Source organism: Acipenser ruthenus, chromosome 7, assembly GCF_902713425.1.
Source record: "Acipenser ruthenus chromosome 7, fAciRut3.2 maternal haplotype, whole genome shotgun sequence".
Classification (NCBI taxonomy): domain Eukaryota; kingdom Metazoa; phylum Chordata; class Actinopteri; order Acipenseriformes; family Acipenseridae; genus Acipenser; species Acipenser ruthenus.
Window position 1 is genome coordinate 43,618,543 of NC_081195.1, and position 221,910 is coordinate 43,840,452.

The 221,910-nt window shown below is 36.6% G+C and overlaps 5 protein-coding genes across 17 annotated transcripts; 2 read left to right on the top strand and 3 right to left on the bottom strand.

The window, feature by feature from the left end:
* Positions 1–13,435: 13,435 nt before the first annotated feature.
* On the top strand, positions 13,436–24,079 carry LOC117416117 (sodium-coupled monocarboxylate transporter 1-like). The gene is made up of 15 exons (XM_034027180.2): positions 13,436–14,276; positions 15,088–15,153; positions 15,441–15,492; positions 15,659–15,726; positions 15,815–15,969; positions 16,623–16,763; positions 17,073–17,202; positions 17,524–17,612; positions 17,814–17,923; positions 19,183–19,250; positions 19,350–19,436; positions 19,751–19,962; positions 20,334–20,437; positions 22,026–22,114; positions 22,698–24,079. Exons 1-15 carry the CDS (start codon positions 13,926–13,928, stop codon positions 22,830–22,832), a joined length of 1,857 nt encoding a protein of 618 aa, XP_033883071.1. The 5' UTR covers positions 13,436–13,925; the 3' UTR covers positions 22,833–24,079.
* Positions 24,080–24,702: 623 nt separating this feature from the next.
* LOC117414514 (anoctamin-4) lies at positions 24,703–108,012 on the bottom strand. 6 transcript variants are annotated; one of them, XM_059027020.1, is made up of 29 exons: positions 107,633–108,010; positions 105,104–105,181; positions 98,317–98,559; positions 73,011–73,211; positions 69,620–69,756; positions 68,826–68,984; positions 61,355–61,455; positions 58,406–58,450; positions 56,659–56,790; positions 49,985–50,091; positions 48,120–48,175; positions 47,728–47,849; positions 47,114–47,248; positions 46,146–46,242; positions 44,183–44,243; positions 39,608–39,690; positions 38,486–38,626; positions 36,905–37,069; positions 36,620–36,656; positions 36,032–36,143; positions 35,690–35,747; positions 34,368–34,465; positions 33,664–33,806; positions 31,264–31,416; positions 30,908–31,055; positions 30,699–30,800; positions 29,273–29,378; positions 27,593–27,801; positions 24,703–25,330 (listed from the first exon to the last, which is right to left on the bottom strand). In XM_059027020.1, exons 1-28 carry the CDS (start codon positions 107,874–107,876, stop codon positions 27,610–27,612), a joined length of 3,456 nt encoding a protein of 1,151 aa, XP_058883003.1. In that variant the 5' UTR covers positions 107,877–108,010; the 3' UTR covers positions 24,703–25,330; positions 27,593–27,609. The 6 variants fall into 6 exon arrangements, with proteins under 6 accessions (XP_058883003.1, XP_058883004.1, XP_058883005.1 ...); XM_059027021.1 differs by lacking the exon at positions 58,406–58,450 and having other exon boundaries at positions 107,633–108,011; XM_059027022.1 differs by lacking the exon at positions 38,486–38,626 and having other exon boundaries at positions 107,633–108,011.
* Positions 108,013–109,659: 1,647 nt separating this feature from the next.
* LOC117414767 (uncharacterized) lies at positions 109,660–140,589 on the top strand. 3 transcript variants are annotated; one of them, XM_034024561.3, is made up of 18 exons: positions 109,663–110,059; positions 113,038–113,135; positions 113,704–113,801; positions 118,557–118,631; positions 120,294–120,360; positions 121,841–121,992; positions 123,075–123,212; positions 124,725–124,789; positions 124,920–125,026; positions 129,880–129,945; positions 130,314–130,396; positions 131,098–131,211; positions 135,672–135,782; positions 136,910–137,086; positions 137,352–137,502; positions 137,656–137,780; positions 138,284–138,417; positions 139,337–140,589. In XM_034024561.3, the coding sequence occupies exons 1-18, from the start codon at positions 109,828–109,830 to the stop codon at positions 139,615–139,617; spliced, it is 2,274 nt and encodes a 757-aa protein (XP_033880452.3). In that variant the 5' UTR covers positions 109,663–109,827; the 3' UTR covers positions 139,618–140,589. The 3 variants fall into 3 exon arrangements, with proteins under 3 accessions (XP_033880455.3, XP_058883008.1, XP_033880452.3); XM_034024564.3 differs by lacking the exon at positions 138,284–138,417 and having other exon boundaries at positions 109,660–110,059; positions 139,337–139,510; XM_059027025.1 differs by lacking the exons at positions 137,656–137,780; positions 138,284–138,417 and having other exon boundaries at positions 109,660–110,059; positions 139,337–139,510.
* A 2,968-nt stretch (positions 140,590–143,557) lies between these two features.
* LOC117415369 (GAS2-like protein 3) lies at positions 143,558–177,013 on the bottom strand. Of its 2 annotated transcripts, none has more exons than XM_034025620.3 (9): positions 176,779–177,013; positions 160,053–160,108; positions 159,239–159,416; positions 158,310–158,428; positions 157,615–157,756; positions 152,333–152,396; positions 152,042–152,180; positions 151,106–151,213; positions 143,558–146,120 (listed from the first exon to the last, which is right to left on the bottom strand). In XM_034025620.3, the coding sequence occupies exons 2-9, from the start codon at positions 160,074–160,076 to the stop codon at positions 144,681–144,683; spliced, it is 2,214 nt and encodes a 737-aa protein (XP_033881511.2). In that variant the 5' UTR covers positions 160,077–160,108; positions 176,779–177,013; the 3' UTR covers positions 143,558–144,680. The 2 variants fall into 2 exon arrangements, with proteins under 2 accessions (XP_033881511.2, XP_033881512.1); XM_034025621.3 differs by lacking the exon at positions 143,558–146,120 and adding an exon at positions 146,361–146,437.
* A 4,503-nt stretch (positions 177,014–181,516) lies between these two features.
* Positions 181,517–212,177, bottom strand: LOC117414949 (bile acid receptor-like). Of its 5 annotated transcripts, XR_009329160.1 has the most exons (13): positions 212,054–212,177; positions 211,071–211,151; positions 210,831–210,933; positions 209,715–209,850; positions 207,374–207,739; positions 199,280–199,420; positions 192,891–193,024; positions 192,573–192,668; positions 192,127–192,226; positions 191,236–191,382; positions 183,717–183,786; positions 182,796–182,909; positions 182,257–182,274 (listed from the first exon to the last, which is right to left on the bottom strand). XR_009329160.1 is itself a non-coding variant. In XM_059027028.1 (12 exons), exons 4-12 carry the CDS (start codon positions 209,809–209,811, stop codon positions 182,036–182,038), a joined length of 1,434 nt encoding a protein of 477 aa, XP_058883011.1. In that variant the 5' UTR covers positions 209,812–209,850; positions 210,837–210,933; positions 211,071–211,151; positions 212,054–212,177; the 3' UTR covers positions 181,517–182,035. The 5 variants fall into 5 exon arrangements, 4 of the variants coding, with proteins under 4 accessions (XP_058883011.1, XP_058883010.1, XP_058883013.1 ...); XM_059027028.1 differs by lacking the exon at positions 183,717–183,786 and having other exon boundaries at positions 181,517–182,274; positions 210,837–210,933; XM_059027027.1 differs by lacking the exon at positions 183,717–183,786 and having other exon boundaries at positions 181,517–182,274.
* Positions 212,178–221,910: the final 9,733 nt, after the last annotated feature.

Here is a 221,910-nt window from a genome sequence, read left to right on the forward strand (position 1 = left end):
CATGGCTTTCAAATCACTGAATCAGATACACATTTCATAACACCCTGTGCCACCGATAAGTAATTCACAGAGTGCAGATTAACTATCGGCTAAAATTAGTTTCAGTTCAAAGGTATTCGAAAGTCCTTGGAGAACAAACAAAATGTGCAAAACATACTGATCTTTTGCATTCATCAGTGACTACAGATACACTGTCAGACATCTTTACCAGTTGTACAATGTTCATCTTGTGCAACTCAGCAATTTGGGGTAGATATTCCCTTCTCAGTTGACCTGCTGTAAGAATTGCTCCCGCATTTATTACATGTTTGTTCAGAAATGCATGTAGTTTTGGATTAACAGTTTTTTCCAGGGGAATATTAGCACAAACAAGTGCCTCTGTCAAATTGAAAATAACATCTTGTCTGCGTTCATAATTTTCGTTCCCCTTACGTTTTTTACTGGAGGACGCCGTCTCATAGCTGTCAATCTCAGCCTTTCGTTTTCTGTGATAAATGTCGGTCTATTGCTGACTTTCAAGTGTGGTCCGAAGATAAATTGCAAGTTGTGCAAAATAAATTATACCCATCAGTGTACAGAACACCAGGTGGATATTGTTGTGTGCGTTCGCTCAATGAAATGCTTTTTGATTGCAATGTCTTTGACTCCATGTTTAGGTCTCGATTTTTCTTTTAATGCATCAATTTATTCAATTACCTTTTATATTCATCATAATTAGCTTTTATTTTTCTAATTAGTCAAAGCGTAATGTGTTGATTTCTTAATTGTGAAATCGATTACTATAAACTGGAGTGGCTGCAGGGACATCTAGGAGATAGCAGTTGAAGTACAATTGAGTACAAAGAGAGGAAGAAGAGCCTCGAGCCGCCTGTCGAACTCAATCCCTTCAGCTTCTACAAAGAGTCCGCAGGCCTGGGCACCTAACCGCCGGTGAGACACCTGCAGCAGAGTGGAGAACATTGTCACCAACATGCAAGGGACTGCCTTTCCGCTACGAGTGTTAGCAGCAAGAGTAAAGAATTACTGTTACATAATACCACATTGCCGTATAAACATGCAAACATTTACTCTGGAATGACCAGTTTTTTAGCCATTGAGCCAGGTATTCACTAAAGCGAACATGGCATCTTGGTGCTCCTTATTCACTTTGCAGAGCAGGGTTTTAGCTGCAAGTGCTGCCAACTTCTTGCACTTGGGTGAGTCATCATTTGTCATCGTCAGCATGAGAGGGACAAAGAACAGGCCATAATTTTGGTGAAGTAAGACCTAGCAGAGAAAAGAGAAAAAACATATGTATTTTTTTTTATTCACCGCTATTGCCTTTAGCATATTCTTCAAGAGACACACATAAACAGTGGAATTATTACATCTATTTTAAATGATAGGGAACAGAAAAACATACCCCCCTTGCCCCAGCATATGTTAACAGTAAATGAAATACAGTAATTCATTAAAAAAATTAAGTATTTTAAATACCTGAGGGAGGGTCTGAAAGATATGAGCCATCACTTCAAGAGCAGACTCGTCCAGTTTCATATTCATAGCTGTAAATAAGGGACAGAAAATGTTAATTGCTGACATGGGTTGATTGATTGATTCAAGATCCTATATCAGGAAGGATCATAATCCGGATTCTTTTACAGCAAAGATAAAGTGAAGCATTTCATATAAACAATGCAGGGGCGTCTGTAACAGTTTAAGGTTTTAAAACATCTGGATTGTTATGTATTTGCATCATTAACATGTTTAATGAGAGTCTGTATAAATACATTCAATATTGCACACTGAGCAAACCTGCCACATTTATGTACAGTCAAGTCTCATTAGTACAAGTTTAAAGGGACCACCAAACAAAATTGTCTCATCAGTAATTCTTAATATGAAGAGTTTAAAAACACTCAGAATTCATCCAACTGCATGTTTTTGAGGTCTCAATTAAAAAACAATTAGTAGCGATGTCATCAACAATTCAGGATATGTGTCCAAGAAGAAGTAACTCATTGGCAAAGGAGACGGATAGTATATTACCAGTCTTACTTGTAAGGCATCAGGTGTGGCTCTTTATAAGTCATTACACACTCTAAGGCAATTACCTGGACTTCCTGGTCCTGGTGGCACAGCAGTTAAACACAAACAAAAACAAGATGAATAATAACAAAGCCCTTTTACAACTGCCACCTCGGCCTTGGTCACAATACATTGAAGTGTCATCTGAAACACCTTTCCAGGTGGTTTAGAAAAACCAAACATCTGTAATGGGGTTCTTTTAGATTATCTGCATTATAGCTGATTGTAGAAACATGTAAAGCTAGCAGTCAAGAATAAATGAATAACTGTAAATAAAGCCAAATCTATTATAGCTTATAATGTTAATCATTCAATGCAGGACCTCTGTCCATTTATTTAACAAATTATTCGACAACACAACCTTGTGCATATACCCTAAGCACCACTTTCCTGTTAGAAGCTTTTAAAAATTACAAAATAACTATACAAATGACAACTGTGATAAAGATAAGCGACTGCTTTTGACATTTTATGTAGTGTAAGCATTAAATTAATCACAGACATTTATCATCGTTATTGTAATTGTATAATTTTTTAAAAAGCTGCTATAACAATTAGTGGTGCCATTTTGAAATTGAATCCAAGGGACAGTGCTTTTATCTTGGGACTAACCTTGATAAATATATTTATAGACATAATAATAAAAACAAATTAAATACCTGAGTGTACAACTCCTTCAGCTTTGGTTCCAGGCAAAGTGACCGTGGGTTGGAAAATTTAGAGAAAATGCTCAGATGGGCAATCAGCTGCCTACAAAAGCAAAGACCATTTAGGAAGTGGTCGGGAAAATACATCTTGATAAAAAAAAAAATACATTAAGGCTATAATTAAGCAACTAGGAACAGGTATAACTGTTAGGACAATGGAAAGCAGATTTGGAAACCTGCACCAATGCAGGTATTTCAACAATAATGAACTATATCTTGACATGCATTGTTAAGAAAAGGCAACGCTAAAACATTTACTGTTTTATAAATAGTCAACAAGTTATGTAGAACGTTATGGAACTATGTGTAGAAGAAAGTATTTTTTTGAGAACATTCTTCAAATAACTCAAGAAAAAGAAACGACTCTTAAGAACGTGTTGAGAAAGTAACTGAGTTACCAGGTCAAAGATATAGAGTAACAGATAAGTTAATTAACACCTTCGCAGTAAACCTTTGACACCAATATAAGAGCATTAACTGCCTCATTAATTCAAAGCCATGGAATCCATTGTACCATAAACACCGTTACTGTGAAGCAGTACTTCTTGCTTCTTCATATGCAAAACAAACAGGCTCTTACTTAGCGGCTGCACTCCTTGGCCTCTTTTTTACAGCTTGCTTTGCATCCTCAGCTAGCGCTGCATCTTCCTCTTCCTCCATCATAGTCACATCCTCTGGCAGGTCCTTGGTGGTCTTGTCCCTCTTCCTCAGATCTTGTGTTGGAGCTACCAGGAGATCAGCTGGGTATACTCACTGCTGACAGAGGGAGAAGGAATTTATTTTAGTTTTTTTACATTCAAATTTGAATGTCCAATTATTTTATCCATTTAGGACACGGAGTGCCTCATTGTGACTATAAGACAAGCCACTCAGGGATCAGATTATATTTATTATAAAATGTAGGTAAAGCAAACTGCAGTCAGGACTTGCTTTCTTTACGTTTTCTGTGATGGTTAAATTTTCTAAAGACTGCTAATATGTCTCAGTCCATCAAGCCCTTTGAGGGGATCTGAGGAAAAATTTACCTTACTTAATGAACATGAGCAGCAGAGGTGAAAGTTCTCTTGAGCGAGGCTCCACTCTGTCTGGGAACAAGGCCATAGCCTTCCACAGCAGAAACCTGAAGTTGGTAAAGTCAGTCCTCTCATCGATCTCTGTGGCTGATTGTAGCTGCTCTAGGTACAGCACATCTACATCTCCACTCTGCACTTTGTCATGGTCTTGATCAAGGACTGAAGTTTGCACATCCTCAAGTTCATCCAGGAGTTCTTTCTCTGTTAAAAGACCAGTACCTAGTAAATCACACAGATACATAGCCAACAAGTAGTTGTATCACAAAAGACTTTTGTACAGTAGGTTGTGCAGGTCACTAGTACAATAGCCATTCATTAAAACAATATTATGCTGTATGCAGCCCACTATCTACATCACTATCCTGCCACGTATTGTTGTAAATCAATTTCAAGCCCTTTAATATAACTTATTTTCCTCCATCACATCTAGATCACTGTGTGTACATGTACATGTCAAAACTTTAAATGTGACAAACGAACAGACAGGCATCTCCATACATCCCCCAGATTCATATAAAAATCCTGATGTAGCTCTCTTGTATATTTAGGGTTTACCTGTTGAAATAGCAACCCTATCTAAATGCTCATAGAAGACTTTCCAGAAATCTTTGTTGTCCATTTCCTTTGCATGAGACCTGAAACAAGAAAGGAATAAGCACATTTCAGAAGTCCACACTTAAATTACAAAAAGACAACAGGCAGGGGAATGAGAAAGTACCACAGGGAATATTTTGTATAGGTAATACCATTATGATGGTAGAATGACAAAAGCCTTTTTAACAAAACAAAGACCAGAAAATGTTTTCTTTATATATATATATATATATATATATATATATATATATATATATATATATATATATATATATATATATATATAACAGGACACAAATCAGACAAATGTAATGTAGCACCTTATACCACAGCCCCTGCAGTATACTCACACTAAAAGCTCAATCACAGGGTCCCACAGAGGGCTGATGTTTATATATAGCATCCCAAGCAGGTAACTTAGAGGGACCTGGGAGAAAAACAAACAACTTAGACAATGACCCGTATTTAAAGAGGGTTAAAGAAGTCTGCATGTAACATGATACTTACTCAGGAAGTCATTGTGATGTATTTGCATATATATATATATATATATATATATATATATATATATATATATATATATATATATATATATATATATATATATATATATATATTATATATATATATATATATATATGCAAATACATCACAATGACTTCCTGAGTAAGTATCATGTTACATGCAGACTTCTTTAACCCTCTTTAAAGTCTCTTACCTCTTGAAAGGAGCCCTTGGGTAGAGCACCCTGCACCAGATCATGCCTCAGTTTACGCAGGTGTAGCAGCTTTTCTCTGTAGTCCTGGACAGTTGTTGGGACCAACTTCGCTTGAAGTGAAATTGTGAATATATTACTGCATTTCTGTGCTTTCATCATCCTAGAGAGAAATGCAGGCTTTTTTATTTTCAATGAAAATGGACACTCTTCTAACATTGCTATTGTTTGGTTTTAAAGGAAATTCAAAGAAGTAATAAATACAAATAAAATAAAAGGTCTATAATTCATAAAGAAAATAAAGACATACCGCTGGCTTTTTGGGAAGCTCAACTTCAAAGTGACTAAGAATTCTCAAAGTCAGCATTCAAATCTAAGTGAAAAACAATTTTTAAAGTTAGCAAAATGATATACCATATGCTACAAATAAATCAGAGGTTTTAATCGATTAAAGATTAATCGATTAATCAATGCCGTGGGTGTTGATCGCTTTAAAAAATCATTGATCAATTAATCTAGTCTACCCATGTGCTGTAGCAAAAAGCAGTGTGAGAGAAAGAAATCTAGAAAGATGGTGAAGAGTACTTCAAAAAACAGTAGCAAACAGGTTACAGGGAGATATTCCCAACATTTTGTCATAGCTCAGAACAGTGTTTTTCAAAGGTTATTAGGGGGTGCAAAGACCTGACTGGAAAATACATTTTTTCTCACTTCCTGGCGATTGTAAAAGCTCCATGGTAAATGGCAGATTCTGGGTCTCCAGGATGATTAACTTGATCAACTATCAAAGGCAGGGATCACGTTTAATCTGACCAAACCCCTGTTAAATCTGACCAACCCCTGTCCACAGAGCTTGTCGTTTCAGACCTATCGTAGCTCAGCAACTCTATCACACAGCCCTCCTTCATTTGAAAGTGTACTGGCAGCAGGTTTTAATACCAGATATATTTTGTTCACAAATAAAATAAAATAAAAATCTAGATTTAGATGCACCTTTTGTTTATAAATAGGGAGGTGGGGGAAGGGGCTTAGCGTTTAGTTTAATAACGGCATTTGTTGCGCGCGGAATGTAGTAAACGAGCAAACGTGGGTGCAACATTTTATCAAACCAATCTTTAATAAAGTTATAATAAAAAAAATAAGCTGGACAAAGATTACAATTACAAAACATAATTGCATTAACATTATTTAAAGAGCCCTGTAATGGACTGGCGTCCCGTCCAGGGTGTAGTCCCGCCTTGCGCCCTATGACTGCCGGGTTAGGCTCCGGCTCACCGCGACCCTCTAGGATTAAGTGGTTACAGATAATGGATGGATGGATGGATTATTTAAAGACTAGTCACAGGTATACTGTAATAACAATGCTGTAATAATAATAGTAAAATCTGTTTCATTTACGGGGGTTTGCTGTGATACAATTAAATGGGCTTTTAATTCCTCCATGTCCTTATTTAAAAGTGGAATGAAGAAAGAGAAAACGACAGCGTTTTTTGTACTGGTGTTAAGTTAATACAATTATGAATAGTGATTGTAATAAGGTGTATCTATCTTAAATATATATTATAATTTTATTTTACTGTTTATTAGAAGAGATGAGGCAGCAAAAAAAGTTTGAGAACCACTGACTCAGAAGGAAGGAAAAAAAGAATACAGCTTGCAAGATTTGCTCTTCGGGGCATTCCTTTCACGGCAGTACTATGAGTTTATCTTATCAGAGTCGCAAATAAGTTGATTTTTCTTTTAAACAATGTATTATATTAGTTTAAATCTGTACTATGGCAGTACATTTACAGCTATAGCCTAAGTCTAAGTCTTAATTATGGCATATTCAGCTAACTAAATTAAACTAAAATAAAATAGCACTCAATTCAATAAATTGCTTGTTAGTTCAAGTTTATACCTAAAACGGCCCAACATATTCAACACAGTATTGGTTGTAGTACCGCTGCTAATTTACAGTAATGCACGGCACAGCATTTGTGTATTATATTAAAAGACTTGCTTTGTCTTAACTTCAGATTACATGTTAGTAAACATCTTCATTTGTTGTCAAACTGTTCAATTAAAGTTGCCTGTAAAACGTTAGGTGTCATCAATAAAGGCTTGCAAAAACAGCATTAATACCAATTGTTACTTTTTGTCTTTCACTAGAATTGCATATTACAGCAAACGGGTGTTATTAATCGATTAATTAATCAGCCGGATGGGGTGATTAATCAATTAAAAGAAAATGCCAAGATTAAAACCCCTAAAATAAATACATTAAAAAAACAAAATAAAAAACACATAAAGTAACCTTGGATATGTTTGATGAGAGGTTGGGGTGGAGTTTGTCATATAACTCGAGCATGGCTTCCTGGGAGAGATGGTCTGTGTAGCCATTCAGTGCCAATCTGGTGTAGTACAGGTCTGCCAGCAGAAGAGATGAGGGCTCCAAGGGGAAATTCCTACATGTGGCATATTTTAACTATTGTTAGAGCACAGAAAAGGTGTAACCATTTGGCTTATATTAGTAACCATCCATTCTCAAGCTGGGCCAGAGTAAGTGTTTGTAATATTTTGTAATTCTTATAGACTCCTTACTTACTAATTAAGATGCTTTGGTTTTAAACAATGGCCGTCATTCCTTGTGTACTCCTTCAGCCTCTCACATACAATAACAATCACGCACTGCCATAAAGCAACGCATCCTCACGACTACACTATGTGGTTCTATTATCTCAACATGGTTCAAACATTAGTGTCCATTCCTGACACTCAATGAAATGGATATCGAAAGCATGTAAATCACTGGAAAAGCCGCGTCTGAGCTTGGAGGACAATGGCTTCTGGGAGTTAAGAGTTATTGTAAAACAAAAAAAAGAGGACAAATTCAGAATGTTTTTTTTCTAGGTGATTTGGAGCAAGAAGACGACAGGAAATATGTATCTATGGAACTCGATACGTACTTCACAACATTCCTCACATGTTCTACTAAAAACATTGAGGATTTCAGCTGATGCATTGAAACTCAACAGGGTGCTCAGAGCTTGCCTGGCTACAAAGAGGCCTCCTGAATAAAAAGATGTAATAATTGTTTTAATAGTGAATCTGAAAACCATTAGCTTTCCATGTCAATGGATAGTTATCAATGTGTGAACTGACCTCTCCCGAGTGTTCTGTTGTCAATAGCATTTAACAGTTTATCAATCAAGGACATAAGGTGAGGCATCACTTTCTCCATGTCCATTGGCCTGAAATAAAGATGTAAAAACTGAAAAGAAATCCTCTTTAATCCTCTGCCCCCCTCTTCACAGAAGATTCTCTTTGCAAATCACTTCAATTGACATCCTACAGAGTTCATTCATTTTACCGGATATGAGGAAGGACTACCAGGGCTGCCCATGGGTGTGACAGGTCAGTGAAAGTCTCCCCATTCTGCACTTGAATTAAGGATAAAAAATGGTCCAACACAGACATCTGGGCTTCTTTATTCAAATATTTTTGGCTCCTCTGCTTCTTTATATCAAGGCTCCAAAAACAGTATTCGGACATTACATAAAACAAGTCAGAAATAAAAATCAATGGCATATTGTTATTCCAAACTGCTATTCCATAATAACAATTCCTGATCCAAATGACCATTGGAATATCTCATTAGAGACTGGAAGACATTAAAAACTGATTCTGAAAGCCGAATAAATCACCCAGCAATCCACCCTCCCACCCACGCTCCTGTAATAAATATGCCTACAAGCTGGCAGGTATGCCTAGTTCTGTTTGAGACAAGGATAACAGTTATCTTTATGCTGGGAATAGAAAAAAAAGCTTACCTCAAGGACTGCCCTGTGAAGATCAGAGGGTATTTTTCGAAGGCAATTGATCCATTAGTTGGTGGTTCAGCTTTATCCAGGATCAGCTTGGTGAGAATCTCCAGAGCCAGCTGTTGAGCAATTGGGTCACCCATCCCCAAAATCTGCTCTAAATACTGCAGGAGACTGGGGAGGAACAGCTGGGGCAGAACGAAAGGATGGGGCGAGGTAACCAGTGGTGTACCACATGGATCAGTATTAGGTCCTCTGCTATTACTAATCTACATTAATGATTTAGATTCTGGTATAGTAAGCAAACTCGTTAAATTTGTAGACGACACAAAAATAGGAGGAGTGGCAAACACTGTTGCAGCAGCAAAGGTCATTCAAAATGATCTAGACAGCGTTCAGAACTGGGCAGACACATGGCAAATGAAATTTAATAGAGAAAAATGTAAAGTATTGCATGCAGGCAATAAAAATGTGCATTATAAATATCATATGGGAGATACTGAAATTGAAGAAGGGAACTATGAAAAAGACCTAGGAGTTTATGTTGACTCAGAAATGTCTTCATCTAGACCAGGGGTGCCCAATCCTGGTCCTGGAGGGCCGATGCCCCTCCTGGCTTTTGTTGCAACTGTGCCCTAAATTACTGAATTGGACCAATCAAGCCCTTATTAGAAGCTTAATTGGTCCAATTAATCAATTTAGTGTACAGTCTGAACAAAAACCAGGAGGGCATAGGCTCTCCAGGACCAAGATTGGGCACCCCTGATCTAGACAATGTGGGGAAGCTATAAAAAAAGGCCAACAAGATGCTCGGATATATTGTGAGAAGTGTTGAATTTAAATCAAGGGAAGTAATGTTAAAACTTTACAATGCATTAGTAAGACCTCACCTAGAATATTGTGTTCAGTTCTGGTCACCTGGTTACAAAAAGGATATTGCTGCTCTAGAAAGAGTGCAAAGAAGAGCAACCAGAATTATCCCAGGCTTAAAATGCATGTCGTATGCAGACAGGCTAAAAGAATTGAATCTATTCAGTCTTGAACAAAGAAGACTACGTGGCGATCTAATTCAAACATTAAAAATCCTAAAAGGTATAGACAATGTCGACCCAGGGGACTTCTTTGACCTGAAAAAAGAAACAAGGACCAGGGGTCACAAATGGAGATTAGATAAAGGGGCATTCAGAACAGAAAATAGGAGGCACTTTTTTACACAGAGAATTGTGAGGGTCTGGAACCAACTCCCCAGTAATGTTGTTGAAGCTGACACCCTGGGATCCTTCAAGAAGCTGCTTGATGAGATTCTGGGATCAATAAGCTACTAACAACCAAATGAGCAAGATGGGCTGAATGGCCTCCTCTCGTTTGTAAACTTTCTTATGTTCTTATGTTCTTATGTTCTTAAAAGGAGCATTTCAAAACAGTTTCTCACATGTCCAGTCTTGTACCTGTTAAAATAAATTACATATTGTACCATACAATGTTAAAAAAAAAAGAAACAGTTTCTCAGTTTGCATGTTAGTTTCAGGAAGTCTGATACACTTGGACCTCCTAGTTCATTTCAACTGAGGAGTGACATTTTCCCCACCCCTTTAATGCTTTTCTGTCCTATCATTAAACCTAATGACTGACATGTTTGCAGCCAGCAACATGCTTTGAACCCAAAGACGAGTTGGAGACTGATTCTGCCTGCTAAAGAAATAATTTAGACAGTACATTGATTCCATTTCACTTACCTGTTCAAACCGATTCATACTGAAGATCTTCTCTGCAAAAGGCAAAATTAAATCGTGGTCCATTCCACTTCTAAAACCCTGCAAATAAAGGTGGCAGAAGATTTTATAGAAAGAGCAGAAAACATTTTCTTCTACAAAACGTGTGTTCTCTATTGGTGCCTTCACAACATAGGTTTAAACCATACCTTTTTAATGGTTTCCTCTATCAAAGTGCCAGGCAAGGTGTGGCGGAGTGTCCCGTCCCTTTGTTTATTATTTTATATTATGATTTATATGTTTATGACAGCAAAAGCGATATTATTTCTTATTGTTTATTATTTGTTATTGTAAAAACAACCAAAGTGGAAATGTGTATACAATACAAAAATTGATGGCTGTTTAAATATCGTACCTTTAACATAAGGAAAGCAAAACTTTCAGCAGCAAAATTCTGTATGTGCTGTCTTGTGTGGGCCAACAGTGTACTGTACAAACTGTAAAACAGAAGAAAAAAATGTATGTGTGTGTATGCGTTGTAAAAGAGTGGTAGTGTGGTGCTACTGGACACCGGTATCTTCACAGACTGGAGTGAACACGTCACTGATTCAGGTGAATAATTTTATTTACAATATTTACAACAAAACACACTTAATTGCGCTTATTTCCCCTGTACGGGCCACTAACTATCTCACTTCTTCTCCCCTCTCTATGCAACGGTGAGACGACCAAGTGGTGACAGGCTTAGCCTGCAAATGTCCCAAGTCCACAAGACAGGTAAGTTGGGTTTGGGCTCCCTCTGGAGGAGCACACCAGGAACTCAGGTAAGTAACAGCTGGGGCTCCCTCTGGTGGAGTGAGCCAGGAACACAGGTGAGTAGTTGTTGGGCTCCCTCTGGTGGAGTGAGCCAGGAACACAGGTAAGTACTGGTTGGGCTCCCTCTGGTGGAGTGAGCCAGGAACACAGGTAAGTACCGGTTGGGCTCCCTCTGGTGGAGTGAGCCAGGAACACAGGTAAGTACAGGTTGGGCTCCCTCTGGTGGAGTGAGCCAGGAACACAGGTAAGTACAGGTTGGGCTCCCTCTGGTGGAGTGAGCCAGGAACACAGGTAAGTACCGGTTGGGCTCCCTCTGGTGGAGTGAGCCAGGAACACAGGTAAGTACCGGTTGGGCTCCCTCTGGTGGAGTGAGCCAGGAACACAGGTAAGTACCGGTTGGACTCCCTCAAATGATTATCTCCTGGAACACAGAAAAGAACAGCGCATCCTCTGCAAGAGGCTGCCTGGAAGACAGCAAGGGAAAGTCCACAATATGCAATAGTGTTCCAACTACAGCCAGGTTTCCAAACACCTACAAGTGAAGCTGAGTCTCTATTTTCCTACCATGACTGTATGGAAAGCCAGGAAGAAACAGCAATAATAAAATTATTACAACACCACGGTCTTGTGTTTGGCAGTTTCCTTCAAACGTACACCCTTCCTGCTTAGAAGTGTATCGCTGCTCCAGCAGCCTGTAATCCAACCGGGTTAAGCCAGTCCTGGTCCTGTAAATTACTCTTGGTGTGTAATCGCTGCTCCTGCAGCTGGAAACCACGCAGTATTTTTAACCAGTCCCACTCATATAAACAACACACTTGGTCAAAGTATTGTTGCTCCTGCAGCTGGTAAACAGACAGTGTTGATACCGTGACTGCGCCACATAAATAACAGGTCTCCTGGTAGATGTGGCGTAGACAACGGAATACTGTATTATAGTTCAATCTGCACTACGAAACAAAACCAAACAATTCAAAACAAAAATCTGCCTCACCAAGAGGTAAAAACGCTCAATGCTAGACTTTCACAAAATAGCAATGATTGAAACAAAACGCACTTACTATCTCTTTCCCAACACAGGAATACTTCTCCAAGGCTTGCATAAGCAGGACAACCGGGCAGAGTTCCCCACAATCACTCAAACCCCGATTGTTCTGCCCAGCTTCCTTTTAAACCGTCTAACCCCGCCTTTCCAATCAATAGAGGATTCTGGGTTGTGTAGTTTTTCCCCAGTGATGCCATTTCTTAAAGGCGCCACTGCTCCTTCTTCACAGTGTATATATATTCTTCCAAACGGCAGGATATATATATAACTAGATACAGCACAGAAAGCACATATAACACAAAGGACTAAGTAGCCTTGGGCTACCCCCTCATACTATACCTCTTGTACAAAGGGCAGCACTTACGGTATACACCACCAGATAGTATACTATGTGTAATACCAGCCCATAAATGTCATTTTGCATAGTCACTGTGGTCACATGCTATTGGCAACATACTCTTTGCAGAGCCAGTAAAAGACACCACTGTGACAGAACAATTACTGAACAAAATGATATAATGACTATATTCTATACATACAATAGCGAATCATCACTTTAAAATAGCACCGTGCTTAACAGATAGTGAAAAATGCTGTATTTTAAATCTTAAATACCTAAAAAAAAAACTTATCCAGTATTTTATATAAAATGGTGGTTCACCACATACTTAAAGAAGATGTCCTGCAAATTAAATCGTCTAGATGGTAAAGGAAACCTTAATGTTTAACTTGGGAAACAAATCTCAAGGAAACACCCACCAAGTGACCGCTAACTCACCTATTCAAATTAGCTGCTCTGTGTCTCCTGGTACTTAAAGACCAGGCAAAGTGCCTAGTTATTACAAGGTATGCAGAAGAGAACCTCTCAACACTGACTTGTACTGAGCACAAAGGCATTTTCTGTTCTTGACTCATATTGGGGACTTCATTAACTTGGCCAAGGACAGTCATATTGATGATAGTCTTTATTAAAAACCGATGAAAGGCACCTTTGTTTAGTTTTTTTAGTTTATACAAACTAATACCAGTACATGTTTGGTAAAACAACAGTAAGGGATAATGATTTAGAGCTGCAGTATTAGAGATGGTATGAAACCTCTGTGTCAGCCTCCTCTGATTACCTGCTTTTCTTTTTTGTAGTGAGATAACAAAAGATCATTTTAAACAGATATTTTAAGCACGGGACGATTGCCGGGTTCCAGTGAATCTTGTGATAAACTATCTACAAAGATTATTTTATTTAAAGTGTTCAAGCTAGCTTCTTGTAAAGGATCTTCATTTAAACTTGTGGCAGCGTACATTGCGTATTTAGTTTGCGCAACAAATCTGTAACTTTTTATAATACACTACAGAAAACAGAAAGAACATTTTTTGTAGATTCAGTGCTGAAGACACCATGTCAGCCTCTTCTGCTGTTGGTGCATTTGTTGTGTGGGACTATGTGGTCTTTGCAGGAATGCTGCTCATTTCAGCAGCTATTGGAATATACTATGCTATAGCTGATGGCGGACAGAAGACCTCTAAGGATTTCCTGATGGGAGGCAGAAGTATGACTGCAGTCCCGGTGGCTCTGTCCCTGACGGCCAGCTTCATGTCTGCTGTGACTGTACTTGGCACGCCGTCCGAAGTTTATAGGTTTGGGGCAATGTTTGGTATCTTTGCCATTACATACACCTGTGTGGTGATCATCAGCGCAGAGATTTTTCTTCCTGTCTTCTACAGATTAGGAATCACCAGTACTTATGAGGTATTTTTTAAAAAAAATGTTGTTTCTCTTAACTGTAAGGAGATATGTGTCATTTTTCTGTGCTGTAATGGTAACCTAAAAGCATAGAAAGGTGTAATAATGCATAGTGAAAGCACAGTAAAACATAGATAAGCATTGTAAACCAAATTTAAAAACATGGCAAACCATGTTAAACTAAATGCACAATGAAACCATGGGTAAACTGCAAATCAGTGCCCATTTACTGTGGTAAACTTTTATAAGGGAAGGCATGAGTTATTTAATTAAGTAAAGGACGTTTTGCCATATTCACTCTCTTTAAATATACCTGTTTCATATTTACCTTTTACTCTTAACATTACTTTTTATATTGCCCATCCCTTAGACCAGGATATTTAAGAGGCATTTTTACCACAACTTAATACTGAACAAGGACCAGAAGTGGAGATAAAACTGAGAATATTATTCTCTCTGTGCAGCTTTCCTTCATTAATAAGAGGTAGTAGGCTGTACCTGAGAATTGTGTTATATTCTGGACAAAATACAGTAATGTTCCCAAAAAAGAGAAAGGCTAGGTGCTGGGAATAAGATAACAGATTTAAAGTTCAACAGTTGCTGAGAAGAAAAGTGCCTTTTTCAATGTATGCAGCATTTATATTATCTATATTAATTGAAAACAATTATTGTGAGCAGAGCAGTTATTTGAACATTTTGGGGGGGGGGGGGTGGACTCAACATTTTTTTTAATTTCCAATGTTAGTAATTTAGGTGTGTGTTAGTATGCCGTAACTGATTCTTCTTCTTCTTCTTCTTCTTCTTATTTTTTTTACAGTATTTGGAAATCCGCTTCAACAAAGTTATTCGCCTCTGTGGCACAATAATGTTTATTATTCAAACAGTAAGTTTCTTTTTGTTCTCATTGGTATTGTATTTGATATGCAATTGCTAGGCCTGAATTTACTTATTACCTCAACCTGTATTTCGATTAGTCACCCATTAAACTACTTAATCACTTGCTACCATTAATTTGAAAATAAGAAATTAGAAAGTTTATATATATATTAGATTTGGTAATCTAATGTAATGCTTTGAAAAAAGAGATGCTAAGTCAAGGGGTTACAGAACATTCCCTTGAGCTTGAGTTTATTAACCATAACATGGATATAATTGATTCTTTTTTTTCAGATTTTATATACTGGAATTGTTATTTATGCTCCAGCACTAGCTTTAAATCAAGGTCAGTATCTTCAATCTAAAAATACACATAAACATTACAAAACACTGCAATCCTTAACAGCAGGAGCAATGATCAAATGCATTGTAACATAACTGTCAATGAGGAAACTACATTATTGAAGGTTAATAATAACTAAATGTATTCATTGTAATTTATTTCTTGACAGTTACCGGGTTTCACCTGTGGGGAGCTGTGGTCTCAACTGGGGTCGTTTGTACCTTCTACTGTACTATGGTAGGGTCGTAGTCACATTGCTTTACACGTGACAGTTATAAAACTGCATCCCTCACTTGATGCTGAAATGTGGCATGTGTGGTTACAGGGAGGCCTGAAGGCTGTGGTGTGGACAGATGTATTCCAAGTTGGGGTCATGGTTGCTGGATTCACTTCTGTCGTTATTCGAGCTGTAGTGGTTCAAGGTGGAATCTCTCCCATTCTGAATGATTCGTATCACGGAGGAAGGCTGAATTTCTGGGAGTAAGTTAACAAGGTCAAGGCTGACCTCACTGTTGTCCCACTAGACCTCGTAGAAACTGTGTAGCATACTGACAGAACTATTCTATTTAAAACACGTTACAACTATTAGAAATATTGACACAGTCCCTGAGTGGCTCACCTGGTTGAAGCGTGGTGCACCGGGTGAGGATTGGAGGACATCCACTGAATCTTTGGGTCTCCTGAGCCATGTGGGGAATTGCTGCGATGAGGAGAAAAGCAATTGGGCATTCCAAACTGGGAGAAAAATTGGTGGAAAAAATATAATTGGACGCACTAAAATAAAAAAACTGAACTATTGACATAATCTTTCAATTGCAGTAAATAAAGAAATAAAATAAAGCTCTTTTAAACTTTTTTGTACAGTACAAGAGAATGCATTGAGATACTTGTATATTTGCCATAATATAGTATTTTAATGGAATGTTTACTGTATGGTTAATAATTACCCTTGTTTTAGACAGTAGTAGCAACTTACCTGCATACAAACTCTCACAGGATGTGTTTCTGTTCAATATAAAGTAGACAATATTGAATTACAATTGATGACCAAGCCTTTGAAAAAGATAGTGACAGAAGTTCACTAGAGATTGGTATGAATTAAATATAATTTTCTTGAAAACTGTGTATTATAGCTTTGATCCCAATCCTTTAAGAAGACATACATTTTGGACTATCGTATTTGGGGGCACCTTTACCTGGACTGGGATATATGGAGTCAACCAAGCACAAGTGCAGCGATACATCTCCTGCAAAACCCGCTTCCATGCAAAAATGTGAGAAACACTGACGGTCCTCTTAATGAGGCAATGGCTGAACTGTTTGAACTCTGACTGTTCATAAGTTTTAAGAATAGCTAGCGTAAATTGCCATTTTTTACTGTCCAATTCCTTACCCTTTTAAGGTGTTTGCATTGTGGTTCAATTAAAATATATGAAACAGATAATAATATTAGTCTTTCTTTCATCAGCATCATATCTGTAAACCTTCAGTTTTTACAGTATGTGTGGGTGAACTAAGAAAAAAATTGTTAAAAAAATGATGTAAAACTTTTAACCTGAAAGTGAAGTTTATTACGATGGCAGGTCTCTCTATGTGAATCTCCTTGGACTCTGGGCGATCCTGGCCTGTGCTGTGTTCGCAGGCTTGTGTTTGTACTCGGTGTATAAGGATTGCGACCCCTGGACTGCAAACATCGTGTCAGCACCAGACCAGGTACAAAGCCAACACTCCTCTTGAATGGGAGATTGCAAGATAGATACTAAATAACCACACGAAAATAATAATCCACAGAATGTAAAGGTTAATGTAAATCAGTGTTGGAATATATATTTTAAAAAATGCTACTGATGATGAAAAATAATATAAATAAACTAATGAAGAAATGAATATATAAAAGAAAGAAAAAACATACTATATGACCTTGCGACCAGCTCGTTATCAACATCAACTCACCATTACTATGAGGGATTATGCTGTATGTTTATGCTTCAAAGAAGCTTTTGCCAGTGAGTAACTTTCACACATTATTTCTAGCTAATGCCATACCTGGTGCTGGACCTCCTAAGAGATTTCCCTGGAGTTCCCGGGCTCTTTGTGGCATGTGCGTATAGTGGAACATTAAGGTAAACACGTTTTTTTTCTGTGGATAATATAAAGTTCTGTAGCAAAACTAGAAAAAAAAAAGTACAGTCACTATCTTCAGTACTGTAGGTTTGTGGATCAAGCAATTGGACCAGTTATATGAAGGAAAACCCTCAGTACTATTGTCAGATCCCAGTTTTAAAGGCTTTTAAGTTAATTGTAGATATTTGTTTTTTCTACAGCACTGTTTCCTCCAGTATCAATGCCTTGGCTGCTGTAACAGTGGAGGATCTAATCAAGCCTTACTTTAATCTCTCAGAAAGGCAATTATCTTGGATTTCCAAGGGCATGAGTAAGACGTTTTATAAACCAGCATTTTAATAGTAATAGTTAATGTTTCAGTTCCAGTCCAGGTTTGTAGTATATTTAATAAATCCATTCTACTCTATCTGGTGACTGTATATTAAAAAAAAAAAGTTGTGTTCTTATCAATAGCTATACAATAGTCCGTTGTGTAATTGATTGCAGTGGGACCAGAGTAACGGCAGATCATTTTCTTGTTTAGAAAGATACAGGGTATTAATGCTTGTGACAGGGTAGTCGTGTGCCGTGTGGGTGCGTGCATTCGCTGCTGAGTGACTCTGGCTACTCACCCGGATGTTGGTGGTTTTGACTTGCTTACTCAGTCTTCAGTATCCAACCCTGGTTTTCACACACACACACATGCACATACGCACATACTTAGGCAGATTTTCAGCTTCTGTAGCCCAGTTGGCTTTGGTTTTGCAGCAGCCCTGAGGTGATGCTGGAACACACCTACCTGCTCATTAGATTCCACTCCTGTCACACGCAATTTCCGACTCCGTCACCAGTTTTCTGTTTTTTTTTTCTTGCATTCACAAATCAGTCTGTTTTTATTGTGCAGTTACACAGCGCTTCCTCCAGTTTCACCTGACGAAAATGCAGCAACAACAAAGTGAACGAGATCAGCTACTGTAATGTAAAACAGTTCATCATTAAACAGTTTTAGATACTGTGATGTATTTAGTTGCTTTTGTGCATTTTCATTTGCAAGTGAACTGTTACATTAGGCCTTATCAAGCACTATATACTGCAATTTTGAATACTGACTTTGGATGCTGCATTTTCTTTTATGTTTTATGAAGTTTTGTGCATGGATAGCATTTCGATTTCATTTTGCTGTTGGGTCGTTAATGAGGAATTTTGCATACTGCTACAATAAGTACTGGATTTAAAAGTATGTAGTGTATTACAGTCCACGTGTCCACAGCCGTTTATTTTGGCAAGTGATATTTTCACAATCTTATTGTTCTGAATTAAAATACTTCTTCTGTTGAAAATATAGCACTGTACCAACAAAACCAACTACAATACATGTAAATTGAAGCCTACGTATTTTAAAACACAGCTCTTTCAGCTATGTATTTTTGACATTTTGTATCGTTTTTGTGTTCCCTGAAAAATGGGTTGGAATAGGCCAAAATGGAATAATCAGATATGCTTCACACTCTTGTAACCATCGCTAAAGTCAAAATTTTATAGGGTCGGATATGTGAGTGCTGACCAGTTTAAACCCTTTCTCTGTTACAGGTTTACTATATGGGGTTTTGTGTATTGGGATGGCAGCGCTAGCCTCTCTAATGGGCAGTCTCCTACAGGTATGGAAGCTACAGTATGTAGGTGTCAGGATGGTATTTTCCAGGATTTACAGAATCGATATGAGTTATATATATATTTATGCCTGCTTTCCTCTGCAGGCAGCGCTCAGTGTTTTTGGGATGATTGGAGGTCCGCTGTTGGGATTGTTTGCTTTGGGCATTCTCTTTCCTTGGGCCAACCCCACAGTAAGTGCAGTGTAATTTCTGTCCCCAGAAATCAGGATCTTTCAGGGAAACTTATTTTTGCTTCAGTGACCCCTAGTGGTCATTTTCTTCACAACACGAGGGAGACGAGCCTGGTTGGGCTTTGTCCCCAAAGTTCACAAGCTTGGTAACAGGAATACAATTATTTAAAACTTTAAAAAAGCACAAAAAAACAAACAAATAAATTACTGCATATTTTAAAATGTAGCATTTCCAGAACCCATAAATATTACAAAAGTCCGTTTGCCATGACACTCCCCAGTTTGAAAACAACTCAGAGTGTTCTATCCCTTCAGGGAGGACTAGTTGGCCTTGTATGTGGATTTGCTGTTTCCCTCTGGGTTGGAATCGGCTCTCAGGTGTACTCCGCATTACCTGAGAGTACCAGGCCTCTGCACCTCAGCACAGCCGGCTGTAACCTCAGCACCCCCGCAGTGGATTCTAACTGGACGGCAATGACAGAAATGACACCACTGACAACCACACTGCTGAACGAAGCAGCTGACAGGTTAGTGCTTGATGTAAATTCTACTTCGTGGTAGATCTGCAGTCACACAACCTTGGATCTGCATCATGCATTTTAACAACTAGGCAACAAAGCAGGGTTAGACGAGGAGCTGGCAGATTCAAATCCTGTTCACCTCAAGTTGCCGATTTTGTGTGGGGGCCCATATGGAGCGCTGCATTGGCCACATGGGCTTGGAAAATTATTGGGTGTATTTGCCTCACTGTGCCACAGTGCAGAGTAGCTACAGGGTTCAGTAGCTGCCTAGGTTTTCCGGAGGCACCTGCTAATCTTAAATCCTCCTGTGCTGGTACATTAGGTCATCGGGGATGTGAGATTTAAACTGAGCATACAACATTTGTCTTTATTTCCAGACCCTACCTGGTTGATCACTGGTACTCATTGTCCTACCTCTACTTCAGTACAGTTGGAACTTTGGTTGTTCTTGCAGTTGGTCTCATTGTCAGTCTCTTGACAGGTAGGCACTAACCTCCCACTCCTGTATAACCACATCATATTCCTTTTGGTGCAGTGCACAAGAGTACTGTGTGTTATATTCGATTCAATAATGGAAGTAAAACAGTTAAGCAAGCTTGCAATTGAGACTATTCAGTTTGTTTAAACATGAATGATTTATTTGTACAAAAAAAAAAAATTTAATAGCAAAGCATTCAAAGCAACTTCTATAACATTAAATATAAGAGATATTGGAGGAGAGTCTGATTACTGTGTGTGATTACCAGGTGTTGACTTTAATCAGCAGGTAGGTGTGTTCCAGCGGGGCGTCACGTCTCACAGTCATTTAGCTTAAAACTACTGCAAGTTACATGCAATTACAATGTGGACACTTTCCTAGTTTCCCATAAACAAAACAAACAAGAAACAAACATTAAGTTGTGGTTTATAAAAAGGCACTGCTTCATTCCTGCAATATCTGATTCCATAGCACATATATTTTCCAGTACTATAGCATGTGACTTCTTTAATATTACATACTTGCTTAAAAGGACTTAGAAATGGATACCATAAGTTCCCACAATTACAATAGGAACTCTTTCATAGTTTCCTAAGGACCAATCAAATTATACTGCATGTAATCAGATTCATAAAATAAATACCTTAATTATTTCTAGAACAGCTTTTTAAACTATCATGTCTATAGTAAAATATGTGTTATCTAATTACATGCACGCATAGATTTCAACTTCATATCATGATTACCTTTAAGGCAACAAGACTGTGGTACGACTAAACAGCTTGGAAGCCATTTTGAAGACAAATTTAGTGGGGTAAAGCTCTTGATTTGATGTGGTTTTGGAATAAAGGAGGCAGTTGTTAAGCACTGTCTTCTTGGTGTCTATGAATTTAAGAATGATCTTAAAATCAGTTCTTATGACTTTTTTTTTGTTTTATAATTATAACTTGCCATATCACTCTTTTGGTATACAACATGGTGGATAGGGCTTTAATTGAGGCCATTTTAGTCATTCTTAATGTTGCTTATTTATTACCAATTTGTTAGATTCGGGATATCTTTATTTAGTCACAGCGTTTCTTTAATTTCTCTGAACTTTCCTTATTACCTATTGTGTTTGAAATCTTAACATTTTCCTAAATATCTTTACCATTATGGTTCTATTGGCCCTTCCAGGACCTTTGAGAGCCATGCAGTCTGGATTGTTAAAGTTTGCCAAGAGGTCTTCCTTTGAAGCAAAGGTGTTAAGGGTTACCCTGCTATGTGTTGTTCTCGTTTAGTTCCTGAATAAATTAATCAATGAAGCCTTTTGTCAGAACACTAGTCAAAGTGTCTCTGAATTTTAAAAGTGATTACTTAGATTACTTAGTCTGTATGTTAATGAAGGCATTGAAATTTATTAATTTGTGTTTTATTGCATATTCATTTGATTTGAACTTTTATGATGGTAGTACTTCATTTACTGTTACACAATCTTGAAGAGGTCCAGACTATCAGTATTCTGTATTGTAAGGCTGCAGGATTGATGTCATATATAATTTTAAAAAAAAATAGCATTAATGGTCTTTGCTTTTTTTCCTGTTTCTGAAAGGAGGAAGAAAACAGCATTTGGAGTATGGAAAAACATTAGTAAAGGAAGATCTTATATTCTACAGTCTTTTCTCTTCTTATAAAGCCAGTGTAAGTGACATGCATCATCATTTAGTCAAGCATACTGGGGTCTGCCCTTATTCAAGTTTGCTGTGGTATACCATGGTAATAGCATAGTGTAGTACAGCTTATTGAAAACATGGTAAAGCACAGACAAGCATGGCAAGAAAAGATCATGGCAAAGCTTGGTAAATACGTATCCATGGTAAACACATTTTAAACACTGAATGTGCAAAATTACCTTGTTAGACTGGAGCAAGTGTGAGTTATTTAAGGGATGTAAAAACAACAGTACATTAAGGTACAAAGCCAACCATGTTCACCAGTCAGTCACCAATATATATATATATATATATATATATATATATATATATATATATATATATATATATATATATATATATATATATACACACACATATTTACGATTTACATGTTTACAATTTGTATAGTAGACAAACTAAACATTAATATTTAAAAAAAAGATAATGTCTTGGATTAAACAGGGTTGACTTTGATGATACTACTACTACGACTAATACAATAATAATAATAATAATAATAATAATAATAATAATAATAATAATAATGTGTTATGCATGCTTGTTTCTAGGATGAAAAACAGGTTGAAATGTTGAACTGGAAACCTTCTCCTTCCAAAGTGTCCGGAACAGTCAATCCTGCCTTCAGTGACATCGAGTTGGACTTGCCAGAAAATAAAGAAAAAGTCAATGGTGTTTGTATATAAAACCTGCAATATCCTCCAACAGAACAGAATTGTTTATACTGAGACTACACTTTGTTTTGGACCAATGTGTACATAGGTACAGTATCAGTTTGTTCTTGATTTTTTAAAAATACATATTTTTTATTGTATTTTTGATTTGTATGGAATCAATTACCGTTTCCAGACGACAGTCCAGTAAGGGAATTGTACATTTAGTGCTCCTTTATTAAAAACTGTTCTTGTTTTAATGTAAAACTACAATGCTGAAGCTTATCATTTCCAACTTGTCTACAAAACACACACAATTACAGCAAGCTCATTCCTCAATCACACAAAACCACAGTATATCTTTCTGTATAAGCAAATTACGTTAAAAAAAAGTCACAGAAACAGGCTGAAAAGTGAGCAAAATAAATCAGCCAAGGGTCCCTTCTCAAAACTACTCCTATTTCATAGTAAAGGAACTTGGCCCATTAATAGTTCTCAGTCCTTACAGCTGTACACTGGTGGGACTTATAGCTGAAATTGCCATTTTTCTGCTGTTGGAACTAAATCTCAGATAAATCATGCTTCTGCCAGTTAGCATGGAGTTTTCACACCCATTACTATATTTTTTAAATATCAGAATTGAAACAAATACTTTCTGAATCAAAATACACTGCTTGGTAATTCTAATGCAATTAGATATCCCCATTTCACACATATTTGGTCACCGAAGAGCAATTGGATGAACTACACCCATCCGATTTTCCTAACCCATGGAAGCACGAAGGCCAATGCAGCACTCCCTGTTGGTCCTGGGCCAAGATCACCAATTTGAAGAAAACAACATTTGTACTGCCCTGGCATGATCTACATACACTCCTTAGTTCCCATGCACTTCTGTTTCCACGAGTACTGTTTAATCAACCTAAAAACTCATACATTGCAATCCCAATGCAATTCCAGTATGTATGTTTGTAACATTCAAAACTGATAGGCTGCAGTATGAATTATTTTTAAAACACATACATATATCACATCTATATATAAACCACTGTTCTGGTTTGATAATTTGCTATTTTAGAAAGTTTATGGCAGTTCTGAACTAGACCATTGGACTGCATAGCAATTATGGTCCAATCGTAAAATGAAGTTTGTGCATTTGGATAGTCATCAATTGCAATTCCAGCTCAGATGTATTCTTTGTTAACATACAGTGTTCTTGAAAGCTTGTGTTTTAAACATGTTTGTCTGATAAAAGGTATCAAAATCAATACAATGTACTATAGCACATGATATTCCAGATTAAAGTGTGGTATGTTTTGTGGATTTCATTTGTATTTAAACCATTCAAGAATATGTTTTTGACTCACGCTTTAAATTGAACAAATTCTGTCCACAATGGGGATTTGTTATGTATTTAAACAGTCAATACAGCAAACAGAACACAAAGGAGTTTTTTGAGAAACCCGAAGGATACTGATTGATTGAATGGGAATAAAAAAAAAAGTCTTAATGGACCTAACCCCCTGCATTTAACCATTAAATACACAACATATGCTTTTTTCTGAGTTATTTCAGCAAGGGCTACATTACGAGAACACAAGAAGATAAATTAAATAACTGGCTCCTCAATCTGTTAACAATCCAGCAAAATTATGTCTTCAGTGCCAAGATTTAATGGAGGGGGGTATTTTAGTTTTTCCAGTTCATTGAAAAGAGACCTGCCCTATTGCCAAATGACTCCATAGTCAAGGGCAATGCTACATGAAGAATATACAATATACTGCAAAAATGTACAGAAAGATCCATGAGACAATTTCAAAACCCAAGCCATACATGTGGGTTTGTAACAGGTAGACACATTTTGAAGAAGGCATTTGAGCATTTTAACGACACTTGCCACTGGTAAAGTTCAGATGCATATTTATTTTACATTTGTATTGCATCACACTATACAAGCAGTAAACATTGCTTCATGTTCGTGAACTGATTCTTAATTTAATGAAAATTCAACATTCTCTTAAATATCTGGCTATTCACAATTAAGCAATATATGTCATACCATCAATCTTTTTAAAGGTCTGAAATAAAAAAGGGATAGAATTGTAAACAGGGTTTTTGTTGAATACAATGGAAGAGTGTATAGTATGTTACAGCAGACAGACCATTTACTTACATACAAGCTTCCATTTGTTATTTACTGTACATTCAGTCACTGAAGGTATAACAAACTGTAATGGAAGAAGACGCAACGTCTGAGAAAAGTAGCAAACTGTTGTAAAATGGCCAGTCATACAACATGTCATCAAAGTACAAATTGTTGCATTGAATAGTAACATGCTTGCAGTGTTACAAACAGTTAAAATTGTATTGGTTGATTGCAAAACGTGTTCACAGTACACCCCTTGGTAAATGTGCTGATCAGCTTGCCTTGTAAAACATCACCTGACATGCATTGAGGTTGCATTGATTCATTCTCCAGAAGCGAATGGGCTTCAGAGCAGGAACACGTAAACAGAGGACGTAGGTTAAATCTGTAAATAAAAAAAGAAATAAATCAACCCACAGCAATGGAAACACGACTAATGTCTGTCATTTTAGTTTTGGAACACAGGTCTGTTTCCTAGAGGGTACAAAATCTGGAACCGGGTACCTGTCGTGAAAAATACCCAGATACCCCTTTTTTGGGTTTATAATAAAAATAAAATTAAAAAATCAAAAATATGAATGTTTTAAGTGCATGATACATATTTAAATACTATACTGATGCACAATGAAAACACAACAGTTTAAGTTTTACATCAATAGCTAATTGGGCACATGCATAATGTTATTTACATTTTAAATAGTGAGCAGATAGGTTTGTTGATTGTTTGAGTAGTATTGTACATTGGGATAACAAAATACTGAGCTCAAGTCATGTGATTAAAAAAAAAAAATGCCAGGTGCTCAGTGTTTGAGTTAAAATTGCCAAAATGAGTTGATTAAGAATCTGTATAAATAGCCATTCGAAAAGACATGATTTTAATTGACACAATAACAGCGATTACAGCACAACTTCAAGAAAACAATGTTGAGGTCTTGCCGTGGCCAGCTTTTTCTCCTGACCTGAGTCCAATAGAACGTCTGTGGGACCAAATCGCCAGTGCCATCCACAGGAGACAACTACTACCAGCCAACCATCGCCAGCTGGCTGCAGCTGCACAGGAACAGTGGCGGAACATCCCACAGCAGTCTATCCAGAGGCTGATCAGGTCTATGCGTCAACGCTGCCAGGATTGTGTTAATGCTTAGGAAGATCATACTAACTTTGTAATGTTTTCATTTTGACAGTGTGTCACGTTTTATACTGAAAACTTATGATTCTTTGATCTGTATTTTTGTTCACATTTTCTGTGATTTTTTTTTTATATCTATGTTTAAAATATTTGATTAAATTCATTAGACCTGAGTGTTGCGTTTCTTTTGTGCATCACTATACATAGAACACATACATTTAGTACCTTCAGATCTGTAGACTTGTGTGTATACTTTTTGAATACTGGAAACATAGAAATAATAATAATAATAATAATAATAATAATAATAATAATAATAATAATAATAATAATAATAAACATCTCAGTTTGAATAGTTATTAATGTTAAATGCGCTTTATGCTGCTCTAGGATTCTTTGCGACATCTAGTGGCCATATTCTGCTATTGTTTTTGTTTTAAAACATGGCATCAATGCAAAGGAGCATTGTGTGTAATTTCTTTACTAAAGCAGGAGAAAAGCAGCGACAGGGGGGAGTGAAGCGTGTCGGTGTCACGCAAATATGGTCCCCCTGGGCTAAATTTCATACATTGAAAATAAATATTTAGCTTTGCAGGATGAATTACATTTTAAGCATGATTAGTGTAAAAAAATAATTAAGTACAACAATATATTTGGGTTTAAAACATTAAAAAGGCCTGAAAGAGAATGATGGTTTAACTGGTGTTGATATAGCAATGTAAAAAATGTAACTGGCTAGATGCATTTTGAAATACAGAATTATTACAATCAGATGGCTGCACTGCCAAACCCCAAAGAGCATGGGAAAGTTTGACACATCTGAAACTGCAAAAACAAAACTTAAAAAAATAAAACAACCGCACACTCAAAATTTCCAGCTAAAAATGTCTTTACTGAGGAGTCACAATAAAAATCCCGACAGCAGAAACACGCATAAGTTAATGCAATATCACAACTACGTCAAATATCGATGCATATAATAGTCTTAAGATGAACACCAGCATAACTGATGAGAAATGAAAATAACTAGTCAAAACTGATTTATGACCACAGATATGTTAGTAAAAATATCAAAGCAATCACAATTGTGTTGAAAAAGATATTGCAGGAATATATACAACAAAGCAGAAAGCTAGGGAAAGTAATACGCTGTGTTTTAACCCCTACAGCATGTTCTGTAACACTTTAGTTATACTTTTCCTGTCATTTATTTCCTGTTTAGTGAGGTGGGGAAACATATTAGTGTTGTGCTGTGCACTGAAGTCCATAAGTTAAGAACTGTACATCAGAGCATGTGTAACACTCATACCATTCCCCAAATCAGCCTTGAAGAGTCTTTTCAGAAGCAATTTTTGCTGGACTGGTTTATACCTATGGCAAATCATGATCAAAGAAGAAACAACAGAGAATCATACAGTCCACACACAATAGGACATTAAACAGGAAAGAACACTTTACTGTTACTGTCTAAACTTAGAGACATGCTATATAATGGTACAGTAGTTAACTAAATGCTACCTTATTCAGTGTTATGTTTAGGGCCACTCATTGTGATGAGATTTTCCATTCTTCTTCCTCTCATTCCTTTCTTTCTGAAGGCGATCAAGCTCTGCCTCATACATCATTTCCTGAATCAGGTACTTTTCCCGGCGCATTCGATCCCTCAGGTCTTTCGGTAGGTCTGGGATCAGGTAGGAAATCAGATTTTTTATGGTAAAAACCATGTGCTAAAAAGGGAGATGAAAGGAACCAAATGCTTTAGTTTAGTGTGCTACTGAGCCTCTATTTTCTGCACACTTCCACTATTTTAACTACAATCTTGAGATGACATGAGAACAATCTAGATTTTTTTTTTTTGGAAAAGCCTGTTGCTACCACTGTTATAAAGAGGGAGAACTGTGTCAATATTATGTTATGTGGTGGTAAACGATACAAATAAAATATATATTGTACCATTATGGTGGCACCACAGACTGGTAACATTATTTTCAATTGTGGGCAGAAAGATGAATGGTTAAACATATTAATCCAGAAGTAGGCATTGACAGTTATGGGCTATGGGGAGGTGGGGGTGTAATTGCAGAACATTCTGCACATGTATGTATGACTGGTACTTGCACAGCTGTGAACATGTTGTTATATTTTTATGTCCTGTTTAAACAAGCAGTCTAACAGCCTCAGAAGAATCAATCAGCCACTGTGAATATTACATTTTATCTCAGAAATACACGTCCATTTGTGGCTAGCAGCTGGTGGCATAACTTATATAGTATAGTGTTTCCATTTAAATTATGGAAATAATGTGACACTATAAATATATATTTTTTACTTTTATGCAATGATAGCCTGCACTCAGAATGGAAGCGCTACCAGGATATACAGTAATTCTTGATTTGTAGCAGATTGTTATTAATATATATTCTTTTCAATGCAGCACAGTAACAATGCTATGGTATATATTAATAAAAAAGAAAACTACCCAGTATATATATTATTGACTATTATGACTTAATGTTATGGTGTATCAACAATCTTAATATTTGTGGATGAGAATGTATTTTATGTGTGTGTAAAAGCAAGCAGCTAAGAAATGATCGGGGCTCCTGAGTGGCGTATCCGGTAAAGGCACTCTGCGTGGAGTGCAGGATGCGCCCTATAGCCTGGAGGTCACTGGTTCATGTCTAGGCTATTCCACTGCTGACCATGGATGGGAGTTCAGAGGGGGCAGCTCACAATTGGCCGAGTAGGGTCTAGGTCGGCCAGGGTGAGTTTCGTGAGTCAGCATGATGTACACGCAGAGCAACTGACGATTCAATTACTTTCAGATTGTCTAAAGTCTGCGCAGTAAAGTATAGAAATATTTCGGTTTTGAGGTGGCTGATGATGGAATATTAAACAATATAAGAAGACCTTGTTTTTCTCCATGGATATTGTGACACAAAGCACCACTAAGATAAAGTAAGTGATTGCTTTTCTTATGTAAATATCAGTTACATATGTTTGACACTGCAATTGTGTTATTATATTTCTGTGTTATGGAAAACTTTTGCATTATCAATATCGATATCGAAATATGTGCACGATATCAATATACGATTTTCATATCATTGCCCACCCCTACTTATAACTGTTTAAACTGGATGAATGATCATTTCAGTAATTTCTCATTAATAGATTGTAGAGAAAAAAGGTGCTTACCTCAAACACAATGATGAAAGCTAGCCGTGCTGCTAGAACATGCCAGAACTGTAGTGTGTAGCTGTAAGGATCTTTGGAATTAGGAGGGTCTCTATAATCTCTGTATCTGAGGAGGAAGAAAATAGGGCTTCTGAATGTGCTTCATAAGTGTATGGGATTTAGCTCTTGACTTTAATTACTTAAAATAGGCCACTTAAAAAATGCATTTTATTACTCATCATAAGCCAAGACTCCGCGCGTAGCAACGTTGGTCACCACAGTTAATACAATTGTAACTTAATGATGCTTGCCAGTACAGCCATTTTAATTATGGTAACAAATTGCATGGCAATCTGGTGACATTATATAGCGTAGAAATTGTGTATTTGTTAAAGGTACCATGCATGAATAATATTAAAAAAGATATACAAATAAACAAGGTATGTCATTAACATACAGGTAGTGGACGAAAAAATGGAAACACCTGGGTAAATGAGGGACATCAAGTGTATTGAAAGCAAGGGCTTCCACACAGCTGTGGCTCATGCGTTAATTAAACAAATAACATCCCAGCATGCTTAGGGTCATGTATAAAAATGCTGGACAGGCCGGGTTGCCTATAATTATGGCTAGCATGGCTGCAAGAGGAGACCTCAGTGACTTTGAAAGAGGGGTGATTGTTGGGGGGGCGTTTGGCAGGAGGTTCAGTGACCAAGACAGCTCAACTTGCTGATGTTTCACGAGCAACGGTGTCTAAGGTGATGTCGGCATGGAACTCCGAGGGAAAGACATCATCGGCAAAGGGCAACAGTGGGCGGAAGCGCATACTCCAGGATTGTGATATCCGTGCATTAATTCGAAGTGCAAGGCAAAACAGACGAGCAACTGCATATCAATTGACTGCAAATTTCAACCTGGGGCGCGAGCAGCCAGTTTAATCAAAAATGGTCTGCCGAGAACTCCACAGAGCGGGACACCATAGTGGCCCACACCCTATTAAGTGACTTTACATTGGTGTTTCCATTTTTTTGTCCACTATCTGTACATCTTCTGCAAAATATAAAATTGATTTAAAACACCAAATAATATGGTGCTCTGGGACCATGCTGTAATTTATCGTACTTTACTTCTGCAGCATATGGAATAGAATCTCATGATGCATGTACAGTTTAAAAGACTTTAATATGGCGTATGATTGCCTCCACCACAGTACATCCCCTTTGCTGGGGATTATTTACCTTTAAAATAACCTTAATGTGATAACCTGGTTATATAGTATATATAGGTACTTGCCTTTATTGCATGACCAAATTCAGCACTTAAAGAGCTCAAAAATAAAATGAGTGAATTAATACAAATATTTGCAATTTAAAAAAGTTTTTTTTTTCTTTTGCAAAACAAATTGTTTGTTATGATATCCTGTATAGATCCATTTTTTTTCCCCTACCTGCAGTATTTTATTGATCCATCTGTTTTAGGCTCGGAACGGTTTTCAAAATCTGACACTTGGAACACTGACAAGCTGGCATTTACATATCCCACCATGCACCTGGACAGCATGAAATAAAAATGGAACAGCAGAGGGTTAGAAAAGCATGTTGATTCTCAATTGTACAGTGTTTCAATGATGGAATGATGGATGTAACACACACTCACTTTTCTCCAGCTTGCCCTTGCCCCGCACAGGGCCCATACTTGTATGCATAGACAAGTCGGGGGATGAAGTCTGAAGTCACTGCTATTACAAATGCGTTTGTGATAACAGAGAGGATTCCAATGCCTTCCAGAATCCCATACCAGATACCTAAAGAAGAAATACACCACGTTAACCAGTTCAATACAACTAAAAATAACATCATGTTAAAAAGATAAGTGCGAAAGTTTTTGCCGCAGTCATATATACCTATGGTAATTCATATATACAGACAAAACGTATTATTGTTAGATTGTACTGCTATTATCAATAAAAATGTTTGTTTTCTACCAAGAATTAAGAAAAGACAATCATTTACCTATGTCTTTGGCTCTTGAGGCTAAGGGTCTTCTCCACTGCGTAACAAATTTATAAGCATCAAGTCGGATTTCAATGATGTTGTTCAATAAGGCTAAGAGTGGTGCCAGAGGAAAAGCTGCTACAAATATGGTTGTGAAGCCAAACTGCAGAACTAAGACAGGTACAAATCCACAGTTAACACGAACAAGAAACCAAACAAAAAAAGAAACAAAAACAAGGTTATATAAATAAATGCATTCTATTAGCAAAAAGCATTTCCTTTGAAGCATTTAATAAGATGGAGTGGTTTGCCCATGCACCTGGAGTTGGCAGGTTTGTCTAAAGATTGTACTGTATCCAGGAGACTGTATACTCTCCTCAATACCTGTGACCCCCGAGAGCTCAGGTTTGAATCAATATGTTGTTACGTGTTCAAAAAGGGGGTCAACCACATAAAGATGTGATGTGTGCCAAGGAGACAAGTTTAAAATGAGCTGCAGACAGACACGTATTCTACTATACCATTTGGTTTAGAAATCACAGGAACTTTTAGGTTTTAAATCAGCAACCAGATGGAAGGGGCTGAAACAGCCCAAATAGATCAATTAAACATATTTGAAAAATGAAGTAAAAAATTTGTATAAGGGTGCTTCCTTCCTTAAAAGAAAGACCAGTTTCCACCTGCATGCACTATCATTTACATTTCTACTCATGTAAAATGTTTTGCTTCTTGAACAATATTTTCTCCACTTTTCTAGACCATAAAAACAATGGAATTCAAGCACTTGAAGTTGTCTTGGCAATACATGATTAGGCTGATTAGAACAACCACCAAGTTTACTCCTGTTGGGATCTAATTGAATGAAAGACCTTTTATTAAAAAAAAAACAAAAAAAAAAACACAAGAAATAAAACCAGCTGCCATTTTTATCCAAATATCAAAGATGCCAAAAAAAAACATGTCTATTAGTTCTGTTATTACCGTACAGCCATTTTGTTTCTTGTAACACTGTCATTTCTATCCACAGTCCCAATTGAGCCTCCTCAGAACTAAAGTGGACCATCCCACATTTTCAACATTTTGAGAAACTAATCCAGCAGGCTTCTATCACATAAAATGATGGGTATAAAGTCTAAAGCTGGTCTGGTTTTACTCTTGTGCTTAGTATCTTCATAGTGGCGTTTTAAGCAGCACTGTACTTCTGTAAAAGCATAAAGGACATATTTTGTCACAGTAAGCCATCAGATTCAGTTTTAGATAGACATGACTCTCATGTACACTCACTCACCCTTTCCTTGATGCATGTATGCATACTCATCGCTTGTTGTAACACACGCGTTCCCAAATACTGGCACTGCTGGCGTTCATAGAACACAACACCAGCCATCAATACTAAAGTTGGCAGAGTTTTGCAAACCACAGCAAAACAGCCCATTTTGTTTCTGGTATTTACTCTAGTTCTCTAAGCTGAAGATGTAACATTTTAAATTAAGGGAAACCTCTCTGAGATAGCTCCTGTGGAACAAATATATCTCAGCATTGCCTACTATACCACAATGGTATGTATTTATTTATTTATTTTTTTTGGGATGGTCCACTCCGGTTTTAAAAGGCTCAATCCTCCAGCTTTCACTCAGGTTCCTACCTTCTTGGAAGTGTTTGGCCACCCCAGCCAATCACAATTAAATTGTGACATTTTTGATGTCCAGGTTATGCCCATGACAAACAGAAAAGTATACAAAATGTTGATCACTATTTGCCATATTTAGTTTCAGATTTTGCATGCCATTATAAAATGAAGGGTTATTTTCAGAAAAAAAGGAACACCTTATTTTAGATTATTTCTGTTTCTTGTTTTGTAACAGTGTGTTTCTCTTTTCAGAAAAAAAAAATGTGCAAAAAACACTTTGGAGTCTTTAATGTAAACTCATTCATACCCCACCTTATAAAATAGGTACATTATGTTTGTAATGAGATTTGGGTTAAACAAAAACAATTATACTAGCCTGGCTGATTGTTTAATGACACTGTTAAGCTTTCTGTAAATTCAAGTACCTGTACCATGTTTTATTAAGACTGAATAAGCCATATGGCGTATTTTCAAAATATCCAATTATGAAAACAATTTCCACATTTGGAATAAGCTTATCTGTCAGACAACATTGTAAAGCTGTCAGCTAGTGGAATTCGTGAACAGCAGGCAATGACTATAGAGTTTAAAGTGATGGGTTCTATAGAAACAGTCCAGGATAAGCCTGTATACTTGTATCAAATTAATATAATAGCACATTGCTATTGCTCCAGAAGAATATATCTCTATATCTAAAGAGACAAAAACAAAGCCACACATATCAATTATTAATAGAGATTTATCAATAACATAAATAAGCAAGAGGATTCTGAAAAAAATGCACATACTCATCTCTAAATATTCATCAAACAGTCCATAATCATTCATTGGCTGGAGGTTGAAGTCTTTTTCCCACTGTGGGAAGCTTGCCTTTGCTTCATGGCCATGTTCTTGGCGTAACCTCCTCCGCGTCCACCAGTTCTGAATCAACCTTTGGGTTGAAAACAAACAATGGGCTCAAACATAGCAACCTATGGTAAGTATTGCCATATCAAAGGGCAGCAGCTTTGCAATGACTTATTACACACCTTGGGATATTTGTACTGTATACAGTACCAACAATTAAATCCTATAACCTTTGTCACAAATGTATTCTGATGAGAGTAAGGTCTATTACAGTTACTATACAGAGCAGTTTGAATACCTATATAACACCTAGGCCCAATGTGTTTGTACATTTTAAGATTGACATTTTTACTGCATGTGCTGTCATCCATATTATTGTTTAACAGTTCATTATCAATGTGCAACAAAGGGAACACAGTAACTTGAGGTGCTGTTACACAATTCTAGCTCACATGCTTCTGACGAACCAACAGTAAACCTGAGAATGTTACACAATAAATAAACAAATACGTATGTAAATACTTAAATAAAACCTAAATAAATAGGATTTATTTCAGATATGTTAAAGTTGGTGTTGATTTAAGCTGCCGGTTATCCAGCTTTGTATCTTTATCCTTTTCTGGAATACTGCGCCACATCTACTTACGGGTAGCCGAGCTCCATGAAATTATTCCATGTCTGTTTGAGTACCATTATGATTCCCATCTGCATACAGAGGTCGATAAGGCATCCACTTGGGTGACACTGATGTGGGGATATAATATCAGCAGTAAGACAAGAGGCATTACAACTATCCGTTCATTGTATTTCTGTCTGTTTATTTATTCAGAACATTTTGATATGCGTTTATAACCAGCAAGGACCACAGATTGAATTGTTCATAATGTAGAAACAGCATAGAATAAATAAATGTAGACAATTTTAGCTCAACTGATTCACAGAACAAATAATATCATATACTGTGATTGTTTTACATTTTTATACTGTAATAGTGGTTTTCCATACATAAACAGAACTTAGCATATAATATGAAAAGTACACACGAGGGTGCTGAAGATTTGGTGTTTTGAAACAGAATGGTCAATGCAAGTTGTGTTGCATTCATTCTTCTTTGTACCAGTGGGTGGTTTGTATGAACATTTCATTTTATCATTGTTATGTATCATTGAACATTTTGGATACAGATGCTCTACTACACTATTGTTACTGAACGTGTATTATTATTATTATTATTATTATTAATATTATTATTATTATTATTATTATTATTATTATTATTATTATTATTACTATTATTATTATTATTATTATTAGTAGTAGTTGTAGTAGTCGTAGTAGTAGTATTAGTAGTAGTACACTAGTTTAGACTAGCTAGGAAGATGTGAATGTATTTGATCAATGCATATGTATGTCTTTTTTTCTTTTTGAAGGTTAATTCCACACCTGAAGTACTGGCAGCTGTACATTCTGATGTTTGTTTGTTTTGTTTTTTTCAATCTACTTTGCAGGTACAACACAAAAGGGCACAGGGCCAAAATGCTTTGTGTTCGATCTACCACAGGGAGATTGTAAAGTAGTCTTAGTTCTTACTAAAGATATTGGCATCATACTGTCACATTATGCAAAGTGTTTATGTCACTGTGATGTATTGGTTTATTTTTCACAACACTCTCCAGAAAGCATTAACATGTTCTTCTGGTCAAGTCAGTCTGCCAATGTGTGTGATCTTTTTCTGGGTTCAAAATCTTGAGTACCAATAATGTTGAATCATGGTTCAACAAAATAGATTTTACCATGCCTCAGGATTTTCCTCCAACAATTCTGTAATGGTTACTTACTGTTTCGCTTGCATTGTTTGAGATTAATTCAAGTTGCATCCATTCCATTAACATTACAGGTGGATCTTTTTTTTTGCCACCATGATAGTGAGCCCAAATTACTAAAGAATTCAGCTGTGATTCTACTCACCTCTTCTAGTTTCCATTTGTTTATGAGCCTCAGGTAGGCACCAGGGCGCCCTGTGAATCTGACAAGAAATACATGTGGCTGATCACATCATTGGGCACACAACACCTAGATCGTAACATCTAGCCAACATCTTAATTTCTTTTGGTTAAATGTACTAAATCAATTACACAATAAAATAATTGAGCCAATAACAATTTGGAGAAATATATATATTTCAAGTAAACCAGTTTCAACAAAAGACTCTCACTCTGTCATTTCCATGCTGTAAAGTGTGTCTTTGTTATTCAGGCTGCCTTGAAGGCAGTTGCGAGTACTCAGCTCAGTATACATCACTGTCCTTACCTTCCTAAGAAGAAGGCAATATAAAACGTAGAGCTGTTCAGATTGACAAACTGAAACAGAAACATTTTCAATGTAAAGCTGTTCTCCCACTCAGACTCTGTACGAGGCTGTTCTGTGGAGAATACAATATTAAACATGACATTGAAAACCCTGCTTAAAAGAACCATATACACGTGTGATATCATCTTTCAGTTCGTGCCTAGAACACTATCAGCTTCTAGCAAAACATTTTAAATTATTACAAACATTGTGACAAGAGATGGAGGTACCACTGTCCTACTATTTTCTTAGAAACAACACTTTTATCATGATGATCCTTCCATACATATTGTATTATGAATCATCTAAAATGTGTTGTATCCAGGGTAATGGATTCAAACATAAAATCTATTTTAATAAATCAATAGAACAATTTCCATATTGTAACTTGTGCAATTATGGAACAAATCACCTGACAGAATCCAGAAGAGTCAGCATTGACATCTGAGTTGTGCTAAAATAATCCTTCAGACATAGTTGAACACAGACTGAAAGGCTCAGCTTAATTATCATGATCTAGTCTAAAAGTAAGAACATACAGAAGCTTACCTAAATTTGTAAGTATGAGGGCAACTTTTTCGTATAACTGTAAAGAATAAAATTAAGTTCATTAAGCATGCATACAATATACAGTACAGATATTAACAGTGAACAAGAGACCTGTAGAAAGTAAATGGATGATAAAATACAATTATTTCAACGTGTCATACTACAGACATATTACAATTTCCTACAACGTTTTATCACTTCAGTTTAAAGGTTTTAAAAAAACACATGGGAAACTTGTATCACTTGGATGGTCAGGCTTCTTTTACAATGTTTTTCCACACTTACCACATTCAGTAGCATGATAATACAGAAGTTGATGCAGACTGCTGTTCCTGTAGTTGCAACCTGAGAGTTTTTCCTGATTAAAGCCCATTCAAAGGCAGCAAAAGTGCTCACAGTCACCACACGGTAGATAACAATGCCGAAAACAGCAGCAATCACCACTAAGATCTGCAAAATTGAAGTCAGAGAACAGCTTATTTGCTTTTTAACTCGTAACAGCAGCTTGCACAAGAAAAAAAAATCACATGTTAGAATTGAAGGCATTACCGCAAGAACCTTACAAGTACAATTATTTGAAGAAAAAACACCATTTGTGACAGGCTGTGATTTGACACAATAAATACTGATAAAAGCGACATAATACCTTGTTACATGACACTTCTGCTATACTCAATGTAAGCCTCTGTCTTGCAAGATTTATAAAACTATGTGACATGCACTTGTACTGATGGTTTGAATTGTGTTTTCCTCTGTAGTTGGAAGATCTGTAAATCTTAGTATAATCTCTATACTTTTGGTGTCTGTTTCGTCTCTCAAGTCTTGTTTCACCACCAGTAAAGGTACTTGCTAAAAATAGTTTTTGGTTTTGTTTGACCGCTTTGAAATCTGGTTGAATAAACAGTATTTTACTATGACAAAGGCTTTGGTTCCAGTTCAATGGGAAAGGGCATTTTAGAGAAAACATGATTTGATTAAGATACCATTGATAGAGGAGGGGCAGTGATTATCATAAAATGAATTATCTTCAGTTCAAAGTTAATTCAATTGAGCCTTTGCCTCATCCCAATATTATTTTGATGGTTATTTAATAAATATGATTCGTTTTCAAAGGTTCAACAAGAGAATACAATTTATTAAGCTGTATAAAACATTACAAAAGGTTCGATTGCACATCTTCTGTCACTGTCTATTACAGACTGATTATATATTTCCCAAGCTGTCATAAATTAGAACATTTTTATACTGCATTTTAGAATATACAGTATTAGTAAATAAATATTTTTTTTTACTCTCCAATATAATATACTGTAGGTGTGTTTAACAGCCTATAGTATGAAATGTAACAACAGCTGGTTTGTTAATGAGTCCAACTAAAAAACACTTTAAGAGGTTTACTGGACAAATCCAGAGAAACACGATTCTAAGATGAATTTAATGGTTTATTTAGCCTCTTTGTTCTTAGTACCTTGGAATTCCCAATTCCCTGAAAACTAGATAAAATCTTTTATCAAATATTCTTAACAGAATTTTAAAATTGTGTTGAACTCCTATGATAAGTAAACTGATTTTCTTAAGTGCAATAAAGTACTTCCTTTTATTTTACAGATATTTCCTCTTTGAATGCTGATCAGTGTAGATTTGTATGCCTTCCTTATTTTATTCCCATTCTCTCACACTTGACTGTGCTTTACCATGCAGCTGCAATGCTTAATTTGGCTATTTCTATGCTTACTACATGTATTTACCATGCATTTCTAGTGGTATACTGCACTGCAGTAGAATTTTGAAAATTCAGTCCTGTCCTTGGACAGATTTTGAATGCAAATTTCAACTCAGATTTGCCACAATGCTACTGTGACTAACCATAAAGAATATCCCAGATGCTGACACGATCAGCCGGCTGCATTTGTCTGTAAAAGCTTGATAAGGCTCTGGCTTCCCAGATATGGGATTCACTCTCTCCTTCTTTGAGTATTTGGCTTCAAACTGTGGGCGGATCTCTTCCTGCAGAGGAGATATACACTACACGGTTTAGTTTGACCACCAGACACCACAGATTTCAACAGGAAGGAGAATCATTTAATTTAAATGCACATTAACAAGGCTTGGATTGACTGATACAAATGTTTCACATTAAACATACTTGGATGAAGAGAATTACACTCTGCAGATTAATTACGATGACTTATATTTACTTGTATTGGATTTAGTGGGGAATACAATGACACATAACATGCAGTGAATGAAAAATAAATAAATGAGAATTGTTTTGTAGGGATCCATTTTTAGATACAGCTTAATATGAGGCCAGTTTTCTCCCTGGTTTCGTGAGTACCATATTCGCATAATTCCATAAGTACAAATCTGAAATAAACATTCCATACTGTAAGTGATACAATATTGAATATGGTAGCAACAATTACAGGAAAAGCAATGTAAATAAGAGTGATCAACTATGATGCAACTACTGTATAGTAGTTTGTCTGTGTTATGGGGCTGTAGACAGCATTTTGGTTGTCGATGGCTTACATTTTCATAACAGCCAGATCATAACTCATGTATTATAAAAGCTCAAAGTATACTGAATATGACCTGTTTATGGACAAGGTGGAGTGCTTTAACAGTGTGCAAAGGAAGAAGGTTTAAAATAGGCTCTCTGTGTAGACTTGTTCAAGAGCCTTATTTACAGTATAGCCAGGGCAGCAACTGTTAACCTAGATTATCTACATGTGGGAAATGTATAAAGCAGAGGTCTGTCAGAGTACTGTCAGTGTACCTTGCATGGTATAAGGATGAGATGTTGAATAATGCAGTCATATCAGCAATGCTAATGGAGATGTTCAGGCAACTGCAGACAAATTGGAAACAGGGGAAAAGTACTAGCAGTGAATACAGTGGAGAACATCATGCATTTCAGCAGATAAGAAGGATCCATGCCACACAGGATGATTGACATCCACAAAGCAGTTTGTCAACACCACAAACCTCTTCCTCCTCCCAGTCAATCAAGTCCCAGTCATAGGCAATCACTGCTCGCCTCCTTTTCCAGAACTCCAAGAAGACTGTCGCTGGAAGAATACCATATGAATTCCATTAGCAACAGGAATACAGCATGGTAGGATAAGTGGGTATGATAATGGGGAACTAGCCAAACATAAAATATGTAGCTCTGATTAGGACAGGTAAATATGTACAGATAGACATATACTGTAAACTGAACAAATAGTTAAATGGACGTGTTTTAAAACATTACATTCATAAGGTTCTGTTTCACAATTCCAATGTCACCTAACTACTGGAACCAATTAACAGATCAGAGGGACTGAAGATCAACAGACCACATCAGCTCCTGCTGTCAAGCGAATCTCCTCTTTTCACCCACCGAACCTAAGCAACAGATGTCCCCAAGGGTCCAGCCTGGGATTTCTCTGCATGGACTCATCGGCCGCCGTTATATTAATACTATCCCCAAAACTAACTACCTATCCCTCGGGCAGTTCACCCAACCCATTAAAACCAATCCAATGATTATTTATTTCTACAATCACAACACTCGTATTTACAATAAACAATCACAGGAGCCCCCTCCTTATGTGCATGGCCCCAGCCCTGCTACAATCAGTAAATCAGTGTAATCAGAGTCTGAAGCTGGCCCACCCTAAAAGCATCCTCACAGAAATTTTTTTAATAGATGTTTATTTGAAAAAAAAGAAAATGAACTCTCTGAAAGTGTAAGTGTGAAAACAGTGAGGTAAACTGAACAATAGACTGTAAATTGTACCATTTATAGTAAACGTAATGTGCCCTATGTATTGTAATATAAAAAAATAAATACAATTATGGGTATGAACAGGTTCAAGAGAGAACAGAAAAAGTGTTTCCTAAGAGGATTACACGGTACTATAAGGGGAAGATGCAGTAAAGTGAAGCGATAAAGGAAAAATCGTAGAAATGGAGCACCATTGCGTTTTGGGCCTAATGACCTTTTTCCTCTTTATATTTTTTTGTATGTTTTTATATTAATATTAATGTCTTTTGACAGCCCACAGTGTGATTTGTAATAGGCAATGGTAAGAAAATGTTCCTCTAGCTTCTAAGCTGTTGACATGATAGAGTGCTGTAGAGTTCAGTTTGCTTAGGCTGAAAGTTCCTGCTGCTGGGTTTTTTTTTAATGGAAAGTGAGTGTACTTATCCTGCCTGCAGCAATGCCACTTGCTGGCTTGCAATGGATATGCTAAATAATAGAAATTCAAAGGAAAGCTTTGCAAACCCTGCCTTTCACAGCCTCCCTATGGAATCCAGCAGAGGAATGTTATGCAACACTGTATTATTATTAATAATAATAATAATAATAATAATAATAATAATAATAATAATAATAATAATAATAATAATAATAATAACCTTTATTTATATATACACAGACAGTTAAAAACAGAGCAGTATAATTTAAAAAATACAGTACAAATTTAAATAAAATACAAATACAAATAAGCTTAAAAAGTGGAAATTAAAAGGCTAAGTTATAAAGATGTGTCTTGAGCCTGGACTTAATTTCCAGGGAGGGAGCACTTTTAACCTTCTCAGGCAGGGAGTTCCAGAGTCGAGGGGCTTGAACACAAAAGGCTGCTGCTCCCTTCCTCTTTAGCCTCACCCTTGGAACACAGAGAAGGGCACAACTAGCAGACCTCAATACCCGTTGAGACTCATAGGGAGTCAACATCTCTGTCAAATAATCTGGAGCCATCCCATTTAGAGCTTTATATGTTAACATTCAAATCTTAAAATCAATCCTGTATTTTACTGGGAGCCAGTGCAGAGATGCCAGCACAGGAGTAATGTGGGCTGTCTTTTTTGTTTTAGTTAAAACTCTAGCAGCTGCATTCTGCACAAGCTGCAACCAAGACATAGCGTGGCTACTGAGTCCGACAAAGAGGGAATTACAATAATCTAATATAGAGGAAATAAAAGCATGGACTCATTTTTCAGCATCAGCAAACAAGATAAAATATCTGATTTTAACAATATTTCTAAGATGGTAAAAAGATAATTTTGTAATTTTTTTAATGTGTGACTCTTAGTTCAGAATAAGACACCCAGATTTCTCACTTCAGATTTTAGATGGGGAGTCAGGTCATCCAATTTGACTCCTAGCAACTCAGTTTGTTTCTGAGAACCAACTACTAAGACCTCAGTCTTGTCGGAATTTAACTGTAAGAAATTTTGGGACTTCCAGATTTTGATATCAGAAATGCAGTCCAATAGTACAGGTATATTGGAAGTGTCACCAGGTTTCACAGAGATGTACAATTGTGTATCATCAGCATAGCAGTGGATGCTAACATCATGTTTACGAATAACCTTACCCAGGGGTAACATATATAGAGAAAACAAAACAGGACCAAGGACAGAACCCTGTGGAACACCACAGGTTATATTTGCCAATTGAGATGAAAACTCTCCCATTGAAACAAAGCATTGTCAATTTGACAGATAGGATCGAAACCACATTAAAACATTTCTTTCAAGTCCCACCCATCTTTGAAGATGATCTAAAAGAATGTCATGATCCACAGTGTCAAAAGCAGCACTGAGATCTAACAAAACCAAGATGGAGATAGCGTTTGAATCTGCATTTATCAACTGGTCATTCGTTACTTTTAATAAGACAGTTTCTGTGCTATGGTAAGAACGGAAACTTTTCAAAAATTTTGTTAGAAATCAGGTGTCGTTTAATTGTTTTAGCACTATTTTTTTCAATGAACTTTACAAGAAAAGGCAGATTGGAAATAGGTCTAAAAGTATTCAGCACTGAGCTGTCTAAGTTAGGTTTCTTAAGCAAAGGTTTTATTACAGCAGTTTTAAATTGAACTGGCACTATTCCTGTTTCAAGAGAACTATTTATTATTGCAAGAATATCACTGCACAAGTAATTGAAAACATCCTTAAGTAGAGATTCAACTTTATAATAAAACATTATTACATAACTTGCATAAAATTAAAAAAAAAATGCAAAAAATAATTTCATACTTTGACAAAAGTATTTAGGCACCAATACATTAGTTTTTGTGTGCCCATCCTTTGCTTTCTTTACAGCTTGCAGTCTTTATTTGTATTTTGAAACCACTTCTTGGCATCTTTTTGGAGATATTTTTGTCCATTCTTCAACACACACAGCTTTGAGTTCTGCAATTGACTTAGGTTTCCTTTTTGCAACAGCAGCCTTCAAGTCAATCCACAACATCTCAATGGGATTCAAGTCTGGGGACCTTAGATGGCCAATCCATAACTGTAATCTTCCTTTTTTTCAGAAATTCTTTTTTAGATTTTGCAGAATGCTTAGGTGATTATCCTGCTGGAATACAGACTTCCGTCCAATAAGCCTTCTAGCACTAGGTAACAAATGAGATTGCAAAAGTTCTTGATATTTTGCAGCATTCATGGATCCTTCTACAATACAAAGGTCACTAGTGTCAGTTCTTGTGACAAATCTTATGCAGCAATCCAAAGATTTTGCCAGGCTGCTCGAATGATTCTTCTTCCAGATTTTGCAGAAATCTTTCTTGGTCTTCCACACCTGGAGTTAGTTGCAGTAGTTCCTGTTCTCCTGTGTCTGTCAATAATAGCCCACACAGTGCTTTTTGGTAAACCAAGTCTTTCTGCTATTTTTCTTGTAGCTTCTCCTATTTCGTTGAGTGGTATCACTGCCATTTTGAGATCATTGCTGTACCATTTTTGTTGCTTTTTTAATCACAAATTTCCAATTTATTTTTCAGCTCTTGATGACTATTTATTTGTTTATTCTATAATTATTCATCAAACAGATTAAAAGTGTGAAGAACTAACTGAAAGGCTGAGAATCTGGAACTAAGTCACACTTTCAAGTAGTCTTCCATTTTTGAGTAAAATTGACAATTCACTGAAAGGAAATCAAAGACTGCTACAAAGGGTTTAACCCAGACTGCTGGAGTAAAGTGGGTCCCAAAATGGCACTTCCTGAAACTAGAAAAAAGGGTCTAATGTGCTGATTTTAAAGAACAAGAACACATTGCTAATAATCTGCAATAGTGTATACGTTTATACAGTCATAGTTTAGTTTATGGATCCTATAAGTGATTATAAACAATCTATAAACATGTTATTAATTATGCTATTAACAATTACAGAATATGCTTACAAATAAGACTATTATTATACACTTCTGCCATTGTTTTTTTTGTATGTCTGTCTGTCTTCAGATTTGTTTGTCTTTCTATTCCTGTCTGTCTGTCTTATATGTCTGTCTCACCAACTGTAATAAAGTTAGTATACACCTTTACCATTGTTTTTTTTCTGATATTGTTTATAACCAATTATAACCACTTATAACGGATCCCTAAACTAAAGTGTTACTGTTTATACTTTGTTGGTCTATTAAATAAAAAAAGTACCAAAATGTTTTCCAGCTAAAATAACAAGAATGTTTAATTGTGCCACGTTTGGACCCGATACAATACAAGAATTACATATGCTGCTTAAGTTACTAATAACAGGGTGTTATTGTTCTCAATGCTGACTTACCCCATACTGCCATGAAAACAGCAAAAAAGACAGTTGCTCCGTTGTCAAAAAGATGTGTAACCTGCAAAAACGATTGGAGTTAGAAATCAAATCCTTCACATAACAAATACAGTAAAACAAACAGAAGTTTGTCATATACGATGTGCAGGGCTGTCCATGTGCTGAAGATCTGGAGCCTGCTATATTTTTGTCTCTGAATAGAAGTTTTATTCAATGTTGTTTGTAAACTACGATGTCTTTTTATTGAATTTAATTTACTGATTCCTGCTGTGGCTTTTTGTGTGTGAGCAAAAACTGACAAAGCTTGGAAAATGAAGAATGGGAAACCTCAGATGAATGACATATTTATTTATGATTCATTTAAGCAATAGAATCCTGATTAGAAGGCGTTAGCATTTGGTAGTTGACCGCGTTGGGAAAGTAAGAAGGTAAGGTCCTTTGTTTACCTTTTCAATGTTTTGCTTTCCTTCCAATTTCACTTTTTAAAACCTAGATATTCTATGTGAATGTTCCGTGTTTATCTACCTTGTGCCCTGCATTAGATCATCCTAATTGGTGCATTAAAGTTATGATGTTTCTAATCTGAAGTCTGTGTGCTCATTTATTATAAACAGCACACTAGTTTGGAAGCACTCCAAGCATTGGTATTAAGAATGTGTCTGTAATCTTATGCACACTGTATTTAATTTAGGGTCATGTGACAACCCCAGAGAACATCATAATGTTGCTGTGGGATCGAAACGCAAACACAAAAATAAAAGCTGATACAAAATTAGAAACCTCAGGGAAATCAGTTTTCAGACTAGAAGTTGTGGGTGTGGTAATAAAGTGCCAGTTTGCCACGGGCTGTGTGAATGATCCAGTGTGCTGATTAAGTCAGAGGACTGAAACTTTGGATATTAGATACAATTCCATAAGAGGGCATTTCATTTTTCCATGTCCCCTTAATAAGTTGTGTTGAAAATTCTCTTTCATTAAGGTTATGCAATATGACAGTTAATGTTGTTTAACAATAAATGGGAAATAGGAAACATGTGCAATTATAATTTTACATTAAAAATTGTAATGCACTGGTCAAAAACTAGATGCATTGAGTTTCATGTAAATATATCCCAGTGTATAACAAAACTTACTTTTACAAGAAGCTGTGTAGGTAACATACGTAAGAGACTACATAACATTGAATGTGTACGTGGCATTATGGTGACTGCAACCTTAATAATAGCAAAATGTGTCCATGCTTATTCTGCAGGAATAACCACTGAGCTCTGCATCACTGGCAGGCTATCGCCTACACTCCACCCACAGCAAGTGACTGAACACTGCAGGAATTTCAAGAACACCCGTGGGGAGCGTAGCAGGGGTTACAGACCTGCCTTCAATTAATAAAGAAGAAAACAGCAAGACTGGTGATTTAATCCTGAAATAACCTGCTGTTATAACACTGGGTTCTGAATTTAGTTTTGCAGCACTAACACTACAAAATTCCACCGGAATAAGCACATTTATAAAAGAAAAAAGAGTGGTAAAATATGAAAGTAATAATAGGGGGCTGTAGTGATTGTGAGGTTTCTCAATAATAAATAAATACATGTGAGGAGTTCACCAAGAGCATTCACCTACATCTGTAAATGGTAAATCTGCACTGTACTTTTGTATGTGTGCTATACCATGGTTTTTACAAAGCTTTATTAAGCAGACTGAAATATGTAAGACAGCTCAAATTAAAATTCACACATAAGATATTTTCTCAATGCACCCCAGAGTAAACAACTGTAATTAAATCAGTGTAAACCTACAGACTCAAATAACACCCTTCATTGCAAAAATGTTTTTTGCTCAATTATCACAAATTGTCCTTACAATATTTGACAGTAAAGGCATGTATTGCCCTTTCCATTGATCACATGAAAAAATAAGTACATTAAAGAAAACATGTTATAAGTTACATGCAGTGCAGTACCTTGGCATAGACACAGCTGTCTGACAATTTCATGTAGGGACAGTACTTATCACACAAAGGACACATTATAATATCGCTTGCTTGGCAGACTTCTTTACTGGAAGAACAAATACATTAATTACAGTTTATTATAAAGCAGAAAAGAACATTGTTAAATTAATAATAACTCTGAACATTTGGAAGAATGTACAGTAGACATTTTTACAGAATCCTGTGCATCTATTAACTCTTTAAGATGTTCACTGTCACCATAGCCCTACATTACCAGTTCTTACATGGTCATATTTGATAGAAATATGTAGCTTCATTACAAGGATGAACCACTTTACTTAGATACAATAATTACCTGAGGTGTGCTCATACTTGCCTTTAATAATTATTTATCGGCAGGTATTTAATAAATCCATTCATTAATGTGTTGCTTTTTTAAAAAAAAAATAAACACTGTCCTTCCCTCACCTTTACAACCAAGTACCACTCAATGACAATTAACTTCTACATTGCATTGAGTGTTTTAAAAGCCGATTAGAAATGGAATTTTACCTCATTCGGGGCACTGACATTTTACTGTCGTACCGTAAATTGATGTTAATTGTAATGTAAGGCCTTGGTATGGCAGTACAGCAGTAAAAATGTCAGCGCACCAGATGAGAGGAAAATGTGCATCCCATCAGCTTTTAAAACAATTGTAAAGGTGAGGGAAGGGCAGCTTTTCTTGTTTTGAAATCAACACATTCATGAATGGATTTATTTAATGCCTACTACCTGTCGATAAATACTTCTTAAAGACAATTACAAGTACGGGTATAAGTAACACCCCTAGCACTTACAGAGCATACTGTATGTTTCAGTTCTTCTCAGCAATAAGGGACTTCTTAGAACCTCAGTGGTTATATAACATGGTGACACACAGTATAACCACCCTTCTATGCAGTCAGCCTGATTCTGCCCTAATCCATTCATGTTACCTGACTTGACAGTAATCCAGGGTGAAGACTCCATACAGAAATACTAGCAGTCCCACAAAGGCAGCTGGAAAGAGCATGCCAGTGTACCAGCCTAGCCAAGCAAAGTACAGACCGATCTTCTCACCAAAATATCGCCTGCGTTGAAGAACAACATATAATCAACGTATGTACAGGCTCTACATTTATACAGTGACTAGATAATACTAATATGTATTATCTAATAATAATGTTATAACAGGTCTACAGATAAGCAATATACTTTGTAATGCTGGTAACATAGTAAACAATAACATCCACCTCTCCTATTTCCTTCCACCCACACCTGTTAGATGGCGTGGACTGATAAAGGTCTTTCCATGGGGGTCTTGCTTACAAGCAAATCTAACTGACAAAGAAACGGTGCAAAATAAGTCTTTGCTGCATAACAAGGACTGTGTGTGGCGGACAACCAGTGTGAAAAACCTTCACGTGCTGAAGGATGGCAGCACAGATAACAACATCTGCCAAGGAAAACTGTGGTCACGAGAGACTAGGCCAATGTACTGGAAGGAAAATAATAAATAAATAGATGGCCAACATCCATTTAGGGCTGTCCAAATTACTGGAGAGTTTACCGTACAAGATCCAGGGGTTGGTATTTATACCAGACTCCCCACCAGGCCCAGCACTCGTACAGCAGGTGTCTGTGGTTGTCTGCTCCATGGGTCCTTATTGAGTTCTTACTCCTGTAACTTCCCTGGAAAAGAGCATAGAGTCTTAAAGATCTTTTATCATACTTTAATCTATTTTTACTTAGGTTAAATACATTATTTACTGTTAGGATTAGAGTATAATGGCAAAAATATACTTTGAGAAAAAAAAGCAGAGGGTATTGGCAATAAATGTTAAAAAATAAATGAAAAAGAAAGTACTTGCAGTCAATGAAGCTGAGACTTCCCAGCAAGGGAATATGTAGACGCAGGAGTACCTGATAATTAACCCATAATAAATAATAAGAATACATTACCTCATGAAGGGGAAAGGCTGCTTCATAGGAATTATTGCTCAGCAGACGGTTAAGTCCTAGGGTGGCAATAATAAAGATGTTTACTGATTTTTGTTTATACAAGAATTAAAGGTCAACAAAACTACCTCCATTGTTCAGTGTTGTGGCAGGGTGTGTGCTAAAGTTAAACAGGCGACTTTACAAACATTAACCATGGACAATATAATATGTTTGATCCCTGTTTTTGTCAATTGTAAAATAACAACTGTGTGAGCTATCCTTTCACCCTTTGTACTGACAATTCAATCCACAATAACAGATGCTTTGAGAGTTACTTGTTCATTTATTTTCTGTTTATTAAACTGGCTCAAAAATACCAAAATAAACTGGAGGACAAGATTGCTGCACAGTACATATAAACAAAATACATTGAGGATTGAAGTCGTTATTCCAATTAAAAGCACCTTCTAAAATGCAGGACACTTACTTCCATTACTCATGTTTCTTTACTGCTAAAAACTTTAGTGCTGTTGAGAGACTTGGTAATGATTTCAGTGCTGCTTACATTATGAGAATTGGACAAATGTTGTTTGGGTGAGAGTCTGATGATTCTTTGGCTCACAGGGTTTGTTTACTGGTAAAGGCCTGTCTTTCACTCGTGGGACACATGACTGATGCAAGCAGGGGTTTGTTTAATGGATGATGGAGTAAGAGCTGGAGGGTATTTACAAACATAGGGATGATCAACTAAGCGGTACAGTATATTTAGCTTCCATTGCAAACCTAGGGTGAATGTCAAGCCATTTAACCTTACTGTATATCAGCTTAAAAGAGTAAGTAGTGGGGTTCTGAAAAATAGAGTTGTACATCCCCATGTGTTGCTACACCTGCTCAAATAATATACCTGTAATTTTTCTTTTCATTGTTAACATCTTGACAACTTTTTACACTTTCAAATTTAAAGTCTGTTTTAAAGCTCTTTTCAAAATGTTCTCTATAGTGTAATAGCATAAGAATTATTGCCTACATTGTCAAACAGGTAACACAGCAATAATGATCCATGATGTGGTATGGAACAGAAAAGCCAGAGCACTTGCTATGTTTTTTTTTTTAACCATTCTTCCTCCAGTAATTTAGAGGACAGATCTCAAAACCCAGTGCACTAGAGCAGACATTTTGGAAAGAGCTTTGAAAAAGACTTTAAAGTTATTAGTGTAAAAAGTTATTAGGATGTTTTACAATGAAAAGAAAAATGACAGGTACGTTACTTAAACAGCTGTAACACACGTGGGGACGTATAACGCTATATTTTTCAGAACCCTGCTACTTATTCTTTAAAGATGTGCCAAAAATAAATAAATAAATAAATAAATAACTGCAACTATGGGCTGCTAACTGCTGACCTAAGGATAGTGGATTCAAAGTATCAGTGGCTTAAAAAAGGATTTAACAAAGTGCGTTTGGTGGAATACCTTGGGTGTGGAGAAGAATCCCAAATTCTCTATCCCATTGCCAATTATTTTGACAAGCAATTGTGCATTTTTGAATGTCACACTAGTAAATTAGCATTTATTTTTCACATAGGATTTTTGTAGAGCTGTTCCTCATTACGATGTTTATGATGTTAGGGGTCTTAAGTTCAATTCAAGATAGAAAATAGCTTCATAGTAAGCTATGAATGATTCATGTTATGGTGTATATGCATTTCAGAATAAATATCAAATGAGTTACTATAACCTGTAAATAGAGATCTCCTCCAACTAGTAAAAACTTGTCACTTAAAAAAAAACTATGTTCCAGAACCCTTTAGAAGGTGCTTGTTAAGGTACAGTATACTGAGCATTTTTTCAGAAAACTTTACCCACTTTCATTAAACTGCTACTCACCAATTTTATTCTTGCCTTCTTCATATTTGATCCTCTGCAGAATATGATGTACAATTCGGCTTCTTGTGGCATTATTAAAGAAAGTATCTTTGTTGTGTATAATAAAGCTGTAACAAGATGGAAGTTTTGATTTCACTGACACGTGTATTAATGTCTTACGTCAAAAGCTTGGTTGTGGTGTTTTAAGCAAGAGTAGTGGATCCAATCGAATATTTTTATAAGTATATTTTTTATAATTTATACCATAGTTGAATGTAACTAATTAAAAATCTTCACAATGCCTTTGAGCTGGCAAAGCCTTATTTGGTTAATTTATTTATTTATTTATACCTGTACTTGTACAACTCTGATTGGGAAGGGGTGCCAGTGCTGCCCCTTTATAACCCTATAGTTAAGTTGTGTATTTTGTAAGAAGAAGCAGGTATTTGCTGTTTCTAACTTACACTGCAAAGTGTATGTAAAATGTGACAAATTGTAAGCTGTGCATATTTCAGTCAGATCTGTCTGGCAACATAGAAAACACATTGCCTCTTAAAGGGACTTGATTTTCTTCAAAATCGGAGGAGCTCAAGGCAATAAGAAAAAAAAAATCCAGAAATAAAATACTTGAGCATTGCTTGAATAGACCTAGCGTTCACAGATTTGCTCACACCTGCTAAATAATTCTGTAACACTTTAGTTCAGTGATCTGATATACATGATTATAAACAATCTATAAACATGTTATTAATTATGCTATTAATGATTATAGCATATGAATAGCTATAATAAGAGTGTTTCTACACACTTTTGTTATTTTTTTTTGCTGTTGTTTATAATCGCTTATAACGGATATAGTCTGTCTGTCTGTCTTTATATGTTTGTTTCACCAATTGTATGGGGTTGCTTTGCTTTTGCAATACAGTTATTATACACTTTTGCCATTGTTTTGTTTGTGCTATTGTTTATAACCACTTATAACAGATCCCTAAAATAAAATGTTACCAATAATTCCCTCCATGAAAGCCTCTGGCTGTTGCTATTTAACAAATACAGTATTGGAAAAGAAAGGAAAGTTGAGCTGTGGGACTTCCAAGGGAAGAATGAATCTGTCCAGAGAGGCTCTGAAAACAGAATTACTAACATGCATCACCCTGAGGGGCTCAAAAGCGATGCAATGAATCCGATGTATGAGAAACTGGGTTGTGGAGTGTGCCACAAAAACTTGACAACCCACCTCCACTGGGTAAACCTGGACACTCCATCCTCACTGTTCCGCTTCAGCAGCTGGTTGAGTGTATTGAAGCTTCTTCCTTTCATATGCCTCATCCACAGCATCCTACCATGGCACTGTTAACTCTACCACGTGAACAAGGCATGCTGATACAAACCACAAGACAATATCAGGTCGAGGGTTAGTGGTAGCAATCTCATGTGGGAAAATAAGCCATTGTCCAACATCTGCCAGTATTTTCCAGGCTCCAGCTTCCAGTTGTCCTAGACGAGTTTTGGTTTTAATACCTTTTCTTGGTGGTTGCTCCCCTGGATGGAGGAATGTTGTTCTTCATGTGTCATATATTGCTGGAATTGGTGGCAACCTGTTGGTCATGCTGCGCTTGTCTTCCAATGCTAAGGCCAAACATCGCAGCACCTGGTCATGACGCCAAGTAAACCGTCCTTGGCTAAGACTCACCTTATCATACATCATATGTTGACCTGATGAGGAAACTGATCCTGCTCTGTTCCATTGTCCATAGATCTTGCCAGCCGATCTTGTGTTGTTCCACTCTCCCATCTCGTCCATTCTCCCTGCTTGGCCTGAGAAACTGCCATTATGCACCTCCTCCTCTCCTCCTGTTTTTGCACCTCATTGATTACCAGCTTCCTCCGTTGAGCTGGGGCTGCTTTGTGCCATGTAGGAGGAGCTGAACCGAGACCAAGGCCTCCTCTTCCATACTGTACTTGCCCCATGATATCACTGATACAAAGGGCAGCCTTTTCATCTTCCACAGCTTCCTTTGTCGCCCACTTTCTTCTAGTTTTCAACACAGGTGCTGCCTCCCTCACATGTGTCATGTGACTCTACCATTGTCATTTCCAATCGAAACTTGGCGCACTTAAACTCCTCGGTTAGAGCTGAGACTGGCAGCTGCAGTATCCCTTTACCATACAGTCCCACTCTGCAGAGGCAGCATGGAACTCCTAACCATTTCCTGACGTATGAACTGATCAATGCTTCCAGCTTCTCTACTGTTGTCAAGGAAACCTCATACACAGTGAGTGGCCACAGAAGTCTGCAGTAGACCAAACTGAAAGGACCAGAGTTTAAGTTTGTCTGGTAAAGCGCTGCTGTCTATGCTCTTCAACCCTTGCACTGCTTGTTGTCTCACTTCTCCCACATGAACTGTGTCCTTTGGGTCCCCATCACACCATCTCCCAAGACTTTTCACAGGCTTCTCAGACACTGTTGGTATTGCCTCACTGTTTATGTAGAACCTCTTATCCACTACTTTACCTTAAATTATAGAGATGCTCCTTGACTCAGTGGGCTTGAATTGCATTCTTGCCCATTCAATGTTATTGATTAGTTTGCTCTACTTCTTTCCACTTAGGTGCACAGTTCTCCATTTGGTATTCTGGTGGATTGATAGGTGAGATGTCTGACATAGGAATCGACATAGGTTCCTGCCCTTTTGAATCTGTGTGCGTTTCCTCGAGATATATCTCCAGCTCAGACTTAGTTGCTTTTAGTAAACAGCACAAATAATAAAAAAATTGAAAAATTCAAACACAAGTTACTTCAATTTACAAAATTACTTGCACTTCAGTCATTTATTTTGAACAGTTTAACGTTGCTTCGTGTTGCTTTTTAAAAGACATTGCAGGATCCTATTAAAAGTAGTCATATGATGCATTTTTTGTTCTTTATATGGAATGACAATTCTACATAGGAAAGAAATAAGATAAATACCATACATTAAAATATATAGTTTGCCATTGAGGTAATGCTGAAAATAGTATGAGCATTTACAGCAATGTAATGTTCAGATGGCAAACTGAAGCTTTAATCAGTTCAGTGTGGTAGTGAGATTATTTCTGGTTGATCAATGATGCAGGATGAAATGCACACACAAAACACACAGAATACCTTTCATGACAAGATTTCATGCAATCATCTTGGTCTCAGGCAGGGTCCTACATAAAGCCTACTGGGCTGATGCCAAACCAAAGCAATCCAAACCAAACACACAGTTCAAAGCATGCTGTAAAGAATGAGAACATAAATAATATTCAGATTACAGTGCAGAAAATAAAGTGCTACATAAACAAAGTGAACAGCAAGCATGAGAACACCACAGCCAGGTTCACTGCTTTTTGGTTTCCTTCATCCAGAAGTGTAACTATGAACTATGTGGTATAGATTGAAAAAAAATGTTTTTTCACTGTTTCCTTTTGTTAATACTACTATTAAGCTTCTTAGCCCTATCCCTTTATTATTTTACCTTTAGCTGTTATGCACATTGTTTTACAGCAAGTACTGCTTCAAGACAAACCAAATCTATCAAATACATGGACAAAATAATCCAATTAGAAATTAAAGAAAATAATAGATGTATGCTTGCACTTCGATTTTGACAGGGAAAGAACATGTGATCTAAATAGACATCTGCAGCCAAAGACAGACTATGCTGAGTATTTTAAAAGCTTCATTCAATTTGTGATCTTATCCGGTATACATGACAGTGTTCAAAGTCAGACTTGGAAAAGTCTCAGTACCGAACACAGTCTTGGAATAATTGAAACCTACACTCTAGAGTTGGCACAGTAGCACTTCTCAACACAGCATCGTATCCACAGTACAAAAGGGCCAGGCCCCCTTCCAGCAGGCTGGATATTTGCCTTAAGTGCATTACCCTGTACCAACTTTCAACTGTGTCTTTTTCCTTTGAAATTTAATGTATCTAATTAATTCAGAAAAAAAAAACACAGGTATGTTTTTACTTTGGTTCAAGCATATTTGCTGTAGTTTGTATTATCAATTAGTCATTTTATTTCATTAAAGGTTACATCAAATTTCAATTTTAATTGTATTTATTTTTGCAACTTTCAGAAAACAACTTCTTTTGTTTCTTTTCCAGTCTACAGCTATCGCTAAAAGTTTTGCATCACCTAGAATTTTAGGATTGAGGCATAACTTTATAGTATGTCTCATGAGCTATATCAACAGAATTTAACATCATGTAATCAAAGAAACTACAAAATAATATCACAAATGTCTACTGGAAGCCATAATAGTAGTACAGTATTTCATGTTAGATTTTGAAATACCATATTTTTCAATTTATGTTAGTGTTTTGTTAAGTATATGGAAAACTACTAAGCGGTATGTAATTAAATATGTTAGCGTAACATTATTCAGCAGGTTTCATTCGACTTTATGATGCAAAATTAATTAATTATATATGGTGATGTAAAACTTTTGGCCATGGTCTGTCTTTTTATACTCATCACAGCATGTCTGTATAAAGAATAGGCTGCTTTAATTAAACAAAATATATTAGTTGATGCAGCCGGTTTGATCCCAGTCAAGCCTTGCTGGATAAAAGGTTCAATGATTGTGAAGACTGCAGTCATGGCCATAGATCTTTTAATCTCATCTCATTGACAGAATCCGTAAGGACAGTGTATCACACAACTGCCTGATATATCTATATTAAGTGAAGTAAGATCATTAAAAGATATATAATCTAATAATTTAAGCCTACAGCCTTTTATAGAATAATTTTAATACCACAAGGGAACAATTACTGGTATTTCATTATGACAACGCTTTTAGTAACACAATTGGGATTAGCAAAAAAAAAGGACATAAGACTCTGGAATTATGTCATTTTGTAAAATAAATATGAACAAAACAGGGGTTACTGTCCTGTGCACTCTAGAGAAACACACCTAGTCAGGGTGAGGTCTGAACATTGCCCAGGAGATTACATTTGAGTTTCTGAGTTGGAGCAAGAGGTTCATGCTGCATTATGACAGACTGGCCAACTTCAGACACTTCCAGAATCTTACTGTAGACTGCAGGAATTAGCTTTAAATTGACTTCCTCCTCACAATCAGTACTTCCCTGTGCTTTACCATACTAGCTTTACCATGTTTTCACGATGCTTGAATGCACTTTGCTATACTTTTACCATGAGTAAATGAGTCTCCTAGTAAGACATATGATCTATTGAGCACTTATTGTGGAACAATTTCTTATAAATAATACAAAGTTACAATTTTACAAGAGGAATAGCATATCCATGGGTATGTGGCAGCATGGCAGGGTGAAAGCCCTGCCGGTGCACAGGTATGTGTGTGGGGGGGTGGGTATTGGGTGGCAGTGAAGGGGTTAAATTCCTCCCTGCAAAAACATGTGGGGATGTGGCTGAAGTGGTCAATTGAATAAATAATGAAATGATTAATTAAGGTTCCAGCCACAGGTGTATAAATAGGGTGATCACGGGTGTTAGTGTAGGTAGAGTTGATGTGCTGTCTGGTTTGTTGTTTTGTGTATTATGTGACTTTTGTAAATAAATGTGCATAAGCACTTAAACTACAGCGTTACTGGTCTCTGAGTCTCCTTGCCGACACGCACCCCTTCACAGGGTACTATACTATTACAGTATGTTTTTATATGAGTAAATTCTACAATTATCCGTCCGTCCTCCATAGGGGTGAATGTGGGTCCACAGGTATAAAACAAAGAATATATTCTTTAAAAAAATGCCAAAAATAACATTACCAGACAGCCTTTATGTGTAGAAAGTGTATTTATTCCCAAATGCACTGCATTAGAAATATCCTTAATTAAACATAAAATCAGCACAGCCATATAATATTTGCTTTTTCTGTGGCCGCTTCAACAGCATTTCCAATCTATAGAGAGCAAGCAATAAAACAGCATTTCTAAGCTTCATTACTAGACCTTAACTTAAAGTCCTGTCACATTCATAGACAAGCGTCTTTCTTTGTGCTAGATGGCTCTATATTGTAAGTGTAGACACTTTGGCTGGTCTAGTCTGGGTTACTTATGTCTATAGCAGGCGACTAGACCTCCAGTCACAGCTAAAAGAAAACACAACATTTGCGTAATGGACAAGAACCAACCAGAACGACTGAAAACATCAAGGAACAAGCTTCACTTGGTCTACTTGTCGCTATGCGGCCGTCTAAGTGCACATAGTGAAAGTAAGCATCGAATTTCATTACATTACAAAGTAAACAGCACTTTAGGAGCCGTAGCCCCTTGGCAAAAAGACCAGCCACTTGCAGGTTATTTACTAGCAGTGCCACTAATAGAGATGTAAATGATAGTATTGATTGTTCAAGATGTCTGTTTAAGGTGTCTTTGAAACATTAATTTAGGACATTCAAAAAATGAAAGTAAAGTTAAAACAACATGAAACCACATTGCCTTATAAGTGGGAGCACTGTATTGTATGCATACTTTATCAAAAACTTCAAATCTACAGCTACAGGGACACAAGCCCCCCAAGACCCTTGACACCTGCTTTTTCCTGTTAAAATGAGACCTTGACATTGAATTTTATGCAGATGTAACAGCTGGCTAAGGTACCTCATAGTGTCAATGGCAGCATGGTATGTTGGCTAGGGTAACATTTAGTTATGATTTTCTACGAAGCACTTACTGGTGTATCCTCTGCTGACTGAAGGGGGCAGTGTAGCTGTCATTCTCCTCCAGGTCTGGTAAGGTATCCTTGTCAAACTTCATTGGCTTCCGAGGCAGCCATCCTCGAAACCTGCTTATTCGTTTCTCCATCCTGTCACAATGGAAAAAAACATAAATGTATTAGAAAGGAAATAAGATTCATGGTTTTACATGGCAACTGATATACAGAAAATGTAGCAAATACAACGTAATGTAATAAATACCCTACAGGCTATGTACAAATTGTAGAATATTAAAATAATTTATACTGCATTTATTAACATTTAAACTTCCATAATCTAATAGGTTTACCATGTTTGCGAACACACACAATCACGCACACACACAAACCACTGTCATATACCCAGGGCTGTAAGGCTCCCTAAACCTAAATAAGTGCAGTAATGATTCTTACCATTTGCATTTAGTTTGCCCTTCAACTGTATTCGAAAGATACTGCAGTTATTTCTCAATTGAATGCACAGTTAAACTTATGCCGTTTCTCATATGTGCTTTACAATTTTACATACTGAATGCCCTGTTTTGATAGAGTTTTAGAGACTGCCTGGCACATTGGGGGTATATCTTTCTATGGATGTTCTACTGACAGTTCATTTCATGCAGCATGAATGTACTGCCATAGCTCTTTACAAACCGCATGTGTTGATTTGGCATTTAGTTCACTTTCATGCAATGCATGTATCAGTCAACAAACAACTGCCTGTGAAGATCATACTAGGTCACATATTCTGTTTGCGAACAGAAAACAATCTGCCAGATACATTGCAACCTCCTGTCAGCCTCTATCTCATATCATACCCATTCGCTCTCAGCTTTAAAGCCAAATTAAATTAAATGATCTCTCATCTAATGATAATCTTTAATGTGAATGACAAGCTTTGAGCTACTAAAACGGTCACATGCAGCCAAGTTTTAATTATGCATGCATGTGTAATACAGATGCAAAATAAGCAAATGCCAATATGGAGTGACTTAACTGAATAGTACTACCTTTGAAATTCAGAAAGGTAGTACAATTACAAGCCAAGTAACTGGAGGTGGACATGATGACATTGCTTAATGGAAGATTTACTGAGGGTTCTATATGGCAGACCCAACTCCAGCTGTGCTCTGAACAGATGAGTTACGAGATCATTGAAGCAATGACTATTGACACAGGTCATAAGAAACTGTTGTCATCACCTGTGATCTCCTGTATTCTCACCACTTGCGTCCTCATGTGTACTACGCATTATTTTCTGTTTGCCCTAATCATGATTGTTTTGATCTTTGTATTTACATGTCATTAAACGTAAACGATGAACTGTTACATTGATACAGGAGTAATGGCACTACCACTACTGATACTGTCTTCATGTCCTTTGTGAACATCATATTTCAGAAAAAAATCCCACAAAACCAAAACTCTGTTGGCTCCATTACCCACACATGCACACTCACACACATACAGTATTTAATTGAGACTTTCTTGTACATAGGGACCACAAATGGTTATACGAGTAGTGTTTCTAAGAACCTTTATTTTTTATATTCCTGTACACTACCGCATTGTACTAAAGCCCATGATCGACATTTAAAATGCTCAAACAGTACTGCTAGGGTTAACCAGTGTTGGATGAAATCAAAGACAGGCAAAGGTCATTTGAGATTTAAAGTCCAGCAGTTGCTTTTTATCACAAGATGCAAGCAATGTGGTTTACACCAACCTGCTCATGAACTTGAACCGCCGGTGCAGGTAATAGATTTTTCTCCTGGAAGAACAGCAAAAATGAAGCCAGTCGAGAAGAAAACCCATCATCAGTTACAGTAAGAACTAGCAAGGAAGGAAAGGAGATTGAAGACAGAAGCCTGTAAGAGGTGGAGGAAGAAAGACTAAAAAGAGAGGATTAGAGATTAAATATAAGAAAACATGTGCCTGAGGGTACCGATTCTAATGGATGACATCGTTTACTCTCTCCTTCCTTCTTTTAAATGTTCCTCCATCTTAGTTTTATTTCTCTTAGAGAGCTAATGAATTGGAAAAACATATCAAGTTTAATTCCATTCAGAGGTCATGTAAATAATGCATTAACACAGCATATGCAAAGCAGCACATAGAAAACATGTCAATACAGACCTCTAGTAAATTCTACATCAAATTGTGCTGAATTTCAAATAGGATGTGGATGTATAATTATTGTCTGCCAGGCTACTGGAAAGTAACCTTCCATTCTATAGTTCAGCAAAGTAAATAAGATATAAATAGGGAAGGCAAGCATCCAATTAAATATTTATCAAATACTGAATGAACATACATTTTCATGCTCCCTGAGGCCAAAGAAAAAACTTTCATCACAGCATATTATCTTGATCTTTTCCGAGGGGGACCGATGGAGGCGGTAAAGTGGTAAGGATTTTCCTTCCTCAAGGTAACACACTCTATGCGTGGTTTAACGCTGCTGGTCTTTAAATAGTGCATAAAAAACCTGTTTATAGTAATGCGTAATCATCATTCACAGCTGAAATGGATGATTATCCCTGGCCACCTCAGCTACAGCATCTCTGTGGTAGAAATCTGGAACCATATTTTAATTGCCCGAACACAATGTGTGCTTATCATGTACCAAGATTAATCATTCATGAAAAGGGAAATCCTTGACAAAGCAAAGGCACTACACCGAGAAAGTGGCTTCAAAGTACCTAAAAAAAAAACCTAAACCTGTATATTTATGAATACAACCCAAATCAACTGGCCTTTAGTGCAGTTTTGGGTAACTTTGTCTATTGGTAAGTTAAAATTGCGTGTAGATGGTATAACTCCTTTAAAAGGTGAATGACACCTTAAAGAAATTCTCAGAGATGTGATAACTTGATGATTTTTAGTGTTCACTGCTGTAGCACAGACTGCAGTATTTTTAAGCTCTCCAAGAATGGCAATGACATTCCAGTACATGTGTGGCACAATGCAATGCAGCTGGCAAAATCATTCAAAAGTTCAGTTTCTGGTTTAAATAAAATATTATCTGTTTATATTAAACTGATTATCTATTTACAAAATGTAAATGAATTAACTGTGAAAAAAAAATTAATTTGGATAAAAGGCTTTTTTTTTTAAATTAAGTCCCGGGGATTGATTAAGGTTTTAATCAGCTAGCTGTCAGAAGTGATGTTCATCCCAGTAAATCCAAACCCTGTTTACAGATCAAATGCCTTGTTGTACACTCCATAAAGACTCTTCAGGTATTTCTGAACTTTGAACTTTATTATTACTGTATAAAGTAATATTTGTATTACCAACATTGACATGACAAGTCAAGAAATGGAATCCCTCTCAAAGCACATACCAGATGAATGAAGCAGGAAGCTGGGAAGAACACAATTTTACACTGGTGAAGAAGAGTACCAGCCAGCGACTTATTCCTTGTACAATATTTAAGTGATGACATTGCTTAAGTGGAGATGCTGAATAAAAAAAGGACACAGTATACTGCAGACAATGTATACTATATATATTTAAATTTCCACTTGCAGTATCTTTCCCCTCGGACACTGAAAGTAAATGGAATAAAGTACTCTTCTGACTCAGTATACTTTATTTTACAGCCTAAATGGGATGAGAGACATATCCTTAACCACCTCAGTAATGGAAACTACTGATATCCCGGGAGAGGAGAGGTTCAAGGTGAGTGTTAGTCAACACCATTCACAGGGAGTGGAAAGTACTGACATTTCAGTACTGGAGGTTAAGAGTTTTGTTTTACTCTGGTGACTTTTAAATTAATGATTACATTGTATGAATTTACCTACATTTAAATACAGTAGAAAAGAGGCTTAAGCCTTGCACTAGACATGTACCTGGTGCTGGGTTTCACAACTTTAGGTATATTACTGAAATATTACTGAAATGTCAGGCCCCTGGTCAATCTGCTTCAAACTGATGACAGTAATCACAGCATGAGTCTGTAGGTTTACTAATCTGAGTTGTTCATGCAGCTATAAGGGAGGAACAATTTGTTTATCATAAAACTCATGGCTCCTGAGCATTTAAACAATATACATAATTGAAGGTAGTTCTTAAACCGCGGACTGGGTGCAGGGCTAGTGTGAGTTTCAAGCCATGAGAAAATCAGATATGTTAGTTACCAGTATGACTAAATTACATCTTAATTACTCCAGTCACATAAAGATAAGCTGGCTCTGAACAAAACCCCACTTTACATGTAATGCTTTACCTGGATAAACAAATAACTCCTACAATAAATTCTTTCTTACAGTGTACCTTTTATTACAAACTACTGAAAATCTTATAAAGCTCTTCTGCAACTCATAGATCTCTAAGTTGATAGCTTTGATCCTGATGAAGGTAAATGAACAGTATCATGTGCGGATCTACAAAAGAACATTGGTTTAAATCTCCCCTGAACAAATTGTTCACAGAACAGTCTCCGTCCACCCACACAGCTTTGAGGGTGGATTTCTTAACCTTTCTTTGTTTTACATTGTACTTACTTGAAGTCAATATTTTTTTAATTAAAAGTAGATTTTTTTTAATGCTGGTTTGTTTCCCTGTTAAAGCAAGTTCATGTGAAATGGCAATCAAATGACAAATCAAAACTTGAATGCATTCTGACTTGAAATGCTTTCAGATAATGAACAACAGAGAAGTGTGCACCTACCTGAAAGGCATGCGTATGTTCATTAGTTCTGCATATCTGCAAAGGACTTCCCAAGGGGCATGTAACTTCAGAAAAATGACGTCACTGTTTGTTATAGAGGACTGCAACAAAAAAGCAAATTATACTGTCATTACAATTCTGTAATCATAAATGATGTAGCCCTTATCTAACATATGATTTGGGGTATACAATAATCCTTTGAGAATGAATTATTGCATACAGTACAAAGAGGTCCAGTTCGTAATGCATCTTCAGGTGTTTTTTTGTCCAGGGAGCTGCCAATACCCCTGTCCTTCTTTGAAAAATGCTTTTAGTTCTTAAACGTTACCTAAAAGCTTTTAAAGATAGATCACTTGTTTTGTTCTAATGGAATAAAAGTATTCTTGGTTATAAATAGCATAGATATGTGGGCAAGATTATATATATAATATAATCTTATATATATCTTATATATCTTATATATATCCACTTCATTAGATGTCAGAGTGTCTGACTTTGAGGGAAAATCAGCATGCATCTTACAGCACCCTATACTATATATTTTATTATGTATAGTTAAATAAGACTATTTAAACAGCATTAACCACTCTATTCATTGGAGACAAACTACTCAATTCCCTTGGTAACAATTACTGTATCTTAATGAATATGAATAAATGTAGGTTCAGTTATAAAGAGGTCAGCAATAGAAAACCTCCCTTGACAAACAACATCTTCCACCTCCAACACATTTTTATTTCATTGCCATCATAAATACCTAAAATATTGTCACCTCAGAACATTCCTTTGTAATGGTTAAGACATAGCAATATACTGAGGTTCTGCTGGGAAGGTAAATCATTCTTCAAACCATGTACTACACTAAGCTGCACTAATTCAGAACAAAATGCAGGTATTAACTTAATTTACGATTATCTCATTTAGTTTACTTTTTTAGGAATTATAACTTCATTAGGAATTATCAAATGTCTTGATGAGAGATACTTTTGAAATGGATGTTTTCTGTATAAATATCCAAATGCATTTTTATTTATTTATTAAAGCTAAATCCTGGATTGAATGAAAAAAAACCCCTCTGTTTCTGGCTTTATATTCGTGAGTGCTTTTTCTGTTGTTTTCTGTTCTGGGGGAGCCCAAACCACACAGCTCCCAGTGAACAGCAGGCTTGAAAAGCAGTATTAACTCTTAGCTGTTGTACCTTTAATTTCAATTCCATATAAATAAGCTGATGACGTGTTCATACTTAACACCACACCATTATCATTGTTTATTTGTAACTAATCTTCACATATTTCTAAAATGTCTCCAATATGAGTAAGCATTGAATGTATCCTGATCTGATGTTTTATATACAGTACATACTCATATTTCAATTTCTACATTCAATATAAAGTTTAACCAAGATGTTAAGGAAGGAGACAGAGTTATAGATCAATGTTTCAGCTAATGCCTACAGTACATGATTGATTGAAGTTATGGATAAAATGAAGACAGCATAACTCTTTTTCACTAATGACTTAAACAAGGTTCAAACTTGGGTGTATTAATCCACTGTCCTTTACAGTCATTCTCATGTTTAAAGCACAAAACTAAAATATTTGTAGTGCCCATGCTGATCTGAGACTGAAAGGGCATTTTGAAAATATAACCACAGCACCTGATAAAAATAAAACACCTACAAGCAACACAGCTAGCAGTACATTATTGTAACCTTTGAAGATAGTTTATGTGCCACAGCCACATGTACAATGCTTTCCACGTTCTCATAACTCCAGGCATTGAATTAAACAGGCTCTGAATTAAACAGGGTCATGATATGACAAGGGCAAATTATCTCAATGTGAATGGTTCCTGAGGGATGGGCTAATTTATTACTGCTACGGTGACAGAACCTCTTTTTCTAGCAGGGAAGCTGAAAAGGTGGCAGAGACTCACACTCCACTCCCACAATTTGCACTTAATGTGGAAAATTACCGACATCGTATATATGAGGAACTCTGCCTTACAAGGGATTGTGACCCAGATATATTAAATCAATCAGTATTAAAATCAGAGCAAACACTTCAAAAGAAGTTTAGGATTGTTGTCAAGCACATATGAACATGATTAAAGGTACTCAATGCTGCTAATTGATGTACAGTATGATTGGTTTTAGTAAAGCATGTTTAAGGAACCTACAGCACCCAGCTCTAAAAAGCAGCCATTTCCCATATTATTCAGTACCTTGGACAGTTACCCAGAGACTATTTTTTAAAAAGCTGATAGTTAGCATTTTTCGACTTATTAAACATAATCTACATGTAAAGTTTAGTTACTTTTATTTGCATAAGGATTTTCGTTACAGTGGTTAAAGTCCAGGGCTACAAATCCCACCTCTGTGTGACTGTGTGACCCTGAGCAAGTCACTTAACCTCCTTGTGCTCCATCATGCGGATGAGATGTTAAATCAATGTCTTATTGTAAGTGAATCTGCATATAATGCACAATTCACAGCCTACCTCTGTAAAGTACTTTGTGATGGTGGTCCACTATGAAAGGTGCTATATAAAAATAAATAAATATATTATTATTATTATTATTATTATTATTATTATTATTATTATTAAAGTAAAAACCCATGCCAGTGTGACAGAGACAGAATGATTCTAGGTGATCAATATCCCTCCCGACCTGTGAGGATGCGATATAAAGGGAACAGAGTGCCCTGGACTGGATGGCCTGACAGTTCATTCCCAGGGTTAGGTGGACGTTGGCCATCTAGAAAGGGGGCACAGCTGTGGTACATTAAGTCATCACTCCAGAGGGAATGCGATGTGGCAACCGCAGATTGGAGGAGAAACGGCTGTACTCGCTAACCAAGGGGGCATGACTGAATGTACAAATAGGGGACGTGGCTAGGTGATTTGTTTCTTTGTTGCTGCATCCATTTTGCCCTCTATCTTCACAAGCTTTCCAGGCCCTGATGCAGAGAAGCATCCCCATAGCATGATGCTGCCACCACCATGCTTCATGGTAGGGATGGTGTTCTCAGGATGATGTGCGGTGTTAGGCTTGCGCCAAACATAGCGCTTAGCGTTGAGGCCAAAAAGCTCTATTTTGGTCTCATCAGACCATAGAATATTCTTCCACTTAGTCTAAGTCTCCCACATGCCTTCTGGCAAACCAGCCGAGATTTGTTGTGAGTTTTTTTCAACAATGGCTTTCTTTTTGCCACTCTCCCATAAAGGCCAGTTTTGTGAAGCACCTGGGCTATTGTTGCCATATGCACAGTATCTCCCAGCTCAGCCGTGGAAGACTGTAACTCCTTTAGAGTTGCCATAGGCCTCTTGGTGGCCTCCCTGACTAGTGCCCTTCTCGCCCGGATACTCAGTTTTTGAGGACAGCCTGTTCTAGCCAGATTCACAGTTGTGCCATATTCTCTCCATTTCTTAATAATGGAATTTACTGTGCTCCGGGGGATATTCAATGCCTTGGAAATGTTCTTATATCCTACCCCTGATTGGTGCTTTTGAAGATCCTGATTCCGGATTTGCTTTGAATGTTCCTTCATGATGTAGTTTTTGTTAGGAAATGTACTAACCAACTGTGGGACCTCCCAGAGACAGGTGTATTTAACCTGAAATCATGTGAAACACCTTAATTGCACACAGGTGAACTCCATTCAACTAACTATGTGACTTCTAAAGAGAATTGGTTGCACCAGAGCTTATTTAGGTATGTCATAGCAAAGGGGGTGAATACTTATGCAATCAATTATTTTCTGTTTTATATTTGTAATTAATTTAGAACAATTTGTAGATTTTATTTTTCACTTTGACATTATGGACTTTTTTTGTGTTGATCAGTGGCAAAAACTCCTAATTAAATACATTTTGTTTCCATGTTGTAACACAATAAAATGTGGAAAAGTCCAAGGGGGGTGAATACTTTTGAGAGCCACTGTATATATATATATATACAGTGTGTATATATATATATATACAGTGTATATATATATATATATATATATTTAAATTATGTCTCAAGCCTAAAATTCTAGGTGATGGAAAACTTTTGGCCATAGCTGTAGAAAACATGTATCTGTATTTCACTGAAGTATATATGCCTTCCAGTCTATGATTCATCCACATAAAGTAGACAGACAGACAGACAAGCAAGCAGGAATTTCCGGAGTGTTAAGTGACTCCTTCCAGAACAGAAATATAGTTTAACAGACAACAGGGAAGACATGGCTGCAATTACCAAATACCTCAAGAAATCACAGATTAATGAACCAGCTTTCAACTGGGACGCCTGGTAGGACAACATGACCTTGATAAAATCAACCACTCTATGAGTCCCCTTGTACTAATGAAATGCATACAGAAATTGATCTATTAAGAACTATTCAACCATTACTGTTGGTAAGAACTATAGGTTACGTGTCAGAATTAAAAACGCTTGTCTATACATTTCTTGGGCTTCTGGAATTGGTATGTCACCCAGCCCTATGGATACAAATTATCAGTTTATATCAGTTTGAGGGGAAGTCATAGCATGGTATTAATGCTACCCAAAATATTCATTTGTATGCACATCTGTATTTATAATAAATATGTTGAAACTATGAATATTAAGGCATAAAAGCTAGGGCATGCATAAGGCTGTTTGCAGTAAGGCATTAGACATCTTCCCCACAGCAACCTTGGACAGGTAACCCATAAATTATTTTTGTCTCTCGCCACACCCTTTAATTTCTTTATAAAAAAATATTAAATACAAACAATTTTTTTTTTGCTGCAAACTATAACATATAGCAACCAACACATACAAATACAGTTCTAAAAATTAATATGATTAACAGCATTTAAAAAAACATTTAAAAGCATAAAAATCTAACAATCCCACGTGCACATATGCACACTGTACTTTTGTGTAGCAATCAACTCCAGTAACTTGGGTGCTGTGCCACTGTGATAGAGTTATAACCTGTTAAAAGTATTACTATAAAAGCCTACGTTTTACAAATATTTTCACCCATGGACACTTTTGAGCTGCTGGGGCCTTGAGCAACAACTTATTTTGCTTATAGCTGGTACTGATACTCACAAAAGAATATCAGAAACTACCATTTTCAGCCAACTTTGCTGAAGAGAAATATTCTAAAAATATTGCTGCTCTGGCACGTACGTAATTTAATTTCCACCGTTTTGCATATTCAGGTAACAATAAAGAGACATATCAAAGCATGAATTGAATCTATGAATCTGTATGATCAGCAGTCCTCCAGAAAGAAATTAACTGAGGAAGCTATAAAAAAAACCATTATGAACCTAAACGATGACATTAAAAAAAAAAATAGTAATCAATGTTAAAAGCTGCCTGCTTTATAAAGTTCAGCTATAGCACATATCACAACAGGCACTGATAATTGACTAAGGCTTATTCATCACTTTTTAAAATGCATTTTTTTCTATAATACCCTATCAGACTGTTTTAACCTGTCAAAACCCCAGCCCCTCACAGACAATTTCCGCCTGGGGGGCTGTGCCCTTAAATAAATCACAATATCTTCCAAAGTATAGACAGCACAGGCATGGTTCAGGGCTTGAATTCAAGGTAACCCCTTGGGCATCAAGACTAAAACCTCAGTTGTGATAAAAGTCTTACTCAGTACCACACTGGAAGGAGATATCCAGAAAAAATACATAAAAAAACAACAAACGCTTTTCATTTTTTTATGTTCTATAGTCATTTTTTCAACTTGTAGCATATGAAAAGAGCCAGATTTTTTTCCAGTGCTTCACCAACATGTCTACTATACTGGGTAAAAATTGCTATTACTGTACTTGAATAAATCTTAAGAACAAAATAATTTTAAAGGATTTCTGTGATTTTTCCAGGGTAACTCCAGTATAAACCTGAAGGTTTAGAGTTTTCATGTACTGTACAGTATTTACAATTTTCAAACAACATTAATTACCATAAACATTGTGAATGCACAAGCTGATTAAATAATTAAGATGATAACTTTATCATATTCCAGTCACTTTGCTGCTGTTTTGCAATACTAGAAGTTTTCCATGGCTACCCTCGCATTATATTATCCAATCATATTCTTAGCTACATCTTCAAAAATTTGAAAAACTCAGAACCAATATAAAGATCCATTAGAAAAGAAAGTGCCAGTAGCTGATAAAACTGTCACAGGCATTACAGTGGTAAGAAAGTGAACTAATTGTTTAGTGGTCAGGGTTGGGTACACTTTTTCTCTGAAGAATTCATGTATTTATTTCTCAAATTTTAACATCTGAAATCATTTACAATTTAGCTAGCAATATATAAATAGCTTTGGTTTGGACTAATTTAATTATGATGAAAACATATAATCAACATTTTTGGTCAAAGTGGTTTTGGAAGCATCATACACCATGTCAAAAAACAGAAGAACCATATTGACATGGTGTTCATTCCTGTCCAGTAATTGATGCACAATTGAATCACAGTGGAATCCCATCAGTACTGAACAATAAAATCACACCCAGACAAAACTGTCAATTAAAGAATATAAAGCTTGGGAGGTTTTTCAGGCAGGAAATCTATAGTATCATTACTTCAAGTCCCTACATCACATTTATTCATTGGTCAATCTACAAGCCAATTACGGGCAAGTTCCCATCAACCTGGTATATAAACCTACTTCACAAACTCAGTCCTACCATGCTTTCAAATTACCACCTCCTCCACCACCACCACCACCTCACTCCCAGCCTTGTCCGGAGGGAAGGAGTATAAGGCTGCTCCTCTGCCTAATATTAGTTTGTTCACCAGGATGAACATGTTGCATAACTGTATTATTTAATTCTTTGTTTTTTAGCAGGCGGTACCAGGATGCTCCGAAGGATGAGGCTGTCCTCCAACTATTTTGACTATACTTTATTTTTCTTCAACCATTGTTTGGGTTCAATGTTTTGGGAAATCTGTAAGATTTTGTATTATAATAAATAAAGGTGGTTATTTAACGCAGTTTGTCTTGACTAACTGACCTCCGTCAGTTATCAGAAATTTAAAATAGATTCCTCTATCTCTTATACCCCTGTTTTTTTGTTTTTTTTAAGTAGTCCATATTATTATGAGCTAGGACACTACCTCTTTATGATTCACACCCCTCTGTGCATTTTAAAACATGACCAGGATATTGTTTTGTATATCACCCCTGCACATTACTGTTTTACAAATCATTGAAATTATGTGTATTTATACCTAATGGATATGCAAATGTTCTGCTATAAAACATATTTTTATATGCATGCATGTTTACACTCAAATCACATCATTTTTCATATCAGAGTAGAGGTCCATTTTTTGACACCTAACCTTTTACCCTGCAGGGCGGTTTATAAAATGTGTCCTATTTTTTATTTTTTTTAACCTGTGAAAGTAGAGAAGTCTTGAAATGTTAAAACAATACAAAACACATAATCATCACTACCTCTTTTTCCATCTGTAGTCCTTCTGCTCTGATATTTCTTTCAAAGACCTCTCTTTTTTCTGTTTGTGGACTGGACTTTCTGTAAACAACAATATAATCAATCCGGCACTTCCCATCTCTGAAAAATAGTCCGCTCAATTTGCTTGTTTCTTTGACACCCTGTAAAAAAAAAAAATACAATAAACAACATGTCAAACAACACTGGGGAGAATTAAAACCGCTTAAATGATCTTTAGCTTTTTTTTCTCCATCTATCTAGACAGATGTAACTGCTTAACATTAAACAACATTGGTACACGAATGTACACACTACTAAATGTGTATTTATTTACACATTGTAGCTGTTTGTTATTAAATATACTTCCTTCCTATTCTGTCCCAGAAATTATATCAGGCCAGGCAGTAAGTTGACACAAATACTATATGTATTTAGGGCAGTTATTGATACAGCATGACCTCATGACAAGAGTGATTTACAGTATTGACAGGATACATTTGCTCTAAATTGACCACAGTGTTTGATTTTGCTACTGTGGCGGTATAACACTGTTGTCAAAGTACTGCTGACAGATCAATGTTCATTTCATTAAGCATCGAATGCATGCTTTTAAATGTTAGGTCTATTACAAAGGTAAAAACATATAAACTGACCTAGCAATTGTCCACCCCCTCTAACATGTTCCATTGAGTTTTGAAGATACTGGCTATTTATTGTAAACTTGTATTTACCACGTACAGACCATGAAGAAAATCTTATCTCAAGATGTATTTATGTCTTGTAGAAGAACACTTACGTCTTTTCCTGTTTCCAGTCGGCTCCTGTCCTCTGAGGTACTCGTCAGGTTGCCCGGGTGAAGGAGAGAGTCATCGTCCTTGGAAGGGCTGTTGACACCCTCAGACCCGTCAAAGAAAATATTGACATCTTTAATTGCTGAAATGCACAAAACAAAAACCAAAAAAAGAAATGTGCACGTTTGCTGAGGATTCAAGTAAAGACACATTTCAAAATATACATACAGGCCCCAAAATGTCATTTTGTTTGTTTCATTGAAAAGTTATAAATGTTATAAAACTAACAAGAAAATTAAAGTGCAAATACCATGTTTTTTCACTTGCATGTGTATTTACAGAAATTACCTGGTCCTGAGGGGCTGATTTGAAATCTGTCAAAAATAAATACATTCTGTCAATCCATGTATTTAAGCATGTTCCTCTCCTAAAGTGTCATCATCATAACATTAATGCTGTACAGTACCTGTATGATCACACTGCATACCCGTATGATCACACTGCACAGTGAAGCACAATATTATAACTGAGGAAAGACAGCAGTTGTAGCTGTTCTTTTTTTAAGGCACAGTTTATTTAATGGAACGTAAGCAGTGAAATGAAGGGCCCCACTGCTAGCTAGGTGTGAGCTATGTTTTGTGAAATTGTAATAAACGGTCAATGGATCTGAGAAGTCTAGGTGTTCTTATAATTAATTGGTTCCTGCTGAGAACTATGGACCAATGGTGGTGCTCTTGTTTACCAATTGCTCTAGATCAGTGGTTCCCAACTGTGGCCCGCGGACCATGAGTAAACTCCCAGTGATCCGCAAACAACTCCCAAAATTCTGTTACGCAAAAACCAATTTCTACACAATCACACGTTGTGTTACTAATATTACTAAGCAACACAACAAACAGCTTTAGCCACATGATACATAATGATAAGATATGTATGTAGTCTGCATTTTCCTATTTATCTGTTTTCTTTTATTACAGGTATGTTTATAAATTAATATATATTACAGCTCCCTTTGATGCAATACCAAGCATCGCCTTCAAAGCTGCCATTAACTGAAACAGCTTTCCAATGTGAAACAAATACTAACCAAATAACTTGGACGAACAACATCATGGAACTGACTAGAAATAAAGGCTATTTCTGGCAGGAGACACATAGCACAAGTCTGTGTGGTGAAAACATTTTAAACAGACATGTCATTACCACAGGATTAGACAGGCGCTATATTTACAACAGGAGTATCTGACAGTCACTGAACTGCTTGGTAAAATAAAAAAATTAAAAAAAACTAGACTTTAATTTAAGAAGATTGGAATGGCCCAGATGAGTTTGCTAGTGCCAGAAGAGTCTCTTTATTTTAACAGAAGAGATGTGCAAACCCCTTAAACAGGCATAAGGCACAGCAATGAAACCCCAATTACATTGATCATGTATGGATCAGCATCTCAGCATTCAAATCTAGGGTACAAATAATCAACATTTCCAATAAGAAACATTATGATACTTTGAACAACAATTGAAACCTAATCATAAAGATTATTTTTCAAACATTATTTTAACAAGTCATGAGTTAAGCCTTGGGAATAGGACCAAATGTTTTTTTTAAAAAAAAAACTTTAGCTGTGTTCAGACAAGGCTGAAAGAATGAACCAGGTGGATCTGACTGTTTAGACTAACCCACAGATCGGTCTGAGACCTGCAGCTCAGACCTGCTAGGGAGCAGGTCTCAGATCACTTTTAGATAGAACAGCTTTCACAAGATCAGTTCAAGTACAGTCTGCTTCTATAATGGTTTTCCTTTCCAAAAACACTGTTTCCAAGCGGGGAATTTGTCTATCTTTTGGATTTCCATTGAGTAAAGACTCACCTGGTTTACATAAAAATACACACTGTAATATTTGTGCTGAAGGTAGCTGTTTCTGCAGCTGATACACATTTGTATGGTGGCTCATTAGGGACAGTTTATTTTATTTTTTTTAATCAATGTCGTGCTTTTTATATTATTGTTATTATTTATTATTTTTTAGCTGATGTCCTTATCCAGGGCGACTTACAATTGTTACAAGATATCACATTATTTTTACATACAATTACCCATTTATACAGTTGGGTTTTTACTGGAGCAATCTAGGTAAAGTACCTTGCTCAAGGGTACAGCAGCAGTGTCCCCACCGGGGACTGACCCCACGACCCTCCGGTCAAGAGTCCAGAGCCCAGAGCCCTAACCACTACTCCACACTGCTGCCCCAGATATATTTGTTTTCATATATCTTATTGTTCTTGTCTTTTTCTGACTTAAATTTTGCAAAATCTACAAACATCTGAAAAATGTCAAGATTCGTTTTTATTGCCATGGAAATGACAAGAAACAGACCCTTTAGATTAATTCAGTAAAAGTGTATGAATAGAACAGATCTGGTTGGATCAGAGGTCTTGTCAGAACTGTTCTCTGGTGAAGTGGTTTGAGACCGGTTGTAGTCTCAACATAGCTTTTGACTGCTACACTGTTTCCTCTCCAGATTCTGACTGTGAATTAAACCTTGTTCATTATGCAGCTTGAATGGAATGATTATTTGTCATTTGAAATATATTAGCACTTTTCCATGACCAGAGCTGCACACAAGGAACTTTTTTTGTCCAAGCCCTGTTGTTTCAAGCCTAAATTCACTTGGTGCTTAGTACTTAGAATAAAAGGAATTCTGTCAATAAAAACAGGTTCTTATTCCAAAGGAAGACAGTTTTTTTCGTTAATATGTTCAATCTATAATTGATTTTCATGAAAAGAGGCAAAAAGTCTCCAGAGGGATTCTGAAATTTTGAAGAAATGTTCAACAAAACAAATGCGGTAGCAATTCCAAGTGGCTATTATATTATTATTATTATTATTTATTTCTTAGCAGACGCCCTTATCCAGGGCGACTTACAATCGTAAGCAAATACATCTTTTCTGATAATAATTAATATGTTATATGACTCTTTTAAACTCTTTTTAATGTATTGCTTCCCCAATACATTTTCAGCGGTGCTCAATAGTGTGTAGACAATAAAAAATCATCTGCCCCCTGCTTCCATTATGGTGCTTTCAGAAGAAAGTAAATTTTATTGATCTAAGCCTTGTCAGATCTAATGACTGAACCTTTAACTCTATATCAATCCTTCTGGTGATGTCAAGATTACTTTGGAAAGGGCTTTGCTGCAGATTGCTGTAGATTGTAAAGATTTCATATGTAAAATAATGAGAAGTCTTGTCATCTGCAGCAAAATAAATAACCCTATCTACTAGATCTGGCCTAATGTTTTGTAATGCTAATGTTAAAAATTGAGCTTCTAAAGTTTTAAATGTATGGATCAAAAATGATGTTGGCAGGCTCTAGCACTAAGTATTATTGAACTGACCTGGGTGATGTACTTTTCCATTAGTGACTGCTGAGTCTGGGGATCCAGAAGATGACTCCTCCATGTTTATTGACTTTCTAACAGTTGGGAGTGAGGAATGCCTGACCACAGGCAGGCGCTCTGAAGTGTGATGGCAAGGCGCACTTCTTTTGTGATGGTTTCGTATCTGTTTTTCAGCCCCATGAATAGATAAACTTATACCTGAAAAACAAAGAAACCAAGATGTTATTCTCTATTGCCTCAGAGCTCCGGGATACCAAATTGTTATAATTTGGTTTAAAACATTTACAACGGAAATAAAGCAGCAGTGATGTCACTTATCTTAACTGGACTCTTACAGCCTGCAGCACAGACATGTGTGCATAGTTCAGCTTTAAAGACTCCTCATTAACACTGAGAGTGCTCTTGTCAGCATGTCTTTCATTGCTTTCTTAAAAGTGCAGGTCCTCATACAACATTACAGTACCTTCCAGTGTTGGACATTTCTGTTTATAAAGTGACAGTATGGCAATAATACTTCTAAGGGTAAGGGACATCTTCTGTTTTTTTTTAATTTTTCACACATTGACGGATGGTTTTACTTTACAGGTTCTGTCGATGTTTCCCATAATATGTTATCACTTACAGAAACAGCGATAAATCACATTTCTTAACTGCTATTGAAGCCGTTGCTGTTGCAGTTGGTATGTCAATGTGGCTTACAGAGTTAAGCAGCAAGCACATTTCAAGACCCATAAAATCTTTGAAAACAAAAAGGTCTAAGCTGAAACCAATTTGTGATGTGTTAAATAATCAAAGCATTTCTCTGATTGAGCGTAAGAAAGTTGTAACTACTAAATGGACAAAACAGAGAAAATTACTGATCAAAAAATAATAAATCAATGTGTTACATACTATTTGTTTTTACACTTGTTGTACAGCTATGGCCGAAAGTTTGGCATCACCCTATATAATTTACTCAATTTTTCTTCATAAAGTCGAATGAAACCCACTGAATAATGTTATGTTATTGAATCACACACTGCTTTGTAGTTTTCCATACACTTAACAAAAAACTGACAAATTTAAAAATGTGACATTTCGAAATCTAACGTGAAATACTGTACTACTATTATAGGTTTTTTTTTCAATTATGTCTCAATCCTAAATTCTAGGTGATGAAAAACTTTAGCTATAGCTGTATACATATTTGTAAAAATCTTTATTAATGAACCTTCCTGCTGTAGTTGGCAGGCACAGCTTCCCCTGTCTTACAGCCACCTCTAGTTGCACCCGGTCCCTGTTGTGAAGATCATCAGCTACAGCTTTGCATCCTGAAGTTTTGTACGTTGCTTATAAAAGCAGAATACTTTCCATAGAAACTTGTCAAAAAGGATTTGCATTTCAGACATAAATATTGTCCCCTGCTTAACTTAACTGTAAGTAATGTAGTGATCATAATTTGGATGCTAGCATTTGTTTGGTCTGTTAATTTATAAAATGCTGCTCAAATGGTTCTGCAATCTGCTGAAAATCATACATGCAATAAATATGCGGTGGACATGCATGAAGTTAAAATATCACTGCTATAATATAATCTAGATGTAAATAGTAACAGCACAGCAACACAGAGAACACTGTGACCTCCCAGAGGCCAAATCAGAGTAGAAAACAATGACACAGCTGGAGAGAGGTGTTTTGTTGTGTAATCTAATTACTGAAATGTCTCACGACATAGTACTTTCCTACCAAGTGATCCATTTGAGATGACAATAAATTGACAGCTAGATGTGACTGGTCATTATCTAAAACTTAATAAAATATTAGGACTGGAAACAAGTTTTTTTGGGCCATTTATTCTAATAGGATAGTGATTAAAAATATACAAAAAACCTGCAAACAAATGACATGGTCACTTTATTATTTTAAAGTCAAACAATAAAATAACTAATTTAAAGTTTGCAACATGCAATAAAACAAACTTTAAATAACAAAAGCACACAGAGCTCCAGTGGCTTAAAATTAATCTACTTTTTTTACCAGCTCATGAACTTTGAATACTTTGGCAACGCTCCAAAATGTGTTAACCAGTGATTTTTTATCACATTGTAAATATTGTATATAAAAATACAATTTCTGCAAATGCAGGACTAGATTACAAACATCCTGTAAAAACCAATCATAAAATAAATCAACTATTGTGGAAAAAATAAGACTTTTTGATTCATTAGGTAGTAATACTGCGTATATATACAATCACTTCTTATCATCCTAGCCAGAAGGGAACTAGGTCTAATTTTGTTTGGAAAGGTGATTAGCTAAATTGTCTTCTTCGCTATTTCTTCACTATTTACACATTCTCTAAAAAGGATTTTCCCTTGACTCAAGGGCATTTGGTGGGTATCACTTTTACCTTGCGACCTGTTGAGCTCAACATTTTTGACAGATATTACAAAAGACAGGAGAGGGCTAATAGCTAAATATTTTACATTATTTGTTACTCTGTATTTGAGCTAGTTCACATACTCTAGTAGTAGTGCATTTCTCTGTATAATTTTACCTGTATGTTAGTAATAAAACTTGATTACTGTGATTTGAATATAATAATAATAATAATAATAATAATAATAATAATAATAATAATAATAATAATAATAATAATAATAATAAAAACTCTAAAATCATTTTGTTTCAATTTAAAACAATCTTTTATTTGCATTATATACTTGCAGCAGCAATGCAGCAGCACAGTTTATTTTGTGTTACCGGTAGCCTAGAGGCTAAAGTAAAAAGAAAGTGCGCCAGGTGTTCATTTGATTTCACTACTGTACTGTATACTGTATAGGCGTACTGTACAGAGTTATATTTTTTCATAAATTAATGTGTAGCCTACCCAAAACACATTAGGGGACATGTATCAAGATCGACAGACACAGCGCTAAATTGGCGGAGTGTAAATTAGCGCTCTGCCGCAGCACAGATTTTACCCCATCCTGAATGTATTAACTGGCCCAAAATTAATGAGGCATGGTGTAAGCTGACATATTTAAATGCTTAAATGTGCTGCGCCGGTGCTCTCCCTCTGTTCCTGGGCTGTTCAGGAAGGTTAGGAGCCTGCACTCTCTGTCGTAAGAAATACTTTATCACGGCTGCCATAATGCTCTTTCCTATCAGCTGCTTCTGACTTTTTCTTTGTGCCCAAATGAGACCAATTTGAAATCCAACTTATCTGTGGACCCTTTTAGAGTCGGTGCAGCTGTTCTGCCGCTTCATAAATCTAATTTTAATATCACACACTTTATTTACAAATGAGCTCCACCTACAATTTGAACATGCATATAATGAAGGCTTGACACACCTTAAAGTGCATGGCTAATGAGCGACAGAGCACATTGCACGGTGGAGTGTATTTTGGCTGTACTAACATGGCCTTAACTCGCCAAAAGTGTAATGATACATAAGGGGCAATTTTAAGGCTGGCGTAAACTCGGCACTATGGCCTTAATGCCGTCGCAAACGCTTGATACATGACCCCCATTGGTGTTATTTCAGGGCAATGATTTATACATTTAAAATACATTGAGCACTATAAATGTATGTGTGTGTGCGATTTTATTGTATTTTTTTAAAATCCGACATCTCCTTATGTCGGACAAACATATCCGGTTTAGCAAGGGGCTACTGTATGATTACGAAAACCTTTTGATATAAACAACTTTCATTATTTATTCGAAAAAAATGTCGCAAGACTAATGCTATGCTAGAGATCTCGCTAAGATGACGCAACATATATTTTAATTAGTGTATTGCAGCTCTCATTATAAACATATTTTCTCTTAGTACATACGACAAAATGTATACTTTGCAAACTGTTGCAACGGAAATGTAAATTGTGGTATGTTTGCGCTGTGACTGGCCCATCTTAGTACATCTACCCCCTGAGTAGTGAGCTTATATCCAGGATACATCATCTATTGTGCTTAACGTACATCTTATTAAAGTGCAACAATTGCAAAAAAACTGTAACAACTACACCAGCAAGTGAATCCATGAGAAAAAAAAGAAGAAAAACAACTATTTGAAGCTTCTCATCTGAGAGTAAGCCTGAGAAATGATCTGCCAGGTTCTTTCACCATCAAACTTGGCTGGCAATGAAGTTGTCACCTAGAGTAAAAAGGTGTCATATCTCACTGTGATTACACTGAAGCCACATTTACCAGATGCACTCCCTGGGGTTCTCAAGAAGAACAGGCCCACAAAGTTAGAGAATTGGGCCCCTTGCTTCAGGGTTAGTTGTTTTACAGTTTACTCTGAGGATCCACAAACAGAAAACTATTTCAACTAGTGCCTTCATATATGTTTTTACCTAATAAGAGGTAGCAGCTTGTAAGGTAAAAGCTATGATAATACAATTAAACAGGAGATAGAATGTCAAATAATATTAGTACTGGCGGGGTTTATGAAGAGGATAGTTTTTGTTGTTTCAAGGAGATTTCACTACAGGAAGGCATTAGATTTGTCTGTGATTTTAAACTACCTGTACAGTGTTTTCTGTAAAAAATGATGGTTATTTTTAAAAATGCATCTTATTGTTTGCCATGTTTACCGTCTGCGTCTCATATGATACATGTTAATTAATATGGTAACATACATGTTAATTAATATGTACTGTAGTAGTAATAACCATGCAATTGCCACATTTGAATTCAATGGTCATTTAAGTGCCTTATAATATTTAATAGTATAACATTCACTAAATGGTATATCACTCGACTGCTCACATTTGTAACCACCTTCCTAGCTATCCACATGGCTCCGATATGAGTCTGAACTCACAGCCAGCTACTTAGGGAACACTGGTTTACCACTGTGGTTAGTAACTAGGACAGGGGTGGGCAAAGTTGGCAAATCAATTTCAGCTATGCTTTTAACAGCCCCCACTGCACATATACCCTGATATCAAAATAAAGATATTGTGCGGAAGATAAAATCTTACTTGATACACAGATAGTGCCTTCTTATTTGCTTTTAATTGTCTTACATTTATGACATTAAAACATTATTCATTTTGTTCAAAGTAAAGCATGCATTTAAGGTTTCTTTTTTAAATTTATAAAAATATAAATTGATATATTTTCCCTCAAAGCAGATTTCTGGTTTATGTAAATTATATTTGGCAGACACAGCCATTACATTAATTTAAATTAGCACCCTGCTGATGATTCTAGTAAATATCCTAATGTGCCACTGGCAGTATCATTACAACATGGGTACAGTAAATAATATTGAACTCCTTTGGGTATACAATTCCTAACTTTAGGGTTTTCCACATTCCAATAACTTGTCGAAAAATAAATTGAACAAATATGTCTTTTTAACATAGCCTCCTGTGATCTCAAAAACACTGCCCCTTGCCTTATACAGACACTAATTTGCAAGAACTCAAATTGTAATAATAATTAAAAAAAAAAAAGCAATGTGGCTGAATTGTAGTAGGTTATTGACATTATAGATATGCAGCATTGTATACCTAACAGGAAGACAAATGTACTGTATTCATCACAGGAGTATACTGTATAAATACATATTAAATACACAGATAGTTGTATAAATAGACAGATCTTATCCTGATCAATACAGTAGAAAGCATGGTTGTCAGATTAAAGATGGAATGATAGACAGGATGACAGTCAGATATGTAGAAACACTGCAAATGTAGGAATTTCCTATAGTCTCAGCCATTAGAAGAACAAAACAAACGCAGTGATTTCGTTGACAGTGCTTACACTGCAGTTCCCTACTGGGATCTGCATGGGATATACCCTACAATAGCCCAGCATACTGAAGCACCATATTTAATTTCAGTCTTTTATCAAAGCTGTCCAATTATGCAAAACTGTAGTATAGTTTTTCAAAGGAGGTGTACCACAAAGAAAACTGCAATGTCTGGTGCAAAATGAATGACCTTTTTTCATTTAGTTGAATAACACCTCTTTGATCTTACTCATAGAAAATTCAGCACTGTGAAGCTTGTTTAAAATACTGCATTTCAGCACTAACCAGACTATGCACACAGTACCTACCTGCTTTATCCTGCAGTACAAAGGTCCCGGCAGAGCCCTGCATTTAAATATCTGGACCGGCAGAGCCCTGCATGTAAATATCTGGCATGGCAGAGCCCTGCATGTAAATATCTGGCATGGCCGAGCCCTGCATGTAAATATCTGGCATGGCAGAGCCCTGCATGTAAATATCTGGACCAGCAGAGCCCTGCATGTAAATATCTGGACCAGCAGAGCCCTGCATGTAAATATCTGGACCAGCAGAGCCCTGCATGTAAATATCTGGCATGGCAGAGCCCTGCATGTAAATATCTGGCATGGCCGAGCCCTGCATGTAAATATCTGGCATGGCAGAGCCCTGCTGGTATTTGGATTATTCTGATTTAAATGTATTGTTTTGGGTTTGTTTAAAATGCGATGATTTTGTTTGTTATTGCTTGGCAGCGTGGGTGGTGTTAAAGCCCCATCCCTCTAAACGTGTGCAGAGTGTGTCCGTCTCCAGATTGATTAAGTGATTACTAATTCAGAGATGGCCACATGTATAAATGCACTGCAGCCACTCATAGTGGGGGTGGGTTGGAGGAGAGACTAACTATGGGAGAGAGATGAAAGTAAGAGAAAAATAAGCAATTGCTACTCATGTCGGCTTTACACTAGCATGATACTTGTTTGGTTCAGGGTTTTTTTTTTTAATCTGTCTATTTGTTTTGGCCATCGTACCTTTTTGTTTTGAAAAAAGTGTTTTTGTTTAATAAATATGTGCTCAGCAAACAATAACAAACAAAATCATCGCATTTTAAATAAACACAAAACAGTGCATTTAAATCAGAATAATTCATTTACCAGCTGGGCTCTGTCCTGCCAGATGTATACATGCAGGGCTCTGCCCTGTCACAGACCCTCAACTAAGTTTAATAATATCAGTCTCACACACCTGGGGGAAAAACCCCACCAAGCCTGTGAGGCTTGACATTTTATTTGTGTCTATGTCAAGGCTGGCTTTTAGTGACCCATCATCCTATTGTTGATCAATTGATCAATATGAAACTGAGCTAAGGCCAGATTTCTGCAATGCCAATCCAACTCAAGATAAAGCATGTAGGCACAAGTACGGCACACATTTAGTTTGTTCTTTGTAATAAATTATGTTTATTTTCAGTAAATGAAAATATGAAATGAGATACACAAAATATTAATGTGTAAGCTTTCGCTGCCATGTGGGCTTTGCTGTTAAAAACACATACATTTTGAAAGCTTAGAAAGGGCGACATATATTTAGAACTTCCCTTGTCTTTATATAGAGCTGGGGGCATTCCCCAGTGAGTTCTGTGCTCTTTTTGCCTGCAGAATACTCCAGCAATGTGCTATTAACTTTGGTCTTGTATTGCACTGCGGACATTTACAATACTATCAGTTATTACAAAGTAAATATCTGCAGGGGTTGTGGTTGTGGTTACCTCGTGCAAAGATTTGTAATTTGGTACAGACACACATTGACAGCATAGCTATCACCATTATATTATAGGCTGCACAAATGGTTTTAATCTGATTATATCTGCCAAATGATGCGTGCTACACATTGTGGTCTATTTTTCTTAGTTTTATTTTTTCCCAAATCTATGTTGAAATGTGTTTTTTTTCATTTTTTCTTTTTCTTTAAAATGTGAATGCATTATAAAAATATTAATATGCTTTTATGTTGAGGTTTTTCCCCTCCCATGACCATCCTGCTGAAAACCTACTGTTCAGAATCAGTTAAAGCTGAATCATATTGACATATAAATGTAGGATAAGATAAAATACAGTGGAAACTGGACAGCCATCCAGAGGCACCAAAGTAACCAATTAGCACTAGTTAGAGAAGACATCTGTCTCCCCAGAGCCTTGAGAAACTGTTATAAAGAGCCAAACCAATAAATGATGTTAAACTTAACTAGATTTAATCAGAAAATCCTGCACTGCTTCTCGTCCGCATTATTTTCCAGATGTTCTACCAAACTTCCATACAGCAGAGAATGACCCAAAACAAGAAAAATGTCATTCAGTTCTGGGAAATGCCTGTTACATAATGTTTTTGTAAATATAATTTAGTGCAGTTGCAGGTAGAAGGATAGACATTGAAGAAAATGAAGAAAGAAGTCTTGTTATGGCTATCTGTCCATGCTGTTTTTTTTAGGTTTTTTTATTTCTAATGAAAGTCATTTTTACAAAGTTTTCCTCACTATAAGCTTTTCATGTTGCATGTTTCCAAAAAAAGAGCTTTTCTTGACACTGTACAAAAAACTAAAAAACTAAATGAGAAACAATTAATACTTAATGCAATTAGAGGTATTTATAGTGCACTTCATTTATAAGAATCACTGATATAAGAATCAACCGCATTTACTGGGGACACTGGGACAAAATCATTCCTATACTAACCAATGTAAAATACTCTGCTTGTAAGTATCAAGCAATCTGCTTATAAGAATCATTTCAGTGCAAACTGACTGCATGTAATACAGTACTGTATCAAGTGCAATGACATGTACAGCCAATGAAGCTGTTTTTGAATTTGATCACATCTCATGTGATTAGGCACATACACAGCTTGGATCGTGCAGTGATGCAGGAAACACTGCATTGTTTGTAATCAAATGGTGACTGCGCCACTGCATTGTGCAGGTATGTTTTTTGTGTTCTCTGTTAGTGAAAATTTGTTTCAATAAAGTGAATACCTATTCACTGAATACATACCGAGTAAAGCAGTATTGTGTGATATGCATGCAGAGCGAGTAGGATTGTGGCGCAGTGTGGTGGTGGTGGTGGGGGGGGGGGGGGGGGGGCTTTGCATCTCCGCTTAATGAAATACTGTGAGATTTGCAACAGAAAATAAGTAAGCCACAGATGCTTAAATGCAGTGGTAGTGCTAAGAGTAAAATACTGTACTGTAATGTCATTTTAATTCAAAGGCCATTACACGTAACACCACACGGCAGTTAAACTAGGCACCCTCACAAGACGATCGCTTCTCTCAAGTATACTGTAGTAAAATAGGATTATGCAGCCTTGAGTACACATAATCGTGATCCTATAACAAACTGCTTACCCACGAGGACTTGTTTTGATGTATTGTGCAGTGACTGAGCACCATTGACATCGGTATACTGTATTTAAACTGCTGAATGGCCGAGGACAGTGTAAATTATCAGGCTGGAGTCTTGATTTACAGTTTTAAATCGGTGTTGGTTTATCTTTCTTACACTGCGGTGGCGAAAAAAACACTAATAAAACAAACCAAATAAACCTAGCTCTCAGCTGGATCACTAACTAAACTGTACTTCTTGTGGCACAAACACTAGATCTCTAACTCGAATTAGAGATAAATAAAGTGATACACGCCGCTGTATCACTTTACATTATTATTGTTTACTGTTGTTTGCCGTCAGGCTCTGGACAAATAACAATCAATAAACACCATTTCACCCCTGCACACACTTACTCACTTTGCCACAAGGTGTCATTAACTTTAACAAGCAGTTAACCAATTGACTATTATCCATAATTCGTTAAAAGCAGCTGTGGATTTTTCGTGAGTGTGCATACATGCGGGAACTCGTGACATCTAGTGGTCAATGCATTACACTGTAGGGAACAAGCTCTTATCATTCTGATACTAAGGTTGGGACCAAATCAAAACTTTGACAACCTGTGAATTGCCTTAACAAAACTGTATATAATAGTGTTTTCTTTTTATGAGTAGAAGAAATAAGATACTTACAAAAAAGAAAACGCTATTAAATACAGTTTTGTTAAGTGCGGTTAGCGGGTTGTCAAAGTTTTGATTTGGTCCCAGCCTAAGTTTGATTCTGCACCACAGTAATCATATCGGTCTGCTTTTAAGAATCAACCGCCTATAAGAATCAAAACTTGATTCTTATAAACGGAGTGCACTGTATAAAGAAAAGACAATCAAAATGTTACAACATGCATGTCACTCACAAATTTGGGTGGAAATGACATGCCACTTACTGTAGGTTACATACAAACTGTTAAATAATAAATTATACCTCCATTACTTCAAATGCAGTCATAAATTCAGAGGTACAAGTCAAGTAGACAAATCTTTCAGCTTATGCCTTCATCTGTGTAAATCATAGATCAAACAAAGCACTGTACAACACTTGACTGTTCTAGTACAACCACTCAACGGGACTGAGTGCAATAATATTAACACAGAGTGGTCTTGAGGTCAAGCTGGCCCAGTGGAGAGTTATTGTTGCATGGGAAAAGCAACTGAAAATGTACAACATACTGGCATGGTTCCAATTCAGATGGGCATCCACTACTGTATCTTTTCAATCAATTTAGTTCACACATGAAAGGTGTTAAAGAGCAGCTTGACTAACTCACATCTTGCAGAAACCAGTGAATTGATAATGTACATTCCAACTTGAAAAGCTAGAAACATTTTTCCTTTGAAATAATATTGGAAAACACAAGCTCAAACAAATCAAAAATAAAAATCTATATTCATCCCACTGTGCAGCATAAGGGCTCAGCAGCAGGGATGGAAAGCCAACTCTAGGTTTCTATACAGCTCTGATCTGAATTTTATAAGTTGAGCCAAGCCAGCCTTCCCTGTTCTGTCGCATTTGGCCGTGTCAGTATGGGCAATAATTGCAGTGTCTTTCTTTTCTGCAGGACACATTGCAGCAAACAGCTACAGGTAGAGATTCCTGTGTGAAAAGATTTCCCAATGTGAAAATACAAATGCTAATCACTAAACCATTTGGCCTGGTGTCAAACTAGGCAGTCCAGCATTAACAAAACAAGGGTATACTGCATGTCTTTTAAATTCTCTATATCTCCATTCACAGTCAGCACCGTTTAGCTGGCTGAACTACCTAGCAAACATGTCTATAAAGAACAAATTACATCATAGTGCTCTGGCTGTGCTGACTCATTCACTCTCAAGTTGTTATTCACTGTCAGTTGAGTTGAACCTGTTTGTTCGACCCACGCCATTGCCTGGGTGGGTTGAAGTGGTCTGTTCTGTACAATGTTTAACATGCATCAGCTGAGATTGTTTTTAGGTCATCAATCCAAAAAGCCAAAGTTATTAAGTGGTTTAACTAATATCAGAAACACATAATTCGTTGAAAGGACATTAAAAAGGGCATGCAGCCATATCACCTCAGACGATGTGAGATCTCAGAAGCTTTTCATTGTCAGGCTTGGTCAATACATACTGTACTGTAGATGAGTGACCAGGTGCTGGACGCCGTGGTGTTAGTGTTTTAGTAGGTGATAACTTAGCCAATGCCTTTTGCATGGTCAGTTGAAAACTTTGTGTCTTGCAAGACTTGTACTTGCAATGACTAATATTCAAAGCAATTATGTGAATAAACGGAGCAAATCATTGGTTCATTAAAAAAATGTTTATATACTGTAACATGATTTATATAACAAGGTCAGCAGTTATAAAGTTTGTAACATTTTGATGGAAAGATTGTATTAAGTATACATTTAAAAAAAATTGCTATATAAGCCAGTTGTTCTTTTCTGGTAACACTTTATATTAAGGTGCTGCTTATTAATGTTCTATAAATGTTTTATAAATATATAATAGATGCTTAATTATTATTATTATTATTATTATTATTATTATTATTATTATTATTATTATTATTATTATTATTATTATTATTATTTCTTAGCAGACATCCTTATCCAGGGCGACTTACAATTGTTACAAGATATCACATTATTTTTTACACATTATTTTTACACACAATTACCCATTTATACAGTTGGGTTTTTTACTGGAGCAATCTAGATAAAGTACCTTGCTCAAGGGTACAGCAGCAATGTAACCATGCAATAGCCATAGACAGAATTACATTTTTATAAAGGGCACAGTTTTTAGCTACCTATTCTACTTTGGGATGTTTAAACGTAATTCTGGCTATGGCTATTGCATGGTTATAAACCATGCAATAGCCATATTGTATTTGAATACACACTGCTAAAAAACTAAAGCCATGAATGATAAACCACCATGTTACACTGTCAACAAACTCTAATCCATAGCATTACAGTTATCTTTAGACTAGTAAAACAGTGCGCATGCAAACAATGTGTACAATGTTGAGGTTACACATAAAATAGACCCTAAACACATGGAGAGTGACAAACCAATAAGACATCAATGTGAAGCAGTAACTTTAATGTACCTCACAGAATCACAGAATCATATTTGATGGTATAAGATAATTTATACCAACACAGGAAATTCTAATCATACACATTTTCTGTATTTACACAACACAATTTGTAAAATGTCAACCCGATACCCTTTATAAAATGTGACCCACATATTCCCAGCAATCATATATTATTACAAAAATAATAATAATAATCCTTTATTTCTTAGCTTAGAGAAACATATGCAGTCTTGGCTCAGTACAAGGTCAAAGAACTGCGTGGCTAGGAAAGAGAGTGCACTGCAGCAAAAAAAAGGCTGAGCTTAGGCAAAACACTTACCATGAGATGCAGAAAGATTCAGCCATGTACAGGAAAAAAGCTACCTTGAAGGTGTGACATGTAAAGAAGTTCCCAGTTAGGCTTCAGGAAATAAAACAACAATAACAACAAAACAGCTATAAAGATATAATTGCTCCAGTTCAGTTAACAGGTCGGGAAGGACACAGAACCCAGCTTGGGCAGCAGCAGCAGAAGCAGCATCACATCACCCAGACCTGTGTCTATCAGCTACAGTTACATACACTACAGTAGAGCTCCTCACACTGAACAGAACTCCTACACACAACCAGCCACTGAAGCAATGTGCTGTTTTGTCTCAATGACTCAAGCAGCAGAGAGGAGAAGAAAAAAAAAGAAAGCAACACACAAAACCACGTCTGCTCAGAGAAACATGGTCACTCACATCTGGGGGAGGGGTAAAGAAAAATTGTATTTTTAGTGGAATGCAGAGAAACAGTATAGAGCAAGAGGGAGAGAGAAAGACAGAGAGAGAGAGAAAGAGAGGGGGGATAGAACAGCAAGAGCATCAGTATTCCTAATCAGTCATCACAGTCAGCCAATCAGGGTCAGGTGAGCAGTGTCAGCACCACAATTGAGCAGAAGAATGACAACAGAGCCCTGAATGAGGCACATTCTCAGCTGCTTCTAAAGCACAATGTGAGAGAGCCAAATGGCTCTTTAAGCCTGGGTGTAAGACAAATCTGCTCTGTTTTCTGCAAAGATTATTATTAGGTGATAAAGGCAAAGACACTCCTCAAGTGGGAACACATTTAAATAGGTCTTCATGGCAGGAAACAAAATGTCAAGCCACTTCAGGATTTGAAAGATGCCTAATAGATCACAGTTTACAAGGAAATGTAACTGTGGAATTTAACCCTTTCATTAATATTCTTTGTTTTTTATGATTGCTACAGAAAAAAAAACATGTTTTGATAGCCTACAGTAAACTGTGTTATTTGAAGACGAAATTCTTTATTCTAGAAGGGGACCATGTCAATTATTACTGTGCATTGAAATAATTTGCATCACTTTTCCTGTAGCAATCTAGATTTTACAACTGGGTTTCATGAGGTACCATAGGGATTTTTAGATTACTAATCTAAGCAGCATTTACTGAAATTAGCCAATTTGTGCAATTTATACCTAACATCAATGATACATAAAACACTTAGGGCCTCATGCACTAAACAGCGGTAACCAGTTTACCATGCAGTAAGCCCATTACTGTGTGATTTGTACACCTGCTATATTCACTAACCAGCAGCAAACGACTTTACACGCAAAATGAATTGCGTGGAAAAAGATACCTCGTGTGAGTCATTTACATACAATTAATAATGGTAATTCTCCCCCTAATACCGTGAGGGAGGGACTTGATATAAAAAACATATTTACTTAAAGGTGCTAACTTTCCTAAGTGTCTCAGCGCATGTTAAGTTTACCGCTTATTGAAACCCGGCGGTGTCTGTCTAAATCACAATATAAATTGAGCAGACCACAAGTAGTGCTGCGTGGGAAACATGATAAATTTGTATATCTGCTTTCAGGTACTGCATTTAATTTTTTCCAGGATAAACGATTGCCCCATGTTCCAGAGAACACTACAAATAAAATGTCAAATATAGGCTAAATAGGATGTATTTCGTTGGTTTTGTGGATTAAGGGCAATATTTTAACATACAGTCTTGACCAGGTGTGTGCCTACACACGGTCAGGGCAGGCACCGCTGCTTTAGCTGTCACCCGGTGTTTCAGTACCTCGGTGCACGCTCAGCCCTTTCGGTGACTTGGTGCGCATGGTGCTCAGTGCACATGGTGCATATGGTGGACTTGGTGCACATTGTACTTCCGTGCCTCAGTGCGCATAGCGCCTCAGTGCACGTGGTGCACATGGCGCTTAGTACACCTGGTGTATGTGGCGTTTGATGCATGCAGCGCTCAGTGTACGTGGCACTCTGTGCACGCGGCGATCAGTGCACGCGACGCTCGGTGCACTCGGTGCACACAGTGATCGGTGCGCACGGTACTCAGTGCACTCAGTGCAAACGGTATTCGGTGCACCTGAGGCTTATATACCAGGTGGTATTAGAGGAGTGACGGCGAGCATGTCCTGGTTCCATGCTTGTACATCCGGTAGGGCAAACATGCGCCAGGAAGATGGAACGACGAGGGGGACGAGGCTTTTTGTGACGTAGGCCGTGGCTCCCCATCCACAGTCTTTCCCAGCTTTCCTGGACTTCATGGAGGAGGTGCGCTCTTCTTGGGATCGTCCGGCATACTGAGGGAAGCTCTCAGAGCCGATGGCTACCAAGTTATGCCTCCTTTCCAGCATGCTGCTCCAGATCTCCGGCCTTCAAGGGCAAGCCCTAGGCCAGAGTCTGGCAAGCCTGGTAGTAGCTCACAGACAGATGCAAGCGAGGGTCCCCGATGCGGATAAGGCCGATATCCCCAGGGCATCCTTTTGGGCTGGCTGTGTAGGAGATCCTGCAGCGCTCCCACCGAGAATGCGAGGCGTCTTGGCAAGTGGCCGCACTACTCCCTCCCCGTGCTCCAGCGCGGGGCAGGTCGAGCCGTTGGCAATCTCCCCAGGCATGTACTATTACCAGGACTCTTAAATGAACAAATAAAATCTTATAAAGGCAATTGATATAAGCAAGTTTATTAAATTTCCCATTATGAAGACTGGACTGTTGCACAATTAGCTGATGAAATCGTCCCTATTGCCTTGGTGCTTTCAGTCAGCACAGAAGCCATAGCAGTGTGCACTGCTGCTTCTACATTGCATACAGTGTTTCTGTCTGCCAATGCTCTGCAAGGTCAATGAGAAGGCAACAGGAGAAATAATCATGTAACAGTATCAGACTCAAAGTAACTGCATTGTAAAACATGGAATGACCGGTGTCTCAGTCTTCAAGAATAATGGCTCATCAATACTTCACGACCTAGCTGTATGCAGAGGTGGGATCTATATAGACATGTATCGACAAAATGTATAGACAATTGACTTTTGCTTTAGTGTAATAAAATATTAACATAATACAAAATGGACATGGTAATGTACAGTATTTTCTTATCACTCATACAGGTTTCTTTTTCAAAAGTTAATTTCAGGTCTTTTACAGAAATCGATTACAATATTTGCAACATCTATTGAGATCTATATCTGTACAATGTGTGTTCAACTTGTTAAGCTTATTCTACTGCTAAAATTACATTCAATATAAATAACTATTGTTCCTTTCACATTAGGTTCATTTTCTTTGGATAAAAGTTTACAGCACAGTATTCCTGGAATTATTTCATTGATCTCAACAACATTTTTAGTATCATTTCAAATGAATACATTTGACCCTGGCTATTTAAACAAAATAAACCAAGTCTTGCAGAATAGCAGATTAAAATGTTTACATTGGCACTTACTCCTTTTTTCTTTATACATAAGAGTTTTTTTTCAGTATCACCATTAACATTGGATGAGATACTGTAGTTCTGACTTCTAGTTGCCAAGGAAACAAGTTAACCATAGGTCAAAGGTTGAGAAAGAGTCTCACATACAATGTGTCAATTAAATATTATAGAATAGCCTGGACAAACTGAAGACCATGCATCATTTAAGATGATTTAAACCCATTCCCAACACATGGATGAACTCATGCAATTACTGTACTTGTAGGTCAGGTTTGTTGTCTTGTATTTCTATATTTTAATAATAGATACAGTGGATACTCCATTAACATTCATAGGGTATTGTAGTTATTCCTCAAATGAGGACAGCAGAATAACCCACGAGCCCCCAAAGGGGTTGAGAGAGATGATTCTGACTATCCTCATGAGTGAAATAACCACAGCTCTGTATGAACATGTTACAAGCAAAATAACTTATTTGTTTACCATGCTGACATTATTTATTCCTTATAAAAGTTCATGGAAAAGGGAAAAAAATAAACTTGGTCTGAGGTGGTTGCAGTTGGATTTGTGAGGGGGGGGGGGGGGTGTTTACACTACAACCTAATTTGCTGCTTAGAATGCCCCAGAATGCTCCTTAGAATGCCCCACAACGCTATGACAGCTCTGCTTTCTTGCTCTCCCCAGTTCACGCCGCGGTTGTCAGAAAGAAAGAAAAAAGAATTGTTAAAAAAAAGCTAATCATTGGTGCAATCAAAATATTTATTTAAATAACAATAAAAACAAACAACAAAAATACAATGTGTTAAATAAAGCGTGTTTGAAATTAAACCAATAACTAAGTGGTTTACAATAAAATAACTGGGAAAAACACAATCCAGGATAGTTTTTGTATAAAATTATTTTTGATAACATTTTTTAAAATAATTCTTACCGATATACTCAAATATTACACTTTTGTTTCTTTGACATCCACCAGTATCTGCACTTGTTTAACAAAGCAAAGGTTATCAGAAACCCTGGGATCCTTCAAGAAGCTGCTTGATGAGATTCTGGGATCAATAAGCGACTAACAACCAAACGAGCAAGATGAGCCGAATTGCCTCCTCTCATTTGTAAACTTTCTTATGTTCTTATGTTCTTAAGTGCCTTGTGTACAGTTCTGCAAGAACTAAATTAGTGCTGTTCATAATGTGCTAAACCATACTAGCCAGATACTTTGACATATTGTTACCAGCTATGTAAGCAACAACCTCCCTTAGAAGTATTCAGATTCAACCTTTTATCCAGATGATATTGGTTGCTAGCATGAATATTTGAAGAGTTGTTTGGGCAGTGAATGTCTTATCTGCACAATATGTGTGGAGTCCTGTAAAGGGTTAAAGAACTGGTTAAAGTTGACAGAACATCTAGAGAGGCATTTGCATATTTCCCGAGGGCTGAAGCCCTTTTGATCCATTTGATGTGCCACGTTCACTCTTTGCAGCAATGTAATAAGCTACAAAATGTACTGAAATTCCAGGAGAACATATGCTCTGGGAGCAGTATGCTGAGGTGAAATACCCTTCTTTATGCTCAACTGCATAAGACACAAAAAAGCACACAAGAAAAGCACATAATCCTCTGACATGAAAATCAACATTACACAGAAATGAGCTTGTCCACCTGCCAATTAATTAAACTACATGACTCACTGGAACCATGTTCTGCTTTAAAAAAAAAAAAACACTTTTAAGTGTTCTGGCAGCATGTACTGTATTCCGTTTGACTGCAGAATATGTATCTGCCTAGTGCTGGCACTGTGAAGTAATGGCTATTACTGCAGCACTGCAGCAAGTATTTTTTTAACCAGCCATTTTTACATAAAACTAGTAAACAGGCTTCCCTAGTGCCTGTGGTAATTCATTCCTTGTTTACTTATAATAATACAGACAAGTAATCAAATTTACCAGTCAACCTTATAGGAGCCTGTGTGGTCCAGTGGTTAAAGAAAAGGGCTTGTAACCAGGAGGTCCCTGGTTCAAATCCCATCATAGCCACTGACTCATTTTGTGACCCTGAGCAAGTCACTTCACCTCCTTGTGCTCCGTCTTTCGGGTGAGACGTAATTGTAAGTGACTCTGCAGCTGATGCATAGTTCACACACCCTAGTCTCTGTAAGTCACCTTGGATAAAGGCGTCTGCTAAATAAACAAATAATAATAACAATATAATTAAATTCAATAAACAACCTTAGCTTGCTCTATGCATATATAATCCTTTAATTATCCAACCAAAATCAATAAACTAAACCAACTCTGGTAATTCTAATAAGAGGCTCTGAGCAACACATGTAACCTTTTACCCAGCAGTAATGAACAACAACTACAGTACTTGTGCAATATGAGCAAGGATTTTCATTCAGTTCACTAATTTAAGATTCTATAGTTAGCTTTACTGGAAGGAGGGACTAATGCTACCTTTTTATTTGGCATTACAACTCCACAACAGGAGTTTGTCAACAGCGATTCGACATTGCAAGCAACACAATTAACTTGTGTCATTTTAAATAAGACACAGTTAATTAATATGACAGTTACCTTCTGACTTTGCCTCCCTAACCCGTGGAAGCACCAGAGCCAGTGCAGCACTCTCTTATTTTAAAAGTACTGTATCTAGGTTTCAACATTCATTTGCTTTTGAACTCTTTTAGTTTAGAATTTGAATACTGCATGTGACTTAGGATCCGTAATTGAAGTATAAACACATGTTTTGATCATTTATCTACTGACAGAAACAATCATACATTTAGGATCACATGGTTGAATACAACTCAAGTATGATTAAACAGTACATACATATTTGTTCCCACCCACCATGACACAAAAGAAGAAAACAATGAAATATGCTTTGGTTTGTTTCTGTTGATAGGGAATAATAAGCATTAATCGGGGGGGGGGGGGGGGGGGAGTGACTCCAAACCCTTTATTAAATACATTATTTCACTAATGTCACTGAAAATCACAGTGACATGAAAGCATTCAGTGAGTCAGACCTGAGGGAAACATAGAAGCTCAGCAGCTTAATGCAAAAAAATAATTTGCCGATTCCAAATTTAATAAAAAATAAAAGCTTTCCTTTGCTTAAACCCTTTGCACAAAAACGATGCACAGGCTTGACTATCGATAGTTGTCAAGCGATACAATGCAACTTTTGATTACACTTGAATATGGAAAGATAGTTGGAAAGATAGAAGGTATTGTGGTGACATCCCAGATCATTTCTAGTAAAATATTGTTCATACATAGCTAAAGTCATGTCTTGAGATAGTAGTCAAATACATGTTTACTTGTCTTGACATAGCTTAAAGTTTAATGTTACAATTACTTTATCATAAAATTAATTTCTCAGTCCTCATAACTGGGGGCTCATTAAATTATCACCACACTTGACCAGACTTAATTTACAAATGTGCCCATGCATATAATGAAGGCTTGACACGGCTAATGGGCGGCGGAGTGCATTGCATGGCGGAGCGCATTTTGGTGGTGCTAACATAGTCTTAACTCGCCAAAAGTGTCATGATACATACGGGGCAATTTTAAGGCTGGAGTAAACTAAACACTATGGCCTTAATGCCGTCGCAAACCCGTGATACATGTCCCACATAGTGTTCTAAAGAATTAGATTAACTTAACTTGGGTGCAGTGGATGCCAGTTTGCCTAAAATATTTGTAATGGTACTGATTTAAAGCTGCAGGGTCTCACAATCATTTTATACTGAAATGCAATTCATCAGTGTCCTTTTATTACTTTCTTCAATTATTGTGTCAGAAAGCACTCAGTTTTAGCTGTTGTAACAATAAGCATCCTTCTCCCTTGAAACCTGCTTAGAGGTACTGTAACTCAATGATGCCTTCAAGCTATGTCACAACTTCAGGAAGCAAAGCTAAAATGTAAAAATCGAAATGTACTGTACTATGTTTACAAGACTGTCTTTGCTTTCACAACATATTGGTCTAGTTGATTTAAAGGACCTCTGGCAGGGCGAGGAGCCCTGCACATGAAAAGGGGGCGAGGCAAAGCCCTGCCATAAATGTATTATTTATTTTAGAATAAAAATAATATTATTATTATTATTGTTATGATTTATTTATTTATAAATATGACGGCGTAGCCGTATTTTGTTATTGTTTTATAAATGTGACGGCGAAGCCATGCATTTTGTATTGTCTTATAGCGTGGATGGGAAGCCCCATCCACATTTTAAAAAACCTCGTGCAGAAGGTGACCATCTCCCGAGTTACTTAATTGTTGCTAATCAGGAGATGGTCACGTGCATATAAGCCTGCAGCTCTCTGCACTCGGGGTGGGTGTTCAGAAGAGAGCACGAGGAGGAAAAGAAAAAAAGATCAACATAGGATCAGTGAAAGCGATCTGCCCAGCCTGACCTGTGTGTTTGGTATTTGTCTTCGAGATTTTGTTTTTGTATACCTGTTTTATTTGGCTCTGTGAGCAGTGTTTTTGTTAAAATATTTTATTTATTTTTGTTATTTAAAAATAAACGGCGCACACTGCGTCTTTTGCCCTGAAGTACCGGCCTTTGTTTTCTTCCTGCATCTCTCTTGGAAAGAATCCATTTCATTGAAAAACATGTTTACCTTATTCCAGTTAATATTACCCATAACTTATTTAGATATTTTATACAGCTTTATGTTGGTTGGACAAACACAGACCCATATGTTTTAAACAGACCCATCATTTGTATCAATTAATAAAATCTATTTTTATATGCCATATTTTCATCTTTTTTTTTAAAACAAAGTCTAGATAAAACTACATTTCACATAAATTTAAATTCACACAAATATTCATTCACAACAATGAAGTCACAAAGTAAAGATAAATATTACAAATTACTTAAATATGTTTCAGCAATGATAAAACTAAGTGAAGGATAATTGGCCACTAACGTGTGCCATAAAGTAATCGGCACATAACTTTTACGTTAAACCTTTCAATATGTAGAAATGACAGTACTAATGTTACTTTATATGTTTATAACATCTGTTTCTTTGTTCAATAACTAAAAAGGATTTTACACAAGGGACGTTTAAGGGCCTACAGGGCCTAATAAAGCAGGCAACTTTTTTTCATTAAGCTGTCAGCAAGTAAAAACATCCATATTTCATCTGTTCATGGAGGTACTGGGATTAAAACAAGGCCTTTCTCCTGCAGCTTGTTGTTTGATATACAGTAGAATGTGTAATCCCATGCATTATTAATACAGCTGTTGTATATCAAAAAGATTTCATTACAAATAAACACACTTTTCATATACAAATAATCATTATAGTTTTTGTTGAACAAACATTAAATAAGAATGAGTCTTTAATTTAAACATTTCAAGTACTGTAGAACTCTTACTCAATGCCTTTCTGAAATGTGGCGACTAGAAGTCTTTCTCATTGAAGACATTGATAAAGTTTAACAGTTAGTGATTTTTTTGAATAAAAACATGTCTGGCAATTACATAATGGTGACATTATGCCTAATAATATGGAGGAATTAATGCTCCATTCCCTTGAGTTGCTCTTGATTGGTTTTCTTTGCTTAGTAATTCATCAGAAATAAATGTTTTTTTCCAGTGCTCCATTTATATATGGCAAGCGAGTACAAAAGAATGACGCTAGAGATGATATAAGTAGATGTGTTATGTGGGCTTAAATTCCCCTCTACTTTTGGTTAGCTAGTGGTATCTTTTTTCAGCTGCGTTATCATGTAATACAGTCTGTCAAATTGGAAAATAAAAAGCAAAGATATGTCGTGAATATATCTGCAGGGAAATGCTCCAGGGATTAAGTAAGTACAGCTAATACACATGTTGATGTTGCTCTCATTCAAGATACAAACTGGAGCTGTCCTGTGTATTTTTTTTAAAAAACATACATTACCTGAGACCCAAAACCCCAAACTGTGGGTACAAATTACACACCTCCTTCATGTAAATCCAAGTAAAATGTTACCCCATTCTTGGAATCGGTCTCTTTGAGTGACTCAGGAAGAAAATGAGATAAATGCTTGATGGAGAATTTTTATTTACAATGAGCGGTAGCCATGGCCAGCTGTTTGCCTGTCGCAGACCTGCCACAGTGCAGCAATGCAAAAATGTCACAATGTTGCAATCCTGTTTTTTCTGATCAGCTTTAAATGAGCTGCACTTCATTATTCCTGCCAACAGGTGACAAAAGAAAACGGAAAATGTATATAAAAAAAGCAGGGGGCGCTCAAAGCTAGGGGGCAGTTACAAAACATAAACAAGAAATCAGGATTGGTTGTCAAAGTTGTATTGAACAATCTGCCCGGATCATGTTGCAAACTGAATTTACAGGACATGCCAGAGAGTATTTGCAGCAGAAAGATTAAATGACTAACTGTCTGCCATTGTGTACTAATAAATAATGATGAATGGGAAGCTACTGGAATCAGTGCAACTCACTTTATCATTTTTATAGCTGGCCACGGCTACCATACAGATACAGATTTAGAAAAAAGGGGAATCAGTTAAATAAACCAGTGATGTACACTAAACAAAATGAGACAAGCTATTAAAATATTTTGGGCATTTACTGTTATAACCAAAAAAAGAATATTTTTTGTGGTTTTTACCGGACGTACAAAAGTACTGAAACATAGCATGTAAATCTGCAATGAATTAACTGCATAACTTACAGGTGTATATGTGTATTTACAAACGGAGACCTCTGGCTAATTTATTTAAGTCTTTGATTCATCTAGATTTGAAGTCAAATCATCCAGAAATGCTGCAGTTGGCCCATTTGAAAATCCACAGGCATCTAACAATGGACTTCCTTAGATAACAGTTACTGGTACTCAGAACATGTGACAGGATGTATTAATCATTTAACAAAACAAACATGCTGTGTTCCAGTTCAATAGTACATGCGAATAAAACACACGGTTCTAACTGTTATTACACTGGCTCATGGACCATATCTTTTTTAGTGTAAGTTGACAAGTTGACCTCAATAGTGTAACCAAAGCATTGTTCTCTAATAAGGGTAACTGGGACCGTTCACTCAGATGTCCTTGGGTTCATTTTCAAGTCAGTACTGATGCAGCAGTTTTTAAATGAATAATATATGAACTCAGAATCATTATCATTATACTAGTTAGTGCACAGCTGATAACAGCAGGCATTTCCAAGAGCCCTTCGTTGTTCCTATTGTTGATATGTAACCTAAAGCTGACAGCTAACTCAAATCCAAAAATGTTAATCAATCAGTAATCTATGTTTTACACATCAGTGTCCTGGCAGTTAAGGACATGAACTCCTGTAACTCCAGATAAGTGAATGACAGGACACTCATTATATATTTGTTACTGTGGTGGCTTCTTAAGAAATGATTTTTCCACTTCTTAGTTTTTGTAAGCTAGGTTTCCTATACATTACGAATCATCATCCAGTCACTGTGCTTCACATATCACTTCCAACTCTTAACTTGTAGAATAATTCCAGGCGTATAGACTTCCCAATTTTCAGAAAACAATAAGCTGGTATCTACTTACATCCAATAATAGTCAAACGAGTGGAAAATCCTTCCAGTACAGCAATATATTATGTGACAGTAACACCATCCAAAAGCATAAACAAATATTCTTCAGTTTAACTATTTTCTTATCCTTATGTCTTTATATCCTTTATCCTTAGGTCCTTTTATATTCTTACTGTCGCCTTTTTATGATTTCTATGTATACAGTCTTTTTATTAATCTATATACTTATCAACGGTATCAATGGTTGAAAACTGTAATAATTAACACATTTCTGAATAAACTAAATTAAGAATACATTCTTTTTTTATAATCAAAATACAAAATTGCAATTCGGCTCCTACAGTTACTTCTATGTGCTGTACATTAATAACAATTCCAAAGCAATCTTGGTGAATTGTTTAAAGCCTTAAATCTTTTCCAATCCAATTTGGCTTTATCAACCATTTTAGAGCCAGGGGGGGAAAAATGGATAAATCAATGGCACCTGACATGCAAAATACCGAAACATAGTGAGAAGCAGTTCTTGGTATCTGAAAAGTACTTAATCAGCACAGAATTACAGAATTAATCATTTATTATTTAATCCCTGAAAGTATCCCTTGTGGGTTGAGATGTCTTTAAAAAAAAATCCATCATGTTAAGTGTGTCTCCATCCATTTTGAATGTACAGGTGGTGGACAAAAAAATGGAAACACCAATGTAAAGTCACTTCTCGGGCCAATATGGTATCCTGCTCTGTGGAGTTCTCGGCGGACCGTTTTTGATGAAACTGGCTGCTCGTGCCCCAGGTTGAAATGTGTAGTCAATTGATCTGTACTTGCTCGCCTGTTTTGCCTTGCACTTCGAATTAATGCACGGATATCACAATCCTGGAGTATGCGCTTCCGCCCACTGTTGTCCTTTGCTGATGATGTCTTTCCCTCGGAGTTCCATGCTGACATCACCTTAGACACCGTTGCTCGTGAAACATCAGCAAGTTGAGCTGTCTTGGTCACTGAAGCTCCTGCCAAACGCGCCCCAACAATCACCTTTCTTTCAAAGTCACTGAGGTCTCCTCTTGCAGCCATGCTAGCCATAATTATAGGCAACCCGGCCTGTCCAGCATTTTTATACATGACCCTAAGCATGCTGGGATGCTATTTGCTTAATTAACGCATGAGTCACACCTGTGTGAAAGCCCTTACTCTCAATATACTTGGTGTCCCTCATTCACCCAGGTGTTTCCATTTTTTTGTCCACTACCTGTAGTAATTGGAGCACTTGTGGATACTGTTATTCATCCCTTTTAAATGGATGTACGCATGTTATAACAATAAGCATTTTAATAAGAATTTTACTCATTCAAAAGTCTGTAACCAAAGCATACTAGAACAAAATCCAAAACCTAAATGTGATACTACTGTAGATGTGGTTTAGAAAAACCATGGAAGACATATATCAGCAAGGGCCACCATCATACACATTCATCATATAGTGGTTTGGTACAGTATGTTCATGTCATATCTTTGGTAAACTAAGGTAGATTTCCACAAAAGGATTATATTCACTTGGTTTATAACCCTACCTCAACAAACTCCTAAGGCTATTAGACTGAGAATGTTCTGAAAATCTAACCAACAAACATAAGGCTTACCCATTGTGCACTGATGGGACAGAATAATCTCAATTACCTAGGCAGTACTCAGTGGAACAAATGAATACAATCTGATGAAGATGGGTCTAAAACAAATAGCTGGTAAGAAATTGTATGGTCTCTGACTTACACACCGTGATCACTTACCTGCAGTGTTTTCGCTGATAGTTTCCTGACTGCTGCTGTAAGAAGGCACTGGTGTGATTGAAATTGAAGCTGGACAGGAAACAACCTCTGAGAGCTCAGCTGGGGGCATGAGAGGTGGAGGGCAGGGAACTCTGGTGTCCTCTGAGTTACACTGGGCCGGGTTGGGAGACAGGCGGCCATCTTGAGGAAAAGGATTCTTCCATTGGGAGAAACCAATGGCTACCTGTCCACCCACGTCAAAACCTGCAAATAGAAAGAAGAGAAGAAACAAATGGACTAGCAGTATCAAAAACGTCCCTGTGCCATGTTTAAATGCCTGGCTTAGGTCTACGATAGGTCAGCTGTAAATGCTACATGGTGTAAAATTCTGTCAGGGCACCCATATAGCCCCTAGAGGTCCTCCTGGTAGGGTTACCACCAGGTCCTTTAAGTCCGGCACAATTAATGCCATGTCAGTTTTGTTTTATCTCTCTTTTAAAACACAAATTAACTGCTTCCGTGACATCTAATAAAGGGTGTTTGAATTGCTGGAGCACACTCTGTCATAGGGGAGGGATTACTTCCAGCAGGGACTGCTTCCATCAATCAGCCCTCTGCAGCGAGCTGACTTGCTTTATTACCTGATTGAGCAGGATTGTACAATCAGACAACAATGTTAAAATAAAACACGTGTGGGTGACTGCAAAGGTCCGAATAGGATTTGTAAGCATTTTGTTACGATTCTGTGGATGGATTTGCCTCCAGTAAGTTAGTAGTTCAAAGTAGCTCACAAGTCAATTCATCTGTGGTTTAGACTTTGTAGGAACTATTCATGCAACCTGACTAATTACCAGTAAGTAATTCAGTGCAGCTGGCACACCACAGTAAAGCTTGCAGTAAAGCTTACTCAATGGACTGATGTTATCAGAAATTTCTTGGAAAGAAAGGTTGTGAAAACTCAACGGCAAGAGACAGAGAATAGTAAAGAGTGAAGTTTTAGCCACAAATAAATATGGCTGTGATTATTCAACTATAATTTAATTTGATCAATTCCAATTCAATATGACTTTCAAGAGATTGAGGAATTAATGATGAATTAATGAAGCCCAAAAGAGCCTCAAACAACACAAACAAGGAATGAACTGGACTCCTTTTGTGTAAGAATCTGATAGGTTCTCGACAAAAGTTAAACCATATTTGGGACACTGTTAGATGTCATGAGCAAAACAAGCTTCTCGGACTTCAAAAGAACCATCTTATATATTGAAGGTACCACCAGTCCCAGTTTGTAAAAGTATATTTAAACCAAGCCCAAAAGAGCCTCAATGCTCTCAAACCGCTACACAGGGCAACTGTGACTATCAGCCTGAGCAAGCAAGACATCGTGGGGAAGGAAACGAGAGACCGTCAGGATCTATACCTCCCATTAACCTGAAAAGACAGTTCCTACAAATAAGTGCAAATTTGCTACAAGACACTAAGACTGTGTTGGATCACTTTGACTGACTGAAGGTTCCAAGGAATGGACAATGCACATACTATAGCCTAAAATTACATTCCTCCTCATGGAACCAAATTAATTGCAAGATAGTCACATTGAAGTTTGGCAACACTACTCCCTGGTCATTATTTGGATAGGTAACCTTAAAGGAAAACCAGGTGCAGCGAGGTGTTGAAGCCTTAGAAGGGTGTGCCCCAAATGGTATTTGGCATCCACTGTTCGATGCTTCAGGGTCCTGGTGCTATGGGTATATGTCAATATAGAGCAATTGAAATCTCTGGCACAGCTAAACTGTTTGCAGTCCCAGCTCCATATTTACAGATTACAATTCTGTTTGTGGATTAATTCCTTAATGTCAAATAATCACAGCTTCCCATTATTTTTCATGAAAATGACTTGGTATTTAAGATAGTGATGGCCAAAAGTAATTAGCATTTAATCAGATCATTATAAAAGCAATTTAACGACTTCAGTGGGAATATTAGAAGAAAAATAGACGCTCTCTGCAGATTGATGCCTGTGCTCCACTTTTAGATGTCCAACAAAATCTGATTTAAATCAGGGTGTTTCTATATTAATTTGTCAAACAAATGCCTTGTTGCTGGCATGGAGGATGAGTGTGGGCCTGAGGGTGAGCATAGACAAAGAATTTAGAATTCTGCCTGATGGAATTGAGAGGCAGCACAGAATACACAGAAGAATGAGATGATGCACATGTGCACACTATACAGAATGACTGGGAAGCAGACAGCACTAAACAACAGTATGAAACTGCTACCATATAATGCAGCCTGGTAATGCAGCCTGGTAGTGTTGAAAATAATGTACAGTAGCAGCTTTTAAGCACAAACACTCATAATCACCCACAAAAATACTAGCAGGGATCAGTTGTGGATGAACATGTGTGTCTAAAAAAGGGTTGCCCCTAATGTAATTAGACTATGTGCACTTTTATTAAATCTGCATCTCAGGCAAAACTGTTTTAGAGGCAGAATTTCCTTGGTGCCAAAAAAAACAACCATAAAGGTTCTTTTTGAACTAATCTGTTTTCTTTAGTGTTTGCTATTCTTACACTTGCTAGTGTGAAAGAAGAAACAATTTTCTGTTTGATTACCTTTTCCTTCTGTCTGTGCTGTTGAATATTGGATATTGGATTTAATTTGTCCAGCTAATATCTTTGGTGCTGAGCATACTGTATTTCTTGCTCATGAAATGCAATTATGCCCCCACACTCACTCCTAATTATAACCCACACATAGCACACTATCTACATGAAAAGCACAGCAAATATTCATATATATATATATACAGTATATATTCTGGTTACAAAACTAAAGAAGAATAGATTTTTAACTTCCACAGCATTTTGCATGTAATTTCCTAATGATGTGAATAATCCTCCACAAATTATTTCTGAGATCAGCCTAGCCTCAGAACAGCTGAACTGTCCTTTTTTAAACAACACTACCCCCTGGTGGAACTTTGGGTTTACAAAAACTGTTCCACTGCACAAGGGTTGCTGTCTCTCCATAATGTTGAATCAGATAATTTATACAAGGAATGGGACAGTTTTTAAAGACAACATCGCTAGCGGAGATCAGTTTTGGATGAACATGTGTCTAAAAAAGGGTCACCCCTGTTGTAATTAGACTATGTGCACTTTAATTAAATCTGCTTTTATTAAATTGTTTTAGAGGCAGAACTTCCTTGCTGCCAAAAAAATAAATAAAATAAAAATTCTTGCAACATGCAAGTGAATCACACAGAACGTAATGTATTTAATTATGTGTATTACAGATATTAGAATATGAATCAATTGTTACCCTTTATCTTAATATTTGCCAATATGATATAATAGTACAGTATATAATGCTCCAAAACGTAGGTAATATTTACAATAGCTCCTGTTCTTTTTATATAACCTGATTTATGGCCCAAGCGTTGCTGGCAAGAGCAGATATATGTAAGGTATAAACCATGACGGGTCGTGCGGTTCCCATGATATATACCATACCCCAGAAATGGTATATATCATTAGAACCGCACAGCCCGAAGTGGTTTACACCGCTTATAATATGGCTACCTGTCATTTATGGGAAGAAAAATTCTTAAAATAATTAAAACACAATTAAATTAAGACAAAACCAGAAACTTTTATTGTGTATACATCCGCAGTGTAATATAGTCCCAACAACTCTCGTGTCAAAGTAGTACCAGATTAAGTTGACAATCGAACCAGACTTTATGCACCAATCCGATTGCGGTGTCAAGGGACAGTACCTCAGTTTCCCACAGACACTTCAAATCCAGGCCGGTAATTCGGGGGGTGGTGTCTGGCCTTGTCTTTACCTGCTTTTCTAAGAGTTTTCCTGACTGACAGGAATACATCATTGCTGGTTTTAAACTCGCTGTCAGTAGAGATGTTAAAACTTATACTGTTAAAATATGTATTTAGTCCAGCTCAGCGTTATAAAACTGGAGACTGACTACTGGTCCCCAGTTGAACTTCTTGCACTAGCATAAAATTCTCTTAACGTTGTTGAGTTTTTTTCTTTTTTTTTACTTATTTTCTTAAAATGAATGTCCATATTTTTTTCTTTAAGTACATTAACCAGCCCATGCTGTATTTTTTTGTGTGTGTTTTTTTCAATCTTTGTTTTTTTCTATTTCATTTAGCTGTTCCTCATCTACTATGTCTACTCTTGCTGGTGCACTTATTTTATTTATATATTTTTTTCAGATGGACTGCTGTCTTCACTCAGAAAGTTGGTGTTGTACCAGTTATGTGGAGTTTCATCCCCAAATATATTAAAGGAAATAGGTCAAATGCCACTCATTTTTCCCTGTGGTTTTGTAACTAATAACAAATAAAATGGCAGTTTGTCATGGAATTTAGAATGTAGTGGTGCGTAGTGATTTATTCAGTGTGAAGCGGCTCATTAGTAAGCCGTGATATACACTATATATACGACTGTCATGTGATGCTGTTTAACCAATAAGAGGTTGTTATTTTTCCAAGCCGTGTTATATATATATATATATATATATATATATATATATATATATAATTTATTTCTTAGCAGACGCCCTTATCCAGGGTGACTTACAGTCGTAAACAAAAATACATTTCAAGAATGCAACATAAGTGAAAATATAGTATATCATATAAGAGCCACATGAGTTCCAAATCTATAATATTACATAATAATGTTTTATTGAAAAACATAATATTTTACTTTCCCTTTAAGAAACATGTTTAAAATGAATGTGTTAAAGCTACAGTGTCCTACAATCATGTTCAATTTTAAGCTGGATTACTGATGTCTGCAAGCCTAAAAATAGTCTCTTGCTGTGCACTCTGCTCTATGAAATTGCAGGCTTGTTGTTGACAGTCCTGTCATTTTACATAACATTGCATGCCACCTTTAGACACTTCTGTGCTTATGTGTTCAATTGTGAGAGAAGTCTGGAGGGGAATTCCAAGCAGGCAAATTTGTATGCCAATGCAAGCTGCATCTTAAAAGTAACAAATAAATGCATAAATAAATAAATATATACAATTTCTGTTTGGTTTCTAGTCTGTCTGGAGCCTTCTGGTTTTTAAGGCTCAATGTGCTGACACTGGAAGCAATTTCTGCTACTATACAATAACCCATAAGAGTACTTCACTGTTATTATACTTAAGCCACGATTACAGTGACAGTATTGATTCTGTTCATGGTAAATGGGTAACACACTGTGTTGTAAAAGCACTATTGATTGACAATTGTCAGACTGCAAACACTACAAGGCTAAAAGCTGTAAAAATGCAGCAATAATTATATTTATGTTTTTTGTTCTGAGACAGTTTTTCCCAATGCTATTTATGTCGTTTAATTGGGACATAAGTTTGTTTAATTGGGATACAGTATTTTGTAATGATGAACGGAGATCGCTTTTCAGAGCAAGACAGGTTCTCGCAGTGCAGTGAGTAGTACGTGATTACTCTGTGACTTGAGAAAACCACATTGAACTCTTGAAGGAGCTGGAGTCTCCTGTGGTTTCTCAGGCTGCTGTTGCAAAGAAAGTTGGCATGTCAACATCACAGGTACCTCGCCTTGTGATGAAATGTGATTTCATTCATTTCATGTAGTAATAAAAAATAGCGATTCATTTTGTTTAGGAATAGAAAAACAAAATTATGATTTTAAATTATGTATTTTACATTTAATCATAATGTAATGTGATTTCATTCTTTTTCTTTTCATCTAGAAAAAAAAAGTGTGACTAAGGTCATCTCAAATGCCTCTCGTTTAATTGGGACAGTCACTTATTTGGGACATTTTTACTTCTCCCGAGGCATCCCGATAAAGAGGCACCGACTGTACTTTATTATTGGGGTCTTGTTTAACAGAATCTGATAATCAAGGTCTGTAAAGCAGACATACAACTCTCTCTCTGAAACAAAGCACAGTATCGGAAGCACAGAAAACAAAGTACCGACAGAACAAAAAAATAAATAGACACAATTTATAGTGTTAGAGCCAGCCTAACAGCAAACATTCAATTCAAAGTAGGACTTACTGTGTATAGCAAGCTAAACTAATTAAGTTTGGGACAGAGAAGTGAGCTTCACATAAAATGATTTATGTTTTATTTAAATCTATACGTCAGTGATTGGGAGAATGTGCTTGTTGTATTCTACTGAGACACCACAGGAAAATAGATACTTCCTCTATTACAGACATGCCCTGGTTAAATAAATAAACAAATAAATGAATAATTAAATAGCAAATTCTTCAACAACTGATACCCCAGCTTTCTGCAACATGTGGGGAAATGTCAGCCACTCCTATACCTCTTGACTCAGCAGTCCTCAGTCAGAGGCTTGGTAAGCTTTGGAGACACTGTGACTTTCTACGACTTCTCGTTCCAGGATTCTCTAGTCTCAAGTTCTTTGTACATTACAGGATAATTAGAATACATGTTGGAGACAATCCAGCTTCTCCAACTACATGTTTTATCATCACACAGCTCAACTTTAAAAGCTGAGAGCAGAGCTCACATTGATTTAAAGGATATTACAGGCTTTCTTTGTGCTTCACTTCAATTACTCAGATATGTGCCCTGCAAGTTAAGTATTTAGGTTAGTGGAAGCTACAATACATGGGGTTAACAATGTGACCTTTTGATGGATTTGCTGGTGTATGAAAAACAAAGACAGGAGACCCATTTGTAAAAACAAACAAACCAAAAAAACACATTCTACACTCCTTAATGTAGCTGGGCACAAGAAACAGCTGCTTAGTTAGTTGGTTGTATACTCACCAATGGTAATTTGGCTGACACAACTGTAGTAACTGGTTCCTGTGGATAGGTTGTAACTTCCACTGCTGGGTTCCCTATCTGTAAAAGATTCAATTATTAATAATAATAATAATAATAATAATAATAATAATAATAATAATAATAATAATAATAATAATAATAATAATAATAATATTTTGATAAACACATATACTGGTAAAGTGGAACCAAATGGTCTGGCTTCAGAAGAAGCAACCATTCAATCGATCATAAATGCTCTGCTGTGCTGTGAATCAAGAGGAGCCTTTGTGATGTGTGTTTACTGAAACTGGAATTGTATATGGTACAAAATGGTATAAAAGCATTACAGCTATTAGTTTCAACTACCCTTCATATATAACAGGGACGTACACTTTAGAGGGATACTTTATACAATCTGCATTATCCTAATATTTCATTTACCTGTTTAATATCCAACCTAACTTCCCCACAGTCTGAAGACTTCTCAGAAGTTTGCTGGAATAGTTACTTAGAATGGCAAATAATGATCTATACAGAAACAACAATATAGAATATTGCAGATCACACATAAAGGAACCTCATATATAGTTATTTTTTCAAAGAACTGGTGGATTTTTAATACATTTTGTTGTTATAAATATTAAAAATAGGGATTCTTAAAAATGGTTAGGAAAGATCTATAAATCTTTATGCTATTAGTTATAGATTATGATAAGAATTAATAAAACTTTGGTGTAACATGTTATAAGAATATTATAATTACATGACTCATATATAAAACCACTTTCATTTGATCTCTAAAATGAAATGTTACTTTGTGATAAGGCACAACTGATTATGTTTCTGCTTATGTCTTCACTGCTTTATTTGACTGTTGCTATAGATTTAGCTGTATGTGAATCAAGTAGTGGGACAACTGATCACCTTAATCTCACTGAAGAATTAAATTACAGTGTGAAAGAAAACCAGTACCACTCAAAATAATGGGTGCCACTGTTTATTGCCTCTGTAGACATGATTTCATAATTTCAATTATAGATTAACCAAGTCTGGGTTTAAGTTTAGACCCCAGTGAATACCTGTCTGTTTAAAGTAAAATATGGTCCAGCACAATTTAATGTATTTGGTCAAAAGACAGACTAGATTAGGAATTAGAAAGTGAGCTATTCCATTTGTCCAATTCCAGTATGCAAACTGAAACCCTTTTCACAGTTTTCAGTCTTTTCATCTTACAAGGCATCAAGTGTAAATCACCAAGAGTGAAAAAGAACAGCAGCTTTAAATAAATACAGGTCAAAATCTTAAAGGTCTTTACTCTTGAGGGAAATGTAAATCTTTTTTGGCAAAACAAAAGAAAACTGATAATGTTACATAATTACTACCAAGTATTGTATACCAGATGGACATTAAGATGGTTAGTTACCAAACAGTTTTATTTCACTTTCACAAAACAAAATGGTGTAGTGGATAGACCTGTATAAATGAGATCCATTCCAGGACCACACGTGGGAAAACAAAACTCAGAATTCACCGGGGCTCTGTAACTTATTGAAAGTTGCCATTTGAAATCCTTATGTGTCCATAAATCAAGCCCCTTCATTGATGTTCCAAGTTTCTTAAGTCTGTATTGCAGTATCAGTAAATTCAACAATTGCTATCTACGGGCAACTTTTTTTTCATTGACAGCTTTTACAAGAGTGGCCAGACTAGATGACTAACGGCTGAAGAAATCACATACTCTAATAACCATTGTTCAATTTGGCTAACAAAACTGTATTATTGATCTGTCATACTCCCTGTATATTCTGAGATTTAAATGATATGTATTTAACTTTATAGACCTGGATTTGTTATATGTTTTAAGTAGGTTAGGTGCCATGCTATGAAAGTTGTAAAGGTCCCTTAATTTGCACTTAATTCTCCTGTGTTCCATGGATCTCTATACTGCTATACCGTTGCTTTTAATAGCATTTCCAGTAACGTTTAAAACATGTTGGCATCTAATTTAATGAGCAAGCAACATATCCGCCACTGTACCTTTCAACTGACAAAATGCTATTACACTAGATAGAAGATGTGAAGCTGGAGACTACTATTAGAAAATTACCCCCCCCCCCCTCCCCCAAAGTGGCAGTGACCCAAGAAAGCTGCTAAAGTGAATATAAGGTTGCCTGGTGCATAATTGTTCTTTTGTATGTATGTTTAATCGTTCGTCCAAAGTCATGAATAATAAAATTGGAAAAATGATGATTGCTTGTATGCCCTTTAGCCAAAATGAGATTGTTATAACACTAGAAAACCACACCTATATTATATAAGCACTGGAAGATTGCAGACCTCTTTAGGGAATTAAATCATATCATGCTACTGTATACTGGATGAAACAATGTTCTAAGTAAATCATGCGATTGCTTTTTATGTGTACTGTAATTTGAATCAGGAAAAGTTGCTAGCCTTGGTGCTGAAAGCGCTAACATTATCATTTATGACAATAATAATATAATAACAGCATAATCAGCTTAGCCTTACCATGTCCCACGAAAGAAGACAATCTGGATCTAATTCCAGATGGGCTTTCGGGAACGGCTGAATCTTCCACAGCCGATTGCAGATTTTCCACATTCTCATTCTGATCTGCAGTTACCTCCGAGTCCCTCGCTTTGTATCGTTTCAGCTCTACTGTCCCACCAGGGAAAACAGGCTTGATTTTCATTGCTGGGCTCCGTTTGGGAGTTACATTGCCATCTGTCCCAGGGCTATAGGACGGCCACATTCTAACTGGCAAGAAAAAACATTGAATCAGCTTTCAACTATTATCCATCCAAGAATTCGCAAGGCAGTCTGTGAATATGGTACGACAATGAGTTTAGTTTTGAGAAGACATGTTTAACCGTGTGCCTTTTACTTGTCTAGTGCTAGTTCACAGAAGTGGAAGTAGGCGTGGTGTTGATTCACGTGGTCCAGGTGATTGGCGCCTGCGTTGACTTAGGTAAATGTGAAAAATACGTTGCCGTTCGCCGAGAATAATAATAATAATAATAATAATAATAATAATAATAATAAAGTGCTAATTTAGCCCAGACTACTTTTTAAATGCCTTTTTATACACCAGACAATATACACAGCTAACCATCGGCAGTATAGTTCGTTAGCAATTGCAGATACTGTACTGTGCATTTTTCAGATGCTTTAAATAAAAGCAACTTGTAAATCCTAAAACCCATCTATGGCAAATAAGGTATTATAACTAAATGCAACTGGTATAAGATTCTAACAAGCTACGACATTTCCTGCTTGCATTGCAAGCCTTTTACAACATTGGGGATTCATAAATGTAATATCTATACAGCATGTGTCTTTAAAAACAAAATGAATGTATTATTAGGTACTGAGATACAGAGGATTGTTTAAAGGTATATTCTTATTGCACAGTTAGAGGCATAAGTGAATGCGATTAATCATTCCCTTAACAGAGACAGAGATACACTGTTAATCCTTTCATCCAATCAGGTCTGATTAATACCCCATTCTTCCGACAAAAGGGTGTCAGGTTCCTATTCAGCTTTAGTATATCCAAACACACGGTGCTTGGTAACAGCTTCCTGGTTTAGAAATGCTACCCCCAAATGAGTCAAACTATTGTACCTCCGTGGCCAACTTGAATGACCTGTGAAGTAATAACTGAGATCATGTTCTGCACATAGGGGTGTTAAATAAACTGACATGTTTAAACAAGCCTAGTTTAACGAACTTTAAAAAACCCTAGACCTTAGGGTTTTAGGAAAGTCGATAGGCCTATTTTCAGAAAATGCGAATTAAGGTGCCTTAATGCGCATAACTTTAAATAGAAACATTTTTATTCACATAAAATAAGCGAATCCCCCAAAGTGCTCTGCAGCTCCTAAGGAAGTTCCTTACTGGGAGGAGAAAATGGCGACTAACAGTAACAGGTGCAACTGGGAGACTGCATATTCTGCACAGCTAGCCAGCTTATACAGAGCGATAGCGATTCTCTTTTCTGTTGGTATGGGTGATCTTGGGCTGAACTGTTCTGGAGCAATATACGGGTCAAGTTTAGTGCACAGTTCGTTAAAAGCTTCCCTGGTCATCCTGAAATGGGTACGCCAGCGTTGAACATTAAAATGATCACTGTAAAGGAATTCAGGCTCTTCCAGCCAACCCACTTTTGCAGTCTTTTTCATTAAAATGTCATTTTATTGTATATTTTCTGCTTGTACTGTAAGCCTTTCATATTCACATCTGACAAACATGTTGCTACTACTTCTCTGCACAATAGATTCATATAATTACATAATTATTAAAAAAATATGACATGTTAAAAAAAAAAATAAAAAAAAACAGTGGTACTGTATTTATTGTGGTCATTTTTATTGGATACTCGTAAACAGTGATTTGCTGCAATTGGCTACGTTATGAAAGTGTAGCCAATAAGAACTGTAATTAAACACAGTCATCGTTTCCAAAATGACATTTGAAAAAAAAAAAATAATAATAATACATGTTCCTTTTCCACAATGGTGTAAGATTATCGAGGGAGGCGCTCTACTGACCTTTTCATCCACTGAAAACTGGAGCCAAGTTACCATGACAATCAAAAATACAACAAGCATCGGCTAGCACATTTTAGAACTGCATTTTCCAAAAGACCAACCCTGCAAAGTTGGTTATCTTCACGCATGTGATTATCTCCTGCATAGTCCAAAATGCCTTGCAGCATTGTGAGTACAAGCCTGCCTAATATATCTCCTTCGTTGCTGAAAGCAGGGAATCTGAATGCTGTACTAATAAAGGAAAAATGCAGCTTCCCAGAGCAAGAAATTAAAAACAGAGAAATGTTTTGGAACAAGAAAAGTGTTGGGGACTTTGCAGACGGCAGGCTGCGAGCATGTACGGCTCGAGCTGATCTGGGAGAAGCACGAGCTCACTGGACTCAAGGTAATGTGGGGAAATGCTTATTACTACAGTACTGTCCTTATTACTTCGCTGTACATTGTAGATCTTGTTATTGTACTCTGTGGTTTATCTAAACACGACTATTGACGTTGCTTTTCAGTTCGTTTGTCATACATGTTACTACAAGTACAAGAAACACTAATGTTTGGTCAAAGTCAAATGTTTTCAAGAATGTTTGCAATTAAGCGAGCTCATTTCTTTAAAAAACATAAACACATACAAAAAAAAACTATGGTCAACAAAATTGAATCGATAATGGTCCAAAATAACTATATTTTACTTTCTGTGTTTATATACTGTTATATTTTTGTATATGTTTCCTGATGTTTACAGCAATATGCGTTTATTTGCAACAACTCACATTTACAAATAAAGAGGCAGCTATCTTAATAAGGAATGGTGTCAATTATTACTTATTTTCTTAATACAAACATTGAGAGAAAAATAATCAAAATTAAATTGGAGGATTAATAAATGTAAGGATTTAGCATTTTGTATGTCATATTTACTCAACAAACAGAAAAGTAACACCCTTTAAGATTTTTGTTACCCAGATTGTTATCTGAGAACAAACCAATTTGTTTTGGTATTCCAATTAGCTTATTGAAGCACCTGAAAATTAAAAGAGAGACATTATTCCAAAATCCATAGAATAACTACACAAATAAAATAAATGGAGGATTGTTTCATTTTCTTCAAAGTGGAAGGAACATGAAGATACAATAATACCTTACAAGGCCTGAAGCCATGTTATTTTTTTTCTTGACTAACAGATCAAAGTAAAAGAAAACGACCTTCACTATAAGCCTTCTATATGTATGATGGATCAGACATTCAGTATATGGAAACTTTTCTTTCTTTTAAGTAGCTACATGCATAATACATCTTACATTACATACCAAAAAAGATGTATACAATATGTGTCTTTAAAAACAAAATGAATGTATTATTAGGTACTGAGATACAGAGGAATGTTTAAAGGTATATTCTTATTGAACAGTTAGAGGCATAAGTGAATGTGATTAATCATTCCCTTAACAGAGACAGAGATACACTGTTAATCCTTTCATCCAGTCAGGTCTGATTAATACCCCATTCTTTCGACAAAAGGGTGACAGGTTCCTATTCAGCTTTAGTGTATCCAAACACACGGTGCTTGGTAACAGCTTCCTGGTTTAGAAATGCTGCCCCCAAATGAGTCAAACTATTGTACCTCCGTGGCCAACTTGAATGACCTGTGAAGTAATAACTGAGATCATGTTCTGCACATAGGGGTGTTAAATAAACTGACATGTTTAAACAAGCCTAGTTTAATCAAGTTAATGACCACCCCCCCCCCCCCCCCCCCCCCAGTGCCTAAGAGAAAATGACAGACCCGTCTGTCACATGCTCTGAATGTAAAGGAATTCAGGTATTTCAAATACTGGATATAATAAACACACATTTCTACATCAAGTAGGGAACATTTTTATTTAGTTTTATAGTGGGTTATACTGTATATAGTTTTAAAAGGCTGACATGTCAGCAATGTACAAAAATGAAGCACATTCTTTGTAGTTTGCAAGAAAGCAAAACAACAATTAGAGACTAGACTGAATTTTGTTTGAATCACTGTATAATTTTATTACATTCCAGTGGTGCCTTATTTTATTTGCTGTTTCTTTAATATACATTTTCATTAAAAATAAAATCAGACAATGTAATATTGTACACAGTCTATGTGTGCATATAGATCCATATACTGTCTACGATATACCTAGAAGAGGAATAGGCATCTTAATTGAGTTATTTCATTATTCATTTTAAACACTAAAGCCATGCAATATGTTTTACATTGTCTTTAGTTTTCTTAATACAAAAGTAATAAGTATTTTGTTATTGCATGTGTTTGTTTGTATGTTAATTGTAATGTAGTCTAATGTAGGTTTGTTAAAATGAGATGCATGGGAGAAATAGGGTTTTGTGGAAAGGAAGCACCTGAGCTTTTTCACTAGCTTGATAAATTATTTTTGATACTGAAGAAACAGAAAAAAAACACCTCGTAGACAAGATATTGCACCCATCATTCAGAAGGCTTTTTATGTGCAGTGAGCAGCAAGATTTTCAGTTCCATGGATCACAACACTTTTTTTGTATGCCACTTCTCTCAATGTCTCTACACATCGTGTCAAGTCTGTTCTTTCTTCTGTTCTTACTCTTTCAGCCATTCTAGTTGTTGACTACAATATTAACAGAAACCCTCGGCTAATGAGTTTGAAGCCAGTGCAGTTCACTGGTGCAGACATGTTTTTTTTGCACACTTTGTGGGCCCATGATAGGATAACATCTGGCATTTCCAGCATATAACCAAACATCCAGCACAATCTAACTTCCGGCAGGTGCTTTCTAAACGATGCTCCTGCCTTCAGTTTTTTTCGATGTCACCAGCTCTTTCTCTGACGTTATCACCCTGTTACAGTCCTGGTCTCTGTGTAGATTTGCTACCTTTTTGCACTTCTTGGGCACCGTACTGTGCTTTCCAGTGGTGCGGTTTGGTGGATGATAGTCAGTGCAGATCTGTAACCAAAGGTAACACTGTAGATCAGGCATAGTCTCAGGATCTGCTGGCTTAATACAAATAAGTGCATGATAGCAAATAAGACCTCCATTGCAAAGCCATTTAATGCTTCACATAACCTAGAGGTAATAGGTTTAGGAATAATTACTTAATTTGAAGCTTGTTAAGATTGAAATTACTTAAGCATCTATGCAATGCCTTGAGTGTTATCTGTTAATCTGGAGTGAATTTGAATACATTATACGGTTCTTCTGGGGAACAGGAAAGCTTTCACTTTTTTTCTTTTGTGAATCAGTCTTTATGAGTCTTTATGAGATACTTGTATGCATTTTTAAGATGGTGCGATACCATGTTATTGTGTGCATGCTTTTCACAATTATACGCAATTATGTTATTTTTACAGACACTGGAGGCAGCAGTGAGAAAAATGCCCGAGCACAGACTGCCATGGGGCGCCTCTCTATGGAGCTCTGGCCAAAACGAAAACACAGCATACATGAGGTGAGTTTTACATTTGATATGATTATACTGAGCTTTTAGTTTAAAACTAGATGATGCCAAAATAATTTTGTAAATGTCTTTTTGTCTTCATCAATGGCAGTAAGGTAACGTGTATAGAGATATGAACTGGCAACCAGGATTTAAATACCAGTCAAATGATGTTCTCATTAGCACAACTCATTTTCAATATTTTTGACTATAGAGATACCTTCACATGTTTTAATATGTCAGTTAATCACAGATAAAATAGCATACACATTTTTAGAATATCTCTACATGAACCATAAGAGATATTCTAAAAATAACTGAAAGTATGTCTTAGATATCTCTCTATGCGAATTGTGATTATCTGGGTCAAACTCCCATTCAGATATATCTACCATATCTGTATGTCTATCGTCTGCCATCCCTTATCAATGGTATAAAAATAAAATACAAGAACATGTCTACATTTGGCTTATGACCTAATTTACTTGCCTTTATTGCACTGTGGCAAAATAATGTCCCCTTAGCCTATAGCAGGTGATCCCTCCTTCTCACTGCCATCTTCTTTCACCTCTGCCACTAGATTATCGGGCTGATCAAGGAGAAACTGCATTCCCAACTCCACAGTGTCCGTCAGATGTTCCGAGCCAATGACCCTAAAGGCGAAGGCACGGTTTCCAAGTAGGTTATATATTGTGATCAGATCTTTATGTGCGTCCTACGGAAAACTGATCCCGTGATCCTTGTTTTGTTTCAGACAGGCTGTTCTGGAATATAGGTGAATGGCTGCAAAGTGGCACAGTTTTGCTTATCAGAGCCGACTGATAACGAAAATAGACATGTTGGTAATTAATGCCACTGCTCCACGTGTATTATTTTATTTGTGAAAAAGATAAGTTACACACTTTTGATAGGTATGGGTTGCTTAGGTGCCCAGTCGACAGCAGAAATTAAAATACTGGTTAACAACAATGGACCATTAGAGTACCTGCAGCCCCACAAAATGAAGGGGGTGTCACTTTTATATTTAACAATAACAAAATCAAAACAGAATGGTATGCAACTACAATAAAAAACACTTTATAATGGAATATTAAAATATAGGAATATAGGAAATTATTTCCTGCCTGTATATTAAATAAGAAACAGCAAGCTTTAGAGCCAGGTCCACCCTGCATTGCTTAGTCTTTCTGTGAGGAAAAGTAATTCACTGCATCTTACTCTTGGCATAATGTACTGTATAGTTATGTTATTGTTCTGGATACCGATTTGTAGGAGGGGAGACTCTGAACAAGTCTCCCCTCCCTGTTCCCCTGGTGAGCTCTCTGTCAACAGTAACCTGTTCTCAATTTCTCCTACCTTTTTAAATACATAGTTTAATTTGATTGACAATATCAGGTAGCTGACTGTGCAAGGAAGATGAGATCTATAGTCAACTACCTAGGTAATGCCTACTGTAATTATGAACTGGTAACTAAGGGAAGTCAGTCTGAATGTTTTGTAGTTATCTTCTATGAGATGCATTCTGAGAAATCCACAACAGCAACAAGTGATCTACAGACACAATTACTGATTTATTAATATACATTATTACTCAGAACAGTTCTAAAAATCTTGTGAAGTTTGTTTTGGTACTTTGTTTTTCCATCAGAAAAAACAAAGTTTTATGTTTAACCCTTTCAAGGCTGAGCCCGAATATTTCGGGCCCACCGTTTCACAGTGCTGCCTGTTTTGTTTTCCAATTACATCATTTAAAATTATGCTGAAATGTGATCTGTGTGTACTGATAGGCTTAAAACAGTCACGTGGACTGAAGGGAAGGCTCGATGAACTTTGAACCCAGATGAGATTGGAGTTAGGAGTGAAAGCAGACACAGCTAATTTTGTGAGGAGTAATAGGTCACGCAGGATAGACACGCAGGCTGCAATGGAGTTGGTTGTTGATACTGTGAGGGTGGATTGCGCACATTAAGATCAAGATTCGATCAAATCCAGGATTGACTAATCCTAGATTGAATCCTAGTTTTATTTCTGTTACGCATATCAAGATTGGTTGCGGATCTACGAATCCGAGATTGGATCTAGGATTCACTCGGTAATCCAGGATCGATGCTGTCAGTAGCACAGCTTGATTACCACTCATCGTTTTGTGACATAGTAGTCAGAGAATTTGCTCGAAAAAAACATTTTATCAAATTTAACATTTGATAAATACAAAAACATTATTAAAAATAAAAAGACAGACAACCAAACATTGGCACTGAAGGAATCTACCTGGGGACAGATTACAACAGAATTTAATTCCCACAGTGGAGTAAATCATCAGGAAATAAAGCAATTAAAATGATTGTATAAAAATTTGAAGGCTAAAGCCAAAAAAGAAGTTGCCAGGGAGAAGCGAGAGCAATATGCGAGTGGTGGTAGACCTCCCCCCCCACAGCCATTGATAGCATTTCTCAAAATGTGTTGAGTTCTTGCCCCAACAATTTAATAGTTTGAGAAATCCGTACGATGATGATGCATACTTCAACAAGTAAGCTTCAGCCGGAGTAATAATATTTAGTATAGATAATAAATAAATAAATAAATAAATCGAGATATTTAGTATATATAGGCCATGAAATAATAAACAACACATTTGTTATTTTACCTTAGTAGTGAGTAGATGTGCTGATTACCTCATTTAAGTTTGTGTTATGAATTGAAATAATTAACCAACCAAGAATCAAATCAACTAAAACATTTATTCCACAGATTAGATAAAGATTGCATTTTCTTTGGTTGTTATATTCTAGGCAGCTGACGAGTTGTTTGAAGACCTGTTTGATGCGGACGCCTCTCACTGTAGCTATGCTGTAGCTGTAGCATCACCTCCCATAGAGCAAGGATCACCCACTTTTACTTCACCTCCTGCAAAGAAAATGAGATCAGACCCTGGCCTAGCCCTGCTTGAGATGGCTCGTAAGGAGCATAACATTAAAATGAGAATCTTTGCATTAAAAGAAGAGAAGCTGAGATTATAACTAGCTGCTTTGTAAGGGGAGGGTAGTAAGCGGTTTGACAATGTTTCAATGTTTCATATTTTAGCTCAATATATATATATATATATATATATATATATATATATATATATATATATATATATATATATATATATATATATAAATAAACTACAGTATCGGGGATACTCGTTGTATTTTCGTTTCAACTCCCAGTTCACTTCGCTTATTTTATGCTTTTATTATCGCAATCTATATTTTTGTAAAGAAATAAATGGCTTGAGCCTTTCAATTCAACCCTGCCTCAGTCTAATCTCTGTCTAAAAGAGCCCGAAATGCTACAGTATTGTATGTTATGTTTGTCAGCTGTTCTTTCACCTCAAAATAATCTACTACATCCTGGTGAAATGGTAATCAGTTATTTTACTTTTTTAATTAATGAAAAACTGTGTCACCAACTTCTGTCTCATCACCTGTCCACCTTGATGTCTTTCATGTACAGGAGACAGTGGGATGGTATCATCAGGAGGTACATCTGCTTCAAAATCACGATGCCCCGCTCGTCTACTGAAATGCCACTATGATCACAAGCGACCTTTCTAATTTAACTTGAAGAAATGTTAAACATGGAAAGCTCTTTTTAAGAACTCCGAATGTCCGTTCAGTCACATTTCTAGTCTGTGCATGAGCCTTGTTGAAACGTTTTTCGGGACCAGTTCCAGGGTTTAAAATTGGGGTCATTAAATACTGCCTACAGGGGTAGCCATTGTGACCTAACAATATACCTTCAATCTCATTGTTTTCAAACTTGGCGCAGACAAAACTGTTTTCAAATATGTGTAGATCCAGGCCATTGAACAATTATGTTGGTAATGTTTAGCTCTGAATCACTGATCATTTGTACATTGAGTGAAAAAAAAACTTTTTGATTCCGAAAAGTTTAAGCACTATCGACCCATGGTGATATTATTGGCACATGGATGCAGTCTATAGCACCTACCACAGAAGGAAACCCTGCTCTAGCAAAAACAATTGCTGTATACGATGGATCGTTTGTTCCGTTGGAAAAGTTATGTATTGCTCTCGTAAAGACACGAAACAAGTCACTGATTACATTTTTAAATGACCCTGTGGCTTAAAACCTCATTGTTATTAACTGAGGCGGAAGAGTCTTTTTTGTCTATATTTGACGATTTGTGCTTTTAATATCTCCACTGTTTTGTCTGCTAATCATAATAACTATACCGGCATGAGTTTTTATGCATCGTTATTGTTTCGCCATATTGAACACACTGCCTAACTAAAATGAAATCTCCACCCCCCCCAGCTCACTAGGGGCCATCTACCAATAATAATAAAAATATTTTCCTAAGTTAACGTTAGGAAGTGTCTGTTAATATGTTACATTCCTATAACATTACATCCACCAGACTGATTATGCTTTCTTTTCTCATATGGAATCTCTGTAGAAAACTTTCATCATTAAATTCAACAAATGAATTGCTACGATCGCGAACAATATGATGTCTAACCAATCTTACATCTCAAATTTGTATATTATTATTATTATTATTATTATTATTATTATTATTATTATTATTATTATTATATTTTACCATTTAATTTATTTACTTTGTAATTTCTTTGTATTTTCTGTGCCTTTTCATATTCCAGAATGTTCCGAATTATGTAAATAGTTACTGGAAAAAAGGGTCTTCATATGGAGACAGATTACTACTGCATCTCTTATGGGGACTTTCCTTTATCTGTAGCACCATAATGTGGGACCTGAAACCCTGACATGGGACTTGATTACATTTTAAGAAACGTTTTAAACTTTTTTCTGCCAATTTTGTACCTTTTTACATTTTGCCATGTTCTGAATTCTGTAAACAGTTTGAAAATAATATTGTTCAAGTTGTAAGCTTTTAAGTGATATATGGTTTTATGGTGATTAAATACAATTTGAATGACTGATGACTCTTAAAAACAAGTGCATGCATTTTCTTTAAAAATTAAAAAAATTAAAAACACAACTCAGGATTCCAGCATAGCCTTCTAAACCTGGCTTTGAAATTATTTTATGTATTGTACCGTAATAATATTTGGCCCATCTTGCTTGTTTGGTTGTTCATAGCTTATTGATCCCAGAATCTCATCAAGCAGCTTCTTCAAGGATCCCAGAGTGTCAGCTTCAACAACAATTTGTACGTTATTTAAACAGTTGTAGCAACACATGGGGACACATAACTCTATATTTTTCAGAGCCTTGTTACTTACTCTTTAACTTTGATCACAAAAAGTAAAAATACTGTGGAAAGATGTCCACAAAATGTTATGGCGGTGCTATTAAGGTCTGCCAGTGTTAAGATAATTAAAATAGCCTTTTCCCTGTTTCTCCTGCTCCAGTTGTTGAACATTGCTTTTGTTTTGTTAGGGAGGCCCTTAACCGCATTCTATGGAATCTATGTGGATACCTCACTCCTCAACAAGTCAACAATGTTTTAACCAGGTACTCTAAAACTGTTTTGAAAAAGGATATACCAGGCTATTTCTATTTAATTTATCTGTAATGTTTTGACTTATTTGTTACCCCACCAATGGCACCAATTGGCCCATAACATCCAATAAGCCAGTAAATGAAGAAAATGGTAGAAAAGGTCATAGATTCATATATACAGTATATCCCACTAGTCGGAAACCTTGCAGGCTAAAACAACATTGAATGTCTGTACAGCACTGAAACACTACGCTTAAAAAAACCCCCAACTATTCTGCTGAACCTCGCCATCTTTAATATTAGCATCACAAGGGTATCCATGTATTATAAAAAAAAAATAGATGGGCCTCTTCAGTGAGTTACAGGAAAACAATTCCATCTCAGGTTTTTGTGACAGTTTATAAATTAGTCAACCTTCAGTCTCGTAATTTATGATGTCACATAAACCCTAGATGGAATTATATTCCTGTAACTCACTGAAGCCCATCTATTATTCATTCTCTCTCTCTCTCTCTCTCTCTCTCTCTCTCTCTCTCTCTCTCTCTCTCTCTCTCTCTCTCTCTCTCTCTCTTACTTATGTGTGGTTTATTTTGGTTGCAAATCAGTCTTGTTGAGAGACAGCCAGAAGGTGTCTGCCCATTTTTACATGACAAATGGCTGCCCATTATTATGCAAGAATCCTTGAAATCAATTACCTGAGCTGTTGATCGTAGTGGAAGTTTAATGAAAAACAAACCCCAACACTGAATTATCCTGGACTAGATCAAGGAAGTCATTTGCATGAGGGAGAATCAAATATTTATTGATAAACCACTTCACTTTCTTAAAAAATGTGTCAGGTGATATGAGCACTTATCCTTGAATAATAATAATAATAATAATAATAATAATAATAATAATAATAATAATAATAATAATAAATACAGTTCAGACAAATAAATACAGTTCAGACAAATAAATAACAAAAGGTTTTAGAATAAAAATAGAAGTAACTATGCATTAGCAAACAGAGGTTTTGTAATGCCTCCAAGTGGGTATATGAAAAATGGGAAGGCTAAATTCATAACTTGCTAGGCTGGTTAGTCTGTTTTTTAAATCCTGTACTTGCTTGAGAGGAAACAAGGTCCTAGAGTCAGAAAAGATACTGCACGAAAATATTACAATATTAGATGTAAGTAATTTAAAAAAATACGTCTTCGGAGTGGATAAAATCTAAGGAGTAAAGATTTTAATACTGGAAATGGTTGTCACTTATGAACTGCTTCCTATCCATCTATCAGAATCAGTCAGTCCGAGGCAGTTTTAAAATATGACAAGCGGCTTTTCAGCTAAAATGGATTATATCAAATACAAAAATGTGAAGTACAACATAAGAGCTTCCAGCTGTAACTGTCTAATAACATAAAAAGTTGCCCATGCAAGCTGCTTTAAAATATAGGCTGTGGGTGCAAGGTGAAGAAGTGGGTCGCTTGAGAATTACTAATGTGAGTTTCAAATCCAAAGTCTCCTGCCTCCCAGCTCCAGTCCAGAGCATTATCCACTAGATCTCACCATCTTTCTCTTAGCCTCTTGTAATGTAGGGAATCACTTTTGCTCTTAGAAGTGTTGCAAACTGCCATTTGATAAGTGCCCTGTTAGTCCTATATTGTCAGATTTTTTCTCTTTCTTTCTTAGGGTAGGGCTTGTTGGCCATCCCAGCTTTTCTTTTGATGAGTTCATCTCTTGTTTTCTTCCCAAAAAGGTAAGGAAAAATCCCTACACTAGGAAAATGCCTTATATTGTAGCTTTCTGGTGGTGTTACAGAAAACCTCTGAGGAAGTTAGTTTTATATAGAACAGGAACATCTGCTTGTTGACCTGAGCTTCCACACTAAAGGTATGTCTTTTGCTTGCCTGAGCTTTGAAGTTTTGTAACCGTGACAAACAGATTAATTTTATGTTCTTTGCTCTGCCACTGATGAGTAATTGTGCCTCCTGCATCTTGCAGCTGTGTCTGCAGATGAAAATACAGGAAATAAATGACTGTCTGCAGGTGCTGAGGCAACCCCTTCATGAGCAGTTTGTGACGGGATGATAAAGTGATGGACTGTGTTGCAAGGACCTTGGACCTTGCTTTGTAAACAGACTGTCACTATGGGTCTGTCTAAAAAGTAAAATCCCATACACAGAATTATGTGGTGTGGCTTCATTTACCTCATTTAAGAAGTGTGCAGGTAGTATGGGCTTTTGTTGCTTTAAGTGGATCATGTAAAAAAAATACAATATCTTCAAAGATACTGAAAAAGACATTTCAGCTAGTGCCTCCTTCAGTATATACATTCTTACAAGTTAACTTAGAATTATGATTCTTAGAATTCTGAAGTTGTGCATGACAGTGCAGACATGTTGTAGAACAACATTGTCATGAAGCTGTATGTCGGGGAGTTGTGACATGGTTACTCAACACATTACCATGTACACATCATTGTTTCTGTCAAACACAATGTAGGCTCTCTCAGTGAAGAAAAAGGGATGCAAATGTTTAATATAAATGTAATATATAAACTGTAAAGATATTGGAGAAAAGACAAAAAGGTGGCATTTAAAAGAAAACCTTTGAAATGTGATACGACACAGTTACCATTTAGCTTATGCGAGACATTTCACTTGTTTTTATGGTTGTAGCCCCTTTTAATACAGACACAAAAGTTGAAGTGTTTAGGCACTTGGGTGCATTTTTATTATTACAAAAATAAAATAAGTCAAAAACAAAAACTCCCACATGGAGCGCTAACTAAACTTTTCTTCACTTCTCTAACTACAAATCAGACAGCTAAGCCGTTTATCGATTACACAAAATAATAATAAAAAAAAAAAAGAAAAGCACACAGGTTTCATCACAAATGACAGCCTCTCTTCAGACTGGAGACTGGCCAGTACAAACTTTTTGCCTAGTTTAAATACCAGGCAGGTGGCACCAATTAAACTATAAACAAGTATCAATTAAATTAACTAAATTAATTACACCTGTGGCTGTGCAAACAGTGTATTATGGTAAGAGTTTTTAACGTTGTGCAAACGCAGCCACACACACATTTCTCTGTCAGTGCCAGAAATGAACCCTGTCTCTGCCAAACCCCAACACATCTCTTCCAGGCAGGGATCCGCCCTGCCACACTTAGCTCTTCTTGTAAACAATAGAGACTGGATTCTGTTTGTTTTTTTTTTTGTTTTTTTTTGTAGGTAATGCAAAATGAATGGCTCAGTCCTTCAAGAGCTAAACAGCTTGGTGATGTGGGGGCTAAGCAGAAACGTTCAGACCCAAAATGTGAGAGAATGCATGACAAGAATACTGAAAGAATTTGGGATTTGGTAAAAGAAAAAGTAAATGAGAGGTAATCCTAATTGTTAAGAAAATGTAAATTAACTTTAAGGTTGGAAAAAAATAATAGCAGTGTATTATGGTAAGACTTTTTAACGTTGTATGTATTTTGCTATTGCACATGATTACACAGACTTGGGTAATGTGTACCTCTTGTGCAATATGCACCTCTTGTACAGTATCAACATCTATACACACGACATAGAATACTTTTACATGTGTACTATGCTCTGATATCCCGCTACCCATATACAGCATGTAGAAATACCCAATATTTCTAAAAGGGTGCGTGCGATATTCCACACACTACAGTCATTATCTGCAGTATGTATAGGTTGATTCCTTTTCAATTTTGAGGCTCACAAAATACAGTAATAAATAACTCACATTTTAGAGTAATGTATTTATTTTTCAGCTGACTGGCTCTTTATTGAAACATCATGAAACCTGTTAATTGTGTGTGAAAAGAGCTTTCAAACAGACTAAAGTTGTAAGTGTAAAAAGTTGTCAGGATGTTAAAAATGTTAAGACAATTACAATAATCAATTTTGGTTGTCTGAAAATACAGTATGCAAGTCAGGCAGATCTTTATGAAAGTTGCTCAAGTACTATGTTGGCAGAAGCTTTGAATTATTTATTTATTTTTAACCACAAAATCAAAACTTTAATATGGAAGTTACAGCACCTTCCAGGATAACCAGATCAGTATGAGATCCTGTGTTCAGTTTTGTTTCAGTGCCAGCGTCAACAATTGTTTGGTGATGTACTGTTCAGATTAAAATCTACAATACCCTTAATTTTATTAAAACACTTGTAGTTGCTTATATTTGCTTTGCTATTCTAGGATGACTCTGACTCAACCAACTTGGGAACACTTCAAGTATTCACACTAGAGATTCCCATCCTTTTCAGTGAACCTGTTGTCATCACACACTGTACAGTTTTATACAGTAAATAAAATATTGAGACAAACTATGCAATATTTGTAGCCCACCAAAATGAATGATTTATAATGTCAACTTGTCATGATCACACTTCATGCAAAAACAATTATGTGCATACATACAAACTTTCTTTTTTTGTGTTTATTTGCAGTGATTTCTCCATTGAAAAATACCTCCCACTCTCCTGTCTACAGGCCAGCGGGAATATCACAGCAGTGCAGCTAAAGAAGTCCCTTGACAGTATGGGGCTTGTTATTAATGATGATGAGTTTGACAGGCTCTGGCTAAGGTGAGGGAGACTCAATACGTCATTGTAAAATGTTAGAAAAAGCAAAGGCAGTGAAGGAGTAAGACTCTCCTTTTAAACCCCTGTAGGATTAATCTACATATGCCAGATAAGTCTCTTTAAAAGACAAATATATATATATATATATATATATATATATATATATATATATATATATATATATATATGTATATATATATGGCTTTTGTTACACAATAAAGCTGTTCGAGAGGAATCTCGAAGGAAACTTCTTAATGTAAAAATACATTACAGAATACACTGTACATACACATTAATATATATATAGCTTGTTAATGTGTATGTATAGTTTATACTACCCTTTGTAGAACACACACACACACACACACACATATATATATATATATATATATATATATATATATATATATATATTCACTCCCGTTCATTTGCCCCTTTTATAACATAGACCTGACACAGAGATAGATGGTTAAGTGCTTTACGGGCACTTTTATTCAATACAAAAAAAACCACACAATAACAAAACGAAAACCTAGCTTTTACGCTAGCTAATACACACAGGAACGCGCTTCCTAAATAGAGGACGGCTAAACTCTTTACCAAATGTGAAACACACAGTACCATTCCATTGACTGCTCAGCAACAGGGCACGCACCTTCCTGCTTCCTTCCACTCAGCAGCCCTGGATGAATTAGCTGTGGAGGTCTATATTCCCCACAAAAACAAATGAACAAAACAATTCACACATATTTGCACGTGTGTTTGGCAGGGAGGATTTTAACCCCCTCCCTGCTGTGCTACTATGTACATATATATATATATATATATATATATATATATATATATATATATATATATATATATCAATCTTTATTTTATATAGCGCCTTTCACATCTCAAATGCTTTACAAGATGTAGTCACAACAAGAAAATCCATAATACTTTAAATACAGAGAAATGCATAACACAGTAAAAAAAAAAAAAAAAAAGCATAATACATTAAATACAGTGGAAAGTGCATAATACATGAAATAGTACATTAAATACAGTGGGAAGTGCAATATATATATATATATATATATATATATATATATATATATATATATATATATATACTCCAGAAACATTGATGGAGTACTATAGTTATTACACTAATGAGGATGGCAGAATAACCAGCGTGCCAAACTGAAATAAACAACCCAGACATTTAATTAAGGGGATTATAAGTAATCTTCAATTGTTTGGTATTAGTTTTTGAATTTGTATTTGTCTTAACTCAATATTACATTGTTGGGCATTTAAAGTTTACAAATGTCATCCACATAAGGTGAATTCTTTTAGAAAGGGATAAAGCAAATAAAAGACAATTCTGTATTTTGGAAGATTTGTACGCCATGTTACACCTAATACTGGTTATAATGTTTATTATTATTATTATTATTATTATTATTATTATTATTTGGCTGACACAGAAAGAAAACTATGTTGTAACTGTTTGATTATATTGCCTTGTAGGATTAATAAGAATAATACACAAGCCATCAACACAAATAAACTTATCAAACGACTTGGAGTACCAGGTACATTATTGTATTTATTTATTTATTTATTTTTAAATACAGATTACAGATATATAATATAATATAATATAATATAATAGTTGATTGTTAAAAGCTAGTAAATAACATTTTAAAATTGTGTCTTTTTTAGTTCCAGATGTATGTGAACCACCAACACAATCAAATACAGGAAGGGGAATGAAATCAGCTGTCAGAAATCTGAGCTTTGAAGAGGTTGTTAGTGTTTTAAAGTCAAAGGTAAACGTTTCATGTTGGTAGCATGTACTCTCCAATAACCTCTACATAAAATCCAACCTCCTGTTCAGAATATGCTTGGCAGTGTATTTTGGAACAAATATGAGTATATGAGGCTGATTTGTTTTATTTCCATTATGTCTTATATAAAGTATAACTTGGTGTGACAGGGAAGACCCTGTCGCTGGTTCTTGCACGGATGTGTTCAGCTGGGACACGTAACAGGAGGCGCGTTGCTTGGCAACCAACTGAGCAGATAGGCTCGCCCGGCATTGAGCTCATCGGGATGTCCTGATTGGCTAGGGGGCAGGCTCAGGGATCCTGCGCTCAGCTCAACAAGCGTCTGCGCCTCAGCTCGAACTTTGTTTAAATCAAGGAGGAGAGTGTCCGCTCCACAGGATAACTACTACGGAACCCTTCACCTGCAAGAAATTAGGGCTACCATTGCTGGTATCATAGTGTCAGCACCTGTGTGTTTATTAAATCTGAGCGCCTGTGCGGTGTGTCAACACCCACTGCTCTGTGTCTGACTATTATTCAGTGACGACCCAAGCAGGTAACATCCCCCTGTTACATATGGTGTCAACAGTGGCATCACTGGTTCTGCTGAGTCAAGACAGGATAGGCACAGAGTAGTTGGCTGCTAGGATGCAGAGGCAGGACCAGGTAATGATCAGCAGCCACAGGAGGCGCTGCTGAGGGAGCAACGGAGATGTGGGTGAAGAGCCAGAGAGGGAGGAGTTGCCTGCCCGAGAGCCAGAAAGGGAGGAGTTGCCGTCCTGCATGCCAGAGAGGGAAGAGTTACTGTCCTCAAGGCTAAAGTAGGAGGAGTTACCGACTTCAAAAGGCCAGAGTAGGAGTGGCTGCCTGCCTGTCTGAAGAGCTATTGTCCAAGAAGGAGTAGCTGCCATCCCGAGGGCAGAAGAAGGAGCTACAGTCCCGACAGCCTGGGGAGGAGGAATTGCCATCCCCAAGATTTATGGTGGAGGAGTCGAGGAGACCATGTCCCCTGCACTCCAATCCGGCGCCTGTGGGTCAGCTCCCTCGGGCCGTGCTCCCAGACACCCCACATCATGCCTAGGCCTGTTACTCTCCTCTTGGTGAACCAGATGTTGCCGCACTGTCGCCAAGGCAACCAATTGAGCAGGCAGGCTCACCCGGTGCTGAGCTGATTGGGAGGTCCACATTGGCCAGAGGGCGTGCCTGGAGAGCCTGTGCGTAGCTCAAAAAGTGCCTGCTCCACAACTCGAGGCGAATGCACCGCAATGGCTACACTTGGTAATTATGTATTATAATAGTCACAAAATACATTGCCCCTTTTGGTACTGTAACTGCAATTGCCTGTTATACTTTGGTATATCATGGTAAAAGCACTAGACAGTGTAGGAAATCATTTTGAAAGCATTGTAAAACACACACAAGCACGGTAAATCACATATAAGTCAGGTAAAGAATTGTAAAAAAGCAAAAAGAAACACAGAAACCCATAGTAAAGAACATGGTAATAGCACAGTAAATGCAAAATAAAATTGAATAATTACCACACAGATGTACTGTGGAGTAAAGGGGTGGGCTGAGGAGCTTACATTACCACAGACTGTACACTGCTTCAGTACTCCAGAAAAAAAAGGAAATTATGATCTTTAAGTTGTCAAAATACATCTTTCTGGTTGAAATTGATTCCAAACAATATAAAAAGCACATAACCCAGTTCCAGCTCAGTAAAGAAGATTCACAGAAGGTCATTTTCTTACAAACAGCTGCATCATCATGGTTTATTAAAGTAACATCTTTGTGGAAAAATTGAAGTCAGCAGTCTCCAGTCAGCAATCATTATGTCATGCACAAAACATTCCATCATTATTAGTTTCCATTATCATGCCCAAAAATATGTTACATACTATGGTCTGAATTGAGAGCTCAGTTTTTTTATTTGACAATGAAACATTAGCTCTGTTGTAGTCAGTGAAAAAAGTTACCAGTACTTTTCTTTGGAGCGAAAGATACTTAACCACACACACCAGAAGCGACACAGAGGTGATGTGACAGATTGGAAAACTGCCAGATCAATAAAACTATACAAAATTGCTATTGACAAAACTATGATCAAGACTGGTACATATTTGTCAACATGATGTAGTAATTATGAGTGCCTTCTCTGACTGTATTTCAACATATATGGCAATAAATCATACATACCAGGCTTATCCAGTTCCTTTGAAATGGATTCCAATATAATCTTTCAAATCTGTATCTTTATAATTGCAATGATCTTTGTCATAAAACTGGGTATTTTCCTCCGTCATTTTGGATATTGCTTCACCCTGCTGGACCACGTGCATTGATGCTCTCTGATTGGTCAATTCCCTAGTTGTCGCACGACAAATCGCAAAAAATAGGATTCAGTTCTATTTCGCATCGCTCCAGTGTTGCCCTGGTGTTGCCCCTGCGTCACCTGTCATGTCGCCTTTGGTGTGAAAGATAAGTACAGTTTCTATTCATCGCTGCACAGTTTCACTTATCACATCGCCTCTGGTGTGTAGCAGCTTTAAGAATACATGGATCAACTGTAGAAAGATGTACTGCCAGTATCTAGAAAGAAGGTTAAATCGGCTATTGTGACAGAGAAAGAATGAATCTTGGTTATAAATCTCCCTCCCGACTTGTGAGGGTGCTGTGTAAAGGGAACAGTGTGCCCCGGACAGTGTGGTCTGGCAATTCATTCCAGGGAAAGGTGGAAGTCAGCCATCTAGAAAGGGAGCGGACCCCAGTACACCAAGTCATTGCCTCAGACAGGAGGCGATTTGGCAATCACGGATTGGAGGAAAAGCGATTGCACTCGCTAACCAAGGGGGTGTGGCTGAAGGTGCAAAAGGGGATGTGGCCGAGCAAACTGCTCCTTTGTTATGGTTGAGAGAGAGAACCGCTGAAGGACCTTTGAAGGACCGTGTTTGTTTGTTTGCCCATTTATTGTACTTGTTTGTCATTATTAGACGGCTAAACGTTCCGGGAGCTGTCACTAAAAGCCAGCACTAACCCGGACAGCACTGCACTATTGTACACAAATAAATTGTATTTTACATTTGCACCAAAGCACTCACTTCGTGTTTGTGTTAGTGTGCGTTCATACTGTGTTTATTATTTCGGGACTGAACCCCGTGGTTTAAACTGTGCAGTACATATTGCTGTGTATTGCCAGGGATGATTATTTAGGTTGCCAAAACGACCTGGATTAAAACAAATAAAGAATTGTTTGGACCGTGAACTTTGTTGTTTTGTCATCTGTTTATGCATTGCATCACCTCTACACCTGCACACTGCAAACCACTTTACCACAGCTATATAAATACTGTATGAGAAATCCGCAAAAAGGGTAAAGTTAATAATTAAGTGATAAATAAATAAGCAAAACAAATAAGTAAGTAAAAGTTAACATCTTTATAAAAGCTGACCTTTTTATTTTGACTGTTTTTGTACAAGTAAAATGTCAGATTTGAATTGCCCATTGAAGCAGGTGAAGCTTGGCTCGCTTGTGTTTGTAATGTCAGGAGATGGCCACTGAAACTTAGAAAATAAATACACCCACACGCTGCTTGGCAGCCAAACTGTAATTTGTAAACACCATGTTTTGGGTCTCTACCTGGGGTGCAGGCTCATCCACTAAAGACCTATCATATGGAGTGCAGGATGCCCACATGCATTGGCTGTAGATAGCTAATTTCATTGCACTTCCTTGACTTCTACTGGTCAGGCGCCCAGTCAGTTACTAGGCAACATTCATTACTTAGGATCGTTGAGTGAAAAAAGGTGATTGGATCACCTTTATTTCCTACAATCTGTATCCCCAAGTTAAAATGTTTAAACTGAATGTCTGCTCTTTAGCCCATTTGAACTAGTTCAGTGACAAATGGCTGTGATCCAAGAAAATACCTTGAATGTAACTTCAGGCACTACAATTATCACAGACTGACAGTTGATTCAAATCAATTCATTTTACTAGGAAACCAGATCTTTCAGAGGTTTTGCGAGGGAGTTAACATCAAATTCAGGAGTTGAAGAGGTCATTGATCTCAGTACATTAGAACTAAGGAGGCTGTCTGGTCCAGTGGTTAAAGAAATGGGCTTGTAACCAGGAGGTCCCCGGTTCAAATCCCACCTCAGCCACTGACTCCTTGTGTGACCCTGAGCAAGTCACTTAACCTCCTTGTGCTCCAGGTGAGACGTAGTTGTAAGTGACTCTGCAGCTGATGCATAGTTCACACACCCTAGTCTCTGTAAGTCGCCTTGGATACAGGTGTCTACTAAATAAACAAATAATAGAATGGGACTCCCCTGTTGGAATGGGTTTCCTATTGCGAGTGGAGTTCTATTGCCACCTGAATTGATATTTACATTAAGCTACCTTGCTATTCTGTATACATAAAGCTTTCAAGCATATACAATGACATCATAAAGTCCTAATATTTTGTGCTGTATATCAGCCTTAAAGCTTCCATTGAAATACATTTTTCCTTCATAGTGACAACTTACTGTAGCCACGGAACCAATGCAGCACAGCATCAATGTATATAGTCCCTTTGTGTGCAAGTAAATACTCTAATCAACAGATGTTGCCATTAAATGGTTTTAAATGGCATTTACCAGCCTACCTGGTTATTTTTTCCATTGGTTCACACTGTTAAACAAAATTAATGATTAAGAAAAAATAGTAAAATCCCTGTATCTATTTTCTGTGACATAAATAAGAAAAACGCAGCAACCATTATTATATGTGCATATCAATATTTATAAAGATATTATCAACTGCTCATGCATTTTTCTTGCTAAATAAATTATGACCGGTCTTTCTTTCCCAGTTAAATGAATCCTGTCTTTCTATGCTGCATGCATTTGCAAAGTATGACAAAGATGAGACAGGACTGGTAAGCCTGACTTTTTTTTATTTATCAGCAACAATGTTGTTTTTTGTCAATAAAGATGATAATGTAGTATGGTTAAGGATATTGCACAATCACATAATATAGTTTGGATAACTTGGCTAAACCTTTTTTTGCTGGTATAAATTGACCAGCTGGAAAATACAACACAATGCATACTTTCTACTTGTAACACCTTAACACATCAGTACCGGTTTACAATATGTTGTTCAAAATACAAAATACGTCACATAAAATATAACACATGCGAGTGCGAGATGATTTTGTGGGGTAGTCACACAACATATCTTTGTTAATCGTGCTTATTTGCCTCAAAAGAAGAAGAGAATTTTCTGTGCCCTTTGTTGTTACAGGCTACCCGGACTGCTTTCCGACAGGTTTTGGCTCAGTTCAACATCCCAATGGGAGCTACTGATCTAGAACATCTTCTAGCGAGGTACTGCACGAGCCCGGTTATTATTTTGAAGACGTTCTTTAACTCTTCCCACCTCACAATCTATCACTTTCGAGCTACTGAATCCTGTTAGCCAAAGGAATGTAAAGCAGCCTGATAGACCACAGCTATGTAAGTGTGAAAGCAGTAGGAGAAACTAGAGGATTATGTTGTGTGTAAACTACTTTTAGCATCTGAGTATATTTATTTTTTTTGCAGATGTTTATAATGAAACCTTTAGATATGTTTTTTTTTTTTTTAAGCTAGTGATTTCTAGAGTTTTGCTGTGTTAGCTCAAGCATACTAAAAGTAAAGGTTTTGCTGATCTGGCTGGTTCAAGGTTACTTGTCACAAATCTGTATTAAAATACATGCCTAGCAAACAAAATACTATATCCAGGTTGACAAGTTAGCTGACAATACTTAGGCCTTAATAATTAAAAAAAAAAAAAAAATGGGATTAGATTTTCTTAAGAGCTTAAGATGAGTGGAACTACACCTAAAAATTATACACACAGACGTTTGTGTAGATAGATAGATAGATAGATAGATAGATAGATAGATAGATAGATAGATATATAGAATTCATCATTGCAGATGGCAAGGGAAAGAGAAAGAGCTTGGTGGAAGTTGTCTGTGACCCTGCAATGACTGCTGTGGTTTCTTATCTGCCCTGAAAGACCGCACTTTGTGATTTTCTTGCAGGCTTAATTTAAGGTCCAAGGATGGGATGGTGCATTACGAGAGGTTTGTGGAGAAACTAGGAAGCAGGTCTCCACTTAGCGTGTTAAACCACACAATGGAAAATTTGAATCAGAGGTAATGTGACAGCTGTCAATGCTACTCCAGCTTTTACTACAGGGAGTAGGACAAACAGAGGGTTGGTTTTCATATCTAGTCCAGGCTTTATACTATACTGAACTCTCCCAATTATTAATGTGCCAGGGCATGCTCAGGCTGGCTGATGTATTCCAACACAAGCCTGACAACCTAGTCCCCTGTTGAAAACTAGCTACAGCCACACTGCTCATATTCACTACTGTAAACAATATCAGGGTACCCACCCTGACATGCTAAAATATCTTTTCTGTGCAAATACAAAAAAAAAAAAAAAAAAAAAATCACAGGAGGTTGCAGAGACCCTGATTAGTCATGGAAGAAATACAGACCTGTGATCGGCTGGAGGTCACTGAAGTGATTCTTTGTCGACAAAAAGAGTTTCTGCTTTACAGATGCTTTGTCTCCCTTTCCATTTTACAGGACGCCTAAAATAGACTCAATCAGCAGAATGTTACTGGAGGTTATTAAAAACATTATTAAGACTCCGTCAAGGTCTCTGAGCAGAATATTCTCAAACAGTGTCCATATTTTTAAGTGCTGATAAAGAAAGGCAATAAAGGGATAAGATAGTACTGGTGCCATAACGGAGAGCTGCCAAGGTCAGGTGTACTAAAACAGCTGATCATGTTCACATTTATAAAGCGTGAAATGAGCCAAAATATTTTCTACTCCCAAGCCCAGTTTCAAGAACTGGAGTGGAATCTTATTCTGAATAATCAATCTGTAAACTTCTGCTGTATGTATGATCTCTTACTGTACTGAATAAGGAAATGTAATGTATATTGTATCAGATTTTAGAGTTAATTTATGGAAATACAAACTCACACAAGTCTTGAATAACTTTGATGAAGCAGTACAATAGTATTCAATAATACTCCCAATATACCAATACTATATTACATAAAAAATGTTTTTACATATATATATATATATATATAATCTTTGTGTGATTCTTTGGAAATGTATATATATATACAGTGCCTTGCGAAAGTATTCGGCCCCCTTGAACTTTGCGACCTTTTGCCACATTTCAGGCTTCAAACATAAAGATATGAAACTGTAATTTTTTGTGAAGAATCAACAACAAGTGGGACACAATCATGAAGTGGAACGAAATTTATTGGATATTTCAAACTTTTTTAACAAATAAAAAACTGAAAAATTGGGCGTGCAAAATTATTCAGCCCCTTTACTTTCAGTGCAGCAAACTCTCTCCAGAAGTTCAGTGAGGATCTCTGAATGATCCAATGTTGACCTAAATGACTAATGATGATAAATAGAATCCACCTGTGTGTAATCAAGTCTCCGTATAAAAGCACCTGCACTGTGATAGTCTCAGAGGTCTGTTTAAAGCGCAGAGAGCATCATGAAGAACAAGGAACACACCAGGCAGGTCCGAGATACTGTTGTGGAGAAGTTTAAAGCCGGATTTGGATACAAAAAGATTTCCCAAGCTTTAAACATCCCAAGGAGCACTGTGCAAGCGATAATATTGAAATGGAAGGAGTATCAGACCACTGCAAATCTACCAAGACCTGGCCGTCCCTCTAAACTTTCAGCTCATACAAGGAGAAGACCGATCAGAGATGCAGCCAAGAGGCCCATGATCACTCTGGATGAACTGCAGAGATCTACAGCTGAGGTGGGAGACTCTGTCCATAGGACAACAATCAGTCGTATACTGCACAAATCTGGCCTTTATGGAAGAGTGGCAAGAAGAAAGCCATTTCTTAAAGATATCCATAAAAAGTGTCGTTTACAGTTTGCCACAAGCCACCTGGGAGACACACCAAACATGTGGAAGAAGGTGCTCTGGTCAGATGAAACCAAAATCGAACTTTTTGGCAACAATGAAAAACGTTATGTTTGGCGTAAAAGCAACACAGCTCATCACCCTGAACACACCATCCCCACTGTCAAACATGGTGGTGGCAGCATCATGGTTTGGGCCTGCTTTTCTTCAGCAGGGACAGGGAAGATGGTTAAAATTGATGGGAAGATGGATGGAGCCAAATACAGGACCATTCTGGAAGAAAACCTGATGGAGTCTGCAAAAGACCTGAGACTGGGACGGAGATTTGTCTTCCAACAAGACAATGATCCAAAACATAAAGCAAAATCTACAATGGAATGGTTCACAAATAAACATATCCAGGTGTTAGAATGGCCAAGTCAAAGTCCAGACCTGAATCCAATCGAGAATCTGTGGAAAGAACTGAAAACTGCTGTTCACAAATGCTCTCCATCCAACCTCACTGAGCTCGAGCTGTCTTGCAAGGAGGAATGGGCAAAAATTTCAGTCTCTCGATGTGCAAAACTGATAGAGACATACCCCAAGCGACTTACAGCTGTAATCGCAGCAAAAGGTGGTGCTACAAAGTATTAACTTAAGGGGGCTGAATAATTTTGCACGCCCAATTTTTCAGTTTTTTATTTGTTAAAAAAGTTTGAAATATCCAATAAATTTCGTTCCACTTCATGATTGTGTCCCACTTGTTGTTGATTCTTCACAAAAAATTACAGTTTCATATCTTTATGTTTGAAGCCTGAAATGTGGCAAAAGGTCGCAAAGTTCAAGGGGGCCGAATACTTTCGCAAGGCACTGTATATATATATATATATATATATCAATCTAGGGGCATTACATTTTGATCATGTATGACTGTGGTGCTCTATTCTTTATGATTTAAACAGCTGTAAAATCATAAAGCTCATTCCACTTTTTTTTTTTTTTTTTAATATCATTATATTTATTATATTTAGTTAGAAGTGAGTCAATAAATCACCCCAAGGGGAAAAACACAAGCAGTATTAATACATGGTAGCAGAAAAGAGATCTGTCTCTGTGTTGATTATTTAAATAGACCCTAAGCCTGCTTCTGTTTGCTTGATGACAGATAATGGGGTACTGAACATCATTGTATAGACTGAAAAAACTATAAAGATTGGTGGACAGGACACCCAACATTATGTGAATTATATGGAGCCATGCTATTTGCTACTCAGTACGCGGCATGCTGGCAATTAAAATCACAAAACCGTCAGACAGGACAAGGTCATGTGGTAAAAATGAAACCCTTGATTTCATTTTCCAAATATGATAGCATTACATCCTTCATCTAATTACAGCAGCAAACATTGCAGCATTAGAATTATTGGTATTTCTAATGGCAAACCAATGCCACTTAAAACCGTCTACTATAATAAAAGAAAGGGACTAAGGCCAAATTAACCTTATCATTGCAATAGCCTTATACCCGTACATGGTTGCTTTTGTGGTGGATGAATTCAGAGATCAAGCTGCTGTATACATAAACCTCAGTGAACATATCGATTCAGTTGCAATTATGCACTTAGTATTAAGATGCTCTTTCAAGCTTTTTGGCCAGTGATTTCCCAGCTCCTATATACAACCTTACATGACATTATCATGCCCTACTGCCAGAATATAATAATGTATACTGGTTGATACCACTCTCATAAGCATAATAGTTTTATTTTATAGTTCTGAAATTAAACTAATCTCTTAAATGGTTACCAAAGCAACAGCTTTTAAAGAGGAAACTATGCATAAGAATACTATACAAAATACATCCTGCAAAAAGTCAGTTTGTATTTGCACAACACTAGTAGTAGTAATATAAGTGCACACTGTTAAAAGTATTTAGTTAATGTTTAGAAAAGTAATCTTACTTGGGAGCCACAAAAAGGAGTACATATGAACATTTCTAAATGCAATATTAAACTTGCAGGGGTCTAAATTGGCAAAAATAGGCAAGGGCAAGGGGCAAGGCTATAATACTCTCTGAAGCATGTGCCGTCAGCCGACTGCTTTTTTTCACACTGCAGACTCACTGTGCAGCCACCTCAGAGCTACAGCGTCGGAGGACAACGCAGCTCTGGGCAGCCTACAGGCAAGCCCGCAGGCGCCCGGCCGAGGTGAGCTGAGGACATGCTGGCCGACCTAAGCCGCCCCACCCCCTGGTAGCGCTCAGCCAATTGTGCGCCGCCCCCTGGAACTCCCGGTCGTCAATAGAATAGCCTGGATTCGAACCTGCGACCTCCAGGCTATAGGGCGCATCCTGTACTCCACTCAGATTGCCTTTACCAGATGCGCCCCATTAAAGTACTCTCTTAAACAACAACAGCCTCTCTCTTAGCAGCAGAGGAAAGAGAGCTGGAATACTCCCTTTCGCAGGACTGCTGAGTCACAAGGGCGTGTGTGCCAGTGCTGCTCTGTGGAGAAACACAGGGCCTCTGTATCCAGGACTGCCTATCTAACACTCTTTAGGTACCATAACTGCCTCAAAAGCTTTAAAGAAATAGAAACATATACTGTAGGTCTCTGTCATTAATGACTGTAGGAATTTTTTTCTGATAAATATCTGTGTCTATAAGCGAGTCTGATAGTGATGTCCTTTGTCGTGCCTCTCCTCTAGTGACAGGACAGCGTTTCTTGGATCTGCAGAGGGGCTGACAGCTTCTGAAGCCGAGGCGCGTCTCTTTGAGCTCTGTCAGGGGCTCTTCCTGAGACTTCTGACTGCTTTCAGGTAACAAAGAGACAACCCAACGAAGCATATACCAAATAAATATTATATTAATAATGACAGCTGACCCTGTGTCTTATGGTGTGTGTCTTCTGGGACTGCGAAGCAAAGCTGAGTGAGAAAGTGACAAGACTAATTCTACAGTTGACACCTAGAACAAAATGTACTAGAATGATTGGCTTTATGATAACAATGATATATATATATATATATATATATATATATATATATATAGATATAGATATATATATATATTTTTTTTTAATTATATTTATGTATTTGTCAAGGTGCTGGCTCTGGTGTAGTCTAGGGAAAATAACCTGGCCTGGCCTGGTCTGGTCTTGGTATGCCCCTTTTTGAGAATGCAAACAAATCTGACTTCTAAAAAAGTAGAGATTGTATGAGGCCAAACTGCAGTAGTAAGAATGTAGTAAACACTAATAGATTACAGTATATTCAGGTGTAACATAGAACATGCACATGGAACACTGCCGCTTTAGGTAGATATGGTTATGCAAAGAGCTTCAAAACAGAATATGACACTGGTAGAGACATTGCAAACACAATAGTGACCTTCAATAGCCATACAAATATACTGTTACTGGAAGCCAGGATGTTAGTAATAATTAAAGGCAGTTGGTGCATTCATATTGATATATGATAGACAGCTTAATGGCAAAGCTGTAATTTATATATTGTGCAACACCTTACCTACTTTAATCCTGAAATAAAATATTGGTAACTACGGCGACATTTAAGAATACTACTGAATACACGCAAACCCCCTTAGATTCTTACCTTACACGTCTATATTGATTACCTAAACAGAACTGGACTGAGAGAGCTGCACCTTTTCTTTAATACTTAATACTTATGTTTTTCCTACAATAATGTTTTCAGAAATGGCAAATTGTTGTAATAAATACATGAATAATCTATGGCAGTATTATTAAATGTATTCTTTTAAATGCTATTTATACAACCATATATGCAGTTACAGAACAAATTTTGCTTGCAAAAAGTTACTAGTTACATTGAAGAGAGTATGGCTTTTTTAACAATACCTGTTTGTGTACCATTGCAGAAAATGAGCTGAATCCCATCAGTCTGCTGCCTTTCTTGTTTTGTAGGAAGGTTGATATCTCTGATGAGGGTTTTGTTAGCCTTGAGAAGTTTAAGGAAATCCTTGAAAAGACATTTCAGATCCAACTGACAGAGGAGCAACTTCAGGGTGCAGTGAGCATTATCGGGGACAAAGAAACAAACCTTATCTCTTACACAAAGTTTTTCGCTCTATTTCACAACAGGTAAATTATACAGTACTGTAAGTTACAGCTGTATTTGCAGTTGCATGCAACCTTTTTTTTTTAAGAATGACTGTAAACTAAATAAAAGGTCAATAGAAAGGTATAAAAAGGAAAAAAATAATTTGAAAAATAAGTCTCTAATGGCATAAGCAAGCCAAGCTGCATAATGTTAACAAAGGTTGATTTAAAAGGTAATCATTTTGAATTAGTATTGCTTCTTATTCATTTTCAAATGGTTTGTTTGTTTGTTTGTTTTTTTATACAGGCCAACAACCTGCGAGTTAAAAGAAGAAGTGGAAAGATGCAGCCCTCTCATTCATGTCAACTTCCGTCCAGACAAACTACGCTATAGAGAGAGTTTCAAAGGGGATTGGTCTAGATACAGTCACGCACAGAAGATACGACCTCTACAAGAGGTAAAAGTAACATATTAATAAGGGCTATTACCATTACAAAACCCAGAGGCAAGTCTTGGGGTTTGTTTACCTTAATCTAGGTGTCATTGTGGTGTAGAGTTTTGCTTTGTTTTCAGAGATAACTAGTTTGCTGTTCTTCTTTTCTTACACTAGCTGCGTGTCCTTGTCTACAGCCTCCTTCAGAAAAACTTCCGTCTGTTTTGTAGAGTTTTCATTAATGTTTGCCAGAATGATGAGTGCACAGCAGACAAGGAAAAGCTGGATAGCATTTTGCAAAGGTATTAATAACCACCGCCTGGCAACCACTATTACCCTATCATCAATTAATATACATGTAGATGATGAACTAAGATCTGCCAGTTATATGTATAATTTCACTAAAACCTAATACTGTACTTTATGGCTTCAGTGTGATGGCCGATTATTTTCATAGTTTCTAAACTCAAGGTGAAAACATTTTTCATCTCTTCTTTGTTAGTACATGGATGGGCTAGAGTCTCCATATTCCATTCTCTATATGGGGAAGTACTGCTTATTTAGTAGTAACTTCTAAAATGATGGTGAAATTCATAAAACATTGCATGGCATTATTTACAATATGCTTTTATTAATCATTTGTAAACTTAACTGCTGCAATAAAGTTAGTTATAAATATTTATGTATTTTACATTCCAACCAACCCCATATCATAAAATGTATACAAGAAGAGACAACCAAGAAACATTCCACTGTCTAAAGAAGTGATGAGGCACTGTATATTTCTGGGTCATGTTCCCCTCAGAATGAATATAATACTCCTTCCAATGGAACTGGGGAAACTCTGGTATAGCTTGCCTATCAGCTACCCTGTAGAAGCCATTTCTCTGAGGAAATTTCTTCGCCATTTCAGCAAACTTAAGATAGAGAAGGAATCAGGTAGGCAAAGCGTGCGTGTGTGGTTCAAGTAGCTGGTTTAGGTGTTTGTTCTACTTTGAGTTTGAGCATTGGGGAAGTAAGCATTTTATTAAGCTTGTTAAGATTAATACAATAGTAACAACAATTATGGCTAAATGTCGAATAGTTACGTTCTTCTTGGTTGTTTGTTGCCATAGTAACAAATCTAATCCTACAACAGGCACTAATAATGCCAGGTAGATTCTAACTATAGAGTAAAATGATTAAAATGCAGTATTGAAGCAACAGAACTCAAAACCACCCACAGTGATTAAGTTAATTGAAAGGTGGAAAAATAAATGACATTTGAAGCTACTGTAGCTTCAAATGTCAATCTTCATAGCCATAATTAATGTCATAGCCTTCAAAGCAGTTTATTATTCTGAAAACAGACTTGACAGAGATAAAGAAAACAAATGTTTTGGCAAATGCATTTTGCAAGCAAACTGTATTAATATATATAAAAATTGCAAGACTAACATTGTGTTTTACTCTCTAGAGACAACAACCACACACTTTCCTTTGCTTATAGATTTATCAGTGCATAACTAATTATTTTACTTTGTAGATTATAAATTTAACTGCATGTGCCAGATTTCCTAATCCCATTTTTATTTCTGAATTGAGACTGAAAAAAACACCAACCTGGTGCTTAACTGCCACAGGGGGGCAGGCTTTCCCCAAGTATTGCAAATTAATTCTGCTATACTCTAAATCCTCATCCCTACATTTACATTTGTAAGTGACCTCTCCCTTCAGTTTTTAATGGTGGCCCACTGTAATTAGAGCAAAGTATACTTTGTAGTTTCGAAAACAGATATGATTAGAAAACTCCTTGTTATAATATGTCGATCTTGGGTATTGACTTGTTTAGCATTTTCTTTTTCCTGGAATCGCAAAGGTCCCAGAGAAGAGAACCCTGTGGCGCTGACCCAGATTAAGCTGAGGAATCACATAATTAAACAATGGAAACAGATCAAGTCAATTCTAAGGGCCAGTGATCCAAGTGGCTCAGGAAAGGTGCCTCTAAGAGTTGTCTATGCCCTGTTTCTAACTCTGAAATGCAATGTGCTGCCTGCTGAGATGGACGACTTGTGCTTAGCATTTGACCGTGACAAGGATGGTCATTTTCACTACATTCAATTTCTAAAGTTTTATGTCAAGAGCAACAAAAGCACCTAGAAGTAGTGTAATCCTACACTTTCCAGGTACAAGACACACAACCTTCCACCTCAGACTGTCGAAGCGTGACTTGATATTTATTGTGGAAAGGCTGTAAAAGGGATTTTTTTTTTTCTTCAGTGTTCTTTTTTCAATACATTGGGGAAAAATAAATGTGGGGGTTAACAGTAGAATTTATCTAGTCTATTTTGGAGTACTTACAGGGTATGTTATAGATGTATTAGTAACTTTTCAAACACAAAGCACCTGTTACAATTTAGGCATGAGTAAGCTAGGATGACCCTATAAATAAACAAAACCAAGGTGATTTACCAATTAGAAATGTTTATTAACCAGTACATAGCTTTGCAAACTAATGTACAAGCAGTAGAACCCCCCCCCCCCTCCCCCCAACCCCTTTATTTTTTTTACAAAAATGAGGAATGTCTCCTAGCATTTTCCAACACCACTCGGAACAGCCTTGCCCACACCGTACCAAAAGCAGTTTGGATACAAGGGGTTCTATTGTTCTGTACTTGCACCAAATCAGCCTAATTAGTGCATCCTTTGTGGCAATGCAGAAATCTGAAGGAAGTACATCTTTCACACTGATGTTATGTAGCAGCTCAAGTACTACAGAGGAAGTCCTGAAATGAAATATCCTATTCATAACCATGTTGTGCTACCACTTTAACTGTAGAGCACACAAGTAAAACACATCACTAACATGAGTTAAACATTACAATATCGTAGTTGTAGTTTAATGTTCATTTAGTTTTTTATTCAGGTGGGGGGGATGAATCACCATCAAGGATGTTGTAATTTAATCAATTTGTTTTGTTAATTGCGTTAGTGCATATATTTCAGACAAAGCATGTTCATTTTCTGTCTTGTATGTGCTTCTTCGACAGAGATAATATGTTTCATATTAATAGGCAGATGTTTTGTGGCAAAATGTTGTTTTAACATGGTAATAAAAGCACTCAATACCTACTAGAAATTCTCTTTTTTTTCTTTAATACACAAATTCCTTCAGTGTGCGGTGGATGGAAGGCACACAAAATTAGGCTTAGCCAGTGGTCTAATGGCACCAAAAAGAAACTAATAGGCTATTTCACTTTATATATACCATCTTAAATATTGGGCCATATTTTCAAAGTGTTTACTACATTCTTTTAACTAACTTTTTTTTGGTTTAAAGAAAACTAGAACCAAAACAATTAAGTTATATAACGCAAGTCCTCCTAAGCACTCTCATATTCATTCTGTAACATTAACAAGAATTTTTCTCCTTTGAAAATATGGCTCATTGTAGCTTGTGTTAAACTGTATGACAATCCTTATTATCCGATTGTGTTACTGGCCAACCCACCACACTGTCGAAGTTGTTTCCTCTGTAACTGTGGAAGTTTTAAGTTTAAATGTTTATTTTTTAATACACTATTGTTTAGCCTTTGCCTGGTAAAAATAAGGAACAAAAAAAAAAACCTAAATAAAAATGTTTGACATTGTCCACTTTCATTTGCACAAGTAAGCATGTCACCATAGCTTAAATACCCACCCTATAAATCCAAGTCATTTTACAATAAAGTGCTGGCAACAAAACAAAGCAAACCTACTAAACAATTTCATGTAAGAGTAGTTTTATACCATTCCTAAACAAACACATGTATATTTGTGTAACTACAATATGGTAAAAGCTTGTGGATAAAAGTGACAAATCCTTTTAAAAACAATATTAAAAAACAGTAAAAGGTATAAAACTAACAGTATTTGCTTACTATACACTATATTGTTTCCTGTAGTTTTGCCCAGTGAAGTAAAAATTGCATTAGGAAGTAAAAGCTTATTAAATAGCTTCATTCAAAAAAAAAAAAAGAAGAAAAATCATATTTAGCCTTAACTATTGTGTTCTGTACAGTTCCATACTTTCCTTGTCTGTCTAAAAAGGAAAAAACAGTTTCCGTTTGTTATACTGAAAAATAATGTGTATTAAACTTTAGTAGGTAAGATTAGTTTAGTGGTCTGGGGAATTGTTTTTCTTAGCCCTGTCTGAGCTAAACTGCTCATGAATAGGATGCCGATTTGCAGACTCATTTTCTGGACTGTATTGAAATGTGGGAGATCTCTGCTTTATTTAAAAAAAAGCATGAGAAGAGAGACCATTCCATGTACCATAGAGCTAAAAATAAAGATCTAAAAACACACTCTGTCCTCCCACCGTTTAATTACTGTAGTTTGTCAACGTTTTCAAGAACAAAATGAATTTGAAATGTACAAAATTAAGCCCTTTAACATTACTTTTACTTAGAACACCTTTTATCTAGGTTGCACCTTTACCTAACATCTAAAATAAACTAAAACAACGAGCATTCGTTTGGTGAGACCTTTGTGAGGTTAGTAGTAAATGCACTTTATAATCAAGAAAGCACATGTTTAAACATTATTAACAATAGGATTTTAGTTGACTGCTGTAACATTTCATCTAGCAATCTTACATTACAAAAGTTTGTGTTAAATAATGTCCACTGATGCCTGAAGTTCTTTTTTTGTTGTTAGACAAATAACAGTTTCAATATACAAATATATTTATAAAATCTTTAGAAAATCCAGTATTTGTTCATGATCCTTAATTCCTCTTATCAGAAAGTGCAAATACATTCAAGCTGTATAATAACTTTGATTTAATTAGTACTCTACCAAGCAATCAGAGGAACTTGTTGGAAAGAAATCAGTAAAAATACTGTTCCTCCTATAAATTCTTCCATCACACAAGTAAGAATTACATATTTAAATCGTAGCAGTTATACATTAAAATCCTGTTAGATTTTATGAACCCTTTAACAATATCAGTAATACTATTAGTAAACTATTCATAATAATAATAATAATAATAATAATAATAATAATAATAATAATACACATATAAAAAATAAAAACCTCTATCAGATGATCATGTAGTGTAATCTGATTGGGAGAAGAGATTTGGTAAAGGAAGTGTTGAGAGGGAGATGTTTAATTCCTGTTTAATGCAAAAAACAGAACATTTCCACAACATCTCTCTTAGCTTAGCAAGAATTGAGAGTAAAACTAAACTATAGCACTCTTAAACAAAATCTATAGATCCCTATAGTCTAGAATTTTAGGTTAGAATTTTAAGTACAAAGGTAAATCCAAGGTAGCTGCCACATTGTTCTTTCCTATCCCACTGCAGGTTGTCTAAGGGTGTGTTCACACTGGATCCGTTTAGAGGGTTTGGTCAGCACTCGGTACGGTTCAGTTCGTTTGGTGTGAAGTGTGAACAACAAAGTCCGCTTGAGAAACAAACCGCACCGAGTCCACCTAAAGAGGTGGTCTCGGTCCGTTTGGCAAATGCACCGAGTCTGGTTCGCTTGCTAAACGTCAATGTGAACAACTGCTGGACTCAGTCCTTTGCAAACTATATAAGGTAAGTAAGCATTTTGCATGTAGTTTAGTTGCATTTGCATTTTGCATGTAGTTTAGTTCATATTCAGAGGAAACAAGCAGAGCAAAAAAAAAAAGAAGTCTTTGGGAACTACATTAGGGTTACCAGATATCCCGGGAACACTGGGCTTGTAACCGTTTCAGCTTTAGATTGCAGTTAATGGCAGACTAATGTATTAGGTTGTGTTAGCGCCATTCAAAAATAAAACAAACAGTGTATATGGATTATTGTTTAATCATTCTAATTAGGAGTGTACACCATATGTTTAATGGTACATTAATTTGGTACATTTAACGTGATGACTAGATGATAATATAAAGAAAATAATAAGTTATGATTTGCAATAAATTCACCCGAAGTTTAATTTTGAAACTATTATTGTTATTATATACTGTTATTTTAATGGCTTCAAAAGTTGCTACGATGTCAGTGAATTGAAGAAAGAAAAAAAAGAAAAAAAAAACTGAAGCTCTGACAAATTGTCGGACACCAAAATCCAAGCTGAACTGGACAAATCTCTTTACTTATATATTCAGTCTTTTCTTAAATTATTTTGTTTAACAGTAGAACCGTGCAGAATTGCGTAAACTGCATTATTCTCCTACTGTAGACATTCAATACATATATTAAATAAATTAGCGAAGTACTCCCTAAGTGCTTTCTTCCACAGCAATATGCAAGAATCTAAAACATGCTATATTAAAAACCAGAGTAATACATCAATAGCTGCCATCTTTTAATATGCCTTGCAGGATATAGTAAACATCTGGTTCACACACCATATAAAAAACTGACCGAGTGCACTTAAACTGCATTGTGAACACAAACGAACTTGGACGTCAAAAAAAAAAAAATGAAAAAGGACCAAACTAATTCAGTCCCTTTGCTTGCAGAGAAGTGTGAACAACAAGCACACTGATACATTGTTTCAAACTAACCAGACCAAGTCAGTTTGAAATGGAGCCAGTGTGAATTTTGCAACCTAAGTATACAAGGCTATTCTACCTTGCATACAGAGGGAGGATTATAGAGGCTGTGAACCAGCCTGCACAAAGATAACATCGCTGAGAAGAACCGTGCCCATGTTCAGACGTTCATGTAATAACACTTCTAGACATCTGCTGCATGGCCCAATCTACATTTCCATGATCTAGTGCCTCCTCTACCAAGTTTAATTGCTGATTAGGCACATGATTGTATTTCACACATCCGCCTGTCACGAATTAAAGTAATTATGCAAAGAACCAAAAGACATTCAGTTGACAGGGACCAGTAATACTATTGTTAGAGGTTAAGTGGATTACATAAATTGTAACCCCCCCTTTACTATGAATTATACTGTAGATTCTTATACCATAATTACAGTCTTGGTTACATGGTATTGTACTATAAAGACATAGTTCACCGTCAATGAACAAATAACATTTTATTGAATTAAACAACAATAAATGAATAGCTCATTGTTGCAATGTACCTTTCCATTTGACCATTTGGCATGTTCATTTTCTGCACTGGTTCTTTAAAAAGATAGCACCATATTTACAGTTGTTTATCAGCTTTGAGAAATCGAATGTTGCAGCACATTTCACTTGTGTTTTTAGAACCTGCACTCTAATTTTTATTTTTTCTGTTTCTTCTTGCCATTCATTTCAAAGTAGGCATCTTTACTTTTGGTCTTCACTGCAGGGTGTCTTGTTACAGAAGGAGCAATCTTTGTATTTGAATAGGGCTTTTTTATAGATGAACCTTGAGCTTTTCCAGACTTTGGAGGTCCCTTTGCAGAAGCTGCAGTCTTACCTGCTGTCTGTGTTGTGGGTGCTGGAGTCTCCGGAGTTCTGGCTACAGTTTGGGGAATCTTAACTACAGACAATGGTGTCCTCGGAGAACTATTAGAATTAGCAGTAGGAGTTCTGGGTGTTTTGGTGTTTTTCAGAACGGTCCTTGGAGAAGGATGGCTTTTGGTCTGTAAATTATTACCAACTATATCAGTGGACAGCGGTATTTTAGCTGAAGTCTTAGGGATTGTAGTCCCAGAGGATGGGGCCTGGTTCTTTGCAGAAGACTTGGGAGGTACACGACCTAAAGCAGGTAATGGCCTGGAAGTGTGACTGTTTTTAGCAGGTGTTTCTGATTTGGTGGCATTTCCAATCCTAGGTGAAGAAGGATGTTGTTGTTCAGAAGGCTGAACGCCTTTGGTGTTCAACCTCAGTGTTGCTGCAGGAGACCCAGGCCGTCTTTGTGAAAGCCTTCTATGAACAGAAGAAGCTGGTGAAGCTGTGCTGGCCGTAGGTAGCTTGGGCTTTTCAGCTGCCTTTTTAGTCGGCATTCTTGGAGTCGACATCGGTGAATTAATGGGTTCTGAACAAACTGAAGGTGTCCTTGATCCAGAGGGTACAGGGTAGCACCTGGGGGGTGAGGGGGTGAGTTTGGAGAAGAGTCTTGGTTTCCTGGTTGATGGCTTGGGGAATTGAGCAGATGGTTCTGAACAAACAGATAAAGCTGGGGGTGTTGCACATTTAGATGAGGGCTTCAGCCTAGACAGCATTGGAGAATGTGTCAAAGGTGACTGGGGACGCCTTGCCTGGTTTTCTAGATTTTTCGTTAATGTTACAGGTGTTCTGGCTGAAGAGTAGGGGCTTTTGGATGAGGAGTCTTGGGGTCTATCCCCAGTCAGTGTAGAGGGCAGCTGTGGAGATTTACTTTGCAGTGGTGCAAGTTTTTTTGCTAGCCGTGGTGTTGTTGCAGGGGAATGTGGGCATTTAGACGGGGTTGGCATTCTGTTAGTAGTTAGTTTAGGTACTGGAGCAGGAGAGCTAGGCTTAGAAGGCATGGACTGTAGATTAACTGCTGATAAGGGGTTCATAGTAGGTGGCTGAGGCGTTCTGGCCGGGGATGGTGGAACGTCCAGAGAACCGGAGACTCCTTTCTGAAAGGCAAGGATTTTCTGTTCGAGAGTGGTGAACTGTAACACTCGGCAGGGGTCATACTTTAACAGGAAGCCTTGAAGGGTGTCCCACCCACCACCTACACGTACCATCACATGCTTGCCATGTAACATCTGTAATAAAGTGAAGAAAACAGTATTTACAATGTGACATGTAGGACTTTCTTTCTAGCATAAATGTTAAAGTATGTGCCTCTAGAACCACCTACAGTACAAAAGCACTGGGACCTTTTTTTAAAGCATGCTCAAATGCAACAGCTTGTGTTCTGAGTGATAAAAAAAATGACGTTTTAAAACAAGCAAGAAACAATAATTGAACTGCTTTCTCTTACAATTCAGTTTAGAAATTGAATGTAGTTTTTGCTTTATTCCTCTCAGAAAATGTGCCTTTGCCTTTAAACTAGAGCCCATTGTCTTTACAGGGCTCCATCCTGAAAAAAAAAAAAAAAAAAAAAGGATATCTATCTATCTAAATAAAAGAACAGAAACCAAAATATTAAGATTTTCTTTTATGGAAAACAGTTCTTCATGGGTGTTCAACTTTTTGAAAGGTGTTAGATTAGGAAGAGCATAAAGGCCTCAGCCCACAAATCACATGATGTGCAACTCCAACACAGACTGGCATTCATATAAACTGGTCCTCATGCAGATCAGGTTTCAATTATAGTACAGGGCTGCAGTTGTTATTTTAAGTCATTTAATGCTGTGTATTAAAACTAAGCTTGAAGATAGATATATATATATATATATAGAGATATATATAGAGATATAGATATAGATATAGCTCTGGAAAAAATTAAGAGACCACTGCAAAATTATCAGTTTCTCTGGTTTTACTATTTATAGGTATGTGTTTGGGTAAAATGAACATTTTTGTTTTATTCTATAAACTACTGACAACATTTCTCCCAAATTCCAAATAAAAATATTGTCATTTAGAGCATTTATTTGCAGAAAATGACAACTGGTCAAAATAACAAAAAAGATGCAGTGTTGTCAGACCTCGACTAATGCAAAGAAAATAAGTTCATATTCATTTTTAAACAACACAATACTAATGTTTTAACTTAGGAAGAGTTCAGAAATGAATATTTGGTGGAATAACCCTGATTTTCAAGCACAGCTTTCATGCGTCTTGGCATGCTCTCCACCAGTCTTTCACATTGATGTTGGGTGACTTTATGCCACTCCTGGCGCAAAAATTCAAGCAGCTCGGCTTTGTTTGATGGCTTGTGACCATCCATCTTCCTCTTGCTCACATTCCAGAGGTTTTCAATGGGGTTCAGGTCTGGAGATTGGGCTGGCCATGACAGGGTCTTGATCTGGTGGTCCTCCATCCACACCTTGATTGACCTGGCTGTGTGGCCTGGAGCATTGTCCTGCTGGAAAAACCAATCCTCCGAGTTGGGGAACATTGTCAGAGCAGAAGGAAGCAAGTTTTCTTCCAGGACAACCTTGTACTTGGCTTGATTCATGCGTCCTTCACAAAGACAAATCTGCCCGATTCCAGCCTTGATGAAGCACCCCCAGATGAGTCCAATTTTCAGCTTTGCCCAACACCTGGTCGTCTAATGGTTAGACGGAGACCTGGAGAGGCCTACAAGCCACAGTGTCTCGCACCCACTGTGAAATGTGGTGGAGGACCGGTGATGATCTGGGGGTGCTTCAGCAAGGCTGGAATCGGGCAGCTTTGGCATGAATCAAGCCAAGTACAAGGTTGTCCTGGAAGAAAACATAAAAGTCACCCAACATCAATGTGAAAGACTGGTGGAGAGCATGCCAAGACGCATGAAAGCTGTGCTTGAAAATCAGGGTTATTCCACCAAATATTCATTTCTGAACTCGTCCTAAGTTAAAACATTAGTATTGTGTTGTTTAAAAATGAATATGAACTTATTTTCTTTGCATTAGTCGAGGTCTGACAACACTGCATCTTTTTTGTTATTTTGACCAGTTGTCATTTTCTGCAAATAAATGCTCTAAATGACAATATTTTTATTTGGAATTTGGGAGAAATGTTGTCAGTAGTTTATAGAATAAAACAAAAATGTTCATTTTACCCAAACACATACCTATAAATAGTAAAACCAGAGAAACTGATAATTTTGCAGTGGTCTCTTAATTTTTTCCAGAGCTGTATATATAGAGATAGATAGATAGATAGATAGAGACAGAGAGAGATTAATATATATAAGCCAGTAATGTTGTTGCAGCAGTACATATTCTAGAGGAGGGAGCTGAAATATAAGAAATTGATTTATGCGGATTACTAAACAATTTGAAAATGTACTGAAATAAAAAAAAAAAATGTATTGGAGAATGAGTGAATTTTGGATAGTATTAAATCTGTCCAAGCCAATCAAATCATTTGAAATTACAAATATTCCAGTAATTTAAGTGTTAGGAGGGGCTAGAACCTTATGAACAAACTGTTTATTTTAGTAAATGCCCTTTTGCAAACAACTTCTGGTTCTATTACTGCAGACAATCTTGGTCCAAGGTTAATGACAGCTTCCTGTAGTCAGACCCTTGTAATAAAACATGTCCTCCTGTCAACTGCATTAGATCAGCAAGGCTTTCCTAAGATGTTTACCGGGCTAAGATTACGTGAGCCTGTGGGCCAGATGCCCAAAATGTTGTTACAGAATAATTTTCACGCATGTGGAGAATTTTTGACCTAGAAAATGTCAGTATCCAAAACAACTGGAACTATGGAATTACCATGTTTTCTACATTGCCTTTTTAAACATCTCTGAGATGAAACTACATCACACGGCTAAGTGTCAGCACCTCTTTCCCACTCCCCCACTCCCCCACTCTCAATTCAACCCCACCCCTCACAATGTAGCCCTAACATTTGTCTGGTCTGGGTCTGCAGGAAACATGGACATGAAGCAGTTTGTAAGACACTTGAAATCTATACAACTGTGAAACAAGCTAGGGCTAGCATCAAGGGAAATCATAAGTCTACCAATATAATTAGATTCTGAACAATGGCAATTTAATATAGAAAATACATATCCTACAGGTGTCAGGAATTTTACAAGTCCATAGTCAGTACAGTATTTTAAATTAGTTTTGTACTCTGTAAAACGCAAAAGAACTGAAGTCATAAATCTTTTCAAATGGAGTTTGCAGAATGATTGGGTACATTTTTTAAATAAAGTGTGAGATTGGAATGTACAAAAGAATAAACCGGGGATGGGACGGGACGGTGCTAAAAAAAAGGAAATCATTTCATTAAATTGAACACCAAGGGGAACACAATTAAAGCAGAACAAACGTACAAAATTAAAACATCAATAAACACTATCATTTAAAATTGATCAGCAGCTTCAAAACAGGGGATCGCATGACAGCGTCTAACTGAAGTAAATCCCAAGCAGCTCAAAGCTGTTTGGTTTGTTATTTAACACAAGTCATATAACAATAAACAGCACTGCAATCTACACATAGAGTACTAGGATTCTGCCCATGTTGATAGATTTTAAACCTTGCAACACAAATGCATTTGTCCAATGCACTTGTTATATGTTAAGTGAACACCTACTGGCCTCTTGATCATTTCCTATAATTATGTTTCAGCAAAGTCTCAATGGAGTTGCTGTTACTAGAGCCTGACATTGATCAATATTCTGAGAGCTATCTAAGGCTATGTTTATAACATACAGGTAGCATGCTACGATTGTAGCGCTACTATTCCTGAAAAAAAAAAAATCACTTGCCGCTGTCTTTTTTTTTTTATTATCAGGATAGGCCACAACAAACCTCTAAATGCCATGCCAGTGTGTGTCATTTTGTGGTAATTAAGGAGGGGCTACGCTAATATGTTGGATGTCATCATCATTAGAACCGTACTATGAATTAAACATGCATTGCATTAAAAAGGGTGTTCACATCAACTTTGCAAGATTTTACAAATATCACAGAAACGTTCTTACTGTACTTAATGTCAGCCTTAAGGCATAATTCAGGGGGCGCAGGAGACGCCCTCTTTCCCACTATGATTCCTATCCTTACCTCAATTCTGCTTCGATGCAGCCTTTCCTAAATACTCTGGCCAAGTCGATGCGCACAGTTCCAGACACAAGGTCCGCAGCGTGACCGAATCCCATCTTTTATTCCTATACTTTGGCTCTCACCTGTCAATCTATACTCTCCTATAAAAGTTTGATCACAACTACCGTGTTTCGTCTTGCGTTTGTCAACAAATTAAAACATATGTGGTTTTCTGCAACACTTGGGTACTACCCCAAAGGGGAAGTGTTTAGCATGTGGTGTCACTTAGAAAAATAAATTTTACATCTCTGAAGGGCAGCACCATGTTTATTGGTTTTCATCCAATGTAATACGTCTTGATAAAATATTGGAGAGGCTGCTTTAATAGCACTGCAATGCAAGTACAAAAATAGATCACTCTAACAGATTGGTGTGGCTAGCTGCATTTTGAGAGCACTTTACCAGGAAACAGCTTTTTCCTAATGTTTCAGGTCATACCCATTTCACATCTTTTTTTTTTATGATTCCAGGAAAAAGAAAGAAATGATGGCAGATTTTGTTGACAATGCAAAATGTTCCAGTTCTTTAAATAACACAAGGAACATTTGATTATGTCACTGGTAATGCATGACAAAATGTTTGAAGGAGGTACAAATTAAACTAACATCTTCTACAAAGGTGTAAAGGCTGTGTTCCTGGTGGCTACGAATCAGTCAGCAATTACAGCTTTAATTCACTATAAAATCTCAGAGTTGTAACAAAGAATCTAATCGGTTTGTTTGGAATAGGTAACATTCTATTATGTCTGAAGTATTAAAAAAAAAAAAGACAGGAAGTAGGGTTTTAGCACTAATTTTGCTTTGTAGTTTGAAGAGCAAAACTGAATGACATTGACATGCAAGCTGAGTCACCACCAAGCTATAAAAGAACCCCTGTTCCTAACAAGGAGAGCACCACAGCTGGGCTCATTAGTTCCTTCTTTTCATATCATTGATGTGGTGTTTATGATACATTTTATTGCCCCCGTCCAATTTAGAATGTGTTCTTAAAATTGCATCTTTTATTAAAAAGGGTCCCAATTTATTTTCCTTCCTACTCACCCTTATGAACAGAATTTTATCTCCCAGTCTGTATCTGCCCTCAGATAAATATTCAATTGAAAACCTGTGAGAGCAATTGCAAGGGTTGTCTTCCGCAATGTTCTGGACCTGAAGCAAAAATTCAAAAGGGCAAAATGAGATCTTGTTTACTTTCTGCTTACAGACATCACTGTAATAAAGATCACGTCTTTGCACTGCATTGCTGATGCTCTGATCTGCAAGGAACACATTTGTTGCTTGTTCTTTGTCATGACATTTAAATGGATGGGTGTTGCATGCAAAACAACCTTGTCATTCCATATAACAAACAAAAACTGCAAAAGGAAAGGACTGCAACAGTCTCGCGTTTTGCACAGTATTTATTTCACAGTAATCTTTCACATGTGTATTGAACACCAAGTAAAAAAATAAATAAATACTGAATACACCTTAAGTTTACACTTTTTTTTTTCTAAAGAATTTAAAAAAGAAATAAATATTTCAACCAAACTGTACACTGGTGAAGTGTTTATATTACTGTATAAAGAAATACACAGAAACAACACTACCGTTAGATATAGATTGTCTTTCTCCTAGCCAGATAAGAACCACAAATTAGGGAACTGTGTAATAATGAATAAATATTGATAGTGGACTAAATTGATTGACAAAATGTGAAATGACTTCTAATTTTCTTAAATACTGTATTGTAGTATATTTTATCGTGCAAGGTGTGGAAATTGTTTAACTTCATATTGAATATATATATATATAATTATAAACAGTTCTTTATCCAATTACTTGTTCTTCCCTCAACCTGCTGAAAAGTATCTTCTCAATTTTCTGATCAAGTTATACTATTTTTGTAGAACTATAAAAGCAATATATTGTTTAATATCAACACACACACACGCTATTTTGAACAGGACCAATGCAACACTGGTTTGCTTTACTTACGGCTTCATGAAGGTCCCCATGATTACAGCACACACTGAAAGTTTTGATAGGAGCAGTCGGTCCTGTTGTGATGAGCAGCGTTTCTTCCAACTCAATTTCCTTTTCCAGCTTAACTAGAACTGGAGGGTCTACTCCATACCTGAAAAGACAAACATATTGTTTAAAAAAACAAAAACAAAAAAAAACTCCCACACACACACACAGACACACACACACACACACACACACACACACACCTTGGACATCTTAAAATACATTTTACAGAAAATGTACATTTTCTTCAACACTTACTGGGATACCATCCTTCCAATTTCTAGCAGGCAAAGGCACACCTGCCTTGGTTCCTTGTGTAAAACTGAAAGACAAAAAGAAAATGCATTCTTCTTTGTTGGCAGGTTTATTTCTGTCATGACACATTCAAGATACAGTAAATATATACATGTATACAGTGGAGGCAGCACAACAATGTTGAAGTGTTATTGTACTGTAGTTTGTACCTGCTGACGGACCTGGAAGACAGACACACAGGCAGAACAAAAGGCAGCAAACAAAATAAACAGGAACTCAAAACAAAAGGGCTCGATGGCCAAAACAAAAGGTATTTATTTATTTATTTATTTATATTTATATTTATATTTATATTTATATATATATATATATATATATATATATATATATATATATATATATATATATATATATATATATATATATATATAATCTTCAAGATATATAATTACTCGATCCCCATTCTCCTTTCTCCCTCTGTCTCTCTCACTAACTCCCATCTCTCTTTTACTGAGCGGAGCTGGTGACATTTTTATGCGGCCGAGTTTCAATTGATTCCACTATGTAACACAATTTTTGTTCCTGGGTAGTAAGTGTTATTTCCTAATTGCTTATGCCTCAAAAGTATAGAAAATGGCTATTATTCCCCACAAACTGCTTTTGTGACCAGGACAGTGATATTTTGAAATTTACCTATTTCCAATGAGAAAACGGGCGAATTTGTGTCTTTTCGTTCACATAAAGTCAGAAAAAAACAACATATGAATCCAAATTAACATGTATTTATACTAAAGTAATACAAAAATGACTACAAAAAATTTAGAAGCGAGTAGTTTTTCGAGATTTACGATTATACTGTAAATCACTTTCACGAATCAGCCCCCAAATGTAGTCTCCCATCATGTTCTCGTTATACTGTCCTTGGTAGCGGCGTTCAAAGTCCAGTATATCCTGGTGGAAGCGCTCGCCTTGCTCCTCCGAGTACGCTCCCATGTTCTCCTTGAATTTATCAAGATGAGCATCAAGGATATGGACTTTGAGGGACATCCTACAGCCCATTGTGCCGTAGTTCTTCACCAGAGTCTCAACCAGCTCCACATAGTTTTCGGCCTTGTGATTGCCCAGGAAGCCCCGAACCACTGCGACAAAGCTGTTCCAAGCCGCTTTCTCCTTACTAGTGAGCTTCTTGGGGAATTCATTGCACTCCAGGATCTTCTTTATCTGTGGTCCGACGAAGACACCGGCTTTGACCTTTGCCTCAGACAGCTTAGGGAAGAAGTCTTGAAGGTACTTGAAGGCTGCTGACTCCTTATCTAGAGCTCTGACAAATTGTTTCATAAGGCCCAATTTGATGTGCAGTGGTGGCATCAGCACCTTCCGGGGGTCCACCAGTGGCTCCCACTTGACGTTGTTCCTCCCCACAGAGAACTCAGTCTGCTGTGGCCAGTCCCGCCTGTGGTAGTGCGCCTTGGTGTCCCTGCTGTCCCAAAGGCAAAGATAGCAGGGAAACTTGGTAAAACCACCTTGGAGACCAATTAGGAATGCCACCATTTTGAAGTCTCCTATGACCTCCCAGCCATACTCATTATACTTCAAGGCGTCCAGCAAGGTCTTGATGCTGTTGTAATCCTCTTTGAGGTGCACCGAGTGAGCCAGGGGAAGAGACGGGTACTTGTTACCATTATGGAGCAGCACGGCTTTGAGGCTCCTGGATGAGCTGTCAATGAAGAGGCGCCACTCATTCTGGTTACAGGCGATTCCGATTGCCTCGAACAGACTGGTCCCATTGTGGCAGAAGCAGAGCCCATCTTGACGGGTGAAGAAGCTGGAAAAAGGTTGGCGACGCTTCCCCTGATCTGCAACTTGCACACTTTCATCCAACAAGTTCCACTGCTTAAGCCTAGACGTCAAAAGCTCGGCATTGGACTTGGTGAGACCAAGATCTCTAATCAAGTCGTTGAGGTCTTTTTGGTTGGGGTAGTATGGGTTTCTCTCCTCAGCTCCACCTCTGAAATTGTCATCTGGATCTACAACGTCTTCCTCGCTCTCTGACTTCCTGCTCTCTTCTAAAGATGGCTGCTCTCTCTCCGGAGGAGTGGGTACGGGGAGCTCATGGCAGTGTGGCACCGAGGCGATGGATGAAGTAAGGTCCGGATACGTGATAGCAGGTGCATTCTTGCCAGTCCGACGTTTGGAAGGGTCCACCATGCAGAAGTAGCAGTTGCTTGAGTGGTCAGTGGGTTCCCGCCAAATTCTTGGGATAGCGAACTTCATGGCTCTCTTTTCCCCTCTGTACCATCCTACAAAAATACATTTATTTCACCCATGACTAATGTGTAAGAGATTCTCGCAACATTTTTCATATATGATATATTTTTTCAATAACATTGAAAATTGTAAAACATTTTTAAATTAAAAACTTTTACAATTTTAAAAATTAACAAATTTTATAACATAAAATTCCGAGCAACAATTGTCCATCTTACCTTCCAGAGTTTTTTTGCAGTGCTCGCAGGTGAAATGAGATGCCCAGGGTTTGTCTTGATCCCCGACAGGCATGCCGAAATATGCTTTGTAGGCCTCACACATCTTAGCAGATGCTTCCACTGAGTCCTTTTTCACATAGCAAAATGCGTCTGCCGGATGCTTGCAGCCTCTTGATGCCATCTCAGAAAAATGCAGATATGTATCCACTTAGGCAGCTGGAACTAAACTGAACTGGTGGGCTTAAGGCCCCTGTATTTATACTACTATTTATATTACTGGAAAGTTCTAGAAAGTTCTAGAAGTTACTCCAAGTTTACTCAGCACTGAATCTATCTGGAATGTTCTGGAAAATAGGCAAATTTCAAAATATCACTGTCCTGGTCACAAAAGCAAAGTTTGTGGGGAATAATAGCCATTTTCTATACTTTTGAGGCATAAGCAATTAGGAAATAACACTTACTACCCAGTGAACGGTGTTCTCATTATTCAACTGAAACTCGACCGCATATTACGGTTCAGTTTATATATATATATATATATATATATATATATATATATATATATATATATATATATAACTGAAATATCTTGTATCTTGCTTGCATAAGTATTCAACCCCCACACATTAATATTTGGTAGAGCCACCTTTCGCTGCAATAACAGCTTTAAGTCTTTTGGGGTAAGTATGTACCAGCTTTGCACACAGTGTCTGAGTGATTTTGGCCCATTCTTCTTGGCAGATTTGCAAAATTGCAGTCCACAAGCGTCGTCCAACCAGGTTGGTTGGACGACGCTTGTGGACTGCAATTTTCAAATAGTGCCACAGATTCTCAATGGGATTGAGATCAGGACTTTGACTGGGCCACTGTAGGACATTGACTTTTTTGTTCTTGAGCCACTCCAATGTTGCTTTGGCCTTGTGCTTGGGATCATTGTCCTGCTGAAAGGTGAATTTCCTCCCAAGCTTCAGTTTTTTAGCGGACTGAAGCAGGTTCTCTTGCAGTATTTCCCTGTATTTTGCTCCATCCATTCCTTCAATTTTAACAAGATGCCCAGTCCCTGCTGATGAGAAGCATCCCCACAGCATGATGCTGCCACCACCATACTTCACTGTAGGGATGGTGTGTCTTGAGGCATGGGCAGTGTTAGGTTTGCGCCACACATAGCGCTTTGAGTTTTGGCCAAAAAGCTCTATCTTGGTCTCATCTGACCACAAAACCTTTTCCCACATCGCAGCTGGGTCATTCTCATGCTTTCTGGCAAACTCCTGACGTGCTTTCAGATGGTACTTTTTGAGTAACAGCTTCTTTCTTGCCACCCTCCCATACAGGCCAGTGTTATGCAGAGCTCTTGATATGGTTGACTGGTGCACCATTACTCCACTCCCAGCCACTGAACTCTGTAGCTCCTTCAAAGTGATTGTTGGCCTCTCTGTGGCTTCTCTCACAAGTCTCCTTCTTGTTTGAGCACTGAGTTTTGAGGGACCAGCTTTTCTTGACAGTGCCTGGGTGGTGTGATGCAGCTTCCACTTCCTGATTATTGATCCAACTGTGCTCACTGGGATATCCAAACACTTGGATATTATTTTGTACCCTTTCCCTAATCTATGCATTCAGATTCACAGCCTGACCAATGATCCTTCAACAGTGGGGTTTTTATCCAGAAAATGTGACAGCAACTTTAATGGTTCACAGGTGGAGGCCAATGGTAAGGTAATTGTGTCCTTGTTAGGGCAATTTCTTTCATTGGTGTAAACTGGGAGCTTCCACAGTACAGGGGTTGAATACTTATGCAAGCAAGATATTTCAGTTTTTTTATTTTTCTTAAAAATATTTCCCAACATAAAACCAATGTCACCTTACAATAATTGATTTTGAGTTTCAGTGTTTTAAAATAAAATATCAAACAGAATGAAATTTCAATGTACCATTTGTAATTCAGTAATATGAGAGAACTGGTCAGGGGTCTGAATACTTTTGCAAGGCACTGTGTATATATATATATATATATATTGAGGAGAGTCAATCTTCATTTCTGAATAAAAACCCACTTTACACTATTCACACACTTTTAAAAAAGTTATCAGATGCACTGTATTCACCTTTCCAATAACTGTGCACTAGTAGCAGTATTCGTAAATATAAAAAGTGAAAAACTATTCATTTTTATGTTTGTTTATTTAAGTAATGTATACCAAACGACTAACTTAACCATTTTTATCTGAAAAAATATATACATATATGATGTAAAACAGTAAAGTTAATTTGGTTTGTCATGTATATTTCTTTTTTTTATATTAAATAAAAATTTCCTATTTATTTATTTATTTATTGATTGATTGATTGATTGATTGATTGATTGATTGATTCTTATTGTGTCTGTGGTCAACTTCATCTTAGAGAACACTTCGGCTAGAGAACACTTCGCTTGCTTCCCGAGGGGTATTCTTTTAGCCCGAGACTACTGTACTACATTCCCAATCCAAATACAGGTTTAGAAATAAGACTCCTATTGTACAGTAGTTTCATCCATCCCAGGTTTTACTACTAGCTTGATTAGCCACAGTGTACAGATAACAAGCTCAGGTGTGAAATGGATCAAACTGCTATGCAATGGGAGTCATATGCAACCCTGCCTGCTTTACCCTTTCAATAGAAGCTTTGTTTTGCAATCTTCAATGAAGGCATTCGAAAGACAATTTGCCAATGGCTTGTAATAGAGAGGGACTCTAAAATCTTTACAAAACAAATAACCAAACAAACCTACAAAAGAACCAAACAGGTTTGACAAAGACTCACCCAAACCCTCAGATTCAAAGAGGTATGTCTCATCCACTCCTACATCTCGGCACCAGCACAGGAAATTAGCAGTGTTGTCACGAGCAAAGAAGGAACCTGAAGGGGCGTTCTTTTTGCAGGGGACTTTCTTCATGGGAAAATGCTAAACAAAAGGAAAGGTATATCTCATTACAGATTAAGAAACCTGTATGTACTCTATACTTAAGTCTCCTGATATAAAATAAAGTCTGGCGTTGCTATTTTGTTAACTTGGAATCTTTCATTTGATGAAGGAGTCACATCCTTCTAAGTATAGCAACTACTAGTACAGAAGAGAGACATCAAGCTCACTGTGCTTGTTCTCAATTAAATCAGCTAGATGGCAGTGATAGATTATTTTGACATCCTAAGAGTTTATTAGATACAATTTGTAAAAATGTGTATAATAAATGACTAAACACGACACCTCCATCAAGCAGCTCCATCATCTTGAACAAAGCGGCAGAAGTGAAAGCACTTGCAGGGTTTTTTTTTTTTTTTTAAATACTAAAAAATTGATCAGAATCAAAGAAAAAGCTGGAGTTCATTGTGCAAAAATACAGCACATTGAGTTAGAACCCAGGTTTGATTCAAAACAAATAAATAAATAAATAAATAAATAAATAAATAAATTAAATGACATGACTGCAAAGACACTAGCACTACTGTATGCTTACCTTCCATTTGTCTGTGCTGCAGCATTCTTGTACTTTGTTCTGAAGGACCCCGATCAACTGGCAAAGTAGAACCCCATTATCCAGCTCTTCCATGAAACGCTCTGCCTTAACTTCTCGATCTGGAATAACAGGCAGAGCCCAGTCAGATTACAATTCAACAGCTTTCCTCACAGCCGTGCTTAACATGTGCTGGTTGTTTCTTTATGGCCACAACATTTATCAAAATGTGTTTAATCATGAAGTGCAGCCTCGCGTATCTGATTTTGGTGTTGTGACCCAGACAGGCTTCACATTTCACATGACTGGATATACAGTGTAAATAAACATGAAAAAACATAACATCAGACAAGCAAAAGAACACACTCAGGAGGGATAAAAGTTATGAAAAGGTTTAGATTATCCAATTTCACAGCAATATTATTGAGGCAAGCAGTAAGCATAACTGTTTCATTGTTGGAATATACCGGTATTTAGCTATATGTTCATCATAATATTATAAGTGATACTTTTTTTTTTAGGTCCGCAGTGTGTTTAAAATGTTCCGGGAACCTCAACTATACTTCCAACTTTGTCTTTCACTATTTGAAATACAGGAATCAACCTACTGGATGTAGCTGACAGTATTACCGGAATGAGATTTAAATTCCCTGAATGTTAAATCATTTGAAATTGGTATGTATTAGTCATTTTTATAAACAAAAAGTGTATTAAATGGAAGGCTCCAAGTAGTTTATTACAAACGTTTTCTTTTATAAAATTATAATTCATAAAACGGACAGGCTGGTCTTATTCCAGAACAAATATCACTGACAGGGTTTGTTATAGAAATGGCATCCTGCCCAGGAGACTTACATTAAAAGATTTTTTGTTATAATCCCACAAAACAAAATCTCACTGGTCACAGAGCATAATAGACAGAGATCTTTTACCCAGCATGCCGCTCAGCCAGATTGCCAAATCTTCCTGCATGGGCACCAGGGTGGCTTCATGTCGCACCGAAAGCCACTGGTCATACTGGAAAACATCTTTCAAGCCAGGTCCAGGTCTGGGAGTCAAAGGACTTCTAGGGCTCAAAACAGGAACGTCAAACCTTTCTCCAAACCACACCTACAAACGAGACAGCAAAAAGCATTGTTCCCTTTTCTTCAATTTAACCCCATTCCAATGATTTTGGCATGTACTGATGGTTCGTTGTATCACTGAGGTGCCAGCAAGTTCCTGGTGGTGTACAGCAGCGTAGCTAACAAAGGAATGCCCGGATCGCATCATTTATTAAACAGATGACGTTTGGTCAGTGTGGCTAAGTGACTACAGCTGGGTACCAGAAGCCCTGCAATGATTTAGTAGGGCATCTGTTCTTTAAAAAAAAAAAAGAAATCCAGATTTGTCATATTTAAAAAGAGTTATCTTCAATAAAATGATTTGTTTTAGACAGTCTTTGTTATTGATGTAACGATCAACTACCTGATATACAAACTTGTATGTTTCGACAGGAAAGTTTAAACAAGACAGTTTGACAGGTTACACTTTGCAGTGTTCTATGTTCAAAAGAAATGACTGGTTTGAAAGTAGACACAATCACAAGATTTAAATTAGAATCTCTGTAAAACACAGATAATCTACACAAAGCTGTTTCATGACATCAGAATCCATTTTTTTTTTTTTTTTTTTTTTTTTTTTAAACACAGTGCAGCCTTTCTTTTCAACAGTAAAAAAAAAAAAAAAAAAAAAGGACTACAGTACCTGAATCCCAGCCTGTACTGCCATTGGTGCAATCACAAAGAATTCAAATCTGCAACCTAAAACGAAAGGAAATAAAGAAACAAACATTCTTAGCAATCAAATACAATACAAAAAAAAAAAAGGTTTATACACTCAGAGATGTTATAATCAGCTTTTATGAAGGTCTCCAGTATTTCATAAAGCAAAAAAGTAAAATGACTCCACTACGGCAGTCACATGTCAAAGCGAAGGGTGACGTTAGATTTTGCCAGAGGAGTTTCCATCGCACTGAATATATAAAAATTGCCAGCTGAAATGTTTGCGTTACTGCAGGAGTACCACTGTGGTACAACAGCGACTGCAGTTTGAGCAGGGCAATTGCCTGTAGAAAGTATAAACTGCACAGCAACACGACAGCGACGATCGCCAAATGTGTTGGCCTTGAGAGATGAAATCTGTTACAATAAATAATTATAATGTTAAGAAATTAAGAAACTGGCTAAAGAAATTAAGAAACGAAACTAGTTTGGCAAGGTTTTTACTGATTAACAATGCACTTAGGAAAGTTTTTTTTATTATTTTATTTTGAAAGTGTTTAGGTGTTTTATAAACTTTAACAGGCCTTGAGGAAAACATACAGCTGCCATTTGAAAGGAGCTCAGTCCTATACTACTACTATTTGAGAAACTGGAACATGTTCAATTCATGTCAGGTTTAATATGCGCAGACATTGCCAAATCTGCCAAAATAACCTTGTATTTATCTTACATTTTCACAGGCTTGTCTGCATTACTTTAGCTATGTCCCCACCCTACATCTGCGGGCTAGTAACCTTGTACTATACATACAAGGCTCTCTGTGTGACAATGCTGCTTGACAAACTTGCTGCTATGGAAATTGTAGCTTTAATAGAAAAAAACCTTCATTCATTTTATTTTAAGCACATATCCAATTCGTGTCAGGTTTACAGTTTCTTAATTGCTAAAAGCAAAATGCCTGAAACTATTAGCACAATTCTCAAAACAGTTAACACAAACACCAAAACTACTAACACATGTCTCTGGTTAACACACAAAGCTAAATTATAAGCCATCTGTATGGTTCAGTTAATGCAATTCCAGCACTTTAATATAAGTTTCATATGTAGAGTGTCTTGTTTTCAAAACAAATCTCTCTATGCTGTTGCTCACAATTAGTGCTCATTATTTTAAATAATTCTACACATGGAAATGCAAATGTCACAATTCATTAATCTATAATCAAATGTCACATGTATACATGGTTGATGTTACAAATTAGTGCTGCAACGATTATTCAAATTCATTGATTAAATCGCAAACTTTGCCGTCATCGACTGAAATAAATTTATTTAGGATAAACGTTGATAAAACCTCTCGCTATTTTTTTTTTATTTTCTTACCAAAAATAATCATTTACAAATCTCTAGTTTGTGTAGTTTTTATGCTTACTGTCTGTCCCACTCTGAATGGCTAGGGGTCGCTGTCAGTTATCTCAGTGGTCTGTTAGTACTGTATTTTCACTGTCACTTTCACCCTGTTCTGTTCGTTGACTGAAGCAGTGCTAGAATGCTCTCATTCGTTTAAATGACTGTCAATCATCAAAACCTGCACTGCACTTTCATTTGCTGGCTACAGCGCCTGTCATTAAAAGCGCCTACTTTGAAATTAGAGGGTTAAGGTGTAGGTAAGCTTTTGCTATAGGTATATGGTGACAGTTACTAATTTAATTTGAAAGTGGTGTGCAAGAGGAAAACACTTAATGAATATTGTGCACAACACCCTGACTGACAGCTGAAGTCTCTGCGGCAGGACGAAGCGGGCCCGTCTGCCTTGTCTTCAAGTGACAAATTCCAGCATAAAGGTCGATTTCCCCCATTCTCTGCTTGTATTGAAAAATAAAGATAGATATCGGGGAAAAAAAACGGTAAATTCTTTCTAAAATAAACATCGATATTAATCGTCGATTTGGCAAAAAAATAAAAATAGAATAGTAGCAAGCCTAAGAATAAACAGATATACGGACGATCATAACTAGGGCTAGACTCCCCATGGCTTTTTCTTTTTTTTCAGGTTCCCCATCAGGTCCCCCCCCCCCCCCCCACCCCACACTCCCTCTCCTTCAAACATGCATAAGAAAATCGCTTGCTGTGTGTGCCGCCTGCAGTCTGCTGCTGTCATGGCAAATTCCGCCCCATTAAAAAGTATACTAGCAAACGTTATTAATACACGTCAAAACAACAAAACAACCAGCACTACTGGTGTGTCTGTATGAGACAAATGTATTGAGATTAGGTTCGGGTTTTTCAATATAAATTACAACTAACCGAGTTACAGCGTAAATACGTAAACTCACGCACATTATAGATAGATAGATAGATAGATAGATAGATAGTAATTAAACCATTATGGCAGAGGTGGCCAAACCACGGCTCTTTTGCAGTTCCAGTGCGGCTCCCGGTGAAATCCTGGGTGACGCACGCCTTGCAGTTCGAATGAACTGAAGAAAGAATAATAAACAAAAATAAAAAGAAAGTAAAAATAAGCACAACGTTTATTACTTGTGTTCTCTGTATTCATTCTTTCTTCTCTCGGCAGTTTCTTTGAGCCTGCATGTTCACTCAAGGATATAATCTCTTGTTGACTTTCGACACTGCACGCTGGCGCATGCGTATGCCGAAGTCAGATGTGCAGTTGAAAGTAAATGTCATAATTTTGAATTATGTGATCGTTTGTTTCGGGGCCTGTACAAGGCGAGCAACCTCAAACATCATGAAAACACATTTTCATCTGAATATCCTCCTGGATCAGGCTTAAGGCAGATGCTGCTTTCGGTGTTCAGTAAAGAAGCTGATTTAACGACTCAAGCGAGTTTTGTATGGCAAGCATGGAATATCGCTCCTGGCAATGACCTTATTCAGATGAATGAATTGTTTGGAGTGTTGGCGCTAGACTAGAGAATGCATGTTTAAATGTTATATTGGAGGTCTAAAATTAATATTATATTTACATATCTTATGTCTCGTCATGAGCAGGTACTGTAATCCCTTTCAAAATAAATACAATGCATTTTTCATCCACAAAGCTCAACAGTATTTAATACACACAGCAGTCAATCTTCAAGAAAAGAGCTTGTCAAAAAGAATCCTCACAAAAATGTGTGTTTTTATGTGGTGTTGTTTTTTTTGTGTGTGTGAAACCAGGTCAGTTATTGTATTTTGCTTCATAACTGAATATAATTTATTTAAAGTGTGTAATACATACAGTATAAACAAAAATAATGGAAAAACACCAGTGTTACATTTAAAGTTTAATACACTGTATCTACAGTACAATACAAATTACACAGAAACTGTGTAGGCAATGTTCTATCCCTTGTTCTTGTATATTTTGCTGGCATCAAGAGATAGCCTAACTACTGTACTGCACAACAGCGCTAGTATTTAAAATGTCTTGCTCTCACAAACATTTCACGTTTTACAGTACGTGTCTTGGAAATTTTGGTATGCAGTTTGTAGGTCAGGAAGTTTGGTCATCCCTGTTTTATGTTTTATTTTTTTAATGTAAAGGTTATGTATTTAATCACATGCTGATCCATTCTGGTTGAAGAGTTAAATGATATGAACCTAAAAGAACATATGTAAATATTAGGTTTTGCAAGACGTATGAATACATTTGACATCGCACAACTGTTTTGGTGTTTGTGTTAACGGTTTTGAGAATTGTGCCAATAGTATCAATAACTGTGCTTTAGCGATTGAGAAAAACTAATATACAGACCTATACTTTAATATACAGATATATACTGTAAGCTCCCATGATGAGAGGTTTACTGTAATGGAAATAATGAATGCTTATTTTGCTAGTATCGACAATTTACAGAAAACGCATGCACAGTGTTCACTATTTATGGGGAAGTCAGTTTATCTTCATTTGCTAACACTTTCTGCATCCAATTTTCCATGGCTTGGCCAGCACTAACCAAATCGCACTAGCATCCAGCCTTTGCTCTGTTCAAAGTAACAGATGCAATGCGAGTGTTCTGGAGTCTGCACACTGCCTTCCATTTTGAACTTTTATAAAAAATGGGCCCATCTTTTGTGAGATATGCTATCTTGCAAACGTTAATTGGCAGTAATAATGCAAGAAGGTTGTGACAAACAAGTTACAGAACATATTCAAAGCAGTGTATTTTCCCTGGATTCATTTACTACTGTGCCATTTCTCGGATGCATGCACAATGTGTTCCTGTTTTCTCAGTGCATACATGCTGTGTATCATGGCTGGACAGCACTGCATTACTGCTATTTCAGAATAATAGAGGGCTGCTATAAGAAAGGATTTGCTACTTTTAAAAGTAGAATTCTGTAAAGTCTTAATAGTCAACAGGAATACTACCATTTTAAATGCAGCATTAAAGATGCAACACAATATATGATCACGTAGCTTTCAGCTGGTACTGGATTTGTAATGTTTTTTTCACCTTGGCACTTACCCACTCTTCAGACGCTTATCTAGGTTTGCAAAGTTTAAACTGCAAGAGACTGAACATACCTTATCAAAAAAAAAAAAAAAAAACACAACTCTGAGTACAAACACAAAAAGCTGAACATATTTTATGTAGCTTAGTTAGGCCTTTGATAGTAACTCTGATATGCTGCATGGAGCAGTTTTTACAACACTAGAGTATTAGACCCCGTTCACACTCGCAATTTGAGGCGGCCCTGGGCTGCCTTTTCTTTTATTATTATTATTTGTTTATTTAGCAGACGCCTTTATCCAAGGTGACTTACAGAGACTAGGGTGTGTGAACTATGCATCAGCTGCAGAGTCACTTACAATTATGTCTCACCCGAAAGACGGAGCACAAGGAGGTTAAGTGACTTGCTCAGGGTCACACAATGAGTCAGTGGCTGAGGTGGGATTTTAACCGGGGACCTCCTGGTTACAAGTCCTTTTCTTTAACCACTGGACCACACAGCCTCATACATGAACGCTCCAAAAAAGAAAAGGCAGCCCAGGGCCGGCACAGATTTAGGCCGCCATTTCGATTCAGTCCAGGGCCTGCAATCCAGGACCAAGGCCGACCTTTACATATGTATGAATGCAAAGCAGATTCAGGGCCGGCCTTTTCGTATCACATGACCAATGTGGTTGCACAGCTCAGTAGCCGCTCCCATACTCCCACGCGCGTGAAAGGTAAATAGAAAGCTGAATGCTGTGCTAGGCAAGACGGCAGTGGATCAATATTGAATGGTAAATATTTCTACATCATACAACTTTAATTATAAAAATATCAAATTTAAAAAAATTCTAGCAGGTTAACGTTCAGGTTGTTTCTTTCACATAATTTGCGAGCTGCAGTGCATTCATAATTATGTTTAATTTGTCACAATTACATTTTCTTCCTGTTATTTAGTAACTAAGCGATAAATATAAATCCTGCAGGATTGTGGATCTCAATAATGATCAATAATGGTGCTGGCGACTTGGCATATTCAGTCACCATTGTTTATTTTGCACGCTACTGCTACAGAAGTGTGTGTCTTTACATTAAAATGCCGATCATTTCTTTTAGCTGCTTGCTTTTACACACTGTGGCAAGGTGCCCACCCCTTTTATTATTTATGTATTATTATTATTTGTGTTGTATTATTATTATTTGCATCATTATTATTATTATGTATTGTATTTGTGTGCAGATGGACGAAAGCGGTCCGACATTATTGTTTATTGTTTGAGACCGGTGGGGTTAAATCCCCACTCCAAAAAAGCCTGCGGGAATGTGGCTGGAGCCTTAATAAGGTAATTGTCTAATGGGTAATTAAAGTTCCAGCCACAGTACAAAAGACCCTCCGGGCTCAGACAGAGTATTAGAGAATTGTAAGGAGCGAATGCTACCAAACCAGCGAACAAGGTACTCGTTTTTATAATAAGATTTATAATTGTTTGTGTTATTTTTACTTTGCCCTTTTCTTTTTGTGTTTTGTTTAAATCTTTTGTTTTATTATTTAATAAAGAGACAGCTGTGTCCGTTTCAGCCCCGTACCTTTTGTTTGGACTGCTGCTTCCTGAACCTGACATCACCACCCACAGGCCACACAAAGCCATCTGTGACACACACACACACATAAAATACTGTTCTCGTCCACAAATATTAACATCGTTGATGCACCATGTGAGGGGGAGACTCTCGCTCGCTATTTAAATGCCTGTTATTGTGATTATTATTCTACTGGCACTAGAGCAGTGGTTTATTTTGTATCATTATGTATGTATTATGTATCATGTTGTTGAGCAAACTGTATTTGATATTTGACGGCGTATTGCTGCATTTAGATTCCCTTAATGAAGTTGTCGTTTAAATGTGGGACAAGGGTTTTGTTATAGCCATATGTTCGGTAATCTTCCAAGAGAAGGGGTAATGCTAATGTTCAGTCTTTACTGGTAATGGTTAGGGACTAGAGAATAATAATGACAATGATAATAAGAACAAGTAAACAATCGAATAGTTTAACGATCATGTTTGTAAACAAACACGATATTCATACAGGTTAAAGAAACATGTATAAATGAGAAGAAACATGTGTAATGTATTTAACATTATTTAATGCCGTGTCTTCCCTTAGGAGGTAGCAGTAATACTATTAGGTGGTCAGTCTGTGCTCTTACGAGAATAATGTGATTGCGGGTGGGGGTCAGTTCGGACCGTCACCCTGTTACACACCATAACAGCAAGTCAAAATATTCAATATGTTTTTGGAATATATATTATATAATTGCTACTTTGCTGCATTGAAAAAAAATAATATTAATAAGAAACATCTGCTATAAAGGATTACTGTATATCCCAGTAGCTCTTCCATTCTGAGTGCATTTAAAAAAAAAAAACACAGTTCACCACATTTTAGGCCTACTTTTCAGTCACATATGAGAACGCGCAAAGGCTCCTCAAGAACGCAAATGTGAACGCTGTTGCAGACCTTACTATGGGGTGGCCCTGGGCCAGCCCAGTAGTGTAGACGGGGTCTTAGAGTATGCACAGTTGTGAATAATTACATCGCTCTTTTTGACTACATAAGAGCTGAGCGATACCCTTTTTTTCCCCCTCAAAATGTCAAAATTATTAGAATATATTGTGGTAAAAGGCCATGTCATGGCGTAGGTTTTTGCTAATTAAGAGTTTCTGCTAATGCAAGTTCTTTGTACCCCATTATCTACTGGTGGGTTAAGTACAATAAGCCCATTGTCACCAATAGAGATTGGAATGAGCATACGGAAAGTGGCTTCTGTAGAACACAAAAAGTGGAACACCCAGTAGACAGCTCTCTCCCCAATAAACAAGAAAAACTGCCAAGAGGGGGAACAAAAGCGGGCCTGATTTACAATGTGGAATATACAGAGAGCACTCATCACAAGAATGTTCAGCATCTGCAAGTCTAGAAAAACAACTAAATCACTTTTTCATAGAAAATAATAGACTACTGTTATAATTTAAAAGACCACTGAATTTCTTTTTAATGTCAGACAGACTTTTGAACACAGAAAAAAGAGAAAAATATTTATAATGACCATCCATTGTATAACTAAAGTAAGTTGGTCTCTGCAGATATAAGGATATGAGCTTCAAACATATCTCAATACTGTGGAATCCCTCTGTCATGACCACCAAACAGGCTGGGTAAATTGGTTTGAATTAGTAGCAGGCCCAGTATTTTAAAACTGAAAGAGGCTTACAAAGGTCTTAATATTGAGCTGGTCTTCATATGGAGCGTCATAGGAAGGGAGTCTACTGTTCATTGCAATGGCCATATAAAATCACAGCACTGGCAGTCTGGGATCTTATCTACTAATCCAAAAAGAGGATCAAGGGGAAACAGAACACTGCTGAATGGTAAACAGATCCCACTGAACCATTTGTTGTACTGTTTTTACATAAATAAATTGGACAGATACACATGTAACATATTTAAAATCAGAGCCTGTCAAAACACACCTACCAGAAATGGCTGAATCAGATAATTAACTATATGTATTCATATATTTAGAGAGATGTTTTGATTTGCATCACAACAATATTGTGACTGTATGACAACAGAAAAAAAAACATTTGGAAACAACAAAGCTTCAGGGATAGTAAGATTGAAGAGGTAGATAGTTAAGGCAGTGTAGCCATAACTACTTCTGTATAGTTTAAGATCCTAAAAAAATAAAAATGATCTACTGGGTCCCCGAGTGGCTCATCCAGTTAAAGCGCTGCTGCTGGGAGTGCAGGAGGAGTCCTACAGCTTGGACAGCGAACCCTACTGGCCAGCCACCGAGCACATTCAGAGTGGATAAAAAGCAGGGCTAATTTCTGTTCTCCGGGATTAGTAGCCCGCCCACCTCTGCTCTGGATTGCTCGGCGTAAAAGCGATTCTGGCTTTAGGCTTGTGAGATCGGAGGACACACACACACCCTCAGAATGTCTGTGCTGTGTGGACATCCGCTGCAGTGAGGAGAAAAAACATAACTGGACAAATTGGGGAAAAATAAACAAAAATAATAATTGGTCACTCTTAATTATATAAAAAATGTAACCCAACCTCAATATATAAAAAAAGTGTTTTTCCCAATATAGTGCAATCCATATACACATATACAGTGACTACTTATTTATTTGCACAGTATAGTCCTGGAACAAACAGATCTCTTATTTGTTCTTTGGTTTTGGGCAATTGAGGAGGCTCAATTGGCCAAGCGCCGCCCGGGGGGAGGGAGGGTTAGGTCGGCCAGGGTGTCCTCGGTTCACCGCGCACCAGCGACCCCTGTAGTTTGGCCGGGAGCCTGCAGGCTTGCCTGCAAGCTGCCCGAGAGCTGCGTTGTCCTCCGACGCTGTAGCTCTTGGGTGGCTGCACGGTGAGTCCGCAGTGTGAAAAAAAGCGGTTGGCTGTCGGCACACGCTTCGGGGGACAGCGTGTGTTTGTCTTCGCCCTCCCGAGTCAGCGCAGGGGTGGTAGCGGTGAGCTCAGCCTAAAAATAATTGGCCATTTCAAATTGAGAGAAAATAATAAATTATTGGCAACGACTAAATTAAAATTAAAAAAACCCAGAACGCACCACTGTGACTGACATTAGAGAGTGAATCAAGACTGCTCTTCAAGCTTAAACTCCAGTGGCATTAAATCATTCTCAATGGCACGAGAATGAAATCCTCCTTCCTTGACAAAGAAATCTAGCTTTGTGATGCTGGAACAAAACAAGATCCAATAATCTAGTTTCTGGACAACTGCAAGTTTCTTCCTCTTCATTTAAAAAAAAAAAAAAAAAAACTGGTCCATGAACACAAATACAATAATTAATATAAAAAAGCAATACATACAAATGTAACCATGACATTATATTAAACAACAGCAACTATTTTTCTAAAAGATGTAGCAAGTTGCAACCCTCTGGGAAAGCATTATCTTCCTGACAGCCATGTCCTCATCAGCACAGCAGTGAGCACAATGGTAATGTATTAGCACAGTGTTATTACAACAGTGAAGGAATTAAATAATGAATTAATGTCAATGTTACTACTGTATTTTTTCCTCTCAATAATTCAAAACATTGTATTTGTCCTAGCACTACAATACTTGATGTAACTAAGAGATCAATTTGTGGCAAAGCCAAGTTCAACTAACATTTTCTCCTTTCCAGGAATACCAGGGATGGAAATAAGACTCCCACTGCATAGCAGTTTGATCCATTCCTGGCTATTATAATAAGACACATCTGAGCTTGTTACCAATACAATGTGGCTAACCAACCGTGTATCAAAACCTGGAACAGGTGAAACTAGGTGCAATAGGAGTCTTATTTCCATCCCTGAATGCATATTACAAATCTGGGAATTTTGTTCCCTATCAAGGACTGAATATCATTGAACAAGCCAATGACATTTAAAGCTTACAGGCTTTATGGCATCTTCGTTGGAGGGGCATATGATTCACTTCGGAATGGCAAAAAGTGCAAAACTGTACTTTTGAGCACTTGATTCACTTTTTTTTGCACAGGTGAGTGTGAATAAGATTAAATATTTTTCTGCTTTGGAATTTTTTGGATCTTTGTGCCGTGTCATTTTGTAATGTACAGTACTTTTATATATAAAAAAACATTTACTATATACTATACAATTGCTACTGTGCTGCATTGAAAAATGTATATAAAGAAGAAACATATGCTACAAATCAATGATTACTGTATATCCCAGTAGCTATTCCATTTGGAGTGCAGACTACCGTTCCATTAATTAATAAATAAATAAATAAAAACAAATTCACCACATTTTAAGCCTGCTTTTCAGTCACATATGTGAACACGCAAAGGCGCCTTAAACCGCACATGTGAACGGGCTTGCAGACCTAAATATGTCGCGTCCCTGGGCCAGCACAGTAGTGTGAACAGTGTCATATACACTGTACTGACCTGACACTGAGTTTAAACTACACAGAATACAACTTACTTCATTCCTTCATAATGTACTGTAGGTTTAACTGAATCCTCTTAAAATCGACTCTTTAATGTCACAACCCACATTCCAGGCTAATTAACAATATAACTGTGATGCTCTGCCAACCACACATAGTCCAGTAAAGAATTAAGTCCTCTTAAATGCAGACCTCGGAAATTCTGTCTTATTCTAGATTCAATATGCCTGACAAGTCAAAAAAGTTTGAAAAATAATCTATGTTTCATTAAATGTGTTTGCTGTATGCCAGGGATTGTATTACTATGTGGATACAGATAATTCCTGTTTTCAAAACTGTCTCAGACCAAGATATTTGCTATGCAATATTTGGTCTTATTGACAAAGCACTCGAGTTATTTAAAGCTTTTTTTGTTGTTTGTTTATGATATCATTATCATCAAATAACTAGAAGATTTGCTTGAGCACCATGAAGAATATATGGAAAAGAAACATGTTTAGATAGCTCTGCATCTGCTTACAGTAGCAGCACAAGACAGTGAGATTCATCTAGAATTAATGAATTAAAGTTAAGAGATCCTGTAAAAGCTTATTCACATTACAGCATGAATACAGAAATGTTATAAACCACGATATACTTTTAACTTCTTGTAGAATTATTGATATTTATGAAACTGTTCTACAGTGTTACCAGTGACTAGAACTGATTTAATTAAAAAAAAAAAAAAAGTATTTCCCACATCATAAACAAACAGGAAATGAATCTCAGTGTGACCTCTTTTGTTCCATCAGGATACAGTATGTTGTTGTACATGAATGGTGCACTGTGTAGACTATTTGATTTCTAAAGTCACTGAAGAATATTCATGTCTGAAATAAGATGGAGTAGCATGTGTATTGTTCACTGCTTTTTATGGTGTTTTTATTAAGGGCCTCAGTTTATTGACAATGAAAAACATTAGGAATATTCACCTTCATTTTAAATGCATGTTCATCCAAACACTTTTTAATTCAACATTGTAAAAACTATTAAATGTGGTCAGTGACAATGACAATATTACTAGAATATACAGAATGTCTGTAACACCCTTTTAGGTTCAAGATTGGGGTAATTAAGATTTATGCGAAGGATCCCCCCCCCCCCCCCCCAAACGACCCAATTTTGAAGACCATCTGGCTAGGAATTATCATGATTAGCTAGATTCTATCTGAATTGCACCTGCTACTAGAAATTTGTAATTACTAATGGTTGTGTAAACACAACAAGATATAACCCACTGACTAAAAAATGTGATGTTCAACTCTAAATGTTACTGTCATCACAGACCAGATTTTGATAAACAACACAACAGTAAAAATCCAAACTACAGTTTGATTTCAAGATAAGGTCAATAGATCTTCAGTGTGGAGGCCTATTTGTGGTAACCATGGTTTCATGTAATCTAGGCTTTCAGATCTTGGAAAAGGCAAAGGTTGTCAGGCTTTGTCTGATGACAAAACACAAGCACTGGCCTTCAAAAGGCAATCAAGCTTGTTTGTTTCTTTTGAAGTAACAATAGAGCAAAGGAACCCTAAACACAGTAAAATGGATATTAAAATACATGGATGTAATTAAACTAAAAGATATAATAAATGATTTGTGAACTTCAGAATCCTCTGATGAAGTTAATTGCTTATATTTCTTTTCACATACACAGGTTAACAAAAAAAGGGCCTTGTCTGCCATGTCAATGTCAATTGGATGTAGGGCCATCATGGGCAGCCAGTTTACCTGATTTAATGCGACAACTTGCAAGGGGCTTCTGGGTCCTAATTATTGCCTATAATTTCTTTAGTGAAATCTAGCAAGTTCACCAGAAAGTTGTGCAGTCTTCAGTATGAAAGTCTTCTATGAAAAGTCTGTCAGTTCTGCCGTCTTGCCAATTGTGACTGAAGCAAACTCGCAACTGGGATATGAAAGTTATTGAATACATGTCAGGAATACTATTTGCAGAATATATTATAAAAAGGACAGCTCATTGTGTAATTATAAAACTTTGCTTAGCTCTCCTTTAAGCGCTTTAGTGTTCGTTTGTAATACTACAATACCCAAATTAATTTCCAATGAGGTAATCATAAAAAGGTACTGTAATAGGACTGTAACAGCGGTTGAATGTTTAGCACCTTTCACAGCATGTAATCTAATACAAACCCAAATGCAAAAGCAGGCATCTTAACCGATTATCTTCCCCCCCACACACACTTATTTAGTCCCAAATTCAAACAAGACACTAAGCTTTATTCCAACATAAAACTGTCCAGGTGTCGGTACTGCTTGCTGAAGGCACACAACCCTTTTAACAGTTTAAGCAAAAAATATAATCTAGAGTCCCATTCTTACTTTTGGGGTGCAGAGCTTGCTTGTATTGTACCTGTGCACTCTTACTGTAATAGGCTTTAGTAGGAAAGAGCAATATGGGAGCATTAAAGGGGCTCATTAAAATAATTTCTATTCTCAGAGGATATAACACCAATTAAAGTTATACATCTCAAAACAGAGTACTGTAAAATTGATAAGGTACTGCTTGAAATACCGAAGTTATTTTGTACAACATTGTGTTCATATTGTGTTCATGTGTTCACTTGCCTTCATCTGATACTTGGTTTAAATACTTAAACTTTAACTCTCTTAAATTCCCTGAAAAACGTTTTTATTATTTGTATTATTGTTATTATTTTACATTTACAAGACAACTTTATTCACAGTATAGTAATTATAAAAGATCAGTGTGAAAGGTAAACATGAGAGAATCACCACCATGTCACACATTTACAATTTAAATATTAAATGTAATATACATTTTTAGACATACAGTACATCAGAGTGTTTTAAATGCCAACCTGTTCATTAAAGATTGTAGCTTTAATGGTTAGGCAGCACAGTACTAGTATTTGCTAATAACCCCCAAAGTAATAGTAATTGGGGATTCATTACATTACAGAGACAAAAACAAGCATTCTTAGTAGCCTCAGACATACTGTTCAATTACGTTTAACTGAGCCAAGAGCTAAAAACTCGATATAAATACTGCATATTTCTTCTACAGCCTTTCAATGAAAATATCAAGTTACCGAATGAAAAGCAGATCAGAAAGTAATGCAATTCAAGGGACTTCTGTTCAAAGCTCTCACTACAATACAGCTTTATTACCCAACCCTGACTGAATATCCTATCGTACAGAAATGTTTCTCAAAACCACACACTAAACACTAAACTCTGACAGGGTTTCACATTGTTAACATCTGTCACACTAAAAATGTAGTCACTAGATAGAAGTTGGTAAACTAATTATGTCAAAAGTAATAAAAGGCATTACATGTATAAAATTAGAGGGAAACTTTTTTTCTTTAAAAGTACAATAGCTGGAAAAACAACACAGACCGAAGGTCATACTGTATTACCAGATGAATATATATTTCCTGTCTTTTGCACATTTTTCCTCCAATAGCCCAAAACATCCAGCAGACAGCTGTAAGATCCCTACGGGCACAATCCCCAGACAAAATGTTTGTATTCTTAACAAATGTTTTTAATTTGTGAATAGCATATAAAATTGTAAAGCCCTACTGAAAACAGGTCAGCATGTGATTATGCACTAGAAATCCTGTATATAAAACCCCAGATTTCCAATGAATCCACTATATTCTGCATTGCTCCGACAACAGAAAGAGAGAAACGGAGAAACAAGCTTAATAAGCTGTCATAAACGAATCTGTGCTATTGATTTGTGACTGATTTGCATTAAACAAATCTTAATGCTTTCTGAACTCTTTAAACATATTTACTGAGTCTTTTCTTTACAGTATCATGGGAAACACACAAGAAGCCTGCAGATTTGCCATGGTAAACTTTTATAAGAGATTAGTGTTTTACTACTGTAATAAAATAGATTATCCCACACGTGTGGTTTAATTTGAGCTTTTCTTAAACCAGCCTTACCAAGTTAACATCACTATTAGCCATTCCTATTAACCAATTGTATTTTATATGCTTAAAAGCAACAGCTGCTTATCTTAAGCCCCTTTCACACTGGCATGCTCTACTCAGGTGAGAACCCAGCATCATGCAGGTCGGGTAAGCGATTTCACACTGCTTTTGATAAAGCAGGGCTGGCCTGGGTGGCAGACGCAAGTACACAATACGCGTACCAATAACCCCGGAAGCAGCTTGTTACGGACGCTTCCATCCAAGCTTCTCTGGATTGAACCGCTGGCTAATGTTTCTACACCCCTGGCTCATGTTGTGTCTCAATCAACAAAAATATGGCTTAACAGAATAAACAGAAATGTTCCTTGCAGAAGCAAAACTTTCACTCAGGATGTTATTCCTTGTCTGGGCATGTTTTGAAATACAGTAGCCTAATTCATTAAAAACCTGCAGTGAACAGTGCACCGACTTCCAACTGTAGCCAACAGAAAACGTAATGCATTTTTCAAATACATTGCATTGCATCATATACAATATTTATGAATGGACGGTTGAATTGTGTCTAAGCATTTATGATAACAAGCTTGTCCCATGGAAAAGCTTGTTAGTTTTTATTATAATCACGATCATCTCACAAAAAGTGAGAGGCGCTTGCTAAAGCCAAACAGTGCAGACAGGAGCTAGACAAGGTGCAGTGATGTGCAAGCAACACCATAGCCTTGGTAGCCATAGTTCCTATGAAAACCCCTGCTGTTTTCCACAAACACAAAAGCTAGTCCAGAAACTGGTCTTGTTAATTTTTTGTCTTATTAATTACTGGTAGTAAAACATCAGACATTATTGAAATCACAGGGTCGGGTGTCAGTAATGATTACTTCATCACATTATAGCCTAATTAAAACTTTCATTCAGGCGTGGCTGTTTGCTATTGCGTTGGCACACAAACAGCCGTCAAGCATTTTGTCGCACTCAACACAGGTCAAAGCGTGTCAACCCACATCCTGAGGTGGGTCACTGGGACCCGGGTTAACCCAGGTACGTGGTTTCACACTACACGGAATAGTGACCCCGGGTAGGAGTGCCAGTGTGAAAGTGGCTTTAAATTGCAGACACATAAGAACACAATTGAAATAAGTTGGTTTTGAACGAGATACCCATATAATACTTAACTACTGGTTGTGGAAGACTTAATAAAAGTACAGTATAGGCTACATTGAGAACATGCGCGTGACAGTAATAACTTTCACCTTGCCATACAATATAATGTGTGTTTTTTTATTAAGGTTATGAATGTTAGAACTATTTAAAATATGCTTGAGAAGACCTTCACTTACTTTCATTGCATTACAAACCAAAAAGTGGCCCATGCTTATAACTGTTCCAGGGTGGGACTGTTCATTTAGCATATAAATGACATTGTATTAATACAAATGGTATTGTGTGGTCGCACACACAAAATTGTTAGTTTAAAATACACACATCTACCTGTTCTCCGCTCTCACTGTTCAGTAGGGTCAATATAACCGACAGCAGTTTTTCCACGCTGATTTCAGTCGCCAGTACCAACATGCTCTCATCAGCTAATAGTAGAAGTTAGAGCTCTGTAAACTGTCTGTAAATACTTTGTGAACGACAGCAAAGACACCCAGCAACAAGACGCCAAGGGTCACAGGTGAGCCAATCACATGAATGAGGAGGTGGGTCTTGCCAACAAAACCACATACATCTTCGATTCATAGTACTGTACTTAAGGTTAAGCGAGCTTTAATTTAATGCAGTACGCTAAACTAATTTGCCCCTTTTATTAAAAATAACTTGAACCAATTTAAATTGAAAAAATGCTGGAGCTTACAAGTACCCAGACTGAGACAGTGCAAGCGTGTAACTAACATTGGGCTAAACCCCGTCACAAATCAGTTTCCTTGCGCCTGCTGTTTTCAGAGCAGTTCTCTACTGCCTCAAACATTCTTTTTACGACTGGTGCAATTCTGTTTTAAAAACGCAATTCCATCATGCTTTATTATTGTTTGTATATATTTTTTTAAAACGACAAAATATGACTCATTCTCCTTTCATTATTATTTTCCGACCATTTTTGCGTTTAGTTATGTACTTTGCACTTTTATCATTGTATTTATGTGCCAGGGCAGTACTCCAGGTAAACGGCGGTCTGGAACACCTTTGCTACAGTTTACCGATTTCAATGATTTAAAGAAACATTGCACATATACAGTTTAAAATGAGCTCACTTGTTGCTCCAGTGTGACTGAGCAGACTACAACAGCACAAACGTGATTTAAAATGTTTACTCACCGGCATTGGATTCTTCTAACGATGTTTCTCAAATACTGCCAAACGTGTCTAGTGACCTTGTAGTAAACCAAATGATATTATTGTTTTTGTTTTTATTTATTTTTTTAAACGGTCAGTTTGTGTCCCATCCCGACTGCCGCTGATACCAAGAGCCATGGGAAGCCTGAGCAGTTCGAAACAGCCAGTTGAACACTCCGAGATCCAACTGAAACGCCCAGGTGGGTGGAGCGTGATAAAATCCATTGAGCATTGCTGTGGGTGGACCGGGACACGCCTAAATAAAAGTGTGATTCTGAGTGTGTATCCCGAACTATTTTACCTGGGGATGTGTTGCTATGAAACATGACAGTCAGCGAATGGAGTTACAGTATGACCTACATTAAGTAGAAACAAAAGAAGTACTAGTTATTACATTTCATGTTTTTTTATTTTACTTTCTACGAAGTGGTAAAAAAAGAAAAAGAAAGATCAATGCAAGTATGTACTAAGGATGGTAAATTGCTAATTGATGTGCATCCTACGGTAACGTTTTAGAAGTGTAAAAAAAAAAAGTTAGTACTGTGTAATAACACGTAAGTCAAGTCATTTGAAAGCAATTCTGTTAAAATGCATGCTTTAGTGAGGTGCCTCACATGGTAGATGTTATTCCTTGTCTGGGCATGTTTTGAAACACAGTAGCCTAATTCATTAAAAACCTGCAGTGAACAGTGCACCGACTTCCAACTGTAGCCGATAGAAAACGTAATGCATTTTTCAAATACATTGCATTGCATCATATACAATATTTATGAATGGAAGGTTGAATTGTGTCTAAGCATTATGATTGATCTAACTTTTGACTTTTAGTTCTGTTCCATGGAAAAACTTGTTAGTTTTTTTTATTATGATCACAATCATCTCATAAAAGGCGCTTGCTAAAGCCAAACAGTGCAGACAGGAGCTAGACAAGGTGCAGTGATATGCAAGCAACACCATAGCCTTGGTAACTATAGCTCATATGAAAATCCCTGCTGTTTTCCACAAACATGAAAGCTAGTCCACAAACTGGTCTTGTTAATTTGTTGTAAAACATCAGACACATTATTGAAACCACAGGGTTGGGTGTCAGTAATGATGATGGTCTTCATCACATTATAGCCTAATTAAAACATAAACAGAAAACAAGACAATAGGGTCACTGCACACTAAATGGGCTATATCTTTTGGATCTTTCTCACCTCACGGGGTAAAACTACAGAGAAGGCTAAAGTGGTTCAGGAGTTCTCGCAAGTACAAGCTACAATTTTGACTAGCTTTATTGCTCTTTTTTATACTTTTTACTTCACCACATTTACATCAATGGTCACCAATAAGTAGTATGTTGAAAGATCTGACCTGTCAATCATTTATATTTTTCAGTGCTTGTTTTCATCTGTCACAGGCATCCATCAAGTGTGGACCATTTTTCTCGGTTGGCAGTAATGTAGTTATCTACTGCAGATAGCACCTACTGCAGATAACATTGTGGTCAATCACGAATGACATTGAGGAGCTAATTACATTGACTTATTATGTGTTAATGGGAACAGTCCATCTGGTTGTAATGTCTTACGGTAACATTTGTTTCCCTAAGCAGCTGTGGCTCTTGAAAGACATGACAACATTAGTGTGCTTACTGGGTAGCTGGTGTATGAAAGAGCAAACAGAAGAACTATGAGACTAATACCAAATGAAACAGAAGCATTGAACAAAAAATAGGATATCCCTCACTGTTGTAGTAATATGTTTTGAAATTACTATCTTGTGATATATTAAACCAGTATATCTCAAGTCAGTTTCAGTCAGTTTGCAAAAAAAATAAATAAATAAATAAATAAATAAATAAATAAATAAATAATAATAATAATAATAATAATAATAATAATAATAATAATATCTGCCTCAGTTATTTATTCAAGTATATGTACATGAGCCGTGTATATGTTGGAGCTTTATGCTTATGTGCGTTTCAGTGACAGCCTGCATGCTCCTTGAGGACATAACACACGAGAAGGATTGTAGGCCATACAGCCAGAAGAAGCTACTTGTGAATGAGAAGAGGCAGAGGAACAGGGTGGAGGAATAACTGTAAAACCTGCTTGTTGGACAGTTTATTTACTTATAAAATATTGCCAACAGTTCTATCTCCTGACACAATTGAAGGAAAATGGTTAACACCCAGTTTCAAATTCCAGTTGAATAATAATACAAATCACAGTGTATACCTACAGTCAAATGGGTTGAATTTCTTTTTTATTCCAATACATTTCTCAGTACACTGTGTTTGTTTTTTTTTAAATACAGTATTGTTTTTGTTTATATTTTTTCAAAATAAAATCATTATTATGGTATGTTTACAAACATGTAAATAGACACCTGTAGCCAATGTATTTCTGATCCCTAGTTAAACAGACTAACATATGTATTATTAAACCCTTTGGAGTCACATAAAAACAAGAATTTATTCTGCCAGATGATAATATAATTACATTTCAGTTTTCTTGTGGATTGTGTGAGGCTCTGGCATGTCTGCTTCCATAAAAAGAAAGATAATGCTTGCTGATATCCTAAAAACAGAACAGAATTATTCTAGCACCAGCAATTAGAATAAAATAAAATGAATAAAATAGAATAATAATTAAATAGCCACTTGATTAACCACAGGAAAGAGGATGTTGAACAGGTGGAAACAATTTCACTTTCCAGATGAAATGACCAAAGAATGCAAGACAACCTGAAACCAAGGCTTGCAAACAGACATGTCTTTCACCTAGAGTAGTATCCTATAATATGTTTTAAAATACATGTTTGCTAAAACTTGTGTTTCCTTCAAAGCTGAACATTTGAGACAAATTGAACTCTACAGCAGGTAAGATGAATGGAATTGTTTTGTTAACTTTATCCACTTTAAATCCCTGATTAAAGGCAGGCTGTAATAGCTTTTCTCATAATAACTTTACAGATCAATCCACAAGCAAGCTGTATGCCGATTCACTTTACCAGTTTAACACAGTAAGGTCAACATAAAGCATCATATGGTCTCTTCACTTGATCCGAGCAGAGATGGATCTAAGCACCATCATTTAAATAAAAAATAATAAATAAAACTGCCCAAGGTGATGAAAATCAAACATCCAACATTACACTTGAGTCCCCTCAGTTTATGGCTCTGTAGAAATATGAAAAAATAAAAAACTCAGGAAGGTAATATTTTAACAATTTAACTAAAGGGTGTACAGGTATTTAGATTGAATGCTTTAGATCAGCTGAAAACAATGGACCAATTAAGTTAGGATAAAGGTATGGATGGTTGATAAAAAAATAATCAAATGTATATGGTTTTATAAGTCCTGTTAATGAAAAAATGACACTAGATCCACTGTATATAGGTTTAACATACAGACACATAGGGTGCTTCCATATACCCCCCGAGTCTGATCCTCTTATTAACCTGTGCACAATAATGTCCTATTCAAGGTTTATCAAAATTGATTTAGCATATGGTTTTACATATTTTAACAATACAAATGTTTGTGTGTGTGTGTATATATATATATATATATATATATATATATATATATATATATATATATATATATATATACTGTATATATAGTATATATGGCATTAAAGTATGACATTGTATGACGACTTTAAATACATTTACCTGTAAGATGACGGATATGATCTACCCGCTTATGATTAAAATATATCTCTTGTTTTGCGATTGCTGAACAACCAGCCATTAGTTTAAATTACTGTTAAATGCAATAATAATAGTGGGTGATGGATTGCATCTTGTATTCCAGTGACACCTACTGGAGCAACAAGATCTAATGGGATTAAGTTAAAAAAAAAAAAGAGAGAGATTATTGGGTTAACAAGGTTGATCTCATCAGGTATTTAAATAGGATTTGTTTTAGATACAGACTATGCATGGCAAACGATGTGTGTGACATATTAGAGTTATCTTAACTAATGTACTCTTATTGTTTTTTATTCACTTTCTATAATTGTCATCCATTTCAAGCCCAGTGGCCTCCTTAGAGCTCTCAGAATGATACACCACAGTGTAACCAATAATCCCTATGCATCATTCTACTAGTGGATGTAAGGCACACATAAATAATATACCTGTACCAACTTGTTCTAGAAGTGGTTGTATTCATCGGCGCAATGAGAATTATATCATAGTTTTGAAATATCCAGTCAATTAGGATAGCTAAATCCTCACAACTAGAAGTAGTTTATGATTGACTTCAGATCCTTCTTCAGCAGATTTAATGAGCCTCAGATCAATCACACCTTCTGATCTTCTCGCAGGATACAATTCTCATTAACCACAAACAAAGAGCTTTTAAAGCAATCTTTTCATTTAAAGCCCCTGACATGTTAAGAAGAGCAACCATTTTGCCGCCCACGTTTGGTGAACCTTTAAACTTACACTTGATTAACATGCAGTTGTTAATGTTGTAGATAATTATATATATATATATATATATATATATATATATATATATATATATATATATATATATATATATATATATATATATAATTAGTTTGTGTCATGGACACAGTAGGAGATTAATCTTTTTTAAAACATTAGTAAATGTTTCAGAGAATATAGCTTTTTTTTTTAAATCACTTGACAGCAAAATTATATATATATATATATAATATATATATATATATATATATATATATATATATATATATATATATATATATATATATATACAGTTCTGTTATGTGGCTTTACATTAAAAATTATTGCTACAATAATAAGTTAGGAAGACTGACCACACAGCATGCCATACATTAGTGAGCTATATTGCAGTTCAGTTTTGCCTTGCTATATTTTCAATGTCCTTCACAGGTTGTATTTGTCCATCAGAGTAGGAACTGCAGTTTTGTGTTTGTTCCAGAAGGGGGTGCTAATGGAATGACAGTTCTGATTTGGTTAAAACAGGGTTCGCTACCATCCCCTCCAGTGAAACACTGGATTTTCTATTATGTTATGAATGCACAGTTTTTTTATGTTTTAAAGCTACTGCATATAGGCTGACATATGGGGAGAAAGGGGAGCTCTTTTAATTTAAAATGTGTACTTTTCTGCTGTTCATACCAGAAAATATTCATGTTTGGCCCAGTATGAGGATAACAGTAAGATAGCAGTGGTTTCAAGAAATAATTGAAGATCATACAGACAATTAAGGAAATAGAGGTCCTGCAGACTTCACTGCATGTCCCAGATTTCACAGAGGAGGGGTGTAAACTTGTGGTCATTCATTCTCCATGACATCAGCATTTCTGCATGGTGGTGGTTTAATGTCCGTAGCTCAGTCAGGCGTCCCAGTAGACGGGCAAAGTGCTGGGGATCATGTGGGTGGTGCAGCTTGCAGAAGGTGTGTAGAACTTCAAGCATAGGCTCCTGAAGTCTTTCTACAGACAATACATCCTTCACAAATGGACGATCTGTTAAAAAGAATAAGAGGCTGCAGTTGTTTTTGCAATTACTATTGAAGTTATGTTCAATTAAAACGTGCTGTTGGTAATGGAATTCCTATAAAAAAAACAGTTAACTTTTTATGTTAATTTGTTAAACACTCAGGCCTTCATTATTAAATTAAGGTGATTCAATCTGTGGGCAGCAGACAAAATTCTAGCATACATAAATGGTAAAAGTTGGACAAGTCAGAATCCACAATTGAGGTGTCTGAATAATCAAATGTAAGATAAAACAACCAAAGTTTTGAAATGAAATATAATCTTAACAATTAGTTCATATGTGTATTGCTGTAGCTTTGCTAGCCAACATTTATATATTAAAAAAAATAAATAAATAAAATAGTTTTGGTTGATAAGGATTCATATTATTATTTTTTTGCTCATTATTCATATACAATATGCAAAATAATAATTGTTGGAATTGAATGCAGGTATCAAATACTGTAAAAAATAAAATAAAATACTGTTTCAGAGGGTTTATAAAATACCTGGACTCAGGACAGTTATGGCTGTTAGAAGAGCATGCTCTTCCTGAGTCATCTGCAACTCTCCAATGCTTTTGTAGAAATTGAACATTGGGGTGATGTATTCATCTGATATACCTAACAAGCAAATAAAGACACTCTTATTCAGGACATCACTTAGAGTGTGCTGTCAGTTATTTTTACATTTAGTTCTTTATATTACAAATACAGTATTATTATTTATTTCTTAGCAGACGCCCTTATCCAAGGCGACTTACAATTGTTACAAGATATCACATTATTTTTACATACAATTACCCATTTACACAGTTGGGTTTTTACTGGAGCAATCTAGGTAAAGTACCTTGCTCAAGGGTACAGCAGCAGTGTCCCCACCTGGGATTGAACCCACGACCCTCCGGTCAAGAGTCCAGAGCCCTAACCACTACTCCATACTGCTGCCCAGTATATATGCAGCAATAAAAATCAAGATGGAAGCAGGGTTACCAATCTAGATTGCACTGACACACGTGTCAGTTGTTTCTAGTTGTATTTTGTATTATGATTTAAATGTATTTGTATTAAAAACAAGTTATTATTTATTGATGTTTTGTTTGGCATGGAAAAAGTAAAAACCTTCCCTGCTAGAAACTCATGTAGAATGTGACAGTCTCCAGATTAATTAATTTATTACTAATTTGGAGACGGTCACATGTATATAAACCCGCAGTTTTGAACGGGAGAGAGACGGAGCTGAGAATCAAAACTAAAGAAAACAATGGCTACTCGTGCTGAGACAGCTCAGCACAATACTTGTTGCAGGCCTGTATTTGAATTTGTTTTTGTATGTTTTGGCGATCGTGCCATTTATTTTGAGTGTTTTTTATTTATTTATTTATTTATTTATTTATTTATTATTAAAATGCGCAAGCAGCACATTCATACCCCAGTGCTGTCTGTATCTGATCTTCTTCCAGGTCTGTGAAGTCACACCACCCAGCCAACCTGCCACACACTGTCAATACACGACTCTTTGTCAAGTGGAATGCTCTGTTTAAAGATGACCTGCTTTTATGTATTTATTTCCTTCAAATATAGTCATTTGTTATCCTGTTGACTTTTTTTTTTAACAGTTTCTGAAGATTTTTTATGCCAGAAAAAAATGAATTTGTCTGCATCAGCATTGAAGAAATTTAAATAACTCATGACTACGACTAATGTTGATGTGTTTATTTCAGACCAATCTCTGTTGTTCTTAATCTTGTTTACAGCATGGACAACTGAGATTCTTAAACAAATATCAGACCCAATATTGTCATTATAAGAGCCAATCGGTGAAATCTAAGGAGAGTGGGGTGATCCATTCCATACTACACCCTCCCTGCATACCCCTTATAAGCATGCACTCAATGCATATTCTTTCAGTTACTGTCTAATAATGTCCCGAGGGCTCAAATCAGAAATTGAGAAGCAAGTTTCTACAATGTCTACTGTATTTAGCTTTAGTTATAATGATGACTTTATAATTAACTAAGTACTGTATGCTTTGGTACATGTCTGGACCAGCTGAGTGCTGAAAGGAGGTTTATAGTTCCTAACATGAAATATAAAAAGTCAGTACGTATTCAAGAAATACAAGCTTGGTTCTATCTATCCATTATTCTTATCAAGGTGTGTCATTACATAACCCTTGTTCAGTAACCACCAGTACATTGACATCTTCAGAAATAACATTTGAAGTACCTCATGAAAGCATCTGTCATTCTCACTTAAATAAATATATCAAGAAGCACTCATTCTCCCCACCCCCTGCCCCTTTCCTCATGGCAGCATTTCATAAATCAATTTCAAGCTCACATTAACATTGTATGAGGAAACTCTAACTGAGCTAGCTGCTGTTAAAATATTGAAAACCTTTTGGGTTAGCTGTTTATTCATTAAAATCTATGGGTTAGTGATAAATGAATCATGCATCATTTACAAAGGTCACACACAAATTGTTATATAACGTCGTCTTCATAAATCAATTTTGGCATTTTGCAGTATTTTTAATCAATGATGTCAGATTTTTTTTTTTTTTAACAGGAGTTAGATGCACAGTGAAACCTGAATTAATCACACACCAAAATAACTGCCCCTTTCTTGGGTTTACTAGCTGGTACTTAGACAACCTTACATTACATCCTATTGTCTGATGGCTAGTAGCATAGTTTGATTCAATTGAGGGTTTTCATGTGATGTCACCACAGCACGGCGCAGATATACTGGCAGTCACAACAACCATAGGTCCCTTTCAAATATCATGCATGCGTCCCATTCTAATCCCCAAAGCGAGGCTAGGAGGGATAAAAAGTAAACAATGATGGTGTGCCCTGAAGAAGAAGAATTGCCGACAAGCAAAACGATACACGGCTTGACTGTTGATGCTGCGTGTGATTACAAAAATCATTGTATTATCTTTGTGCACCAGTTGTACAAGTGCTATTGTGTGAGCCTGACATATTTTATTGAGATACTGTATGTGTAAAATGTAAGGGACGTTCGTACAGTAGGAGGTAAGTGAAGGTGTCCACCTTGCGGGTACATTAAATTCACACTAAGGTTCATTGTTTGTTGATCTACCTTTTTTTAAATTAAACTTAAGAGAAAGCGATTAACTGTAGTCAAGGTAAATTGTTTTTACTTTGTAGCTGCAATGAGCATTTGATGATCCACATAAAGAATTCAAGCCTAAGTTTTATATTTACATTCGACTTGGGATGCCATGATAAATAGTGTCTCTGTGAAATAGTGTCCTAAGTTCACCCTGATTGTTCAGACTGTATAGAGACATCACGATACCAGCCTATTTGCCACACCCCTATTGTTTCGTGAACTACTGTCCAATCTCAGGATAATGTTATTGTTACTACAAGGAAAAACCCTTTTATTACCAACAAGTTTGTGTTTGCTTTGTTGTAGTTAATATTTAGCTGAGCCAGGGAAGCAACAAGTTGTCGGTTTGGTTAGGATATTAATTGTCTTCCTTTTTCAAGTTATCCTGGAATAGTGTTTTACGAATACATTTTAATTATGCCTAGGGGTTCTTTTTTAAATCGTATATCATTTTTTAATTAAAAGATTAGGTGAAATAATGTGTGTTTTTCTAAATATAATCAAGAAAGGAAACACTTTCGGCTACAAATCTGGTTTTCATTCAGACGAGATTATTTTGTATGGGTATTTTGTTTTAATAATTTTTTTTCTTACATACAAATAAAACAGATGATAATACTGTGAGATGTGTCAGAATGTATAAAACAATCTTCATTCCACTGAATAAAGATTCCACTGGACGGTATTTCACAAGCAGTATTTCATGTGGCTTAGATATGAAATAGCGTCCGCTCTCCATTTTGCATGCACAGCAGGCACTATTTCACATGACAACGGAACGAGACAGATTTTTGAGGGATGACAGAAGGGGAAACGTCCTGACAAAAATGTCAGTGCAGGGGAGGGGGTCACAAAATGTATTATATATACGCACTTCCCCATGTTAAAGTTTACAATTCAAGCACTCTTTATAACAAATACTGTTTACAAAAGAATGGCACTTAGAGCAGATTGTGACTTTTTACATGATTACTTTTACAGTGTAGTGTCTACACCACAAACCGCAACCAAGGGTGAGAAATGTAGCCGCTCAGATGTGATATAAATCACGTTTTCACTGATGGTGCTACAACATCATTATAGTATATTTTTTCCTTTGAAGAAAACTAACATGTTACAAGAACTGCACTAAAGGACTATGCTGTGCAAAAATGAGCACAGCATTATGTAAGGTATGTCGATAACGATTTCTGTTCAGTTTTCACGTAGCCTAAAATTGCATGTAGATGAATGCAGTTTTCGTTGTTGTGCATTTAAATATGTTATAAACGGATGATTCCGTGATTTCATATAAATATTTGTGAAAAATCGGTTATACAATTAAGCGTGTTACTGCATTAATCTACCTGTATCACAAATTCTAAGTATCTGACACGTATAATTATATATTTCTAATTCCTGTGACTGGAGGTGAGAAGTGTGCTCTGTGGTTTCCAATACATTACATTTTGCTGCGGAAGATACCGTTTTTGCATTAGCTGCCATAGTCGTTTTGACCGCCAGTATAGCGGCGTAGTTTGCTGGGGTCACATGACTGCAACCCCTCAATACAACACATGATTTGCAATTTATTGCATCTCTTAAGCAGCACAAATATAAACCAACAGCAATTCTGCACATTGAGCTACTGAGGCAACCTTAGATTATTCAGCCATGTAGTGCATTTAAATCATTTGTTTAAAATTATTATTAGTGTTATAGTGTATGGATGATAAACTATATGCAATCTATTTTTAATGAACACCAATTGGCTGATGGCAATGATTTTCTTGACAATTTAATAGAAGTATGACATTTTAATAGACTGTTACTGTATGTTTCAGAAATGAAATGCTTCTCCCTGATGGTGCCATTAGATGGGGTTGTTTACTGAATTAAGAGAGGACTTAGAAAACCTTAACTGTCTACAGTTACAGTTAGCATTTCACATGCTAACAGCATGTGTGTGTGGAGACACTGAGGTGGGCTTTACAATGGAGTTAAATCTACTGTAGAATGTAATGAAAAATGGTGGATACATTTAAGCTTGCTATGGCCAAAAGTTAGCACTGTCTAGAATTTTAGGAATGAGACAATTAAAAAATATAAATAAATAAATAAATAAATAAATAAATAAATACAGTGTGTATATATGAACATAATTTCAATCTTTTATTTAACGTCATATAATGAAAGAAAATACAAAATGATATCGCACAAGTCTACCGGAAGTCATAATAGTACAGTATTTCATTTTAGATTTCGAAATGTCACGTTTTTCAATGTTCGTTTTTCAATGTTAGTATATGCAAAACTACAAAGCGGTACGTAATTCAATATGTTAACATAACATTACTCAGAAGGCTTCATTTGACTTTATAAAACAACATGAGTTAATTCTATAGGGTGATGCAAAACTTTTGGCCAGAGCTATAGATTCACAATAGTTGTGTTTGGATTTATAGACAACATAACCATGCAATGTGTTTTCACTTGTAACCAAATGATCAAATCCTAGACGATTATACAATGAATTCTGACATTTGCAGATGCTTCACCTCTTGCTTGTATATTTTAATCTGTCTGCAAGCAACCGTCTGCCTAAGAGTTTCTTCTGCAGCTATCCATTAGACAGGTTCTATCAATCTACTCTTCAATCACAAGAATGTGTATAGATCTGTGTTCCTTCCATCCAAGTCCTAATTAGGCTTCATTACTAATGAACATATAAAAGGCTTCCCGTTTGGAAAGCCTTTGTTTCTGTCTGGTATATTTGGAACAGAGCTTTCTCATGTAAAGAACTATGTGGGTGTAAACAGAGCCACTCAATCAGGCTGCTTCCTCCTATAGAAATAGTAAACAGGCTATCTTAAAAGACCATTTCAGTCAGTGCATCAGCATGAGAATAAAGACACATTGGGAAAGGTCGTCGGCAGATAGGCACCGTTTCCTTTATAGCAAGTGTTTTTTAAATTCATGACAATCGGAGGATAATCCATAAATAATACACGAGGAGGCCTCAAGTGGAAAGCCTGACAGATGAAGAGGCTTCAACCTTTGGCAGCACTTGGTCTCTCACAGCTGAAAAATGTCACAAGCCAACAATAGAGGCAGTGTGATAATAGTGCCATTGATGTCATGATTAAAACAATGATCTCTCTAGAACATTTTTTCTTCGAGAAAAGATAACATTATAAGTGACTATTAATGCCTGACTCTCACATGTCACACTTTTTCTATAGAAATTACTTTTACGTTTTAATATTGTTCAAGTACAAACATAAGGCAAACGAAAAAACTCACCCTGCTCTTCTTATAGTTTACTAATACTATCTACTGCATTTATTGTGCAAGTGATCTTTGAATTTGTACATACTCTAAAAACCAAACAACATGAACCACACAGGAAGAAGAAAGAAACAAGCAGGTGCACTATCTGGTTAACAGTAGCTCTATTGCGTTGTACTTGCCTTCAAACTCACAACTTCAGGATCAGTTTGTCTTTTTTTTTTTTTCTCCCAAAGTATTAATTCTGGATTAAACCTAGTTCATTTGAGAGCTAGGAGAAATCACGCTCCGGTTTTCCTAGAAAAGGTGAATCTAGCCCAGGTGCGCTCTTGTTATTATTTTGAACCCTAGTGTAAAAATGGTATAACTGAGGTAAAGCCTGACATATTCATTCAGCTAACGTATTTGCAATGTGTGTTTTTCCATGTATTCATTTCAGTCATTCATGAGTCTCAGAAATGAAAGCCTTTATTTTTATATGCACTGAAGCAGCTGCAGCTGGTGTCAGGGGCTCCCCTTTTCACTCATACCAATCTTTTCTTGAAACCCAACCTTGTCTCCGAAAAGAATGAAACTCTACCCGAAAAGATCACTTGATAGGACCTCTATTGAGGGGATCTGTAATTGACACGATGTTCTGTGAAAACAAAGACTGTTCCTCTTAAATATTCATATTTCCCAGTGTCTTTAGTTTACCCGCTGGATGTATAATTCATGCCCCCGTCATAAGCTAAGTTGGATGGTAATGAGTAATTTAATTTTCTGGGCTTGTTCTCTCTCCCTAGCAACAAGGGGTGTATAAGTGTATAAACCTCAACAAAGTGCTCCATAAATAACGAGTGCATATGAGTTTTTTTTTTGTTTTCCTTATATGCTCAGCATTTGATATTGTGTAAATTATGCAACACAGTGTAATGCAGGTTTTTATGAATATATATGGAGCAACAGTGCTACCTCATTATAAGGAGTCCACAGACCCTGATACAAGGTAGGACTCATCTGAATTCTCGTTGAAACGTGGGGCTTAGTCAACTGGGAGTGATTCCAGAACGCTACAGTAAACTAGAGTACATTTCAATAAATTGTTGCACACTGGTTCACAATTCTGAAAACAAGCCTCTGAGAATTAGTTTTTAACATTAAGATGTTCCTGTAAAGTGTGCTATTGGTCAGTAAAAAAAAGAAGAATCATCATCATTGTTGCTGTTCCTTCACACCTGTATACCATCACAGTATATGTACAGCACTGCGTCAATGAGCATTCAAAAACACCAAAGAAAGAAATTGCTGCCTGAAATTGTTAATCACAAACCCAAAAATGACAGCAGGCCGTCTAAAGTGTCAACTAGGGTGGACTATTATTACAGTTCCATATTATATGGGAAATAGGTGAGTTATTTATCATTTGCATGCTCTTAAAAAAAACAGCAGGATTAAACACATCTTTTGTACTCAAAACAATCAATGCAGTTGTATGCATTTTGCAGCATGGGCTTTGAAGGCAAACTTGTGCTAGCTTCTTCAAGAGGGAACAATATTAGCTCATATTCTAAAACTTTATTAGCCAGCATACTGAAAGAAGAGCTGATATGTTTCTGAGAACTATATTGCCTCTCCAGTGCAAAGCGTTCATTTAACATTAGGAAACATATCACACTTGCTTGCCTTTTTCATGTTCTTTTATTCATAGTTGTTCCTGGTAGCTAAAGATTTCATTCATTTTGAAATATATTTTGGTTGTTTTCACACTATTGCAGTCCTGCTTCTAATGGGAATAAAGGTGTCAAATAAGAATTAATTATTTATATACCGGAGAGTGATATATTTAATTTACATGTTTGTAAAGCAACATAACATTTTAAGCAAAGTAATTATTTTTCACTTCATCTGTTAAATGTGAGTACTGGGTGTAGAGCAATAACACATTCTCTAACTAATGGAAGTGATCAAATACAGCATCCCAGAAGCAAATACACAAAACCAAGCTAAATATGCCTTAGAGCTTGCTGTCGAGTTGTAATGATTCTTATGCACCAGCTGTATCTCCTTGAGTCGATCTATGTGTTAACCCCACCATTACCTCTACCAGGAATGATATATGTATACCTAGTCAGGGGGTTCCCCATTAGCTAGTGATAGTTTCCTTTATTGTCTAAGCTTATCATTGTCTATAGTAGTTTGGTTTAAAATGCAATGCAATTATCCCTTTTTTATAACCAAAATTAAAAACATTTAATTTAAAATTTAAAATCTCAAAAAAAAAAAAAAACTAGCTATATATGTTGTTTATACAGAAGGAGGTGCCTCAGAAGATACCATTGTTCAACAATTTAGGTATGGTCTCATCCCTAGTATGGATCCTAATGTAACTGACACACCGAGTAGTTACTTCCTGCATATATTTAATGGCAGACATTTTTTTATTTGTAATATTATTAGTATTATTATAACGGTGCCATCCTTATGTTTATGTAATAGATTTAAAGTATTTAACCTTCATTGATTCCTGAGTATTTATACATGTTATTAATGTTTAACATACCACTCTTCCGAATCCTGTCCTCCAGCACCTCACTGTGCCCATGCGGCAGCTTCCTGGTAAGTATCTGTGCAGATCGAAGGAACATTGCTTCTACTGCGGAGCCCTTTAGCAAAGCAATCTGGTCCTCGTGGTCCAGAGACTGGAATCCTACGAAACATTACAAGAAACACAAAGTAATATAATGTAAGGTCTCTTGAGCACTCTCAATTATCATTTTAAACCTTAAATTGTAATTTTCCTTTAAAAAAAATAGAAGTTAATAAAATATTGGAGTAAACACTTTTAAAATGTGCCCCGCAATAACTTGCAGAATTGCACTGAATCATAAAAAAAAACAATAATAGTACATAGATAAAAGATACAAAAGATCAATATCATTATGAAACTTGACATACTACTAGTTATATAGTGCTACAATATGTATTCAATGAAAGGTAATAATATTTAAGTTAGTGCTATCTAGGTCTGATACTGGTCCCTTTAAAACCGCTATACAGTTACGAACAGAAGAAGCATATGTTTTTTTCAGCCTTCTCTTGAATTGTTTTGACCCACAGTAACTCATAATGGATTGATGTAAAATGTAATTGCTTTTTCATTTCATTAGAGGGTTTGGTGCTCTTGACTTCTATTGATTTTGAGGGTGATAATCCAGGGTATAAGGGCAAGGCAGGTTGTGAAATGAATTTCCAATATAGTGCTGCACAGAAAATGTCAGCCAACAGGAGGAACTGTGGTACTACATGTTAGAAAAATAAGTTTGTAAAAATGTACAGGGCAAAATAAGAATGAAAAAAAAAACAATATAACTAAACTCTTATAACATCCAATATATACATTTCAGTCCAGAAATAGTTTTATTTGACTTATTGTAAAGATGCTATGAAATACCTGGAAGCCTTTTTGTAAATTCCACCAGTACTTGCACATGACTTGTAGCCATTTCAGTGAGTAAAATAAAGTTTTCATCAGCAGTGAATTGCTCTTGAAGCTGAAAATTAAATTGACAAATTATTTTAAAAGGTTGATAAAACTTGGGAGGAGGGAGTTCGTTTTTTTTAACCCCAATGAAACCATACGTTCACTTAATATCACATTTTATCTACAAATCCAATGTTCAGTACTTGGCATGGACATTAATTATACTAATCTTTAATTTCACTTTCTTTACAGGATGTATCGAATCTTAGAGGTATGTAGGTCTGTATCGTTTGCATTGTGATACAAGACCGTATGACTCTTGAATGAATAATAAGTGTATGAATACATAATCTCCTGCATATTGCAATACGTTTCGTTACACCCATACCTGACAAGGTAGTTGTTTTGGAACTTACAAGGCTCTTGGTCATGTCTAGCGGAATGCGATACTTGTTGTAGGCATCAAGGATGTAATTGAGGAGGCTTAACTGTTCCTGGGTGAGTTCAACCTTCTCCTCGATTGAAAGAAATAAAGCATTACAGCGAGTGACACTGCATTGAAAAGCATGTCACACACAACATAACAGGAAGAGTCAAATAGAACCACAAATTGAAGCCTGCCACTAAAATTTGAATAACATGTTTATTGATACAGGAAGGTTTCTTAACTATGACAGCACTATGGCTTTTGTGAAAACTAAACAGCTGATTTCTGTCCTCTGAATAACCATTACCTTTGAAGGTTTTGTTGTGGATGTGACCTGCTTGGCATCAGCACCATCAGTCTCTTCCCTGATGCACTCATCAGATGACAGCTTGGTATTTTTTCTTAGTCTCTTTGACTTGCACTGTATCTCTGTTAACAAACCTGCAAATGACAATAACTTGCTTTTAGTGCAAATCAAATCAAGAAGCTGAAACTCAGGGTTTAAAGAATACCCACAAAAGCCAGATACCACATTATAGACTATTGAGATAGTTCTTATACAAGTCCGACAAAGCTGATTTACACAAACTGATCACTAGTTTTGTTATTTGCTGTGAGCAAAATAAATGTCAACCATTATGCATATCAGGGATTGAGAATTTGATTGAAAATCATTTTATTAACTATTTTATAATACAGTTATAGTATAGTTCACCCAGTAGCTAAATGAAATTTAAGGTCTTTTCACACTGAGCGTGTTGTGTCAAAGCGTCAAAGTCCAGTGTAAACTTAATTTTTTTAGAATACTATACATCCTACGGAGGCATTCACACTGGACACATCACGTAAAACTGATGGCGTAATAAATAGACCTTGTCCTATTTTTCTGAGCGCGCCGCCGTAAATTTGTCTCTCTAACCAATCACTCCCGCTCTCGCCCTCCTCGTCGACATGACAAAAAACATCAACATGTAGCCCCTACTGTATTTCATTAACACAACCTGTTCTGGTTAAAGTGCTATAATAAACCCCGAGTAAAGTACTATACTGTTGCTTGTTTTACTTATTTTGCACGTCTTGTGACTCAGATATAGTTAAAAACCGATGGAAGAGCTTGCGGGACCAGTTTTCTCGGGGGAAAAAAGGAGCAAAAATCATGAGTGGGCAGGCAGTAAGAAATATAAAACCATGGAAATACAGGCTGCAAATGGAAATTAAAAGGTAGAGAAACGTAAACAGTCAGCAGTAGGGTAATTATATTATTATTATTATTATTATTATTATTTTTCTTATTTGCGCTGTGCTCTTTTATTTATTTGTTTTAATTTAACTATGGCTGTTTAGGTTTTTATTTTAAGGGACAGTGTTCCATCATATACATGAACGAGTAGTAATTAAGTATATTATTTAATAATAATACATCTCGACTTCTTGTGCATCACAGGTTTGCCATTTCTTGTGTTCTAATTATTTGAACGCCTTTGGTGTGAAAGCAACTTGACGGCGTCAAAATACGCTGGACGCTTTGACGCGACGCGCTCAGTGTGAAAAGACCTCAAGGCTGTTAATATTTATCCATGCTGTCTTCTAAGAAAACCATGTACTGTAATGCAGTCAAACACTTTGCTGACAGTGTAATGATTCCTGAAAAAAGACAAGATCCATTTGCAACTGCCTCAACGGCCTGAGCTATTTGGCCTGCTTGTGAAGGCTTGAACTCCATCTAAGATCCTGGCAGAAAAACAAACTGTCAGAAAAGGTCAATTTATTTCAGTGTTTAAGGGAGTGTTTATCAGTTTAGGGGAGTATTTATCAGCAAAGTAAAATAAAATAAAAAATAAATAAATAAATAAATAAAAAATTGAGAATGCTTTTTATTTTAACACAGCTTTGAAAATATTTGTTTTTACTGTAAAAACGATTTTTGTTTTTATGTTGATACATTACCTGAAAGAAATGTACAAACATGTACAGCAGTGATAAAAACAAATGACACCTTTTAGCTATTATGTTCTATCAAGGCCATCCATGCTATTTATCTCGTAAAGTAAGCCTTACAGACCACCCTCCCTGAATTATACGATTAGGCCAGGTCCAAAAATAACCCCAGACTGCACGCCTTGTTTGAAACCCGTCAAGTGTTTGAAGTGCAGGCCTACAATATGCCTGCCACCTACAATATTTATAAATATTCTGATGTACAATTTATGAGAAACATGAGCAGCTCAATCAAGGCCCTTGGTGTTTCCATTGCCTGGCAGCTTCAAATAGCAACACTTATTGTGGCTCATCTCATCTGGCCCATGCCAAGAGTAGAATATTGATCTGCCTTTTGTACAGCTTCATCCTAGCTTTATCCAGCTCTCATTGGTCATTTCTGAATGCTGAAAAGGACAGCTTGGGGCTCCAAGTGAAACACTTAAAAAATAAAGCACCATTTGAATTTCACTCTAGAACAATGACACTGCACAACCTTGCAAAAGTTTTATTTTTTTTAATGTTTTTATTATTATCCTAAATACTTAGTATTGTTATCGTGGTTGGGATGACAAGCTGTTTTTTATGTATGTGATGCTGTCAGATTTTTAAATATATATTAGTTATAATCTTATAATAATGCTGTTAAATTCATATTTTGGTCCCTCAGCAGCATGGGACATTATTAGACTGTTATCCCAGTTGACAATGTTGTTATCTACCCAGGCTAACGCTTCTGATAAGATGCTATCAGCTATCATATATATATATGAAGCTATCATATATATATGAAGAATAAAGTTTGTTTTATTAACATCTGCTGTGGATCTGGAGTTTGTTGATGGGAGTTTTTGTTCCTTTCCATGGTTTTACCGCTGGAAGGTATTTATTTGATATATTTTCCTTGGACAAGGCACCCCTACTTTGAGAGAAATTGAAAAACAATCCTGATTTTGTTTTGTTTAGTTTTATACATATATAATCAGGGCTCAACACTACCTTTTTTCCCCCAAAAAATCCAAGTTGCCCGGAGTGAAATTTAGGTTGCCCGAAATAAATAAATAAATAAACATTGCTATTTTCTTAAAATGTATTATTTATTTACCAAGTAGACACCCTTATCCAGGCCAACAAACATTGAACATTTCATTGTGATATACAACATCACTTTCATCAAGTCCGTTGTTCACTTGAAAATTAACAATCTCAGAGTATTGAATGATGTTTGGAGGCATGGTGTTTTTAGGCATTTTGTTTTCTAAAATGTTCGGTTCCGATCAAGAAAGGACCTCCAGTCTCTGCCAATGTGGGATAGCTTTGACACATGTTGCAGAACATTTTGTTATCGTCCTCATTGTACCCAAGCCATGGAAACTCCTCTTTCCACTTAACCTGGAATTTGCATTGCCGTTTCTTCTCCTATGAAATCGCTGCATTCCCTTTACCGGCAGCCTGTGGCACAGCAGAGACTGATGATGGCGAGGGCTGAATCCAAAATGAAAAAGCCTCTTCTGACTCTTTTTTTTTTACATACGCGGTTATACTGGGGCGAACCAGACAGTTTATACAAATAACAGTGAGAATGTTATGTTTTCATCAACATCATCCATGTCTAATCGAATCAGATTATCAGATCGTCCACGTGGGGAGCGAGACAGGAACCGTAGAAGTCAGTTTAAGTTCTGTTTTTATATTTAGACAGGTTCTGCTCTGATAATGAACAAAATTGTGGATCGGGCAACTAATTCTGTCTGGCTCCATTTTCAAGTTGCCCGAGGCTGAATTTTGGTTGCCCCAGGCAACCGTTAGTGTCGAGCCCTCTGTTCTGTGTGTGTGTATATATATATATATATACTGTATATCGATAGATTGATATATTAGAGGTGCACCGATAAGATTTTCTTGGCCGTTACCGGCGATAGAAACTACTAGAACAAGACATAGGGCCTATATTTAAACTGTTTTATAATTATAGATGTTAAACAATTAACAGATATTGTTTGCGTGTTTTATTTATGACGAAAACAAACAGGTATTGTTTACTTGTTGCATTTACTTCAGAAAATGAATACAAAGAATAACGTAGTATTATATTGTGTGCTTGTCAGCAATTTTTACATTTGTTTTACAACATAGTCACACAAAAATAACACTTTACGTTTTGTACTAGTAAAACACTTATGTAGGAAAAATATATATTGTGACATTAACTTTTATAGCCACTTGCTGTCAAACATTGCGTATTATAACTTCGACTTATAATGTACAGTAGAAAAAAAATTTGCCTATGCAATGTCAACTACAACAACGTTTGTTAAATTCTTATTTTAAGCATACACTGCTTAAAAATGCAGCCCAACTTAAATTGTTCACTTAATCAAAAACAAAAAGATGTCATGAAAATACTAAATTACTAAAATAATAAATTCCAGCTTCAAAATAACGCCTAATACACCCGCAACCAATGCAGATTAAGATAAACAAACAGAGCAAGATAAACAAAAATTACGAAAGGTAGCCTAATTCACACTTAACGTTTAGAGAGCCCACAACTCCTTGGAAGTTACGGAGATTGCTGTCGTTGCTGCTGTAGTCTTGGTTTTAAAAAAGTGCTTTTCAGCGAAACTTTACGTTCAAGGATTTGATCAAGTGAGCTACGGAGGAGGACCTGAGGTGATGCCAAGCTGCCAAAGAGAGAGACGGAGCAGAGACCTCGCAGAGGCAGTTTTGTAACTAACCGCTCATGCTTTTGAACAATGATTTGCCTGGTTAATACTATTTTCTTACGAATAATAAATACCCCTATATCTATTACAGTTTTGTCAGCCTGAAACCAACTACAAAGCATTACTTAGGGTGAATGTCAGTCTGGTAACTGTATAGGCTACATGTACTCTAAACTACGAATAATAATAATAACAACTTACTTATGTTATTTAGGATTCAACCTATATATATATATATATATATATATATATATATATATATATATATATATATATAATCATGTAACTTGTTAAGATCAGTTGTTTGATACAGGCGGCCTAGAATGTTGATGTTCCGCCTATGTAAATTATTTTGTTTGCAGATTTCACTTTTTCTTTTTCATTCCAGCAGACCAGAGTTAATTACATCTCTTATCTTCTAATCAGGATATACAAGAGAAGGGAACAGATACTGTGAAAGGTTAATTTCCTGTTGGCTGCTATGCATTGGTTTTTATCTTTTTTTTTTTTGGGGGGGGTCCCAAGCTTCTTACTTACAGTACTATAAATAGAAAAGAACTAGCATTAAACACTTTCATTACTCCAACAATGAGAGCGGCTAAAACAATGGCATTTAAATTGAAAGAGTAATGTTACAACTTGAGGTCTATTCAATTGATCTAACGGTGCTGAATAGTGAAGAACCTGTATCTCTCATACAGTATAAAACAGCAGCTATCACAAGCTACCAAACCACCATCAGCAATGAATTAACAGCCATGTGAGATCCAGTCAAGCCTGCTGTACAGATGAACTGTAGCAAAAACTATGGTCCAGTGATTAAAGAAAATAGCTTGTAACCAGGAGGTCCACAGTTCAAATCCTGGCTCACTCACTGTGTGACCTGTGTAAGTCACTGTGACAGAGACAGAATGATTCTTGGTGATAAATCTCTCTCCTGACCTGTGAGGGTGCTGTGTAAAGGGAACAGAGTGCCCTGGACTGGAGGGTCAGACAATTCATTCTCAGGGTTAGAAGGAAGTCGGTCATCTAGAAAGGGGGCAGAGCTACGATACACTAAATCATCGACCCGGAAGGGGAACGACGTGGTAGCCACGGATTGGAGGAGTGGTTGCACTAGTTAACCAAGGGGTCATGATTGACAGTACAAAAGGGGGAGTAGTGAAGTGATCTGTTCCTTGTTATGGTTAAGCTGAACCGGAAAGAAAGACGTGAATTATCATTGTGAGTGTTTTGTTTGTTTATTGTTGTGTCTAAAGAATATACTGTTTGTTGTTATTATTAGATGGCTGCACGCGATCCAGAGCTGTTGCCAAAGGCCAGCACTTACCCGGACATCACTGCACTTTGTTTAACGAATAACTGTATTTACACCACAAGCACTTTAGTACGTACTGTGGACTTGTGTTTCTGTTTTGTGTTACATATCTGTGTTTAAGATCGGGACTATTATTTCGGGACCAACCCACGGATTAAAACAGAGCAATACACACCCCTGTATTGGCTGTTAACATTGTTATTATTTACTGTATTTGGGTCATCAGACCAATTGAATTACAACATAAAATATCATTGCACCTGGATTATCATTGTCTGCCTGTTCATTGATCACTGCTGCATTCCTGCACCTATACACAGTTAACCACTTTGCCACAGTCACTTAACCTCCTTGTGCTCCATCTTTCAGGTGAAATGTTCTTGTAAATGACTCTGCAGGTCTCTGTAAGTCGCCTTGGATAAAGGTGTCTGCTAAATAAACAGGTAATAATAATAAGTCCTAACAGGAAAAAATGGTAAGAAGATTTCATTTGAATATATCATTTTGTCTTAGCAATTGATCTCTGAACCTGTCCCTACCGTACCTTCTTAATTATGTTAATGACTTTCCCATACTTATCCAGCAAGGTGAAGACCAAGCCCTTAATAGTCATTAGTTGCAATTTCTTTTCATAACTGCTGCAGTTCTGCTGCAAGTCAGTTCTGCTGTACTTACATTCTGAGAGCATTCCCATCTCCTTGCACTTCCTGAGTCGACACTCCTGGCACTTCCTCCTCATGTACATGTCCATCTCACAGTTCCCGCCATTCTTACATTTGTACATCGCATTTTTTGTGATACTCCTTCTGAAGAAACCTGCGGCAGAGACACTGATGAATTAATCAAAAAAATAAAATAAAACCTTTATCAGCACACATATGCCATTATCAGCTGATTTAGCCCTTTTAATATATAAAGGCACTGTGTTACTGACAGCTGCAGAATGTGAATAACTGTACACAGTGCTAATTTATTTTCAAATTGTATTAAAGAAACCTGATATGGATATAAGAAAGTTTCCTCATTGGTAAAATTTACTTTTGCATAATAAAGATAATAATAATAATAATAATAATAATAATAATAATAATAATAATAATAATAATAATAATTTAGTTTCAATTTAAAATAATAATTTGTTTGCATTGTACACCAATGTGTACAATGCAGCAGCATGATTTATTTTGTGTTACCGGTAGCCTGCAGGCTAAAGTAAAAAAAAAAAGTATGCTAGGTATTCATTTGATTTTACTACTGTTCTGTATAGTGTGTGTAGCCTACCCAAAACACATTAGTGTTATTTCAGCGCAATGATTTATACATTTAAAATACATTGAGCACTATAAATGTATATGTGTGCGATTTTATTGTATTTTTTAAACCGGACACCTCCTTATGTCAGACAAACACTGGGGGCTACTGTATGATTATGAAAAGCTTTTTGATAGAAACACATTTTTTATTTGGGGGTGAAGGTGGGGGCCCCACTTTCGACTCTCGCAATGCTAGAGTCGAAATTAGTATATTGCAGCTTTCTTTATTAACATATTTTTTCTTAGTACATATGACAAAATGTATACTTTGCAAATGGTTGCAACAGAAAGGCAAATTGCAGTATGTTTGCGCTGCGACTGGACCATCTTAGAACATCTACCTCACAGTGTCATATTCTACACATATCAATCAGCAAGAGGTGTCCCCTTTTCATTTCATTTTCATCCTCTTTTTGAAATGCTTACTTGTTTACTTTCTTTATCGTTAATGTCATGAATTGGTGTTGTACGGTAATACATGTTGATGAAGGACACAATATAAATGAATTGGTGTTGTAATGTGCAAGGTATATTTGTATTTGGACTAGTTTAAGTTGTAATCATATAATACCATATTTGAATTCAAAATCATGTAGGACCCACCAACACTGAAATAATCAGACTGAACAACGCTTCTAGTGAATATAAAGGAACATTTTTATTAAAAATAAAACTAAATAAGAGAAATAATAAAAGTGCAACAACTAAACTAAAGTAATACAGAACAGAAGAATTAACTAAACAGTACAGAAAAATAAACTATTAACAACGACACCTCACTCCCGATAGTTGATTAGCGATCCAAAGCAATCTATGGGAGATTCCCTTAAAGGTTACAACCGCATTCTATCTACATCATCATATGGAAGGAAACGCAAATGGATGGAGACACAGATGGATCACATTAGTTTACTGTAAAGCTACCTCTTAAGCCCGCTGCACACAGCCCGACTCAAGCCATCCCAACTCATCTCATCTGAGTATGCACAGATTCTGCGATCAGCTGTGCTCAGTTTTGGTTTGACGTCACAAATGAGTTTTTCCCGACTGGGTGTCGCACACTGCTAAGACTGAATTACTGACCACGGCTAGATATTAATTTAATTAATACTGCCCTGTATACATTTTTGTATTAACTTAGCCCAACATAGCGACCCTCATATTATGCATGGCATCGTATGCTGATTAGACGGCGGAGACAGCGCTGTGAGGCAACCAAAGCGCTTAGCCTATTAATTAATTGACCATTTACACCGTGCAAACGTTTGACTTTTTGTATAGCTTGTCTACTACACTTTAGCCTGTGGTAAATGAAATCCAACCTGTTGATTTTTTTATTTGACTTTGGCGGGTTTTTTTCTCAGCGTGTGATTTGTGACCTATTGGAGATCGACACACCGGTTACTTCTGTTTTAGCGCAGTAAGAAAATATAGGCTGCCAGTAGATTGATAATAAAAAGGTAAATTGATAATTTACCTTTGATTAGTAAACGCCTAAAAAAACCTATTCAAATGTGCACATATCTGATATTTTTGAATTCAGGACACTCAGAGCAATTCAAGACTAATGTAGTTTTACCTGTGGAACTAAAGCTGTCAATATTCCGCCATCTTGTGACAAGTTACATGACAAGCTACGTCACTTAAACCTGCTTCACCATTGGTTGACACCCTTATGACTAATCGGTCTCAGTCAGTCTTAGTCGGCAACCGCTGCACACAGACAGACTGATCACATCTGAACGAAACTGCGTCTGAAAAAGATTCAACATGTTCAATCTTCAAATCTGAAATCTGCATAATCTTGGTTTTAAGGGCACGCACACTTATACGATTCATCCAAACTCTGTACGGCCAGTTGAGATGAGATGAGTCGGGACGGCTTGAGTCGGGCTGTGTGCGGCGGGCTTTAGTTGGTGCTTATCTTGGCGAGAGCCGAGTTTAAATCAGCATGAAGTTCTACTTTCATGTAATGGAAATCATGTTCATTAATTCAATTCAAAGCATGAATTGAAAGCAATAATACTTTTCTTACATTCTACCTCAAATAGGTCTGCTTATTCTCGTGTTCATAAGAGAATAAAAACGACATATTGAATACTTAACAGTCTTTCGCTCCTCCTTCAGCTGATCCGTGTCTTCAACAAAACAGGCGCTCGAAGGCTTTCCGGTTGGCAGAGAAGGTCCAGGTTCCGGGGTTTGTCTTCTTTGCTTTTGTGTCTCCTTACCCGGGGACTAAAGAAATGTCTTTGCAAAAACAAGAGTCATGAACTATTTAGGTATTCCACTGAAACAGTAATTCATCCACCAATATGTGCACTCTTCGTCCGGTTATGACTGGGATATTCCACCGCAAACTCTGGCACTGCTAGCTCAATAGATTGAATATATTTAAATATCTGTCAACTTCAAACGTTTATCCAACTCTTTCTCCGGTGATCAGTCGGGGCTAAGTAAAAGGTTTGATTACAAGTACTTTTAGGATTTTAGACATCTTATGCTGTGGACTGCCACACTAAGGCAAACACTACAGTATCTCTGTTCAAGCCAGTCGCAGGCTGGGTCTTCAGATTGTCAAAGTTCAGAGACTTGTTTGTGTGACAAGAGCCTTGGGTTTCGTGTCAGGAGTCCTGTTTGAAAGTTGCGGGCTTTGCCCGTTTATTTTGGGCTGTGCCTGAGTCCACATGGGGTGTTTCCCATTGGTTGTTCTCGTTCCAAGATGTTCCAGTGTTCTCAATTGGTCCGCTGTTTCGCCCCGTTGGCTGGATTTATGAGGTGTCCTGTTCTCTCTCAGTAGTGTCAAGGCATTCAAAACCGTCTGGTTTTACCTTTTGAAACACACCGCCGGCGCCACAGGATTTATTCAGCGCTGGTGAACTTGTCCAGTATTTAGTTTATGACTCGTTTTAAAATAATTCTTTGTCAGTGGGGGAGTTTGTGACAAGCAACCAAGTAGACACAGAGAATGGCTTAGGACCCCCCTCTGTATATTATAATTCTGTTAATTTCATAAACAGAATGATATTATGACCCAATCTGACGTCACAGTGTTGTATGGTAATGCATGTTCATGAAGGACACTATATAAATGAATTGGTGTTGTACGGTAATGGCAGTTGTCTTGCTGTGTGAAGGGATCCATCTTCATTAGAGGTGCTCCATAAATTCAAATTGTATTGTACAGGGCTGCAGGACTTTTAATTAAACATTCTTCCACATGCTTATCCACAGAATGAAAGGCATTAAACATTTACAGTGCGGGGAACTCAATTTCTTAGGTTATTACTCAGAAGAAATATGAGAAGGAAAGCTGATTGTTCTTGTTACAGCTTTAAATGCAAACCTAGAGGCAGGTTAAACACTCTGAAGTAATGGCAGACCCCCTGGGTTACTGACATCTATAATTTAATCACGTCTTTTCCTTTATAAATAAGTCATCAGTTAACACACACAATAAAAGATCAAACACTGAATACAGATAATGATCAATCTGTTTCAACTGAAACAGTTAAACAATTAGCAGTTTCTATGAAAGTATATATGTTTCCATGTGTAACAACCCCAACCTTTTGAATAATGACCTTGTTTAAAACTGTTTCTTGTATATGTTAGACCTGCTTTTTAATAAAGTGCTTGTTTCTCTCAAACAGTTTGTAGGTAAAACAAACAGAAAAGTATCAAGTATCATTGTGTGATTATTTTTACTATTGTTACTCTGGCAATGCATTCAAGAAGACAGATCTCTACAGACAGTGAAATGAGCATTTGCAGCCAAAGCATCCTATTCATCACATTCACACTGCCAGAACAAAACAGCACGTCAGGAGCTTTGAAAAGCTATGATGATAACCAGTCATCAACACTGGATTTAAATAAGATGCTTATTGATACAAATAAATCTGATTAATTTAAGCTGTGTTTTCTTGATATCCTGAAAAGGGATTAATAATACTGTTTACCCTTACTAAATGTGCTGCAGGGGGTGATCAGATTATCAGGGACACAGCTCAGTCAGTGGTACATGAAAGTGCATGTCTAAGCTTTGGGACGAGCTTTCTTAAAGTGAAGGAAGTGTGTAATTAACTCTTTGGTAGCTGATTGAGGTCTCTGAACCGGGTGACCAGGGTTCAGTTCTCAGGCTCTACCTTTACATTCCGTTAGGGTCTCTGGCATACCATGACATTGTGATGTGAGACTGAGGCAACAAGTCCTCAGAGGCACCACTGTTGGTCTGGAAGATAGCTATAGCTATAGTTTACCTGGATTTTAAAACTTTCCAACTCGTTACATTTTTGCAATCCATTTTACTTTTAGATTACCGTATTATACTTTTACCTTATTTTAAAACCAAACAATAGTTAAAGTACTATAAAAAATATATATTGAAAAAATAAATGCTTGGGTGCCTCATTCGCTTTTTAAAAATATAAATTGATATAAGTTTCATGTCTAAATGTCTGTGCAGTTTACTAGCATTAAAATGTTGTTTTAACTTCTCCTATAAAAGGTCTAACATTCTATTACTGTGATTTTTTATGGTTTGCAAATACTTGTATGGGTATATCCAGTATTGAATGACATCAGAACCACACAAGGCTATTCAATAATCTTAAAGAAAAACACCAAAAGTTAATGGCCAATCACAGAGTTTACTCATTTCTAGAGTTGCTTCACTAATTACTTGACTTTCAAAGATGGTACAACATTCACTGTTAGACCAGTCTTGATAGTTACAACCCCATCAGGTAAAACACCGAACAATATCACCCACCCAGTTACCACAGCACCTGTATCTTGCTTATTAAAATCTCTTGACTATTTGTGATGCCAATTTATTTATTGAGCAAGCTGTCCCTCATTCCGTTCTACAAAATATAGTTCTCCATGCCTATGACCTTCTCTATAAAATGAGTGTACAAAACAACATTTCTAAAACACATTTCTGGCATTATGTTATTGATTACATTTTTTTCCTGATAGCTGCAAGTATGCCAGATATTTTTATTGCTCACCTTGGTTGGATATAGTCTGGTTTGTGGATAAAGATTGAAAGCTGGCAAATTCTTTGTATACATTTCATTGTATATTTCTCCCATGACTTGATGGGGCAATTTGGATCATCAGGGTATTCATACAATAAATGATCATTTTTTGAAATGTTGTAAAGAAAACATTACCCTTTTAAATGGCTCCTATGTGTTATTTTGCAGTAAGGACTTAGTGCACTGGTTCACAGTGAGAGATGGTGTTTTTAGAGGCACATATTGTACAACCAAATCAATCATTTGCTATTTTAACAAAACAATGCAGCACTCATTCGGGTAGACAGAGAAATGCGTGCTGCTGTTTATAGGGAAGCACTGTTGTTTTAAACTCGTATAAAAAGGGTTTGTGTAAAAATTATAATTGTTGTACAAGGATTGCTGATAGTGTGCTACGAATGTACATATGAATTTGGAACTGGAAGGTTTAATATCCAGTGTGGCGCATTTATCCCACATAACATAATAAACTTGATTTAGTTATAAACCTTGGAGTGTTTTTTTTTGTTTGTTTTTGTTTTTTTTCCCTGTGTTTGTGCATTGCTAATAATTTTGCTGTTTAGTGGTTACCCTAGATTTTGCTGCTCTGGTCCTTGGTGCTTGTGTGACTGAGTTATCAGGCCCCTAAATGTTTTTTTATTAGGCTAACAGGACGGAAAGGTTACATTTACTAAAGTAATAATAAAAATGGTTTTAAAAAAACAAATTCCCATTGGACATATTTTTTTTTAGATTCTATTGATTTAAGTATTACTATGCAGGATAGCCGTTATACAATCGTACCTTTATTAAAAATGTGCACAGATTAATCTACTGATTTTATCTTCTTATATATATAAGGGTTGTCACTTGATTAAAAAATGTATCTGTTTATTTATGGGCATTATTTGATTATATATATATATATATATATATATATATATATATATATATATATATATATATATATATATATATATATATTAGTAAATATGAACTGGAGAGAAGGGCTATAGTGGAAAATTATTGACACAAGGGAAGACTATTGTTACCGACAGGGGCTATAATGCCTGAAGCTGCAGGCTGAGAGCATTGTACCCTTGAGGTAATAATAGTCTTCCCAAGGTGCATTTAATTTTCCACTATGGCTGAGTCTGCATTAGATATTTAATATATGTATCTGTCAAGAAAATAAGTAAGCAAGGTTGGATAGTAAATACAACTTTATATATTTTGTTTAAATATAGCTGATACAGCATAAGTAAATAAATAAATAATGCATAGTTAGCAAAGTTTTTTGTTAAGTCACAGAATCGCCAATGAGCAGTTTTTTCACATTTCACCATTTTCTCTTGTTGTGAGGAGTGAAAATGAAAGGCACTTCTTTGAAAAGGGGCGGGACTGAAAGTGATGTGAACCAATCACATGACACATGAAGACAATTTCACGGTGGTGAAAAGGATGTTAGGGTAATAGTTAAATCTATTTCTGCTCCTATGATGACGTTTTAACCACTCACAGGCGAGAATTTCCATCACTCATATATGTATATATTGGGGGGGGGGGAGATTCACTGATCAAAGTTTACAAAATTTAGGTAAATCGCACAAAAGCAAATCTGGTCATATCACAATTTACATAAAAGTTTTTTTCTTTATTCTGTATTTCAAAAAATACTTTTCCCTCATTTGAATTCTGACCCCTTTGTTGTACTGGATCAATGTCTAAATAACCACAAAAAAACTGACAATTTATTTAAGCAAAATAGCATCACTATTTCTGATTGTTTATTAGCTTCAGATGTCATTTTAGTTGCTTTTTTTATTAAGTAAATCCCTTATTAATTTACGGCGATTCATTCTTAGTCCTTCTGGGTTCAGTTACTCTAATATTGAGTTATTATTACTTTTTAACTCCAGACAGCATGCAACATCTGCACTCATCAAAATCGTTCAAGGTAAAGTTCTGCAGACACCATAGACCTAATACTCATAAATCAAGCTTTAGTTATACATCAAAACTGTCTGAGTCATCATTTGAAAAAAATATACTGATCAAAAAACTTTCCAATTACTCAGTAACAAGACTGCTTGTTAAACCATTTACTTGTTGCATAGTTGTAGCTTTGGATTTACTTCTCTATAGAAATATGTATATCAGAGGTTGGGTAAGCAAGCAAAGTTAACTGGTTATAGTTTGTCTAGGTCACTAGCATCACAATAACAAGCACACACTCCACTTTAGGGTGCTTAAGGTTTCTATGTTTTTCTTGGTTCAAAAAAGGAAAGTGTTGAGTAGGCCTTGAGAAACAAAACATTTAAAGTGTCAAGTTTAGATCTAATAAAACAAAGAATGATAAAGATGTAAAATCATTTTAATTCATCCAAGCAACATTTCTCATGTTTTGAAAAGCAAAGAAATATAATTTATCCTACCTTTGCATCCCTCACAAGTAAGTGCATTGTAATGGTATCCAGAGGCCTTGTCCCCACAAACTACACAGATTTCATCCCCGTTTATCTGCCCTGCATGAAGTCCCTCTCTTGACCTCTTGCACACACGTGTAATCCGTTCTTCTATCCCCTTTTCACATCTGTTCTCAAAGGGCAGTTTCCTCAGTTCATAAACTCCAGATGTGGAGTACCACTCTTCAGGGTACTGCGGGTAGTAGCTGTGGTTGGAGTAGTAAGGTGGTGAGGCTGTGGGTGGCTGTACGGGAGAGAAGTGCATGCTGGGATAGTTGGGGAAGGACAGCACATCTGGATCATGCATCAGAGGACTGTTTTGTTCTGTCAGCAAATCTAGGATCATGAAAGAAAATGTATGATTAAATAAAGAAATGATACAGGCCAGGAACATTTTGAGTTGTTGTTTGTTTTTTTGTTTTTTTTACAAATAAATAATGCAGAATTCAAATTCTTGTATCTAATTACACAAAAGAGCCATTGTGAAAATCCCCTTGTGTAAGATTAATATAGTAATCCTTTTAAATATTTGGTGGAGGATATATTTGTCAATATTTTATAGTCAAATTGTCAATGTTGTAAGGCCAAAAAAATCTATAGATTAGACATTTTTTATACTGTATGAATCAGATCAGCAGCAATCAGCAAAAGAAAACACGCATTCATTTAAATTGGTATGCGGTTATAAAATTCAACAAAAAAATCACAAACAGTATTATCTTTTAGAAACATTTTTTGCTTAGTTAATAATAAACCAAAAACAACACTAGCTTCCCTTATTTCTTACCACATGTCCACACTACATTAAATTATTATTAATGTATTATTGAAAAAAAAATCCTTTCTTAAATGCTATTTCTTGTAAAGCAACTGTCCTTTATTTTCAAAGGCAAAAGCACCACCGGGAAATGAAGCTGACTTGTCAATACTGATCTAAGTCTTAATTAAGCTACCTACCTCCCGCAGGCTTCACTCGGACCATTTCCATGACAGACAGAAGCTAATGAATGTGATGAATGTGTCCGGCTTGGGTACCTCAAGACCTTACTATTTCTCCCCCTGTACCTCTCTCAATCAAGAACAGTCTAAAACCAGCATTCATTGTAGCCACTGTAACATCATAAACATATACTAATGTATTACCCAACCACCAGTCTTTAGTACCTCCTCAGGTGTGCTGGGAGCTCAAAGGTTGCCAGGATTACTTATTAACTTTAACACCTAAGTTACTGCATTTCTGATAATATACGTATCATGGTCATACTGTAGGTATGTGTGAATTGTAAATATTGATAACAACTCTAATGAATATATACCCACCAATCAACTAACCAAATGTCTTCAACCAATGTCTCACAATAATTGTGCTTCTCTCAGAACTACATTTCCTATCATCCTCCTGCTCACTGGTAAATCCATCTCAGTTACATATGTGAGCAGGAGGATGATGGGAAATGTAGTTCTCAGGGGTCCAAGTGGGTACATGTGAAGCCATCTTGAGGCAGGAAATGCAATTTAAAAGTTTAAAAAAAGTGGTCAAAATGTAAAATAAATAAAATAGAACAATACACACACCTTACATAAACAGTTGTAGCAACACATGGGAACATGTAACACAATAAAATAAAAAGGTCCTTATATACCCTTTAAACACATCACCATTTATAACTTAGGTAAGCTGCTTGCAGCACGATTAACCTTGTTACAGTATCTGTCAGTATCTTGCAGCTCTACACTGGGGCGCAGTAATTACCAATACAAACTCCAAGACACCACTCTATGAAAAATGAAACCGACTGTTATTAATTCATGATGGAGCATTTATTTTGGTAAATGATATTTTGGTAAACTGCCGATAAAAAACAAAACAAAAAAACATTTGATCAGAGATTAAGTTTCACAGGCATTTTAGCTTTAGGGTTCAGGATTTAGCAAGGATTCTGCCTGACTGAGACCTGGATTGAGAGTGCCAGTCAGATTGTCTTTGGGTGGGTCCTTTGAGAAAATTATCTGTTGCTTCGGAGAGCAAATACTTGTATGTTTCTTCACCCAAACAAGCTCACAAAAAATTTGTATATTTCACTCGAATTTATTAAAAAGTTCCAAATTGTTCTTCAGAATAATTGAGAAAAATTCAACATGCCTCAATGTTTATAAGAAACCTTGATGTACTGTTCTGTAAGAGAGCTTTTATAAAATCCATGTAAGGTTTTTTAAAATCATATTCAGATAAGAGTAAAGTACAAGGATGACTACAACCTCCTATTTTTTAACAGATGTGTAGCCACCGAAAATGTAAATAGTCGCTTACCAAAGAACTGGGAGTTTTCAGACAAAGAAAAGCCATCACTGACAGGCATCTGGAGCTGCCCCAACACATTTATATCTGACCCCATCCACTCATTCATTCAGATCTCGTTAAAAGGTCAAAAGAAAGAAGAAAAGCCCTGGAAGACATAAATAGATGCATTCTTATTTGCATATGGTTGCATGCAAATGTCAGCCCAACAAATGGGGCAAATAAAGTGTTTTATGGTAATTAAAAATATATATTTTGGTATTATATCCCAGCATGCCTGTATCTGTTAAAAAAATATGTACTGTATTAGAAATAACAGCAGAATGTTTACATTGTGGAATGCAATGCAATATATTGGAAAGGTAGGGCTGCTTTCCACTGTATTCAAACCTATAATGGAAAACACGAAGTAGTAGAATTTAATCAGCCTAGGCTGGACAATTTATGATTGGGGATAAAATTACACTGTTGATGAGACATGTACTGTGCAAATAAGATGACTAATAAAATATGCCTAAACTTGGAGAACTTGCCTTGAAAACATCCAGTAATCAATACATCAATCAATATATTGTGCATAAAATCAAGCTTTCAAAAAAAACAAATCTTTCTTTAAGTAACTCTTTGCAAATAGGACCCCTTGTTTCTTACCCCAATCAACCCCTGTCCAAACCAACCACAGAAAACAAGCACTGATAATAGGGGTGTGCCGAATAACACGTTTAAACAGGAGGTCATAACAAGCACATTATATGTGAAAAGGGCTTATTATTCGTATATAGTTTTAGCCCCACCCACTCAGTCATAAAAATACACATTAGGACTGTCAAATAACTTTAAAACACAGATCAAAGTGCCTTGAATATGTTTTTATGGCTTTGATTTGTAGCTCCACCGCTTCCACAAATACACATTTTGACTTAAAAACCATCAAAATCTTTCAGTTTTAGCCAGCCCTAACTGTTAACTAATTCCCATTAACCCACTGCAGACAATTCCCCACAAAAAGCTGATAATTAATAAGGAGACATAGTTAATTGTCTCTGTATCAATAATGATGTAGTGAAACAAGTACAGACACTTATATAACCTACTATAACAACTCTGCCTAAAAAAAAGCATCATTACCTTTACCAAATAAAGTCTTTGGTTGGTTGTATGGGACCACGTGGGACATGTGCTAAACGAATCCCTTCATCTGCTGTAGTTCAATAACTGTATCGTGAACAACCTGCAAAAAAAAAGTGAAGTAACTCATAAACATGTATAAATCTTTAAGCTATTAAATTAACTTAAATTGAATTGAAGAAAGTTGATTCAAATGATCTTAAGGTTCAAGGCGGTCATGAATTTTCTGAATGCACTCACCCACGTCAAATGATCAATCACTTAGTTTAGTATACCATACTGGGCACCAGTTTCTTTCATTCATCTCTCTGCTCCTTGCTCCTGTAAATACAGTAAATATAAAACCAGAAAGGGATTACACACTCTGTCGCAGTAAGGCATGTAATAGAGGATTGTTTACATGTAATATAGGATTGTTTACATGTAATGTGCTGCATGTGTTGTCAATGGTCACGGTATAGCTTCTGCCCCTTGGGATCCTCTAGTAAATGAGATGTGAAATATTATTGTGTGGAAGTACTAAAGGAAACTTAGTCAACCAATGGTCAACCTTAATACTAACCAGGCAATATTAAAAACAAATTACAGTTTTAATAAATGACAAGCTCTCAAGACCACATAGGTCCCTTAATTAGATGATATTGGATGAGATAAAACTAGTAATTAATAAAGGGAAAGAAAGATTGAACAAGTTCATAAGTTCAATATCTCCTAAGCACTCTCGTGTTTTTTGCTTCTTATTTTGTAACAATGTGGAATTTTCTCCTTCAATTTTCTCCTTTCCAGAAATAGTTTAATTAAAGGGTACATAAGGACCTTTTTATTTTATTGTGTTACATGTCCCCATGTGTTGCTACAACTGTTTAAGTAAGGTGTGTGCTTATATTATATAGCTTATATTTTCCCAGGCTTATTCTTGTAATATGATAATTTTTTAATTGTTCAAGGTAATGATGATGGATGTGAATTCATCATGATGTCAGAATAGCAAAACCTAAAAGTGATTGCACATAAAACTACAATAAGATTTGTTCAATCTAATGTATTATAAACACAAATCAAACTCTGATATACAAAACTTGTTATTACCATTGAGACCTGAAAAGATACCTTTAAAATGAATCATTGAAACTCATACATGAGCATAAGACATACATAGAATATGTGTGATACCTAATTTACGGCTATAAGTACCCAACAACAAAAATGACTGAAGAACCTACCCAAGTTTATAAAATATGATACACAGCTACTGCATTGGAGTATCCAAAGAGCTCTTCTTTCCCAGCTATGCTTGAATCATCCGTTTTTACAAAATATTATCAGTGATTGTTGGTGGTTACTTGTCCCAGGCTCAGCAGTAGCTGTCATGTAAGTCCAGGGTCAAAGAAAGAGGGGGGGGGGGGCATTGGTTATTTATTAAACAGTACATAAAAAGAGGCAGCCCCTTCACATAATAATAAGCTCTGTAAATTTGGAATGATAAACTATAATCATTGGCAGTCATACTGTAAATACCTTACTAATAAGTGGTTACTATAAATAATTGTATAAGCTTTTTGTGTAAACACAGAATGTAATGTTTTAATGGTGTCTAAAAATAAAAAATAAAAATGTTTAAAACTGATAAGCCATTGAGGTAATTTATCCCTGATGACATTGCTGCAAGTGATGCCAGGCAGATTGTATCCTAGCAACCTGAACAGCTACTGTCTTAAAAGTTAGCTGGGGAGAACTTTTGTGTTAAAATGATAAGTGCATCAACTGACTATTATTGTGGTGTACCTGCTACGATCTAACCAGAAAGAATGAAAATGCTAAATTATTTCATGTTATCCAACAAGATAGAAAAACAGCACAGCAAAGCCCAATAAATACATCTTACAGGGATTGTTATAACTTATATTGACATTATACTGTCTCTTTAACGTACCAGCACTGCCTTCAAAGCTGTAGAAATGCAACAAACAATTCTACCCAAAAAACATAATGCTAAGGGGTAGTAGCGGATTGAATGTCTGCTATCACATAACCAAAATATCAACCAAATATAAAGATGCAATCAACCCACGATCCTCATGGTAGGGTGGTTTTTAAAGTTATCCAAAAAGATGCTCTGAAATTTTAATAAAAAAACAAGAGTACCAGTGCTCAAATAATGGTCGAAATCTGTTAAAAAAATGCAACCCTACTGGTCAGATGCTTAATGAGACGAGGCAGAGATAAGCCAGGCTGTGCTTCTTCTCCAGGGTTCAGTAGCTTGGAAACATTTCTTGCTTAGGTTTGGCAATTTGCTTGAAGTCACCAGTTTACCGAGGCAACTTTGAATTGCAGTGACGTTCTGATTGGGCATTTCAAATTGGGCAGAAATAACTGGGTTGATAAAAAACAAACAGATATGTGCAACAAAAATGGTAACAAGACATATAGAATGTTTCGGCATTTTCAATAATTATCAATGAATCACATAAAAATATTTAAAGTAAGATTTAAAGTTATTTTTGTTGTTTCATCCACTCCTACTGGTAATTGATTCCAGTGTTTCATCTGATTACTAAATATTCCAAATACCTGATACAAGTGCCTTCACAGACATTTACAAACTAAAATTCTGAATACACGCCAGCTATGAGAGTTATCACTTAAATCAAGATGTAGACAAATACATAGATACAACAGACTTAGTAACACAGAACAAATAAAATAACTAGTGGAATATTACTTGTAAAATAATGCTGTAAAATAGTCAAGTGCAGCCTTGAGCCTTTGATGTTGCAGTGCAACTTAATCTAGAAGGGATAATACAACTTTTAAAAGGTGTAATACAAACATAGCTACTGCAACTAAATAGTAAACTATTACTTCTATCACTTGTGTTTTATCATTGTCAAGAATATGAGCCCTGAATGCATTACCTATTTCTATATATTATTATGCTTTGTATACTTTATTGTTCTTGCATTGAGTAGGTGTACTTTTCAATGGGCGATTCACTAAACACGCACTACCCTTGTTTCTTCAGCAGACCATCTTTCAAGTTACATCAGAGACATAAACCAGGACATGGCATGTAACAGGTGATAAATAAATAAACACCTTTTCCATTGGCAGCTGTGGCCCGTAGGAATGACCATTACGATGGTATCACACTAAGCAGAGATTTTACACTGAGGTCGACAATTTTGATATTCATAGTCCATTTTTGGTTCAAGGCTTTAAGTTCCCTAGCAACTGACTTTTTAAAATCATGAATCATCTTATTTTTTACAAGCAAGCAAATAATATTATTAATTGTTAGAATTAATTATTTGGAAATGGCAACATAATTCTCAAAAAATGTTGCCTAGAATCTTGACTTTCACCCTCAAAGGTGCCATCCCCTCATGAGGTGAGAATTGTGACAGCTGGGGTAAACCAAGGCCAGGTGATGGAACATATCAACCAACTAAAGTTTTTTAGCTATTTGGGCAGACTATCAATAAACAGCAGGCACTCACTTCTATAGAAGTACAGTTGTTCAATCTTAAGATCAGCCGACAATTGCTGCCAACTGACCTTGAGTTGATTTGTAGACACGAGTAAATAACTTTAATGGCAGACTTTGTCTATTTGAATCCACACAGCACTTTGAGTGTTGTAAAATAAATTAAGCAAATGAGGGATGATTAGTCTACTGAGCCAAGGTTTTACCAGCTGTACAGAAATCAGAATTGTTCATGTTAACTGAAGACAGCGTTTAAAACTTTGCACTGGTGTGTTTCATATAGTCTGGAATTGTATGGAACTGTATGAGAAGGTTGAAGGTGTATACTGTACTACTGTGTACTATCGGCCTCACGTGTTGTAATATCTGGTAGCGCTTGCGCTCAGTTTGCATGTCTTAAGGGGTGTTCACACCGGACGCGCCGCGGCAGTGATATGCGGCAAAAACAATTGTTTTCAATGAAGGCGGTCACGCGCTGCGGCAGAGGGAAGCGGTACTGAAGCGGCACCGCAGAGCGGCGCACAGGAGATAAACTATTTTCAACTATCGCCATGCCACGCTGTGATGTAAACTGCCAGCAACCAGTCAGGGGAAAGTAGGAGGCTCCTTTGCAAGGAAGAAATAAAAAATAAATAAATAAATAAAATGGAGGAAAAGCTTGTGGTTCTGATTTCAGATTTTCCAGAGTTGTATAATACAACATTAGGTAGGTTTGAAATCTGCCTTCATCAAACCGGAGCACCTGTATCAGCCGATGATATTTGCCGTACCTTTTTCTTTTCTTGAGGATGTCATGGACCCACAGCGATCTTACATTGTTTTTCTTTCTCCGTTAGAGCATTGCGATCGCAATTCTCTTTTTTTGTTTGCTGTTCATTGTTCCAGGTATTGTGTTGTCAGATGCACAGTACCACTGATTGTTGCCGCTTTTAAAGTTTCCCCCCAAAAAATTTGATATGATGGGATGGCAGTAGTTGCGTTTTTAAATCATGTGTATATGATAATGCTCAATAATATCAATGCATAATGATGCCTTTAACTCGCACAAGCTTTGTGTCTTATGTATAAAAATAGTTTTCCCTTCCCGCTGGCATTCACTGTTTGTTGCTTGGCAACCAAAAGTCACTGTTCATGCAGCCGTGATGTAACAACAGACCGCCCACTGACTTTCCCCTGCCGTGTGCGGTGTGAACAGTGGTCTGCGGTGCGCATGGTGGCGACATGTGCGCCGCATCCAGTGTGAATGCCCCTTTACTTTCAGGTAGTTACACTTGCACTTCTTAAGCCATTTCACATGGAGAGTGACATTTTCTTCAACTTTTGAACACCTTCTTTCCTTTCATTAACCAACCAGCTGCATCCCCAAATAACTGACATACTTTGCAGCCAGTAACATTCATTCACTCCAAAGACACTGCTGAGGTGAAATGACCTAAACAAGTGAAAGACAGAGACACATTGAACAGTCACTTGACTCCAGGAACCTCAGATGTTCAATCCCTTGGGTTAATTCAGGCTTCACTCTATTTGGTGCTATGGTAACAAGGCATTATACTGTACCCTATTAGAAAACAGGGGGAGTGTTACCTGCGCCGGTCGTCACTGATAATAAGAGCCATTAGCAGAGCATTGCATTGTACTCGCCACACAGATGAGCAGATTTATTTACACACACACACACATGTGCTGCCACTAGGGTACCAACAATGGTAGCCCTAGTGCGAGATTTAATAAATAAAAACTAAACAAAGCCAATAAATAAACGTTTGCCTGCAGATGGTGAACACTACTCCCGCTAAAGAGAGGTTCCGCCTCAGGAACCTACTACAATACATTACCCTCTCTATACTGTTGCGGGATTAAACTCCCCTAAACTGACTTAGCTTTGGTGCTCCCAGTGTCCCAGCAACCGACCGCCGACTCGGGCTCTTTCTGGTGGTCCTGGCTTGTCAGCACCTTTACAGAACCAGTCTGGAAGTGGAGGGTTTTGTGTAGTAATTCTTGGTTCTTTCCCCCTGGATCGGACGCTTTCCTCCTGGTTGGAAACATGGAAGCATAAGTGCAGTGCACATGTGTAGCCCCCCCAGCCAATCAGGAACTCCTGATCAGCCCCGCACCGGGGGAGCCTCCTTGTTCAAACAGCCTGTCACAGAACCCCAATATAATTGTAGTAGAAAAATAAGTATTGGAGAAAATCACTGAACCAAAATAATAAATAACACATATGGCATTGATATTTTCAACTTACTATTGAATAACAAACCACTGTTGGTATTTGTGATTCACAAAGCTTCAAAAGTTATTGAAAAACACTTGCTTTGGAAATGCAATACCAATATTAAAAGTATTTTCTACATTCCACTAAAGGCTGTGAAGCTTAGAGAAGTACAATAATATATTTTTTATGGTTGGACATTGTTCCACGGAACATAGCCATTCAGCAAAATGCATATAATATAGCCACTAGTTTCACAGTACTATGTTTTATTTTATGTGCACAGTTATGAAAGTATTTTTATGACATATTAACATTTGTACTTCTGTAATCTGTTATCTCAAAAGGCTGATATAAAAACTATATTTGATTTTCCCTTTGATTTGCTAAATTCACTCTGTATGACCATTGGTAACCAATTCAGTAATATTGGGGCAGAAATGACATTACTAATTTGTGTTAAAAAAAAAAAAAAAAACAGTGAATAGATAGCACTGCACCTGATGAATTCAAGACCAACACAATAATATGCATAGCTAGTAAAGATAATTACTAGGAAAGACAAACATAACTGTGTGTTTTGTTTTGAAGTTGTGTATAGGAAATCCAGCCTTGAATTCCTATGACCAGGACCACTTTGGGATTTGTAATTGCAATTTAGATCAGTAAATAGTGAATTATGATGTATGGCAGTCATGAAAAGAAAGATATAAGAAAAATATTTTCAAAAATAACGCTTGTTTATATGAGCTCTAGTGGCTGAGGAAGTCACCATTTGTCCTTTAGTTTAGAAAAGTAAATGATAAAAAAGACATTTTTATTGTGTGCATGAATAATCACAGCATTAACAACATACACTAAAACATATAGTAAGAGCTTACCTTTAAAAAATAATATAATATAAATAAGGTGCAGTGATACACAACAAGTCACCATTTGATCATAAAAGATTACATTTACAAAACCATATTTAAAAACACCTGTTTAATCATTGACCAGCTGTTGCTTCATAGCCCACCCCCACCCCCTCCCAGCTTCTAAAAGTCAATAGACAACAGTCAGAAATAAATAAAACCTTTGCCTCTCACTGCTGCATTCCTAATATTTTCTTGTTTTCTGAAAAGCTGCCAGTGCAACACAAAGGTCTGAATGACATGTCTTTAAATTCTGCCCTCAAACCATGTCTAAAGAGAAAAATAATGGATTGTTCCAGTAATTAACTGAGATTTCTTATACAACCTGTTTTTGAGTCCCAATGTATAAAGAGTAAACACATTTTAAAGGTCAATGACTATAACAAGGCCTGCTTAGCAACTCAAACATAGTTTGTCAAATACAGTATTCTTCTTTTATTAGAACGCTGTAGTCAGATGCCATGGTTAATTGACTATACAATACAGTATGTGTCCAGCTTTATAATGACTGGTTGCAAGGTATAAAGGGATGAAATACAATGATGGATCACAGTAATAGAAATCAAGGTTTAACTTTACCTAATAAATAATATGTGTTTAATAGTTTGTTTGATTGGTTTGATTCTTGTTATGTGATTACGTGATGGTTGTCTCAGTAGGTACTGTAGCTCAGTTTTTTGTTTTTTCTTACGGAGCTCAATAAAATGAAACAGCAGTTAGAATATTGTCATCAACTGAATCAGGAAGACAGGCAAAAAAGTGTTGCAGGTGATATAAAAAACATAGCAGTAAGTCTATCTGTAATCAGTCATTTTGAGAAATGTTACTGATTCACTAAGAAAAACAGTTAAGGCAACAGTACTGAATACAAACACCTCCACAGATAATAAGTAACCACACCAGACCGAAAGCACTCTGAATTGGATAGAGCTATAAAACCTTTTACCTTTTCAAGGTTACAAAAAACTACGAGGACATCAGAATACAGATAAGAAAAGAAAAAATAGACAGCCTGGCAACTTTTATACAGGGCAAAAGGAATCGGTGAAGGGGCAAAAACAAGAAAAAAAGAAGTTAATTATGTGTTAAATATGTCAGAAGAATTTGATTGCTCCTTTACTCTTTGTTTTATGGTCTATTTAATCTTTAGCTTATCTAATCATTTTATTTTCCTTTGATCCCATTAAATCAAGATTCAATTTGATATTCAATTAGTTCTGATGGATATTTCACCACTAGAATAAAAATGAACAATTTATTGAATTGACAGATAAACATGCCTGTAAATAACTGCATTGTTATTTGAATTTGGCCCATGGCCTTGCCCATTGGAGCTCATTAGCCACCCCTATGCTGGCAAAACTTGATAAATAAAGTATATTAATTAAATAAATAACTAGTGCCAGCGGGTACGATAAGTGACACTTGAGGCTACCATCCCCCTAGACAAGGCATGCTGCAATGTGGGGGCAGAGGAGGAGGGGGACCAAACAACTAAACAATAAGGGGTGTGAACAAAGGGGGCTATATATCAGGTTTGATGATTACTTATTTGATTATTGGGTGGATTCTCCTTTCAGAAATACAACCAAGTTTCCAAGAAAAAGAAGTCACCATTCACCAGTCAGACTTTGGTTTTTAATAAGCATCATCCTATGACAAGGGGAATCTCTGCCATTCACTTTCATCAGTCCTGCTATAAACAAAAGTCATAAAAAAGTATATTAACTGCATAGCCTGTCTCCAAGCTGAATCATAGAAGCGGCTGTACTCAAACTCAGAGCGGATTTGGCACTTAACCAAGGTTTTTATAAAAAATAAAAAAACAGAACCTTAAAACAAGGAAAGACCAAAGCATTTGTCAAATAATTGCTATATCTTGAGGACCCAATGACTGTACTCCCTCGCTAGTATAACATCCTCGAATTATATCCACTCGGAAGACTGTTATCTCCTCGTAACCCAATGAGCCTGTTTTTTTTGCTTAAGGTGTGTTGTATAAGGTGTTGATGAATAAATAATAATATATTACGAAATGTTGCTGTATTGTAATACTATAATAACATAACTACTCACCTCACAACATGTTTTGAAGTAATTACACAGTTTTTGTAATACATGTATTATGGACAGTAATCACACTGCAGTCTAAAGAAACCATGTTTCAAAACAGCTTAGTTAGAAAGAATCAGTCAGATGTTATCTACAAAAAGGCCCAAGTTTCAAAAAAGAACCACCCATAAAGGTGTGATGTTTGAAGCATACTGTACTGCACCCCATTCATCATAATGTAATAGTTAGTGCAATCTTTTCCTTCATCTCCATTACCTAACGTTATACTTTTTACAGGTACCATAGAAACTGAAAAATAACAGGTATGTGTTTGCAAAGTCATACTTTAAAATGAGGCTTACTGTACAGTATATAGGAAGGCCAGTTTGGACCAGATAATATAATTTATTTTGTCATTTGGTGCCAAAATTGCATTATTCCAGAGTGGCATATAACCATTTTGACGGTAACTACAGTATTCACATAGTCCCCTGCACAAGGAGGTGTTCTGGATTCCGCTTGAGAATTCTGGATTCTATTGAAAAAAGTTAAGTGTGACCCAAGGTTCCTTAAACTGTTGTAGTTGTGACTAATTCAGCAGTTTTGTTGTTTAACTAATTAGCTTTTTATCGGGGTTAAAATGTGATATTGTGTTTGTATGGGAGGCTTCTCTTTGAGATAATAAAAAGGATGTTTACATGAAACTGCTGGGAACCAAGACACTTTGTGAGGGGCCCGAACAATATGGACAGTGTTCTTAAGAGTGAGGTGGTGTGGCATCAACATACTATGTCATCATAAAAGCAAGCAGACACTGCACATGCGGCTCTGCTTTATCCAATCAGAATCCTGGTCAGTGGGTGCGTTCACAGAGATCATTCTGCGCAGATTCTGTGCAGAATCTGAGTAATTTAGCCAATGGGTGTGTTCACGGAGATCATTCTTAGAAGATCATTGGCTAAATTGGTCAGATTCTGCACAGAATCTGCGCAGAATGATCTCTGTGAACGCACTCAAAGTGCTGAAAGAACGAGTAATGACAAGCTTCTGGGAAATGTGGTGGAGTAAAAGGTACAATATTTTCTAAACAAACGTACTTGAGTAAAAGTACAAGTACCCGAAAAATAAAGTACTCAAGTAAAGTACAGATCCCAAAAACAAATACAGTACTTAAGTAGTACTTTCCACCCCTGACTATGACACACTGCATAAAGCAATGTATTTTGAGTTTACTGTAAATTAAAGAAGCTATGAAGCCTCAACTAAAGGTTTTTCTGAAAATGAGAAGAAAAAATGAAAGTGCTGTGGATTCCATGGACACCACAACCACTGGAAAGGACTTTTTTTTAACTTGAAGAAGCCATGGAAAGTGCAGAATTATCTTAGAAGAAACTAACTGAGATTACAACAGAGTGCACCATATAGGACTGGACAAAAGAGAGAACTGGCTAGCAGAGTGCTGGAAAAAATTTAAGAAAGAAATGCAGAAGTACCAATTTTCTTACACTGGATTCTGCATCAACAGGCATTATGTGGAAAAGTTGCAGAATTTGAACATGTAATGAGCATTGTTATCAAGTGTGCGAGAAAAGAAGAGGCAAGTGTCTGGACAGAAGTCATAAAAAGGTACATTTCATAGTGGCACTGTTTACTATTTCACATTTTCACAGCTTGTCACTATCTTTTTTTTAAGCGCTATTAAAAACTGTTTGCGATTTCCTTTGAAGTAAAATACTCCATTATATTACATTTGTGATATTTTGTTTTTTGGTTAGCGTTATAGAAAAGCTGCTTCTAGTTATATCTGCCTATTTCTGTACTATAAAATACATTAAGTAATATGTTGATTAACTGATTGAAACCGTGCCTGCATACTTATTGACTAGGAACCAAGTAATTTAGCAAGATGTATTTATTTTGCATTAGTGAATCAGTGAATCAAACGAACAAATCTGTTGAATTGATTCACTAAACTGAATGAATCCATCGAATCAAGTCAGTAAAAGAATCAAACTGCACATCACTAGTTTTCAGGCCAGAAAAAGAGGTTTAACTAGCGTGCCTATCAGTGGTTAAAGCCTGGTTTCCATACACACTAATCTGAGGTGGAGGGATGTGGGATATTGATCATTTAGTCCCCTGAGTTTTAGTAACGTTTTATTCCAGTTGAGTTATTGTAACATGATCCCTGGAACAGCTCCAATAGCTGAAGGAGTCATTGGTCATGGGGAGCCACATCCTGTTGAGATTCTAGTTCCAATCCAGGCTAGCGTGAGCACTCCCCAAAAAGTGTTATCCCTTTCAGAATATAAACAAGCAAAAGTTAATTACAGCAAGTGTACGCATGCCATTTCTCTTAGTCATTAACTAGTACATTGTTGAGGATATCACAGTGCTGTTTTATTTAAGGGCTAA

Coding starts and splice junctions, on each gene's coding strand:
- LOC117414949 (XM_059027028.1), bottom strand. CDS start 209,811: ATGAATGAGTGGATGGGGTCAGATATAAATGTGTTGGGGCAGCTCCAG. Junction 199,421..207,373: donor TACTTGTGAGGGATGCAAAG/GTAGGATAAATT, acceptor TCTCTGCCGCAG/GTTTCTTCAGAAGGAGTATC. Junction 192,669..192,890: donor CCACAACAAAACCTTCAAAG/GTAATGGTTATT, acceptor TCAATCGAGGAG/AAGGTTGAACTCACCCAGGA.
- LOC117415369 (XM_034025620.3), bottom strand. CDS start 160,076: ATGGCAGTACAGGCTGGGATTCAG. Junction 157,757..158,309: donor GCAGCACAGACAAATGGAAG/GTAAGCATACAG, acceptor CCTTTTGTTTAG/CATTTTCCCATGAAGAAAGT. Junction 152,397..157,614: donor CTTTGAATCTGAGGGTTTGG/GTGAGTCTTTGT, acceptor TTTGTCTTTCAG/TTTTACACAAGGAACCAAGG.
- LOC117414514 (XM_059027020.1), bottom strand. CDS start 107,876: ATGTGGCCGTCCTATAGCCCTGGGACAGATGGCAATGTAACTCCCAAA. Junction 105,182..107,632: donor GTCTTCTTTCGTGGGACATG/GTAAGGCTAAGC, acceptor AATCTTTTACAG/ATAGGGAACCCAGCAGTGGA. Junction 68,985..69,619: donor GACTGGAAACAGGAAAAGAC/GTAAGTGTTCTT, acceptor TTTTTTTTACAG/GGTGTCAAAGAAACAAGCAA.
- LOC117414767 (XM_034024561.3), top strand. CDS start 109,828: ATGCCTTGCAGCATTGTGAGTACAAGCCTGCCTAATATATCTCCTTCG. Junction 118,632..120,293: donor GTCAACAATGTTTTAACCAG/GTACTCTAAAAC, acceptor TTTCTTTCTTAG/GGTAGGGCTTGTTGGCCATC. Junction 120,361..121,840: donor CTTGTTTTCTTCCCAAAAAG/GTAAGGAAAAAT, acceptor TTTTTTTTGTAG/GTAATGCAAAATGAATGGCT.
- LOC117416117 (XM_034027180.2), top strand. CDS start 13,926: ATGTCAGCCTCTTCTGCTGTTGGTGCATTTGTTGTGTGGGACTATGTG. Junction 19,251..19,349: donor TAATGGGCAGTCTCCTACAG/GTATGGAAGCTA, acceptor TTTCCTCTGCAG/GCAGCGCTCAGTGTTTTTGG. Junction 19,437..19,750: donor TTCCTTGGGCCAACCCCACA/GTAAGTGCAGTG, acceptor CTATCCCTTCAG/GGAGGACTAGTTGGCCTTGT.